We start from the raw sequence: 288,358 nt of genomic DNA, 5'->3' as shown, positions 1-288,358 counted from the left end.
ATCACTAATCATCAGGGAAATGCAAATCAAAAGCACAATGAGATACCACCTCACACCTGTTAGAATCTCTGTTATAAAATGATAAGAGGTAACAAATGCTGGTGAGGTTGTGGAGAAAAGGGAACCCATGTACACTATTGGTGGGAATGTAAACTGGTACAGCCACTATGGAAAACGCTATGGAGATTCGTCAAAAAATTAAAACTAGGGGGGTGGGCCCGGTGGCACAAGCGGTTAAGTGCGCATGCTCCGCTTCGTCAGCCCGGGGTTCGAAGGTTCGGATCCTGGGAGTGCACCGCGGCACTGCTTGTTAAGCCATGTTGTGGTGGCATCCCATATAAAGTAGAGGAAGATGGGCATGGATGTTAGCTCAGGGCCAATCTTCCTCAAGAAAAAAGGCGAGGATTGGCATCAGGTTTTAGCTCAAGGCTAGTCCTCCTCACAAAAAAAAAAAATTCAAACTAGAACTAACTTAGGATCTAGTAGTCCCACTTCTGAGTATATTTATCCAAGGAAACAAAATCATTATCTGGAAGAGATATATATTCCCATGTTTATTTCAGCATTATTCACAATAGCCAAGGAATGGAAACAACCTGAGTGTCTATTGACGGTTGAATGAATAAAGAATACGTGGGGCCCACCCCATGGCATAGCAGTTAAGTGCATGCGCTCCGCTGCTGGTGGCCCAGGTTCAGATCCCAGGTGTGCACTGATGCTCGCTTGTCAGGCCATGCTGTGGTGGCGTCCCATATAAAGTGGAGGAAGATGGGTACAGATGTTAGGCCAGGGCCAGTCTTCCTCAGCAAAAAAAGAGGAGGATTGGCATGGATGTTAGCTCAGGGCTGATCTTCCTCACAAAAAAAAAAAAAGTGATATATATGTATATGTTTGTGACAAAATGGATGTTATCATTTGCGACAACATGGATGAACCTGGAGGGCATTATGCTAAGTGAAATAAGCCAGACAGAGAAAGACTAATACTGCACAGTATCATTTATAGGTGGAATCTAAAAAAAAAGTGAGACACAATGAAACAGAGAGTAGAATGGTGGTAGCCAGGGGCTGGGGGTGGGGGAAATAGGAAGAGGTTGGCAAAAAGGTACAACCTTTCGGTTATAAGATGAATAATGTCTGAGGATATGATGTATAACATGGTGACTATAGTTGATAACACTGTATTTTAGAATTGAAATTTGCTGAGAAAGTAGAACTTGTGTTCTTACCAAAAAAAGAAAAAAAAAAGATAAAAATGTGAGATGATGAATGTATTAACGAACTCGACGGAGGGACTCCTTTCACAATGTGTACATATATCAAATCATCACCTTGTACATTTTATGTATATTACAATTTTATTTGTCAATTAATCCTCAATAAAGCTGAAAAAAATACCATTAAGGGAGGAGCCACGATTTCCAGAGCTGCTAAAAACTTGGCCCTGCTCCTTTCTTCTTCTTTCCCTACTCTCCTATGTCCTTTGCTAGCTCTGTGTCTCCCATTCTAGTCTGTCCAGATTTTGCTAGAGGGGGTAACACCTCTGGCAAGGAAGAGATGAAAATGTTTGTGACAGCAAGAAAAATGTGAAAGTGCCCAAGCAGTGGATCTTGAAGGTCCCACCAGGGTATGTGGCCCTGGCATGATATTTTTCTCTCCTAAATTCTCATGAGTTAAATTTTCTAGAAGAGAAGCTTATAACCTGAAAGATCCCTTAATCTTGATCCTCGGTGATAAATCCCAGGTTTTTCAATTAATAAATTTACCTTTGAGGGCAGTGATTAGGTCCTGGAGGATTTAAACTACCTTTATGGAAAAGAAAAATGTTTCCAATCTGTTCTCCATTCCCTAACGCCTGGCGTGGTGTTATAAAATCCAAGACAGCTTGGGTAACAGAGCTCTGTGAAGTTTGGAGTTGCTTTTCCAAGAAGCTTAGGGTGAAATATTTTGAAAGTTATTTTTTTAGTATCTTTAGGAGTTTGGGAAAGTGTAGAGATAAATGAAACCAAAAGCCAGCTTCACTGATCTGTCCACCACACAATCCCATCCTTGACTCAGTAGGATATACTTCAGTCCCTGTCCATAAGACACCATGGAAGACAGAGCCTATTAGCTTCTGATGGTCTGTAAAATCCCATCACTGTCTATCAGAAGAGTCTGATTTATTCTGGAGACTATTTTACCAGGACACTAACACCTCCCAGTCTCATGACCAACCTCAGAGCAGCTTCATCTTTTCCAACACAGCTACTCATCTGTAAGATGACACCACGGGAAAGTGCCCCCAGAGTATGTTCTCTCTATTCTCCTGAGGGTGTGTAAAATGCAGCTCATGGGTTTAATTAGAATTACCTCAGAGAAAAATCTCCTTTCTCCTGCCAACAAGAAACATTAAGTGGAGCCAGTGATATTAGAATTTGAAACTCAGACGGAGAATCCTCTGCAGGTGGGAACATTGTGTGTAGATAGGATTGTTCTTTGGGGGGCTTGGGAGCCACTGGGGGTGGAGGGTTGGGGGGCAGATGGGGGAGCTTCACAAGGCTCCTTCATGTCACATATATAAGCAGGAGATACGTGGCCAAAGCGAAAACAGGGAGAGATTTATGAGGGAATACGAAGTCATAAAGGGGTTCCAAAGATTTGGTGGAGAAAGGTTTTGTTCAGGGTGATAGAGAAGAGTAAGTGTGTGTTGGAGGGTAGAGCTTTTTATAGGCTGAATTTATGCACAGGAGTATGAAGTTTCTTTTCTTAGAAGTAAAAGATTCCTATCCTGTTTCCTCATTAGCTTTCTATTAAAGCCTACACTTTGTAGAAAAGTGCTAACCTCAGGGTCTTGACTTACAGATGTGTTGCATGATTGTAGGGTGTGTGGCAAGTAATTTGCTATTAATGCCAGTTAAAGTATGAAAATGTGAGGTTGGTTGATTTTTTAAATACATATATATTAGAGCAGATTCTAAGAATAAAGTCTAGGTACAATTATATCTAAGGTTTGGGATTAAAGACAGCATAGAACACAACCAAGAGGGTGTGTACCACTATGCCTGGGCCACTCACTCATTACATCAGGAAAAGATTAGAAACTTTTGGCCTAGTTCTAATAGATGCTGTGTATCTTCTTCCAAGTCCTCATCCTTAAGTGCAAATAAATTGATTCTCTTCTTACTACAGAGATACATTCATTCACACCTTCAACAATCCTAGAGGTATCACTATATCACAAGCCAGTCCAATAATTAACATCAATAGGACTGAGTGAGAAGCATAGAAAAAAAATAATAATGACAGTAACTGTACTAGATAAACCCCACAAATCTCAAAATTTTACTGCTCCTTCACACAATAGTCCAAGGCTGGAATTCAGCTGGCCTTCCACTCTGGATTCAGAATTCCAGGCTCCTTCCATCTTGGGGACCCCCTGTCGTCACTCCAAGGTCCTACAGAAGGAGAAAGAGAAGGCCAAAAAGGCACACCTATCCTTAATCTCATCAGCCCAGAAGTGACACTATCATTTCCATTTCCATTCTATTCATAAGCACTAGTCACGCAGCCACATCTAAATGAAAAGCAGCCTGGGAAATACAGACTCTGGCCAGGAAGCCATCAGAAACAACTCTATACTATGCATGAAGAGAATGAATATTTGTGAGGCTCTCTCTGTCTCTGCCATATGGGAAGAAAAGTCACTGAGTACGAAGGAAGGTGAGGAAGCCAGATGCTCTTTTTCACAGCCCTTCTGAAGATCATAGGACTATGGTACAGTTAAGTCAATTACATGAACCTGACAGATGAATCTGGAGCTGACAGATCCAGGAACAAGGAAGAGGGGAGAATTATTTCTGGCCACAGTGGCAGGGACAGCCACATACATAATGCCAATGGCAGCAGCCAGAGTCCATTGCTGATGGTGTCAGAGATGGAAACTATGGCGCCCCACACTCAGCTGTGTTTCCGCAATGCTGGGTCATGGGAATTATTTGAGCTGTGCTTCTAACTGCATGGATGCCCTGAGTATCTGCCTGTTTAAAAAGCTTACTTCTCTAACATTCCCAGAAAACCTAACAAGGTACTCAATTTTCTATCAATAAATTTATTTTCCGCTGGCATCAGTAAGAGTCAGTTTCTGTTGCTTGAAGCTCAAAATCCTGACTGATACAGTAATAAATGATGTTATTCAGGGTGGTAGTGGTGTGGGGAGATGGAACATTAAAATGATGTTGTTGGTTTTGTTAGGCATTTCTTAAGATGGCAGTGAGTGAGAATCCAATTAAAAGAAGCTCCAAAAACATTTCAAGAAATTGGCAGCGTTGTTGGAGCAAGGGCCAAGTCTTCCAAGGTGACTACATTGAGGGACATGATGCTGCTTGGGCAGACATGTAAAAGGGGACACTTGGTGATAATTTTTTTAATCATACGTAACGCAAAATGATGGAAGTAAAGTTTAGCCTGCACAAAGGAGGCGCATTAGATTAATGGTTTAAGAGTTCTCAGCAAATGTAACCAGCATTTGTACATATGGCTTTATAGGTGATCAGGTTTGTATATTATTGCCTTTTTCTATACTATATATCTTGCCTTTACAGATAACCAAGGCTACATGTCTGCAAAAAGTGCAGAGTGTTCCCCAATGTTTTTCATTGTTAGCTTTTATGTAATAGATAATTCACCTGCTGACAATGAGGCAAGTGTCATCTCTTCCACAAAGGCTTTTTTTTGCTTGAAACATCACTGACATAATCACTGTTTTTCTAAACTTATAGTTAATGGTTAGGAGGTTCAAACTTGTATTTGAAATCCATTTCTACCCTTACCCATTACGTGACCTTGGGCAAATCACTTATTTTTTCTGACATCAGATTTCCCCTCCAGTGAAGAAAAGATAGAGGACAAGCTGGAGGGGTGGGCCCTAGTTAGATGTAGGTTAAAATCAAGGTTTAGTTTTGTTTTATTTGAAACTTGTGTAAGTACTGCTTGCATAATTTAAATAATTAATTAACCAACTATCTAACTAAATCAAACTGAGCCATACAAAGACCAATTATAAGAATGGATAATAGGGCTGGCCCCGTGGCTTAGCGGTTAAGTGCGCGCGCTCCGCTACTGGCGGCCCGGGTTCGGATCCCCGGCGCGCACCGACACACTGCTTCTCCGGCCATGCTGAGGCCGCGGCCCACATACAGCAACTAGAAGGATGTGCAACTATGACATACAACTATCTACTGGGGCTTTGGGGGGAAAACAAAAAAGGAGGAGGATTGGCAATAGATGTTAGCTCAGAGCCGGTCTTCCTCAGCAAAAAGAGGAGGATTAGCATGGATGTTAGCTCAGGGCTGATCTTCCTCACACACACACAAAGAAAGGAAGAATGGATAATAAACTAAGGATTTTGATTTATCCAATTCTGTGCACCCAAGCTCTCCCTTCTCTAAAACACACAAAAAATAACAAACCAATGCAAAATGTTGTCAAGTAACCAAGTTAAATAAGTGACCTGTCCTCCTGGGAATTCTGAAGAATCATTGGATTAAAAAGTGAATTCACTAAATAGATTTCCCATTTCTACTATTTATAGCGATGTATATTGAGAGTCTATTTCCTATCCCAGATCTAAAGAGATCAACTGAGCACAAAAGTAGAGACTTCAAGTTTGCCTGCTCAGTTGAGAAATGCATCATCCATTGTAAAACAGTTATTTAGAGGCTTCAGTTTACTAGAAATGGAAATAGAAGGGATGGTGTTAATTGAAGTATCTGAGCTGTCATTTTATGAATATTTTAGTTCCATTATAAATTACTCACTTGTTCAGATATGTCAGCTTTCTTCTTCCCCCCACTCTTTTATGCCCTAAAACATCTCTGTGGTAATAAATAATTAAAGGGTTATCAGAAAAAGTCAAAAAGAATTTGACACAAGAATATCTCATGATGGATAGCGTTAAAGTTAGCCACAAAAAACAAGTGTCTCTTAATTAACTACTGCTAAAGGAATCATCCTCAGGTCCTGTCAGTGAAGACTCAACCTCAATCACCACTCCATTTGTGATATTGTGGTGTGGTCAGAGCCACGTTGTTATAATTTTCAGGTGACAGAGGGGGCTCAACAAGGCTTTGTTTGAAAGGCTTAGATTTTGTGTCTTCCGGCTTCTACCCCCATAAGTCTTCAAGCCTTGATCCAAAGACCAGGCCACTAATAAAAAGGTGCAGATATTAACTCTGCTAATCCCAATTGACACTCCAGTCCTGCCCTCTAGGCCAGCTGAGCTAAAACAAGCAAGCAAAAAACTAAAGAAGATTCCAGATGTCAACAAATGCGGCAAAGGACCAAGAGAGAAAAATTCAGCAAAATGGGAAAGAATACAGAGAAAAACCAGCGATGGTTGAGAGAACTCAATGGGAAGCAGTCTTAGGTTTACAACTATATTTCACCGTTAATAAAACCAAATGGTTGGAAAGAATACTGTGTCAATTCTGATAGGCAGTTGTTATACCACAGAGGGGTTGAATTATTTTGCTAAAAGATATTTCTTAATAAAATATCCATTGGTTTGTTTATGGTGCTGTAGACAATATGTTGTATATATATCAAATCAATATAAGCCCATAGTTTATCAAATAATTTAATAGCAACCTGTTTTTAGTGCAATGTTACAAAAGAATACAGTGAAAACAATAGTGTAGAGGAGAACTTTTTGTATCTACCAATAACCAGTATAAAAAGACAAACCACAAATTCTCTACTGTCCTGTCTCACGGAAACCCCCTAAGAATACACTGAATCATAGTCAGAACTATTCATTGAACTTACAGCAACTACTCTATGCAACCAGTCATGGTTTTGAATTGAGAAACATTTTTGCCTCCATTTCAAAAACATAAACTCAGTAACGTATTCAGAAAATCTTAATTCATGGACAAATTGAAATGAGCCAAAATATAGAGCATCTTATACCTAGTCACTTTTATTTTAAGGCTTAATCATTTATTGCAAGCAGAAAGAAGTTGTACACTGTTCAGGATTTACATGTTATTACTTCTAATGGATATTTCAGTTTTCTCCTCAATTTTTTTCTTTTTGTCTTGTATTTAAGGTTCTACTTCTTTGCTTCCTTTTTTCATAAATCACACAAGTTTTTATTTAATTTTTTTCCAGCTTTATTGAGATTTTATTGACATATAAGATGTACAAGGTGATGATTTGATACACACATATATTGCACAATGATTACCACAATAAGTTGAACATCTCCATCCTCTCACACAATTACCATTTTTTTGTGTGTGGTGATAACATTTAAAATCTACTCTCTTAACTTTCAAGTAAATAATACAGTATTGTTAATTATAATCAACATAGTCTAATGCTGTACACTAGATCTCCAGAGAGTATTCATCTTATAGCTGGGAGTTTCTACCCTCTGACCAACATCTCTCCATTTCCCCCACCCCCCAACCCCTGGCAACCACCATTCTACCCCCTATTTCTATAAGTTCAAGCTTTTCTAGTTCCACATATAAGTGATATCATACAGTGTTTGTCTTTCTCTATCTGGCTTATTTCACTTAGCAGAATGCTTTCAAGTTCCATCCATGTTTTCACAAATGGCAGGATTTCCTTCTTTTTTTATGGCTAAAAAACTTATATACATATATATATACACACACACACACACACACACACATACATATAGGTATATATACACACACATACATATATATATGTTATTATATATATATAAACCACATTTTCTTTATTCGTTCACCGGTTGATGGACACAGTACTTTTCACTCTCTTACGGGATTCAGTGACATTAAGAAAAAGTCTACTCAGTCTGAGAAGTTTGGGTAACAAGGGAAATCTGAGTCAACACCAATATTTGAAAGCAAATATATTAACAACACCCAGGTCTACATCCAGTGGACTTAGCCAAGACTTCTTGTCTTTGTTTATGACGTTCTAGAAGACAAATTGCATGGAGCCTTTACATACTCCTATGCTCTGCAGTCACATTCCCATTCAAAGGCTATAGCAAACACAGAGCAAATAGCATTAATGTTCTTTTCCCCTGTGCTTGGTCCAATTAGACAGTATTGCTCCAAACAATAAATGCTCATAAAAATAAGAAACATATTAGATAGGAAGGTTATTAGTGCCCCGTGGCCTAGAAATTGGATTGGTTCACATATGTTTCCAATAGAATCTTTAATTAAGATGCCTTTCCTATCAATGTGCTTCAGCAATTACCTGTATTGATGATGGGCTGTTATTTTCCTGGCAAGGTAACAGAGAATCTCACAGGGGTGTCTTAACAAGTCACTTCTAGAATACTTGCTGTCTTTTGATTTTTTTTTCTGTGACTAATTTACCTAAACAACTTGGTACTTATCAACTCCTTTCTTAACTGAAAATGAATTGGAGTGTACACTTGAATAATATTAAAGGATAAATTTAGTTGGGCTAGAGATAGCTATTCCTTGAGAACTCAGTGGAGTAATTCATTCATTCATCGATTCATTCATTTGGCAAATATATACTAAGGGCCTAGTAAGTATTAATCATGATGTTCTGATGTTGTTGATGATGAGTAAGATGGTTTATCTGCCAATGTTGGACTTTGAAGTTGAGATGACAAATATGGACCTGCTTGCATGGGACCAGACTGAGACCAAAAAATAACAATGATAATAAAACTCATTTTTAATAAACACTCTAAGCACTCCTGCCTATAAGTGGGATATTTTTGGGTTTGGCATGTCTAGTCAAATTTTGTTAAGGAGTCACCCTCCTTAAGTAAGTTTTACACTAAGGGAATGCCTCCACACACCCAATTTTAAAGAATGTCACTCCTCATGTCTTCACCTCATTGACCCCCATCTGACTACCTATGCTATTCTTAGAGACCCTGCCTTCTGACTTTGTTGCCCCTTCCTGATCTGTACTAGCCTCTTCCTTCCAACTTAATATGTGATCCAGCTTCTCTCATCTCTGACCTTATCTTCCTTCCCATATTCTTTCTTCTCTGCTTGGCATATTCCAAGATGGCCCCAAGGAAACCCTAAAATCTCTTCTTCTCATTCACCGGCCTGTGGACCACCTCCAACTCTATTTATCCCTGCTGTCTTCACCCCTTTCTCCACTAATGATGCTGCTTCTCCACCACCGCTTAAGGCATTCAGCCCTCTCTTGCTCTCTTGCACTGCTTCCTTTCCCAGGATGCTCTCAGGTAATAATCTTGGTTGCACACAATGGCCAGTATGTATACTATTTGAAAAACCTCTTGATCTATTAGCTTGATCAGGAAATTTCCATTTTATACCACCCCTCTCAGCTCTCCCACAATTTGTCCACCTTAAAACCCAAGCATGAGAGTGTAGTTGGAGAAAAGTGTAAGGTAGGAAAAAGCCTAGACAGATAAAAAGGGAAAATGAAAGAGATCCTGTGTCACAAAGACATGGGGGAATTACGTAGAGAAGCAAGAAGAAGAAGAAGCATGGGATTAGAGGATTGTTCTCTGGTTGTCCATCCATAAGAGTGAGTGAGTGTGGGGAATATGGTGGGATAAACAAAGTTGAGATGAACAGAGACATAGGCGGCCTTCACCCTGATTCACATTTGGGTCTCTGGGATGAGACTTTACCTCACCAGTCTGTGGTGCCATGTGAAAGTGGTCTTGGTGGCATGGGATAGTCTCAGTAGAGGGAGGGTCAGAGTTTTGTTCTCCAGACTCAAGCTTGATTCTTACAGGTGTGGATGGGACCCAGATGTGTCTATATGGGTCTGAGGGGAACATGGGTCAATTTAGGGTCTGGCTGAGTCACCGTGGCAGGAGAAAAAGGGCCAGGGAAGTACAGCAGGGGGCTGCAAAACAGGTTTGGGCTGACATAGGGGAGCTGTGGCTGTCCCTCAGGTGTATCCACAGCACCAGGAAGTGCCCACATGATCCCAAACAGCAAAGGGGATCATGTGCCGGCTGTACCAAGAAAGAGTGGAGAACTCAAAGCCTATAAGGTGCATCCTTCAGCAGGAGATGCCAGCAGGGATGGACCAGCCACACCTCAGAGGTCACTATTCCAGAAAAAGCTTAAGATTACTACACAAAGACCCGAGAATATTTTCCTCACTGCCATGAGATGACAGTAAGCCCCTCTCCTATACCCAGCTGTTCTGTTGGGGGAAAAAAGTGGTTTGGTGTCTGGGGTTTGAAGAAGAGTTTGAAAAAACATCTTCTCCATTAGACCAACTTACTTAAATACAATGTCCGGATTAGAGATTAAAGATAACTCCAAGAAACTGGTATTTGGTATGTAGAGGCTCATGGGAAAGATCTAATAGGTAATAGGGAAATGTTAAAAACTGCTTTTCCTTTGCACTTGAGATGAAAATCAGTTAGAGTGCTTTTATGATCCAACTTCCTTTGTCTTTTTTGTCCCCAGCAATTGTAAAAGCAAATTTCCATTGCCTTGAAAACGGGAGGGTAGAGGAAAGCAAGATGTCCTGTACCCAATGTTCTTGGGGGAGCCAAAGAGGGGAGTCTCCCTCTGCTAAAGTTCAAAAGCTTTTACACAATTTATTTACATTATTTTTCATTTTTAAAATCTGCACACATGTTTTGAAGATTGCTGCCTGGTAAAGAATTGACTAAACATGTTCTTAAATATTGTCTTTTGCCCCATTCACACTAGTACCCCTGGGACTGTAGAATCTTTTCTTCTGACATTTGAAAGCATTAAACAGCTCCAGGGCTGAAGGAAACATTTTCCCTGTAATCTTTGAAAAGTTTAGTTGCCAAAGAGACAGAGGCCTTAGCGACCAGGTAAGAAGGCCTGTGCAGTGTATTCACATGGTTATTCAGAGAGGGGGCAGGAAAGCAAGGGATGATTGGAGGGAAGAAACATGGGTTTCCCAGCATCTTTTACCCAGAGTCTCTTTTATTATGTAATTAGAGGAAGCCCAAACTTGCCCTTCTCAAAATGGTACTGTTTTTTGGAAAAGATTGCAATTTAGGCTCCATGTCACCTTGATTTACTATCTCCAGGTTGAAATGCAAACATCCTCAGAACAGCTACTTTCCAGAGAATGAAGGGTCTGAAGAGCAAGTTTTATGTGATTACAGGATAAATGACAGCTGCCCAACAATACACTCCACTTTCAGGAAGGCCTTAAAAATCATCTCTCCGTGATGTAGCCAGGAAAGTATAATACTGAGACAGAAAGGAGAAAAGGTTGATGAGTGGGTTGGATAAAAATATGAGAACAGTTCAAGTTCCTCTAAGTATGTCAATCAAATCTTGCTTGTACATACCGAGTGCCTTTTGCTTGCCCATGTTGGCTAGAGTTTGTGAAAGTGCATGAAATCCCCCCAGAATACACCACAAGCTGTTCTTAACTGACTTTTCTTCTTGACATTAGAGGTAGAAAAAAGAAGGTTGGAAAAAGCTGAGAAAAGATGCACTAGCAGGCAGCATTCTCAGTTAGATAAAGTTTATGCATACTTTAGTATAGAAGAAGACTGGATCTTTTATCTAACACATTCTAAATAGACACACTTTGCATATTCTAACAGGTTGTTCCCTATATCAACCATTAACCAGGCCCTACTGCTTTGCCCTATGCACTGAACTTAGCACGTCAAATTTTGAGGGTAGAAGTGACTCTTCATCTTATCTTGCTTGCCTGAAATGCTGTTTCCCAATATAGTGAATACTTTAAATTTAAGAAAACCAAAACGCCAAACTCACAAGAAAGGAGAATTCTACCTCCTGGCCATAAATTCACCTAACCAAAGACCAGAAATGGTTGTCTACTTAACACATGACCTTTTGTCCATTTCTTTTTTTTTAATCCACTTTTCTTAGATGATTAGTAAAGAATCATGCTAATAAACAAGCTCTTGAGGAAAGTTGAGGTCTTGCAACTATCTTTATCGGAAGAAAATGAATTATACAGTTTGAACAAATGTGCTGAATACTAATTTTAGTCTCTTTTTAAGGCAAAAACTCTGCCACAATTCATAGGCATGCCATTATATTTAAGTCAAACTGTTAAGCAGTAGAACCTGTGGTTGATATAATATATATTCTCTTGTCTATATTACCCTCACCATTCTTTAAGTAGAGTTCCAGGAGACATGGTTTTTGGATTTCTAAGACTGCAGTTGGTTGTCCTGAAAATCTGTGCTCACAAGGAAATTATGAGTACAGTGGACACAAAGAAACCCTTGTACTTTTTCTAGTAAGACTAGATGAAGCAGCAGGAGGAATAAGTTATTGACATAGTGGACACTTAATAAATCAATTAATTAATGAGTAATTGATAAATGTATATAGAGACAGTGAAATTTCTTCTGCCATGGGATTCTTAGCTATTATGTGCAAGGTTATTTTGAAAATTTTTAAATTTTTTTCCTTAATTTTACCCTATATCATTAGCCTGGAAACATATCAATATGTTTTTCCTGTTAAACAGATGTTATAGTGTTTTCAGAAGGATCTAGGCTATGAAGACAAACGTTTATCTCAATTTCCATAATTAAAGGGCCACATGAAGAAAGTAAAATAGCCCAAGAAAGGTCATGGAATGACTAAAAAGATGACAATATTTCATACTTTGTATTAGGAATTAGTATGAAATAATATTTTTCCAATGGAATAATTCCAGAAGGATGCTATTCAAGCATAAGTTTTGCGTTAATTGGGTGCCTGAAACAATTTTCATATTTTGGCTTCTGACCTTACCACTCTACTGAAGGCTCTGTGGTCGTTAGAATTTAGACTTTTATTGCCCAAGATGCTGGCCCAATATTAGTGCCCCATAATAAGTTAAGATTCCTTTCACACAGCATTCCATTTCTCTCATATAGATCAGAATTTTTCAATTAAACTCCTATTTAATTTTTCTCTTCCCTTTAGAATACTAAAAGGGATATTGTTTTCTGATTCTTCTTAATTGTTCTCCTTTTTCTGATCCAAATCAATTGAAACATCATAACAGCTTCAAAATTAATTACACGATTTCCCCTCTGCTTGGATAGATACGTACACATCTCAGAATCTGATGGCTGCGTTCACATTACTAATTACTCAGGAAACCCTTTGATAGCTGTGTGTCTGCAATGGCCCAACGGAAACAGCCCACCTTTAGTTGCGAGTGGCTTTGTTAAAATAAAAAAAAAGCACAATGAAAAGGCATTGACGATTTTGGTTTTCTGTGACTGAACAGAATCTACTCAGCGTTTTGCCTTATTGGCTCAATTTGTGTTTTTTTTTTATTTTTTAAATCAAGTTTGCATAAAGAGAAGCCAAACATTTGACTCTAGAGAGAAATTTTTGTCTGGAGGGAGGAGTCGAACAGGTTCCATCCAATCAAGGAGATAAAACCTCCTTGTTAATAGCCCTAAAATCGATAATAAGGGGAATCCAGAGTCACTAGAAATTATTCCAAAACCCCCCTTCATTGTCTCACCTATTTCCCCTATATGAAGTGCAAAATCCATGAAAAATGAACTTTTAAGAGACATCATTTTAGAGCACTTAGATTAATTTGGAATTTTTTGTCAATTTATTTTAGGAGTGAGATGGAATATGGCTATCATATTAACAAAAGAGAAAAAATACCTTGAGAGGTATTTTAAAGACAAAAAGTCATTCATTTTCATTGCCCCTGAAGTATCACAGGGCTGCCTCCAAGGGTTGGCAGGTTGGGCACTACACAACTCCAGCGGGAACCAGCTACATGCACAGGTCACCCTATGGGGTTGTGCAACATGGTGCCCAGATATTTGTCCAAATGGGACGTTGTGGCATTTTTTTTCAGGAGGACTTTATTATTTTAAGATGAGTTAAAAAATTAGTTTTTTCCCCCTCAAAGGGGAAAAAATCATTTTTTGTAGCCCCAAACTGTCTAGTTCTAGATACCCTATAAATATTTGTTGAAAGAATAAAGGAATGAGCAAAAAACTACCATATCTTTGGTTTTCTCTCTTTGGTCTTTTTTCCTACTCCTGCAACTATTTTCTAATAAAATATCAAAACATAAAATGTAGTGAGAGAAAGTAGCAAAATTAGAAGGCATTTTTGCAAGGTATAATGTGGTATGATCCCTCTTTGTTTTGAAATCTGAATCATTCTTCTCAAGTTTAAGTCGTTTTCTGGGTAAAGGGGAAGAAGAGTCTTTGGCAAACTGGAACACATGGTATTGATCAGTTGTCTGCTAATTATAAAGTTAGTTAAGTCCCAAAGAACTTGCAAGCCAACTGGAAGGGCTATTTTAGTCTTCAAACAAATTCACACCCCGCTATCACTTTGTGCTCAAACCAGAAGCTCTACAATGTTCCTCTGATCCTATCAGTTCATTAATGTCTAATTTTCCAATAACTGGGGCATCATTTTCCAATTCAAATCAAAATAACATTTTAAATGTAAATATGCTTTGGAAAAGCAACATTGATTTACATTCATATTTCCAATAGCTGATATTAGGTTACTCCCTAAGAATCTTGCATAAAAGATAGAAGAGAGAGAAGACAAGGCAATAGTTGTCTGATATAAGGGGATGGGTGAAAAGAAGGAAGGAGAAGGTTCAGAAAAAAAATTAATCTCGAACATTAAAAATAGCCTTTCTTTGCAGACTTTATATTTTGCCTGCATTCATTCTTTGTATCACAGAAAGAAGTCAAACCTTAAATAAGGCCGTAGATGCACCAAGAAAAAAATAAACAAGTTTAATTAGAAATGAACAATTGATAGTCTAGTTCTGCCAAGTGTTTGGGTGGTTTCCCATAGTACACAGCTGTATCTTTGCTATGAAATTGCTAAGTGTAGAAGGAACCCACCATTATCCATCCCACAATAATACACTCCTTTATAATTCTCCCCAAAATGGACACAAATAACCTTTGGGCATGATGACCTTCCAGTTCTTCATTAGACCTACAAACACATTCTTCAGCCTCCAAATAAACATTTGTGCTCACTCCTGAAACTTACTGATCAGCCAAGGGAAAGAATTAATTAAAACTAGCCCAATAGATGCACATCATTCTTAATTGTCAATTAACAATATGGTTCATAAGCCTGGAATAGAAAATCTATTTGTGACAACTGATGGCTGAGTTATAAAATTTTGTTGTTACTGTTGTTGTCTTAAACTTATATTTTGGACAGTGATTGAGGAAAGTCAACAAAACATAGGTCAATTTAAAGCTTTCACCTACTCAAAAGGACTTTTCGCTTTTACATCTATATATTTAAAATGACTGTGTTATAGTTCGTGCTACGAATAACGGGTTCAATATCTGCCAGAACCACTGATTATTCCTCTGAGCCGTGCACTCTTAAGAGCTCATGATTTGAATTGATCTAATAACAGAATCTCCTGGTTCCTTCTATTCTAAGTGTGGTCTATGAACCAGCAATCTCTGCACCACCTAGAAGTTTGTTTAAAATGCAGATTCCTCAGCCCACACACCATTGTTGGGCAGTCTAGATATTATCAAGAAGGATGAAGACGAACAGTTAGAGATTAAAATTGTGTGCAAGAAGGAGTGGAAAGGAACGGCTGTAGGGGAAAGGACATACAAAGACCATAGTGGAAAATTTCAGATCTGAAGTCCTTCAGGGTCTCTCATATTACTAATATTTGTTTTGAGGTAGGCTCTTGGGTTTTTTTTGTTTGTTTGTTTTCTTATTTCAATAACCTGACGTGCCCCAGCTAGATTTTTGACCCTCGGAGGCGAATGATGAATGTCGTAGGAGAGATCTGAAAATCTCCCTTAGTGTGGCCAGCTTTATAGAAGCCTATCACAGGAACCCAAGAAAAATGAGTACCCAGGAAGAATTTTTTTATAAGTGTTATGATGCAAGTGAAAAGGATTTTCATCAGAATATTCGTGGTGCATAATAGGTACTCAATAAATAGTCTCTAATACTCCACTAGCCAGCAATAATATCATACTTCCTGAAAGAAAAGAGACTAATAGTTTCCACCCACTGAGTGTCTACCATGTGCCAGACATTTTTCATTCTTTTTACAAATGCTATTTATTTGTAAGAAGTGGCCACATTCAATATTCTTGCCTGTTTAAACTCACTGTATTGCCTGCTGCCTTCCTTGGACAGGAATGGGGCATTTGATCCCTTCTGCGGGGTACCTGGCCTACCTGCTCCCTCAGCTTTGTCCTGATCACTACAGCTTCCATGTTTATATAATTTCTTATCCATAACACTCTCCACTTCTAGTGTTAATCGTGTGTATTAAAATAAAATAGTAAATGTGCTGAGAGAGAAGTGCACACTACAAAACGATACTTGTAATATTAAGAACTTGCAAAAGTGTATAATATTTGCACAAGGTCATCAAATATATTCCCTACTGTCAGAGAGTGCTTTGTTTCCTGCTCTCCTCTAACTTGTTTCATCGCTCACAAGTGAAAAGATCCTTATCTCTACTAAGCCATTCTTACATAATCTTCTACTTGCATCTGTTATTATTCATAAGGGAAAATAATATCACTCTATATGAACAGAGATAAATCCCAAGCAAAATATATCACAAATGCATTTGTCTATAGTAGCGTTCCCTTTAAACATGTTGAGTGTAAGTGTAAGCCTTAAAATGTCTTCGTTGTTTACAGGTCCAAAACTAAGATTCCTTGTAGAATCTGGAGGTTCAAAACTGCAAATTAAAAGGCATGCTGAGTATAGCTGGATATCTTCCACCATACTACTTTAAAGAATATATTAAAGAGAGGGTGAAGGCAGGTGGTACATTTTTAACTGGCAGCTGAACATTTGCTTGGCTTAAAGCCAAATGAAACAACATAATCCTAACTGATTGGTACACTTCTCCCTGATCCCTTTAAATTCCTCTTTTTCAAATTCTTTATGATATTTAAATATCCTTAGAATTAATCAATATTATAAAACAATGAGATGGTTATAAATGAAGACAGTTAGTTACAATAATCATAATAAAATGGCTATCTTTTCTAGTATTTAGAATATTCTTTATGTGAATCATGATCAATTCCCATGAAAACTTTGTAAGAGATATTATATTGCTCCCATTTTATGGATGAAGAAACTAAGGCTGAGAGAAATAAAATGACTTGCTTAAGGTCCCAGAGATAACTGGAGAGAAGACAAGATTTAAACTCAACTTTATTTGTTTGTTTTGCTCCAAAGCCCATTTTCTCTTTACCATAGTTTCCAATAATCATGTTGACTAGATACTGTTTCCTTGTTTCTGTATCTTTATAGAAAGCTACCTAAAACTTTTTCAGGTTTTCTTGCTAGGAAGAAATGCCAATGGGAATACCACTGGGAAGTGACTATTTCCAACTCCTCTGCCGTTCACAGAACAGCTCCCACATGGCTGGTGCTCAATCAATGTTAAATAATAACAGTTCAAACCCAGTAATGATAAAGCAGGAAGCGCCTCCCTCTTTGTACTTTTAATGACTTCATAGGGTTCTTTTTTGTTAATTGTTTAATCACAAATTTCAGTTATTGCTATTTACATGCTCTTTTTCAACTTTTGAATACAGACTTATTTCTATTTTGCCAAGCTTTCGGAAACACCAAATTAGAAACAAGCCTATTGTCTTCCACACAATTTCTGCACCGTGAAGAATGAAAAACACCACCAGAGTGCTAGCGTGCCTAATAGGGGGAAAAGAAAGGAAGGAAAAGAATCAATTATAAGTTGTCTAAGAAATGCCACCTTGAGATCAAGTGCTTCAAAGGTCGAAAGTCACTCTTTCCATAATGGAAAACAGCCCCCAAGCCACCTTAATAGCGCTACCAGACAGACCAAGGAGGCATGGCTTTATACAGGTAGAAAATCCAAGGGAAGGGGTCATTGAGTGAATGTGAAACTGACAGCTTTTGTGCTGGGATGAATGAGTGACTTGCTCTTTAAAGGAATAAACAGATTTATTCACACAGTTTGGTCAGTAAAATGACAGATTAAAAAAACAAAAATTTCACCTTGCCCCAGAGAATCAAGAGAAGATAAGTACATGAAGTTTGAGCTTGGTGTTGACACTATTATATGATAAACCACTTGTACAAACAGTATCTCACCAAGCACTGGACCGCACCTATGCCCCAAAACATTTGAACTGGAAGTCCGCCTCCAAGTTGGAGTCTTGAACCATCACCCAAACTGAGAAATTTATGTCCTTCTCACACAACCTTTCTGAATTTTACGAAATTCGAACACAAAGCCTGTAGCCCCAATGATTACTAATTATACACACTTTGCTACTGTTACACACCAACGCTGAAAGTTAACAATGGCATATACACTCCGGGTATGAAAGCCTTAAAAGAAAGCCTGAGGAAATCCAACAGAAAGCCTTGAATACGTATTGCCAAAGATGATTCCATTTGTTTCTGAGGATGCCTTTGTGCTCTTAAATCTAGCAGCATCCAAGGAGTAAAGGGATTATTTGATGAGTATGAAGAGAGGAGAAGATATGAATCAGAGGCTTGCAATTGGCCAGGCCGCCTGGCAGATTTTATTTGGCTTGTACAGTGCTTCTTAAAATTTGATTTTTTTTTTTTGCCCACACTTAAAAGTTGCAAAATTCCAAGTAAAATCCAGTTTCTTAGGTTTCCTTTAAATAACAGAAGAACTGGAAAAATGAGCACATACTTCCACAAGACAGTGAGCAGCTGGGCTAAGAGATGGTTGCTCCCTTCCCCCCTTTCATAGAAAGTGCTTGTGTTCTTCAGTTCGCCACAACTCCCAATCTGCTTAATGACACCCAACCTGGTTGATTCATTTCCACGGTCTGTCCGGCTTTGTTGTAAGCATTGGTGAGGGAATACAAGTGACATGTATCTGAGGACTTTTCTACCTCAAGAGTTGAGAACATTTATTTGTGATGTACCAAAAAGCTCCTATATTCAGAGTTAAGTGACATGGTTTTGACTCCACTTCTAGCTTAATTAGCTGAGCGCTCTGCAGCAAATTATTTTAACCTCTTGGACTTGGATTTCTTCATTAGTAAAATAAAGATTTCATATTAAGTTACCTTTAGGGTCCCTTACACGTCTAGAAGACATGCCTCTTATGCAGCTAAACCATATGAGCCAGGGAGTCAACCTGATGTATAAGTTACCTCTTAGCATGAGGGTGAGGGTGATGGTGGGGGAAACATCCTAATGACACCCCTGTACGTGATGAGAGAAAGGTGATTTTAATTTCCTCTGAATAGTAAAATTCTAAGGGAAAGGAGTAGGGAAGTCGTAGTTCCTTTATAATACCACAGAAAAATGCGGGACTTAATTCAATCTTATTCAAAAGAGAATTTAATATAAAAATAATAATAATTCTGTATGACAGAGATCTGCCTGTTATGGGTTGAATTGTGTCCCCTCCCCCCCCAAAAAAGATATGATAAATCCAACCCCCAGGATCTCAGAATATGACCTTTTTGGAAATTGGGTTTTTACAGAGGTAATCAAGTCAAAGTGAGGTCATTAAAGTGGGATCTTGTCCACTATGCCTGCTGTCCTTATAAAAAGGGGAAATACGGACACAGAAACAGACACATACAGGTGTAAAGAAACAGGAAGAACACCATCTGTAGGCCAAGGAACCCCCAAGGCTACTAGAAGCTAGGAGAAAGGCATGGAACAAATTCTCTCTTAAAGCCCTCAGAAGGAACCAGCCCTGCCTTTATCTCAGACTTCTAGCCTCCAGAACTGTGAAACAATAGATTTCTGTTGTTTAAGCCACCCAGTTTGTTATAGCAGCCCTAGGAAACTAATACACCACCTTACATCCATTTCCCCCCAGCTAACTAGAGGCACAACATTGTTCCTGAAAAAAGAAAAAGAAAAAAAGACCCAGGGCAGAAAGGAAATAGCGTCTTTGTGACCTCAGCAGGGACATAATGCAGACAATCATGGCACTTTGAATTGTTAGTCTCTAGGTTATAAACAAGGGCCAGTATGCATTAATTCTTACTAACTCTTCTGAATCTTGAAACTACTTCCTAAACTGGATCCAAGACTAGCTACGTAACTGCAGGACCCAAAGAAAGTAGAAATGCAGGGCTCTTTATGCAAAAATTATTAAGAATTTCAAGATGGTGACAGCAGAGCATTAAACCAAGCATGTAGTCGCGTGTGACTGCACAGTTTTCATGCCCATGAAATCCACCCTTACTGGGTCCCACCAGATGTTTGAGAAGACACTAATGTCTTCATGCCCCTTTCTTTGCTAGGTAATTCTGGAATACATCTTGTCTCTTTGTGGAACATTTTTGACTTGCTTACAGTTGGGCAAGTCCAAGTTTTCTAGCCACTTCTCATCATCTCTTTCCACAAGTACATTTCTCTGCCAAATATGCTGAATCCATTCAATGTCCCAGCTACCGTGCTGGCTCCTGAAAAAGTCACATGGGACCTGATCTGCAATCATCTGTAATTTAGAGGCAGAAATAACTGCCACCCAGAGAAGTGTGTGAGATAAAGGAGAAAAAAGCAATGCAATCTAGACATTCAGAGAGGACGACTTTACTTCCAACAGGCTGCTCTCAGAGGAGGCAATATTGGGTGGACCCTTAAAAGAATGGATTGGATTTTATTAGGCATTTATGAAGACAATCCAGGTAGAAGAACTAGTATATGCAAAAGCACAGAGGTAGGACACAAAGAAATACATTTGAGGAACACGGTCACTTTAGCATAGGTGCAAACATATGGAGCAATTTGGGGATAAACCTGGAAAAATGGAGTGGGGTAGATTAGGAGGGCTTTTTCCTGTCTAGGAGGCTAATGGTGCAAGAGAGCTGGCTTAATTATGTTACATAGCCAAAAATAAGCAGTAAAGATGATATTGACGTTAATTGAATTTCAGATTAATTTTATGTCTCACAATAGATGGCACCATCCTTGGAGATGTATATGAATCTATATTGTTTAACACTAATAACTATTCTATTCCCATGGAAAAAAATCTTTATAGAAAATCTTGGAACCCCTCCACCCACCAGAGGAAATCCCACCCTCTTTGGATCCTTGAGAAAAGCCAGTACCCATCTTTATATTGGGACATATCATACTGAGTTGCAATTATTTGTTTTCAAATCCATCTTCCCCACCAGACTATAAGTTCCTCAAATTCAGAGACTGTGTCTTATAATTCTTTCTACTCCTGCATCTGGCATAATGCCTAGTACATGGTGAGTGTTTAGTAAATATTTGTTAAATGACTAAACAGATATTGCTGCTATATATGGTTGCCTCCATCTAAACACTCCCCTCCTATCTACTCATAAATGAGAGGTATTAAATAAGAAATTGGAATGAAAAAGCCTCTCACCCAGTCTTGGTTGTGAACAATAGCTAATTGTTCTGCTTTCAAGTACGTTCTGTTTCCCATACCCATGATGCTTTGCCTTCTGGTCTGGTTTCATCATCCCTCAGTGTTCCTGGCCTCATGGTACCTGGTTGCCGAGTTACGTGGTACCGTTGTTTTCTATACTTGGCCATGGGCTAACTCTTTTCCCGCAGAGTCATCCCTACTGAGATGAAGATGAGGGACTCCAGGCATGTTTAGCTAGATCAATGACAGCCATAGTGTGAGTATAACATCCCCTTCCTGCGCAAAATGGTTCCCTGGCGTTCAGCTCAAGGACTCATCTCTGGAAAGCAATAAGCTGGAAAGGTAACCTGCAGCAGAGGCAGTCTGATCCTTCCCCTACCACCTCAGGAGTTTCTCTGCTTGTTAACTCTAAAAAGCACTTTTAATGTGTCCTTGTGCCATCCTATCTTGTTTATGGTATCTTTGTTTATTTATTTATTTTTTCTGAGAGAGTCTTTGATGGTGCTTTTACCTCAGGGCTCACTTCAGAGTGTGGATGTAGGCAGAAAATTCCTCTGCTGGATGGCTTTGTTGTTTGGTTTTTGAAAGGATGGCCCTGTGACATAAAGAGTACTAACTGTTTATATTGATAAAAACTGCCTGCAACACAAGCTGGTAGGTGGGGAGTTTTTAGACGGTGTCATGATGTGAAATATTATGTGAGACACTTAACGTGACATCCAGGGACCCAGTGGTGTTCCCACAGCTGCATCCTGGGCCTCATGGCACTTACCAGGAATGATTTTAAATCACTTTGATTTTAAAGCAATTTGAAAACAGGGTGAACATCAGAACACAGTTTTATCATTTTAAAAAAATGTATATGGTATAGCCCCTGAGTTCGCAGTGGCAGGAGGAAAAGACACATCTTTGTAAAGACAGTGAGGCCAACTACATGGGAGTGGAGAGGGAAGTCTCATGCTCACTGGATCTGGATCCTAGAAAGGTGCTTGCTTCCCAGAGTTCAGTTTCCCCATCAATAAAAGGAAGACAATAAAAATCACTACCTCACAGGCAGTTCAACAAAATAGCACTCAATAAATTAGTTGGTGCTATAGCACATATTAACTACTCTAATTATTATCATAATTAGCACTGGTTGTGAGGCCAAGCAACTCAAGTGGTTTGAATCCTATGTTGCTCAACATCTACTAACCATATAGCCTTGGGCATAACTTCTCTTTGCCTCAGTTTCCACATCTATAAAATTGGGTAGAATGTCCTTATTGGACTGGTATGAGTATGAAATGGGTGGAAGTCTACGTAAAATATTCGGCAGAGGGCCTTGTATGTAGTAAGCACTCAATAAATGTAAACTACTGCTGTTATTTTTACCATTGCTGTTAAGATTATGCAAAGGGCAGCATCAATGTTCTCTGGGAAAAAGAAAATAGCCCATTGTAGCCATTTTGAAGATCTTTCTGAGGACCAAGAAGCAAAGAGCTGACAATTAGATGATATCAAAGGTGCAAAACTTCAAAAACTGTTATATTCCCTTTTTAAAAAACAACTGTTTATTTTGAAATCATTTTACGTTTACAGAAGATTTGCAAAGATGGTGCAGAGTTGCCATATACCCTTCACCCAACTTCCCCTAATGTTAAGCATCTTACATAATCATGGTCCAATGATCCAACGTAAGAAATTAACATTGGTACAATACCATTAACTACATTACAGACTTTATTCAGATTTCACTAGTTTTCCCCTAATATCCTTTCTTCTATTTCAAGGTCCAATCCAGGGTTTCACATCGTGTTTAGTTGTGTCTCCTTAGTTTCCTCCAATCTGTGACAGTTCCTCTGTTTATCATTGTCTCTCATGAGTTTGACCTTTTGAAAAATACTGGTCAGATAATTTGCAGATTAAATTTGAGTTTGACGTTTTCTCACAATTAGACTGAAATTATGGACTTTGGGGAAGAATATCACAGAGGTGAGGTGCCTTCTCAGTGCATCAGATCAGGAGGTAACGTGACGTCAATATGCTTTGTTATTGGTGGTGTTAACCATGATGACTTGGTTGAGATAGTTTTCTGCCAGATTTCTCCACTGTATAGTTGCTGTTTTTCCCTTTCCCTACTCTACTGATTAGAAGCGAGTCACTAAGTCTAGCCCCTGTCCAAGGAGAGAAGAAATAAGCTCCACTTCCTGGAGGGAGATATATCAAAGAACTCATAGGTATATGATTACAACTGGCACAGTAATTAACAAACATTTTGGAGAAAAGTAATGTGGTGATGCAAAAGTTTCTCCTTAAACTTTTGCCCACTAATTTTTGCATTCATCAGCATGTCTTGCCTGCAGCACTTTTTACTAGAATGTTCTAGTGGTAATTTTCTATTTTCCTCATTCTGACTATATTTATTAACTGGAATTTTTCTGTAAGGAAGAAGTGTCCTATCTTATTTATTTATACAAGCATGGACTCATCAATATGCATTTTATCCTTTGGGCTATAATCCAACACTATATTTTTTTTGTTGCTCGAATTATTATAGCTTTGGTCATTGGGAGATCTTTAAGGTTGCTGATTCTTGTATCCTTTTGACTTTTTTTTCTCACTTTCTTACTTTTTGAAACCACAAGATGCTCTGGTCTGATCTTCTCTTTTCCCTGCCTCTGCTCTTTCTTCAGGGAGACTTGATTCCTTTTATTGGAGAATGATGTTTAGAAACCAAGTTGTGGGTGCTAAGTGTGTTTCTTGCTAGTAGGGTGTCACTGCTACTAGACCCTCCCAAGGAATGTATATTAACCAATGAATACACATACACACACATATATATGTATCTATATGTATTTTTGTTTCTGTGTACATACTAAAATAAACATGAGTTCATACTGACATCTCTGAATCTCATCTAGAACCACAAGCTTCTTTCTAGCCTTTCGCCTTCTTACTTACAAACTTCTTTCTCTGGCAATGAGAAATCTACCATTTGTTTTCTACAATAAATGTATTTATTTTGTTCAATCCTGGTATACATCCTAACCCATACCCCTGTGAGAAACAAATTTATCAACTGGAGTAAATAGTTTGTGTACTGTTTGGGTCTTTCAGCTTACAACATCTAGCTAAAATACTGTTTTCCAAAGTTACATGGGTCAGCTCCTTTTTCCCTCACTGTTTTTAGTAGTTATATCATGCACTTGTTTGTCATAGTCTGTATTCCTTCTCGGCTCCCACTGACATCCTGGTATTTTTTTGAATTTGCATAGGTAAAATTCATTCTTTGTAGTGTACAGTGCTATGGATTTTTACAAATGCATCAAATCATACATCTACCATCAAAACACCATTCAGAACACCACCTCCAAAATTTCCTCATGCTGCTCCTTTGTAGTGAACCCTTCCCCCACTCCTCCACTACTGATCTGCTTTCCATTTCTATAGTTTTTCCTTTTCCAGAATGTCATATAAATGGAATCATACAACATATAGACTTCTATATCTAGCTTCTTTCATTTAAGAAAAGGTGTTTAAAATTCATGCATGTTGTTGCATGCTTGTTCCTTTTTATTGTTAAGTAGTATTCCAATTTATGGATACACTACAGCTTCTTCATCCATTCTCCTGTTGAAGGATATCTGTTGACTATTTATGTGAGTTCATCTCTGAGCTTCATATTTAGTTCCCTGGTCTACGTGTTTGCCTTTTTGCCAACAGCATACTGTCCGTGTGCTGAGTCACACACTGACTCACTCATATGTGAGTCTGGTTCTGATGATTACCTTGTCTCTTCCGAGTATGTCTTACTTGCCTTTGCGTATGTCTCATAATTTTTGTAGAAAGCTGCTCATCTAGTGTCAAACGGTAAATACTGAGGCAAAAAAATTTTATGCTTGCAGATGAGCACATCTTTCCTTCTGCTGGGCTTTCAGTGTCAAAGGTCTGTGTGACCTACTCAGGAGTTGGCTGGGTGCAAGGTTTGTTATTGCTATGGTTACTCTAATACCTCAGGCTTCAAATTCTGCTAGTTATTTCTTCTCTTCATACTGAGGTTTGAAGAGAAGAACTTATTTCCTCAAAGTCCACTTCCCTCTTGGTTTTTGGGTCTTCCCTTTGTGCTGCTCTCCAGAGAGAATCTCTCCCCTGCAGCTCTCCCAAGTTTATTCCACTGTTATTAAGACTTGATGTTTGTTAACCTAGTAAGGAGGGGTGGAGGAGGGAGGGCATTGTCTGATGCTCTCTGATTAATCCTCAGTTCTAGGCAGGCCAGTTTCCCTGGGTTGGGGTGGGGGGCTTTACACGTTCTTCCCCTGCCCCTCCCCCAGCTATATGCTGGGCCCAGCTACATGCATGCCCCTCCCCCAGAAGTAGAGGGGTTTCTTTCTGTTCTCTTCCCTCAGTTGTAATGAGTTTCCAAGACTTGTTCCACCCCTAAGGCCCCACTTGTTGCTACCTCACCACAGATTAAGGCTTTTGTTCTTTAGGGAGATGGTTCTGGAAGAAGTTCCTGCTGTGGCTGCTATTTCCCTCTCGCAGACAGCACCATGAAGAAGCTTTGAGCAATAGAGCAGTGAGAACAATAGGAAGGTTTTCAACAGAGGATCAGTGACAAGATCAAGTTGACATTTTAGAAACATGCAGAGACTGGTTTGGAGCAAGGCAGGATGTAAGAAGACCAGTGACAAAGCTCTAGAAATAATATGATATAGCGGGGTAAAAGGAAAATCAATTATCTTAAGAGCTAGCATCAGAATTCCTTTTGGAGGGAGAACTGTCTCTGCCTAAGAAAATCCCTTGATGGGCCATTCAGGTGTGAAAAGATGGACCCACAGAGAAAGAGAGAACAAAAGCTCAGCTGAATTTCTTAATGAAATAAAATGAAGTAAATTTGAGCTGGTTTTGCTGAGATTGATGAGAAGGGAAAAGAGAAGCAGAAACAATCAACAGAGTGATTACAGAGCACCTTGGAGGGAGGTGTGAACAGTGAAATACCCCAGGGGAGGGGATTATCTAAATTACGTTTATGTATAAGGATGTCTAAAATGCTAATATAAAGTGATTGTGTTTCTGTAATGTTAATATCCTCGATTGCCCTGAATCCTCAATAAAGTCAACTACACACAACAAAGGGAGTGTTTTAAGGAACTGTGATTTGGGTGAGGCATGGGGAGTCTTGGAACCAAGAACAGAAGCTGAGCCCCACGTCCGAATCACGTCAATTAAGTGCACAACAGCAGCAGCCCAAGAAGAAGGGCCAGACAAGCCACTAACATTCAGAGATTCGGAGGAAGTAGGAATTCCACGCCTGACACAAGCATGACAATTGAAGCTCCCAGAGGAGAGCACTGGACTTTTCACAAGTCAGATTTGGGTATTTGAGACCAGGGGATCTCAGCCAACCCTTCAGTTCATAGTCAGAAGTTCATTCCCATCGCCAGGACGAGGGTAATGCTCAGGAATGAAGCTTATAACTGGGGCACCTATTGTATATATTATCTAATTTAAAATAAATTTACAAATATATATTTATTTTTAATATAAATATATGTACTTTAATAAAGGCACAGCAAACTAAGTGTGTTAAAATAAGCTGCTTTGGTCTCCAAATTATACCATCAAAAGAAAGCAACAGAGTTAGGTTAACTTGTTCCAACTACATGGAATTATTTAATGATGTCATTATATATCTGCAAAAGGGAAAATACAGTTAAGGTTACTGTCAGAGAATGTTACTCTGGGAGAGGATAATATACAATTTAGGAATTGTTGTATTTAAAATGGAATCAGTCTACTCCAGAAGGAAATGTGGCATTTTCATGGTGACCTGGATGAAAGTAGAGATGGGAAATGAAGCCTATCCTCCAGGTGGACTGGGATTATGGCAATGCATGGAACCACTACTCCGAATGTGAGTCCTACAAAGGCACTTAAGTCCCACTGCGCCTAACATATCGCTTGCAAAAGGCAAATTGGGCATAAAATGCCAATTATTTTACACCTGAGACACAAAAGCAAGACATATTACAAACAAGTGTATTTTGGGAGATTCTTTCAAAACAGTTAATCACTAACTTTGGCTCATAGTCTGTTGTATGAACCTCAGTACCAAACAAGAGGCAGTTGGAGTTACTGTCAACAACAGAAGCACTACATAAGAAAGTCAAAATTTTTAAAGAAAACCTCCTGTACATTTATATTGTAGGAATACGTCTTATAAACAAGGGAGAAAATGTCACTAAAAACTCAAGGTATTATTCTTGGAAATATTCACATTCACATTGTCTTGTTTTTTTGTCTCCAAAATATCTCATGCCCTTTACCGAAACTAACACAGAGAAATTATACTCTGAATTCCCTTGAATTTGGTCCATAATGGGGATATAACACCAATATCAATTCAAGTACATTTGAAAGTGAGAGTTTTTTTAATTAATCCTGGTAGACTTAATACCCTTCAGTGTCTGTCTTGATTTGGTTCCCCCAGAGCAGACCCTGACATAAGGATTTGAATGCAAGTAGAATATTTGGAACACGATCCCAGGAAACTCTGGTAAGGGAATGGGGAAGTGAGACAACAAAGAGATAAGAGCCAATAAAGTGTGCATTATCAAGGAGATAATCACTGGGACCCAGTGCTCCTGGAGAACTGTGAGAGATAGCGTGGAACACACCTCAGAGTTATCCCAGCTAAGGGGCAGAGGAGTCAGATACTTATATGCCAACTCCTCTTGTGCCTGCTGAGAGCTGCGTCTAGGGACATTAACTCTTCAATTTGCCCTGTGGCTGGGCCACCCATCCTCCAGGAACCAGAAGAAGATCTTTCTGGAAAGAGCTGGAAGTGCTTGCAGAAGCAGCTTTGGGAGCCCGTAGAGACAAATACTGAGAGGATGTGTGTGGGGCACCCACAGCACCCACAAGGGCATGCGAGCATTGCTCACAAATAAATCACAGAACTGTGGAATGAAAGGCATGTCCAAATAGTAAGGGATCAAGTCCTTTTTCCAGGTGGCTCTAATGCCTTCTATTTGTTACAGGCCTCTGTGCTTTTGCAGTAAGCACCTTAAATTCCTTTAAGAAGGGAGAAAATGGAGAATTATAAATGTAGTGTTGGTGTTCTCAGCTGAGCCTGTATGAAATTCTTGCAGTTGTGTCACAGGAAATGAGGGAAGGAGAGGGTGGAAAGAGAGTGAGTTCTGATACAAAGGGCAGCAGAAATGAGAAATAGGGGAAACAGAATGGACATTGTGGTATCTGCTCCCCAGCCTGAGGACTCATGCCAGGGCTTGAAGTCTCATAGGAAGAAACTGAAGAACTCTGGAAGACAACAAAGAAGCCCTATTTGGTGATTATATGAGAAACTGTGCCACCATGAGAAGGGGAGCCTTCTTGTTTTTTCTGCCAAGAGCACTGTGTGATCCCGAGGCTGTGAGGACCTCTGGGAATCCAGCACTGCTTTTACAGCCTGAGCAAGGGCTTGCAGATCTGAGAGCTGGGAGGCAGCCCCCCTCAGTAGAAGCATCAGTGATTTTTTTTTTTTGGTAGAGGGGAGTACCAGCCTCTGTGGCCACAGCGAGGCACCCCTCCCAAATGGCTTCACAGGTGACATATCACCAAGGGGGGTAGAGTTTAACATGTGGGAGAAATGTTCATGGACACCTGAGATACTGTCAATGACTCTTGGAAATAACTGGAGAAGCTCGGAAAAGGGGTGGGTTTGCATCGGAGCTGGGAGGAGAAATGGGCAGGGTTTCAGCTATGGAGTGAGGAATGGACAAGTCTCAGATACTGGTTGAGGAATGTGGTGGGACTTCAAGATGGATCCGGGATAGAGAGACGTTCATGGATGAGAGAATCAGGACATGAGTGAGGGACCCAGTGGGGCTCTGGGAAGGATATGGAGCAAGAATTTATTCCTTCAACAAATGCGGATTGAGCTTTTCTAACTGGTTAGGCATTATTCCATGCACTGGGGATACATTACAAGGATGGAAACCTCCTCCTCTCACGGAGCTTACAGGTCAATGTAGCAATAGTGTTAAGTGTGCATGATACTAGACAATTGTTTTCTATTTTTTAAAACATCTTTTTATTGTCAAATAATCTTTTAAATTTAACGTTATTCTCTTAGGATCAGGAAATGTGGATTTTGCATATAGAAATGTCCCAGAATGAAAACAGTTGCATCAAAATTTAATATGCACAGTGTGTCAATTGATCTAAGCCATTCTTGGTGATCCCATTGTTCTTGTAAGTCATTAGGTAAGGCAATGGCATGTGATACAACCCCGGCCAATGAGACTTACAGGGCAGTCTGCTAAGGAGCTTCTGAAAAGAAATTTTCCTCCTTGACAAAAAGAGACATGTAAGGAGAAATTTCCTCTTTTCTGTCTCTCCACATGGTTGTGTGAGGACCTGGCTTCTAGGACTACAGCAATCATCTTGTTTCCCTGAGGAAACAAACAGAGAGAAAATGCCAACAAACTGAGGATGGGAGAATGGACAGACAGAAAGAACTTTGGTCATTAGCATCATCTCTGGACCGAGGATTTAATAAATCCTGGAATTGTCTACTTCCAATGCTCCTGTTTTTGAGCATGTAAATTCTTCTCATTATTTAATCCACTTTTAATAGCATATTCTGTTACTTGCAGTCAAAAGCACGCTATCTGATGGACTCAGTGAGTTTACCAAAGAATCAGTGAAGAACACCTTTTAAACATTGGTACTGAATGTTCAAAACTGCCTGGGTTGTAACACTGAAAAAAATTGTTGTTTCTTGCCCTAAAGTAAATATTTATTTCAAAGCATTCCATAGAATGATTTTACTTGCTTTGTTGTCATTCGTCTTGAAATAGGAGCCTTATATTTTTCTCCACACAGCTATAAATATATATATTGGATATAGTAAATATATCAATTGATATATTTTTAATAATGCAGAAGAATAAAAGTAATTTGAGCCCAAATATTGTGGTAAACAGTTATCAGAATTCCTTATGGGGAATTTGCCCTTTGTAGTAATTTGTTTAGCATCCAAGACACTTCATTCTTCATCATACACTTTTAAGGTGCAGAGAATACCCTTTGCATGGATCTGCCATGCCTCTCCTTCAGCACCACTTCCTCTGAATGGCTGCCCCACCAGCCACTTACTCTACGGAAGAAATTATCTGCCAAAGTCACTTAATGTAGGAAGCATCATGAGACAGTAAGAAAACTTCCAATTATGCTCTGACCTAACTTCTCTTACAATGTCTTTATATACCCATAAATCAAAACAGGTAAACCCTTAACACCTTCTTTGAAAAGTTATATATATATTAAAAAAAGAAAAGAAAAGAAATAACCAGTTTCTCTCACTGTCAGATTTTACTGTTACACAGTGAAGATCTTTCAAGACTTTTCCAATATAAACTATGTCAGGAGAAATCTCAAAATATATCATATGATCTGAATTGTGGATGACAAATAGCCTGGGTTTCCCATCATCCCAATGTTGTCAATTTGGCCTTCCTCCTCACTGACTCGGGACAGACAGTGGGACTCCAGACTCGGGTCTGCATTAAGTATCACATCCAGTAAATGAATTTATTTCTTTTACCAATATCATTGCATCAGGGAGACTTGGGGGGAACACTGGCTTGGAAGAACATTCCTGGTAGCTGCAGATAGTTCTACCTCCTTCCTGTAGTCCCAATAAAGATGAAAAGAAAGAAAGAGAGAAAAAAAAACAAACAATGAAGACAGAAAGAGTACAACTTCATCCCAGTCTTATAATTCCCCTCCATGTTTCACACAAATTTACCACGTGATAAAAATCCAACACTTACTCAAAAGAGTGGGACAGTGTGGAGCCAATGAGCTCCCCACCTCCACCTGCACGCCTGTCTGAGAACCACAAAGTTCGCAGGTGATACGAAGCGAGGTGTCTCTGATACTGGGTGCCAACCCCCCTGATTCAATTTATTCCCTTCCTGAAAGCTTCCTTCCTCACATGTGGCAATCACACCTCCTCACCTTGCTCCTCCAAGAGCTTTGTTAACTTTCTTGATTTGTTTTCCCCTGCTTAAATAATCCAAAACCTGCTACTGCGTAGTACCTCACAGAAGAACAGATGCACTTGGGCGCACCTGGGGACAGCTGCGATCTGGACTCCGGGCCCCCATCAATTATCACCCCCCTTACACTCACCCTCCCCTCCATCACGTTACCACCTGTGCTTCATGTGTTCCTGAGATTCCCTGGGAAAAAATGCAGTGAGTGGCATGCAGGAGTCTCTCTGATTCCCACACAGTGTATGGTCCTCCCTTCCATCCCTCTTTTTCAATGTGCTAATTGTAAATGCAGACACAAAGAAATGCCTCCAGAAAGCACAGACGTCAAGCTCATCCCAGACAAAGGTGTAGCAGCTGCCAGAACTCAAACACTATCCAATTTCAGTCTGAGGCACGGCTTTAAAATTATTGCAGGCTCACAATTCCCCTTGTCTTCAAGGGCAGAATTGGGCACAAGCAGGAGGCAACCACTGTAAGCCTGAGGGCCACCCAGCAGTGTGAGGTTTTTCAATATATTACAATTATTAAAACACCTGTGCTAAATAACCGGATCCAGTATGAAGTGCTCCTGAATCTCTGAAATGACTCATTTCTTAACTAGGCTGGCTTATTGATTGCATTTCGGTCGGCACTAGAAAACGGAGGGAAAGCCGGGTTCAAAACCTTGAAGTACTTTCTCACCTGCGCTGCAAGGCATGCTTTGAAACTTCTCGCTCTCATTCTCCTGCAATCCTTATGAAAATCAACCCAGATTTCAATTGCCCTAAAAAGGCAACCATAAGAAGCCTGAAGAAGCCAGCCCCGGGATGAAAAGGTGCTGTTTATTTGGAAAAGTGGAGTGGCAGGAGTCTTTCCTACTAACGTTAGATGTTGGATGGAAGATAATTCAGGGGTGAACCACGCAGGAGGGACAGAAATGCAGTTTTAAGTGAATAAATTCCCTCCTGCTTCTCAAAATGTACTGAGTGCCCATGTCATATGCTTTGTCTATTTAAAAGCAGCTGGTCACTTAAATCGAAAATCACACAGATGGATGAAAAGTTCTCACAGGATTAAGAAATGTCTTCAAAATATCCACAGCCGCATGGGCTCTGTGGCTATCGGCAAGGCTAGGACTTCAGCCTCTTTGCCAGCAAGCCCACAGACTCCCACTCCAAGTAGACTTCTGGCTCTAGCAGTGTTTTTGCTTCCTTCAAATACAATTTCTTCTTTGGTGAGGGTTTCTTTCCTAAACAGTAGGGCTCAAGTCAGGTATCGGCAAGTGTTACAGGACCTGATGGAAAGAAGCCATATACAGGTTCTAAGGAATTCAATTCTTGTCTAATCTCTGAAATCCAATATGAAAAGGCCCTGGGTCCCCCTCATTCCAGGGTTCTGCTGGGACTCTGATATGGTTCTAAGACCAACTTGTAGTTGTACCCACACTTACTTCTTAAGCATCTCTAGAATTATGATCAAACTAGACCAATTCAGATTGAGTCCATAAATGTAGCCCTTGACTCATTGCCATACCAAGATAACCTAAGAAGATAAAAGTGGGTGCTAGTAGTGCTTTGATAACCTTCTCTCCAGCAACCTGCAACATTTCACCAATGCTTACTATGTTCCTGGAACTATGCTAAGGTATTTTATATAAAATATCTTGTTTACTCCTCACAGCAAGCTGGTGTAGAAGGCACTATTGGTTTCCCCCTTTTATAAATGAAGGAGCTGAAGTATAGGGTGTTTAACTAACTTGCCCAAGGCCACAGAGCTACTGGAACTACAAATAGAGCCACACATCCTAATTCCAAAGCCTATACGCTTTTAACTACCACACAATTCACCCAAAAGAAAACTAGTCACTACACACACACACACACAAACCTATTTAACCTCATGAATAATATTAGAAATGTGAAAGACAACAAGAGTAAGATACCTTTTTCTTTTTCAAACAGGAAAATATTTACAATGACAATATCTGGGCAGGGGTGGGGATAGGGGTCTTACTGAGGCTGGGAGTATAAATAGGTACGAATTTTCTGGAGGACAATTTGGCTATAAAATCAATGCCTGGGGATTTCACCTACTACTCCAGTCAGCAAATTTATCCCTAAAATTTATCCTAAGGAAATAATCTAGATAAGTGTGACAAGATGAATACACAATGGTTTCATCATAACATTGTTTTCAAAAGAACGGGAAATAACTACAATGTCCAATAACAGGGAACTGGCTAAATAAACTGTGGTATATCCGTATATTGGAACACTTGCATTAGTCAAAATTGTGATTTAAACATGTATTAAATAATATGCAAATATGTTTAAGGTATACTATTAAATAAAAAGATAAAAATCCATATGCTTAATATAATCCTATTTTTGTGAAAATTCATACACACACCTGGAGCTTTGATGAAAAAGCATCTCTTATGCCTACTATGTTAACTCTGATTATCTTTGGCTAGAGGAATTGTGTGCAAGTGTTTTTAATTTCTTTTTCATTTTCTCTGGATTAATAATGTATTATTTGTGTAATCAAAATATTTTTTAAAAGCTATTGATAATTGTGATAATAAGATTAAATTGATTTTATAGATAAGCAAATCTCAAATACATTGTATAGGCAGATATACATGTGAGATCGGTTATGAAATGTCAACATTTTCTTATTACAAGAAATATTGAACTAAAATTAGCAGATGCTTTGTGGATTCAAAGTTATTCCTTTAATAATGCCTCTTTTACTCCCTTGGGTTCAACCATGCTGTCATGGGTAGCAGTAGATGGAAGTGGGTGAAATTCCCACTAACCTGGGGAAATGCATGCCATCCACAGCTGATGCTATCCAATGGGCAGCCATCTCCACTCTACAAATCCATGGGGGCGGGGGATCGTGTACAATGGTAACATCCGGCCTTGGGAAGGGTCAAAGTCTGGCTAATGTCTGCATTTGAATAACTGTACACCATGTCACCTCTGCAGAAAAGAGAAGTTGAGAGCAAACGTTTAAAGTCCAATACTGTTCAAAATACTTCATACTTACATGCCAAACTGCTCCAATCCCTAACATTTCAAGCTATACCCACAAATTAGAAGATTCTGACTATAACTCCCTCCCTCCCTTTGCCTCTTTCTTCATCCACTCTTACAAGGCTTTCCAGAGATTAGACCACAATGCTCCTGGGGCCAAGGATGGAGGTCTAAGCTTTCCAGTGTCAACCAGTGTGGCTCTCTTCCATGGACTCCTGCCCTAACTCCTGCCAGTTTTCTCAAAAAATATGTACAGTTTGGCCAAAGGAGCCCAAAAGAAATTACTTAGCTGAATTCTTTGCTAATGTGGCAAAAGTCAAAGCACATACTCCAAGAAAGGTAGGATCACTGACATTTTTCTGGGCTACCAAACCAAGTGTTACGTGACATTTAACCATCCTGCAACCAGCACACTTTTGCTGTTTGTCTATTGCTTCACCCAACAAATACGTTAACTGATAGTCAAAGGCATCCTCTTTGACAAGATCGAATATGCTGAAAATATGAGAGCTCAAATGAGTAATTGTTTCCACCACTTACAATAGGATTAAGCATTTATCAGATAAGGAAAATATTGCAATTCAATTGGGAGTATGGGTGACAGCTCAAATATAAAATATTTGGAATAGGCGTCCCTAGCTGATAAACATCTCAATCTATTTCCATGCTATTATATCAATTTTATCTCTATAGAAATCGCAAACTTCTGTTTTTAAACACCACGCAGATATAAATATTTACCTTTGTTTGGCTATGAATAACTATACATGTATACATGTACTGTGTGTGTATTTGAGTGTATATAAGAGTATATATTATAATATGCTGTAATTCACACCAAAGTTAAGCCTGAAGTGATTTTGCATACCAAACCATATTTTATCACTTCAATGAAAATATTTAGTGAGCACTTTGTTGTGCAAAGTCTTGTGCTAAGTGCTGGCAAGGGATACAAAAACGAATAATAAATTCAATATATTCAATATGCTCTCAAGGGGCTTATAATTTGTCAGGTGAAAGACACGTTAGAAAGACACGTAAACAAACAACTATCAGATGAACTTAGCCAAGTGACAATGATACAGATATAAACAAAGTGTTATGAGTATTTCAAATATTATATACAGATACTGAGGTAAAGATGAGTATAGATCAGGGGTCATCAAACTTTGTCCACAAAGAGCCAGATGGTAAATTAGACTTCGTTGGCCATACAGTCAATGTCACTTACTGGACTCTGCCATTTCAGCCAAAAGTATCCATAGACAATATCTCAATCTACAGGCACGGCTACTTTCCAATAAGACTTTATTTATGGACATTGAAATTTGAATTTCATGTAAGTTTCACATATTGCAAAATATTATTTTTCTTTTTATTGTTTTTTTCAACATTTAAAAATGTAGCAATCTTTCTTAACTCACAAGCAGTACAAAAATAGGAGGTGGACTAGATTTGGCCTGAGGACCATAGTTTGCTGACTCCTGATATGGGTATGGACATAGCTAAAGACATAGACATCCCAGTCAATTGGGGTGTGAAAAGTAAGAACTCACGAAAAAGCTTCATGGAGAAAATGACTTGTGCTATGTACCACAAAGAAGGGAAACATTTGGAAGAGATGGTAACGGGGTGGGAAAGGTAATGAATGGGAGAGGAAAAGTAATTTGAAGTCACTAGAAGGCCAGGCTAAGGAGACTGGTGTTAGCATTGAGGAATGCCAGACTAAGGAGTTTGAGTAGGCCCTGAGGAATCAGGGAAATAGTTTAAATAAGGGGAAAATGATCACAGCTGCTACCCAGACAGTGTAAGGAGGTTTGATGAGGAAATGGATAGAGCTCTTACAGTCATCCAGCTGAATTATCGTAAAGGCTTGACCTTCCAAAGTGAGTGTGGGACTGAGAAGGGGAAGAGGGATTCAAGGGACAATGACAAAGCCAGCAAGACATGGTGGGAGCATGAACATGGTGTACACGGAAAGGGAAGGAAGCAAAGCTGACTCTACAGTCCCAGTCTGGGGAACATGGAAAAAGTGATGTCATGAACAGAGACAAAAGAGACAGAAGGATTGTTTTAGGAAGATTTCAGGATGATGAAAATCTCGGGGCATGTCAACACAGGAGGTGCAAGCATATAAGGAGCTGATGTTCCACTGGTTCTAAAAATGGTTTTCCATGAACAGCCTATCTTCTCTAAGCCACAGGCCATTGCTATCATATCATGAATAATTGAAATGACTTCGAATCAGTGTAGAGCATTACCTCCCAGAAAGATATTTTTGGGTGCTATCAAAATCTGGGCTCAAATGGTTATCATTCATCTTATATGTTTCAGCAGAGAACAGGATAAGAGCCACTGCTACCAACTACTTCCAGACTCAAAAGTTAAATGTCTCATGTGAGCCAAAACACCTGAATAACTGAATGCTGAACTTTGTTCCCACTTTGCTTCTCCACCCGTGCTGTCCAATGTGGTAGCCACTAGCCCACGTAGCTAGTAAATACTTGAAATGTGGCTAGTGTGACTGAGGAACTGAATTTTAAATGTATTTAATTCAAATTTAAGTAACCATATATGGCTAATGGTTACTCTATTGGACAGAACAGATATAGGTGATAATTGTAGCTGAGGGAGTGGGTGAAATAATCCAGTAGGTAACAGGAAAAGCACATCCAGAATCCCAGAAAGAGGTGATATCTAAGAGTGGGAGGAGGCAGAAGAGCCATAATGGGAAGCACCTAAGGAGGTGGGTAGAAAAACCCCCAAAAAATAACTTAAGGAAACTCACGGGGAAAAATAATTTTAGGAGGGAAGAGTGGTCAACAGTTTCAGTAGAGATGTAACAAACATGAGGAACGCAAAGACGACGACATTTCACGGACTGTGGATATTAGGTGACCACTGGTGACCATTGATACCTACAGGAGTGTGATGGGGGCGGAACAAAACTGCAGTGGGTTTAGGAATAAATTGGTGACCAACATTAAAATAAGAATGATAATAACAACTATTGCAGCATCGTGGACCAGAACTACTTCAGAAGGAAAATAAATAAAAAGATATTCTCTTCAAAATCACATGTGGCCTCAGAGTTGTTGGAAAGACCAGACTGTGAAGGACATTGAAATGACTGCATTTCCTGAATTCTAGGATGCTGTCAATTATAAGGTGCACCATCAATGTAACAAAAGCTTCCTTTGGAGGGGGAAACCACCACTCAACACGCACACGTACCAATTCTAATAGCCAGGATTTCTAGACCCAAGAGAATGTAGTATATACAAAGGTAAAGGGTTTCCTTAAAAACGAGCTATGTGGATAGATTCCAATCAATATTATCATAGATTCTCAGAGAATTCTGACTAAACATTCTTGTGCAAATGGTAACATGAGTATAAAAGCATATAAAGGTTGACATGAGAGGTAATAATATTAGAACGACAAAGAGCAGGAGATGAGAAGAGGGGTAACGTGATTCGGAGACATGGTATACCGGTCATAACTGGCCTCAATCAAGGAGATGGGACCAGTGTAGGAAGCAAAAACACTCTGAGCACAGGTGCTTGTGAAAGACCACAGATGCTTAGGTTAACTCTGGTTTCAGGTAAAGCTGCTTTTGAGTTCCGATGCCAGAGGGTCTTCATTTGAGGTGCTGCCAACATCATTAGATAGTCAGAGGAGACACAAACCGCTTTCACCTCTCCCATCCCATCCCCACTCCTGCCATTTCTGGGCTTCCAGCATAGAGGCCAAAAATAAGACTTTTCTTTTACCTTCATCTGTGCAATTAACATCAGCATTGCATCCAGCTCACATCTTCAGGCTTTATATGCACACTGAGAAATATTTTCTTTTATTAGAGAACATACAATCATAGAACTAGAAAAACACCAAAAAACCACCCCCGATCAGGTATTGTCTTCAGACAGGTATTTGTTTATCCTGCCCCCAAAAGATGATTATTTATTTCCTTCTTGCGGATCCCCGGGGACAGAGACGCAACATTCTGCCTTGTTTGTTGGCTGCAGCATTTTATCCAGCTGTTGCTTCTCCTAAACCAAGACCTGTATATTCATGGCAAAATGCACCAACCTCGATGCTGGAGCCTTTGTTCAAATGTGTACTGTATTTGAATAAACATGTCTGGGTGACTAAGTTTCTCCCAACAAATGTTTTAACATCTTCCCATTTCTTTCTTCCATTTGTTCAATTCATTTCAAAAATAATAATCATTGTTCTTTGCCCTTTTGTCCAGTTTGTTACTCTGCCTTCTATTTTTTTTTAATTAGGGAAATTTAGTGCAACATGTTATGCCTCTGATTCTAAATGTCGACAGTAAAGCTCTCCAAACTCATGATTTCTGTGGCAAATGTGTAACTCAGTCTCATTGCCGAGTCACAGAGGCACAAGCATTAACATTTTATGCTATATGACAAAATACTGCACTTTTGGAAAGGGCCGGAATTAATGTTACTATGACAACTCCAAATTTCTGACTTTTATGCACGTAAAATTTCAAGGATACAGTTGCATTATAACACAAGGTTGTTTATAAAGTCTTGCCTGAGAACTAAGATATTTATTACAAGTCCTCACTGAGACCACTAGAAAATGTCACCCCCCCATACCAATACACATCAGTGAAAATAGATGATAGTGTATATGTGGTTGCAAAATATTATGAAATCGATTAAAATCTTATTTCTTTTTGTAGCTGCTATACTTACAAACACATACATACAGTATGCAGCACTGGATATAAATACAAATAAAACATAAAGAGAAAACATATAAAACCTCATAAATATACAGTATCCTGCCTTATCAATATTCATTTATGCATATCTCTGCACTCACGCATTAATAAAAGCACATATATTGGATTTGAATGTGTGAGGGATGGGTAGGGAAGCTGTAATCAAGATATTCAAGCTCTCCTCTTCATGGAGAAGTATTACATTATCTCTCTCAGCCTATTATGTTTTCTGAAATTTCCAAATGTATGTTTTGGCCTCTTCAACTTTAGTCTTTTGCATTTAAGTAATGAGAAAGTTAAGTGCAATAAATGGATCACTCAAGGGCATTACAAAGAATGTTTTGATCTATTTAGAGCCTTTAACTTCAGAGCAAAGGCCTGGTTTAGTGTGACCTTAGTGAATTCAAACTGTTCTGTTTCACTAACAAGTGAAGCATATATTTCAATAGAATTAATGTATGACTAGCTTCTCAAAAAGACTCCATTTCAGGGAGTGGGGGACCTGATTTCTAAACTCCCTCAGACATATTTTTAAGAAAGCATCTCAGTATAATGTCAATTGATGAACATTTGAGAAGTATATATTCCTAGAGCTCTATTCTATTTCTGACGGTAATTAGTGGTGCAGATACAGTTTTCTTCAAAAACTCAAATGCTGAGACTTGTGAGAGATCTGGACTTTTTCTCAACAGACCCTAGTGAGTTCTCCATGGGTTACAGGGGTACAGGGCCCCGCACTCTCTTTTTATTTTGTAACTGTTAAGAATTTATTTTGTAACTGTTAACACCAAACCCAGCTCTGAGCTGAGATTATTTACTGTTCTCTGGGCCTTCATATCCCTTAGGTGTCTTCCTTTTCTATGGCTTTTGTCATTTCTTTGGCACCTATGAATAATGGACCAACATCCTTACTAAAGACCAGTTGTTTTATGGAGCCAGGATGGATAATTAGCAAATTAATTTATTAGAGATATCCTCCTATTATTGAACCAATCATCTGTATAAGCAAGATGTCCTTAGTTTATAAAAGACATTTGTGCCTATGAGTGAATAATTATGAACCTGTTTTTTTCCTTTCTAGAAAGAATTTAGAAAAACATTTTACAGGGAGTTCTTTTGAGCCCTTACAGAAACAACTAGAAGAATGTAACAGGGGCCAGAGGAAGCTTAGGGCACCCGGAGCCACAGGATCCAACACAAGAATTATAATCAAGCCTCAGAAATGGAGCCTTTGATTTAATAATGGCTCACTTTTACTGAGTTCTTACCAAGAGCAAGGTGCTATATGAAGTATTTTACAGTTACACCATCTAATCCTCACAATAACGCTGGAAGGATGAGGCGATGATGCAACAGAGGGCTAAGTGACTTGCTCGAGTCCATGCAACCAGAAAGCAATGGGGCCAGGATTTGAACCCAGGCGGCCTGGCTCCCGATGACACTCAATTGCTTTTCTTAACTTAATTTTAATATCAGACTCCTAAGGAGAGTTAGTGTATTAGGCATAGAGTTTTGGACTTCTTGAGGCACTGCTGTTACCATCCTCACTCTGAGGATGGAATAGGTCTTCTGTATGAATGAAAATTCAAAGCAATTCCTCTCACTTCAGACAAATTTGCTTCCTGCATGTCTGATATTCAAATACATCATTGCCCTTAAGTCAGGGAGAGAGGATCAAACTTAAGCTTTAATGGTAAAATTTTCCCTTGATGATTGTATAGATTTTTTTCTTATCATTAAAGTATAATCTCTTACTGTAGAAAATTTGTAAAACACCCAACCAATTACTCTTCACAGATTATCATTCCTGGTAGTAACACCATGGTAATTAGCCCTCCAATATATTTTTTTCTGTCTTTTCTATGCATATTTTTCATACTTTAGATAACATTGTGTACAGTAATTATTAATAATATTTAAGGCCAGTGCACGGTCACTAATATGTCAAGGACTATTCTAAGTTTCATATGCATCTTGTTTATTTACTTTATGTCATAAGACTCATTCCGGTTATGTTATTTACCACCAAGTCAGTGGCTTTATGATATTTTATCATGTATAGCTAATGTGCCTACAATTGAACATTTGTGTTTTCTTTTTTTTTTTTTAACCATTATAGATAATACTGAAATGAGCATCTTTGTGTGTTTCAGATTATTTCTAACGTGGACAAGGTAGATTTCTAGACATGAAATTACTAGGTCAATGGCCTGAACTTTTATACGGCTCTTTTTGGTAGTTATTGCCAAATTGCCTCCTAGAACCTACTACGCAATTCTCACTAGAAGCCTGAAACATTTCATGAGGCAACTATTGTTTGGGGAGGTTAAGTTAAGGGATGTGCCAGCCTTGTTATTAAATTAAATCATCAGAAAGCTCCATGTTTGAAATTCGTTAATGTGTACCTCTCAGAATGGCCTTCACAAAGTCATGTGTCAAGAGTGTGGCCTTGGCTTTCATTGAGGACAATTAAGACCAAGTCTCTGCGACTAAAATCACTCTTGAAATCATTGTCTATGGTGTTAGTCATTATCCCTTCAATGAGAGTAAGCAAATTTGTCCTGTCTGATTAACTGGCACACATCCATCTTTTACCATTAGAAAAAAATATAATTCCATTTATGCCTGGACAGTCAGGAAACCTAAAACTTAAATAAATATTCTACAGTAGCCTACAAAATGAAATACAAACTTTTTATTGGCAAAATATTCTGCCCACCATTTTGCCCCAATCTAGCATTCCAATCACATCTCCTATTATTGCTGTAAGCAAACTCTCCATCCTAGACAGTTTTAAGTCCCACTTCTTTGATGACTCTTCAGTTATCCTCAACATCCTCATTACATGCACAATGCTCTTATCTAAACACCTTGTTTGAGCCTTACATGTTAGTCTATTTTCTTTACTTGTCTTTTTATGTCCAACTTGGTGACTAGGTCATAAGTGCCTAGAGGGCCTCTCTTATGTCTATACCTTGTAGGAATTCTTAGAGGAGAGGGTCTCATATCTTAGGTTTATTTAGTGATCTGAATGGGGGGGGTCTATTGTGTATTCCCCAGGGAAATACAGTGAGGTGAGAAGAGTTAATTATTATCCCCTTATAACACTTAAGGACTTGAAATCCCTTTGCATCATAATAACCTCTAATAAAGGCATAGTCACTTAAACTAGGAAGTCATTCTCCTGTACAATAGAAACATAAACTGCTAAACAGGTCCCACTTTCATTGTTAGGACTACAGCTTAGTAAAAGATCTCAGTTAGAATTTACTGAGTGGTTAGCAAAAAACAAATGTTGACTCAGTACTCATTGTATGTACCTAACCTCTCTCTGAGAGAAGAGGACATTTCTGAAAACCCTGTTTTCAGTCTGCTTAGGGTTTAGAAATTTCTTTCTGTAACCCTGCACCAGGGAACCTTTCTCAGCAGCACTACTTTGACTAGAATAAGTATGTTTTGAAGAAACATCTTTGGAGAGTACTTGTGTCCTACGTAAAGCCACTATTTTTCAATACGGAAGCTCAACAAACTAACTAGCTCACGCCCCTTGGTATCCCCTAACCATTCCCTCTCAGATTTCCAGAGTTACTTGAGAAGTATTCACTTTGTGAACCTCCCTTTGTAAAGTAACAATTTGACCTGTATGCCTCAGTCAAGAGTAAAGTCATAAAATGTGGCTAAACAAGGCACTTGAGGAAAAAAATTCAGGGTCAATGTTCAAGTCAGCCTGGCAAAGGAACGAGTTCACTGAGTGAAGTCACCAGGTAATGAGTAGGTTGGAGGCAACTGAATTTTCTCTCTGGAGAAGTCTTAAACTCTCAAGAGGGCTAGGGAAGGAAAACAGACTTGTTGATCCAAGAGGCTCTTTAAGTCTCTCATGTCTCGAGTGTGGAAATGTCCAAAACTAACCATTGAGATAAGATGAGGCAGCTTCAAAACAAGCAGTGACAACGTCCCCTAATTCCATCAAAAACCTACAACAGAGAAAATGCAGAAACTATCATCCAGATCCTAGAGACCGGGAAATAGCTAATGGAGCCATATATTCATCATATTGATTGGCCAATCGATTTTTTCTCCCTTTTTAAGTGGTCATTTCTTGGTCCTATGCCAGAGATGCTTACAGAGCTTAAACCAAACTTATCCCAAATCTTGCCAATGGCCCCTGGGGAACCTACAGACTAACTTTCTCTGTTGTCACACGCACAGCTGCACAGGTGAATCTCCTCCAGAAGAAATTGTAGAATTCTGGATTCAAAAAGTTGGTCAACTGTCTAATTAAGAACTTTAACTGGGAAGAGAGGTAAGGAAAAGCCGAAGTGGTGAACCTGGATGGTTGGGCCAAGAGGATATGAAGAAAGAGACTTGCTCAGGTAGCCCTGCTAATAAACGTTGAAGGACTCTTATCTAGCATCAGAAGAATGGATGGAGCGTATTCACTTTCCCAGGACCAATCACAGAAGTTCTGGCACCATCAATTCCTCAATCCATTAATGTTCAAACTCTACTGTGTTTAAGAACCATCTAAGGTGTTGTTAAAAACGCAGATTCCTAGATCTACCTTCAGTGAGTCTGATTCAGTAGGGAGCAGGGCCTCAGAACCTGCATTGTAACAAGCAGATTCCCAGGTGAAGGGAGTCTTTGGATCAAACTTCTCCAGCTCTGCAAACAGGTTTACAGAAAACCTTTATCTGGTGACTGCTGTAGATTAACTGAAGAGGTGTAAAATAGACGTTGTTAAATATTTGGAAGATTGGTAATTATTCCGTTATTGTTGTCCGTTCATTCTCCTACACACAGTAATGGAGAGCGCCTCTGGCCAACACTTGGGTAACATAGACACACGAAGAGTGGTATTAATTAGAAACTTTTGATTGCAAGTAGCAAAAACTGACTTAAGATAATTCAGGCAAATCAACGCGACTTTGTTATGAGGCTACGATGGTATCCCATGGAGTTTGATGACCTGAGATGGGGAACTAGAAATTCATAATACACTGCCTCTCTTGTCTCAGCTGGTTCTCTCTTTCTCTCTCTCTCTTCCTAGACATTTCTTTGCTGCTTCCCAGTTTACAAGGCAGGAAATGGCTGCCCCAAATTTCCCAGTTAATTCCTGAGAGTTCTACAAACTAAGATTAAATTCCAATTCTAACTTGAGTCAGATGCTACCTATGGAAAAAGCAATATGGATCCCAGGTCATCTAGAGATGAGGGGCCCACATGAAGGGGGGAGGGTAATCTTGAGTAGGAAGTGATAATGAATTTAAAGTTTCAATCATACTCTTTCTAGGCTTTCCATCAATCTGAAATCCTCTCAGTCTGGACAGAGAAATCTCACAACAAATCATGCAAAATGGAGCCTTATAGCAAGGAACCAATGGTCCATAGATTGTTCTTTCTCAGAAGGAAAATAAAATAGATGGATAGGATTTGGTCTTAGCACAGTGTCAGCTCGAGGTATAATTGTCAAATAGAGGAAAAGTATTTTTGATTCCCCTTATCTTCTCTTTCCAAGCTTTTACACCCCGCCTATGTCTACAAGCTCACTCCATCCTCTTCCATCAAGCATAGATTAAATTGATCTGTCCCCTACTCCAAGAGAAAAAACGACCACAATAAGGCTAAAAACACCCATTTGAATGACAGAACATTAATTTCATTTACCCAGAAAGGGATCTCCTTTCCTGAGGCACTGGGTGTGTGTGAGTTATTCCTTGTGCTAAGATTTTGGTGACTCTCACATTTGAACAATAAAGCAAACCAAAATGGACAGAGTATAATCAGGAGTTCTGATCTCAAAGGCAAATGTATTCTCTGATATATTTTTTGGCACTTCGTGACCTATTTGCCTGTATCAGGAGATTTTTCTGTTTTTAAATATTTAAACAGGGTGAAAGAGTTCATTTCAGCCTCAGCAACTGGCAAACCCCATGGTACCCTTCCACAGCCTGAACAGAATTTTCTTCTTGAAAAAATTCATTCTCCAAATGTTGAAGGTGGAGGGGTGTGTGTGTGTGTGTGTGTGCGTGCACGTGTGCGTGTGGAGGAGGAGAAGGGAGAGTTTGATCACAAGTTAGCAAATCTTGACATTCTTTACAAACTCCATCAACTATTGCTTGAGGGGCTTTTCACCTACCCAGGTGTTCTCTACTGGCAGCTAGTTGTTGTTGGGGGTGTGTGTGTGTGTGTTGTTTTTTAATCAAGCCACAAACTTCTTCGCTTGAAATTTTGTAAGTTCTTTCTGGATTTAATTTGTGCATTTGAAGAAAGAATTGCCAAAAAGCATCTGGTCTCTTGAGACAAAAGGTGCTTACAAAGACTCTCAATAGAAATTTGAGCCAGCTTCAAATGAGTGTCCCTTTGAGTCCAAAGAGCACAACTTTAAGCTTTCAGCTGAAGTGTGGCTCTTCATTCTTTAAGACAGGGATGAGCTAGTGCCAGTGAAATCCAATAGGACAGGAAGCAGCAATTCATTCCGACACCTTTTTACCCTCTGGGAATTCACACTCAGAGGGGAGGTCACTCTACAGTGAGCCACCTTGTGGCATGTGTGGAGAACAACAGCCAGAGGCAAAAGTCCTGGGTGATACAAGCAAACATATTTGGGACACTTTGGGGAGGGTATGGTTGTGATTCCTTGAGGGAATGAAGCAATTTGACAGCAGAGCTTGTTTCTGCTACTCAGCTTGTCTTCTGTAATTTAACTCTTCGGGGAGATGGTATTATTGTAATGCTGAAGAGAGAAAATTAGGAGAGCCACAGAAATGAATCAAATCCTCACTCCACCAGTTACTGGCCACATAACCTTGACCAAGTTACTCATCTTCTTGAGCCTCTGAGAAATGAGAATGATAATGGTACCTACCACATACATTTGTTGTGAGAATTAAATGAGATAATGCATGAGAAGGGATTGACATAGAGTCTGGCACAAAGAAAGGGATCAAAATTTTTTAGGTGGATAATCAAATAAACATATAACTGTCAAACTTGTTTGGGGAATTCTATTTCTCCTTTGAAATTAGAGCCATTCTTTTCTTGCATAGCCAAAGACCTGATGACAGAGTTGCCTTTTGAGATACGGAGAAGAATCCTTTAAGAAGTGCTGTTAAGTCAGTGTCTTAGTTTTGTAATTGTTAAATTCAGTTAGTCAAGTGGAAACTATTTTTAGCTTCTCTCCATTTATGAAGAGGATGTCCACTTGGTGTCAAGGTGGACTTTGAAAACTGTCTTTCCTCTTTATCTTCATATTGTGCCATATTTGACCAAACTAGATGTCTTGAAGCATTAGGAGATATTAGTCAGAGAAATCATCTACTGACCAGTTCCAAGAGCTTCCTGTGATGTCCATTTGGATGAAAGCTGACATTGTTGGTAATGTTCACACGACCATTCCAGATCACACAGTGACTGCATCTAAAGCCCAGCTAACCCAAAAGCAAAGAATGAAAAGTTCCTTTCCCATTTTCTCTCTGTCTTCTTTCTTTCTCTTTTTATTTTAACAGCAAATGACTCCTTTTTAGGTACTGATATTCTTGATACATCTGAGAGCTTTGCCCAGATCACAGTCCCTTTGCCTCTGCCAAAGTACAATGGACAATCTGTTGAGGGGAAAAAAGTGTTACAGAAAAATACTATCCAAACCCAATAGACTTCACTTTTGAGTGATTGGGGGGGGGGCAGTATTTCAATAAGAAAAACCTAAATAAAATAGAATTACGCAGAGGATGAAATCTCACAGTATTAGTGGAAGGTACCGGCTCCTCAGGGAGATACTTCTCACTCTATTTCTCAGGCTAACTCACTGAAAGAAGATCTTAGGAAGATGGATTCAATGCCAAGGTAAAGGGGTAAGGTTATTATTTTCCTTATTCATTTGGAATATAATTCAGATGACATAGAAACCAGTCATTGCTTGAGTCAAGGAATGAAAAGAATATCCAAGTGTAGGGATATAAATATTTTGTCTTAATGACAGAACGTATGTTCTTTGACCCTCTTCCATCATATTTTTCAGTATAAGGTAATAGGAGGGAGGGGGAAGGCTAGTTGGTTTTCCATTTCTACTAAGGTGTTCAATATACGTTGTTGATTTTATTTTATTTTGAGAGGTGCTACAGGAATAGAATTATGTGTAATATCACAGGAGCTTATCATTGTGCAGTACTTCACGGTGTGAAAATCCCCTCTAAGTGGGTTGTTTGATTTGATCTTTACAACAATAAAATGAGTTCCACAGATCATTATTAGAATACAAATTTGACAAATGAAGTTCCATGAGATTAAGTGACTTGTTCAAGTACACTCTACTAGTAAATGTTCATACTGAGATAAGAAGATGGTGTTGTTGGGAGCTTAAACGAGATTCCAAGGAAGCTTATGGAACTTCCTCCCCTGCAAATCTTTTAGAAACAAAGTATGTTCTCTTCTGAATAAAGTATTTTGATATGTGGTCCTGACTGAAGGTAAGGAAAGAGACCAGAAGACCTCTCATAAGTATTCTGCTAGCCCTGTAATTGGAGCAGTTTCCTTCTCTCTAAACGGAAGAGCGGTGATGATAATAATTAAGCATTAGGCTTCCGTACTTCCTTTCATCTGAGTTCTTCAGCCAGACAGGAAGGAACCACCCCCTACATAGTATGGCTCTCTTTTCAAGCTGATCCATGTCCATTAACTATCTAGACTTTGATTTTTGACAAAGACAAACATCTTAAGGAAACTTCAGGCATTTGCACCCCCAAACGTGTGGTCCAATCTTCTTTTTATAGAGTAGGGTGTCATAGATTTATAAAACTTTCTGAATAGAAAGTTCAAACAAAGTTACTGATCTTATGCATAAATATAAAGTTAAGGAACCATTAAAGTCTCTAGTCAGCAACATCTGCAAGTTTAGTGAGGAGAGTCTGAAGGCAGAGCATGAATAGAAATGTGAACACTCCTTCGCTCTGTCCCCACCTCCTCCCAGCCTTCCACCTGCAATAGACTGTATTCATATCTCCCAGAGGAAATATGCTATTACTGATAATATGATCACTGAAACACTGGGAGTGGTTAGATACAGAGCTCTGGCAGTGGGTTAATAAAAGGCCTAATGAAGAACAAAAAATCCTGCCAGTCACTGTAAAAAAATATTGCTCTTGGGAAATTATAAATCAGACACCACGGTGTGAAGTTAAAAATATATATATTGCTTTGGCTCACTGATACATGCAGGAGTGGGCAGACTGGTGACGAAACAAATATGTCACTGGATGTCCTTGAAGTTTCAGTCCACCTCAGCATGATGCAGTTAAATGCCTCAGCAGAGCAAAGCCAAAACCACACTTACTCAGCCTTGTCAGATCACACTGCACCGTGCGGCAGAAACAGGATGCCTGGTCCACAAATTAGTTCTAATTCCCAGAGCCTCATTCGCCTTTTCTCTTTGTATTTTTATCTTTTTTTATTTGTTTGTTTGCCCACTTCCACAGCGTTCATCTCGATAGACTCTTAAATGCTGCCTCTGGATAGAGAACTGTATTTAGAGTTTTCTTCATATATCCACATCGAGCTTGTCTGGAAAGAACTCAATGGAAATTGGTTTTATGGGCAGCCTCAACACCATTTCATCTGACTGAGAGAGGAAATTGATGAACAAAACAGGGCAAAGGTCCTGACTAACACCTCACCCTACCTTTTAGCTGAACTGTCAGGGTCGAGGAAAGGAGTTAACCTTTCTACACTAGGAACACTCATACACCTTGACTCAAGCACGTGGTGGCTGCCAGATGAATATTCACTGAGGAGCTGCAGTTATGCTCCTCGGCTTCACCCCTTCACTGAGTCACTCTTGCCTGTGACCTTCTTCTTCACCCCGCTGCCCTCCAACAGGCCAGTTCTTCCCCCAGGGGCCACTTATGCCAGCTTTTCGCCTGATTGATTGTGTGCCAACTGTTGACTCCCTATCAGAGAGAGGCATGGCGCCCAGAGACTTAGGGAAAGGTGGCCAAGCAGTGCAGTGGGGTCAATGCCAAGGAGAACGTCTCTGCCCTGCCCCCTCTCCACTACCACCAATGAAACCTGCTTTACATTCTACCTGCCAAAGCTGGTATCTTCCAGTGTACCACTGAAAAAAGTAGGGAGAGACTGAGTTGTCTCCTTTCCATTTTTCAGGGATTCCAAAAAGGCAATTCTAGAAATGTGAGGAAGCTCTATTAATTAGAGAAACTTCCAGCTCCCTTAAGGAAATTGAACCACAAACCTCCAATAGATAGTACAAGGAGACATCTCTACATGTAACGAGCATCTGGGCCTTTATCCTGAACCTCTTTCCTAAAATTTACATTTTCCTGGAGATGGCTAAAACATTAGCACAGGTGCTATTACCCTGGTTTCAGAGGGCCTATTGGCCTCAGACATGGATTCATATATTTTTTTTTTTTACTGAGATGAAGCAAGAATATGTAAAGCAAACTTTACCAAGGATTCAGGGATGGGAAAAAATAAGAAAGGATACAGCAAAAGGAATATACAGTTTAGTGATCTGATTCACACATTATAACTTTATAAAGCTGTCTGATGGAGCATTGATTTCCATAAGCCAGAGCAAGTTTCTGATGGAGTTTTCATTGGTGTGCAGTACAGCAAAATGCAAAAGAACAAACTGCAGTGAGATTTTCATATTACACATAATATATATAGTAAATGATAATTATTTTATTTATTCTGAGATTATATCCTTCCTCTTCTTATTATCATAAATAGTCCTTTCTACTAATAGAAGATTATACTTGCTTTTTTAGTGTCCTTATTTAGTTAAATAAAAAATTGGATGTTCTGTGTTGCTCTCTCACTTTTTAAACTTCACTGGTCCCAGAAATCCAAAAACCTGGAACCCACCACAACAAAGGGATGACTCCCTGCCTTGTTCCCAGTCTGCCTCAACATGACAGAGGCTACCTATCCCCCATCACTATGGAACCAGTTGCCTCAAACATATCCAGAGTTCATAAAGTACAGGCCCAAGACAACAAGGTACCCCCCCAAAATATAGGAGCTTCCCTTAACTCCAACCTCAAAGTACCAACTTCAAATTTTTATTCTGAGGGCCTTCCTCTTGACATCCACTTTGAGAGAGAATTGGTTTCTGGAGGGTGCTGTTAAGATGACATCTACCACATGGAGACAAAAATGAGACCAGCGGCTCTCTAGAGTTTGTGTGGCCACCCTCATAAGCCAAGCCAAAGATCCCTTTTCCTTTCCATGTACACTTAACAGTGGTATTTATTTGGTTGTGCTATTATCAGAGGGAGCTTTGCAATGTTGCCAAATGTGTGGCCACCAGAATTGTTTGTAGAATAAAGTTCTTGACAGAATCTAGTTACTTAGTCATTTTCATATATAAATACCAACTTATAATTGGCATTATTCAATAGGTTATTCATATATAGCTCTTGGTCACATGCAAAAATAAACACCATGAGATGGCATGTTGTTCGCCTCTAATTTCTGAGTATAAAAGAAAAGACTTGTATCTAAAGGAGATCCTTAATGGGCAACCATGAAACCACAAACCATTCTTTAAGAATCAGCACTTTGGGAACACTAAGCTACAGACAAATAAGCCATACCTGAAGACCAGAATGTTGGCTTGATAGATTCTGTCTGGGTTTATTTTCTTTTGTTATTCCTGAGTTTTTGGTTATATTTTTTTATATGTTCCCACTGTGCTGAGAGATCTTAAAGAAGAGTCTTAAGTCTACATCTGGATTAGGAGTACTGAGAGATATAATAGGAAGAACCTCAAGTCCACATCTAGATTTGGAGTTAGAGAAGAGAAGGAGCATAGGCCTCTATGCCAATATATGATTTCCCAAGGAAATATGCATCTTGGGAATAGACAGAAAAGTCTAGAGGCACAGCTACCTCTCTCCCATTTGAAGGTTCTTCTTCTTGGCCAATTTTAGAGAACTGGGGTCCTATTTTACCAAAGATATCACTAAATGCTGTTAGGTAGTCAATAAAGGTAAAGACAGAAAATCGGTCTTTGAAATTGATCCGGAAAGCTTCTTAATGATCTTAACAAAAGCAATTGTAGTGGAGTAGCAGGGGTGGAAGCCATTTGGGAATTTGCTGAAGAGTGAATTCTACAAGAATGTGGAAGGAACATTTGCAGACCAGTCTCGGGAAGCCGAGCTATGAAAAGGTGTGGGGAAATGGGGCAGTAACACGAAGGGTTACCGAGTAAAGGAAGTATAAAGATGGGAGATAATACAGCACATTTGCATTATGGGAAAGATCATTTAGAAAGAGAAAGATTGATGATATAAGAGAGAGAGGGAATGACCAAATGAGCAAAGACCTTAATAGAGTGAGAGAGGATCAGATCTGTAGCACGTATGGAGGTACCAATGTTTGAAAAGAGAAAGGATATGTACTTCATTTTAATAGTAAGAAAAAAGAGGATAGGTACTGTTGCAGGTGGGTTGGGTGACCAATGTTGATGATGGAAAAAATGTAATTTGCCCCAAAACACACAGCTTTTAAACAACAGGGCTTAACCACTATTCTACATTGTCTATCATTTAGGTAACAGATGTATTACTGAAGGAGTTGATCATCATCTGAATTTTCATGAATCAAGCCATAGTTGTAATTCTTTCAAGGGCTTCAACATTTCTGGGAATGCTGTTACGAGTCCTCTGTCAACACAAAAGTAACTTCCCCAAATGGACACCTCCTCAGTAATCTGTTTGGCCAATCTCAGTTTTCTTGAAGCAAGATTAATTTTTATTAAAAAGTGTAGTTACGTAGTACTCTAGATCAGAAATGATTAAAACATTTTACAGACAAAAAGTTGCCTCTCTGATTTAAAAAAAAAAAAAATGACCCATTAAGGTCAGTGGCAAAAGCAAGAATTACACCAAGGCATTATGACACTACTCACCATAAAACACTGCAATTCCTTACTCATTAGCAGAGTTTTATTTTCCATGGGATGTATTTCAAATGAGGATATGCTATAAGTAGAAAACAATACATACGGGTTCATTAGTCTTGCTCTTTTAAAGATAAATGCTGTATGTGGGATAAATGCTGTGAGCAAGAAATTATAAGCAGGTTCCCATATGTTAGATATCTATTTCCACAGCTCCTATCATCATGGTTTCTGGGCACTTTGACAGATAGATGAGGCTAATTCAGGCAACGCAGTACAGTCAGAAGAGTAGGTGAAAATCCTCTTTCTCCTTAGCTCCCTGTCTTGAAAAACAATAATTCATCGGAAAGTGAGAATGATAAAAGATTTTCTAGAATGGAAACCTAAGAGAAAAGCCATGCAGAAGGGGCAGGTTTTAATCTTTTGGTTACAGGTAATAGTGTTGACTGTCTTACCCTTTGATCAAGGTGTTTGGGAATCTGTACCAGGTAATAATCCTAAGTGGGGAATCTGTTGTATGTTAATCTTCATAGCATTAGAGAGGGAAAAAATTCAAAAGCAAACAAGAAGGAAAAGTTTTCAAAAGTAGGAGATATTTTTTAATAATTTATGGTATATATTTCTCTGAATATTATGTAACTAAAAATGGTATTTATAAAAACTATAGGATTATTTGGAAAAATTTGTATAATGTTAAATGACAAAGGAGTAACATGTTAAATGTAATATGTAACATGTAAATAAAGGGTATGATTACAACTGCGAAAAAGAAAAATACAAAGTATAGAAAAAAGGTTGAATTTAGGTGTTGAGACAAGGAGTAATTTCTTTTCATTCTTTTAACTTTTCTGAATTTTTCAAATTTCTATTAAGGAAAATGGCTTATTTTACAATATAAATGACAATGTCATGATCTGGAGGTTTAAGAGCTGGAAATTCTACCAAAAATCATCACATTTTAAAAGCCAGTCAGTAAGTATGAGTTTCCAATAAGCATATCATTATTGGCTAACCCTGCGGTATTTTTTTAATCAAATTTTCCTGGTTTTATATACCTTAAAGTGCATTAAAGTGCAGACAGTTGATGAATTTTGACAAGCATAGACATCTATATTACCACATATACCATCTATATTACCACTATCAAGATATGGAACATGTCCTTCATTCCAAAAAGTCTCCTTACGCCCATTCCCAGTCAAATTCTCCCATACTTCTAGGAACAGGCAACCACTGATCTGTTTTCTATCACTGTAGATTAGTTTTTTCTGTTCCAGAATTTCAAGTCAGTGGAATCACACAGTTTGTACTCTTTCGTATCTGTCTCCAATCACTGAGCATAACGTTTTAAAGTTAACCCATGTTGTTGCACGTATCAGTAGTTTATTCCCTTTTTATTGCTGTGTGTATATATATATATATATATATATATATTTTTATCCATTCATCTGTTGATGGTCATTTGAGTTGTTTCCATTTGGGTATCCGATATTATGGATAAAGATGTTATAGACATTTGTGTTCAAATCATTCTATGAACATATGTTTTTATTTCTCTTGGGTAAACACCTACCAGTGGAATTCCTGGGTTATATGATAAGTATATGCTTAATTTTATAAAAATTAAATCACGTTTCATGTGGTTTTCCAAAGTCATTTTAACCACAATGCTTCTAGGAGAAAATATTTTCAGCCTTAGAACGGGCAAAAAATTCTTACCACACAAAAAGCACAAACCATAAAAGCAAAATTTTTATATATAGGACTTCATCAAAGTTAAAAATTTCTGTTCTTCTAAAGGCAGCAATAAAGACACGAAAAGGCAAGCAACAGACTGGAAGAAAATATTTACAATATATATATGTGAAAAAGGACTTGCATCTGAATATATAAATAACTTGTACAACTCAATGATAAGAACTCAAGCACCCAATAAAACATGGGCAAAAGATTTGAACAGACATTTCTACAAAGAAGATAAACAGATGGCAAAAAAAAGCACATGAATAAATGTTCAATATCATTAGTCATCAGGGAAATGCAAATTAAAACCATGATGAGATGCCATTATACTTCTACCAGAATGTCTCAAATTACAAAGATTGACAATACCAAATGTTGGTGAGGATGTGGAGCAACAGGAACTCTCAAATATTGTGTTTTTTAGTGGGATGATTCATCTCACATTGGCATCATAAACAAGTAAAGGATTATTCCCTTAAGTCAGGCCTGAGATTCAATTAATTTACATAGTTGTTTTCTGTCTCATTATGCCCTCAGACTTTGCTAATTTCCGTGGCTGGATAATTGCATATAGCACAGCTAAATATCAAATACTTTCTACATCAGGAAATAAACAATTATTATTGGCCTGATAAGTTATTTTAGGATATCATCTTTTTTTTTTTTTCTTGTGAGATCAGACCTGTGCTAACATCTGCCAATCCTCCTCTTTTTTTTGCTGAGGAAGACTGGCCCTGGACTAACATCCGTGCCCATCTTCCTCCACTTTATATGGGAGGCTGCCACAGCATGGCTTGCCAAGCAGTGCGTTGGTACGTGCCCGGGATCCAAACCAGCGAACCCCGGGCCACCGCAGCAGAGCACACGCACTTAACCGCTTACGCCACCAGGCCGGCCCCAGGATATCACCTTTAAAACACTACCACTTCTTATGTTTAATATCTCATTCCAACTTTGTTCTATTTCAATTTTCATAAATTATTTTAGAAGACCATACTGTATCTCCTTCTTACTAGGTAAATCTTGTAGAGTCTTTGGCCAAAAGTAATAAAATTCAGACCAGAAACAACTAGCAAATTCTTGGGCTATCTTTCAGTTTATATGTAAATTTCAAAAGCTAAATTTCCCTTTGACTCAAGTCAAGCTTTATGGAATCAATTAGGAGGTTTACTGTGCTTTGTTGTGGAGTTTGGACTGTAAGATTGGGAAAATTCAAATACAGCTTCATTTACTCTGGTCTTTTAATTTCCTATAATCCTCTCATAATCTGTGATAAGACAGTTCAGTGGTCTCTCTGAATTGAAAACAGGATCACTCCTGAATTCTATTAATTGCACTTCCCTACAAGACTTATCTGCTCTATTTTTGTGTTATTCTGATTTTCCAAACCCAAAATCAGATATTTTAGGGGCAGCTGAAAGGAAAACAATCTGAGATATGTTGTTTCTATGCCAGAATAATGAAATTTCCACAATATTTTAATGATTTATGGAAATAATGGAACAGATATTTTAAATCCAGTTTTTCCTAGATCCTCAGGTCATAAATTTACTGGACCTATAGCCGTACCAAATGTTCTCATCACGCCATAGCAGAAACATGTTTGATGATGTACCATTGAGACCTCCAAGTTGGGACATCATGTGTATTTGATGGCTTTCTAAATGTTCTGTGGATTCTGCCCTACATCAACTTACTGCCCCCTTTTTAGTACCAATATTGATGGATCCTACTTCACTGTTTATTTCTTCCTGAATTTCTTTAAAATGTAGACATGTACAGATTAAATCAGATGACAGAATTGTTCACTGTACAGCCTGTACCTTCTTGGAGAAACATATTTAATTAATTAAGAAAAAATAATAGCATTCTGCAGGAAAAGCAAAAAATGCAAGATCAAAACTCCAGCTAAACTCTTTAAGCCATTATGAGTGACCTCTAAACCACAAACAATGCTAAAGTTCTTGGGAAAACTTTGTTTAACTGGCACTCACAATGCATATTAACTCAGAAGGAGAGCCCTGCCAGAAATGTAAACCAGCCACTGTTTATAAATGTGAAAAGAAAATTAGCACATGAGCAAAAGAGAAAACACATCTTTGGTGTCAACCTGTCTGTGAACTTCTCCACGCTGATTACAGTTGTGTTTGCTGGTTTTTGCAGAGGTATGATGGACAGAGGGAAAGGTACACCAGGAGTGAATGGTGCAGCTGTTTATAGTTGCAGGCTGCAACTACATCAGGTACAACTGTGTTTATTGTGATTCCTGATTTACAAGGCCCCTTAAAGTCACTGCAAAAGGAGCAAGTTTTGGAGAGGTCCCCAATTCTGGCTACACATTAGACTCATGAGGGTATTTGCAGAAAACTCCTTCTCCAGGTTCACTAAATAAGAACCTCTGGGCGTGGGGCCTGGGCATCAGTATTCCCTAATAACTCCTGGTGATTCTGATGCACAGTTAGGTCTGAAAAACTCCGTATTAAAACAAACTTTAGCAGCTGTGTCCAGCCCCGTCTTCTAAGATGATAGGGGCGGTAGGGACAGGATTGAAGGTTGTAGAGCTATTTCCAATTTATCAAAATGTCCAAGAGAAACCACACATGCAACCTACAGCATTCAGGGTTGTTTGGTTGTTTTTTGTCTATAGTTATATTGATGCAATATTGTGTCATGAAAAAGATTAATTTCTTTGAAGAATAGGAAATGAAGAAATTAATTATTACATAAGAAAGCATTTTTTTAACAGACAAATGTCTTCAACTATGGGCTTCATTTGGGAAAAACTAAAAAGAGGATCTCTAATAGATAGCTGTGGCTTTTGCCTATACAGCGTCTATTCTCTTGCTTTTGGAAATAATGTTCTAATTTTGTGTTGGGAAAAGATCCCTCCCCCAGTGTCAGTCTGATTCTACTTGAGCCCACCATCTGGCTCTGGGATGAGCATATACCCCAGACCTGGATAATTCTAATATCACATCCCCTCAGCCAGAATGATTTGTTCAAGTCCTTGAAGATGACTCTAGTCAGGCTATTAGAGTGATCAAGTGTCAGCCCTGGGCCTTTCCTAGAGGGATAAGAAGGAAACCTGAGCCACTAGTGTCACTGACAAGGCACCTTGAGAAACTCAAAGGCTGGTTTGGAAGCAATTAACTGTTTTTCCAAGTTCCGTCTTCTCTTTTTGTATGTTAAGGAGATGTAACCACCAACCATCCTGAAACTGAACAAGCCTCACCACAATAGCTATGCCCATGACCTTTGCCTTATTTTTAATGCAAAGATCTTTCCATGAGGAGCTTAGGCCTCCTTATGTGGAAGCGTGTTCTCCAACTGAGCCTGTGCAAGCGAATACCCGGCTCTCCCTTTTGAATATTCATTCCCCAACTGAAATAAAAATTCCTGCTTCCCTTTATTCAGGGACTGCATGATTCCTCATGGCCTCCTATTTGCTGCATATATACTTTACTGTGGTGAGACAACTTCCACTGGTGTAGAGTCTTATTTAACTCACCAGGAGGCAAGCCCACTTGGTTCGGTAACACTAGGACCACCATGAGAAAAATGTCTGTTAACATGAAGGCATTGCAGAGGAAAGCAGAGGCTAGCAAAGAAGACAGATAGAACTGTTTGAGTTGACATCATTGGATCCCCTAGATACAGAAGTTCATCAAATCAGCAAAATCCTGGACTTGTCAGTTATGTGAGTGAATAAATTTAATTTTATTAAATTCGTTAATTCATTTATTTATTTTGTGAAAGCCAATTTGAATAAAGTTTCTGTTACCAGTAACCAAGCAAGTAAATCTGCTAAATGAAAAATCCTTGTAAGTAAAATTGTCAGAACCGTTAAGAAATCTAGAGATGCTTTACTAGCCTATAGACAATTTTTTGTTTGTTTGTTTTATTGGGAAAACTAAAGCTTTAATTTCCCAGAATCAGAACCTCAAGGATATTTCTAGTTAATCACTCAATCCATCAACAAGTATTAAATGAGCCCCATATCTAAGCCTATCACTCTACTACACATGATAGGAAAATGAAAGGATGTAGAAAGCCTGGTCCTTGCCTTCAATAGGCTTACAATCTACTCAGAGAGACAAAGCAAAATACATTGAAAATAACTTGGGAGAAAAAAAGCACATAAGCTTCAGTGGAAAGAAGTATTAATTAGCATGCCTTAAGTGCTTTCTGTGAGCCAAACATTACATGAAGTGTTGTAGAAGGACCCTGAGAAATAAATAGCACAAACACTGCCCTCAAGGAGCATATAATCAAGAACATAAAACACAGATTCCAGAGATGATTTAAGTGCATTACAAAGAAACATGCCGTAATTTAATAACAAAAATATCTCAGTACTAAGACATTAATGAGCAGCATAGTAATTACTAATTTTCTCTAAAAGCTCAGAGGCTTCTTCTATGGCTCCCAAGAGCCACCAACTTCAGTCTCAGAGGTTAATCTCAGAGGTTTGGGGTCTTCTCCAAACTTGACCACAGATTCCATGACTTCTCTGTTGAAACATGTCATTCTCTAAAAACTAAAACAAACAACCTCCACTGTTCCCCAATTCTCCAGCATTCTCCAACTTTTCATCATTCTCCAATTCCTTGACATTCTTTAACTCTCCATCATTCTCTAACTCTCCACCATCTATCGAACTCTCCAAACTGTTTACAGCTCATTTCAGGAGTTATCCAAGTGTAATGTAATCCAATTCTCATCCTAAAGATAGACAAGGAGGAGATGGAAGGATGGACACAGGAGACCAGAAGCTAGACCCATGCTGATACAAATCTCTATTTTTTCTTTTTCCTCTGGTTTTACTCTTCCCATCAACCTCCAAATCCAGACGCCTTTGGAAATAAACTACTATTGAGTAGAGTTGCTTTTGTACTCCAAAAAAGGAGTTTGTTAATTCAAATGACTCTCCAGCATATGTGTGTCTGTGTCTATGTGTATATGTACACATGTACATGTAAATGTGTGCGTGTGAGTGTGTGTTGAGGGTTGAGATTTCAGAGCTTTGGAAGAGGGCAGAGGCCAGGGGAGGCTGAGAATGAAATGAAATTCACGAAATAAGGATCCTTATTTACTTTATGTACTTCTTGATCATTTCTTCACAGGGTATGGGTGTTAGAGTAGATTAGTACTGCAAATATTCACATACCAAGGACACAAAGAATACCTCGGTAACAGAATCAGAGAAAAAGCCAAGAATTAAAGGTTCTTTAGTATCTATTCTGCTACGTTACAACCTTAATTTTCCCTTTGAATTCTTACTAATCCCTCTGTTAATGCATGGAGAGCTTGAGGCATTGAAATGGAAATCACACAATTTGACTACATAGAACTCTTATTTTTAAATAAAAAGTTGACATTTAATTGAGTGATGGAATAATAATGTTAAAATATTAGCCAGCATGATCCCACCCACACACTTCAAGTGGTCTCTTACCACATCTTTGGCTTACCGACTGTTCAGTCAGCTAGGCTGTTCCTATCTAATTGTTTCAGACAAGGAATGTGAAGCGGAAAACAAAGAAAGAAGTAGTTGCATCTCAGCTTTTGGGTTCAAAAGCCTAAACAAGGAGATAGAGGAGTAGAAGGGAGTCATAATCTAGCAAAAGACTTAGAGTAAAATATCATGACAAAGCACACAGCTTTCCCTAGGTCCCCCTTGGCAGTTTAGAAAACAGCGTTCCCTGAATGTTATAGAAGTAGGAGCAAAGGAAATGTAATGCCAGCGGACTTCAGTGTCCTCCCAAGGGAAGGTCACTGTCCATACTCCCAGTCTAAGCCCAAGGCAGGGGACAAAACCCCTGAGAAGTTTGTGGAATCTAAGTTGAACCAAAGGAGACAAAACTTAAGAGAAAAAAATGACTGCTGAGTACATTTAGGCAGGTAGAACTTTAGACAATATCAGAATTTCCCACTCTCTGGTGTGGCAGACTAGAGGAAAGATGATTGACATTGGTCAAGTGTGGCTCAGAGGTAGCAGGAGAAGCACTGGACCAGAAGTGACGGTGCACACTCATCGCTTCTTCATGGAAGAAGGAATATTTCCATGGTGACCCAAATGGACTAACAGCTGAGATCCAGATGAGACAATGAATGTCTCAGCCATTGTGGATAAAGATCATTGAGGATCAGATAAGGCAATGGATGTCTTCAAAGGTGCCTACACGGGCAAATGACATTGAGGACCAGATTTTCCTTCCCCCATCTCTGCGCATGCATAGTCGCCCATAATGCAAGATCTTTAACATTAAATAATTTATAAAGGCAGTGGAGTATCTGTTGAGCTCTATAAAGAACTTACATATTTAAGTAATCAAAGCCCATTATCCAGTTGAATAATAATGTTCGAGTGACTGTTTCTAATGCAAAAACTTCTCTTTCATGTAGATGATCACAAAATTCTGTTAGTGATCCCTTTCTAACATGAAGCTGGTCAAAATTTTACAACTGAAAAATATGATCAACAGTCACAACATTAGAGTAATAAAAGCTGAAACAGTCGCACTTCATCCTCTTGAAAACAGAGACATGACTGAAATATTTGCAAGCCAGCAGGCACCAAAGGCATCACTTCAAACAACGCTCAGTAATAGCGCCACTCTCCCAGCTCCCAGAGCAATGAGTGGGTGGCTTAGGACCAGAGCAGAGTACACCTCGGAGCTTTTATGTTGGGAGTAAATTAAAAAGTATTTATAATGTCACTCATTTGATGCCTCCACACTCATGTACCATTTAATCTTATTGCGATATGCTGCTTTTAAATGCCTTGTACATTTCCAGGGTCTGTGCTTTGTGCCATAAACAAAAGCTGTTTGAGGACAAAGATTGTGTCAAATCCAATGGATACCTTCTGACTTCATGAGATCTTTCTCTTGTATTTGACATTGTTGCCCATTTACTCTTCCTAAACCTCTCTTTGCACTTTGCTCCTTGACCTGAAACATTTGATCATTCAATAAATAGTTACTGCCCACCTGCTATGTGGCAGGTACTGTCCTAGGCCCTGGGAATACTTTTATAAACAAGAAAGACAAAGTTTTGGCTCTCATTGAGTCAAGATTCCAGTGCAGAAAAAACAGACAGTAAAAAAAGAAACATATGAATTAAAAAACTTCAGGTTGTGGTGGGTGCTCAGAAGAAAATACAGCAGAACACTATAAAAGAATAACACGGAATGGCTATTTTTGTTTAGTGTTATCAGGAAATGCTTCTCTGAAGAGGTGACTTATGAGCTGAGACTTGAAGGACTGGAATGAATCAGGCTTGTAAAGGTCTAGGAGAAAACCGAATAGCAAGTGCAAAGGCTCAGAGACAGGATCAATTGTGCCTCATGGCAAGAAGACCAGCGTGTCTTAAGCCAAGCAATCCAGAAGGGAGGTGGTCAAAGGGACTAGAGAGGCAGGCAGGGGCTTATACGCCATGTCACCTCTCTCCCTGATTCTCCTCTTCTCTTTCTGATCATTCCATCTTAATCTCTTTTATGAGCTCTTCTTGTTCTGCCTGGCTCTCACATAATAGTGTTGTCCAGATTTCAATCTTGACTCTATTCTTTCCCTTCTAGGCTTTTTCCAGGTAATCATCAACCATTTGATAAAAACTCCAAAATCTTTATGTCCAGTTGTATAATGTATTAATTGTGAGTCTTAAGCCCCAGTGATGGCCACAGAACCATATCCACATCAACACATGCGAGTTGCCTAAGTTGCATATTAGAATAACCTACAGCCAGGTAAGTGAGGGTAACGGAGTCAAGCTTTGTGGTAATTATATCTAGGATCAACATATAAGAGTTGTATACAGCACATCATCTCAAGGCTAGGAATAATATCACTCATAGGGAAACCAATCATGAGGAAAGAAATTTCCTAGTATGGAGCTGTTATACCTCTATGACACTTCTCCTAAGGCAGGGTGCACACTGTCCCTCGTCTCTTCTAACTTGCTTGAAGGTCAAGCCTCCAGTGACAGAGAGAACATCCATTCCTACAAGGTGTCTAATGGACTATTATAGGCATGCTCATGCAGTTGTTAAATAATATGCCTTTATACCCTTACCCCAAAGGAATCCAAAGTTTATTCTAGATAGATTCCATAATTTTATATTGGAATATTTCTGTAATGATGAATAGTCCTATAATAATTATAAATTATTTAGAAAGGTTACTACTGGTCATTTCCACTTATAACATGGAAGCCAAAAGAGCAAATCTTACACTGTCCACTGTAAGTCTTAGACCTCCATTGCTTTGACACCAGCCCTGAACTCTCCCCTGAGCTTTAGGTTCATATACCCGACTTCCTGCTTGGTCTATCCACTTTGATATAGCCAGGAAATGCAAACTGAACAGATCCAAAACTGGATTCATCACTCTCCTCCACAAATCTAACCCCGTACTCCTCTTACATTTCTGATTTATTTTAATGCTGTGATTGTACTTTTAGTCACCCAGGCCAGAATCTAGGAGTCAATTTAGACTCTCCCATGTTCCTTATCCCCCATATCCAATCAACTTGCAGATACTCCCAGTTTTATACCTCTTAGATATTTCCCCAAATCCATTCCTTTCTCTACATTTTCATAACCTCTGTTCAAGTTAGGTCCCATCGCCTTTCACCAGATAGCTATGATAGCCTTCTAACTGGCTTTTTTACTTCCAGTTTTATTGCCTCTGAATCCCATCTACACACTAATGTCAGAGAGACTCATTGAAAACTACTATTTGTACACACCATTCCATTGCTGAAATCCTTTCAATTAGTCCCCATTTCCAACAAAATGTCCAGGCCTCCTACTATGCATACAATGCTCTCAGTGACTGGTCTCTACCCATTTTTCTAGGATAATCCCACCACAACTCTGCCTTACCCTTTCTGTTTCACCAACAACAGATTTCCTGCATTTCCTCACACCCCATACTGTTTTCTATCCCCTTGGAATTATCCTTGACACTTCTATTCTTTTCAAACCACCATATCCAATCCATTAGGAAGTCCTATCAACTCTACCTTTGGAACTTATCTGGCATCTTACCACTTTACACCATCTTCACTGCAATCGGTCTGTTCCAGAAATTCATTGTCTCACAACTGGATTATTGTGATAGCCTCCTAGCTGTGTCCCTGCTTCCACTCTTGGTCCTTGCAGTCTATTGTCCCCCATGAAGCCAGAGTAATACTTTCTACATGTCAACCATATCATATCTTTTATGCAATGTTTTCCCATTTTGCTTAAGCATAATCCAGATTTTTAAAGATGGTTCATAATGTCTTACATGATCTGCTACTCTGACTTCATTACTTCTCTGATCTCATCTCTTCTCATTCTCCCCTTTGCTCACTCTCCGTCAGCCACGCTGGCCTCCCTCGACCATGCCTGGCATGTCCTTACTCAAGGCTTTTTCACATGCTGTTCCATCTGCCTTGAAAGCTCCTCCTCCCCATATCCACATGGCTTGCTCTCTAACTTCCTTCAGAGCCCTCAAGAAAGAACCCTTCTGTGACAAGCCTACATAAACTAGAACACCAACTTTCCCCGTCACTTTCTGTGGTCCATACTCTGCTTTATTTTCATTACCTTTATTTGTCTCTTATGAACGCCATTCTATAAGTAGGATTGTTTTTTTTTAATTATCTATCTCCCCCACTAGAACAAAAGCTCTACAAGGACAAACATTATTTTCTGTCTTGTTCATCTTAGTCCTCTGCAACTATAACAGTACCTAGCACATAACAGCTGCTCAGTAGATAGTCCTTGGATGAATGGATAAATGCTGTGCCCCTGCATAGGCTATTTTTTTCTTCCTGGCATATTCTACCCTTTCTCTTCTGTTTTGCTTATACTCATTTTCCTCAACGTAGACATCATCCCCTCCAAAAAGCCTTTCTAGAAACTCCAGTTTGGGCTAATTGTTCCTCCTGTCTATATTCATAGAACTGAATACGTCATCATCTAGCAACTATTTGTCTATTAAAATAACATGAATCTATGCCTTCTTCTTGCACTAGACTTCAATATCCATCATAAGAGGGAATATATCTTCATTCAACATATCCAATAAGCATATATTAAGCATATAGTGCTAGGCACTAGCAATACAACCTTGAATAGATAGCCAAGCCCTCATACTCATGATGGTTGCAGTCAGATGTCTTACTCTCTAATGTACTCCCAACACTTAACATGTCTTGGCACATCTTGGCACACTAATCATCTTAGATGATTAATGAGTGTCTCTATTTGAACCTAATATCTTATATCTTACATTTAAAAAGGGGTGTATCCTCATATTACCTCTATCTTTCATCAGAATAAAGATTGTGAAATTTGAAGATATTAGGTTTTCTTTTGTAGTTCTCAATCCTGTTCCCATTCCGAAAGTCAAAGGCATTCGTGCATTTTTCCCAGGAACTAGAGGACCAAAAGAGCCCAAAGAGAATAAAGAAGTAAACTGAGCTTCTAATTTGTTTACTTTTAATCAACTTTACTGATGCCTAATTGACATGCACTAAAATGTATTCATTTTAAGTGTACATTTGGATGAGTTTTGGCTAATTTACTAATCTATGCAACCACTATCACAATGAAGATATAGAACATTTCCATCACCCCAGAAAGTTCCCTCACCTCCTTCCCAGACAACCCCATCAACACCCCTAGCCCCAGGTAACCATTGATCTGCCTTTTGTCCATTTAAATTAGATTTGTCATTTCTAATTTCATACAAATGGAATCATTCAGTATCTAATCTTTTGGATCTGACTACTTTTGCACAACCTAATGCTTTTGAGATTCATCTATATTGTTGCTTGTGTCAGTATTTCATTCCCTTTTATTTCTGAGTAGTATTCCATTGTACGAATATGCCACAATTTGTTTATTCATTCAACAGTAGATGGACATTTGGGTTATTTCCACTTTGGGGCAACTGTGAATGAAGCTGCCATGAACCTTTGCCTATGAGTCTTTGGTAGATAACTGTTTTCATTTCTCCTGGACAAATAGAAGTGGAAATCCTGGGTTATATGATGAGTATGTTTAATTTAATGAGCAACTGCCAAATTGTTTTCCAATGTGACTGAACCCTTTTGCACTCCCACCAGCAGAGTATTAGAATTCCGGTTGCTTTGCATCCTCGCCAGCACTTGGTATTGTCATTCTTTTTTATTTATGTCAATCTATTTCTTATAGATTTCAGAGCAGATTAGTGTCTTGATAACTAGAGCAGAGGTAGGGAATACTCAAGCCTTGTAGAATAACAAGAACTGATCTGCAGATGTGTTCCCATAGTCAACTTGATGAAGCCCTACCTAGTCAAGGCTGGTACAAAGAAAGTAGCCAAGATTTTCTGATCCCAAAGAGCTGAAAGGAGACAACAAAACTGAAAAGACTTTAGAGTTCAGAAGATAAAGATGCAGAGGATAAGAATGCATCCAGACAACACGTTTGGACCACAAGCTTTAGTAGGTAAAATACTGGGTACGTCCCTGTGAGCCTCTGGTCATAACATTTTCATCAACCAATCAATACATAACTTTGTCTTATGTGTGTTTCTGCTTAAAGACACCTTATTTAATATATATTGTTGATTCATTAACATTGAACTCACGGCCAACAGTACTGTAACTCATGCCTGAATGAAGTTTGTCTAACACACATAATTTTCTTTGCAAGGCACGTCACAGCCTTCTTGTTCTTAGGAACACTAGACCGCAATTCAGTGCTTTGGCACTGTGTTTGCGGGCCATTTTAAACAGCAATCAGTTCTTGTTATTCTACAAAGCACAAAACTGCAAAAAAGGTGGCACTAAATAGACCACGAAAAGGATACTTGTTTACGGTATGAGAGCTGAAACAAGAAAGAAGAATGTTGCCATGTTAAACCTTAGTTGGGTACATGCGCGTCTGATGACAAGATATTATACGTCCATGAATAACGGTGAAAGTGACGTGAGTACTGATTTTTGGGGTTACAGACAAATTTTAGCAAGTAGGCAAATTTCCAAATATAGAATCCACAAATAATGAGGATCAACTGTGTGTTTGTGTGTGTGTGTGTGTGCGCGCACACAGTAGGTAGTACACTCCATGAAGATATGAATATTGCTGCTATACCTTTAGAAAGAAAATTAGCTCTCTGTGGATACTCAACATGTATTGAATAATCTGTAAGTTTTGATCCAACATTAGTAGATCAAAGGAATTTACCCAAGGCTCTGTTTCTCACCAGTGGCGTTAATAATTTATAATCATTTAACCTCAGACATTCTCTAGACTAGCTAAACTGCTTTGCATAGGTGATGCTTACTTTGTGAAATAACAATTTTATACAAAATACTAATATCCCAGAGTTCAGAAACCAATCCTCGTATTGCTATACATCCAGTTTTCCAGGCTTCGAAACCTTTTTGTTTAAGGTTGGGTCTTTGTGGCTATTCCTTAAAGAACCTCACAATTTAAGTGTTTGTGGGATCATTTTCCCTTTCACTTTCTAACCCTTCCCTAACCCTTTCTGGAAAGTGCCAACACAATACCTTCCATATTTTAAATAAACTTAAGTCATCTTATACCAAATGTAGATTGCTCTTTCTATTTCAATATTGTAAAATATTTTAATATTTTTTTCTCATTGGCTCAGGGAAGATGTATAATAATTGGTCATTCGTTCACTTATTTTTAAAAATCATCTAAGAAATGATGATGGATTGACCATTATGTCCTAGATCACCATCATGCTCTGTGTAGGAATTCATCATCTGTTTAAATGCCACCCAGCCAACTCTCTGCTAGGTCTAATAATCTTGGTTCATATTTCTCAAACTTCCAGTCATCTTCATGTTTCTTTTCTATTTTCTTCTTTCTTGTTCTGAAGATCTTTTGGTTCAAAAGTCCAAAACTGAATCCAGTAAATACCTGACCTAGTGCAGGTAAAACCAACCAATAACGCCAACAAAAAGAATCTTGGGATGGAGACAGAGAAAGTTTAAATTTTTCTAATTATAAAACTGATGGATTTTATTACTCCAAAATATTTGAAATAGTAAACTTACAAGAAAGATTATAATATAAAATAATAGAAATCGCCTCGAATCCCAGCACCCAGAGATAATCCTCTTTACAATTTATTGTGCCTCTCTCCTATGCATATTGTTTTAAATAGTTTCAAATGGACAATTTATATACTTTCTGGCCTTTTCTACTGTCCCATAATTTAAATTACTTGTAGATATAATAATATTCTCTTTACAATGACATAATAATTTAATTAATCATTCTCATGCTGTTAGACAAATAGATTCCTTTCAATTAAATAACATTGCAAAGGATTAGCTTGCTATCCAAGTGAAGCCTTAGCCATTCTTGCCATGGTTGAATGTAGCCTGTTATTGGTATACACAGTGTTAAATTTATTCCTGGAGAATGTAATACTCTGTGTTTTTTGACTTCCATTTGTGTTTATCAAGGTCACTTCAAATTTATTCCTACCAAAGGTGTGAATTTAGCAATGAAACTTTAAGTGGCTTTACTATAATAAGTGACACTTGACAGAAAATATATAGAAGGACATCTCTGCTATTAACAAAACAAACAAAAAATATTCTTTTAAAAATAAAGAATGTTAGAATAATGCCAAAAATGAGGATGGAGCTTATATGCTAGAGTTCAAATTAGGCAGTAAAAATAACAACACAGCCTGTTTGGGGCAGTCCATTTCACGATAAATTATATATTTTAGGGGCCAGCCCGGTGGCGCAAGCAGTTAAGTGCACGTGCTCCACTGCGGCGGCCCAAGGTTCACCGGTTCTGATCCTGGGCACGCACTGCCGCACCACTTGGCAGGCCATGCTGTGGCGGCGTCCCATACAAAGTGGAGGAAGATGGGCACGAATGTTAGCCCAGGGCCAGTCTTCCTCAGCAAAAAAAGAGGAGGATTGGCAGATGTTAGCACAGGGCTGATCTTCCTCACAAAAAAAAAAAAAAAGAAATTATATATTTTACATCACGTATGATAACTCAAAGAAATTAGAGCTCTTATTACCCAGAGCTTATGAAACAAGATCTACTTTTTCAAATCTAAGCATTTACTTTCTAATTTTAATCAGGGCAACTATTCTCGCCACTTAATATTTATTGAGCCCTCTACTCACCCCAGGGAACAAGGTAATGTACCAATTTGCTTTGTATTTGCTGAAAATGGCAATTAAAAAGTCAAGAGAATTTTTACTTTAAAGAAAATTGTTAACCCACTGCTAATAGGTAAAAGGTGGTCTCTATATCCCTAAAGTGAAGAAATAATAGAACCTCAAGTATGATCACCTACGAGTAGTAGAATTCACTTGCACTGTAATTATTTGATTATCTGGTAAGAACAGGAGTAAGAAAATAGCTAAGTGGCAGTTCAGCTGCGGGCAGTCTCTCTCTCTCTCTCTGTCTCTCTCTCTCTCTGTCTCTCTCTCTCTCCGTCTCTCTCACTCTCTCAATTGTGGATAGGCAGTGAGAGGAAGAGTGTGTTCCAGGAAGCAATTTATGGGCAAGGGGTTATGATATGGGCATGAGAAGTAGGCCTCAAGAGAAGGAAGACCAAACTGGGATGTTGAAAAATATGTAAATACGGATGATTTTACATAGAAATAAATCCTATCCACCATTCCTCAGAACCTGCAGGCAATAAGATTGCACTTCCCTGTCTCGTTGAAGTGAGATGTGGTCATGTGACTTGCATGGGCCAATGAAACACAAGGATATGCGTCACTTCCAGGTGGCAGCCTGAAGAAGCATTACACAATTTTGCCATGACTCCTTTTTCTTTTCACCGTGATGGTGGATTCACATTTTGAGATACAGCTTCCATCTACCTGGGTTCCTGAGTGACTGTAATGAACAGAGTCCCACTACTAATTTGCTTTGGAAATGTACCACACACAAGAAATGAATTTTTATTGTTTTAAGCCACTGAGATTTTGGAGTTGTTACTGCAGCTTAACCTTGATTTATCCTAACTGATCACCACCCCTGTGAAAAAAAGTCTCCAGGAACAAAACATAAAATGTTTCCTGTTCTCAGAATAACTTCATCTGCAAAGGATGAAGTAGACCTGTGGTGGGGACTGGGATCTTGTGACTTGATTAATTCTTCAAAGCCTATGGAACTGGTGACACTTGAAATTTGTCTCTAACAAACACAGAAAACTTGCTGAACATTTCTTATTCTGTGAGGTAAAATATCCTTCTTAATTTATTTTATTTTTTCCTTTTTTCGTATTCATTCATTCCACAAGCATTTATTTGTTACCTAATATGAACAAAGTGAGATCATCTTCAAACATGACATAAACTTTATACTTGAGGACTTTATCACCCAAGGATGGGGATAAAATATTTCCAAACATTAGCATATAAAATAGGAAGTGAATTTTCCTCCCATAACTCAATACTTTGGAAACAATTATTTAATTTGCTGTCTAGCTTTCAAGATATTGATGCACATAAAAATAGTTTCTCTTTTACATAAATGGAAATATACTCTACGTGGTTTTCTGGAACCCGAATTTTCTCCCACTTCCAGAGCATCTTTTCATATGAATACACATAGATCAACCTCATTATTTTTTTTGACAATTATTTTGTATTACATTTAGAAATATCTTGGTTTATATAAAAAAGCCTCCTATTGTACACATCTTTTAAAAGTATGGTTATAAAATGAATAGAGTCATTATTTATAAAACATATTTAACTACAAAAGTAACATATGTTTATTCAAATTGAATGTAAGGATAGTAAAAGAAAGGAACTTAGATGGGTCCCAATTCAAAGCTGTTTAAGGAAAAAAAGTGGCTTATTTGATGATTGATCTATACATTCAGTTTGTTTCTTGACTGAAGTGTCCATGGATCTAGCTCTGAACATGTACGCTCAGCTTCTTCCTCACTCTTTGTTTCATTTTTCATAACATTTAGGTGCTGCAGCAGCTCCAGTGCACATTCTTCCAGACTCATATCCAGAAGAAACGAGTTTATACTCCCAGGAGCTCACAAACAAGTCCCAAGATTTACTCTGATTGGACCGGCTTGCAGCTCACAACATCCCTGACCGACCACTGTGCCCAGTAGAACTGGGTAGGCTGTGTGACCAGGCTTGGGTCTAATACGCCACCTCTGGAGTCACAGTGATAAAGCACCTCCCCCCAAAGCACGTGACTTCAGAGAGAGAGAGGGGTATGACTTTATGAAAGAAGGAAGAATAAGTGTTGTTGGCCAAAAAATAATTAACGTCCACTACAGCCCTTGTCTACCTCCCTGGACCCCTATGAGCCCTGCCCACGTGTCATCACTCTTAACAACCTCTCATGTATTCTTTCACACGTTTTCTAGGCATATACAAGACACACACAGACAGGATTACAGTATGGATTTTTTTCCTATTCTATTTTTCATTAGTACTTCTCCTAGACTTTCCATAGTAGCCCACAGATATCTACTTCATGCTTTTCAATGACTATATAATATTCCATTACAAGTATGTACTGTAATTTATTTAACTAATCCTCTATTCATGGACATTTGGTTGAGGGTAGTGTTGTCATTACAAATAATGCTTAATTGAAGATACTTGTACATAAATCCAGATGCATTTTTTCAAGTTTATCTCTAGATTAAAATCCTAGACATTAAATTACTAGGTCAAAGAAGATGTGTATTTTAAAATGTTAATAGTACATTCAAAAATACAAATAAAATTGGAGGTTAAACCTCTTTGCACTCCCATCCACAGGATAAGAATACCTGGGGCTCGTTATACTTGTGCAATTTTGTTCAAGTGATGATGAAAAAGCAGTATATTTATTTTATTTTGCATATCATATATTTATGGGCCAAATGAATGCCATTATCTGTGAATTGCCTGTTTCCATGCTCATTTTTCTTCTGGGTATTGAATTTCTCTTGTTGGGTTCTTAGTATATTAAGAGACTTAGCACCTAATCTGTTATGTTGAAACATTTTTTTTTAGAATTTTGACTCTACTTTTTTATGGTATTTTTGTCATATCAAACTTTTAAAAAATTGTATGCATTTAAATGTGTCAATATGTTTCCCTTATAATTTCTGGGTTTGTATGTTGCTTAGAATTTACTTTAAATTTATACAAAACTCATTCATGTTTTCTTCTATTCCTGTAGTGCCACTTTTTCATTTAAGTCATTGATCGATCTGAAATTATTGTTAGTCTTTGGATATGGTAGTCATTAATCATTTGTTTCTGTCTTCTAGATACATGGTAAATGGCATGTACATTCCTCATGGTGAATTGGGGCCATGTAACTAGTTCTGGGTAATCATTTGTGAGTGGAAGTGGCACAGGTCACTACAGGTCAGACTATCTAATTGCAAATGCAAGACCTCACTTTTGCCTCTGATGCAGCATCCGCCAGTTTGGGATGATGGCCATTCAACCAGCCTGGGTCCTTGTGTTAATACAATCCACAGAGGTCCCCTGACAACCATGAGTGAAAAGCATACTTTTGTGGCATTAAACCACTACTACTTGGTTGCTTTTTAACTGTAGCACAACTACCCCTATCCTAACTGACATGAGAGATCAAGTATTCTTTTTGAATTTTTAAATAAATACTCATTTGTCCTGAATGTTCCATCTTTTCCCTCAGGCATAGTGTTGTAGCAGATAGTGTCAGTGCCTCTCCCATATCACCTCCCGGTTAGCACTTGTTTGCACTTGGCCCAACTTCCAACTCGTAGCACCTGCAGTTCTTTGTTGAGGTGTCCTCTCACTGATGAAACTCACTTTGCCACCTATTCAACAGGTTGGAATTTTCTAGAATTCATGCCTCCAGGATCAACTCTCAAGCAATATCTGAGGAACGTTGGAGTATAAATACTGTGGCTCCCTCATCCCTTGGCTGGGATAACTCTAATGTGGAACAACTTACATGAGCTTCCAGAGCTTTCCTAGTAGGATTATGCTTCAGTTGCTTCCTGGAACCAGAAGCTGGCTTGATAGTGTGCTCTTCAAGAGTAAACTTTCCTTCCTTGTTTCACTCACCCATCCTCCTGCCTTTACCTTCTAATAACCTACTCGAGCTTAAAAGCATACCTTAGTGTCTGAGTCTCAGGGAACCCAAACTAAGTCAAATTTAAACAACCAAAGTGTGGGAAAAGAGAATGTCAGGTGGAAAAAGCAGAATAAGAATAGGTTTAGAGGTAGCAAAACAAATAAAGCATTTGAAGAATAGTAAGCCATTTGGTTTGTTTGGATTAAATGATATGTAAAAGAAAATAATATGGGATATAGCTGGGAAAATAGATTGGCAAGATCATAAAGGATCCTAAATGATAAAGTGTTTGGCTTTTAAATATGTGGATTCTTAGCCTGTTGTGATGTTGAGCTTTCCCTTCATTCTTTGATATTTTCTCCCATAATTTTTTAACCTCTCCCACATACAGGCCAAAAAGAAAATGTTGTATCCCTGTTAAATACAGCAAAGCAGAGCAGTAAGCAATTTTCCCATCATTCAATCAATTGATAGCATCAAACTATACAAGACTTGGACTATAGCAGCTCTGTATTCCTAACGTACAACTTGTATCATTTCACCTTTCAGCTGGAAAAGTGTAAATGGCATTGTTCCTGAACAGAGTCATTAATAAAATTTCATACTCAAAAACAATCTGACTTAAAACTTGAGAGACACATGGCTACTATCTATCCACTAGAATAAACAAGGACAAACTCAAGAAGAAAAAAACAACTAAATATTCCTTAGTTTGATGTACCATAGAGCTGAAATCATCTGTCTCTGGAGATCACAGACCTTAAAAAGGCAGCAGGTGGTAATGGTAAGAGCACCGGATACAACTCAAGGGTACAGGATTCTACTTCTTGTGTGATCTTTACCAAGTCACTTCTTTTTGGGACTCAGTTTTTATATCTCTAAAATAATGGGATATGACTAGAAAATTTCCTCCCGCAAAGACTCTAGGCTTCTAAATATTTTTAATTTGTATATGCTTTATTGGTAAGCAGAGCAAACACATCAGAATGTTTCTATACCTCTAGCTGGCCCTGCAATTCCAAGTTTTTGTGGCAGCGGTAGACTTATTGCCTCTACTCTCTTAAATCTCCTTCCTCCTCTCTGCTTTCCTTTCCTTTACGCTCCTAGAAAGATAATGTGCAAATATTTTCCCTAACCTCGGGGAAGGATTTGAAGATTAAGCTGTCCCTCCTCTCAACAAAATGGAAGCTAATTTTTTTGGTTGTTAATAATTAGGTCTTAGGGTTTAATAAGCCCTCAGAGTCCAAGGGGAGAGAAGAAGAGGATAATAGCTTTCAGAAGAGAAAGAACCCCTCTAAAGATCTCTAAAAAGTGGGGGCTGAATGATTCAGGGGATTAGCAGATGACGCTCCAGGGGTTTAGAAGTTGCCAAGAATGCTGAGTGCCCCTTAGCCCAAGAAAAGCTGTGTAGCAAGATCTAGCAAATCTGCATTATTTGGGTGCCCAGGAGTCCCATGGGAAATGGGAGTGGAGTCACTTACACCACCACTGTCAATATCCAGGGACCACACCATTGGTTCTTCCTATCAACACAGAGAAAAGAAGTAATTGGTCAACTTCTAACACTTCAGGTGTTGATTCTCTGGTAGGAAGGACACTTGGCCACATTTCGCCATAGCACTCTGCTCAGTATTTATGTGATTACAACTTTGGTGACTTCATTCTCTCAAAAGCCAGGATGTCAGCACTCCAAAGAAGATAGAGAGGAAGAAATATGACATCAGCCATTAGAGCTTAATGTGATTTAATACCAGGAAGCTTTCAAGTTTCAGAAGATAGAACTGATTTCTAAAAATGTAATAAGCCAGTCAATTCTCCCATGCTTATTCACATTTAGTGCTTACATTTATCCTTTTCTGTTGTTAAATTTATTTGAAATTCTCTTCTAACATGGATGTCTCAATTTTAAACTGAATGGTTGGATTTTAATAAAAGGTATATTTATATAAATTAAGAACAACTATAATATGGGTGACCAGAAAGGCGTGGATATAATTCAGAGATAATATAGTAATTCTTGAGGTTACATAAATTGAATTAAACTTTTAATTTTTTTTCCCCCAAAGCCCCAGTAGATAGTTGTATGTCATAGTTGCACATCCTTCTAGTTGCTGTATGTGGGACTCGGTCTCAGCATGGCCGGAGAAGCGGTGCGTCGGTGCGCGCCCAGGATCCGAACCCGGGCCGCCAGGAGCGAAGCGTGCTCACTTAACCGCTAAGCCACGGGGCTGGCTCAAATTAAACTTTTAAATATATTTTTATTGGTGATAAATTTCAAGCGAGAAGAAATTTTTTTGAATGTACGAGGACGTAGTGGTATCCAAAAGATTGAATATTTATTTACTTCAGTTAATTCAAAGCTCATCTAATGTCTCCCATGAGAAGGGCATTTCAGGAATGCAGAGGTCTGAGATATGAAATTGACACCTTTCCACCATGAATTAATCAGCATCCTCAGAGTTGAACAGGTGTCAGACGAGAAAATTCAGGCTTTACTAACCTAAAGCAGCAGGAAACCAGCAAAGTAAAACCCCTATAATCTATTACCAGACTGCAAATCAAAAATCAAAACATCATTTCAAATTATAGTTTTTAATGTTTTGTCATAAGCCAATATTGCTCTGTATTAGAGAAAAGGATGTTTGAGGATCTCAGAGAGAAAAATCCACTTTTGCAGTTTACATGAGATTATGGCTGAAGGAGGAATTTTTCCACTACGAGCAAAGCTGGGGAAAAAAACTTTGTTTTGTGTTTTTGTTTTTTGCAGAATTTGCAAAAACAATAACTTTAAATCAGCCCTCCCGATCTACCGCAGGCTCCGGGTAATTATCCCCAATAGGTCCCTTTAGTGAGTCAGTTTCTATTTTTTTCTACAAAAGTAGTTTCTTTTTGACATTTTTATGCAGTCTTTCTGTTTGCTAAAATAACAGAAGTTTCCTATTACAAAAACATCAACAACTGCCAGGGATTTTGTTTCTCCAGAGCTCAGCTCTCAAGCCTCCTGACACAGTGGCTAACATGGCACTCTGAGTTGTGAATTTCATGTAAAACCCTCTTTTTCCTTAGCAGATTAATAAAATTGAAATTGAGACTTGCCCACTCTTCCAGTTAACTGTCCAACATCTATGCTGCATATCGGAAGCCTCTTGGTGAGTTCCTGGGAGATTCTTTTATTTTTTATTCTGATCTTAAAGAATTCAATATAAGACAAAAAGAAAAATCAAATAATAAGAACTTCTGCTTCTGTCCAGGATGGAGAAAAAGGAACTGATTTACTCTCCCTCCTGAAACAACCAAAAATTAGACAAAAATAATATGAAGAATAGTTTTCAAGACATTGATCACCAGGCGATGAGTGATATTGATCCCTGAGATATGAGAAGCAAATGAAGTGAACTCTGTGTTGCTCCACATTACTATCTTAAGGCAGTGTCCAGGCCACATCCAGAGAGGGAGAGCCCAGGTGGAATACGACCAACTCCTTGAGTTGAAGAGATACTGTTGAGAGTCTGAGGAGAGCAAGCCAGCTATAGCTCACAGAACAGAGTACCACAGAAGAGAGAGCTACACAGAAATCACTGCGGGGATCTACAGAGGATCCCCCTTGAGTTTTCAGCTGAGTACAGATCAGTGCATGCATGTGAGGAAACTACCTGAGGCCAGAGAAAGAGTCACCCGAAAGGATTAAAGGTACCAGTGCCCAGTGAACACTCAGGGGCAAGAAGAGTGCCTGTACCCATCAGGCGGACTGGAAACCTCAAGATTTACAGGGCATTGAGTACAGTACTCAGAAGGGTCTTGCCTCAGGAGTGGGGAATAATTAGCCCATGACTAAACACCACACTAGTTCTGCCTAGCAATTATTAAAAGCAAGATGAGAAAGAACCAAACTATTTCCGAATAACTTAACTACATCCCAGAACAAAGCTCAAGAGTATTTATAGGAACGCAAAAAATATTCAGCATCCCACAAGGTATAATTTACAACGCCTGGCAGCCAATCAAAAAGTTCCAGATACACAAAGAAACAGGAAAATATGATCCATAATGAAGAGATAAATCAATCAATTGAATCTGATTAAGAACTAACCACAGATGTTCGAGTTAGCAGAGAAGGACATTAAAATGGTTATTATAACTATATTCCATATGTTCAAAAAGTTAAGCAAAAACGTGGAAGATATAAAAAAGATCCAAATCAAACTTCTAGTGATTTCATCTCTACAATGTGTGAGATGAAAAATACACTTTCTAGGATTAACATTAGATTAGACATTGTGGAAGAAAAGATCAGTAAACTTGAAGGTATAGCAACAGAAACAATCCAAAATGAAACAGAGAGAGCACTTTAAAAAATTGGACAGAGTATCCATCAGGTGTGGGACAACTTCAAGCAGCCTAATATATGAGTAATTGGAGTCATAATGGGGAGGAGCCAAAAAATATTTGAAGACGTTATGGATAAAATATTTTCAAATTTCCTAAAAACTATAAACACACATATCTGAGGAGCTAAAGAAACAAAGAAAATGATACCAAGGCACAGCGTAATCAAAGTGATCAAAACAAGTGATAAACAGAAAACCTTAAAAGAGATCAGAGACAAAGATATATTATGTACAGAAGAACAAAGAAAAGGACAAAGTAGATTTCATGTTGCAAACAATGCAAAAGAAGAAAACAGTGGAACAACATTTTAAAATATTGAAAGGAAAATATCTATCACTTGAGAATTCTATAGCTAGTGAAAAGGTCTTTCAAAAATAAAAGCAAAATGAAGACTTTTTTCAGACATCCAAAAGCTAAACAAATTCATGACCTTTGAGAAGATCAGGTAAAATTGACAAATCTCTAGACTAATCAGGGAAAAAGAGAAAGTACAAATTGTCAATATCAGAAATGAGAGAAGTGATATCACTACAGACTTTACAAATGTGAAAGTGATACTAAGGGAATATTAAACACAACTTTATACCGATAAACTCTACAACTTGGCGATAGGCAAATTCCTTGCAAGATGCAGACCACCAAAACTTACTCAAGAGAAAACTAGATAATATAAATTGCCTTCCATCTATTAAAGAAACTGAATTTGTAGTTTAAAAACTTCCCACAAGGAAATGCTGAAGCCGCTATGGCTTCACTGGATAATTCTACCAAAGATTTAAGGAAGAAATAATACCAATTCTACACAAACACAGAAAACTGAAAAATACAGACTAATCTCCAAATCATTCTATGAAGCCAGAATTGCCCTGACATCAAAAACAGATGAAAATATTACAGGAAAAAAAATTACAGACCAATATTCCTCATGATCATATGTGAAAAAGTTCTTACCAAAATTTGAGCAAATTAAATCCAACACTATGTAAGAAGATACTACATCATGACCAAGTGTGCAAGACTGTGCAAGGTTAGTTTAGCAACAGAAAATTATCAATGTACTTCATAACAAAGAAACAAAAGAAATAAAGAAAAACTCTATGACCATCTCAATAGACGCAGAAGAAAGCATTTGACAAATTTCAACACACATTACTGATAAAAACTCTTAGAAAACTAGCAACAGAAGGGAACTATCTCAATTTGATAAAGGGCATCTATAAAAATGCAGCTAAAAAACTTTAAATACAGCTTTAACAAAGCAGGATGTCCACTCTCACCATTTCTCTCCAATATTGTAGTGGAATTTTTAGTCAGTGCAATAAAGCAAGAAAAAGAAATAAGAGGCATTCAGCTTGGAAAGGAAGAAGTAAAATTGTCTTTATTCACAATCAACATTATTGTTTATGTATAGACTCCAAAGGAATCTATAAAAATCTATTAGGACTATTAATTAAGTTTAGGAAATGTTTCAGTATAAAAAAATCAATATACAAAAATCAATTGTATTTTTACATTTTAGCAATAAAGGATCAGAATTAAGATTTTTTAAATGGCATCAAAAATATGAAATAATTAGGGATAAATCTGACAAAAGATGTGAAAGACTTGTGCACTGCAAACTACAAATCATTACTGAGAATAATTAAAGAAGGTCTAAATAAATGGTGAGATACTGTGTTCATCGGTCAGAAGACTCAAAAATGTTAAGAAATCCACTCTCCCCCAAACTGAGCCATAGATTTAAAACAATCCCAGTTAAAATCCCAGCAGGCTTTTTTGTAGAAATTGACTGACTGATTCTAAAATTGATATAAAAATTCAAAGGTCTAGAGTAGCCAAAACTATGTTGGAAAGAATGAAAAGATTTAGAGAACTAACACTTACTGTGAAGTTACAATAATTAAGACAGTTTGGTATTGGTGTGTAAAGGTAGACAAATAGACAAATGGAACAGAATAAAGTCCAGAAATAAACCCATGCATATATAGACAAAAGATTTTGACAAAGTTTCAAAGGCAATTCAGTAGAGAAAGATTAATCTTTTTAACAAATGGTTCTGGAATAATTGAATACATATATAATTTTTTATGGTATGAGATATGGAGATATATACATATATATGTACGTATATATATGTATATATGTATGAGCCATATCTTGTACCATAAAATTAACTCAGCATGAATTATAGACCTAAATGTAAAACTTAAACCTAAAAAACTTCTTGAAGAAAACTTTTTCCACTTCGGATTAGGTGAAGTTTTCTTAGATATGACACCAAAAGTACAATCCATAAAAGAAAATATTGACAAATTGAACATCATCAAAATTAAAAACTTTGGCTTTTTGAAATACACAGTTAACAGAATGAAAAGACAAGCTACAGACTTGGAAAAAATATTTGCAAATCTGATATCTAGTTGGGGACTTGTATCCAAAATATACACGTAATCAAATACTCTTAAAACAATGTGAAAACTAATAATGAGCAAAAGAGTTGAACAGACACATCACCAAACAAAATATATAGATGGCAAATAAACACATGAAAAGATCCTCAACAGCATTAAATTAAAACCATAATGAGATAGCATTACAGACCTATTAGAATGGCTAAAATTAAAAATATATATATTGACCATATCTGGTGTTACCAAGGATTCAGAGCAAATGGAACTCCCATACATTGCTGGTGGGAATGTAAAATGGTTCAACTACTTTGGAAAACCATTTGACAGTTTTCTTAAAAAGTGAAGCATATACCCACATATAATCCAGGCAACTCATTTCCAGATATTTACTCAAGAAAATTAAAGTGCATGTCAATACAAAGACTTGTACACAAATGTTCACTGTAAATTTATCTGTAATAGCAAAAAATTAGAAACAGCCAAATAATCAGCATAGGAAAATGGATAAACAAACTGTGGTATAGCAATACAATGAAACACTACTCGGCAGTAAAAATGAATGAACCATTGATACAAGCAACAACATGGGTGAATCTCAAAGTAATTATGCTGAGTGAAAGAAGCTAGATCAAAAAAAAGGCGCATACTGTTTGATTCTATTTATAAATATTTCCAGAAAATGAAAACTAACCTATCACGGCAGAAAACAGATCAGTGGTTGACTGGGGATGGGAGGGCGTCATGAGGAGAGGCAGGAGGAAGAGATTACAAGGGAGTATGAGGAAGCTTTTGGGTGTGATGGACATTTTCATTACCTGGATTATGTTGACAGTTTCATGGGTGTAAACGTATGTCAAAGCTTACCAAATTGTACACTTTAAGTATGCACTGCTTGTTTTATGTCAATTTTTCTCAATAAAGCTGATAAAAAATTTTAAATATGAAATCATCTTTCCTTTCCTTTTATACAAGATCTTTCCTTTTATATAAGAATCCAGAAGCTCTTTAATGAAGACTTGAGATGATACCGGTCACCCCACAAATAGTTATCAGGCTGTAACCGTGGGAGGGAACAGGATTCATCTAGATGTTGACCGAATTTCTTTTTACCTGAAGCTTGAATAGGCCAAGGTCAGATCCAGGTATTTGGGGCTGGAAGAATGTTAATTTGAGGATATTAATTTAAGAAAAGAAATACAAAATTTAAAATATTAAATTAGGTTCAGAAGTGATTATTAATACAGAATAAGAAACCAGAAAATTGTTCTAACTTTAAAAAGCTGACAAACACCACAAATTGCACAAAATTCCTAAAAATGAAATACGTATTTATTAATTCACCACTTAACACACTTCGTAATAATTTTCTGTGCAAAATCTTTGTTCATCTCTTGTGTGACAATTTTATAACATTGGTTACAAGAAAATGAAAAGATAATCCAGTCTTTCGTCTATAGACATGCATATAGTATTAATAATTGCATATGCAGCAATATTTATTATATTCCTGACAGGAGCAAACTTTCTGTTTGACTTCACATTGATAAGGACTGAACCATCTGCTGGCAGACATCTTGAATTGAATCCCCAATAGAACCTACCCTTAGCCAGATCCCCAAAGTTTCTGTGATCACTCCAATGCTACCCAATTCAAGTAGAACATAATGGAGCAGAGAGGATTAGAAGGGAGAAAAGACAGTCATCTTAACCAATTGCAGTTAAAATATCAAGCTCTTCAAAATTTTGGAAAATCCTATGACTGTATGAACATGTTGGTAGAGTCCCTCCCACAGCCTTAGAAGCCCTCCTGCTAGTGAGGGATCCTGAAGCTTAAACTTCATTAGTTTCACTGTGAAATGACCTTTAAAATGAGCCATTATTACTTCTTCCTACACCTTCCTATTTTCTCTGTACTGTTTGTTTTCTCCCTTCCCAGCCGTCCTCAGCTTCTCTCAGTTTCTTAATTTAGGGTATAATGATAGGCATTTGGCTTTATATGTGGTCCATATAACACCTTAAGAGTTATAGCTATGCATTCTTACCACATATAAGGGAAGGGACTGATAATAATTTCTGAAAAATGAGAAATTGTCAAGATAAAGGGAAATATACTTTGCTTAAGATGTATTAATATATTGCTTCAGATGAGAAACCAATGAATGTGTACATATGCATTTTTTTAATTAAGCATGTGTAAATAATTTTAAAATTTTGCTCCTCAAGCATAAACCCAGACCCCAGTTTTTATTATTCCTATGGAATTAAGATTTTGATTAACTAGAATTATCAGAGAATGGCATCATTTAATTTTTTCTGCCTAAATTAAGATCATTAACCAAAACATTCTTTGTTTTCATTCTGTATTGTTCTGAATATTTGTAAATTTCGAGTGGACAACTTTTCTCACTTAGTGAGGAGAACAGTCTGAATGTAATTTCTTTGATTGATTAGGTTGTTGAATCATTTCAGGAATGCGATTCTGGAAGTCAACTCTCATCATTCCAGAGGTTTGCAGGATGTAAGGGTTCTTAACAAAGGTGCATTCCCTGGGGAGTGACTGTGTCACTTACAACTCTTTGTGGTGGCACAAAACCTATTAAAATTGGTAGTTTGAGCAAATAAGTTTGTAATTAAGTCCAGAAGCAGCTCTTAGTTCAGGTAAGGCTTGATCCAGGAGTTCAATGGTTATCAGTATGAACCTGAATTCCCTCTGTCTCTGACCTCTGTCTTCTGCTCCAGTGGCTTCAGACTCAGGCTCTGCATAGTGGTTACCCCAACAGAGCCATGCTTTCTCCTATGGGTAAGAAAATGCTGCCACCATTCCAGAACTCACATCATTATACAACACAGTTAAGGAAAAGAGCTTCTTATTCCCAGAAGATCAGCAAACATCTCTTTCTATTTCATTGGCTCTGATTGAGTTACCTCCTCATCTTTGAGTCAGGCAATATGGCAGGGGGAATGACAGAGAGGAATAGAATATAGTGGTTGGCTTAAGTCAGTCTAGGCTCACTCCTAAGGCGGGGTCAATTCCACACAAACTAAACGGCTGTGGTGTGGTGTCATGTGGGGGATAGGTAGTGAGGGCTAAATTTTCCAAAAGAAAATAGTGGTACCGGAGAACGGATATCAGAGATTAAACATAAATGTCCACCCCAACATCCATGAAGTGATTAGTTTTTAGAGTCAGACAGTCTGGGGCTCTAATTCCTTCTGATTCTATCAGATTCCATCATTTATTTATTTACAGGACCTCAGGCAAGTCAGTTTCTTCTTTTGCAAAACGGTGACAATAATATCTACATCCTAAAGTTATTATGAAGGCTACATAATATAGGTGAATGACATAGAGTCTCATAATAGTAGATACTCCATAATAATAATTGTTTCTCTTGTATGACTTCTTCAGGCCTATGAATAGCTGCTTTTAAAATGGAAGGCAGGAGAATTCTCTTTTACAGAGAACAAATCAGCACTCTGGCTAGAGGAAGAAGAGCCATGGACTTCAGGAAGCGATTGACGTTTTGCTATTGGCCTCACCCAATGTGTAGAAAATCCCCTTGCAAGCCTCCACTGAGAGGTATATTAGGATGGAATATTCCTGGGGTCCCAAATGCAAATTGACATTCATTTTTCCAGAGAAATAATGATCTGAAGACGTGATAGAGTTTCTATGCTGGCTCAGGGTATCAATTTAGTAGTACAAAGTGTAGCTGAAAAATAGTAACTTTACAGGTAAATTTGGTGTAACTGCAATGGTATTCCGCCCCAAATCATAAGTCCATCCATATCAGAGTTTCTATGGGGAAAATATATTCATAAGTGACTTCTAAATGAATTTTCAGTACACACCCCATTATAAAATAGTGAGATCGTTTAGTCTGGCTGCAATACGTACCACACAGGTACATCATTGCGTTTATTTTTTTTTTAATATTTAAGAAATGTAAATGGAGTCATCTTACACAGAAAATCCCCAGGCGCAGGAGGAGTGGGTGGACAGAGAATAACAAAATAACAGATTATTCAAAGATATGCAACACTTCACGAGGTAAGCTGTCAAAGTGCATTCCTTCTGCTATTCAGTCACTGGCTCTATGCCACATTGTAGCATGAAAAAATGTTATTTCTCTGTGTTTTTCCATAAAATGCTCTTTTATACATATGTAACAGCATTTGAGGTCTTTTCTTTGGGGGAGAAGGAACATAAGTGAAAAAGAGAGTTCTCATTGAGAAGGAAACTACCAGACAAGACCAGCAAGTGTCTCTTCCTCGGCACAAACAACATGAGAGTTGATAGTTTCTGGAAGGCCATCGGGTTTCGAAGCATCCTCAGCTCCAATGAAGTTTGCTGGTTTTTTTTTTTTTAATTCACAGCTGCCAGTCTGTGGAAGGCTGCAGGTGTGAAGCTGCTGTGTTCAAGGTAACATCTCATACATTTGCATAGCCTGGCAGGCTGGGCTAGCATCTTCCTTCCTTCCTTCGTTCTTTCCTTCCTTCCTTCCTCTCTTCCTTCCTTCCTTTTCTTTCTTTTCTGTCTTTTCTTTTCTCCTAATTTGAGTTTACAGGGTTTCACTCAAGTATTCAAAGTCATTATGGCCAGGGAGCACTTCCTTTAATTCAACCTAAAATCCTCCTACTATAACAGCAAGGAGGTGTCTTTTCGACTCTGCTCTGCAGATACTCAGGCAGAGCTGGTCAATCTATTTTGTGTTAAAACTTTTCAAGAACTTGAATATCATTATTAGATTTCTTCCCTTCTCCTGGCCATAGAATTAACCCCACTCATTTCCTATGGTTACAAACTGTTTAATCAACTCTGCATTTCCTGTTTACCCTATCCCAAGTTTTCTCATCCCTTCCTGAACTGAACTCCTCAATTTGGTTATGGAATATAACCAAAAGGAATATCGGAATATAACAAGAGGAAGGAAAAGTAACTGTGGACACGATCTTTAGATAGACCAGGATTTGAGTCTTGGCTCTCTCTCTCTGACCTTTTTGAACACTCTTAACAGATTACTGAACACTTTGGTTCCTTAGTATATAAAATAGAGATAATTCGTAGGGGGATTGCGAAAACTAAATGATATATTACATGGAAAAAAAGCTTTCCTGACACTCGCAAAGGCTCAATAAATGTTTATGATGATGCGGCAGGCACCGCGTGCCCCACCCAGATTCCCTTGAATTCCTTTGACCATTCCTGGTGCATTCCTTCCTGCTCCGTGGCTTTTACTTCCAATGGCCCCCACATATGACTCTCCTTTGGAGGGTTACCTTAGGGCTGTTGGAGCATAAGTGCCTAGGAGTTTACGTGGCCCTTCAGTGGGCCTCAACAGTGACTGACAATGCGGCAGTATGGAAGCCCAGCCCCCTTCCAGTTGCCTTGTGGTGGACAACTCAACTTCCACTCTAGGACTTCCTTCTAGGATCAGGCTAAAGCTCCTGTTATGGGACTTGGCCTGAAATAGCTCACACTGCTAGACTTCTTCCCTTTTCCTATCCTGAAGCCCCCACTCCCATATTGGTTTCTCCTGGGAGCGCTTTCTTAATAAATCACCTGTACACAAATCCTCATCTCAGGATCTGCTTCTGGGGTCCTGACCTAAGACAATTACCAATATAATCATCATTCTCACTTCCTCATAGCACAAGTTGTTTGAATACCTCAGTTCAAGAAACATAATACTGATTATCACTCAGGTGGACAAATGTTCTGAAAAACTTCCCAGACAGTACAACTTCCTTAACTCATCACGCTATAGACAAACTGTGGCACGCCATAAAGTATTTAGTAAATTACCAGAAGTAAAGGAATTTTTAAGCAGTTGTCATGGGCATTTCCAAAATAATTCATAATGTTTCATTCTTTAGAAATTTCTTTGCCATTTCTCATCTTGTTTCTGTACTACTGAGCCCAGAAGGAATAAAGCACTTCCCAGCCTGTGGATGCAATTCTGCTCTGCATTAAGAAAATGTGGTCTCAATATGTCTAGTCTCCTCCTTCCCTTGCAAGAGAGCTAGGGCTAGAGACAGGGTCTTGAGAAGTTGGAACAAGGCCTCTTACCTGAGTCACCCTGGAAAAGCAGTCATGAGAGTCAAACACCTGAGAGACAAGTACAAATACACACTGAAATTGAAGTGGGAGGAGAAGAGTTTGAGGTCTTACAGAGACAGATGCAGGGCAAGAACAATGAAGAACCCTCCTAAAGCATCCAGGGTAATTGCCAGCCACTCCCTTGGATCACTGCATATGAGATGTGGGAGCATGTCAGGCTGCTCCCTGGACATAAAAGTCCAGATGCAGAGATTTTAGAGTTGAAGACCACTGAGGACGGGGGCTTATTGTATCTCACTGTCTAGCCACCACTCCTGACGGGGGGCATTTAAAGGACTTAAAGTAAATTAAGTAATTTGTTCCTCTCATGGGCAATCTCTTGTCTTTGTTTCTACTCTCCCCATTGCACCCAACTGCTGGATTGGTCAGCAATTGGTCAGTAAGTCTACTGTCCCTAATTTAAGGGGAAATCAGATAACTAATAGGAATCCATATGTTTAATGTTCCCCTCTGCTCTGCAGGGCAGTACCACACCTACCCTATTAAATGAGCTGTGTGACAGCTTTCTCTTAAGAGGCTGTATTTCAGTTAGTTAAGACTGCCAAAAACGCAATACCAAATACGTGGAGCAGTACCATCATTTTTCATATGTTATGTGCCTTTCCTGAGCTTCATGGGGCAAAGTTCTACATTTTTCCTATCTTAAAATTAATCTGATCACTCCCTTCCATCTTTCTCCCCTTTTACCGGTTTTCTTTCCTATGGGACTGAATTTGAGGCCTTCTAATAATCAAAGGGATGTGCTTTTGTTTCAGCCAAGATTACCCTTACTCTGTAGCATAATTAGACTTCCTACCAAATCCACCCACACAACTGCAACCCCATCCATTTTTTTAATTGGATTTTTACATTTAAATCAATAACTATAGAGAGGATTTTTAACCGCTTACATTAGACCAGTTCTGTTTTTTTCCAAAAGATGAGGAATCACTTATTTATTTTTCCTAGCTCTTGCTCTTGCCAAGGCCACAGCATGATAAATACATTGAGAAAGCTTAGCGCACACATATACACACACACCAATTTTCTACAAGGCCTCTTTTCCTCATTGTCATGGTTTCTATTGAAGCTTATTACCTATGGTAATCTTAGTTGGATGACATTCTGTTTGTTTGTTTTAAATATCACATTATTTTCATACTCCAGTTTATAGGATGATGCTGGTAAGGAATTTAGAACTCTCTTTCTCAATGTCTTGTTCTCTCACTCCAGCTTGCTTTCGAACAAGTTGTTTACATCTGAACCCATTTCTTTACTTAATCCACAGGGGTTGATGAGGTGTCTTAGATTATTTAGACCTTGAGCCTAGAAGAAATAAGTTCTTCTCAAAGTCACCAATGAGCTCTATATTGTTAAATGTGATGGGTAAATCCCATCCAATGATTCTCATCTTATTAGACCATTCAGTAACATTTGACACAACTGATCACTGTTTCTGCCTTGAAACATGGTCTTCACTTGGCTTCCAGGACATAATACTCTTCTTGAGCATTCCTTCTCAGCTTCGTTGGCTGATTTCTCCTTATCTCTCTGAACTCCAAGGTCCAATCTCCCTTCTCTAAGATGTGACCTAAGTGATCTCATCCAGTCTCATGGCTTTAAACACTATTGATCATCCTTAAATTTCTGTCTCCAACTCGGGCTTCTCTCTCTCAACTCCAGACACATGTATCCAAGTGCTTACTTGATAACTCCACTTGGATACCTAATAGCCATATCACTCTTAAATGTCCCAAATCAGAATCTTTACACACACACACCCGCATACACATACACAAACACACACATCCTCTTCTCCAATCTTCCCCATCTTAATTAATTGAATCTCCATTCTACCAGTCATTCAGATCAATATCCTGGCGGCATCCATAATTCTGCTTTTATTCTAAGAGCCGTCCTCAAATACTATTTTCTCTACCTTCAGAATGCATCCAGAACTTGACTGCTTACCACCCCACTATCACCACCCTGATCCAGTCCTGTCTGGGTAATTTCAGTAGCCTCCTGACTGATCTCCCTCTATCTGCTCTTATCCCTCTTCCGTCTATTCTCAGTCAATATAACACCCAGAGTGATCCTGTTAAAAAGAAATATGATCATCTCACGCTTCTACACAAAACCCTCCAATGACTTCCCACAGGACTCAAAGTAAAGGCCAAAGTCCTTTCCATGATTTGAAAGGTCCTCCATGGTCTGGTCTTCGTTACCTCTGTGACATCATCTCCTATAACTCTACCCCTCATTTACTCCTCTCTAATAATCCCACTCTAATGATCCTGGGCACAGATGTTAGCCCAGAGCCAACCTTCCTCTTTGCATTTCCCCACAAAAATGCCGGGCATGTCCCAGCCCCATGGCCTTTGCACTTGCTATTCCCTCCGCCTGGATTACTCATCCTCCAGATATCTACATGGCTAGTTCTACCACTTTCTTCTTAAAATCACCTTCTCAGTGAGGCTATCCTTACGTAATCTATCTAAAACTTCTCCACCTTCCCTCCTTTATTTATTATTAGCCCTTATCACTGTTAAACATAACATTTACTTTACTAATATATTTTGTTTCTTATCTGTCTCACTTACTAAAATGTAAGATCCGTTAAGGCAGAAGTTTTTTCTGTTTTGTTCACTACTGAATCCCCAGCTCCTAGAGCCAGAAGCACAGTAGGTGCTCAATGGACATTTCTTGAATGAATGAATAATGCTCAATAAATACAGAGATAGTTTTATCTAGCCCATCTCACTTGCCTCAAATTGAAAAAAAGATAGGCAGAGGAAGAGTTGAGAATGGATACAAGAGTGGCCACAGGAGGACCATGCCCGATCATTACTGGAGCAATACAAGATCTCAGACTAGAACTCAGGACCTTCCAAAACCTTAACATCGCTGCCTTATGCATCAGTCATCAGATGCACCTGGGTGGGAAGAAGTGGATTTCACCCAAATCATCAGGCATGTTAGGCTGCTAAGAACTTATTCTGTGCTAGATTACCTGCTGAAGCTTTACTAAGCCCTCCACTTTCTTCCATGCAGTGAGCTTAGCAAATTCACTATCTAGTAGTGCTGTTTTTATGAGGACGTACATGATTGTCCTCTTCTTTGAGGTGTATGTAAATATGAAGTTTCTTGGCCTTCATATATCAAAGAGAATTATGTGAAGTTTTGTTTAAAAATGAGGTTTTTATAAATTGATGACAAGATGGTTCCCACAGCTTGGAGATTCAAATCCCTCTGCGTGATCTTCCTGCCCTTTGTTTTCCTGATTTGTACAATTCTCCTCTTTGCCAACTCTATTTGGGCCTTCTCTTTTGTTGTTATTATTATTTTCTTTTATTTGAAAGCACATAGCAGGGATTCTACATAGTTTACCTGAAAGCAACAGAAAATTAGTCAAGGAGTGAAGAAGTACCTGCAATTTTATTACTCGGTAGAGACCAATTTAGACAACTTTTCGGAATTGTGGCAAATCTTCCAACTTTGTTTGTTTGTTCATTTGTTTGTTTGTCTTTCTGCATCTCTGACTCCATCATACCTAAGACTGGGGGGACCTTCCCTTCCCATATTGTATCACCTGCAGGCATGAAAATACCTATAGGCACTTGTGTGCATTATCTGTTCATTTGAGGATTGGGGATATTACTATTAGGGTGTGGAAGATTTGTTTCATACAGGGAGTTATGTAGCATCTTCAGGGGATCTGAGACCTAGAAAACAGCAGTCCTATTCAAGGAAGACCATGTTACCAGGGAGCCCAGTGATCAATCAATGTACCACAAAAATTAAACCGTCTCTTATAACAGCAGTTGAAGCACTGTGGGCAATGAATTCTTAGGGGGTGGCAAAACAGATGAAATCCAGTCATCACATTTTACAACAGATCTGCTGCTTGATAAAGTACAACTGGAGAGCAGACTGTTAGCAATAAGGCCATTTCTAAGAATAAAATGAGAGTTTGTAAAAGATCCGTTTGAATTATTAACTCCAAAAAGTGGCTGGAGAAGAAAATGGTTGCTGGTATCACTGGCTTTTACTCCTCACATGTATGATTAGAACAAAGGGAGGCACAGAAGAGCAGGGGAAAGATGTGAAAGCAAATTTCCCTCCGACATAAGGAGGCACATTTTCACGCAGTGCCTCATCGATACATGGAGAGGCCACCTACCAGGTAAAGAAAAACACTGCGGCCATTGTGAAAGCAAGCAGATGCCAGAGCAGGGGAAAACGACACTTATTTTTACCAAACACCATCTCTGTTTTTGCTTGCAAAAGCATTCCCTTAATACCAAGTGGACACATCTGGCCTTTTCTTTACTCTGCATCCTGTGGATTTCCACCACCCTCTCTCAGACATCCAAATCCAGATTCAACGTAAAATGTCAGCCATGTTGGAGGTCACAAGGAAACAGCCAAGGTGACCAGTAATATCTCCTCTCTGTTCTGACATTACAGATGGAGGATGAATGATATGGAAAGGCAATATTAGTGTTTTTCAATTCAATATTTTTCACCACATTAATGATGAGATTTGAAATCTTTCATTTGAAGCTAAGCAGAGAAACATGTTAAACAGGTCACAGTGGTCAATATTCTCCTTTAATTTTATGAGCATTTTTTCTCCATGTCGTGTGGAGACAAACAGATGCTTTCTGACTCCAGAAAATAAGATGCTTCCTTATGGAATCTAGTCCAGTGGAGGAAAAGAGAACCATACTATCACTGATATTGAAGATCCTGGGATATCATTTGGCCTTTTTCTCTTCCTGAAGTTGCTCTGAGGACCCTTCCAAATCTTCCTTTTCAAATCCCAAATCTGAAGAAAATCCCAATGTGTTCTTTAAAGCATGTACAACATGATCTTTCAGAACATGTAGGTTCCATCATCCATAAATACCCTTAATCAGTAATGTCAGTGTTTCCTGTTTATTTCATTGTTAAAGATGCATTCCTTTCTTACATAAATTGATTGAATGTAAGATAAGTTAAAGAATATTTAGGAGCATTAAGGATTTAATTGTTCTCACATTTAAAAGAAGGGGGGAGTAGAATTTACATCTCAAGTATTGCTGGTTTGATCAGGGCACTTCTAGAAAGACAGTAAAAGACCCAAGATAAGAAAAAAAAGATACTAAGACATGCTTAGTCTAAAAACCTGGAGGTTGAAAGGCGTATGATCAAAGGTTACAAAATCACCATGTGTAAATAGACTTATTCGTCAAATTCTGGACTAACAGGACTAGAGTACTTGAAAGAAGTAGTTTGGAATTGAATTATTACAATTGTTTGTTGTTGTTGTTGGATTAATTTTTTAGGAAAATTTTGCATATTTCAGGGTGGATATAGATTTAGAAAGGCAGTGTTTTCTATGAAGTTGTATAAATGATCCAAAGAAGATTTGGATAAATTTTATTTGTATTTATTTACTTGGTTCAAGGCACTCTTCTAAGCACTTTTTAAAAATTAACTCATTACCCCCCACAAAACTCAGTCAGGTAGGTATTCTTATTGTCCTCATTTTTCAGATGGAAACTGAAGCTCAGAGAGGGTAAGTAACCTTCTAGACATCACACAGCTGATAGGTAGTAGAGTCTAGCCCCAGAGTCTGTGCTCGTAACTACTCCATCCTCTCTCATTCAATCACACATTCAATAAATGTTCAGTTGACACCTACTGGGTACAAGGGGCTGTGCTAAGGTAAATTAAATAGTGTCCTTTCTCCAAAATGTCTACAGATTAAGAAGAGAGATGAGACATGGACACCAATGCCTACAACCTAAGGAAGCATGTGATGAGCTACCTAACAGACATCTGGAATATATGAAGCAACTCCATAATCCCTACATGCAGTCCAAAGAGAATGGGACGTGGGAAGAGCAAGAGAAGACAAGGATGTAGGAGGAAGGGACCAACAATCATGATGGGGATAATTGTAAAGTGAACCTATAATAAATGCCATTCAAATGTTGAGAAAAGAGAGTTCTCCATGGGAGAAAAATCAATTTTTACAAAATGCTGGGTTTTGCCAATTTCAGTGTGCCATAGACTCAGGGAGGCCAGATCTCTTGGAGCAAAACTTGGCTCTTGCCTTTTTTTCCATTTGGACAGCAAAGAAACTAACCAAGTATTTACACCTTTTAAAAATATAATTTAGCTACTATACACCCATGAGAATGACTGGGTGTATTAAAAAAAAAAGACTGACAGTACTGACAATGCCAAGTGTTGGCAGAATAAAGAGCAAATGAGACTCTCATAAATTGTAGGTGGGAGTGTAAAATGGTACAACCTCTTCGGAAAAAGGCCAAGCAGTTTCTTATAAAACTGAATATATATCTACTCTATAATGCAGCAATTCTATCCCAAGGTATTTACCTAAAGGAAATGAAAATGCATGTCCACAAAAAGGCTTGTACAAGAAACACAACATCATAGATGAATCTCAGAAACATTATGCTGAGGAAAGTAGCCAGACACGAAAGACTACATGCTGTATGATTCATTTATATGAAGGTCTAGACTTGGAAAAACAATTTTTTGGTGGAATCAAAACAGAATAATGGTTGGCTCTGGGAAGGTCAGCGCAGAGGCTACTGGGAAGAAGCATGAGAGAACTTCCTGGATGATGGTGATGTTCTATATCTTGATAGGAGTTTGGGCGACACAGATATAGCATTTGTGAAAACACATTGAATGATCACTTAAGATTTATATATTCCACTGCATATAAATTTTACCCCAAAAGACAAAAAAAGAAGTGTAAAAGATGTGAATTCTAGTTAAAGACATGTATGATGTAGTATTTAGAAGTGAAATGTCCTCATGTCTACCACTTACTTTGAAATGTATCAAAAATAAGATAGACTGATGGATGAATAAATAGATACGTGATAAAGCAAGTATATTAAAATGTTAATTACAGAATCTAGCCAGTACATCTATAAGTGTTCATTGTAATAGTCTTTCAACTTTCTTGTATATTTAAAATTTTTCATAATAAAATGCTAGAAAAATACAACTCAAGAATATATTAATACATACATTTTTTTTAAAAAAGTTTGAAGATTTGAATTACCTACAAATTAAAGGTATGTTGCAGTGAGGAAAGCCTAGGTTTTTATTTTTTAAATTACCCTGTGTCTTAAAGTGTAGAAGGAAATAACCAGAGAAATAACATCACTGCAAAGCATGAATGAAAGACCCAGTTTTATGGCACAAGATATATGTCTTATGTGTTTTAGAAATAATTTGACTGTAGACTTCAAATGGACTTTTAATTTAACAAAAAACTGGAGGAGATAAACCAAGGATATCAGAATATAAGTCTCTGGAGCCCTGAGAATTTGTTAAAGACAATTTTTGCTTGTTGTATAGAAAATTTGGAAAAGCTCGTAAGTGCACAGTGAAGAAGGAAGAAACCATCCATAATCCTACCACCACCAACAACAAAAAATCACTGTTAGTTTGAGAAATTTATTTCCAATCATTTCTTTTTCCATATTTTTAACAGAGTTAAAATGGTAAATATAATATTTCAGTATAGTGTAAATATGTTTCATGTGAATTTAAAAAATTTTTCATAAATAATTTTCAGGACTACATAATGTTATTTTAAATGAGTAGGTCATATTTTACTATAAAAATGTGGGCAAGTTGTTTTTATTTTATTTTGCTATAATAAATAATGTTGAAATGAAATGTCTGGGCTAAAAGCTCTTTACATATTTATTATTTTTAGAACAAAGAATTTCTGGAAATGTACATTTAATAGAGTATCTTAGCTGGCCTGTGGTTTAAGAATAGCCCCCATTGCTCCTGACAAAGTGCCCTTATTGCTACAGACAGCTCAATGATAGTAAATACAGGTTTAACCTCATCCATGGTTTGTAAACATTCCAGGAGCCCATGGAAAGGGACTTGGACCTTGTCTATAACTGCAGTTCATGCCAACACAGACTTATGCACTGAACAAGGAGTGGGAATGGGAGGTAGGAGACGATGAACTCAGTTTGAAAGTGTTCCTTTCTTCTCCAGCTAGGGAGGAATGAAATGGAATCTCAAGTGAGGCAGGAGCCTAGCACTGGAAGACGTCCTGAGAGGGTGAAGGAAGAGTTGCTCTTCTCACAGTGCGAGGCTGTGCTCGAACCCCTCCCAGGCTGAGGCACCTGGTGCATCTCCCTTGATAAAGCAGCCTCTGTATTATAAAAGGATGAAGAAATTGGATCACGTCAACAAGAGAATGTATAAACCACCTTGCTGTGGAGGCCCTAAAAGCAGTGGACATGAGACAATAAGACACTCAGAAAGGGAGATTCATAGCAGAACTTAAACTCAACGTATCCTATAGGCAAGAGGACCTGGTACAAGGTGAGAAAAGATTTGTAACTCTCTCCTTCTCTGCCTCAGAAAATGACTCAGATCTAGTAGCATGCTAGAGCCAGCAGGCACCAGCTGGAGAGAGCTGACTGGTAAATATTCAGGATTTTCAATATTGCACACTGGTTTGGTAACTTGAAACTGTCCAAGAGGGGACTATTTACAGCCTGGAAATCAGCAAATGCCACATATCAGAGCTCTTTTTTTCCCTGGAGATCTGGTTTACCAGTTCACCACAGCTCAAATCCAAAGCTCCTTTTCTGATTACTCTCCCAAATTCCAGACACATTATTGCCAACGACATTTGGAACATCCCAATTTGTCTCAAATTCATTAGATTCGAAAGACAACTAACTCATCATATTCTCCCCCAGGTATGATCGTACTAATGTGTTCCGTATTTCTGTTAACAATTAACCATCTTCCCAAACACCAAAACTCAAGAACTCACAATCATATTTGACACTGTGCTCAACAATAACAAGAAAGATAAAAGGAGGAGGAGAATTCTTCAAGTGGCATTAACTTCTTAACACATTATATGAGCCCCTGTGATAAGCCCTTTACAAACTTCTCACAACATCTCTTGAAAGAAGATATTACTCCAGTTCTTCAAAGGGAAAACTGAAGTTCAGAGAAGTTATGTTACTTGCCCAAACTTTCAGCACTAGTAAGTTTTAGAACCACAATTTGAAACCAGGGCCCTCTGAATACAAAATCCACTCTTAAACCCACATACCATATTTCTAACCAGTCTGTTGCTAAATTCTGCCCTTTAGGATTTTTCTTCATTGTTTTAAGGAGGTATTATTTACATACAATTAAATGTACAAATCTTAAATGTACATTCACTGAGTGTTGACAAATATATACACTTGTGTAACTCACATTCCATCATCTGGAAATGGATTTCATCAGAAAGTTTCCTCCTCCCTATTCCGGTCCATTCCCCGGGAGGGAAGCTACTGCTTTGATTTATTTCATCACAAATGACTTTTGTCTATTCTAGATCTTCACAACAGTAAAATCACACAGCACGTACTCTTTTGTGGAAGTCTTCTTCAGTTCAGCATTTTCAGAATAATCCACATTATTCATGTATATCAGTATTTTGTGTCTTTTTATTGCTGAGTAATAGTCCATTGTATGGAAAAAATCAATGTTTGTTGGGGCCAGCCCAGTAGTCTAGGGGTTAAGTTCACATTCTCCGCTTCAGCAGCCTTGGGTTAATGGGTTCAGATCCCAGGCATGGAACTACACATTGCTCTTCAAGCCATACTGTGGCTGGCATCCCACACTTAAAGTAGAAGATTGGCACAGATGTTAGCTCAGGGCTAATCTTCCTCAAGCAAAAAGAGGGGGATTGGCAACAGACATTAGCTCAGGGCCAATCTTCCTCACAAAAAATAAATAAATAAACAAGTAAATGTTTGTTTATCCACTCTTTTATTGATGGACATGTGAATGATTGGCTATTTTTAAATAAGGATGCTATGAACATTCTTGCGCAAGTCTTTTTGTTGACATATGTCTTCATTTCTTTCAAGTAAAACTTAAAAGTGTAAATTCTGAGTTATAGGTTAGGTGTATATTTACATATGTAAGAAACTGTCAGACTGATTTCCAAAGTGATTTTTGCCATTTTATATTCCGACTAGCAGTGTATGATGATTCCACTTGCTCCAGATCCTTGTCAACACTAAGTATTGTCATTCTTTTTAATTTTAGCCATTCTAGTGAGTGTGTACTCATAACTCATTGTGTGAAAACTTATTGATTTTCATTTGCATTTCACTAATGATATTTTCCTAATGACATATGTAGCCTTAGACTCAAAGAAAACACAGGAATATCAGAAGTGTATCTTCATGACTTTAGAGCAGGTAAAAATTCCTTTGACAGGACACAGAAAGCACTAACTATAAAAGAAAAAAAGATATAATGGGCTTCATCAAAATTAAAACCTTAAGAAAATGAGTAAATAAGCCTCATACTGCAATAAATATATACATACAAAGGACTTATACTCAGACTATATAACCACTCCTTCAACTCAAAAATTAAAAAAAAAAAATCCAATGGGAAATTATGGGCAAAAGATTTGAACACGTACTTCACAAAAGAAAACACACACAATGGCCATAAAGTACGTGAGAAAATGCCTCATAGCACTTCATCTTTACCTTTTTTAGGAACCAAGCATTTTTTTATTTTGTACTACAGTTTATGTAAGTATAACTCCCAAACCAAGCTGTAAACCACTTGAAAGCAGAATGAACATTTGAAAACAGAATAAACATTGAAAGCAACATCTTTGTATCCCCAGCGTATGTATACAGGTGGAGACATAATAGGCTCACAAATATTTTTAAAGGGTTGGCCAAGTGAATTAACAATGTATATCTTAAGACATTTTAGCTAGCCATTATTATCGTAAGCAAATGAAGTAGTAATATTAGAGCAGTGCCGAGAGAGAGAGAGAGAGAGAGAGAGAGAGAGAGAGAGAGAGGCAGAGAGAGGCAGAGAGAGGCAGAGAGAGAGAGAGAGAGAACAGATAACAAGAGGAATAAGCCTAAGAGGGGGAGCAAAGTATTTCCCACAGACAGATGAAATGACATTTTAAGTGTTAGTGTAAAATATAAGAGGAAATAGGGTTGGTAGAATAAAACGACGAAGACAATGTGAAACAAAGCTTTCCAAAAATAAGACACCTACTCTTTTTGCATGGGCAACCCATCTCCGTGTGGGTAATTTTGCATCTATGAAAGCCCAGGGGAAGCTATCAGACCAAAACAGGAAGCTGTGCATGGCTCTCAGGCGGAAGTCACCAAGACATGCCTCTTGTGTACTCTGATGTGCATCCTGCTTGCCAGAAAACTCAGATTCCTTGTCAAAAAATAGACCCAGAAAATGCAGACAATATCATTACTGCATCATCTGTTTTCAGGTTCAGGTGATATCATCTTGGAATCGCCAGCATACCATAATTTTAACCCCTGTAGGCCATGTCCTCCCTGAAATATATATATATAAAATTTGTTCACTCAGGCACTTGTAAATTACTTGTGTGAAACTTGCTCATCCCCATGGTTCATGAACCACTGTTCAAGATTTACAGCAACTCTGAAAGGAACTTTCTAGAACTAGAGGCCTACTTGTACTATCTTCATAATTATGTTAAAATAGTAATGCACACTCTGTTCCCAATGATGACCTCAAGAGCCAATTCTTTTCAGGAAAAAAAATCCCTGATATAGTCCAACTGTCTTATTTCTGTCCCAAATTTCAAACTAATTTGTATAAATCATTCAATTCCCATGTAAAAGAAAGATTTTTTTTCTTTACTGACCAGATATAAAGATGTCAGAGCTTTGAAACATGTGGAAATTCTGACCAATAGAAGCAATTTTCATTATTTTCTTTTTGAGATTCTCAGGAGGAAAGAAAGAAACCTTACCAAATAAATTAAATTGTGTTTCATGACCAGACCAGTAAACAAGAGGATTAGAGGTACATTCTGGGTGGGGTTCATATAGGTCCTGGAGAAAGAAGAAAAAACAGAAGTATAAAAAAGAGAGAGAGAAGAGTTAAAGGATTTAGAGGACCCTAAAAAATAACCTTCCAGAGTGTAAAATGTGTAAGTGTGTTCACAGGGGTGGGCGGAGAGGGGTGTATGAGACTCAGAGAAAAGAAAACGTTAAGTGAAAGGTACAGGTTTATTAGGAAAACCTTGGACGCAGGATTTTCTGTCATGAAACCAACACATAAAGCTATTTTGTAAAGCAAATTTGATGGAGTCAGTTAGCTTATGAATAGATCTAATTCATATACTCATTCCTTCATTATTTAAACCCTCAAATAAGAAATATGCAATATTCTAAATTTAATCTCTTTCTCTGCTTCAGTGCATTCTGAAATTCAAAAGATATAGTTCAGGACAAATTAAGGACATTATCTTTATGTAAAAGATATCATTTGTTATTCTAAGATATGGTAGGTAGGTTTGGTCAGTGTGCTTTGGTGTTTTAGTCCCACCCAGAAGACCTGTAAATGAAATGGAATCCACCCTCTAAATGCCCACAACTAAATGCTCACTGGATTTCAGTCTACCCACCTGGACTTCCACCCAAACTGTCACACCCCTGTTAGATTCCATGTTCCACACCTCAGCTCCTGACATTGCCCTAAGCTCTTGTTTCAGCCCATTGCACCCACCATACTCCCAAGACTTCTGCATTTACCCTCTCACACCAGACACCCAGACAAGAATCACCCACAAAGCAACTTGACCAGGCTGATGAAACCAACGAACAACACTTGCTTACTCCCATCCAACACTCTCTACAGGGAAAGGGCGACGGACAACCTTCACTAATTCTATGTTTGGTAGCTTTACTACAAGCATTCTTTATTTTCTAGAAAGTTTCTCCTGGAAACCTTAAATTGAAGATAAGAGATGGCTTGGCAGTTACTAAAAGTCATTGAACTAACTGCTTCAACTTTGGAACCTGCTGAGCAAACAGAAACTAAGGACTGGCCACAAACATTGGCACTTTTTTAAAGACCAAGCTGAATAAGTTTTCTAGGTATTGCTAAGAACTAGAAAGAGTAGTTCATCCCATCATACCTTGATAAAGTTGGGAGATATAGAAGATTTGACATCAACCTAAAGAAATGAACATGCCCGAGAAGGTTTGAAATGACATTTTAGATTTCAATGTGAATGTGTAGACACGTAAATAAAGCCAAGTAGAACACCAAGGAGGAAATATATTAAGGATTCATAAAACAATAGCAAAGTGTGCAAAAATATTGCTGACCTTGCTCAATGAGAATTTCCTATTTTACCTTTAACGTTTGGATCCAACTGTTTTTATAGCCATATTTTGGTGTTAAAATGGAGGCTAAACATATTTACCTCGACTCAAGCAAAACATACCCAGATAGTGAGCAGAACTCTTTAAACAGTATGACCTCACCTGAGATGCCACTTCAGAAGCATTGTTCTCCAACAGAAGAGAACCATCTAAAACACACACACACACACACACACACACACACACGCATTTTAACACCAGGCCTGAAGCCATAGTAATAGACATAAGGAAAGGAGAAGATGAAGTAGCAAAATGAGAGGGTACTCAAACATGGTGAGTAGACACACTTACAACCTTCAAACCACTCTCTTAAAGTCTCACTTCTTTCTTAAGTTTTCTCAGTGAAAAGCTAAAAAGAAAGTTCTTGTGGCCAGGGTTGGGAGAAAACAAAAAGTAAATGGTTCAAAGTTCCAGAATGACATCAAGGTAAAGCCAAATTCATTCTGGTTATTACATTCTTTGTCCTTTTCACTTTACGGTAAATAGACTAAGAATATATGCTCGGAGCTCCTCTGCTCTCCTTGACTGCCTCCCCTCAGGGCAACGATGGCTGAGATTTTACAACAAATTTGATGCATTCCTATAAGATATATATGTAGATAATTTTTTATATCTGTCATATTTTTTAAATGCTCAAGGAGAGCCTATTATTTAAAGGATTCCCCAGTTTATATATGTCTAAAGTTCCAATTTTGGCATTCTGGACTTCTATGCAGTGTGGCATATCAGAAGAGTGTTCCATTTCAGAATCAGTGAATGGGTTTGCTACACCAGAATGTCAAGCTTTGGCATATTATTTTTTTATTTCAATTCAGATCTTTTTTGTGACAACCTATCCATTTCTAATTTGAATTTTGCCGGGTGGTTTAAAGCTTTTAAGTCCTTTCACATCTATTCTTTAAGATGCTTAGTTTAGCATCTTACATTTTCCTGCCAGGGTTTCCTTCGTGCATAATTCTTTGGCACCCCAGGCGGTGGGCTCTCAAACAGTTGTTGGGCTTTCTGTGGCCCCCAAACCCTCCCAAGTAATGTGGGCAACTTGGGAGAACCCTGAAGAATTTGGTGCCTGGGGTAATGTGGGCTGTTTGTTGAGTGAATTAGCACCTCAGAAAAAGATCGTAATGACAGTGTTCGTGATGGCATGGAGCGCAAAAATAGGAAGCATAGTCCATCTGTTTCAGCGCTCTTTGATGCTCCATCAGCACTATCCAAATTTTAGACTCTAGTTTAAAACTGATAACCTAGAAGGTGTTTTTAGCCAGTGTTTACAATGTTGGAATATACTCTTAGAAGCTGTCAGCTGGAATTCATGATCTTGGAGGAGCTTTTAATGAGATTGTGGTTTATTTGGTCATAGATGACCCTAATGCCTGTCTGGTTCTTTTGTGCTCTCTTGCAGGAATGTGAAGCAAATTTTCCAGGGATCTCAGTTCTGATGTAGAAATTTTTTTGATTCTGTGCTTTAGCAATAAATCTATAATGACTATTTTAAGATCTAAATATATGAAACATAAATGGTAAAAGTACACCTGCATTAGGGTAGTACCAATAATAGCTACCAGCTATGCAGTGCTAAGTAGGGCGCAGCCACAAGACTAAGCTATTTACATACATCTAATCTTTATAATGATTTACAAATTAAGTACAGTTATCTACATTTCACAGATAAAGAAACTGAGCCTTTACATCACTCCAAAGCCTACCTTTATGACCATTACACTACACTGTCTCTCTCTGTAATACATTTAAGTATACTTGGAAAAGGTATGACACTCTACAAATGTCAGGTGGTATTATCATGGCTGCTGGAAAAGAGTCTTAATCTTGCACTATTCTTATTGCTACTATCTAAAAGAAGAAATGCCTTAAAGTGGTTTGGATGGTACCGCTATCCTTGTGAGTCATTTAAGTGAGTGTAGTTATACCTGGGAATTAGGGGCAGTAATACTTCAAAACTAGTGTTTTACAATTTCAAGAACTCAGGATATGGGCCAATGGCATCAGAAGCTGCTGCTCTCTACTTCTGAGTGTGGAGAAGAAAAAGCCTTGACAAAAAATCACAAACAAAACAACTACTTCAAGGCTGATGAAGGCCTGCGATGGCTGCCTATATTTTTCTGCTGTGGTTGCAAAGAAAACGTTTTTATTCCAAGAGCACTTCAAAATGAGTTCATTTATCTGCTTCTTGGAAGATACCTATATGTTAAGATCTCTAAGGAAAAGATCTTGTTTCTGTGACACTGCAACTTAAAGACATCTGTTTCCATTATCCATTGTTATTATTTTGGAGTGAGACATCGATTGAAGGTCAAAGGTCAAGACTCCTGAAGCAGAAAATTCAAATAACATGTTTAGTACTCCAATAACACTCCTCCAGCTTATGTGGATATGATACCTCATAGTTTAAGTGTGATTGTTTTCTGATATATCTCTACGAAAAAATAATATTTGTCAGTCTTCTCTGAAATAGAAGAACACATCGCTATTGAGACATGAGACTGCTTTTGCTAACAAGTTGATAATTTGGGCAGCTCTAAGCAACCGCAAGTTATCAATAATTTCTTTGTTATACAAACAGATTCCAGCAATTTCTCTCCAGTAAAATATTGCTTTCGTGACATCAATCCTCTAGCTGAAAAGAGGAATTAATCTGTTGTTCATGCAACTAAAATGATCTTAATTATAGCTGTGAATTTGGTCTCATCCATAGATTAGGGGAACTATTTTGTTGATCTCAATGGATTATTTAATATGCAAGAATCTCTCTCTCCCCCCTCTCTGTTATACAAGAATCCTCAGGTCTGAGCTGATGTGGTAAACTTTTATTAAGGCATTCAAACATCTACCTCCTCTACCCTCATCAGTAAGCACGGCTTTGGAGCAGGCCCAACAAACAGCCTCTGTCAGTTGAGAAGGGGTGTCAATGCATCCTCCTTGATAAGGTCAGATACCAGTGATCACACCCCTTCAGGAGGGAGCAGATGGGGTGTATTTGGGTGAGAAAGGTATTGAATAAGCAAACTTGGTGGCCATCCAGGCCAACAGCAGCTCAAGAACTGGAGTGGGAATATGGAACAGAGCTATGGCGCGAAATTGATTTCTACCCATTTCTGTTTTTTAAATTCTTACTTAAAAACTCAATGAAGAAACTGTCTGAGGCATCCCCTTTCAGCCTTTGTCTCTGCCCTAAGGAAGTCTCATTTATTGTTGTATACAATTCTAATTTGTTTTGTCTTATTACCAATTTATCCCATTGTGTTTTAAATTGCACTCTGCTTTGTTCTGGGGGGGAAATCTTGAAAATTTAAATCTCCTCAAGGACAATATGGTGGAGAATCTGTGGTGGGTTTTGTAATTTCTATCAGCCTATATCTACAGATACAGTTTGAAAAATCACAGCATTCTATGTAAATTGTTATTCCTGAGCTAACGAGATAAGAGCTTTGACCAATTAATACACGCTTCCCAGCCTTTAAAACAATGTGGGAAGTCCTTAAAAGATTTCTGACAGAAATAGCTAAAACATAGTGTCTGTGTGTGTGTGTGTGTGTGTGTGTGTGTGTATGCACCCGCATATGCACACATGCATGCACATCCCTTAGGTTTGAGTTAGAAGCCAGAATGAGAGTTGAAAATTAAAGCTAATAGGGAAAGTCTCAAAAGTCTAAGTATTGTTTTCAGTCTGAATCTTGAAGAAGGGTTTGAGTGGTTCATATTCTATCTAAAATGGTTTGTTCATAAATAATAAATGTTAGAAAGGCAGAATGCCTAAAGTCTCTTTACATCCAAAAGGAAATTTATGATCCCTTCAAAATTTTAAATGATTTCAGACTGTGCAAAAAGAATACCTTTAGGTATTATTCTTGACCTAAGTTCTACTCTGGCAACTTGCTAGAATTATGTCCCATGTAAGGCAGAGTTAATCAACCTCAGCACTATTGATATTTTGAAGCAGATAATTCTTTGTTATCAGGGGCTATCCTGTGAATTATAGGACACTTAGCAATACTCCTGGCCTCTACCCACTAAATTCTAGTAGCAAACCCTACCATCAGTTGTGAGAATCAAAAATGTCTCCAGACATTGCCAAATATCCCTTGGGGAAGATGGGGACAAAATTACCCCAGATGAGAACCACTGATATAAGAATAACCATGTAGTGTGTCTGTATTGGAGGGGGGGTATGGTTCTTACTAAAGAAACTAATTGTGAGATACTTTCACCTTTAATTTGGTATTGTGTATTGAAAAATCTGGCTGCAACATTTGACATCTCCTTTCATATGAGGTGGAAAATATTTCCACTTCAAATCTGGCCTTGCCTTGTAAAGAGCTTTGACAAAAAGAATGTGCATAAGTGGCATTGTGTGACATCTGAAGCTAGGCCTTAAGAGATTTTTCAGCTTCCGATTTGGCGTCTTGGAGTGCTGCTCTGAAACCACCACGTAAGAAAGTCAGTCTAGCTCCTGGAAGATGAAAGGGCACATGAAAGAAAACCAAGATGCTCCAACCAACAGCAAGCACCAACTGCCAGACATATGAATGATGCCCTCTTGGACTTTGCAGGCCAGCAGACTTTGCAGGCTACTTCAGACTCATGAGTGAACCTGAGTGAAACCAGCAGAAGAAATACTCACCCAACCTATAGAATCAAGAGAAACAGGGATTGCTTTTGTTTTGAGCCTCCCAAGTTTTGAGGAGGTTTCTTATGTAGCAAGGACTATCATGGTTCCCTGGCTTAGACCCAAAGTATGCTGCTATCAAGAGACGACTACGTGAAATGTGGTGGATCAGATCCAGAGATGTGAAAGACTTATGGTTAGAGTCATGAAGACACGGTTCCCAGTGTCCTCAGAGACTTCATACAGCTTCTCAAGAGCACATTTGTAGATGAGATGCCAACTTTTCATAACCTCATTCAATTCAATTAGGAAAAAGTGCATTTATCGAGCATCAACAATGTAAAAAGTGCATAAGGAGAGGAAAGGGAGGCTATAGTTCTGTACCTGTTTACTTTAAAACAGGTACAGATTTAAAACAGGTAGGTTAAAACAAAATCTTGGCTATTATTGTGAAAATAAATAAAACACGATGCCCTGGAACAAATAAGCATATGCATTAAACAGGTAGTGATGGTGGAGGTTTTGTATTGATAACTTGTCACCTAGGGAAGAATTTTCCCAGAATCTCCTTTCACTTATGGTTTCAGATTAGAGCTGACCAAGAGAGAAAGCCACACACGACTTTTGAAAGTTGAGGTGAAGCTGTAGCCATGCTCTTAAGCTTTTCATGATGAGATACAGTGAGAGACGGATGCAGAGATGCCAACGGCATCCACCATGTTATTGCTTTACGCTCGACCTCATGTCCAGCTCTTTTTCCCAACTGCTGGTCCAGGTGACCAACAGCTACCACAGACCCACCACCTGAAGCAAAGATCACAGCTTTCATGGACTTTCTGCCAACTCTCCTTCATAGTACAACATCAGCATCCGGACGCGCTTAGCTTCCGAGATGTTTCTGTAAGCTATCATTTGTTCTCTTGTACCAGTGTGTCAGAAGGGCTGGTTAGTGGGTTTTATTAACTTCAACTCTTCCTTTTGGACTTCTCTCTAACTTCTCCCACATTTCTTCCTATAATAGATTCTTTATATCATGATACTCATAGTGGTTTTTACATCCCAATTGAACCCTGGCAGATAGGGTAACACAACAGTTCAAAAAGAAGAAATATAGAGGATTAAATTTTGCTCTGGCATTCTACACCATCACACTTAATTTTGAGGATCCTATATTTGTTTGATTTCCTAGTATCAATGATGATGGAAAATGTCCTTACATTATCACGTACACACAGTGTACTCGTTCTTTACCTAGCCATGGTGAAGTAGAGGATGAGAGAAAACATTAAAAAATCACTCCTGCCCCTTGGTCATTCCAGTTATGAATCCAAGAGGACTCAAGAGGTATTTTTACAACATAGCAAAGGAGATTTCATACACTGTCTAAAGAGATAAAGATCTCGTGGGCAAAAACTGTATTGAGGAACAGTAATCAGAGGCATTTTTTTTTTATGAGAAGTAAAGAAAAAGTAACACTAGACATTTTGGTGAGACAAGAAAATGTTTATGACATTGGAATGGAGAAGTATCTCAGAAATTATTTAAATAGGTTTCAGTGCCCGTTATAAATACTAAGATACCAAAAGAAAAATCTGTAGGTAAATGTAACCTTGAGAGGTATAAATCAGTAAAGAATAAAAAATTTTCTGTAGGATAAATTGAAATGTGTCAGGGAGAAATAAACGCTACAAGCTCCAAACTTGATAAAATTGAGCTTTGGACTTCCGAAAGTATTGCATGTGCAAAAAAGTTACGGTATGGTGGTATATTCCATAATGGTTAGAAGGAATTTTGAAATTATAAAAATGAGGCTGCAAGACTATAATTCTGAACTGTAGGTAATTTGTTTTAAGCTCAATGGACCAAGTCAAACATATGCTACTTGTTTTCACTTACTTTGGTCCCTAAATGGTTAACCCTGGGTCAAAGTGGATGCAAGGTCTACATCAGTGGTTCACAAACTCTAGGGTGCTTCAGAAATCACCCAGGGGCTTGCTGAAAATATGCCATCTGGGTGCACATCCAGAGTTCCTACTTTAATAGACCCTGAGTGGAATCAGGAAATTTCCACTTTTTTGAAATATTCTAGGTGATTCTACCAGATAGTTCAAAATCATACCCTGGGAAACAGGTATCTGGACCCAATAGAATGAGTTCACGAGATCTGTTTTGAGTAACTAAATGAAAATATCAAAATGTTATTTTTAAAGTATAGAAACACCACATAATGTCTAACATGCCACTTTGCTGAAGAAAATATACCATTTGCTTTGTTCCCAAAGAAAATGTGTCAAGCTTATTATTTATGTGTGAGTGTGTGTGTGTGTGAACATCCTGTAGTGATGTTCCTGATGGGGTTGGCAGCTCTGTCTCAGACGTGAAGGCATGAGGATCTCAAATTTGCTAACAGGCTCAGGAAGATGGCTCCAGAACAAAGCAGAATTTTCTCCCATTGTGTATTGGTAATTCCAAAGAAATGCATAAAATTGTTCATGTGAATTTATTGATCAAGGAAAATCTATATTTTCTTCCTAATAGAGTATATTTAGGAAAATTAAAGAAAATTTTAGTTCACTGTGTAGTTTGCTTTTGGTGAAAGGAGAAATGTTCAAACATCCAGCTTTCAAAAACTGCAAAGGAGTACACATTTTGTATTTAAGGATTTTACAATAACTCAGATGTGAAATGGGATATCAATCATCCAAATTGGGCATCTCAATTTTGCCTGTTTTTTCTGTGAGTGGAAACGTCATTGCATTTAACGAGGATGAGTGTTCCCAATGTTCTCTCTTGCATCATTGCTTTGTAGACTTTGTCCCCTCTGTCTGAAATGCCTGCCCTATACCTTCTTCACTTTACTAAAATCAGCTTTTGCTTGAGACTCAGCTCAGACTTCACCTCCTCCAGGGATAATTTCTTGAAATGCCCCCCTTCCCCACCACCTTCCCCTCCTGAATCAGACATTCCTTCCTACATGGTCTCATGGTGGCCGGTGCTTCCCTCAATCAGGGCATTGTGACTCTGATGTCTGTGGCCCCTTTGCCTTCACGAAAAAAATTGAAAATTATTAACATACGGTAAATCCTAGTGAAGCATAAGGTTAGTGCCTGAATGTTAGTCACATGTATATAAAAAACCAGGAGGTCGTTAGTTGTAAGATGTGTAACTACATCAAGAAGAGCAAATATAATAATATATCAGACACCCACAAAAACAGACATGTACGTCAACACATAACTGAGAAAGTCATAGGACATGCTATATCTAAGTGCTGCAAAGCTACAGGGTGATTAGAATTTGTTTTTCCGGTGCCGGCCCAGTGGCATAGTGGTTGAGTTCGCACGCTCCGCTTTGGCGGCTAGGGTGCGCAGGCCAGATCCCAGGTGGAGACCTACACACCACTCATCAAGCTATGCTGTGGCAGTGTCCCACATAGAAAATAGAGGAAGGTTGGCACAGATTTTAGCTCAGGGACAATCTTCCTCACCAAAAAAAAAAAAAGAAAGAAAGTGTTTTCCCTATTACACTGCAAAATACATGCACACATGCACACGCATGCATGCACACACACTCAAAGGCGATGAAGTGTTCTGACCTTTTTGTTTACTCCACACAGCACCTACCACAGAGCTGGGCAAACACTGATCTTTCTATTTCCTTTGGTCTTATTAATGGGAACAATCTAGACTATTCTTTGAGGTAAGTTTACAAATTCTCCTAACCAAAAATAACACAAATTTGTACTTGATTTTCAAAGAAAAGGCATAAAATATTCCCTCCATTGATTGATTGATTGATAACACAACTCCATCACTTCATTACTTATCACTTATTTGGGTAGAGTTTTACGTTTGTTTTTACTGTACAAAACCTTTTTTTTTTAAAAAGTACAGATTGCGGGCCGGCCCCGTGGCTTAGCGGTTAAGTGCGCACCCTCCGCTGCTGGGGGCCCGGGTTCGGATCCCAGGTGTGCACCGACACACCGCTTCTCAGGCCATGCTGAGGCCGCGTCCCACATACAGCAACTAGAAGGATGTGCAGCTATGACATACAACTATCTATGGGGGCTTTGGGGGTAAAAATAAATAAATAAAATTAAAAAAAAAATTTAAAAAAAAAAAAGTACAGATTGCTTATTTGTTTTGTATTCTTTTCTCCCACTGCAAGTTGAGCTGCACAATGCCAAGCAAACTGTGATTAAGAAAATGAGCTTTGCTTTTAATCAATTAAATTAAAAAGTTGGCACATGAAGCTCATAGCTCCTTAAAATAATGACTAAATAAAGAAAAGGTAGTTTAATATTTAGCACAGTGAGACAATAATCAGAAAGTAATAAAAACAGACATCTTTAAACAGATAAAAGTGACAAACCTATGTAACACATAGGGCTTATTCCAATAACCTCCAAAATTAATATCTCATGAACGAGTGAGAACAAATCAGGGCCCCTTATTCGCTGCAATCAAGTTCAACCTGCTGTCTGACTATAAAGCTATCATTGCAGAGGCATTTATAACCTCAGCAAACAAATATCGTCCAGATAGGAAGATGAACACACGTTGAAGGGGAAAATGTGTACATCTTTCAAAGGAAAAACTATTTATTGGATCAAAAAAAATAAAGAAGGCTTCAAATATTTTGAGCCCTACATTCACTCAAAAATCCCCATATCACTTTATATCATTCTTAGATATCATGAAGCTTTCTGATTTCAAATACAGCCCAGCTTTAGATGTGAATGAAGATGCATTTCGTCTTTTCAGAGGTACCATACTGGTTTGTTAAATATATGAGAATTTATGTTAAAAAAGAGGGGTACCTATATCTTAGATTCTTTGATAGGCATGAACTAATGTTTTGATATTATTATAATACTAATATGTTGAAATTATTTGAAAAGAAGTAGTTAGACATTGATGTGGAAAGAATGTCAGTATATTTTAGGGAACATACTGGAGTAATGTGAATTTGAGATTTTGACAAATCAAAATGATTTGCCAATTTAAGTTGAAGATAAATCCTAATTTCCCTATGAAAAAAATTTCTCTTTGTTGGATGCTTAGGGCAATGGTTCATAACCCCATTTGACCATTTCACCTCCTTCATGTCTTTGCTCAAATCTTTCTTGCTCGATGAGGCCCATTCTGAAGATCTGTTTAAAATGGAGGTATCCCAACCACACTCCTGATCCCCTTTACCTTGGCTGTTTTCTTTTTTATTTTTAATCTTTTCAGAGCACTTCTTCCTATTTAACTTATATACTATGTTCATTGCTTATAGTCCGTCTCCCCACACGAAAATATAAGCTCCCCAAGAAAGGACTATTTTTTTTGATTTGCTCAGTGGTGCGCCCAAGCACCTAGAACAGTAGCTGGTACATGGTAGGCACACAATAAGTATTAGTTAACTTTCAGTAAATTTGTATACATACTGTCTGAAAAAGTCAAAAATATGTTTTAGTAAAACCCACTTTACCAATGTATAGAAGTTGAACTTCATTATTATTTGGCATCAATGCATGGTACAAATTTCAAGCAATTTTTAACTTATACTACAATATTTAGTATATTGTTTTCAAATATATTTTTGTTCATATAAATATGCCTGAGCTTCTGTACATTATACTGTAGAAACTACTTTGTTTGACAGTTTATAGACATAGAGATATACATATGGGGAAACTCATTTTTATAAGAATATCTGAACAATGTACATAAGTCTGACAAAACTAGGTTTATTTTACAGTCAAAATTTTGAATCTGAAAACTCTGCCTTAAATTTGACATTAAGAAAGTTTTGAAAGAAACAATTGAAAGGCATTTTCATAATGCATTGTTATATACCCATTTCCTTGATGATCTCATCCATCTCCATTACTGATCTGCAGCATCTATACTGTAACTCATCCCTTTAAATATCAACACCTGCTCCACATCTGTCATGCCAGGGTCACTTCACTGCTTTGTCACACATAGGACTATGAGTAGAGCAAGTACTTTTATCACTACAATTTTATTAAATTTTCTCAGTGCCTACCTTCCTAGTCAGAGAAGTGTGACCTTGTCTATAAATTCTACTACTATAGTCATGGGGTTATCCTTGACCTAAGAATGGTCCTGCTCTTCCAGATAACACTGTCTTCTTCAACTACCCAGCACATGTTTGGGAAGAAACTTTGGAATCCACCTTGGAGTTTAGGGATGAATTGTCTCTCAATCTCATTATCACATCTGGCTACTTGAGTTCACAATTTGGAATGGATCGTGGTTCCTTGTCATTAATATTCAAATATCCACACAATCCTAATCCAGCTTCATCTTCTAGCAGTCCCGTGATCCATCCATTAGGTACAAAATATGTGATCAGAATCCATATGGCATATAACAGTAAAGTTATAAAAACTTACTGATGGTACTTTTCCTGACTACAGTAGGGACAAGAAAAAAATTCAGCAAAATACAAAAAGTTGACCATTGTGGTTGTTGGTTAATGGTGTAACTCTTTATATGGGATTTCACGCCATTTTGAATAAAAGTGCATATTGGGTCAGGAGTATCACGCTCCTCTTCCCGTCTCTGATGCCATGACAAAAGTTCAGGTGATAATAATCCTTCTAGACTACAGCAGTCACCACCTAAATGGTTTCCCCTTTCCAGTCCTGTCTTTTTTCTTTTCATCCTCATAGTATTGGCAAAATTACCTTCCTAAAAACTTTCTATCGCTTGCTAGCTCCCTACTGCTTGTAAAACAAAATCCAAACTCCTTTGGAAAGTATACAGAAAAAACCCTTAATGATGTGACCACAACTTGCTGTTCCAACTACAACTCTCTCCACCATCTCGCACTTTTTCCTGGGTGCCTCGGAGGAAAATGCCTGGTGTTTGAGGTGTTCATGATGTTCTACTGGATTGGGAGCTCTTTGTGTCTGCTTTGTCCATCCTGTGACTAACATGGAAACTGACACATACTAGACACAAAAAGCAGATTCCAGATTCAAGACGGTTGATGAGAACTTTTAACTTCCCTCCATTCCAAATCATAGAAGAAAAAAAATGAAGGTAAAAATATGTCCATGGCAGCACTGGAAACACAGAAAGAGTACAAACAGCAAATGAACTCGGTCAGGAATTTGAGGAAGACATAAACATTAGTGCATACAATTCAATATAGCTGAGGAATCTGTGACCCAATATATATTAAAAAGAAAGCTCTTAGATTTATGCACACCTATGTTCATTGCAGCATTATTCACAATAGACAAGACATGGAAGCAACCCAAGTGCCCATCAACTGATGAATGGATAAAGAAGATGTGGTATATACATCCAATGGAATACTACTCAGCCATAAAAAAAAAGACAAAATCGTGCCACTTGCAACAACATGGATGGACCTTCAGGGTATTATGTTAAGCGAAATAAGCCAGACGGAGAAAGACAAACACCATATGATTTCACTCATATGTGGAAGATAAACACACGGATAAGGAGAACAGATTAGTGGTTACCAGAGGGGAAGGGTAGGTGGGGGGTGGTGAAAAGGGTAAAGGGGCACTTATGTATGGTGATGGATAAAAACTAGACTATTGGTGGTGAGCATGATGCAGTCTATGCAGAAACTGATATATAATAATGCACGCCTGAAATTACACAATATTATAAACCAATATGACATCAGTAAAATAATTTTTAAAAAAAGAAAGCTCTTATAATTTTTCATGATTTCCAATTATTCAGGAAAATCTGCTTTTTAGCATGGACACAAATGATTGAACAAATTAGTGAGCTGGAAGATCGAGCAAAGCAATTCTCTCATAACTCACAGAAAGTATAAAGATGTGGAAAGTGTGAGGAAATTGTTATGAGAAATAAACAATAGATTCAGAAGTTCCAATTTCTGTTTAATAAGGATTCCAATAAGAAGGAATGAAGAAAATGTAGGGTTGGCATAATTTAAAAATAATAGAAGAAAATTCCCCTGAGGTGGGAAAAAAAAAAAAGATGCAAACCTTTCATTTGAAAGAGCTATCAACTGCCAAACTGGAGTGTTCTCAACTTAGTGAAAATTCAGCCTCAAAGACAAAGAGAAAATCATATAAACTGAAATCCCAGAAATATGAAGAGTTTCCTTCAGCTTCAAAGGAGTGGAGTTAGAATGAGAATACAGATGTATCATCTGCAAATCTGGATGCTAGAATGGAAAAATTTCTTCCCGGGTTCTGAAATTATTTTGAACCTTGGATTCTATATCCAGCAAAATTATCAATCAAGTATAAGAGCAAAAGAAAAATATTTAGGGGCATAGGAAGACTCAGACAGCTTAAAATCCACAAATTCTTTCTATAAGAATTGCTCAATGCAGTACTCATACAAAGCAAAAAATAATTACAGTATATCATAAAGAGAAAAGCATAGGATAAAAGAAAAATTAGCAAAAAAAAAGCAGTTAAACTCTTGATTTAGTTTAAATGACCATTATTAGTGACTAAGACATATAAGAAAATTCTGTTATTCTTATGTTCTAGAAATTCCTAAATTCCTAAGTAAAGTAAAAACAAAGCAAAATTTTAAAAATAGCAAATGGAAAAACATAAAATAAGAGAATATTATATTATGTATTCCTTTATACTAATATTTTGGGAAATCTAGAAATCTAGATTCTAAATCCGAGTGGGTCTATAATCTTGGATGGTAAAATACATTATATCTTTATCTCCATTAACCTCTAACTGAAATTTATCATGACTTTCCATTACAAATCTCGGCAATAAACATAGTGGTATTAGTAACACCTGTGACTTGCATCGGTACAAATCACAGAAATGTTTACATCTCTTTTCAGCTGGTGCAGGCAAGTGAAAATATCATTGATGATCGTCATTAGATCAGCCTGTAGATTGCACATAATCTCCAAGTTCCTGTCTCCAGATGCCCCTGCGAATGAGCTGACCACTCCCTCGGGCAAATGAGCCTTGCGATCCATGTTCTCACATTGGTGACTCTACCGCCCATTTTACTTTCTAATATTTTTCTCTCCCTCTGTTCATCCATACTTGAAAGGAGGTGATCTTTTTCCTTTACCTGTTAAAGTTTTGTAAAACTGGACAGTTGAAATGAGAATTTTTAACTCTCTGTAAGGCAATATGGTGTTTTGTAATACAGATAACTGAGTGAGCTACAAGCATAAGGCTTGCAAGTTCAAACAAATCACATGATTGAGATAACTGTTGAAGTATTATTTAAAGTAACTCATTAGTATTCACAGATTGTGCAATGATACAGGCCATGCATGGTACAAGTTCTGAGTAGCAAAGATTCTTTCTTTATTTGGTCTGCTCTTCAATTCCCATTTGGTGCACTGTTATGAGGTAAAGGCAAACACACATAGTATATTACACAAGCAGGTTTTGTGCATTTTTATTCCATGAAAATATTGAGCATATTGAGAATAACTTTGTGAGAACACCACAATGAGGGAAATAAAACAACACAAATACACATTATTTGTAGGAAGGCATGGAAAGTCATGTGATTCCACTCACAATAAGAGTCAAATTCTAGGAAGGATGTTTTTAAAAATGATTCTAAGAAGTGGTCCATAGACTCCATTAACTGCCAAAGGGGTCCATGGCATTTAAAAAAAAAAAAGTAAAGAATCCCTGATCTAGATCAACTAGATGATTTCTGAGAAGATAAAAATTACCAAAACCAACTCAGGAAGTGGGAAAAAACTGGGATAGACCAATAATTACAGGAAAAACTGAAGGGTAATCAAAGATTTACACACACGCACCCCATCACCCTTAGCACTATCAAAAACCTGTGCCCAAATGCTGCTACCACATTTTCAAGGAACAAATCAGTTCTCTTATTTCAATCCTTTGAATACTTTGAAGAAGAAAAATAACAAACGAAAGAAAGTCCCAATTTATTCTACAAATCAAGTAAAATAACCCTGCTATCAAGACTAAGAAAAGTGTAGATACATAGGAAAATCATTAAAGCAATATTACTTATAAATATGTACAAAATTCTTAAATGAAATAACAAAGAAAATATATGTCCTCCAGTGCTGCAAGAAGGAAGAAAGAGAGAAAAGGTGTACAATTGAGAAGGCTTATAAATTGGTATATGGAAGTTGAAACTTGAATTTTCTCTAAGTTAGGAGGCATCATCAACTTCTGAGAGGAAAGCTGGAGGAGATTGGGGGAATCTGACATTTGAAGGGGATGGAGGTAGTTTGAAATAATTGTGGCTGACAGTGGGAGGCTGATTTAACCAGAGCAATTTTTAGGATTGCTATTGAGTGTCTATTTGAGATGGGATATCGTTGCCCTCTGGCAAACTTTGCTTCAACAGAGCTTGTCTACGTGGTTACAGGGCATTGAGAGTTGTGGTTTTGCAGATAGGGGCAAAAAAGAGAAAGGATCTAATGAAATAACAACTATTTAAGCTGGAAAAGACAAGAAGTGAAGAGCAGAGGAAATAGGTCAATAATCTAGAGACGCTGCTATTGGAACGGAATGGTCAGGTTGAGAGTAGTTGATAAGGAAGATTATTATATATTTCCATTATGGAATACTATGAAGCAATTTAAAAGAATGAAGTAGATCTATATGCACTAAAATGTAAAACTCCCCAAGATATACAGTTGAATATGTTAAATAAAAACAAGACATAGGAATGTGTGTGTGTGTGTGTTCTACCAAATGATACAATTGCAGGGAGAAGAGCTTACAATTTCTTATTTATTTTATTTTACTTTCTTATGGTTTGAGATTTCTATACCTAGTAAGCACTCTGATTTTAAAAATATAAATACTAAAGCTACTAATGTTGGAAAAAAATGGTGTGCATAATTCCGTCACTGTTAATATTTCTATTTGTTTTTATTTGATATTTTCTGATGCAAATATCTTTTTTTTTACAGAAAGGAATCACATTGTGCATACTGTTTTTAATCAGTTTTTTTCCACCTTTTCTATGGCATTAAATATTTCTCTATTATCACTTTTAAGAGCTAAATAAAGCCTTGTTGTTAAATATTTATGTTTTATTCAGTGCTTGTTTCTACCAAAAACACTTCTATAAAAATCTTGTAGCTATAATTTTGCAAACATCTATGACTATTTTTTTAGCATGAATCCCCCAAAGTAAAAATACTGGTTTAAAGGTTTCATGCAAAATTCCGAGGCATTCAATAGATGTGGCCAAACTGCCTTCCAGAAAGATTTTAAAAATTTACACTCTCACCAACGGCATATGACAGTGCCTCTTTCCATGCCATTTTGCCAACACTGAGAATATGATTTTTTTTAAATCTAGTTTTTAATATCAGGTCCCTAAAACTAGATTTATCAAGAAATTAAGGATTTTTCCATTCTAACTCTATATTAAATTGTATTTTCAAACTCAAATACCATAGCGATAATGACAGAAATCAGGATTATATTTATGCACCTCTTACAGACTTTTTTCCTAAAATTCCCTTCTTTGACAATCAGTTACACTAAAAGAATGAGGATTAGGTTTCAAGAGTCTGGTTCTAACCGCCTCCAATGAGCAAAATTATTAAAATTTAAATATAACTTTAAAAACTGTGCATTGGACCTTTGTGCCATTGAAGAAGGTCAAGTTCAAGCCCCTTATTTAAAAAGACCTCTCCCTAAGAGATCACAAAAGGAAGCCTATTAACATTACATCTTTCCTCTTTCTTTTCCTCTTTGTTCATTTTAAAATAAAGTTAATACTGACTGAAAGCTAAAAGTGTGGGAAACAGTCAGGGCTTATCCTATATTGATACGACATTAAAAGTGAGTATATTCTCACTGAAATCACTAGACATGATTATTAGTGGAAATCCTTGATGAATTATCCATCTAAACAAAGCCAGCTTTTTTATTTTCTAAACAATACCAGAAAAGATCCATAATATTGCCAACGTGAGCACTTTGTATTTTTATTTTCAAATAAGAAATTCAGAGTTTGGTATGACTAGAGTTTGATTACTAAACATTCTGTTATTCCTATAAAAGACAGTGATAAGTTTTCAAATAGGAATGTGGTTTGACATGCTTCAACACTAAATTTCAAGACTGTGAAATGGTCTAAAATTTAAAAATTATTTCTTTTGGATAGAAAAGAAGATATTTGCTTGCTATTGCTACAGTTGTGCTGTATACATGCAAATAGAACACTAACCTACTGAGAAAAAGATGAAGATGATGGTTGCAAATGATTTTATTGTGTAGACACAGCCATATTCTTCAAATTAATTATAATGACAGTGTTAATCTTTATTGTTCATTGTCATCTAAAGATTGCAAAAATGCTACAATGCTGAAAAAAGAGTAGTTGAGGGAGATCAAAGACGATCAAAAACAATTGAAACCTCTGGTGTCTTAGCAGTTATCAAAGGAAATCACACACCTCTCAAGACATCTAATACTTATTTATTTCATTAAAAAGCACACAGTTAAAGTCAAAAAAGAAAAAAACAAACAAGATACCACAGTAAAACAACATTTTTCTCTGTCGTTTGACCCAGGATCTTTACAAACATGGAAAGACGTGCAAATCTTATTTACAAAATAATTACAAACCCTAAAACTAACCTTTTGCTTTATCTACTACTTACCTGACCCTGACCTATTTCTTTCTTTCATTGTCAAGCTCCAATTATAAAAGGTCCACATTAATCATATCTATTTTATTTATTCCCAGCACAATTTATCAGAATATATCAGCTCTATCAAAATTTTAAGTAGGTAGTTTCAGTTGAGTTACCACAGTAGAGTAATGTCACGTGACAAAGGAGGTGCTAGACCATGTGGAAATTTACAAAAGAGGTGTGCTGAAACCTGATTACAAGTTTCCTGGAACCCCTCACCGTCTTCAAAGTTATAAAGGGGTCTGGTTTGGGAGACAAAAGAGGAATTTGTGAGGGGCATAACTTTAAAGAGAACTGCTCTTGAGTCCAGCTCGCACGGGGGAAGGGGAGACACCACCGCTACCCACTACCCCAAACATAGTGAGATCCCTTTGGCTGCTGCCTGACACATGTTCCTTGCAATGGGGTGATGCAGAGGACTTTTCTTGACTCCTTTATGGGAAAACTAAAGGAGTTTGGGCAGCACAATGGGTGGGGCATTGCTAGTTTGGGAGGTAATTTTACTTCCCACCAACAAAAGGTAAATGGTGCATAAATCTCAGAGTAGGCAAGTCAGATTAATTTAAAATCTTCCCAAGAGGACCCCAGAGAGTCTGTGTGGAGAAGACTGTCAAGAGAACCAGGGGCTGGAGGGGTGTGGCTGTCAAAGGAGACACTACCACATCAAGGGAGTTTCAGTCAGAGAGGCCCAGCAGAGGAAACTCTAAAGAACCTACACAAAAGTCTGTGAGAGAAAGTGCCAGTTGTAAATGTCTGCCAGGCATAGAGAGCATATCAGAATCTGAAGATGGTACCAGTTAGGTGGGTTTCCTCCTTCTCTTTCTTGTTCTGTCTCTCTTCTCCAATCCCTGGTCAGTCATAAACTGCCATGAGCAAGCTGGAGTAAGAGGACTGGGGAAAGAAAGAAGAGTTGACTTTAAATCAAGTTGGACTCATATCAGGACTTGACACTCTAATTTCTGAGATGAGTGTGGCTAAAAGTGACCAGAGGACTTTCAGTTACATGAGAAGGACCAGAAGAGTCAAGAAGCCTCTCCGGGTTTCTAACCAGGAGTCAGGCAAGGCTACCACCAGAGCAGATTTAAAGGGCTCGTGGAAAACAAACACAAATTGTTTATTGTAATTTCATCCCATGAGTCTTAAATGCTCCATTGCTCTTTCGAAACCACTTTCTTAAAAATTGCCAATAATCTTTAAAAGACAACACAATGTTGGGAGAAAATGAATGGACTTAACAATCGTGAGATCTGAAATGGAATTCTGAATTCACAGCTAAATGGTTGAGTGGCCTCGGCTAAGTCATTTGACCTCTCTGAACCTCATTTTGCTCATCTATAAATTTAAGAGGTTAGAATAGTCAATCTCTAAAATTCTTTTCCGTTCTTAATGCGATTTGTCTTGGTTTGGGTTCTCCAGAAACAGACTCTGAGGCAAGGATTCTAGTGCAACCTGGGAGGTGATCTCGGGAAATTTAGCAGAAAAGCAGGAAAATGAGAGGAAAGGAAGCCAATAAAGGGTGTTTTATTAAGCCGTTTTTAACTCTGTGGGAGTTCAATCCCACCGCGGAACCCAGGGAGATGGTGTAACCCAAGGAGACAGTGTAGGCCAGCACTGCCCAATGGAAACAGATGCAAGCCAAACTGATAGTTTTAAATTTTCTACTAGCCACATTTAAAAAGGTAAAAAGAAACAGGTGAAAATAATTTTAATAATTTATTCAACCCATTCAATCCAAAATATTACATTTCAACATGTGAAAACTATTGAGATATTAAGATTTTTTGACTGTCTTCAAAATCAATTTTACACTTATAAGACAACTCGATTTGGACACTAAATTTTCATCCTGATGAGTATTTAGATTTCACAAAATTTACAGTTGGAAAAGTAGATTCATATGGCCAAGTTTTTCCAAATGTACTTAAAGGTTTCCCAATGACGAAAGAGTATCATTTTTTAATTTAAGTGAATTAAAATCAAATAAAATTGAAACTTCAGTTCCTCAGTCACACTAGCCACATTCACTATGCTCAACAGTCACACGTAGCTAGAGGCTACTCGATTGGACAGCACAGATGTTGAACTTGCCTCAGAGTCATTCTACCTAGGGGGCAAAGAAGCCAGGGCATTTATCCACTTCATGGCCCAGCATTGGTTAATGGCTGCTTCTGGGGCTGTTGACAGCTGTGCTCATGACTAAGCTTGCTTACCACCAGAACAAAGCTTCTTGCAGAGGGGTGCAGGTGTTTACAGTAAGAAGCCTTCTGCACATAGAGGTGAATGCCAAGGGGATGTGGGCAGAGCGTTGACAGTGTCAGCTGTCCTATATGACCTCCATTTTGTCATATATTGTCATTTTTATCAAGTCTCTTCTTGATCTCTTAGAAGGATCTGACATCAATTTTTTGTTTCAAATATCTCTCACAGTCAGCTCTCTCCTTCCATTGCCGTTGATGGCCTACTAGGTGTCAGAGACCCTGCCTTACTCAGCATAGATTGCCACATTTGCAGCAATTCCCTTATAGCTCATGTGCAGGCATGAAGGTAGATGCTGTCATATTTTGGAATCTATGATATTTATTATGTAGCCATTCCCATCCTAGTTTCTAGAATCAAGTCTGATTTTAAGTAGAAAGAACTTAAGATCCAACTTAATACTCTAGGACTTGGCATTTAAATATCTCTACACCTAGTTCAGCTAAACGCTTGATCCTGAGACCCTTGTACTCATGAGACCCATTCAAACTTGTACCACAGTTTGAATGTCTGATTCTCTGGTCTCTTCCCCTGAGCCCCAGCTTGGCTATTGTCTCTATTGCCTAATCTCAGGCAGAATGCAGTCCCGCCAGCCGACTTCCCTGGTAACTGTGCCCTACCTGCTTGCCCCATGGACCTCTAGCTGCCTTGTGACTCTGTCCCCTCCCCCTTTATTCCTCAGTGCTCCTTGGTCTTTGTTGTCCAGTGCTGTCTGGGTTGTGTGAGGCTAAACCCTCTGGAAACCATGCTCTGTCTGCCAGACTGAATCTCCTCCTATCTTCTCCCTCCTGGCCTGGGCCACCTAACTGGCAGGATCTGATTCCAGGTCCCTGCCTCTACCACCCTATCCCATACCACTGCACTTAACTAGGTCACATCATATCACAGCCCCAAAATAGGATAGCATCTGCCTTCGAGACTAAATTAATCCAAATAAGCTATTATCACTCCTCTTTCTTTCTAGTCTATTCTTCACTATAAAGTCAGATTCATGTCTTAAAATCCTGAACTCAACATGCCCAAATTTGCTGAAGAAAATTCACAACTGTCCTAGATGGAGTCAGGTGTTGGGGAGACAAAAGAAGTATCTGACAATGTTCCCGACTTCAAGTAGTTTTCAAGCAAATTTGAGAGGCAGGATTCATATGTGTGACAGAATGAGCAAATAGTGTAGAACAGAGATTGGCAAATTTTACCTGTTTTAAAGGGCCAGAAAGTTAGTATTTTAGTCATTGTGGGTCATATGTTCCTTGCTGCAACTACCTACCTGTGTCTTTGTAGCATGAAAACAGCTACAGATAACACATGAATGAATGGGCATGGCTGTGTTCCAATACAACTGTACTGGACATTGAAGGGGGCATTAAAATTTGAATTTCATATCATTTTTCTATGCCACAAAATTTTCATCTTTTGGTTTTTTCCAACCATTTAAAATATAAACACCATTCTTAGCTTGCAGACCACACAAAAACAGGCAGTGGGCAGGATGTGTTTAGCTGTCATAGTTTCCCATCCAGAGGTGTAGAGCATAATTAAGGACCTAGTTGGGTGGTTCAGAACCATTGATAAAGAAGTTTAAGGAAGCGAGATAATCACCGGGACTGCTTTATAGAAAAGTCAAAACTTAAACTGAATCTAGAAGGTAGTAAAATAATTTGGATGATGAAGAAAAGAAAGAGGATATTTCCAGTCAGCAATAACATAAGCCAAGAGAGAAGAGTTGAGTCTGGTGCACTAATGAGTGATGAGTTTACACTGAATAGAGCAGAAGGCCCTTATCATCCACCAGCTACTGGGTATCTGCTGGGTACATACACTTGGCCATAAAGTTGAATAGATAAAATGTAAACATTGCTTCTTTTCTCTATCCTATCCTTGTAGAATTGCTTTTAGAAAAATATTGAACATTCTTCTTCTAGCCTCCACAACTCCTAAATTCTCTTTCAAATTTTTCTTCTCTGTACTTCTTTGATCTTTATTCTGGATAATTTCCTCAGATGTGTTTTCTAGTATCTAATTCCTGTTCTATGTTGTGTCTAATCTACTGTGTAACACTTCCATTGAGGTTGTAATATCCATGGCTATATGTTATTTCTAGAATTCCACTTTTTTAAATCTTTTTTCCTAGTTTCATACTGATTTCTTCTTAAGTTACAGTATTATACCTTCATTTTTCTCTTTAAACAAGTTAAATACTTCTGCTTTATAGGATAGTCTAGATTGTTTCATTTTCTCTGGGTTTTAGGGTGCTAATTTTCTTGTTTGTTGCTCATGATGATTTGTTTCTTTGGGCAGTTTATAATTTTGATAGTAAACTAATATTCAATGGGGTTTTTACCTGAGAGACCTTTGTGCTCAGGATTATGAAAGCGTCCCTACAAAGTGGCTTTGATTTGCCCTGCTGAGCCCATAGGAGTTTTGCCCATTCCATAACAGTTGCTACGTTAATTTCTTAGCTTCTACACCATGTGGGTAGGATAAATTTGAATCCCACAACCACGGAGAGTGCAGGATTGAGTTTGATATCTTATGGATGATTATTTTCCTATTTGTGGCCCCTAGCATACAGCACACTTCCCTGACACCTCCCTAGGGGCTAGCAATTGGAATTTTCTAGTCTCTCCAGCTTCTTAGCTGGCACAGGACTGAACCTTCATTTCCTGTCCCAGCAATGGCATTACGTCAGTCGCCTGCCTTAGGTCCATGGGTCTCATATGTCTACGGATCATTGCTTTCTGCTCTGTCACTTGCGGTTTCCCTTCTATTTGAGTTTACCTATGTATTTAACGCATTTTAAAAATTATATTTTATTCAGCATTTCTGTACTTGGAGGGCAAAGAGAGCCTTACCATGCACTTCCATCTGACAAATTCTCTAGAAGACCCAGTGGTTTTTATTTTTAAGAAGACGAAATAAAAACATATGGGGATTAAAAGAATGAAGATTTTAAATGTGGATAGGCAGCATTATTCATAATAGCCAAGACTTGGAAACAACCTAAGTTCCCATCAATGGATGAGTGGATAAAGAAGATGTGGTATATATACACAATGGAATACTACTCAGCCATAAAAAACATGAAATTTTGGCATTTGTGACAATATGGATGGACCTTGAGGGCATTATGCTAAGTGAAATAAGTCAGACGGAGAAAATCAAATACCATGATTTCACTCATAAGTGGAAGATAAAAACAACAACAAACAAACACATAGATACAGAGAATTGATTGGTGGTTACCAGAGGGGAAGTGGGGAGAGGGGAGGGAGAAAAGGGGGATAGGGCACATGTACACAGTGATTAGTCTTTGGGTGGTGAACATGATGTAGTCCACACAGAAATCGAAATATAATGATGTACACCTGAAATTTATATAATGTTATAAACCAATGTTACCTTAATTAAAAAAAATGTGGATAGAAAGAGTGTAAAGATTCTGAAAAGGAAAATAAGATCCCTCCAGAGACACAGAGGATTGAGAGTTCTCTGGATATAGATGTTTTATTTGAGTGTTTTTTAACTTTTTATTTGAAAATAATTTTATAATACAGAAGATTTGCAAAGATAGTACAGAGTTGCCATATACCTTTTACCCAGCTTCCCCTAATGTTAGCATCTTACATAACCACGGTACAATGATCAAAAGTAAGAAATTAACATTGGTACAACACCATTCACTAAAGTACAGACTTTATTCAGATTTCACCAGTTTCCACTAACGTCCTTTCTTCCATTACAAGGTCCAATTCAAGGTTACACATTGCATTTAGTTGTTGTGTCTCTTTAGTCTCCTCCAAACTACGACAGTTCCTCAGTTTATCAGTCTTTCATGACCTTGACACTCTCCGTGAGTACTGGTCAGGTATTTTGTAAAATCTCTCTCAACTTGCATTTGTTTTGTGGTTTCTCAGCTTTAACTTTAAAGTTCAAGTCCTCCATAAAGCAACGTACCTGTTCCCTGCCACCTTACCTCACTATTCTGTCTTCAGAAACACAGGAATCGTCCAGCCAAATATCCTTATTGTCCTGGACTAACCAAATCCCTAACTCTGACCAAACTGCAGTAAACACAGCCACAACCAGCAAATACAGCTCTCTGGACTTTAGTCCTTCATCTCTCTAACTGAAACGTTTTCCCCTCCTGGCTCAGGCCCAAATCCCACTCATCTTTCTAAAGTCAGAGCAAGTCGTACATTTTCTTTGACCTTTTTCCCAAAATCTCAACCTACCTATATCATTTGTTTTTTATAAATACCATGGTTCTTATCTCTTCAGTTAATTTAGTGCTTGGATCATATTCTTTAAAAAATTTTTCTATTTGTTTCATATTATTTATTTCCCAACAATACCATAGCTCCTTTAGGTCAGATGCCATACATCATACTTTCTGATATGCTCAGTAGTTAGTAATATCTAAATATCTAATAGACATTTAATAAATATATGTCGGTTTAACATTTATATCAGCAAATCAACTACTATAGTGAGTCATCAAAGAAATAGTTGAGCACTGGGAAGATTCCAGGAGCTATCTTATCTATGCAGGAATGTTAAAAACTACTCTTTAAGATATGAAGTTAGAATAGCTATGCAAATAGCTTATGGCTTTGATAATATTCCAAGAAAATGTAACCCTGAGCTAGAGCAATTCTTATTTCTCACCAGGAAATAATTCATCAGGATATTTATGGCTTATCTATTAATAAAGTAAGTCACTATAATATTTTATACTACCCTTTCTTGTTTTGTTTTAAAACAACTATCTGATCAATTTCCATTTTTAAAATCAACTACCTGTTACAGAATTATTAACATATAAAGCTGTCAAATTTTCCAAGGACAACGGGGGAGTATTAATGGAGTTTATTGATTTTTTTAAAAGATAAATATCATTGTTTTCCTTGTTAAAAACAAAATACACTTGTTGAAAGAAATCAAGAAAATATAGATGAACTGGGGCTGGCCCAGTGGCGTAGCAGTTAAATTTGTGTGCTTCGCTTCGGCAGCCCAGGGTTCACCAGTTCAGATCCTGGGCGCGACCTATGTACAACTCATCAAGCCATGCTGAAACAGTGTCCCACATAGAGCAACGAGAAGGATGTGCAACTATGACGTGCAACTATCTACTGGGGTTTTGGGGAGAAAAAGGGAAAAAAGGAGGAAGATTGGCAACAGATGTTAACTCAGGGCCAATCTTCCTCAAAAACAACTCTATCATTTTAAAAAAAAAAGCTGTCTATTAAAAAAAAAAAAGATGAACAAAAAGAAAATAATCTCATAATCCCAACACACAGAAACAGATACCAATAACATCTTTTTCCAGTTTTATTGAGATATAATTGACCTGTTAACATTTTATTGTATAACATACCATATGTATACCTATGGTGTGTGTGATCATTTTATACAAATTGTTTTCCAACTTACTTTTTCCACTTAATGTTTTGTACTTCTCACATCATTAAATATTTTCCACATTATTTCTTTGTGATGGTGAACGGAATTTTATAGGTTGGATGTATTATAATTTATTAAACTAGTCTCTATGTTTGGACATTAGAATGTTTCCAATTTTCCCCCAATATATGTCATGCCTCAATGCACATTCTCATGCTTAATTGTGAACACACCCATATTTCCTTAGCATAAATTTCTAAAAGTGAACATTTCTGTATGAATTGTTATACATAGTTTAAGGTTTTGGTTTTTATGTTTTAAATGGCCACTGCACAACTGTTGTGCCAATTTACCATCTCAGTCAGTGGTAGTTAAAGCAACTTTCCAACAATATATCATGTCGTATGTTGAAAGGAAACATGCTCACCTCTAGAGAATCTCTAAAAAGATGATGAAATCAAACTACGTTTTCTTTTCTATTATGGGAGTGCCCTTTTTCCTGCAACTTTGATTAATTTTTTAATATTTTGCTTCCTGATATAGTACATGCAAAATGACACGCATTATTTAGTGTGAGTTGCAAAGAAAGTACAAGGTCATATGAAATAAAAAAGTCCGAGGGAGCATGGCTGCAGCTAAGAAGAACAGTAATGAAATTTATTAATTAGGTTCCTATTTATAAATCTCTTGTCAAGAACAATTCTTTTGTAAAGTAAGTTTTCTTGCTTTCTTTGGTATTATTAGTATATTTGCAAGAAAGATAATATTTTGCACTTTTATTTCAGATTCACCAATCTTTCTTATAAAAAAGAATCAGGCTCAGCCAACACTTCTGTGTGCACAAACAATTGAGGGATAGTCATCACATTTAGAATAAGAAATTTCCCAGTAGACATGATCATTCATTATTTATTTGTACTTATTTATACACTCACCACTGCACAAAGAATTTAAGACAAGTATATTTATATTTCAAATGACAAACATAACAAAATAATATAATTAAAATTAAAAACAGACCAATAGGGCCAAGAAAAAGGGAAATAAAAATACATCACCATGAAAGCTCTACTTGAACTTCAAGTTTGGTTTCATGAATGTTCTTTCCCATTTGAGACATAAGTCGTTGCTGCTAATACACATATCAGATTTATTTCATGTGAAACATTCATTAATTTCCAATTATTAATATTTATTTCAACAGAAAAATGAACACAGGTACTTAAAGAAAGAAGCAGCTGATAAAACACTTTCCCATATCTATAGATAAAAATCAGACAAGCTCTGTAGGCTATGATTACTTTCAAACAATTGAACAGTTTTAGAAACCAGTCCACATTCCTCTTCAAAGATCTGAAAGGCAGAGGATGAAATCAACCTACTTTTTTTTCTACTCACCTGACATCAATCCGGGGTGACTAAATCTCTACAAGCCTGCTTTAAATAGAACAGTCCTTTAAACTAATACTGTATTCTTGAAGTATTCTTAAACTAATATTGTATTCTTAAAGTATAGAGGAGATGAAGTTGGTGTCTAGGAAAAACAAAACACTCTATTGATCCCTGAAGAGACATTAAGAAAGCCAGAGATCCCATAAGCAGTCTGTTTGGCAGTGGTGACAGTGCAAGGAAAAGCTAAATCGGACTGTGCCCACCAGGATGCAGGAATCTGCACACTGAATCTCATTTTGCTATTTGCGATATTATTTATATTTTCTGAAAATTGGATAATATATATCCGTAAGACAAGCAAGAGTGCTTCTTAAACAAAGAAATAGTGGTAAAAGAACTAGTAAGTGATTAGCAAAGTCAGGGCTACTTTGGTGAAGTGCATCATAATATTTATAAATCATGTACATGATTGCCAGAGTGGACCACTGAGCAAGCCTTCTAGAAAAATGCCTCATGGTTTAAATGGTAAGAGAGTGGTTCTGTAAATGCACGTTACACCTTGGAAGCTGCTAATAATGTGGCGGTAAAAACAGGCACATACGCAAGCATAACGCTTTATTCTCGTTCCAAATTCTAAAAATGTATGTTTTTTGACTGGCATGAGTTGTCTCTATACCAGCAAATTACCTGTTTTTCTAGCTTACATTTTTAGAAGAGTTTTTTTGTAGATTATGTATTAAAAAAAGGATATATTATTTTCTAGGAACCATAATCATTAGAAACTTTTGGAGGGGGGAAGAGATTCATGTAAATTGGCACTGTACAACTCAGTAATTCGGACAGTAAATTCTTAATAGAAAATGTTGAATTTTTCCTCTAGTGAAAGGGTATGACTAGATACAACGACTCTTATTTGGGGCTTCAAATTAAACTTCAAAACAGCTTCACTTATATTCAGTGAATGCCTGGATAGTCCAGCTTTCACTCCATCTCAATGTGTGAAAAAATGTCATATTTTGACTAATGTATTTCTTCTCTGTTTAACTTGCTTATTTTATTTCTGGTCTTACAGAGGTACTGTGCATTTCCTGTGTGTCTTTAAACCTCTGGTCAGTAAGCACTTTGCTTATGGTTACTGGGCCAAGGAAGGAAGCAATACCTCAGAAAGGGCTCTGACTCTAGCTACTTGGAGACCAGCAGCAGGGAACCTGTGAGAAAAGGAGCATATGGGTCCCCATCCTAGAACTACTGAAAGGGAATCTGCATTGTAACAAGATCCCCAAGTGATGCAAATTCAAATTAAAGTTTGAGAAGTACTGCCCTGGAGCACATTGACTCTTCCTTCTTCAGAGATTTTTCTCCCTGGCTATTCTTCCATTTAGAAAGAGATGTAGCTATGTGAGCAGCGGCCCATTTTCAGATAGATGTGAAATAAAGGTAACATTTTAAATTTATATTAATCTATTTCCTATGCATATGACCTCCTTCGTTGTCTGAAGACGTCCACTTTCAGGTTGGGGGGATTAGTTTTGTTAGAGCAAGATTGTAAAGTAAAAGGAAAAGAGTTAATGTTTAGCCTACAAGATCTAAAATAAATTTTTTTATTCTGCAAAAGATAAAAGACTTGAAAGCCAAGCTTTGTTTAGAGAAAAAGATTTTCTACCATCCCTATTTTTCCCACTTTTATCACATCATGAAGAAAGTAGATGCAGATCACAGTTTTTTCCACAGAATAGAAAAGATATCTACGCACCTATTACCTAAGCCATGAATTCTTCCCTTCATTAGTTTTATTTGGAAATAATTGTCTGTTTACAGAAGAATTGCAAATACAATACAGAGTTCTTGTCTACCCTTCACCCAGCTTCACATAAAGTTAACATTTTACATAACCATGATACAGTGATTGAAATTAAGAAATTAACACTGGTACAATACTCAGACTTTATTTGGATTGCCCCAGTTTTTTATTAATTTCCTTTCTTTTCTGGAGTCCAATCAATGATACCACATCTCCTCCAAGCTATGATCATTTCTTAGTCTTTCCTTTCTTTCACGATCTCAACAGTTTTGAAGAGAATTGGGGAGATATTTTGTAGAATGTCCCTCAATCTGAGTTTATCTAAAGTTCTCTCATGATTAGACTAAATTTATAGGTTTGGGGGAAGAATACCAGAAAGATGACATTAGGCCATGAATTTTTGTCCTTAATGTATAAGGATAAGCTGCGGAGGAAATAAAAAGCCAGAAGTTTGCTCCTTCTGGAGCGGGAAAGGAGAAAGAAGTAAGGCAAGCAGATAATATCAGGGTTCTAGTTTCCAATATCTCTTCCACACCCACCTTTTTGGTGCTACCTTTCAGGGGAAGGGCAGCTTTGTAACATCTAGATACGTATACTGGTGAGTGGCTCACTTTCCCAGATTTAGGCTCTAGGCAGTGATGTGCTGGTAAATGTTTAACAACTGGCCTTGGGGTGGAGGGTGGAGCGGAGGGAAGGTGGAGCCCTGATTTATAATGTTTGTTCATTTACGTGGTGTAAATACTTCTATCTTGGCCAATTTGAAGCCACCAACATGACGTTACTGAGCAGAGTTGGGAAGAACTGTGTGGTAGTACAGTTTTATAAAAAATTTCCACCACACACATGTAATAAACATAAATAATAGTAAAATAAATAGGAAATGAAGATTTTGAACATGAATTACCTTTGCTTTTAATATAATTTATTTAATATACGTCAATTTTTAATAATGGCTGTGTTTAACAACTGAAGTGCAAAATTCCTAAAAAATTAACAATTGGCTCAATTACAAGCTCCCTCTAGCATGCCACTGCTTCTAGGGGATTCTGACCATTTGACTCAGGACCACATTCCATGTGGCCAAGAAGCAATGGTACAGAGGCAGCAGCAGAAGGTGGGGAGATACATAAAGACTTAGAGAGCATTCCTGTCTCCTCACAGCCTTTATGTGGGAAGCAAGAGTCTCTGGAGTTTCTCACCTCCCCAGTTAGACTGCTGGGGGACTAGCAGAGGTCTAGGAGCAGGGAAAGTGGCCATGGAGGATGGAAGTTTGATGCTAGGGGAAATGTTCAGGGCTTTGGCAGCAGTAGTGAGGGCGGGCGCACATAATCCCAAAAGATCAGGTGGGCCCTAGTCACATTTCAGTGGCCCCAATTCTAGGGAGAAGCTGAATCCAACCCCTCTTACAGGGGAGATCACTGAGTATCCAGAGGACAGTGCATGATCCAAGGGAGCCAGAGCATAAAATAAGACCCCCCTCCTATACCCAGATGCTATCTTGGGAAAGAGAAGAAAGAGGGAGGCAGAGCAGCTGAGAAAGACTGAGTCATCTAAAACAATGTTACTCAAAATGTGGCCCCTGGCCAGTGCCAGTCCACAAAGTATTGCTGGTCTGAGGTGAGATAAATACAGGTGAGTGTTCGTGTTTAGAAATTTTTATCATAAACTGACATTGCCGTGACATCCTAGCATGTGATCACTGGACTCATCTTGTTGAACAAGATATAGACCAGTTCAGGTGTGTTGAACTGGCGTGACGAGTTGCTTGTGGCACAAGTCATACGCAGGACGACCATGTATTTGATCCATGATCGATCAGAAAAAATCGATTTGAGAAGCATTAATCTAAAAGACTTTTGAAACCATCCTCTTTTGGTGGGAATAAAATACTGAATAGTTTGAATCAGAGGTCAAAGTGTGTTCCTTGGACCAACAATATCAGCATCACCAGGAATCACCTTAGAAATGCAAATTCTGTCTCCACCCCATGTACTGAATCAGAAACCGTGGGGGTGAGTCCAGCAATCTGTGTTTTCACACGCCCTCTAGGTGATTCTGCAGCATGTTTGAGTTTAAGAACCACTGTTTAGAATGTTTAAAGTGAAAGAATTCTGTTCAAGCTGGAGGAAAATGAAACACTATTTAAAAAGTGCAAATTATCACTGCTAGAACACAAAGCTGGAGTCCATGAGGATCAGACCAGGTAGAGAAACAGGAAGAAAACTAAACTTTGCCTGCATATCTGAGCAGTATGCAAGTGAGTGAGGCCAAGATGTTAAAGCAAATACTTTCATTGGGTGATCATTTTTCATTTTTTCGACAAGCTTACTCATAGTGCTGTGGCTCCAGATTTCCAAGCATAACTCATTTCCCAGCCCACCTCAGCCTGTTTTTATCAAAACAGGGTCACAGTAATAGGAACAGAAGAATATTTCTCTAGCTTTACTCTCACCACACAATTGCTGGATTTCTGCTTTCCTCACATTCCCTACAACTATTACTATGAATAGTTCAGGAGGCCCATCTTGGCTACTTTGTGGCATCCATTCTTTTCCCTATCTGCTCTCTAGTCCTGGTACCCTAGTATATAATCTCTCTCCACCAGCCCGAAAGACAGAGCAGCATTTGCAGCCAGTGTAGTTAGTTAGCCCAGTCTTAGGAAGAGCTGCCCATTTAACATGGTTTGGAAGGTTCCATTTAATGTTTCCACCCAATTGGTCAGGACTAAGAGGCCTCTCTGAGATGAGTTGGGCCCACATTCAACAGTTCACTCAAGTACTTTCACATAAACGTTCTCATCTCGCCTGGTCGCTGCAGACCAAGCAGGTTTCCCCAGTGCCTGGAAACAACACCTGCTCTGCTTTGCCTCTTAGGTGACAATGTGGGTACTATCTGGAAGTAGGAAAAACCAAAATCTTCAACTCTGGGGCTTAGCAAATACAATGCGTTTTCCAGTATTTCCAATTGTCCTTCCTACGTTGAAGCCGTAAGTTCTTTTAGGCACAACTTTATGCTTCATCATCCTAGAAATACAGCTCTGACTATGTCCATCCACAGCTAAAAACCTTTATTAACACTGAAATTACAGCAGAATAATTTCTAAATTCCCCATGTTAGTACAAAGTCATGGTTCTCAAAACGTTACTATACATCAGAGTGACCTAGAAGAATTGCTTAAACAAAGATTGCTGGCCCCATCCATGAGTTTCAGATTCAGTAGGCTTGAGTGGGGGCCCAGAAACTTGCATTTCTAACAAGTTCCCAGGTGATGCTGAGGCTGCTGGTCCACAGAACACATTCAGAATCACTGGCCTAGCGGACCCATCCTATCTAGCCACAGGTTATATTCCTAACACCCAGCTGTGGTACCTGTTTTCAAAGATAACCCTTTATGCCTTGTTCAGATTGTATGCACCTTCCTCCTCGGTGCCTTTGTTTTGTTTCATTCACTTATTCACTCACTCATCGTCTTAGCCTGCTCAGGTTACTACAACTAAATACCGTAGAGTGGGTGGCTTAAACAACAGACATTCATTTCTCGTAGTTCTGGAGGTTGGGAAATCCAAGACCAAGGGGCCAGTAGACTTGGTTCTTGGTCAGGCTTGCAGACGGTCACCTTCTCACCGTATCCTCACATGGTGAAGAGAGAAAGTACTGATGTCTCTTCTTCTTCTTGAAAGGGCACTAATTCCATCCTGGGGGCTCCACCCTCATGACTTCATGTAAACCTAATTACCTCCCAAAGGCCCCACCTCCTAATACCACCACATTGGGGACTGGGGCCTCAACATATGAATTTTGGGGGGACACAGACATAACATGAGTTATGACATGAGTGTTATGAGTGTCATTCACTCAATCAATGGTTTGTTATTTCATCACACTTTTTTCCCCAGCTTTATTGAGGTATAACCAACAAACAAAAATTGTAAATATTTAAGGTTTACAATGTGACTTTTTAATATACTTCATCAAACATCTTTTAAAGATCAACACAACTGGCCCTGTCAAGTGTCCTCATGAATTTTATGGTACAAGAGAGGAGAGAAAAAATATTACCCTTTTCATTTACAGAGTGCTTCATGGTTTTCAAAGAGCTTCCACACGCAAGCTTCCATTTGATCTTCTCCAGAGCCCTGAAAGACCAATAGGGCAGAGATTATTTCACAGATGAAGAAACTGAAGTCCTGGGAGGAGAAGTGGTTCATCCAAGGTAACGCCACCCCAGGTCTTTCAGGTCCCAGATCAACTTTTTTCCACCCAATCACACTACTTCGGTCTTGGCTCATTGTATCCCTTCTTTCCACACTGCCTAAATTGTAGCCCTTCTTTAAAAGCCCAATCTAATACTACCTCCTCCATGAAGCCTTCCCTGACAACCCTAGCTAAAATAATTTCTCCTTCTTAAAAACTAAGGTAGTACTTTATTTTGTCTCTCTACTGGCATTTTTAAAAAATATAACCTCCCTTTCTAGACTTCAATCTCCTTGAGAATAGGATCAATAGTTCACTCTCCTTTTTGTCTCCCCAGCACTCAGTTTTTAGCTTAGAGTAGATGCTCATTTAGGTGCTCAGAAATGAAAAAGGAATGAAGAATGGAGAGAGAAAAATTTCACCAATTTTCTGAGCAAATGCTTATATTCCTAAGATAATCAGTGAAGAATATATTTGACATGAAAGCAGAGCTGTGTGTTATCTCTTTAGTGTCCACCTCCATACACAGGGTGGGGAGGACTAGCATTAATTGATTGCTAGGTGCCACGTGTTTTATGTTATGACAATTGCCTTCATAATCTAATAGGTAAATACTATTGCTCCCCTTTTCAAGTTGAGATACTGAAGCGCAGAATTGTTTAGAAACTTTCCCAAGTTCAGACACCGATGCCATGTTAGAGAAGAGACCAAACCCAATTCCATTTAACCTCATGTGGCAACGTGAACACATGAAATCATCTCCAACTATACTATGACAATAAGAAATTGTCCAGCATTTACCTATATAAGAAATTAGTTTATTGTATAGTAATAATCTTGAGATAATCTTTTAGTAATAATCTTTCACCTTATTATTGACTTGTCATTGATTCACCATTTGCTGGTTGAATCCTTTGATCCATTTTTCCAAAAGGGGAAAGGAATTTCACTAATACCATACTGTTTTCTTGTTCTTCATGTGACCAGTCATCACTAAGTGTGAAATGCTGGCCTGTGACTTAGACGGTAAATCTGCCTTAACTAGTGGTATAGCGTTATAACAGAACACGCCTATTAGAAAGGAGAGTGTGAAAGATTTGGGGTAATCCTGGAACAAGGTGAGGGTAGGAGTGGATAAACCCAGAGATGCCTTCATGAATAACCCCAAAAGGAATAATAACTTTAGAAAAATGGAAAACTCAGACATCAAAGCAATTTGTTACACAATTACCCTAGTATAGAGCTGAGCATTATTAGGGAGTTTAACCAAAGGACATTGCCATTGAATATCCTATGACCTTGATAGAGGCAGATAAGATACAGATGGCATGAAGGAAATGGCCAACTAACCTAGGAGGGTTCACACGTGGGTTCTGTAGCTGAAGTCTCACAGGAGCAGAGGCCTGCAACATCCTGAAAACCAAATAAACACATCAAAAGTGATTGTTCTAAAAAAAAAAAAAAAAGTGATTGTTTTCACAAATGTATGAAATATCAATTTGTATCCTTTCCTCTTACAGGTACTGCAATATTCTACCTGGTAAACACCTGTCAGTTTAACTGAATTGGCAGGAGTTACTACAAGGTCTTACCATTTCGTTAGCCATTAAGATAGCTAACAATAAATCTCGGCATCCTAACAGATTATTTTTTTTCCTACAATTTCAATGAAACTGTTTCAGGTAATGAGGAAATTCTACCAAAATCTTCCAAACTTTTTGGATCTGCCAGATGGAAAAAAGTTTGCAAGCACATTTTCAGGCCTCCTGGGGTATTCCATTCAGAAAAATCAAGTCACAATAAATGTTCTATTTCTTAAACAGCTTTCTATTGTTACTTAGCCTGTCAGATCAGATCTGGGAGCTGGTAAAAAGTCACCCATCCCGAGAAGAGTGCAAATTGGAGAAGCAGATAAATATTTTCTCTAACTCAGTGCTGATAATGTTAATGTAATATTGGCTTCAATGGGCAGTTTCAATCACTCATGGCGTGTCCTCAGAGATGTGACACAAGCGGGGAGACTGAGCTTCTTGAAAATAGAAACATACCAGACATTTGATGTTCGTCACTGCTTCTTGAAAAGAGTGCAGAAGTCCCCCCTTAACCCATGGTAGAGAGGTTCATAGAAATCTCTGCATTGGCGAATTCACAGTAAGGACAAAGTAAGACCTATATATAAAAACGAAACTTGTTGCTAATGGGTGTGGCTATGTGGCTATCCCAGGACTAGCTGGAGGGAACTGTCATTTTGTCTGGTCACTAAGGGAGATTTTGAATAACAATAACAATTCTACATCATGCTTACATATTTTCTAAGTTCCAGACACTGTTCTAAATACATTTTGAGCATATTTAATCCTCACAGTCACCCTATGAAGTAGGTGCTATAATTATCCTCATTTTACAGGATACACTTAGAAACACAAGTTCAACGACTTGCCCAAGGTCACACATCTAAGAAGTGGTGATACAGGCAGAATGGCTCCAGGGCCCATGCTCTGGTCCAATATACTCTGCTGCTTTTTTTCAGAGAGAGAATGGTATATTTTTTTTAATATAAGAAACACACATTAAAAATTTGAGAAATGAAAGGAAAGAAACTTTAGTGCTACTAGCCTCACATGATTGTTGTTAGCCTTTGGGGATATTTGCTTTCAATCACATTTATTTGCATATTTTTAGATTCATTGTAGTTTTTATGATTTTGATTTTTTTCTCTTCACATTGTATTAGAAGTATTTTCCATGTGGCTAAAAGTGTACATGATGCTCATTTTTAATACCTGCATAATATTAAATAGATTGGGTATACCGTACTTAATTAGCAAGTCTCCACTTGTTAGGTATTTAGGTTGCTTCCAACAGCCTAGAGCAGGTTCAAGTGTAGGCTGTGGAGCCAACAGCATGCTTCAAATCCTTGCTCCTCTACTCACTAGCTATACAATCGTGAGAAAGATACTTGATCTCTCAATGTTTCAGTTTTCTCATCTGTAAAATGAAGATATCAACTACCATTTGTAAAATGAAGAGTAACTACCTCCACCTCCTTGGGTTCTTGTGGATTAACTGCATTAAGTGAAGTAAAGCACTTAAAACATTGCACATAGTTACTACTATCATAAATGTCTGTAGTGAACATCATACATAAAGCAATTCACACCAAAAACATTATTTCTTTATAATGTATTCTCATTGGGTCAAAAGATATAAACCTTTTTTGTTCTAATATCTGACTTACGTGGCCAAAGTATTTCCAAAAAGTGCTATATAAATTTATATGCCACCAGTTAATGTAAGAAGAAATCATTTTTCAATGAATCCTTGCTGACTTTGGGTATTAACATTAAATTCTCTATTGCTTTGTCTTCCAGTTCATCAATCTGTTCTTTATCTTTTTCTAATCTGCTCTTAAACCCATCTATTGAGTTTTTAATTTCCATCAGTTTATTTCTCAGTTCTGGAATTTCCATTTGATTTGTATCACAGTTACCAGTAATCTGTTGAAATTCTCTATCTTCTAATCTGATTTCTTTAATTTATTAATCACAAATATTTTAAAGTCTGTTACTCTTACATCCAGATCTCCCATAAGTCTGTTTTTGGTCATTTAATCTTATCTGCTGGTAAGCCTGGTAACTTTATTAAATGCCAGATATTGTATATGAAATTGTACAAATAATTTGAGCTTCTGGATGATCATATCTTTGTCAAGTGATGTTTTACTCTAGCTTCTGAGAGGCAGTTAGGTAAGTGAGATTTCTGTTGGATTCCCTGCTCTCTGGGTTCTTGGCATCTCAAGCCCTCTCCACCTTGAAGCTCTCCAATGCCTTTAAACAAATATTTGCTAGATTTTATTCAGCTTTTCTATTTGCTCTCAGAGGATAAATTGATCTAAATGAAAATAATCTATAACAGCTGGGAGTGTAAATCCTTGACATTAATTTAAAAATAATAGATTAAACCTAAATATAACTTATTCTTGTTTTAGTGTATATTCATTTGATTATTAGTAAGGCTGAATGTCTTTTTATGTTTGCAAATGTGTTATATTTCATCTTTTGCGAAATGTGATTTTAGTCTTATCTCATATACTGGTTAAATGTGGTTCTATTCTTATCTCACGTATTAGTTCTCAGTTGTGTTATGAGTTTGTATGACTTTCTGTGTAATAATCATATTAACCCCTTCTGTTATTATGTGCAAATAATTGTACCTAGGCTACTGTTTGCTTGTTTTATTGTTGTTTTAATATAATCAAATCTATTTTATCTTTCACTTTGCAATTAGTTACAGTATTCTAAGCTTATAAAAACAAGTCCCTTTAGACTTCCTCTGGTTCGCGTTTTGCTAATTTATTATACGCGTATGATGAATGTATAAATTGACTTTTCCAAACTGTTAATCAGTCCACGTATTGCAAAATGTATTCCTTCTCCATTGATTTGTGTCCTGCCATTATCAAATATTTTATTCTTTGAAATATTTCATTATATTCTCAAAATATAATTTATTTTGACCACATATTTTGCCTCATTAATCTATCTATTTTGGTGCCAGTATCACATGGTTTTAATTATTATAACTTGATAATATATTTTAATATTTGATAAGACCAGTCTCTTCTCATTACTCTTCTTTCTGAAAACTGATTTTTGCTTGCTATTCTTGCCTACTTTCTTTTCTGGATTTATGTCAAAATCAAGTTCCCCTCACCATTATCTCAAAACATGAAAAACAAAAGAGAAATTATTAGATTTCCATTAAATTAGATTTCCATTACATCTATACTTTGCAAAGAATTAACAGTTAAAAAATACGTTATCTTTTAAAGCAGAAACCAGTCTTTGGATTTAATATTTTTATAGCTCCCAAAAAGTTTTTTAGGAGAACTTTAGCTATATCAAAAATAATCAAAATAATCAAATCATAAAAAAAAATAGTTTTGATTATTTAACAATTTTTAGCTTCCAAAAAGTTTTATTTAAATAGGTCACATATTTCTGTTTAAAATCAATCATAGAGCTTTATATATTTTGCTGTTCTTATAAAATGAATCTCTTTTAAAAGTTTATATTTGGGTTGCTAATATTTAGAAATACTATTGATTTATTTAATATTCATATGTATTTTAATTTTTACTAATTTATTAAGTCTATTCATATTTTTATTGACTCCCTTAGGCTTTCAAGCTATAAAAAATATTTTTCCAATACATAATGATAATGTTGTGCCTTTTTCATCTTTATAGCTCTTCTTTCTTTAGTATGCTTTATTACATTGATCAGGGCTTTTAAAATAACATTTAACAACATTATTACGACAAAACCATTATACCAACTTCTATCCTCACCTGTTTTTAAACATGTACATTTCTAGTATTTTAACACTAATTTTAATGTTGACTATTAGTTGAAAATATTTATTATCATGTTAAAGACATTTTATTTTTCCTTTTTTACCATTGTATCAGAAACAGGTATTAAATTTATCCAATGCTTTTAAAAGCAATCTATTAAAATAACAGTTTACTTCTTTTTCTTATTTAACCTACTGATATGATATATTTCATTAGTATAGTTTCTAATTTTGTAAACTTTTGTTGTGCTTGGATACACATTATTTTCATTATTTTGCTGTGTTGAGTTCTATTGCATTAAAATAACAGCATGCACAAATTACTTTTTTGTCCAGTTATTTAATGCATAATCTTTCAGTACCATTATTCCTTCACTAACACTACACTATTCATAATTATAAAATAGTCTTGTTGTCTTATTTACTGTTTTTTTTTGACAAAAATTCCTCTTTGATATTCATATTGCTATATTTGATTTAGATGTAAGCATCTTAGGCTGGAAAATCTGCCATTCAAAAAAATATTGCTATGTCATTTTTCTTTAAGTGTGAGTCTTGTAAGCACACCAAATCATAAGACTTTCATTTTAATTTAATGTGAAGCTCTTTCCATTTGAATAGGGAAATTTAAGCCATTTATACTTGTCATAATTTTTAAGCTTGATTGGACTTGTTTATACTGTGTTCTTTTCAATAGTTTGTTATTGTTTCCTTTCCATTTTGTCTTTTGCATGGGCTGTGTTTTGTTTACTTTTATCTTCTACAATTACTTATAAAATAGATATTTTGTTTCCAATTCAACTAGTGCCTACATTTAATTGTTCATAACTATCCTTAAATACATTCTTATCTAATGATTTAAAAATAAAGAAACAACTTCTAATGCTTTTGTTTTCTCCATCTCCTCTTTCCGCATTGTGATCATTAGTTACAGACTCTTCATTTAAAAATCTAAAAACCTCCTTTTCAGGATTATTTTATTAAAAACATTGCTCCCTTCATAAAAAAAAAATCTAGCCATCAATATCAATTCTTAATTTACTTCAATTCTCACTATATGCTATTTATTTATTACTTTGTCTTTACCTTCAATGCTTAGCACTCATCTTTTTTCCTGCAATGTCCTATTCTTGAGTTTTTTATATTGTTTCACATCTCAGTGATGTGGAAGATCTCTCTTTGCAATTTTTGCAGAAAATACTCTTAGTTGTTATATTTTCTGACACCTTGTAGATTTTAAAATGCTCCTCTGTTGCTTTTACCCATAAGCCAATAATCGGGTAGGCACAAAATTTGCAAAATCAAACTTGTTTCTCTTAAAATATGTAGAAATTTACCTGTGGTCTTAAAAAAGTTCTTGTTCTATATAAAAATATGAGGGCAATCTACAAAACTAGTATATATATATTTTTTTTCCTTAGGAGTTTTGTTTGTCCTAGAAATTTAAAAATTTACCAGCCTATGACTAGGCATTTATCTCTATTTCTTAATTTTGTTCAAAAGAAATCATACAATGTCAGTGCTACTTTTTCTTCAGGTGTTCTTCTTTTATAACTTTGATTTTTACTTTGGGTCCATCTGCTCTATTTTCAAGGGAACACTGATTATTTTATTCATAAGTTCAAGAAATGTTTATTTAATGCTAATAGCATATACTATGTGTTAAGTACTCTGTTAGGGGTAAGGTTACAATAAGATTTTTATTGCTCTCAAGGAGCTTATATTCTAAGTTAGAACTCCATAATTTGTCTATCCAATTTCCTCTTATCTTTTTAACTTTTATTCATTTCCTTTGGATGTTTAGACTATTTATGAAGTTTTTCTTATGTATCCCTGATTTCTATTTCTGCAAAACAGAAATTTCACCTACTGAATTTTCCTTTGGTCACTATCTATGCTTCTTTTTTTTTGTGAGGAGATCAGCCCTGTGCTAACATCTGCCAATCCTCCTCTTTTTTTGCTGAGGAAGACTGGCCCTGGGCTAACATCAGTGCCCATCTTCCTCCACTTTATATGGGATGCTGCCACAGCATGGCTAAGCAGTGCGTCGGTGCACACCCGGGACCCGAACCAGCGAACCCCAGGCCGCCGCAGCAGAGCGCGTGCACTTAACCGCTTGTGCCACCGGGCCGGCCCCACTCACTATCTATTCTTATTTATACCTATTCTTGTTTAATTAAAAACAGTATAGTCTGTCCTACTATATTGTTAGAATTGCATTTCTAAGAAGCCTCATATTATCAAAAGGTTATTATAAAAACAATTATTTCAAGGAGAAAAGGGGCTAGGGGCTAAATAGTTTCAAATGCACAATAATAAGATAACTTTTACTACAGTAATTTCATTAATAAATGTGCTTTTACATCTCTAAGTGTTTTTAATTCAAATTACAACTAATAAACTGGTCTATCAAAACCAGTAAATATAATTCTCGACATTACTCATCAAATAATGTAAGACTTACAATGTAAAGTAAGACCAGATCTTAGACAAAGAGGTTCAAGGACCATAAAATAAATTATATTACAGTTTGCAACTATCCAAGGTAAAGAAAAGACTACAACACCAATTGCGCAACCAGCCATGCAAACAAATCTATTCCAAATATTTTTGTGGAATAACTTCATTTCTACATGTATAACTTGTGTTCTAAATATGCCATCATGTTAAAATTAATAATAGCCAGTACAACGCAAATGACGTATCTTAATATATCAACGAGGTTATCTCCAATTCCATCTATAAAACCATGGGAAGAAGGGAGAAATGATTGAACTCTCATGTGGAAACAACCAGAGTTTCTGATACACTTCATATATTTGAATATGTTCATTGCTTCATCTCCAAAAACTGCAAGGAGACCCAACGCAGTGGTAGCCCAAGAGAAAGAGCCCCCACGCCTTCACTGTGCTTCCACAAAATTCCTCTTTTTCTGTAAGCTTGCAGAGTCAGCTTTTAGCTCTTATAATGAGAGCAAAAGAGAAAACAGAAAAAAAAAAAAAAAACAAGAGAACATTTTCGTGATGCTTATATATTTCAAGTCACTGGTGCACAAGGCCCAAGAAGCCATCAAAGGGAAGTCTTTTATGTTTGACTACTAAAATGTAGAAATGCAGTTCTGGCCAGGAGTAACTTTCACTCTGCTAGCAGAGAAAATTCCCAAGGTATGTCAGGGCCAGCAACATAGAAGGCCATAAGAACATGTTAGAGAACAAATTGGAATTGATGAAGCAGATCCTTCACTCCTTCCCGTATCCAGAATATGCTCATTTCTTATATTTTTATTGTTGATGCATTAAAATTCTTTTTCAGATGGTTCTAAGGTTTTTTAAAAAGTTATTCGGTAGAAGAGTGTTCATATACTGCAACTCATTTGGTGTCTTCCCAGAAGTTCCCAATTTGGAATCTTAAAATATGCATATTGGGATGAAAAAACAACTTAAAAAACAGTTTTGTTAAATGTCTACTTTTTAATTCAATGAATGACTTTAAAAATTAGCTTCATTGTTTTTTAATTTACCATCTGTTAACTCAATAAATAGGAGTTCTTAAAGTTAACCTAATTGTCTTGGAATTTGCTGTTTTTGAAGCTGATTAAAGTTATTTAAATTAATTTTATTGTATATTCAGACTAGAACATAGCAGTCTGCATTTCGATAGATCTTGGCTGATAATTTACAAATAAATATGCCAATTTTTAAAATGGACTAATTTTTTTTACAGTCCTTAACATATATCAACTTGTAAAGAGGCAGAGCTGCTGATATTAGATAATCAAAGAGGTAGGATATCAATACACCAAAACCTGTAGCAATTAAAAACTGTGACCACGTACAAAATTTTCATCAACTCCGCCTCTTGGCTAATGAAGAGAAAATGTAGAAGGAATAGTAATTGGAATGTAATTTCTTTTCATCTTACGTTCCCATGGATGAAAGAAGCTGCTTTGTTTCTTTAAATGTTTTCCTGCCTCTGGTCACAGTTTATTGGACTAACAATGGTCACCAGACCAAGTGGGCCAGACTCTTCCCTGAGAACTGTGAAAGACAGAAAGACGGGCGTTTCTCTGGGTGGCTTGACGGTAACATCCATGGCTCAAGAACAACTGGCACCCATGATCTGCTATGTAACTGAGAAGAGGGAGCTGGACTCCCTGGAAGAAGAAAGACCAAGAAGAGATATGGAAAGAGAGAATTGACTGGGATCCCTATAACACTTCAATACTTCTATTCCGGAGGCCCCACGGCACTGACTTTAGATTCCACAAAAAGCCCCAGTGTGTTCTTCCCTTTTTGCTTAAGTTCACAGAGTCGGGTTCTATCACTTACAAGTTAAAATAACTTGAACTAATGCATGAGAAAGGAAATCCCCCTGGTGTTAATAATTGTTTAATCAGGGATCTCCAGGCTTTACTCCTCCTCTGCTTCCCTTTAAATGAGACGTTTTTAATTTTAATATGTAATTTATTTATTTTTTCTTTTATGGTTATTGCTTTTATGGCTTATCTAAGAAATCTTTGTTTATCTCCAACTTAACATTATGTTTTCCTTTAAAAGCTTTATGATTTTAGCTTCTACATTTAGATCTATATCTATACAGCAAATGAATTTTTGTGTATGGGATGAAATAGGGATCAAGGTATTTTGTTTGTTTTCTATATGGATATCTAGTTATTATAGCACCATTTGTTGAAAATACTTTCTTTTTCACATTGGGTTCCTTTGGTGAAGGTGAAAGTTGGGAGGGGGTATGAAACTAAACTAATGACTTAATAGTAAAATGAAGAGGTACACATATTTTATTTTATTAATTTTATTAATGAGTTTAAGAAAATGATGGTAGCTTCTTCACTTAACAAAGGAATAGTCAAACAATTCATTCATCAGAATTTAATTCTTCCGTGAACTCACATGTAATGCACCTACAACATATCTGATGACTAACAGTCAACTCAGTTTTCTGTTCCATGCTGTTGCTAGCTTACTCCTTTCCATTGCCTGTATAATGTGCTCCAAACAATAAAAGGAGCCAGGCATGCTGAGATCCAGGCTGGGGCTGTATCCATTAGATGGAACAGACTACATTTGCCCAAGAATATTAAATTAAAACCAAACTCATAACCAAGTCAAAGCAGGATTCAACTGCTGGTCCTGTTTGTTTGACTGTCCCGTTTCTTTGTACCATAATTGGAGTTTTTGTTGTCCTTTTATTTGCATAAACCAGCTTCCAAGTTATCTCATGAAGATCCTAAAGTAATAATTTATTGTATATTTGAGATGACCTCAAAGTGTCAATGATTCTCAAAATCCATTGATCCCCAATGTGCAAGTCACAGATAATCTGCATATAAATCACCTTCACGGCACACAGAGAAAACGCTTAATATTTGCCAAAAACACTGGTGTAAACGGAGAAAACAACTGGCTCAGGGACTCTGACCATCCTAGGCCCTTTCCAGGCCCTCCTGGGTCACCTCAACATCTTGGCACACTGGTTATCCTTTTGTAATAGAGCAATTGGCTCATTCTCATCTAAGTACTTCCATAAAAATGCATAGTAGTGGATGCAAATCTATAGTTTTAGCTAATAAGCATCCATTTGTCCTATTTCTGGGAAAATTACCCCTAATTTATCTTGGAGAACCACACCTCCCCCACTCTGAGCCTACATGATTTGGGTAGGGTAGCTGCACGCCCAAATTCAAGGCGTGTGTTTGACCCAAGGCTGTTGAGTTAAACCATAGCCCCTGACCAGGGTGATGAGTGCAGGTCTGGGTACATGAAACAATTTGATCCAGTCACAGTCAGGTATAGTTCTTTTGCCAGAAACTTTGAGAAAGAGGAAGACTCTTTGTGGTGGGGTTTCTTTGTCAGAAGAATAGAGGCCCACAGGGACTGGCTTACTATAGCAAAGAGAAAACCAGAGTGAGAATGAAGTTAAAACAGAAGTTAACACAGAAGAAAGCAGAACCAAGAGATAGTTGGTAACATTATTTAAGCAGCTAGATCTAATTATGCTTAAAGCAATCCTTACACTGTATTTTCCAATTTATGTGTGTATGTGTGTTGGGGGGACGGGGATAAAAATTGAAACAAAGTCAAAACTAAACCTTCATTTTTGAGTTGGATTTCTGCCCCTTACAACACAAGTTTCCCGCATCCATGTGGATTGCTGGCTCCCAACTTGTTTCTATCAAATCTGAATTTATGGACATAGAGAAGGAATCTGCATTTTTAATAAGCATTCCATTTAATTCCCATACACACTAAAGTTTGAGATCTGATCCAATCCTCTTATTTTATGGTTGAGGAAATTGAGACTAATAAAGACTACGTGTCTTTCCCAAGATCATTCAACAATACATATTTATTCTAGATATGTGGGAATCATGAGTGAAAAGAATAAAGATCTCTGCCCTCGTGGATATCAACAAACTAGCTGGTTAGTTACAGAATCAGAACTACAATTCAGTTCCACTCTTTTCTTCCTGGTGACTTGATTTCCCTAAGGTCAGGCTCTTATAATTTTTTCCCTTATTCCAGCACATTTTTGGTCTAAAATGTGAACATTTACTAATAGTAAAGATTCTACATTTGGGCAACATCGATAGCACATAAAAATAGGAGGTGCTTTAACAATGGTAAATGTTACTAGGTATATGGTCTGGAATTTGCAAACACTTCCACCAAAGCAACATAGGAGAGAAAGCAGCAGAAGGAAGTGAATGCAGTACCCCCCCCTTCCCCTCAAAGTCTCAGGTAGCCTAAAGGTCTTTGAAGACTCCTGTTTTTTGTTAAAAATTCATGCAAAATGTTGCATTCGATTATACTGTATGTGTAACTGTTTTAATAGAAAAATAACGTGTTCCAAAATCTTTAAGTAAAAAATAAATATTCCAGAAATAGAGGCCATAATTGTTCTCTGGCTTTGTGTATCCCTGGTACACCGCAAGTACTCCCCCACTTACATTCCAGTCATTTTCTATTCTTGTTTAGATTCCAGGATTTCTTTTCTATTAGTTTTCTATTAGAATAATAATGACAACAATAACATTAACAAAAGAAACAACTGTTAGTCTTTACTGAGTACTGTGTTGAAGCACTGTGGATTAATTAACTCCAGGAAGTGGGTACAATTATTATCCCCATCATATGGATGAGGAAGTTGAGGCAGAAAATTAGGAGACTTGCTCAAGGTCATGCAGGTAGTAACGAGTTGAACCAGGATTAGAATCCAGGCACTTGGACACCTAAGGCTGCTTTGTCTATATGTATTGTTTTACTGTGAATTTCACTTAAAATATTATAATTTGCTCACGCTGCTCCGTTGTATTCAAAACTCATGGAACACATAAAATAGGTGAATTTTATTGTGTATAAATTATACCTCAAGAAAACAGAATAAAAAAGTTACAATTTGCAGAGCTGAGTTGTTAAGAATTTAAAGACTCGATTGCCTAATGAATTGAGTGGCTTTAAGAATACAGATGCGCCCATGGGAACATAACCTACGAGAACCAGTCAGCACACCTTATGAAAGGATATCTAGTGTTTCTAACATTTCCTGGGAGTTTATGAGAGAGTGTCAGGTGTTCTTGCAGACTGTGAACTGTGGAGTGGTAGGCAAGTATGGTTTCAAAGCAAGAGAGGAGCTGGGAAGAATAAGTCTTTAGTGGCCTCAATTTTTTTAAAAAATTAAAAAATTATGGGCCAGCCCCATGGCTTAGCGGTTAAGAGCGCGTTCTGCTACTGGCGGTGGCTTTGGATCTGGGCGCACACTGACGCACTGCTTGTCGGGCCATGCTGAGGCCACGTGCCACATTCAGCAACTAGAAGAATGTGCAACTACGACATACAACTATCTACTGGGGCTTTGGGGAGAAAAAGGAGAAAAAAAAGGAGGAGGATTGGCAATAGATGTTAGCTCAGGGCTGATCTTCCTCACAAAAAAAAAATTGAAAAATTAAACATCGTTAAGACAGTCTTAGGCACATGTATATGGGATAGACTGAGCTATAATATACTCTGATGGGTCGTAATAAAGAGTTTGGCTTTCACTAGAAAGCCTATACAAATGGGTCTAGTGCAGTCTACTCTACAGAGCCTGAGAGTACAGGGTTTCAGGGCCTGGTACAACACCCATCCGTTAGCCAGCATTCCTTATAATGTGGCAGGATCAGTAAGCTGAGTCCTTGACAATAGATATTCTGATGCTGTGCTGATCTTTGTGTCCTGCACTGAATGATTTATGCAATTTTAAAAAACAATAATATTTATCATAGACAGGTACAGAAAAATTATATATGATCAATATAAGATCATTGTACTCTTGAAAAATAAACAGTCTAGCAAAGGAAGTGTATGGCATAAGGAGCACTTGAAAAATGTGCTCTTCTTCTAAAACTTTAGCTTTCTTCTCCTACATTCATTAGCTCTCCAAATATTTATCGGGCTCCTTCTACATACATGGAAAACTGTATCCTATAAAATGGGCAGTGTTATAAAGGGCTTTGCATCACCCCTCAAATGGTTACAGAGTACCAACTATGGCCTCCCAGGCTCCAGACTTTTCCTGTCCACTTTGCCACCAGAGTGATCTTTCTAAAGAGATTTGATGGTTACGCCCATCCTTACATCCTTTACTGACTCCTTATCTCATACATGAGACTCCTCATGTCTCATGTAGGAGATAGTGACTAGTGGTCCTTAACCTGATTTTGACCTCTAGACATGTTTCCCTCCTACACACAAGTACTTTAAAATGTGAATAAGTTCTCAACATTTAATATTTCCATTTTTCATATAAACTGAATTTGCAGCTTCTCTTTAAAAATTGGAAGATCCAACATTCGGCATCATTGGCATTGAGTATCCCATTTAGACAGAGAATATACTCTCCAGGTTGTCCCAGTCCCCACCACTGCTTATGGTCTCAACTTGGTCTGCTTTGCTCACATATCCAAGGTAGACATAAGAGTTTGCAATCCCCGATGGAGGGGATAATGTCTAAACTCTGGAGCAAGTCTACAAGGTTCTTCACAATGTGGAGCTCTCTGGTCTCATCCTTTGCAAAGACCTCATGTTCCAGCCACACTGAAATTCTTGTAGTCCTCTAAACAACAAGCTTTGTTCTCCTCAATGCCTCTATTCATGCTGGTTTCTCTGCTTGAAATATCCTCCCTCCATCTTCCTTTTCTGTCTAGAGGAGTCTCACTTATCCTCAAGACTTAGTTCAATTCCTCTATGGAACTCTCCTAAATCCTACCAGAGTTACTTGCTTCTTCCCAAGTGTTTCCATAGCACTTTGTGCCTTTATTAGAATTGCAATGACTTTTTCTTTCTGTCTGCCCAATCATAAAATGTGTTTCTTGCAGAGGAGAACTCTTAATCATCTCCAAGTCCTTAATAGAGTGCCTGGCTTCTAGTAGGTACATGATGAATATTTATTGAATGAACAAAAAGTTGGATGAATGAATACTTCCAAAAGAATTTTTTATTTGTGTTATAAGATTTTGACACTTAAAATAAGGGAAGTAACTACTCAAACCAAATTTCAAATTTTGATAATGATCATGACATCTTCAGATAATAGTTCTTTTTTTTTTTAAAGATTTATTCATTTTTTTCCCCCCAAAGCCCCAGTAGATAGTTGTATGTCATAGGTTCACGTCCTTCTAGTTGCTGGATAATAGTTCTTGAATGTTCCTGTTCATTGTACCCTTTCCAGAAAACAAGTAAATATACAAAGAGTAACTTAAAATTGATAGGGTGCCACACTTTAGGGGGAGAGAGCTGGGACTGCAGTGCTGTATTCAAAGAGAGAGTAGGTGGTGAAAGAAGCCACTTTGTGACTACTTTCTCCCTCTCTTATAGGGAGATACGCTATATCTCCCTATAAGCTGGTGGCCCCTCAGGCAGTGTTTACCCTGAAGAATGGGACATTTGGGGCACAAAGCGGCAGGAAGAGATCCTGTAGCTGGAGGCTATCATGAGGACAAGGGTCACTACGAGTATGGTAGTCCTTAGAGCTGTGCACCACAGGTCTCTACTTTTGGGCACAAGGTAGGCTGCACCATCTGGCCTCGTTGTGACGATTCCATGGAGCCAGGCAACTAGTCCTGGCCAATTAGTTGTGAGCCCAAATGATGCATGTCACTTCTGCCCACAGCATTTAAATGCCAGCATGAGACCCACAGAGTGATCTTTATTTTTGCCATAGCAACATAAAACATTCAAGATGGCAACTGTTTCATCAGCCTAGGACCCTGAATATGGAGACATGGGACAGACCAGGTGACCTGCAATGTACTCATAGCATGACCAGGAAAACAACTTTTGCCGTTACAGGCCACTAAAAATCGGAATTGTTTGTCACTTTGGCATAACATAGTCTATTCTGATTAATACAACAGATTGCCTCTGTTTTGCTGCAAACGGCAGAACTAAGACTGGTGGTCAAAAGTTTCAGAAAGACCAGTTCTGTGCAATTTAAGAAAAAAGGTAATACAGTGTACAAAGATGGAATGAACTACTTAGGATCTTATTCATTCCCACAACGCACATCGAACTCTACTCTGTGCTAAGTATTCTGTAGATAAAATCCCTGCCTTTATGGAGGGAAGTGGTGAGTTCTCCTTCACCCAAGATGTTTGCACTGACGGCCCCTAAAGGTTTGACTGGACAAATTAACTGTAAAAATACCCTCCAACCTGGAGCTTCAGCATGTCTATTTCCTCTGGTCTAAAAGAGAAAAAAAAAATCTATTTCCTCAAGTATTCCTTTGATTCAAATCATTTACTGATCCATTGAGTTGTCTTTTCACATTTTAATGTCATTTTTCCAGCAAATAAGTGCCTTAAAGTCCAATGCTGTTTTATCCTTCTCTATATCTTTCTTATCCTATTTAGTAGGCAATACTTTATTGTCTATTCTCCTAGGAAAATAATCAGCTTTTGACACTAGCTATTATTAGTGACCATCTGATATGTTTCAGGTTTACTTGTCTTTAAGTTAGATTCCGACTTGTTAAAAAAATCTAGGTGCACAAATATATTACCCTAATAACTTTCCGGCAAAGTGCCTTTTTCTTCTGAAAGAAGCACTAGCCCTGTACTATTGAATTTGTGGCCAATTACAATATTTCATTAACATCTTAATTCAGTAAGTATTTAATGTATTCCTACTATGCGCCAGGGGGCAACGTTTACATAAGAGTTTATCAAGATATGTTACTTAATGTACTGTACCAACCATTACACAATTCTGTATTATAATAGAACCTATGAGTTCTCTGTATAAGACCAGTTAGGGGGGAAAAAAGCAAATTCAAAAGGTTGGGGCAAAATGTTCCCTTGATTTAATGCAGGGGAACATATCACACCTTAAATTCTAGGGGCTTAGTTGATAACTTGGGGGAGTAGAAGGGTATGTAAAAGTGTGTAAGGGAGAAAAAATAATTCTTTTTCTGTATTTCAATTTTTATTAAGCTTCATTTCAGGCTTTCAGAATTGGAGAATCAGCTGCCTGCTACAAGAAATTGCTAATAAGCAGTAGTAATTAAAGACTGAGAATTTATTCTTTCTGTTCCAAACCTGATGTCATCCCCAGATGGAGATATTGGTACTGGTTAGGCAATTCAGCATTTTGGTAAATTAAGGCAGGAGGATTTGGTGTCTCCTGGGTGGTGTGGAGGCAGAAAGTGTTCCAGGAAGAAAAATTTGTGTTTTATTTTCTTTGCCCATTGCAATCATTTATACTTTTTTCCTTTGCCTTATAGAACCAGGAGTTGAGGTGGGCACTTAAGTCTTAAAAATGAGGGCTAGTACTCTAAAAACACTAACTCACAAACTTCTTATATTCTTATGTCTTTGGAATTGTTGTCTCTGCATAAATGACAATCAACTGAAAAAGACGGATAAATTCCAGCAAATTCAATACTGATTGATAGAAAAGAACTGGCATGTCAGAAAGCAGCATGACTACACTGTGCTACTCTCCTTTATTTAGAAAAACCGCACAAAAATACAGCACAGTTGATGTGTTTGTTACCAGCACTTGAAAGTAGAATCAGCCACTGTGTAAAAGATAAAATAAGACTGCACGGATAACAGGATTTTCCCAGCATGCTGTACTTTATTCATAGACATCTGATAGAAGAGGACCTAACAGAGCTTTTAGGAAAAACTGAATTCTCAGCCCACAGTCACTTTCCAGGAACTTCACTGCAAACAGTACTCTGCGCTGGCGGGATGGAGATCTTAGCAATCTCCCTCCTGCTTCCATAGTTTCCTTCTCTCTAAATACAATTCTTTATGGGGACTTAATGAGAGAGCAAGCTTTGTGTGAAAGGAACTCAAGAAAGTGCAGCTTCTAAAAATATACCGAGGCGGCTCTACAGTCCTTATTATTACTGAGGTTTTGCCGTTCATGCCATGAACCTAACAACTCCACACACACACAAAGAAAAAAAGTAATGACTATGTTTTTTCTTTCTGCAATCCCCTAAACTTTGAGTAAACAGTAGTAATTTTCTGTTGTCATACTCAATGCAAATTTCCTTAAAACGACACAACACATAACAAAAGACCTGTTAGCAACCTTAGAGCTGGGGGAAGAATGGTAGGAGGAGAGGGGCAAAATTGACCTAGGTCCAGCTTCTCCTGAGCCTGGGGTTCTGACCCTCCAGTCACTCTGATCTTGCAGACGTTTTTGGAGTTTCAGTCTCCTTTTGGGAAGGTTCCCAGGCCCCTTCTCCTCTGCGAGTCCCCCAGTCATTAAATCCTTATCTCTCGCCGTCTCTGCTTCCAGGTTTTTGGAGAAATTGGACCTCAGCTTAGGCGTCTTTTTTCCAGTGGGTTGAAAAGAAGTACAGCTGCTGATGGGAGGATAAATATTAAATGGGCAGGGGTGCGGCGTGAGGGTCTGCAAGAGGGCCCCCTCCTCCTTCCGCCACGTTGGGATGCAGCGCTCCTGGATGGGGCGCTGAGAGGGGCGAGGGTGGGGTGAAAGGACATGGACAAGGCAGGCTGTAAGGGAAGGAGGCCCTCTAGGAAAGATCGTCTCGGCTGAACATGACAAGAGAAAAAAATTGGCCCACATGCCCCTAGTGGGGAGCGATACACCCCACGCAGGCTGGGTTGGGGGGGGCTGCATCGGGGCTTCTCACCTGACTTCCTCCTCCGCTGGCACACACACTACAATCACCACTTCCCCCCACCCCCCCCAAAAAAAAGCTCAGCCAAACAACCAACAACAAGAGGAAGCCGCAGGCGGCAAGAGGAGGGGTGCGCGCGGTGGGGGCCCCGGAGAGGTGAGGGGGCAGGGTGGCGAGCGTCGAGAACCGCGCCGCGCACCCCCAGGCGCACTCCCAGGCGCCCACACTTACCCCTGGCAGCTGAGGGTCCGGTCTTCGGCGCCAATCCCAGTGCGCGTCCCCCGCCCGCCCTCGTCCCTCCGGCCCGCCGCCCCCCACGCCCCGGCCGGCGCGCTGGGAGGGAGCCTGGGAGCGGCGCGCGGCGGCGGCGGCGGCTCGGGCTCGGCTCGGCTCGGGCTCCAGCGCGCCTAGTGGTGCCGGCGGCCGCCGAGGCTCCACCGCCAGGGGGAGAAGCCGGGGCGGGCGCTGGGGAGGCAGGTTGGGCCCTCGCCGCCCCTCCGGCCAGCCCGCGCCGCACAAGCTCCGAAGCGGCGGCGACGCGGGGTCCGCCGAGCCCCCGGGCGCAGCGTGCCCGGCCCGAGGAGCCGCGGCTGGATGCGCGCCCCGGGCGGCTGCGGGCTCCCGCGGGGGGCGCCCCGGCCGCTCCGGTGCGCCTCTAGACTGCGGGCGCGGCGACCGCCGAGCCGAGAGCAGCTCCCGCCGGCCCCTTCCCTCCCGCCCCGCCGCCGCCCCCTCCCCTCCCCTCCCCTCCCCTCCCCCCCGTTAACATCTCCTCCCTCCCCCCCTTCTCTTCCTTCCCTCGGCCCCGCGCGCTCGCTCGCTCGCTCCTCGCCTCGCTCTCCCCTTTAAACGCCCACTTCGGATGGGGAAAGAAGACAACTTGAAGTCAAGTTGCAATTAACTTCCGCGGCAGCCGCAGCTCCGGCGGCGGCGGCACAAGAGGCAGAAGCCGCCGCCTCGGAAGTCCGACGCCGGCGCGCCCGCCCGGGGAGCCGTTCCTGGTCTCCGGCCCGCACTCGACAGCCACCGCCGCCCCCAACGCCCATGCCTGAGTGAGTTGTGCTCTTTTGCCTCTCTTTTCCGCCCCCCCACTCTTGCTTTTTATCTCTGTCTCTCTCTTTTTCCGGAATCGATCCAAACTTCTCTGTAGCACCCACCCCCGGCGCCCCTTGTTGGGGCGGCTCGGCTCTCCTCTCGTGGGCGCCCGGCGGCAGGGGTCTTCCGAGCCCCTTTCTCGCGCAGCCGGATCCCGGAGGGGTGGGCCGGCAGAGTGAGGAAGAGCACCCGAGATGGGAAACTTGAAGATGCCATTCGTTCTCTCTCAGGGTGTGGACACACTAACACACCTGCCCGACAGACCCTGGCTGAACAAACTCCTTCAGGTCATCAGTGTGACTCCTTTTGGAAGAGAAAAGGGGAGTGGAAAAGACCGAAGGCAGCAAACGGGGAAAGGGAGAGCCTCTCTGTGCGCCCCGGAGCCGGGCTGGCAGAAGGGTGCCCGCCGGAGTAGGCTGGGGGAGTGGAAACGTTCCCCAGCCGGATCGCGAGTGAGCTCAGCATCCTTCCTCGGTCCATCTCCGCCTTCCTCCGCCCCCCCCACTGGCGCGGCTGGTTGGGAGCGGCGGTGGAGAGGGGCCTGGGAAGTTTGCGGCAACTTCTCCATCCTGGGAGCCACTCGGGCGCCGGGGCGCTCAAGTTGGAGCCGGGAGTTTGAAAGCCGCGGGACTCCGCGTTTCCAGCCCTCGCCGGCTGTAGTGAGGTCCAGAAGGGGTTCCTGGCGTGCTTGGAGGTTATGAGTTGGGCTGGAGGCGGGAAGAGGTGCTGCCCTCTTTGCAGGGACCGAAACATCACAGGTGCGGCCTCGGAGTCCACACCGTGTCTCCCTCCTGCAGTCCCGACCCGAGCGCGGCGGCCTTCTCCGAGCGCTCCACTGCCGAGGCTCCCGGGGCGGCAGAGCGTGGGTTTGGGCAACCACGATGACAGGGACGAAGCAGGCAGGTGGCAGGTCCGGGGAGTGACACGCGTGTACCGGGGAAGGGCACTGAGCGGGACTCTTGGGATGACCTCAGGAGACGGAGAGGGGCTTAGGGCTCTAGCTAGAGGCTTTGGCCCGGACCTCCACCAGAGCGTTGCAAATTTCATTTACAAGTGCCAACCACAGGATCGCCTCTCTAAGTACCCTGGTTGGCAACTTTGACCTTTGCGCCCTTCCTCCGCGAACTTTCTCGGCGGCATTCCGGATTTCCAGGCAAATGTTGTAAGACTTGGACTCCCATGATAGTAAAAGAGAAAGGAAAACAGAAAGACGTCTTATTCTCAGGAGAGAACCTTTCTGCCCTGACTGGCTGGGGTTCCATGCTTGCGTTCCTGGAGGCCAGGGGACCTGACTTTCCCAAGAAGAGAAGGAGGGGGTAAGAATGAGTCAAACGCTACTGCTCAGTGTCAGGTTTGTCCTAAGTAGTCCCTGAATCTACAGTGTTTGTGCTGCTGATGGAGTAACTCATCCCGTTGAAACTTTATTGAAATTTACACCTTATCTTAAGTGGATTTTCCTGAGATGTCAGGAATGTAAGATTTATTCTATAGTCAAACGTAGCTGCAAAAAACCCGTACTTTAAGACGGAAGAAAGCCAAGGTTGAGGTGTTTGCTCTAAAAACCTTTAATCTGTTGTGTGGTACCAGTGCTACGATTTAGCAGCGGTCCTTTATTTCTATGCGTATTATTTTAGTAGAACAGTAGTACGTTCATATACTGGCTGCTCCAGTCTGCTGGCAAACATTAGCATTCAAGCTTACATTTTTGACAAATGTGCAGACAGGAATAGCATGAATAGGCATCTTAAATATTAACAACCTAAGCATCTGTTGTGAAACAAATTTAATATATTTACTGTGTTTTTCTCACATTGTTAGAAAAGGTTATAATAAGTGCATAATTTCAACTTTAGTTAGCAGAAGTAACTGGCTGTATCTTTCACTACCTCTCCAAGTGTTTAACACAATCACCAGACATAAATACTTTAATTAACTTGGTTAGGCACATTATTAAATACACTTTAGACAACGTGCATACTATGTAAAATGAAACAGTAGCAAAATATGTATCCTATTTGTGCACATTTTAAATGACTATACATTTTGTAAATATACCAAGCATGTTTATTCTTCATCTCCATTTGACACTTATTACTTCATATTTTTTCTAATGGAAACAATATTTTAAATGTAGAGTTGTTCTGTCATATGTAATACATAATATGTAAACAGTAGCTATAAAATACAAAGCATTGTTAAATTTGAGTATGGCTACATGTAACGAGATTATACAAGAGAAATAAAAATCACTGCTCAATTTTGTATTCCTTTCTGAATAATGAATACAAATGATGGATGAAAAAACAACAAATAGGGATTTCCCTCCTAAAGTAACTAGTGCCTTAAAATGTGTGGGGGATGGGGGTGCGGGGCAAGGGGAAGGGGAAAAAAGAGATAGAGAAGACCTAAAGAACTTAGAAAAGTCTGAATAGTTATTTCCAGAATCAATGCATTCCTCATTTTCCCACAAGCTGAAATATGTAATAAATAATAGTTCTTTGTATATAAAAGTATTCAAAAGGAATGCCTTTTGTTCAGTTGTTGTAATAAATTAATATATTCTTTGGTTGATAATCTACAAAAGTAGTTCTTTTGTCTCACAGCATCTTAAACAAGAACAACAAAATGAATGTTGGTTGATTTCTGCAAGGAAGTCTGTTGCCAGCTATATGAACCTGCGATTGAATAAGATATGATATGCTGAGTGATGGTTAAGAAAGATTACATTAAGTTAGCAAAGACTGAAATATCTGGAGGAGATTTTCAATTATTTTTTCATGTGACAGGTTGTGGATTGTAAATTAGGCCTAAAAGTTCAGGTGACAGGCACCTGTTCCTCATTATTGTAAAAATCTTTTGGTTACAAACACTATTAAGCTAAACACAACATGGATATACAGCAGGGACTCTATAAGGCACTCTAGTGGTTTTTCATCTGCTCTGTAAATTTCCAGAAGGGCCATACATAGATATGCCCTTTACGCAAACCATCATTTCTTCCAAGACGTGTCGTTTTGGATGACTCTAATATTGTATTAGTACTGGGATTGATGAAGTATGTAAAATAAATGCATATGACTGATTCAGTCTTCAGACTGTCTAGACATGTTGTAGCTGAATGCAAACATATTTCTTAAACGCCTCTGTTTCCTTGATAATCCATTGATGACTTATCAGAATTTGTTCATATTTTAAATAGAAACCTCCCCAAATTACCTTTTATAGTTTTTAGATAAGGTGAGTTCCCATTTTAAATGACGCCATGAAATATTTTGCTTGGTACTTCTATATAAGGAGAAAATTAGTTGCTCTATACCGTCATAGCTTTGTGGTATATGGAAAATGGGAAGAAAACCACATTTTACATGAACGCCGTTAGGAATGGTATCATCATTTGATGTTCAAACTTGCCACTTTTCTCGGGAGAGTTCAGTAATATTTCTATTAGAGTTCAAGAGTGTGATTTGATTTTTATGAATGGTTTACCTTTAGGTATTTCAGAGAGCAGAATAAGCGTACATATTGAACAGACCTGAGCAGCACAAGGTTGCAAAATATTAAAGGTGCCAGTTGCTTTTAATTAGAAAAGGAGGAGGATTTTGAGTAAATTCAGTAACTCAGATTATTAAATTCTATATTTAAATATGTTCTTTGTCTTTTGGTTTTGTAGAGTTTATGCTTCTTACATTAAGTATTCATTTTTAGCATTTATGATCAGATTACAGAACAGTCATTACTCTTGCTTTTCAAATTGATTTGGTTTTGAAACTCGGAAACTCTGGGATGATTTTATTGAATTGGTTTACATTTTGACAGAACAGAGTTAAGTTAATTAATAGATCAGGCACGAAAAATCATCCACGGTAGGGTGTATTTTCTGGTAAAATGAAAGTTATGTTTCAGCATGATGAGCATCAGGCTTCAGTAATCTGTTCCTCGTGTGGAATGAACACTTCCTACTTCGAGCTAGCAGGCACCTACTGTTTATTTACGCTGCATTAAGCTGACAGCTCAGCAATCAGAGGAAAAATATTACTTACCTTCCTGAAGTAAATACCAGTTTATAGGTTAGTGCACGTATTTATATTCCTGTCACCACTAAATAACGGCTCTGTCTCCATTTTAATATCTACCTGTACTATAATCCAGGGCTTCAGACTCTTCCTGGTTGGGGGTAGGGGTCGAGAGGAGTTTTTCTGATCATTTTCCAGTGGCAAAACTTTAAAGAAGAGTAATTTCATTTTATCATTTCTGTCATGTGAGAACCAGTTGAGAGAAATGTTAGGCACTTTTATTTTACATACCTCAACCATAACATCAAAACTCCAAAAGAATCCACATGCCACTTAAAATAGTCATCTTAGAGCAACCTCAGGACATATATGTTCAAACACATTCAAGTGTGTATTTGCTAAATTAACTTTCTACAAAGTTCCAAATAGATTACTTAAACTATTTGATTACTTAGATAATAACTTTGATAAAGTGTCTTCCCTTCCAAGTCTTAGATGGAATGTTTCAGTTTTTAATGGAGATCTGCAAATATGAGTACAAAGTGGGGCTCATGGATTGATTGATTGATACTGTTAGCTTTCCTCTGAAAATATTCTTGTCTCTTTTATTTGTCTTCTTTTAATCTGCCAACCTTAAGATAAGGGAGATTTCAACTTCCTTATAATACTAAATGCATTTTTTTAAAAATTAAAAACCCCTTCTCTTTCGAGACCCCAGAGAACATCAAAATACTGTTAAAGTTGAATTCCAAAACATGATTAACTTGAGAAAATGCTTATTTTTACTTATATTCCATAAATAGCTCTTACACTCATCTACACACAGTTGTCAATCTCTAATCACATATTCCATTGACATCGGAGCAAAATGTGGTCTTAATACAGCATATAAATCAAATCTGTTACACAAGGTTCTTCTTCACTATACCAAAGAAAAAGTGTCTACTATGGTAATTTATATATCATTCCTAAGTGCTATTCTCAATGGTAAGTCTATTTAAACTTGATGTCTTCATCGAGTGTGATCAACACATTAACACACATTATTTAGTACTTTTGAACTTATGCCAACGGTACCTTTTGCTGTTTATTTTTTTAAAGTCTTTTTTAAGATCAGATATTTCATTTCAGAGTAAATAGATACAGATTGTGTGTATATATATTCAGGGTGAGATTTAGTAGCGTAGCATTTCTCCAGCATATTGGCCTATTTTTATTCTTTCAAGTTATTCTGTATCACTTCCACAGTTGTTGCTGTCTGAAGGTTCATAATAGAAATTCTAATCGCCTCTTTCAATGGACTTTCAAGGATGTAATTCAGTTTATGCAGTGATCTAGCTTAGTTATGAGAGATGAAAATTAGTTAACTGGTACCCAGCTTTTATGTCCCTAGATTCCGCTGAAATTTATTCAGTCCAGTTATTTGACATTTGGTAGTGAAGTGTCTTGTAATCAAAAATTAAGAGTTGATTCAGTTTCCAGTGGAGGAGAGATCTTGCTGGATAAAACATTTAACTGTGCAATATTTTATTACGCTCATCACTCATTTTAGAGCCCGCTGGTGGTGCACGAATTTTTGAGTACCTCGGGGTGCAGGTCCCCCGAATGAAGCTGAAATGCTTGCAGAAGAAGCAGATGTCAGGCTGCACCTGGTTGTGCCTTGACTAGAATGTCTGTGGACCTGCGTTGGCCCCCCTCCTCTGCACCCCTTCCCCCCAGGTGTGCAGGAAGTGGAGGGTGTTACACCGGGTGAAGTGGGTGGACTCTACCCAGAGCTGTGACCTGATTTGTGACGCACCCTCAGAACTGCAGTAATGGTCCAGCTGCTTCACAGGCAACTGGTAACCAGCTCCTTTGGGGATGCTTCTGCCTTGCTAGCAGTGCCAGAGAGAACTTCGTCATTGTCACCTCATCAAAGACTACTCTTTGAGAGCTCTCCTGTAGGGCTCGATTCAGAGAGCAGCCTCTGATATTTGGAGGGTAAGTGCCAGAAAAGTTCCGATCAGTTCGTTATGGAGAATCAGGGCTATAGCCACAGGGAAAGACAGCCATTTAGTGTCCAGAGGAGGTCTCTGTGTTGGGATGTTGCTTTTTCTCAGCTAGAGATGATTTGGAACCAGATACCAACAAAAATTCTTCGGTGGGCATTCTTCTTGGGGTGGTGAAATACGGTCAGAAGCTCCCAGGAGAAATTATTAAGCCTTCTTTCCTTGAGGTATTTAAAGAAAAGGTAGTCAGTAATCTGTGTGAGGGGCAATTCTTTAGATTCAGTTTTCCAGGAAGCCAGGCGTGTCGTAGAGTTGATTGCTCAGTGGTTTCTGATATGCTGTTAAGAGCACGTAAATGACAATTTGGCCTTTTACCGTTTATAATGTTAAGGACTTTAAGGTAAAAGAGATTTTATGTTATAAATATTTTATTGTAATAATTGTTACAAATAAAATAGAACCTAGTGTATGCAGATATCTTTTGAAATGGAGATAGTGTTGAATATAGCGTATCCATAATTAGCTGTTTGATGTTGAATGCAATTGAGTTTTCCTGTTCCAGTGAACCAGACAATGGAAATCATTGGGAATTAACAACAGGGCTATGTGATTCTTGATATAGCAAACCTTTCTTTCCCCATTCACTGATTTTTATCAATGAATGAAGTACTAAATTAAAATGCTTACAGTTGTAAATTTTAAGAGAATACATAGAATTGATAAAATAATCTAAGTGTTTCCCATTGTATTTTCACCAACTGAAAATGATACCTGGATGTCCTGTATAATGTTAGATAGATTTCTCCAGACTGTGGGAGGAAAGAACAATATTTTAATAACTATGCTTTAAAAAAAAAATTTCTTAGAGGTGGGCTTTTTGGGTGGTTTAAGAGGACTTGAAAACAATTTAGAACATTATCTTAAAAGTTAAAAAATGACAGCCTTACTTTGTATGGAGTCATTGTATTTTAATAATACTGTACGCCTATTAGTGTTATTAGAGCAGTAGACAGTTAATTACAGCCTTTTCTGAGACATGTTAACTGTATATTAACAGTCATGTTAAAAAAAGAATGATGTATACTCTTACGTGCAAGCTGCTGCTTGCTAGACTCTTTTAAAAATATTCTTTAAGTATGTATGGAGTCAGATTTTTGGTCCAAAATCATCAAAATGTTTTCTACTAAAACAAGTTAATTTTAAAACTTTTCACTGGGATATAAAATTTTCTGTTTTTATTTTTTCCCCTTTCTTTGTAATTAGTATTGGCTTGATCGCTTTTGCCAGTGGCATTAGAAATGATTGCCCCTCAGCAATTTTAGCTTTTCCCACGTTGTATTTTGAGACACCTACATTTTCTTGTCTGATGACCTTGGCCATCGTAAGCCATTAAGAGCTTATTGAGTTGATCTAGCACCTCTTTGTGTGGAATCACTTTAGTTGCTGTTTATTTAGCCAAGTTAAGTTTTCTTACAATTCTCTATAACCTGATATTTAAGATACATTTGAGCAGTTGATCGCAGAGATGGTTCTGAGACTATTTCATTTTCCAAATCTCAAACCTGGGTTTTTGCTTTGCCTTCTCAGAGCATGGCAGAACAATAGGTGATGGAAACTAGAGGAGTTTAAAGCTGGACTTAGCCTTACTTAGACAATTCCATCAAATTGGTTAACCATTTGAATCCCCTTGGTTACTTTGGATATGTAGACCTTGTAACCTTGTAATATAGCACTTCAAAATGCACTAGTATTCCCACTTCATGAATTTTTAGGTGCTGCTGTTATGTATTTCTACAAAGTATTAAACCACGAAAAAGAAATTCAGTGTAAGGTACCTGTCTATGTTATCTAAAATACGAAAAATGTCAGTTAGCATTCTGTGGCTTGCATCAAGAGCATTCATTAAAGATTTGCTAAATTAAAAATAAAATAGTGAATTTCGCTTGTGCTGATAATGATTTAATGGAAAAAGAGACTTTTTTCTCTAATTTTCGATTTTTACTGGGGTTATATGAACAACTTAATCTACACGTGGATAATTGAGTGTTTTTCTTCTTTAACTATGTGCTCTGTCATTTTTTGACAGGAGCACTGGGGGCTGTTTTATCCTCATTGTCTGACCTCCAGGAGTAGGTGAAGTATCCCTGTTTGCGTTCATGGTCCTTGGGTGTTTGGTTGTGGTGACAAACTGTACTGGAGTCGACACAGAGCACTCCCCTGAGGTCCATGCACTTAAGACACCATGTAATGGTCTTTCTGAGATTCTGGGACCAAAAATACTATGAACTAGTGGCCCAAGGCTGATTGACCTCTACCTGTGGTTTTCTACAATAGAGAGTTTTTTCAGGATCCCATTGAATAAATATTGGCCATGATTATTGCTAAAAAGATTTTTTTCATTGTAGCCATATACATTGTTTGAAAAATGTTTCAAGATTTAGGGCATTTATATTAACGAAGATTTCACTCCATTCCTTAAAATTAATGCTCGAGTTGCAATAGGGTTGTGTTAGCTGCCATCTAAAACATTCTGAAAAGTTCTGGGCATTCTATGAAAGTTATCTAAAAAAGCCACTTCTTTTTTAAATTTATTTTCTTTTAAAAACATGTTTGGGGCTATTTGCAAGACAGTCCTATTTAGTTACACAAAGGCAAGTATTCCTTAAGCGGTACACTGCTGTGTGACCTATTACATTATCATGCACATTCTGTCTCTTTAAAAACAGTCTCCTCTATTTGCCCTATTAATTGTTGATATGTTGCCATCCACGAGACAAAAATTAGAGCTGTAATTAAATAATCATGTGATGCTCCTTAGTGCCAGTGAGAGCAAACTCATTTTTCCAGGCCCTGATGGTCACTGATTATTGTATTACTACTGGCTTGCTTTATTTTTTTTAACGATTCTCTATCTGTAGATTACCTAACTACTGCCCTTCTTTTCAAAATTAAAGAAAGTAGAGAACATTCAGCCAGTTAATTGGCTAAAGGTCCTAAGGGATGTAAGGTAGACATACCTTTTTTTGCTTTTGGTCACCTGGTAGATCCTTTGGGGAGGCTACATCAGTGGTGTGGTTGCCTGCCATTTAATTTACACTGGTGTTTTGGCTGGGATGGAGGCATATGGGGAATGCCAGGAGAATTACAAAAGGAGCCGGGTATTAAAATTCAGAAATGATTAAAATTGAAATAAAAGGATGCTGCTGCTTTGCCAGTACTCTGGCAGTCATAATGACACATAGAGATTAGTTTCCACCTTCAGCTTTTCCTTCTTTCTCATTTCCTCTTGTTTATTGTTGACACATTTTCCTTATGTCTGTCTCCTGGCTCTGCATCTTTTTGCACCATTATGCGTTCCTACTTCTCCTTCTTTCCTTAAGCATGGAGAAGCCTACTTAACCATATTATAACAATAACAGAATAGGTTATTAATATTTAATATGCACATGATTAAAATTTCTCTCCCTTAAACATAGGTCAGCTGTATTATTATTAACCGGCATGTAATCTTTCATTTAAAATATTCTTATTCTGCCCTTGCTGTTTCTGAAATGTAGTCTACTTTAGTAGTGATTTAATACATAATGTTTAGAAAACTGTGGTTGGCTAGTGAGAAAAGAACTTACCAGTCATGGATAATCAATTATGCATGAATTCAAATGTAACAGATGGAATCTGGTGAGTTAAAGTTTCTCTTTGCCTCAGTGGTTTTCTCTTTGTTTGTTTGTTTGTTTGACACCTGTCTCTCATATAAGGATAAACATCTAATGTAGCATGTGAGAAATTTCCTTATATCTTTACATTCTCTTTAAAGTGAACTTGATTTTTTAAATTAAATATAAGGGCAGAGAATTTTTTATGTGGTCTTAAAGATGATCAGATTCTTTTCCATCACTTTTATAGATACTGAACCTGATCCTACTCGACTTAGGGGTGTCACTCAGCTAGCTAGTGGAGGAAGAAACAAGACTCAAACTTAGGTTCTCTACCTTTTCTCCACTATTTTTTTCACTTTGTCATTTTATTCTCTTTCGTGGGAGTTGCTTAATAATAAAAGTGTTACACTAACTCCAGGTTTTGAAGAATTTCTGATGAAAACTGTGGTACACTAGTTTTAAATTGTGTCATATGCTCTTGTATGACATGTAAATAGTATCTGTGAACATATCATGTTATGCTATACGTATATTACATATACATTTCTTTATACTTGGATGTTGGCCAAACGATTGGATTTTCCACATCTATTGAGAATGCCTCAAAATTTGGTTGAGATCCTGAACTGCAGCATATGCCAGCTGTGAAGATGCCTGTACACTACTAGCTTGCAGTGTTGTAAATGCTTAGTGACAAAACCTCTTTGTGCAAAGGGAACTAAAAAGTTATTTTTGAGAGCGTCGTTACCTCCACGGAGAGATAAGTTTAATTTTCATTAAATATAATGTGAATATGTCGTGTTTTTTACTGTAGAAGTAATAGAACGGTGGGTATTGTCCATCTTTACAGCAATACAGTCTCAAAACAGTTACAAGCTGGTCCCCATCAAAATTTTTCATAAATATGCTGTTTGTTTCTCTCCCAAGTATATTTATATATATATAAAAAAATACAAGTGAAAATACTCTTTACAGAATAAATAAAAATAAATGATTAAAAAATAGCCTCAAGGCTCACTAGTTCTGTTTTTGAAGTTATACTGTAGCATTATTTATCAACTTTTTGCTTCATATCAGCTGGAAATTTGCATGTATATTTATAGTCCATGTTAGTTATCTAATGAATTAAATTCCACAATAAACATACTAATAAAAAAAAAGGCACCTGAAAAATAGGTAACTGGATATGCTGTAGCTACAGGTATACTGTTAAACTATTTTTTAGTATTTTATGTATGCTTTTATACATCATAAATATGTAACTTTAATTTAGCTTCACTATGTATTCATATTCCTTAGTCATGCATCATAAAAATACATATATGTAGGTATGAACTTTAATAAGATATAATTTATACTTGAATTTCCAATACATTAAAAACTCCATCATTGATATAAAAGTCCTTAATATAAAATCAGTAAGAATAGATGATAGGAAACAGAATATAGGACAGTATATTATAGAAAAAGATGATATGACACATTAGTGCATGCAGAAGTAAATACTTTAATTCTAATTACTATCACTAAAAAGTGACTGATACAATTAAATATGAAAACCTTCTTGGCTTTTTATAACAAAAAATATATATCCTTTTATTAAAAAATAGAATCCAAAGTTTTTATACAGAGAGAATTTGTAAATTCTTACATTGAACATTTATATAGTTATTACACATCTGTGGCTGTACTGCATGTAAGTATTTGACACTCTAAGTACTGTTTAACTGGAAGGGTCTACTATTTCATGAGTATAGTTAATTTTTACTCATTTGAAAAACATCCAGAAAGAATTTCTGGACTTAAGGTATTCTTATTTGTTTTCGTCTATGCTTCTTTCTTTTCTTTGGCCAAGATACAATAGTATAGATTAAAATCTGAAAAGAGAACCATTTTCTTGCATCAGAGGACCATCAAATTATCTATTTTGGGTGGGATGTTGGTCTCTAATTACCAATCCATGTTAGTTATCCTTGGGTCGGGTATTTGTCATATGAATTAATTATCTAGCATAGACTGGACTGTGGCTGTTGGTGGGTAAGGACAAAGCAGTGGAAGGTTGGTGGTGAGGATGGGTTGTTCAGGGTGTTGTAGCTCATTGTTTTTCTGGTTGGCATGATATTTTCATGATAATATATATATCTGCCAACCTTAGGAATAGATGAAAGGTTGTTTCTGCTTTAGTTTTTTTGTTTTTAAATTTTTTCATTGGGATAAAAGATATATAACATAAAATATGCCATTTGACCATTTTTAAGTGTACAATTCAGTGGCGTTAATTACATTCACACTGTTTTGCAACCATCACCACAATGTGCTTTTAAATCTTTTCCATCATTCCAAATAGAATGTGCTTTAGTTTTGAATTAAACTTCTTTGCTTCAACAAACAGCAAGCATGATAGTGGTATTTAATCATTGTCCAGGTGTGATGCAGTTGTTTATGGTGGTGGCTTTCCTTCCTGAAGGACAACCCCTGTCCAATGCTTGTGGCGATGGGCATGGCAATACAATATCAGATATTGCCTTCGGCTGATACTCCCCCAAAACAGTCTGGACTAGGATTTAGGTCCATTGTCACCTCAAACTGTTTCTCCCTCCAGTTAAGCCAGCAGAGATTAGCAATAACATTCATCACCAAGAAGATTTGGTTGATATGTCTTGGCTAACGATTGATTGGGAGCGGTTGCCGTTGGACTTCATTGGAATTAAAATTCCCCGAGCTTCCCGAGAGTACTGCACAGCAGCTAGGGCTGTGATGCCCTGCCATTGGCTCCTTGGGATGGATGATATGTATTCAGTTCTGCTTAAGTGCAGCGACTTAGTCTGGAAATAAGTTAAGCAGTTTTCAACTGTTCAAGGAAATCCCACTCACAGTTGAAGTTTTCTGGGAGAAAAATCACGCTCAACTATGTTGAAAAAAGAATTAGAGGAAACTAGGATGGTTCTGGCTCCAGTAAATAATAGACTGGTTTTAGAATTTTACTTCCATGTGTAATTTTGTGGTTAGTCGCTTATGTCTGTGATGATAAATCATATACCTGCACAGGATTTCTGGCTCCCCAGTAAATCTCAAGCAAGTGCCCAAATGCTAATCTATCGTGGTTCCTCAAACAGCATAACTTTATTCTTTATTCGCCAGATCAATGATCTATTAGCTTGCCCCTTACCTTCTTTTGTTTGGAACAAGTGCTTTGCCTGCACAGACATTCCTTAAATTTTGGGCGAAGGCTGGTTCCTAGAACAGCCTTAACTTTTCCAAGTGACCCCGGGATTGGGTTAAACATTTCACTTGAGGATGTCCTAGCAAGCATATTTGATTTTCTATCTCCAAAACATTACCTAACCTGGTGGATGCCAAACCTGGCTGTACATTGGAATCACCTTGGGAGTGCTAACCAACCAAATGCCTGGCTCCCACCTCTGGCCATTCTGATTTAATTCAGTGGGGTACAGCCTGGATATCTGGGTTGTTGAAGGAGCTCCTCAGGTGATGTTAAGGTGCAGCAAATTTGGGGAGCCACTCAGCTAACTACTGATCCTGGCACCTGGCTTTACTAAGATTGCAAGAATCTTTATAAGATTCTTGCAAGCACTCACTCATAAAAACAGTTCTTGGATTCTTTTCCCTGTGATAGCAGGCACTTGTGAGAGACTCCAGGCATACACACATACGTGCACCTTCCATATGCTTATAGACTTGCAGGTGAGAGGGACAGATATGTAAATATGGAACGCCATACTGAAGGACAAGGTAGCGTGATGGAGCGTCGAGAAGGAAATAACTAACAGCTGGAGAAGGCTTCGGACAGAAGAGGTGCAATCAAGCTGCATATTAAAGGATATGGCAGAAGGGAGGTCCCCAGGTGAGAAGGGGGAGGAAGGGCACTCCAGAAGCAATGGGAGAAAAAATGAGGCAACCTGAAAGGGTAAGTACTTTGGTGGTGATATCTACACCGGAGGACTCAACAGCAATAGCCCGAATCCTCCCCACTCCCTACACAATTTTGGATCTAGGTCTAGATAGAGATACCAGTTTTGATGGAATTTTACCATTGTGCCTTGTCAAAGTTATGATCCATACTGACATCTATGGAAGGAAAGGTAGCTTCAAAAAAATTTTGCCCAATAAATTCTTGCAACAAAAAGGTAATATTTCTGGGTAAAACGTCCAGATATCTTGTCAGGTTCTGGAAGCCAACTACTATGGCTGTTCATTTCCCTTATCCTGCTCTCCCAAAACTAGCTTAAACGTTGGCCTTTCTTTGCTCAGCTTTAATAATGACCTTTGTCTATTAAAACCATATTACAAATTACCGGTAGGCATTTACATCCACCCCAAAGTAATTAGGAAACAACTTCTGATCACTATCAGTCTGGCTATAACTGAAACCCTAGTTGTTAGGGAAAAAACAAACACAAAAAACCTTAAGCCCCATATTTAGAGTTCGTTATCCTTACTCCTTTATCTGCCCTGAAACATATTCAAGCCTTTTGCTATTATTTTCTGCAGTACATCATTATTTGTTTGGTAGGTAGATGCCCTCCCAGTTCGAGGAGGTATCTACATTAAAGCTTCCAAAAGAGCCCTTTCTAATGGCAGCTGTGCTTATTTTATGTGGGGGTGGGAGTGAGGGTGGGGAATGAGTCTGTGGTTTTTAACTTCACCTTTGAGCTATTTAAATGTTCATGGAAAGCAGCATTTGGGGTAAATGCATATTATTCCAAATGTACCACAGGACCTTTCAAATACAGACATGTCTCGAAAGTTGTCTTAAATTTGTGTGAGACGGCACATAAGTCTCATTCCATGCAGCTTTACAGATCTATGGGCTAATTCTAAAATGGAAAATGATTTCAATATAGACATCATTAGAATGTCTGAAAACCATTCAGCGCCTCTAAGACTCCTGGCTAGGTCCCTGGTTTCCTTAGTCATGTTTTATAGAAGTTCTGTAGATAAGTGCTGTCCAGTAGAACTTTCTGCAGTGGTAGAAGTGTTTTGTAATCTACACTGTCCAGTAGGATAGCCACTAGCTACATGGGGCTATTGCACACTTGAAATATAACTGAGGAACTAAATTGTAAATTTTATTTAATTTCAATTAATTCAAATTTAAATGATATAGCCATCTTCCCCACTGTTACTTCCTTCTCACTTGTGCAATCTCTAAAAGGAATTGGCATTGCATTTACCAATGGAAGTTGGTTGCAAGTGACACGGTGAGCTTTTTGCTGTCATTTATTTATTCATAATGTAAATATTGCAAGGATGGTGTATGAATTCCTGATAATATGTCAGCAAGCAAGACAGTCTCTGCTCTCATAGGGCTTACAGTCTGGTATGGGAGACATTTATTAAGCCAATGATTATCCAAATTGTTAATTGATTAAGACTGCGATGATTGTTACAAAGGAGAAATGCAAGAGGCTATGAGAGTATAAAACGGGGGCCATACTCTTCTGTGAGATTAGTCAGAAAGTTTAATCAGAGTTCTGTTTATTCACTAAACAAGAAAAGCATGAGGCAGCTTCCCTTCCCCAAGTTCAAGGCTGGGTCAGGCTGGCTGCAGGACTCAGGGCTCTCCGAGGAGGGCAGCTAACGTGTACTATGTCATGACCTCCAAAGATGTGGGGTCTGTCTCATTAAGCTGCATGCAGACACATACTGCAAACTTCTGCACTTGATCAAGTAGATTCTCTTCTAAACTATGCAGTTGTGATGATGTCAGTCACAGATAAGATGTGAGAAGAAGGGTGCAAATGTTTACAGGATATTGCATTTCCTCTCCAATATATGTTTTGACAAAGTTGTTTGGGCTCCAGCCCCAGCTTTTTCCTCTCTGCTCTTACAAATTTGTATTTGGTCCATTCAAGAAATGATGTGGAAATCAGTCCTGACATCCCAGACAGACAAAATGAGACACATGACAGCAAAGCATATGGCTCAAAGAGACATCCTTATATGGCCAACAGAGACCATTTTCCCAGAAATTCATATATGGAAAATACCACCTGCAGCTAAAGCCAAAAACAAAGAGTTCACACGACAAAAAGAGCAATATGCTACGTAAATTGTGCTGTTTTAAGAGTGGAGAGAGATAGCCAACTGTATTTGAATTTAAAAAGTTAGGGGAAAAAAAACCAAAAAAAAAAAAACAACCCATGTCCTTAGAAAGTGCTATGGTGGTAAGCACTGCTTTGCTAACACAGTCACTGGCGGAGTTGCCATATCTTAAAAGCGTTCAAATTCTAAATGCTTTCTCTGTTTATTACAAATGTATGTGCTATTCAGAACTCTGAATGTGTTTTAATGCTTTCAGATATCTGCCTGCATATTTATCTTAATACGGTGCCATCTGAAACATGCAATAGTCCTTCCGTTATTAAGTTTTTTAAAAAATCTTGTGTATCTGTTACAGTATTTTATCTTTGCTACCTTTGTGTAGCCAGTCTGAATGCCTTCTTGTGTGATAAAAAATTGATACACTCTGTTCTAACTGTACATCCATGTTAAATAGTTCATGTATTTGACTTGCAATATTTCATGTTCCTGATGTTTTCTATTTTGATAGCTAGATTTACAAAGTTTATTTTGTTTTTTTTCTATACTTGCTTACATCTTTATTGCCAAATATAAGATGCCCGTGTAGAACAAATTGCTGTTTTTCACCCTCCACCATGATAGTTTATCCTCACATATGCCTAGGAGGTGGTATTTTCCCAATTATCTTTCTTTTTTTCTTCTTTATTTTAACTTGGGCTTACACTGGCCAATGCTCAGTGGCTATAATAAGTATTCTAAGAGGTAGATAATATATAGTGATTAAGTTCATCAGCGAACTGTATGACTTGGAGGGCATAAACGTCCGTGTGCCATTTTACTTATGTCATTTCTTATAATCATATAGTTCTGAAATAAAAAATGTGCTTGAGGGAAATTAGTGTATATATGTGATTAACAGATTCATAATTGTACTATATTGTTATTCTTTATAATAAAGTCATTATTAGATGTCTTTATCCTGATTTATTCTGTTTATCATTTTCCAAAGCCATGTCTATCCTTATTCCATACTTTTATCTTTTGTGTTTGAGAATTAGTTTGTTATTCCTGGATAAAAGGTGCTATTCTTATTTAAAGATTACTGTTTTAATTCCCCTGTTACATTAGCAGTGACCAGGTCATTAGGAGGCTAAGGCAATCAGGAAGCTTTTTGTCTTATTTATTTGTGTAGATGATGGGATAAACATATTACAATATTTTATTCCAATATGTTTTAATATTGATATTTTCAGTAACCCTGTTTTAGATCTTTTGTCTTTGTGCATGTTTTGTTTTGCCCAACAACTTACTTTTTTTTTTAAACATTCATTTTAGGTGAAGTTGCATGGATAAATTTTTTTTTTGGTAGTCCATTATCATTGTTCTTTATTTTTTTATTTTGCTATTGTTTGTAAATTTATACAGCATGATATTAGAATGCACTGTCCATTCTGAAAATCAGGCAGGTTTCAGGGAAATGTGTCAGGCATCACCAGTTTGAAGCAACTATTAAAATATCCATCTTGGAAATTCCCAATTTAACTTATCATATTGCAAAAATCATTGTCATTATAGACATAATTGATATCTTTGTTTTTCTTTTAAATGTCAAATTTTTTTTTTTATATAAGTGTAAGTACTTCCATCCACAATACCAACTCGGACACCAGCGCTACTTTTTGCCATGTTTGTATATTTCCTTATTGATTATATTTCTTATACTTTAATTAAAATATCCTCCTCCATATTTCCCCACATTTCAACTTTTAAAAATGTGGTTATCACGTGGGCTTTTTAGTAAAACTTGCCTTACATTTATTTTCTTGTTTTTGATGCTGTGTTGTTGTGTCTTATTATCACATGTTCTTTCTTTGGCTTAAGGCTTGGATTTATAAGTGCCAGAATTCACCGTTGCCTTCCTTGATTTTGACTAACCTTTCCGTTCGTGGGTGAAACCTGGGTGCCATTAGAGTGATATATTTTCATTGTGTTTCTCCTAAACTTGTTCTCCCCAGGAGGCCATTATTTCCTATACTTTATCTTCTGTTTTACCTTCTGCTTTTCTTAGATTTCTAATGTAAACAGTGTCTCTAAGAGTGTATTGGTAGCTTTAAAGAGCTTAATTTGCATATTTCCCTCTTATCCCAGTACTTGTGCTAACTTGTTGCTTTTTTTATGTGTAACAAAATGTTTATCTGATTGATTTTTCTCTTTTCTCTACTAGAGTATTCTGAAAAATAATTCTTATAACATTTTTGTTTTGTTTAATGATTAACTGCCTTCAGGGAGCTAAGATGTTAGTGCTAAAACCTAATCGATAAACGCTGCATCTCTATTTTGGGCAAGATTGTAATGTTCTCCATTTTTAATAGGAACTATATTTAATAGATTATCTAAATAATCGAATCAAAATTATGTATGACCATTTGTCTAACTGGGTAATTTACCCTAGATTACAGCAGAAGTATTTATTGCTACAACAGATGTTTTTACCCATCTAAACTTTCCTATCTTTTGTCCGGTGTAAATCAAGAATGGTGGCATCCTCTCCTTTGTAATAACAAGTCAAGTCTCTTTCAAGTGACCCAAATTTTAAGTCGGTCACTATGAGCCACGTATTCTTTCTCCAACGTGTTCTATAGCTCACAAGTGAGGGAGTTTTGAACCAACCTCTGACCAGTACAGAAAACTCTTACTCGGGTCTTTTTTAACGTTGGCTCTTAATAGTTGAGGATTCATCCTCCTTTGAGGATAGATATTTATGCGAGCGTTTCAAAGATCCAGGCCTTTATTCCTCTGCAGACGTGTCTGCACCCTCTGCGTGCCTCCGGAGGGATCTACCTCCCGATTGTCCCCTTCAGCCACTTCCTGAAGTCCCCCTACCTCAGCACTCAGCGCCTGTCACCTGCGTGCCCAGGCCCCTGTCCCACGGGGCCGGTGCGTCCTCCCTGCCTCGCCTGTCCCTCGGGTGCCCGCCTGCGACGCTCCCGACGTATTCCTTTTTGTGGCTTTTGTGGCGCGTGGGTGGGTGGTTAGTTTTTTCCCCTGGCCCTCGCCCCCTCCACCCCATCACTTTCATCCCCCCCGCACCCCCGCCAGTCCTGCCCCTCCTCCCGCCCCGCTGACTGTCGCACACCTGCCCCTGCCGCCCGCGCGCCGCGCGCTCCCCTCCCCGCCGCGGCGGCCGCTGCCAGGGAAGCCCCCTCTCCTCCTCCCCCCTGCGCCCTCCCCGCGCGCCTGGCGGCGGCCGGCGCTGGCCCTCGCGCGGCGCCCTGTTATTCTGGGTATTGTGTGTAATAAATGTCGGGCCGCCTCACTCTAATCAAGCTCATTACAAATTCTTGCGCGCCCGGGGCCGGAAATCGTGCGCTCCCCCCCCACCCCTTCCCTCACTCATTCACTAGTTACTTGTCTTGCTGCTTTTTAACTCGCCGCCCCCGCCCCCTCCCCCAATCCCGGCCCTCCAGCCCGGGTTTTAATCCCCATCCCTTTTCCGCCTTCTCCTTGCACCCTGCCCCCCCGCCCCGCCGCCTTCTTCCTCCGCTCCGCACCCCCTTCCTCCTCCTCTCGCTCCCCCCTCCTCCTCCGCCGCCGCCGCCGCCACTTTCTCGCTCGCTCCCGCTCCCCGGACGCGGCGGATGAGCCGGCCCCGCTGGGGAAGGGCTCGGGGCGGCGGCGGCGGGCGGCCGGGAGGAGGCTGCGTGCTCGGGGCTGGGGCTGCGAGCGGGGTGATTTTGTATTAAAATGAGGAGGAGGAAGAAGAGGCAGCCACAGCGGCGGCGGCGGCGGCAGCAGCAGCAGCGGCGGGAGCGGCGGCGTGGAGGGCTGCAGCCCGGGCGGACGCGCGGAGCCGAGCTGGGCACGGCGGCGGCGGCGACAGCGGCCGGGATGAGTCAACTCATAATTTAATGGGGGCAGAGGCGGCAGCGAGGGGGAGAGCGAGCGAGGGAGAGAGCGAGCGAGGGAGAGAGCGAGCGAGCTGCAGCCCCGTCCGGGGACTCGCGCTCACACGCACGCACACACACACAAACACACACACACACCTCTCCCTGTGCCACCCAGCAACAACCGGCCTCGTCACAACAACAGCAGCCACAGCCGCCCTCTAGCCTGCCCGGGGACCGAGCATAAAGCCGGGGCGACTCCAGAGGACGCTTCCCACCCCCCTCTTTCATCTCGGGAAACTCCTCATCAGTTTTGTTGGGGTTTCTGGGTTTCTTTTCCCCCCAAGTCCTCGTCCCATTGTGGGGCTTGTTGTTTACCTCGGACTCTGGCGGAGTGAGAGCTGGGCGACTTTTTGGGGGGAGGGGGCGGGGAGTCTGTCGCCGCCGAGGCGGTGGAGGTGGCTGGGGGTGCCTTCCGATTCTCTCCCCCTCCCCCCAGACCCTCTTTCTGTCGCCCGCACGCTCGGCTCCCCAGGCGCTCACAGCCCGCGTCAATGGGCAGGGAGAGGGTCCTCGGGGCTGTCGTCAGCGAGGGCCGAGTCAAAAGTGGCATTTTAGTGCCTTTCCGGGGCTTTTTTCGCGACCTTCTGCCCCCCACCCTCGCTGTCCCTCGGTAGATGCCCTCGTTGGGGGTGCGAGGCTGTGGGAAGAAAGTTTAAGGTTTGTTAATATTAGTCGCAATTGTTGGGGAGGGGGTGGGGGCGATTGGAAGGAGGCGAGGTGGCCTTCCCCTCTCTGCGTTCTCCGGGGTTATTGGACAATAATATTACAAGTGACAGCCAGAAGTAGACTTTCTGTCCTCACACCGAAGAACCCGAGCGAGCAGCAGGGAGGGAGGGAAGCGAGGGGACCTTTTTTCCTTTCTGGAGACCTTGTCCGCAGTGATTTTTTTTTTTTTTTTTTAAGAGAATCCTCAGTCACCACCTCGCCTCCCCAGCACCACCACAGTGTACAGCTCATAACGGGTTTTGCTTTGTTTTTACGATTTTCCCCCCAACGAATCACTTGTCAGATCAATTTTATCTTCTCCCTCCTCCCTACTTCCCACTCTCCCCTCCTCCCCCATCGAAAACCCCGTTCTCTGAGGTTAGACATTTTACAAACCATATATGTTGTTTTTCGAATTGTGATTTTTTTTTTTAACCCCCCTCTCCCATGGCTACTCTTCTAGACGTTTATTTCTGCCCTTCCCCCGCTTAGGGGGGCGGGGGTAGGGGAAGAGAAAATAATACAATTTCAGGGGAAGTCGCCTTCAGGTCTGCTGCCTTTTTTTTTTTTTTTTTAATTAAAAAAAAAAAGGACATAGAAAACATCAGTCTTGAACTTCTCTTCAAGAACCCGGGCTGCAAAGGAAATCTCCTTTGTTTTTATTATTTATATGCTGTCAAGTTTTGAAGTGGTGAGTTTCAGGTCGGTTTTGCTAATTTCACTCAGTAAAACTGCAGTGTTTCTGTTTCTAGATAGTACTTTGCTTCTTTGTCTCTTTAAAAGGTCACAGTGAAAGCTTGGCCTGGATCGTGCCGGCCATATGGAATGGATAAGGGCACAATCTCTTAAAATGTGATTATGGGGTTCTGTGGGGGCGAGGGAGGCGATCCAGCAAGGAACTCGTTGAAAAGGATCCCACATTGCAAAAAATAGGTTCCTGGAACCTGAATTTCGTGCCTTTCTTTTTCTTTTTAGAGGAAATAATTGCTGTGTCTGAGTTCACTGTTTTGTTCATTAGTTATCATATATGGACTTAGTTTATGGACAGGGAAATGGGATTTTGAGAAAGTAGCTTGCTTTCTGTGTGCCATCCAGACATTACACTAAAATGGGTTTTAAAATGTGTAACTCAAAAGAAACTCTTGAGCCTGGCATCTGTTGAGACCATAGTTAGTTCCCCGGGTGTCAGTCCAGCAGGCCCGATGGAGGCTGCTCTTTGCAATTCCAAACTGAGGTTTGGTGAACTTTAGCTTTGGGCATAGAGTTTAAATGAATAAATTGGGTGTTTTATGTGCGTGTAATTTTGCTTTATAATGTAAAGCTTTTTACATGATGACTGAGTGTTTAATAGATGCATATAGGTGGGTATTCGAAGGACAGTTTTGCATGACCTATATGATGTTTTGATTGTCAATACATTAACTAAATTATCACTTTCATTTGCTGTACAGTTTATAATGCTGTCAAGCCTCATGACTACTTAATATATTTTGTAGCATTAACTTTGATGCTGTTGTCTACTTTTTTCTCTCTTACACTGCCCCACGGGTTATGTATTTTCTTTTCAAATCATATGTTTTAAAATTCATCTTCTGCTCTAGGGTAAGGCAACCAATTTCAGAAAAAGCAGCTCTGTATTATAATCCACATGAAACATTATAAAGAGTGTTTTGAATAAGTTAATAATCATCACTCTCTAATTTTGGCTTTAGAATGCAGTTTAATATAATGGAAAAGACTAATCTTGATAAAAAGTGGTTAAAAGAGGCACATTTATTGTTAATGAACCTCATAACCGAAAACAGATGGGACCGCGATCACGGTAAACCTTTAGTTCTCAGCGTGCCACCCTGGAGTACAAGGATAAATAGCCATTATTTCTCAAACTTTATAGTTCTTCAATTGGCATTCTTAAGGTTGCTTTTAAACCTAAAGATTACCATTGCTCCCCCCTCTCCGTTCACCTCTTTTCTTGATTATAATGGACAAAGTAGTCTATGGTTAAAACAGAGGACAAAAATGGTTACAGAAAGGCCGGGCTAATACAAGCTGGCTTTCAACAAATCTGGATCTAAAGAGTTTCTTCGGTATATATATATTTTTAAACTACAAGATATGTCAAATTACCAGACAGCTGGAAGAACATGGTAACTATCATATTCACTCTGGTTTTCCTAAATATGATCCTCTCCCCCTTTGTATTACTAAGCTCAACACTTCAAGTACTATGAGAGTTCATAAAATAATTTTAATCACCTGTTCTTATCAATTCCACTTAAAACTGTATTTTAGAAGAGACTGTGATATTGTGCTAATTGCTTTATTTTAAACAGTATAAAAATTGATGTCCAGTGTATAAGTGAAAATAATTATCTGTTCATTTTTTTCTGAAGTTAGTTAAAATGTTGACTTCATTATATACTGAGATTATTTTTGAACACTAGCAATTGTGTTTGACCAAAATCATCAAGATTTTTTTTAAAAAGTGAGTTTGGTACTTCAGTCTAATGTGTATTTCACAAAGTATTTTCAAGTTTTTTGCTATTTAAATTGTTAACAGCATTCTATTACTAACAAACACCCAAATATTAACTCTAAAAAACATGAGTTGTAATGCTTCAGTATCTGGAATATTTGAAGAAATCCTCCTCTTCTCTCCATTTGCGTAGGGGTGAAATGATCCAATCACATGTTTGAGCCAAGACTTGGCTAGATCTTTAGCAGGTCACATAACTTGAAACTTTGAGAGTAGAAAACTTTTTCTACGAATTAACCTATAAAGCCAATAGGGAGCTTAAAAAGCAAATGTTTGCTACTTTATTTTGAGGTGTGGTATATATATATATTTTTTTTTCTTATAAAAATTAAACTGGATGTAAAAATGTAGACATATGCATCAGCTTTAACTAGTATTTTGGACTGTGATAATCTTTCCATCCTGAATAAAGTGTTACTATTGTGTTCTGTAATGAGTATTAATTTTTAAAAATTGGGACTACATAAAGTACAATTTGTTATTTTCTTTCTAGCTGTACTTGTGGTAATTCTTGTTCTGAGAGTAAGCCTGTTTCCCCCAGTTAGTTTTGTTTGTAGGTGACAAATTACCTTTTTATTCATGTGTGTTAGTAAGGTTTCCACAAATTATTCTGTTAACTTGAATGGGAATGTAATACTGTTATCTAGATATATAGTAACATTGGCATTATATTATGTATCTAGTTAAGCAGTCTTAGAAATACATAATATTTGTGGAAAGAGATATCTAGGGGTAAAACATTTACATGGTGTATATATATATATAGAGAGAGAGAGAAACCCTCACCCGATTATAACACGTCTTCTTTTTGAATTCTGGCAGGTGATCTTTAGAGGGTAACTGAGTATGGATCATTTGAACGAGGCAACTCAGGGGAAAGAACATTCAGACATGTCTAACAATGTGAGTGATCCGAAGGGTCCACCAGCCAAGATTGCCCGCCTGGAGCAGAACGGGAGCCCGCTAGGAAGAGGAAGGCTTGGGAGTACAGGTGCAAAAATGCAGGGAGTGCCTTTAAAACACTCGGGCCATCTGATGAAAACCAACCTTAGGAAAGGTAAATACTTTTGAGCCAAATCTTGGAAAGCTGGGAGCCCTTGTGTCTACCCAAGGCTACTTGGTGAGGGGGTGGAGGGCAGAACATGTCTTTCTGTGTTCTTTTCCTTGATTCTCTTTCTGATCTGAAGTTAGTTACATTCCTGGTTGCTGTCAGTCATATTTGAAAGTGTAGGCTCTGTGCTTGAGTGGAGCATCTCACTCTCCTGTAGACTGGCATCATTGGACATAGTGGCTGATAAGGACCGAATTAAATGTAATGGTCTTAGTTACACAAAGCTTCTATTGATAAGGTGTTATTGTGGTAGAGGATATATAGGTGGCTATCACTTAAACTAACCCTGATTAAATTAACTCTGATTAAGAATAAGACACTTAGGTTATGGGAGTACCTCCCTGGCTTTTTCACAGGATTACTAGTTAGCTGTAAGGCAGTTTCAGAGATAATGGAAATCTTATGTGATATGATGTAAAAGTTTTGTTATGTCATTTTTTGTGGTTTGTTTTCTTAAGAGAAAATTCATTATTTAGCAGTGAAAAACCTGATGATTCTAGTTTTTGTTTTGCTATAGTTGGGTATTTTTGATAAAGGAGGGGCAGATTTAGGCAAGTTCGTAAGGGGAGGATGTGTAACTGTATGACTCCTTCCTACCAATTTTATGTTAAATTGATGAAGTTTAACAACTTTGTGTTCAACACTGTCGCTTGTGTAAAGCTGTGCCCATACTGGGTATAACATGTGTGCCTCATAATGGTCTTTATTTTGTCTCTGAATAAGTGTATAGGATTCAGATTTTCCTTACATTTGCTAAGCAAAGGATGAAAATGCCATCTTTTAGCAACTAAGAATATTAAATAGATAAAGTTAGAAGGCAGAGGAATTTCATTGTGTTTGATGCATAACATTTATCATACAATCATTTATTTTTTCCTTGGTTTGGCGAAAACAAAGAATATATTGATCCTGAAATGAACAGACACAGCAGTCCGTATTGTTAGATCTTTATCTATTAAAAATGGAAAAACAGCACTTCAGCAAATTCTTTGGCCTCTACTCATGATTACCCTATTTATTGATTGTTTGCCAAGAATGTATGCATCTTAAGAAAGCTAGGGTAAGAGCATTAAAAATATAATTTATTACGGCTTTTCAAACAGAGTGCATTAATATTGTACTGTGAAGCACTGGGGCTCTATAAAAAAGACTTTCTGACGCCTGCAAACATATAAGTTCCATAAATTCCTAAATAGGAGATTTCAGCTGTCTCTGGTATTATGTGATATTTGCACAGCAAACTTTAATGCCAGGACAGTTTTAGACAAGGATTCTACAGACTTCACTGCTCCTTATGGCAGACGTGCTGTTTACACAGGCTCATAAACCTTCAGCAAAAGCTTCTAAGACTGCCTCCAGGTTTAAATCATGTGGTATTTTTAGCATTCAGCAGTGACCAGTGCACTCCCCTTTTAATGCTGGAAGGTTATAAAGTTGCTGTAGTTGGAAGTCTCGCCAAACACTAGCACAAATAATCAGACAGTTCAGAGAAGGCTCCTGTTCAGCATTACTCCCAGTATCAGGAGGGCAACGGTGACAGTTTGCTAGAAGATTTAGCAGCTAGATTTGGAATTAAATGATACTGTTGTCACTTTATCAATAGCCACCTTTATTATCTACAGGGTACCTCTAAATTTGATCAGTAAAGTCCAGAATAAATCCAATATATTGAAACGCTTTGAAAAACCTACAGTTATTTCATAGATCTAAGGGGCAGCGTAAAGTAGAACACATCTGTATCATCCTATAAGAGGAAAAATCAATGCATAGGTTTTTGTTGTACTAACCCAACTCTTTGAAGACACCAGGACAGAGGGAGGAGAAATCAAAGTACAGTAATTTCACTTCCTGCTCAGATGCTTGTTTTTTTAAGCATTGCATTCACAGTGACTTATTTTTAAAATGCAGTTTAATTGTAGAAAGTTCTCTGCTTACTCCAAACAACAAAATTACTAAAGCTTTTTGTTGGTGGTGGTGTGTTTTTTTTTTTTTTTTTCTTTTTCATCTTATTTTCCATGTGCATGATTTCTGTTTGACAGGTGCTAGATAAAAATTGTGGCTGGGATGAGAAAGCACTATTTCAGAAAAAGGGGTTGGATGTTTTTGTTTATTTGTTTAGGACATTTTGCCAAAGTACCTTCAAGCCAAAGAAGAAATCATCAGTTTGCATATTGCTGTTTTTGCTGTGGTCTCCCCAGGTCTTCTTCTGAGCCCTGACGGGTTCTCTCTCTGGTATAAAACAGCTGAATGAATGACAAGAATATTGGCAAGCTCTGCGGCTTGTTTTTCATGCCTAGCCTGTTGGGTACCTCCGAATGAGTTTGCGAGCTTTTCTAAGTAAACCTAAAGGGGTTTATTTGTCAGAGCTAGGATCTCTTGTGAACAGTTCACTAAAGCTTTGGTGAAGATGCACATGTAGAAAAATGTAGTGGTTTTATTGCCGGCTTTTGTTCAGTGGAAACAAGCAAATAGAGCATTTTTAAAGGGCATTTCTGGTGTCAGTAGGAAATGCTGATTTTTAGCTCTGGTTGGCATGCACCAGACATCTTCAGAAGTTGGTAGTATTCTGCAAGTCCAGAGGGCAGAGCTTATAGAGGCATTAATGTTATAGGACTAATTGGGGATCCTGGGTGCCCTGTTAAAGTAACCATTGTCATCATTTATGCTAAAGATGATACCCTCCTGGCAGCTTGCCACAGTACAGTCAGATGCATCTGCTTTTAACCCTTTTCCGTTTATCACTGGAAGTCTGACAGTGCGCTGCATAAACACCTTGAGGACTACAGCACTCCGCGATTTCAGTTTCTAGAAGCCTCTTTTCTAACAGTGGTGTGGCCTGGGCTTATTAATCATCTGGCTACTGAATTATTAGATTGGATTAAAATAAATAAAGAGAGAACACATCAAATCTATGCAGATTCCTTTATCCTAATATGTCCTGATGAGGCCAGTTTCCTTTTGTCTCTCATTTTTATCCCATTTACTGTAACAAAGATTGTTCATTTTAGAGACATATGGTTACTGTGATATCTTTTTAGTCAGGTAGATTAAATGAGTAGCCATAAAAATAAATCTTATTTATCTACATTATGCACATATTGAAATCATTTATTAGGAGCATCAGTTTGGTTAAGTTTTGTGTTTCTTTTATAGTACCATTAAAGTAAATATCTTTAAAAAGGAAGAAAATGCTAATAATTTTATGGCCAGAGATGATTTGTTTGGACACAAACAGGAAAAGTTTAATATTAACGAAAGCATGTAGGAAGCATGAAAGTGGGTTCTCCTGAAGACAACTGTAGTGAGTTACATTTGCACACTGTGTATCACTCACAGCAGATCAGACAAGGCACTTATTTCTCTCTCATCAGCATTATTATTTGATCAAAAAGGTAATTCTGCATTAACTGATTTTGGAAAATGCATTGTTAAAGCACGGTCCAAGTTACCTTAGGACCAAGTTCACATTCTGTTTAAATATTTCTCTTCCAACTTTAAAAAAATAAAAGAATATATATGTTTGTGTGTGGGTGCCTGTATTTCTGTGCCCCGTCTGCCTTGGAAACGCAGTCTCCCCTTCTCTCACTGTTGTGAAGATTTATTTTCATGGCTTAGTTTTTCCTCCCCCCAGACTGTATTTCTGAAGATTGTTGGTTTGCTTCTCTTTTTCTCTGTCTCTTTGATAGGAACCATGCTACCAGTTTTCTGCGTGGTGGAACATTATGAAAACGCCATTGAATATGATTGCAAGGAGGAGCATGCGGAATTTGTGTTGGTGAGAAAGGATATGCTTTTCAACCAGCTGATAGAAATGGCATTGCTGTCTCTGGGTTATTCGCATAGCTCTGCTGCCCAGGCCAAAGGTAAATAATGCATACGTGGGGTTGGAAAAATTGCTTGGCATCCTTTGTTTACCTTGCAGAGAAAGCGCTGAATATTTTTATTCAAAGGACTGTAGCCTGTGTATTACATTGGTTCCTTATAGACTGTGGCTTTAAAAAATTGGCTTAATTCAGTTTGGTTTAGTTAACACACATTTTGCTCATGTGGAATGTCGAGGTAGATTTTTTTTTTAAATTACTTCAGCTGAATCATTAGTATGCTTATTGACCTTAATAATCTGCTCCACTGAGGACCCACAAGGAAGTGAGGAGCGTATTTGAGCAGATGGACTGTTGAGAGTCAATTTGCATTTATGACTGAATATCTAGTTCTGTTTCTTTTATTCTGTTTCTGATGGTTTTATGGGCTGTAAAGTATTTTTCAATGCTGATTCCCATTGCAATAGAGAATCTTATCTAAATCGTAAAGCTATTTAGAACTGGTTCAGCTATGTCTTATTAGAACTTCCTGTTAAGTTAGGAAAATGTGGCCTATGCGTAGGTTTTATTGATGTGTTTTTATTTCCAAAATAATAAACAACCCTACAGTCATTTACATAATTTCACAATTTGGAAAGCTAAGCTGTGAATATTTTCATTGACCTGCCTTTTAGAGGGAAGGGAATCATTCAAACAGAAATAACAGTATTGCTTGTGGTGGGGGCAATGAAAAAAAAAAAAAAACCTTCTACTAGATATATTATCTGAAGGGTAAAATATTTAGTGACACATTCTCTTTATCTGGAATAGGGCTAATCCAGGTTGGAAAGTGGAATCCAGTTCCACTGTCTTATGTGACAGATGCCCCTGATGCTACGGTAGCAGATATGCTTCAAGACGTGTACCATGTGGTCACACTGAAAATTCAGTTACACAGGTGAGTCAGGACAGCAATTCTAGGGCAAAACATTCTGCTTACCTGATCTTTGGAAATAAAGCATCTCTGGTCAACCTTCAATTTTATTTACTCTGTGTTTCAGTAAGGTTAATCAAATTGATTTTATCTTCTGCTTTATTTTCGTAGCTTCAATATATAATTTAAAAGCAACTTTTCCCCCCAAATTTGTAGGTTTGTGCAGGTTATCAAAAGACAAGACTTTTTATATTTAGTCAATTAGATGATGCATTACAAGAAGGCATTTTACATAAAGTTTACTTAAGAGAAAAATATTTTTGCATATCATGAACAGTGCCATCTGTGTACATTTTGTGAAAGAATGCCTTCTTCACTATTGCCTCGATCTTATTTATTTATATATTTTTTACCATTTTAATTCGTAAGAACAGAGTCATGAAAGGAAAATGGTTAATACGTTAACGCTTTTCACGGTGGCTCGTGAGAAAGCAGTACACCTTAAATTGTCTTCCCAAGCGCATCAGAGCAGGAAGGTAGAAGTAACATGAAAAAATAGCCACCACAGGCAGCTGATGTATAATTCATGCATCGATACAGCAGATGTGTTGTATAAAGTAATTAACTAATCGGAACAATCAGGAGACCGAGAGCAATCTCCAGATGCATCTGTTTGATGCGCAAAATGAAATCTGTCTGTCTTAAAGGAATGTTCTGCAGCGGGATGCAATCTTGTAATAATCCCCTTTCTAATCTGTGTCTCAAATAGTTGCCCCAAACTAGAAGACTTGCCTCCCGAACAATGGTCGCACACCACAGTGAGAAATGCTCTGAAGGACTTACTGAAAGATATGAATCAGAGTTCATTGGCCAAGGAGTGCCCCCTTTCACAGGTACTTAGCATAGCATGTAATAAATAATAAGACATCATGGGCAGCCCTGATTTCAGGTTTGATGGGGCTCCATAGTTTAAAGCAACTGGTATCTGAAGCAAGAATCTGCCAGAAATGCAAAGTGACTTGACCACTGGTGACTTTTAAAAATATGCCTGATTCATCCTGAACAGAGCCCTTACACTTTTTCTCCCTTGGGAAAAATATCAAAGGAAAAACAGCTCAGCAGAAGACTATGCTAGCTTGTTTTTAGATTTCTCTTCTGAGTTGTTCTGAGCATGGAAGCTACATTCTCCTGAGTGCCCTTGTTTAAGGAAGTAGTCAAGGTGGTAAAACTTCCCGGAACCTTCCGTGATGGGAATTGCAGTGTGAGCGTTAACGTGCGAAACTTCGCCATGCTACCTGAAGAAAATAAGAGTACGGTTTTTGGATACTTTGTTCCTTACAAAAAAAAAGAAAGCATTTAGTAAAAATAATTATAAGAATAAGAACAGGTATCTCTTCCCTGTAATTAAAGGTTGACTAGTTATTGTTCATCAGGATTTTGTTGCTAGTTTCATGGCATGGGTTTACCTTTTTTTTTTTTTTAGTGGAATCTTATTTTTTCATCTGAGATGCCTGTCATACTATCAGGGATTTTTGAAATAAGACAAAGATTTATTATTATTGTACTGGATTTTTTAGGATGAATTTTGGTGGAGGGCAACTAAAACTAGATAGACTGCCTCTGTTGTTAAATTTAAAGCCAAACATCATTTTTGATAATGCTCAGCTGATTTCAAATAAAAAAGAAAGGGTGCTGGGAACCTGCTCTTGATGGGCTGCCTGTGTGGTCACTACATAAAGGTGTTATATTGCCATCCCTCAGTGCCCAAACCCAGTGTAAGGTCATTCTGTGATATAGTCTAATTGAAGTGTTGGTCTACCTAGATTTTTACTAAATTATTTGTTTTTCTTTTAATTCAAGTTTAAAATGTAATTCTGAATGTTAGTCTTTCATTCGTTTGAACTTGAACTGTATAACTCTGCTGTGAACATTTTTGCAATTGAAGTATTCTCAAAATGTATTTCTACTATGAAGTTCATGAAGATACTGGGTACCTTTGGAAGGAAGCTCATGGGCTTTGTGCTACTGTTTCATGGCACCGTCATGTGTTTCAGGTTTGCTGCTTTATAGTCCATCAGCTTTACTTTGATATTTGTTAGCAATTATAGGAATTAAGCATAAAGTTGATAGATAATGATGGCTTTCTATAATATTTTAAGGTAAGCTATAGCTGCAGGTACAATATTCTCTGTATTGTTAAGTGTACATTTCTTGAAATTCAGAGCCAACTCTTTTTGTCATTTTAGCTTATCTCCTATTCTCTCTCTGTCACTTTTGGAGTAAGGAGAATGTGAATTTATAACCATCGAATAAAAGTAATTTAAATTAATTAAACACAGTTAAATCAATAGGATGATATAATGAATCAGGTGACTCTTACCTCTGGGACTTTGGGTTTTGCAAACAACTCCAGATAATATGTCACTTGATTACTAGCATCTGAAAATTTGAAATGTCCTAGAAATATATATATATATATATTTTTACTCAGAGTTAAAATATTTATAAACATACAGTATAGGAATCTCATGCATCTTCATGTTACTAAATGTCCCATTGATTTAAAGTAAATTCAGGCAAAGATTTAAGGCATTTACTGTGAGCTGGAGAAGAGGATGCTTGTACAAGTATTTATTGATACAGGCAATGAGAAATAATTGTTAAATGACATCAACATTCAACCAATAAACTCCACCTCACTGTAGCTTATAAATATAATTGTGAATTTACTTAATGTTATCATGGGAAATGAATTGAATACAGACAATTATAAAATTAAACAGAATGACAAAATGAAATTCGGGACTTGGTTTTGGAGTCATACATTGGTGAATTTCTGTAGAGAGGCGTTCAGAAGAACACGTGGCCGCATGTAGCTGGAGACTGCTGTAATCATTAAGTGGTGAAACTAGGCTGTAACTGCACCATCAGTTGTAATTACAATATTCCTTTCTTTAAAAAAATTTTTTGAAAAAATTAGCTTAGTTTAGTGGTGGCAGCAAATACTTGAAATTAATTTAATATTTAATATTATGAAAAAAATGCAACCTGTTCTCTAAATGAGGGAGTTATTCTATATTCTGCATCATCTTCTATTTCCTTCTCTAGAATGAATCCATGAATCTGATACTCAATTCAGAATGTTTTAATTATGAACTATTTTTCATTTGCTTCTTTATTTTCTTAGTTAAAGGAAATGCAGGCACTGTAAGGCCTAAGCCCAAAATATATGCTGAGCTCGATAAAACTACTCTTTCTCTCCTCTTTGGTGAGATTTGGTGATGAAGATGCTATGGTGAAAAATGCCTAGCAAATAAATATTGCCTCAGTCTTGTACAGAATGGGACCTAACACCAAGAAATGCTAAATGTAAAGACATTTCCCCTGCCACGGAGTTTTGATTCATTCCCTTGAGAACTTTTAGCATACAATTCAGCATACCATTTTGCTGTACATTAATAGTTTTGTTTTGTTTAATATGATAAAATACCCCAGTAGTGAGTATGGCTGTAGGATCCCTTAATAATATGCTTAGCAGAATATCCACCCTGTGGGCAGGTAGACTCCCTTTATAGAGTAGGGACCAGGAGGGAATAGGAGTGGGTTGTCACCAGGAATTTGCCTGGGCTGTCTGACAAGCGCTGCCTCCAACGCTTTTAGGAGGATTGTCCCACACTTGGCTAAACAGATGTCCAGGTTGGACTTAGAATCTTAGAACTAGAAGGTGTTATCCTTTGGACTTTGGACACATGAAGGAGCCATTGTCCCTAGAGATTAAAGTCAAAATGCTGGTTAGTGACGGACCCAAAAGTCCTTTCCCAATGATAAATTTTAAAGTAAGTATAGATTTTAAAATGAATACTTAGGTTTTGGTAGAATAATGTTTTCTTTGATAATATTTGGAGGGTTTTCTCTAGCTGCAGAAATTCCGTAAGTGTGCCTGTGGTTTGATTTACAACTTATACTTTTATTTCTGTTAATGCTTTCCTATCATAAACCTCCGCAAATAGATTGACATCCATTTATTAGGTATTTTGTACCATGTGTTTGTTTATTTTTGTAAAATATTCTAAGACATAAGAAACGCTTAGCTCATTATAGATCTAAGGTTGGACATTTTGTTGTTACTCTTGCTTTTTTTCAGTGGATGTGGTTAGATAAGTTGGGTGTGGTATTCTGATCTGCAAGTAACGAGGAGAGAATAAATCTGACTTGGGGACAAGAAAGCCTGTGGTCATGAGAACTTGGAAAGTATGGATTTGGGAGGTAAATTGGGATTTTTAAATAAGTAAACATTTTGATTTACAATAAGACATTTCATTTTGATTTTAGTTTTCCCTGAAGTTTTAGAAATTGAACTTAAACACTGGATAAATATATGTACATTTGATACAAGGACAGATTCATTTTTTTAAAAGTACCGTAAGTAAAAGGTCAATTATTACCAGCCTAACGTCTTTCTTCTAAAAATGTTTAGGTCAAATATTCCTGAGAGATTTTAATCTCTCAGTGTGTTTTTACCACTCCTTCCCACCATATGCACGCACACGTTTGCACACACGCTTACACATCACAACTTTCACATTTTTAAGGCACTGGATCATTTTTCTATATCATTTCTTCCCTGGGGAAAAGTAGCTTCAAGCCCAAATCCTACGTCAAGTGAGAATTGTCGTTTTTATTTTCGAGTAGCAAAAGATGTATAAAATGAATTGAAATTTGAACATTCCATTTAGAAGTAATATTGAGAAAAATGATTTTTTTTTTTTCCTGACAGCATCTAAGGATCTAATATGTGTCAGACTTTTTGTTAGGCACTGACAAAACAGATAAAAAAGGAAACTGTCCTGCCCTCCTGAAGCTTAGCATTTAACCATGCTGATTCTCTGAAACTTGACAGTCATTTCCATAGACATTTGATAAACCTCTGTGTTCAGTTGATTTTCAGTCTGTATTATACATAACACTGGAGCAGCAGTTTAAAAAGCCTTATCAGTTATGCTATATATATTTTTTTAACTGTGCTTTGTGTTATTTTTTCGTAATTTTTAGACTGAAATGACATTTCTGAGAAGTTTTTAGAAAACGTTAATAATCACATCCTCTCAAGAGAATATCCAGCATCGGTGTTCATATATTTCATGTGAGACTCTAACCTATGAAATTTATTCACATATTCACATATTGATTCATTCAAAAACATGTATTGACAATCTGCTGTGTGACAGGCATCCTATTTCCTATGTAGTAATAAGGATGACACATCTTAATAGTTGAAATAATAATAGTTAACTTTCATTTAGGGCTTTTGAGGTATCAAGAGCATGTCTATCACCCTAAGGGGTAGATAGTTTTATATTCCCATTTCAGTTGAGGAACCTGAGACATACAATGTTTAAGGGAGTACCCGTGGTTACATAGCTGGTAAAGTAGAGGGGCAGGAATTCATACCCAGATCCTGTGAGCTTAACCGAGTATCCTTCGTGGTCTCCTGTATAGATAAAGGACTTTTAATTTTTTTAAAAAAGTGTTTCTCAAATTAATTTGATGTGTTGTATAAAATACTCGGATTTCTCTAAAGTACTGATAACCATTTATAGTTTTCCAATTGTATTCTCACTACTGAAATTTTTCTTTAACATATGTGTTTTGTTTTTGTATCTTTGATTTTGTCTTCTGTACATTGACTTGCTTCCAGAGAACCATCGTTTCTTGCCCCTAATTATAAGAGGGTGGTTTAGACCACAGGGACTGACTTCTGGGATCATCTGGCTTTTGGGAGATTCCAAAAGGTTTGAATGGACAGCTCTGTGGCCATTACTTCTCTCCCCACTCCTCTAACATCTGTCTGGAGCCATAGGTATAATTGAGCTAATAGCCCTTTGTTTTGAACCCCAAGATGATGTTAGGCATTTGCATTGCAAACAGTGGGCAGTTGAATTTCTCAGTCTTTTTGAAAGTGCAGACCTTAGTCATCCAGTAGCCTGATACAGTGGATGAGGATATAACTGGAAGCTCCATTTAAAAGTAGAAAGTTTCCTGTTTAAGATGTGCTTGTAGGATTTTGTACTTGCCCCTTCCTAGTGTATTATTATAAATCTTGTTAAATATCATGTGTTTTGGGGAAAAGCTCCATGTAGGAGCTTTTCTTTCCTTTTTTAACTTACAAAACTTTTCCCAGTCCTTACCCTACTGACTGTGGGAATCCGAGGTTATGAATATCTGCTTTGCCAGGCACTGAAGTACTTGATACTAATTGGATTTTATTACCACTTTCAGCAATTGTATTAATGAAAAGATCCATAAAGGAAATGGTCAGCCAGTCTTATATGGGTAGTTGTGTGAATTGCTAAACTTAAATAATTTTTTCTGCCTCCTTTTTTGAACCAGTTATTACTTTATTCTAGTTTTTCTTTCGACTTAGACAGTGATATATCTGCTCTGTGTTAATATTATAATATATAGAATCTACAATAGAAGTATCCTCCAAATTATAAGTTTTGCTTTTTGACTCTCATATGTCAGGCTCATTTGTAGCTGGTTTAGATACATAAGGATTTTACTGTAGCTTGATGTTAGTTCTCTGTAACCTTTCAGATATATTAATCAAAAAGCCAAACTTAATAAAGCATCTGACTTAAAATGACTTGATCTGAAATATTTTATAGCCACTATCTTTTCGCAATAGTAAAACGTAAAAGAATTTAAACCATGCCAATTTAGAGCACGCTTAACACTAAGTACTTCATTTTCACTTAATGGATTTTTACCTAGGCTTTGTTTTAGATCTGAACAGGTTTCCTTTGACCTCAGAATCACTAATGCAAGGGAAATTACCATATCATGAGAGCGTTTCCCCTATTTTTTTCTGATTTGCAGAATAATAAAGACTGCCCCGGCTTGGGAGTAGACATGGCCTGAGAGAAAGCCTATTCAATGCTATTTTCTAATTGTCTTTTTAAAAAAGTTAACCAAATCATGCTAATTAATCTGATTTTCTTGCTAAAACAGAGCTAGTTTTAGAGTGCTTTTTGAGTGTCTTTTTTCAAAATTACTACTTAAATTTCAAGTTGGGCTCTATCTGGGTTTGCCTTTTAAAGCTGCTTTATTTCATGTCATATTTGGGCCCCAAACAAAGTCATAAACAAACAAATAAAAACCCCTAAATTCAGAATCATCAAAACAAACAGATACATACACCCAATTTTTCCCTCTTTCGTTGGAAACGGCTTGATCATAACGTGCTCTGAGTATAAAAAACATAAGAGAGCCTTTAACATAACAGGAGAGAGCCTCAGCCCGGCTCTGCAGCTCATTGCCAATTGACGTAAGGAACGCTCTGGCTGTTGGGACTTTTAAATCTAGACTTAAAAGTTATTTGTTCTGTTTAGCATTTTTAAAATGATTCTATTAGGAATTGTATGTGCTTCAGTTTTAATTTTAACTCATAATGATTGTAAAGCACCCTGGGATGCTTGCGTGAGGGCGCTATAGAAATGTAAGATTGTATTGTGTTCTGATGTGCAGTGTGATTATGGGATGCTAGAGTTTCATCATGGACAATTCATAGGTTGCAGAATTTCTCATTGTGGAGAAGGTGGCTGACTTCCTTTAATCATGTTTTTTTTCTTTCTCTCATTCTTACCCTAAAACTCTATGCCCTTTGGTCATCATCTTTTTCTTTACTTTCTTCTTTTTAAACAAATTTATCTTGTATTGCAATATTTTCCCATAAAAATGCTAATCTAATTTAGTTTACTCTAAGGGGTTCAAGACGCAAACCAGATGATATGTTGAAAGTTAAGAAAGATTAAAGCTTTAGGGGACCAGCCCCATGGCTTAGCGGTTAAGTGCGCGTGCTCCGCTACTGGCAGCCCAGGTTTGGATCCCGGGCACGCACCAGTGCACCGACACACTGCTTGTCCGGCCATGCTGGGGCAGTGTCCCACATACAGCAACTAGAAGGATGTGCAACTATGACATACAACTATCTACTGGGGCTTTGGGGAGAAAAGGGGAAAAAAGGGAGGAGGATTGGCAATAGATGTTAGCTTAGGGCTGGTCTTCCTCTGCAAAAAGAGGAGGATTGGCATGGATGTTAGCTAGGGGCTGATCCTCCTCACAAAAAAAAAAAAAAAAAAAAAAAAAAAGCTTTAATTGTTAGCACTATTTGAGATCACATTGTTATCTAGATGACAAGACAGGGTACTTCATCACTGGGTACCAAGGACTGGCCTAGGCTTGTCCCATTTTGCTATCAATCCAGCGTTTATTCCCAGGCAGTTCAGAAATGTGGAGCTAACCGAAACAAGTATTAACTTTTTGAACGTCGCAATAGATATTTCTAGAATGTGTTGAAACTCCTGGGTTATGTTAACATAGGACAGAGCTTGATCTCGTTTTCTTTTTATTTCTTAATGGAATTATGTCTTGTAATATATTTCTTCAGCAACTTCATTCCGTCACTTTTTATGTGAGTCTGGTGTCATTGCTCTTCGCCATCTCTTTAATTAGTGAGCTAGTGGCTTTCATTACATCGGCGTCAAGAATGTGAGTGCTGTTGTTACCAGCTCTGTGAGCTCGGGCAAGTGACTCGCCATGCCTCAATTTCCTCATCTATAAAGTAGGAAGGTAATAGTACCAATTTTCAGGATTGTTATGAGAATTACATGAGTTGATAACTGTAAAGCATTTAGAACAGCGCTCAGTTCTAAAGGGTACAGTAACTTGAGCTTTTCTAAAACCTGGGATTGAGAGCTGAAATCACACTTGGTCAGGCTGCATGGTCTAAGAGACTTTGCTGCTGTCTAGAAGATTTTGATGCAAGCTTCACCTTTTATGGAAATAACCAAGAACTTTTCATTTGTGAAAAAATTAAAGGACCAGTTAAAACTCATTCTCACCTTTAAGGGACACTTTTAGCACCGTCCTTAGAATCATTGTAAAGTTCCAATGTATTCTAAAATGGAACAGAGAGAAGACCCAAGCCTTGTGTTTAAGTAAGCACATTTGCAAGTTAAGCAAATATGATACTTTAGACTGGACAACATCAAAGAGGATAAAGATGCCTCATTGGACTGTCACCTGGACATGAGTTTCTCCCAGTGTCCTTTCCTTTAACGCCCCTTATACCCACTCCCCACACTCAAGGCTCTGTCCAACCTTTATGCACCCCTTGTAGCACTTTCCACATTGTTCTAAAATTACCTGTAGACTAACTAGGCTCTCAGTGTACACTGTAATTGACTGTCACAAAGGGTCTTTTATTCATCATTGCAATTATAGATCCTGGCACACAGTAGGATGTCAGGAATATTTGTTAAACAGCCTTATAGGATTTTCACCGTGTTAATTTCATCAACCAATAAACTATGTCAGTAGTTTTATTAGTAGCATTTTATAGATACTCGGATCTATAGTATCCTACCTTACAAAATATTTTTCCTGCTATACTTAATTCTGAATTTTTAATTTACCTAACCGAAAGCAAATTACTTCTGAATTTTTCTCTGAGAAAACTTACGAATATTCCAAGCTGTCCCATATTTTTGGTTATATTGTCATGTTCTTGAATATATGTGCAAAACTTATATGTTTGTAAGCAGAACAATAGTCTTGGGAGTACAAGGGACCCAGAGATCTAAAAAAATATGCTCTAAAAGACCTAATTAAATGTCACTATTAAGCACAATCATTAGCAACATATTTCTATGCACATTTAAAATTTTTCTTCCATAATGGATATATTTCTGTGTGGCCAATGCTTTTTATTTTGTCTCAATTGTGTTATATTGGAGATCCACACTTTTTTGCTGTTACTGCCATTTGTCCATTTCTCATAGTTCAAAATAAAATAAAGAGGGAAAATTTCAATAACAGAGTCAAATGATTTATACACAAATATGCTGATGCTGCCAACATGGAAATGCTAACACTCAGCACCACCCCACCTTAGCTCACAATGTCCATTCTCAATAGATGTTCTAAAGTCCACATTTGGCATTGGAGACTGTTTAGGGCTATAAACATATAATGTGTAAAAGCTCCATAAAGGTCCAGAATCACCTGAATTTAGAGATAGCTGCAAGTGTAGATAACTGTTCAGCCATTCCAGAATGGGCCTCAGGGACTTGGTTTGTCCACCCTTCTGTGTGAGCACCAGCTCAGCCTGGAGCACACACCTCCAGTGATGGACGGGGCTCATTATTTCATGAAGTACAACCCATCCAACACATTTCTGCCATTTCACCATAACTCCTAAAGAGGTGATCACCAGTATATGGCATTTTTCTAAACTGTGAAGCATTTTCATAATATTGATAGAGATGAGCCGGATTATTTTGATTTTTCTCTGTGAGCTAATCCAGACGCAACATTGATTTATATTTATCTAGTAGGCATGTGAAGTCTTGGCTAACAGCTATAATAACTAACAACTAATAAAACATAGAAATCAATGACATGATTTAGCCCTTAGTCTCCTGTGAAATCTTGGATCAGATCTGAGTGAGGGTCACAGACCCAGCAATGGGCTTCCAAGGGTTTGTGCAGACCCTGAAGTTATAAGTCACTTTTGGGAATATGTGTAGGGAGAGCTTTCATAGGTTTCATGAGATTCCCAGAGAGAGTTCTGTACCCCATAAAAAGCTAAAAGTCAGACTGTCTTTTCTCCCTAATTTTTAGACATTTTGGCTTAAAACCTAATAGTGTTCATGTCAAGAAGGAATGCAAAGAAGGAAAAAATCTGTAAAGAGTTACAGAGCCTCGTTCTAGTATTTACTTTTGGAAAAATAGATTGTTCAAACTACTTTAGTTCTTTTTTTCACTCTGTTGCTTTAAGTTTCTTAATATGCTCTATTTAGAACCTCTGGAACTTAACAAAAATTTGGTATCTTTTTTCTGCTGTTTCTAAGCACAGATACTAGAAATTTTAATCTCCATAGAGGATGGGAAATTTCACAACACAGGGCCATCAGAGAAAGTAAGCAAGCATTCCCCAAATGTGCAAGTTAGTACAGAGAGCCTAAGATTTAGAATCTTAGGACACAGTTTTTGTGATAAAATCAAATTCATTGAATTTAGATTTATCTAATGAAGAATTTGTGAAAATTCTATTTGGAGAAGCACAATGTTTAACTTAATAATGATGAGTATATTTTTAATAATCATAAGCAAGACACCAAGGGGCTTTAACCCTCTTAAGAATAAAACTGTGGATGGGGACATTTGCACAGTGCGTGCCTGTGAATGGATGATGTGTATGACAATTGAATCTTCTTTAGTCACTGAAGGAAACCCTGTAGGACCTCTGTTTGAGAAGAAATATAGATTTCATAGACTCTTAAAGCTGTTGGGAGGGACCTTGGAGATTATCTAGTTCAAGACCTTTCATATTGCAGATGAACAAACGTAATCCTCTATGTGCAGTTAATTTGAAATATTACATACCCTTAGTAATAATATACTTTTTAACAAATATTTTCTAATTTAATCTCTTTACTAACATATTCAATTACTTTAAGTAAGAAGGTTTCAATGTAGTAAGAAAGCTATAGATAGGTGCTTATACAAAGAAGACAGAATAGAGAAGCTGGTTAAAAGACATTATCTGGGTCCTACGTCAAATTACTTTAATTATGTGGAAAAGCCATGTGAACTGTGAACCAACATTTTCTTTAAAAATTATGAATTGGGTATTTAAATAATTAAATAAAATTTCTGTGCTTTGAAATGATCACATGTTCGTCTTTAGGAAATGTACTAAGAAAATTAAAACAGAATTGGATGTGTTCTCTTGTATTCCTGTGGAGCTTTGTTCTGAGTTTCCGTTTTTAGCGCCATACAAGGGTTACTTTGTGTGAAAATGCCATTTTCAGGCACTGGGATTGATCAAGATGGCAAGAGCTAGAACTGTGACAACTGGAGTTTAAGTAAAGTTGAGGAGTGATTAGGCTTTTCTCAACAAATTGAGATTCAGAATATGCCCCAGTTGTATCTCCCAAGAGAATAGCTTAGAAAGCAATAGAGGATCCAGAGGGAAAGATTTGGGAAACATAAGCTAACATGCACGAACAGAATATTACACTTAGAAATCCTGCCATTTGCTTCTCATAAATTGAAGCCCATTTCCCTTCCTTCCCACTCCCAAATACCAGATAGGGACTACCTGTTAGTTTTCAACAAATTCGTTCCATGTCACCATCTCATATGATGCCTTTTAGAGCTTGTTTGTAGTATTTGATATCCTTTGGGACTAAAAGAAAACCCCATTTCCTGAGGATCCCTATTAAAATTGTATTTGAATGTGGAGTTGATTCATTTGATCTGAAATTAAATTTTGACCTTTGAGTTTTCCAGACACACATAAAAAACTGCTGTAAAAATTCAGCCCATAGGCAGGCAGGATAGGAAGAAAGGGGAGGGACATCAGAGTGTATGAAGTTGCACTTCTCAAAAAAAGAAAATGTAAAAGAATAGAGAGCCAGCAGTTTGACAGATTGTTCAGTAAATGCTCATTTTATTGAAAATTATAAAAAGGTGCTTAATGTCTCTACGCCATTAATACAATACGTAAAAAGGTTACTGTCAAGATTAGTGTTCCAGTCTTGAAAATTAACTGTAGGGCTCTATGCATCACTCTGCATTGACTGAGAAGGTAAAGGTTTCGGTATATACGTTTTGCGTGTGAGGACATTTATTTCAGGAAATAATTATTGTAGACTTTATGCCAAGAACATTAGCAGTGATGTGCTTTCATTTAATATATGGACGTAACAGATACATATTACGAACAAGGTAGACCATGAAAATCACCTTATAGAGTTAAACCTGTGCAAGATTATTTCCCTTGCCGTCTCTCTAGAGTTTTCCAATTCAAAACATACATTCCTTCCTACAGAAAAAGATATTCAGATTCCTTAGTTGAAATTAATTAGCATTCAGAAACCAGATAGCATGTTTTTGGGTATTCATGAGATCTCTGTTTGAAAAAAATGTTTTTAACTTGTAGAAATGTGTTGCAACACACAGATGGGAAGAAAAAGAAAAAAAAAATCTCTTTAGCAAGCACTGTGTGTAAAAGGAATATTACATTTTGCACGCTCCTGATTGCTCTGTGTAAACAGTTTTTGACATCTGTCTTTATAGTTTTCGAGGAGAGGAAGACTTTGTTAAAGGAATCATTTTTATACAGCAGTCACCATTTTAGTCTTGCTTTACCTGTATTATGAAAGCAGATGGTCTGCATGTCTTTTGAATATTTATAACTATCAAAAACAATCTCTTGCTATTCACCCTTAGGCTTATGAGATGTCAGGACTGTTCTGGTTGAAAAAAATCATCTTGGGTGTTTACAGAAAGAGGATTACATTAAGCTGAAATGACTATACATTTTCCAGTTTAATATTTGTCCATCAGCTGTTTAATCGTATTTAGATAATTGTGTAAATAAGACAGGTAGCCTTTGCCCTCTCTGTTGATGGAGCCTGAAAGCTTTCAACATGGGTGAACCACCATTTTGAAGATGCTCTTGCTACCTCCTCCCACCTCAGTTAAACTATCAGCAAGTCTTTAGTAAGTCTGGATCATGATATCACAGTCCTGTTTAAAAAAAAAAAAAAATGTGAACAAAAAGCCAGAATGGAGATCACATGAAATGCTAGGGAGCTGCTGGCTTCCGGTACAGGCTGTTTAGTTTATTAGAGTATGTTGTAATATGCAAATATGGTACAGCACTCAATTACCCTTTAAAGATGGCATGGCTTTCTCTTTATTCTCCATGAGAATGAAGAGCTTGGAGGGTATTTTGGAAAACTTTTGGTATAGTGGGGGTTAACTGTTTTTTGACTGGAAACTGAGCAATCAGAGATAACAGATTTTGCTGTGGTTGGTTGATTTGGCAGAAAAGCATGAACAGTTTTGGTTTAAATGATTGAATAACCTGATTAGCATTGTTTTGGGGTGGGTTTTTTTGTTGTTGTTAAAGGCACAACAAAGCAATTTTAAGGGTAATCAGATTACTGCCTCTCCCCAGTTGATGAACCTTTTTCTCAGAAGCCCTCACCTCTCCCAAAACCTCTTCCTTGGCTACTAAAATGATCAAGTAGAAAAATAAAACTATCTTCCTTCAGTTTCTAAGTGTGTTTTAAATATATACCTCAGTGTATGTCATATTCTAGCAGGGGTTTGAAAGAATATAATGTTTTGAAAAATTATGTAACCTCAACCAATTCCTTGTGGGTTTTTTGTTGTTTTTTGTGTGTCAAATGTAGAGACCTGCTGGATTTTAGAGCAAAGGTTCAGAATGTTCTAACTATGTCTAAGTCAGGCTTTAGAAAAATTCCACCCTTACCTTTTCACAATTAGAAAGGTTATAAATAATGTATTTGGCTGAAAAGGAAGCTCAGCCTGTGGCAGATGGTATCATTCTAGAGGACTGGGGTTTCTGTGAAGATGGCATTCTTTCAGATCGGAACTTCGGCAGACTCGCAGAAAGAACCAAGGCTCCTCATAGGGAGTAGACATGTGCTTTATGGATCTTAGAAAAGCTTACAACTTGGCTCCTAGGATGAGAATATTGTGTCACACTGGGGTTATGAGACCCACAGCCAATTTCTGCCAACTTTCAAATTGTATTTCCCAACACTGGAAGCTGTGGCCTATTCATTGGTCGGTGTCCTGTGTAGCATTTGAAGTTGGGATTTAAACTGACAGAGTTTTGTCAGCCTGATTATTTTGTTCTCTGAACATTGATGTTTTACACAGACCAGCCACTGAATGGGAAAACTCTCAATACAAGTTGTGCCTTTTTCAAAGTGCTTTGGAGAGCTCATATAAATAGACACCAAGAGAAAACTGGAATAACGTAACCACCGAGTGTTGCGACTTCCGAGACATCTGTGAAAAACCTGGGAAGGGATCTCTTGTAAATTAATGAACAAAGGTTCTTAAAATTATGAGTTCTATCGTGACAGCTAAAAGTGATAGATTTAAAAGATTCATATGACAATTAAGCTGCCATTACCTTTGACCTTTATGAACAAAAAAGAGAGGAGGATTTTCTGGTAGCCTGCAGGAATGGCTTATTTCAGTGATCTTTTATTGATCACCTAACATGTGCCCAGCCCTGTGATGAATCCTGGCTGCATGGAGATAAGACCCAAGGCTCACAGCCTAGTATAAAAGAAACAGCATGACAAGTGTTATAGTGGTGCTCTGTGCGGGATGTTTGGGAAGTCAGGAAAGGCCTCCCAGAAGCGGGGCTACCTGAAATGTGTCCTGAGATGAGCAGCTGTTAGCCAGAGATGGGAGAGGGCATGGTTCCAACATCCCAGTCACGGAAGTGCTGTGTGTCTTCCTGATGTTAGCTACCAGGTACAGGCTAGCTTCAGAATATACCACCACAGTGGAACATTGCAAATGGAAATACTCTTTTTCCTTGGTGTTTTCCCTTATTATCAATTGACCGGACTTGTAGCTTAATAATTTAATTAGCACATTCATCGTTCTTCGTAAGAAAATTTGACTTAAAATATTTCATTTGAAAATTTTATCTGATACATTTCTCTTAATTGAAAGCATAGTCTTTCAACTGATCTGAAATGTGATCGTATAATAAAATCCCAATGAGGAGGAGGAGGCAGAGGGTTGTCATAGTAAAATAAATATCCTTTAAAAGTCCGTACTTGGTATGCTCCAGGCTGTGTGCTAATTGTATCATATTCATTGTTTTATTTCTTGTCTGTCGAAGGGTAGTTAGTGTGTCTCTGCAGGTGATTATTTCTCTAGTGACTTGCCCAGTGCTTGGCACATAGTAGGAGTTCAGTAAATATTTGCTGAATGAATGAAAGAAAATGCCTTAATGAATGGATTCTCAGAACAGCCCCATGAGATGAGTGCTACTCTCCTTCCCATTTGGTATGGGGAACTGTGACAGAGTGGTCAATTAATTTGACCATGGTCACACTACCAGTGTGTGACGCACCTTAGACTTGAATGCAGATTTAGGTGATTCTGTTTCATCAAGTGAACATTTAGTGTGTATTTAATAAATGCCAGGCATTTGGGCTGGAAAATAATATGGATCCCCAGACCTGGAGGAACTCACAGCTTCGTGTAATCTTTTTAAACCAATATCTCCCTTTGATTGACATACGAATCCCAAGCCTCTCTCCTTAAAAACGTGGATCTTTGTCTACCCCTGTACATCCCCACCACCTAGGAAAACATTACCACTCTCGAGTTTCAGTTATTTGTATTATCAAAACAATGTGTTTCTTTATGATTTTCCAAATTTAAGATTATAATACTGAATATGATCTTTCAAATGCCATGTGCCCCACAAAATTCTGAAATCTCTCTTCCCTGCCCTTAAAACTCGCTCATCTAGTCAGATGCCATGACTAAGCCTTCCATAGGGATTTTACCCCAAGAAAAAAAAAAGACTCTTGTCGTGGCTACGTGAGCAATTTAGTGGTAGAGATTACTGCATGTTGTTCCAATAAAAATAGAGGTGACCCCAAGTTACCTGAATTATGGAATATTTCCCAGCCTCCCAAAAGCACAGGAAGATAGAGAATCTAAAAAGTTGCTTTGGTATGCGTCATAACCTGCGGATTAGCCTTTTGATTTGTGTCTTGCTTAGGCTCATATCTACATTAATCAGAGTTCCCGAAGCACATACCACTTGACAGAGTCAAAAGTGTCCAGAAAGTCACTTAAGGACAGAGCCTACCAATTTAGGGTTAAACAAGGGCAGGGAGAAGCTTTGATGATCATGCACATATGGATATTATTTTCCACACATGGATAATAGTGAACTACATAGCACTATTACATATGGGCTCTAGTTTTATAAAAATATTTCAGACTTTTTTTTTCACACACGATGTATTCTTCTTCCTTTTTTCCCCCCATATATTTTTTTCATTGTTGGCATACTGAATCACATTGAATTGAAATGATCTGTTTACATATCTGTCTTCCTAATAGAGGGTAAACTTGTAGGCAGAGGCTGTGTCTTATCCATCTTTGTATCCCTAGTACCAGCCAGGCACATGGTAGGTGTGCAGCAAAAAGCAAATTTCATATATAGAATTGTTGGCAACTGAAGTAGACTGGATGCTTGTCAAAAACCTCAGCAAAATTCAGATATTCCATACATTTCTGAAAATTAAGACATAAACTACATCTAAGACTTATAAATACTATTATATTAACACTTAGGAAACTGTGAGAATGTCTAGGTATAAGAGTAATAATTTTTAAAAAATTAACCAAAGTGGAAGAACATCAACCATCATCCATCTGCAGAATCACCGTTATCCATCAGCAATCTCAGTAGTTTTATTAGTGTCTGACTTTATTGATCCATTATTACAGTAGAGTAAGTGTGATTGAAGCTGACGGATTGTTAACTGGATCAGGTAATCTTATGGCTCTGGTTTTGGCAACCTTGCTAAGTATCTTTTTGTACTCTGAACCGAGGGAGGCTCTTAGTAAAATTGCAAGCTACTGGATTAATGGCAGAGCATCATGAACACATTAAGAATGTCTTTTTAGAGAAAATGTGAAAAGGACTATAAAGTACAAAGTGTCAAAAAAAATATCATAGTGCCTCTTAAGCAAGATAGCCATGTTTTACATCAATAATGCAGCTCTAGCTTATCCTTCACCAGAAGTTCTTCCAAGATTCCCAAGATTTGCATATTACAGGAATGTGTGCATGTTACAAAATTAACGCTGATAATGGATGTGAGGAGAATCAATAATAACCAAAAGAGCTTTAAATTAAAGGTAGCTTAAAGAAGATGATATAAAAATATTTGTATCCAACTGGCTTTTCTGCTTGTTCACTCCCTCCCAAGCAGTGCTCCCTTCTGTAAACTATTTCACCATAGACCAACTGAAGTCTGAGATGTAAGTTCTCATGTTTCTACGCATAGGAGTTGGGGGTGGATTGGTGCTACAAAGTCTAATTATTCCTAAGACTCAACTGGAAATTAATTTAGCCCCTGCTAGAGAATATGGGTGTTATGGTTAAATATAACCATGATTATAAGTCACTGAAATTACCATAACCAAAATTTACTGGGAAGAAAACACTTTTCTTTGTTGAAAATGAGTTTAAAAAAAAAAAAAAAACACTCCTAGGGACCGGCCCGGTGGCGCAAGCGGTTAAGTGCGCGAGCTCCGCTGTGGTGGCCCGGGGTTTGCTGGTTCGGATCCTGGGCGTGCACCGACGCACTGCTTGGCAAGCCATGCTGTGGTGGCGTCCCATATAAAGTGGAGGAAGATGGGCACGGATGTTAGCCCAGGGCCAGTCTTCCTCAGCAAAAAAAAAAGGAGAATTGGCAGATGTTAGCACAGGGCTGATCTTCCTCACACACACAAAAAAACTCCTAGTAATACATCAAAATCATTGTCCTTCATTTTTATATGTAAAACTGTCAACTCTGTTTTCCAGGCTTTTATTAAAAGCAGGATGAAGATAAGTGACAAAATAGGTCATTTATTTTTTGTGGTATCCTTGAGAAATTAGTAAGCATGAAATGCATATATTTAAAAATTTTTATGGTTAGTTTGAAATTCAAAACTCAAGCTTTGCTATAAATGACACTAGCAGTAAGATTGCAGAATATTTTTTTTTCTTCTGATAGAGGATCTCTGTGAATAGTTTTCTCCTTAAATGTGGTCAGTCAGCCTTTGAACAGTGTTAATATACCTCCAATTGAAACCCAAATAATAGGAGTGGAAGGTGCAAGTGGTGTTTTCCGAACTTGAATGTGCACGCAAATCCCCTGTATCTTAGTAAAATGCAGGTGCTGACTGACTAGGTCTGGAGTAGGGCTTAAGATTCTGCATTTCTAATAAGCTTCCACGTGATGCGAGTATTGCTGGTCCCTGGGCCGTACTTTTGAGTAGCAAGGCTGTAGAGTACAGACACTAAACATTGATAGTAGCCTTTATTTATGAATTGCAATCCTAAAGTCATCTTCACGTATTTGGATTTAGTGGGATCAGTGAAAGTTTGTCAGCCTAGGAATAGATGACATTGGTGGAGGTTCCATAACTACTAGAGCAAAGTCTGTGGGTTTGATAGCTTTATACTGGTCTCAGTGGGCTGCTGCTTTCTACTTAAGCATTTGATGAGCTACTTAATGAATTTTCAGAAGTCGAGGCTTTAGGTTAAAGTGTGAAACAAAAATGTATTGGTACTCAGTTGATTTTTAAAAAAATACAGTCTCCACAATTGAAATCATTTCTGTGTTCCATCTTGTGCTGCTATGTATTACAAATGTTTCCCCCCCCCTCTTCATGCAGAGTATGATTTCTTCCATTGTGAACAGCACTTACTATGCAAATGTCTCAGCAGCAAAATGTCAAGAATTTGGAAGGTGGTACAAACATTTCAAGAAGACAAAAGATATGATGGGTAAGCAAAAAACCTTTGCAGCGGTGGCTACATACCATTACGTGTCATTCGGGGGTTTATCAAAGTCGCATCTAAAGCCAGGTCTTTTGATTGCCCAATTAGAGATCAATTTAGAATGTTTCTTTGAGGGTGGGGAGTGGGTATGAGTATAATGAGATAATTAAATTCAATAAATGTTTGTGTTTAAATCAGGCAAACTGACTTGGTTGTCAGACATGCAGGAAATCGAGGCGTGAGGAGGGGAGCTGTCATTTTTTAACATCTCAGTGAAGACCTAACCAGGCCTTGAATAGCTAATATTAGCTGTGATTTCTTTCAGAGATATATCATGCTTTTATGTTTTTTGTTTTTGTTTGAGAAAAAGTGCCTATTTTTACGCCCAATTTTTAAGGAAATTAAATTGTATTTATAGTTTCCACAATTGAGATCAAGTGGTTTTTATAGCTCTAATCCCCAGCCCCCACAGAGAGGCACTTGGGTGAGTATACTGCTTTACCATCCATACCAGAAAAATCATCTCATCATTTCTAAACTTTTAATTCCAATATAGCATCCTATCTTAACGTGTTGGTAACTTTAGGTCAATATTTGTTATGCAGGAAATACATTAAAACTATCTGCAGTGTAAAATGGCAGATAAAAGTTGTGTGTTGTACCTAAGCATTTAGATTATGACATTTTCTCCCTATTGAGTTTGTTGGTGTTCGCAAAAGCAAACACTGTGATTAAGGTTAATGTTTTAATTTCTATTAATGTTTTCTTTCACATACTTGTACCTTCCAAGTAATATATTTTAAAATAATATAGGAAGGGCTGGGATGTTTAATATGCATAGCGTTATGCCATTTTAATTCTATTTCTGTTTACTTCTATTACATTCATTTAATAACAACAATAATAAGTTTTCCTAAAGATTTTAAGAGACAAGCGAACCTGAATTTTGAGCATGTTTTAGCTTTTAATATTTGAGGAAAAACCATCCATCTACCAAAACAGATTCTTTGCCTTTTATAGCTTAGAGCTGTAATGAAGACAATGCATCATTTTTGGAATAATTGCTTGAATTACTGTTCCCTGTGAATGGCCCACTTGGGCTGATATCACTGGTAGAAATGGAAGGTTTCTTCCCCAATTCTTAGTTATATTTTGCATATATCAGTGATTATAGCACTATGATAAGTTCCTCTAAATATAAAACCTGAACGTCTAATGAAAAGAGAAATGATGATTAAAATCAAGCCGGAGTCTATACTGTGGTGTGCTATTTCGAAGGACTCACTTATTTACATACTGTGCCATGCTCAGCCCTCCAGTCAAGAGCATCAAACCAGTCTCCTTGCAGCAGCAAAGCATTTGACACACTTAGAGCTGACTCTCAGCCAATCCACATGAGTGATCTAGCCAAGGGAGAAGCATTCATCTTGGGTAGGCGGTAATAAATTGCAAAATCGTGACAGTATCACCATTGTACCAGAACGACTCCCCGCCCCTTCCTTGAAAGACTGTCTTGAGCATCTGGTGATAGCCATAGCTTCTTCAAGACACATTTGGGTCTTAGCAACACTGGGTATATTGGCTTGCAATACAATAAATTATCTGCTTCATTCTAAGAAATATTTGCAGATGTATTTGCCACCCATGATGGTTAGAACTAAATGAAACAAGCCATGTAAGATATTTGGCACAGTGTTCAATATGCACTCAGTTATTATAACTTATCATTATGACCACTTTCATTATTATATTGATTATATTCATGGCTAGGTAAAAGTTGAATGTAGATAACACCTTTTTGTTTCAAACATTTTGCCTAGAGTAATAACAGTTAGTATATATCATGAGAAAATACTTGTATATTTCTTTTTTCTTTAGTTGCATATGAGGTCTTAGCTCAACTCACGCTTTCTAGTTGTCATTAAGCAAATGATGTTTTCCTAACAGCTATCTTATACATTGCTTATAAGCCTTCTTGGGGTAATATGTGAGAGTGAATGATAGTTTGATCCCAAAGCGAGCTGCATAGAATTCCAAAGTAATTAATTTTATGCCTTAAATCTAAACCACATTATAAAATTAGAAGTGTTGTCCTACTTTCAAAGTTTGTGGAATTGTGCAGAAGAGGAAAGTAAAAACACAGCCAGTTGAGTTCCATCTTGAAATTTTCTTAGTTTAATTGGATCTTCGATGTGCCCTGTGCCTACTGTCTCTGTTTAGAAAATGATCAGAAATCCTTATCAATACCCATCCTCGTTGGCTTAACATGATTTTACTTTTTGTCCACTATAGTCGAAATGGATAGTCTTTCTGAACTATCCCAGCAAGGTGCCAACCATGTCAACTTTGGCCAGCAGCCAGTCCCAGGGAACACAGCTGAGCAGCCTCCGTCCCCCGCGCAGCTCTCCCATGGCAGCCAGCCGTCTGTCCGGACCCCTCTTCCGAACCTGCACCCTGGGCTTGTGTCAACGCCCATCAGTCCTCAATTGGTCAACCAGCAGCTGGTGATGGCTCAGCTGCTGAACCAGCAGTATGCAGTGAATAGACTTTTAGCCCAGCAGTCCTTAAACCAACAATACTTGAACCACCCTCCCCCTGTCAGTAGATCTATGAATAAGCCTTTGGAGCAACAGGTTTCAACCAACACAGAGGTGTCTTCCGAAATCTACCAGTGGGTACGTGATGAACTGAAACGAGCAGGAATCTCCCAGGCAGTATTTGCACGTGTGGCTTTTAACAGAACTCAGGTCAGTTTTGTTCTATTTGTAAATGGTTCTTGTATCTCTCTCTCTCCCTGTTTTAGTCCCATCTATACTAATGTTTATTCTTTTACTCTGTGCTAACATTTTGTCCTTCTCTTCATGTGATCATAAAGTCTCTTCCCGGTGATGCCTACATTTTATTACTCCTTTCCCTATCATATGTTTCCTGACCAAGAGAAAGCTATGTATGGATTGATCCTGATTGATCCTTGAAAGAATAAATATCAAAAATATTTCAAACTGGCATTATCTGGGCTTTTACATAATGAAATCATAGACTGTTAGTAGTAGAAGATTGAGAAAAGTTTCATGACTTTGTCAAGGACGTTGGTGGGGACTTCAGGCTCCTTGCCTAATATCTTTTCCCTGTTACCACCCGTGTCAAACATGAGTATATAAATGCGCCCTATTGACGTTCCTCTACAACCTTTTAAAAGAAAAACATGTTGGGACTCAATAGCAATTTCCACCATTTAATTCTGAGCAGCCATTTAGGAAAAAAATATGGCTTATTAACATAAAATGTTTCTTAGCTTTGTCCTCCTCACATTATTGTTAATGTTCTTCCAAACCTCGTTCTCTAAACCAGAGATCAGCAAACCTTTTCTGTCATAGCCAGATAGTAAATATTTTAGGTTTTGAGGGCCATAGGATCTCTGTCACATTGTAGAGGGTTAAGCAGCCGTAGACAATAAATGAATGGATGTGGATGTGGTGGTGTTTCAATAAAACTATTTACAAAACAGGCCTTGGGGTAGATTTGGCCTGCAGGCCTTAGTTTGCAGACTTTGCCCTGAGATCTGCATTTACCCCTTGTGTTCACACCTTTGTCCTCCTGGGCAAATTCCGATGAAGATATCAGCGTGGAAGAAGTTTAGAGGGACTTGGAGAAAGGATAATATATAATATGAGAAGGCCAAAGATAAAGATATTTGAAAAGTCCTAAACAAATTGATTCCATTAAACTTAAATGAGGAGTTTTTTTTTTTTCATTTCCTTTTTTGGAAACTGGTTTGATATATATGGTGTTTATTTTTGGCCCAGGCACACTGAGAAAGAAAAAACAAAAGAACATGTAACTCTGATTAGAATGAGGACATTATGTCCTTTCAACTTGCTTGTTATACTACTGTTCTTTCTTTTGTCAGTTTTTTTTTCCTGGCCTGACTCATACTTTCCTTTCATATTTAAGTTATTTTGTTTATTACATGATTATAAGAATAAAATTCTGGTACAAAAATAATCTAGCATTAATTCCTTGTTGGCAGAGTTTCCATTACCTGGGAGAATCCCAGCTGTGTCTTATTTTTGGCTTGCCTTAACTGGATTGAAAGTGAGAAGGCCTGACAAAGCCTTTAACTCAGTGTTTGTTTTCAGTTTCTTTTCTGTTTTTTGTACATCATTTGTCTGTTTTTAAAAAAGGGCGGTTGCTGAAGGTTATGTCTCAGGTTAAAATTGTATGATTTTACCTAGTTCTATATTTTTACAACTTAAAAAACGTGTTTATTATTAGCTGGTAAATTTAACATGACACCTATATTCAGTTGGGAGGTAATTATAAAAAACAATAAAATGAATTCATGAATGAATCAAAAATCAACCTTCCAGATACTCCTGTTTCTGGCAGCATTCTTTATTTTTGTAAATAGCAATAACTGCTAGTAGTTCTCAGTACCAGGCAAAGAATAGACAGGTCTCGACATAAAAGTTCACTAAAATGCTTGTTGAATTGAATGAAAAGCCCACAGACAAAGACAACATTGACATAGACACAAATGACATACAGATTTACTGAGAAACATTTTAAAAATTGAGCAAATTGTTATTTCTTAAAGCACTAGGGAAACTGTATTTTATAGGGTGGAAGAATGATGCGAGTCCAGCTGTGGGAGATAAGGGTGAAGTCACCACCCATTGGTACAGTTTTCCTTCTCTTGGGTGATGATGTCACAGCCATTACTCTGATGAGTTGACCATTTGTTCTGCCGTTGGTTCTCATATTGACAAATTCCATGAATATCTATAGGATGTCTTACTGGAAAGAAGGCAGAATTCTTTCTTTTTATACCATATTAATCTCTTTGAAAAGACAGTCATCCCTATGGTTAACATCAAAAACAGCGACTTTATTTTTCTGAGGGTGAGAGGAGAATGAAAACTCCGTACAGCTTGATACTGATCGCTCTTTATTAATAATAGCCAATTTAGAAAGTCATTACCAAAAAATTATTAGGAGCCCTGGGTGATAGAGGGGTTTGATGTTAAGCCTTTATATTGGTAATTGGTACTCCTCAGTCGAAGTGGATGTTGGGCCATATTTGAAGCCATTTGAATTCAATAAGAGTAATTTTCTATGTATATTTAAGTGCTCACTTTTTGGGAACTAGCTTTTGAACATGCAAACATACATGTATTTTTGGTGGTCATACTTAAAAACCACGCACACGCGCACACACACACAGCTGCATTTATTTTAGTGATTATACATTCATATGAATGCATGTAGTGTGTTTATTTCAAAGTGTATGCATTTCAATAAAAGCAGGTGCAGAGTGAGTGTGTGTGGTGTGAGTGTGGAGAACGAAAATACACATGCTAATGCATATGTATAGACAAGGAGCTCTGCAGAGTTAAATCACACATCACACATTTGTGTGCACTTATTACAATGTGCAATTCCAACGCCAAGTTTAAAAAATTAATGTAGAATATGTACATACAATTGCAAAGTTATATGATACGATCGGATGAAGACGTTGGTACCCTATAAACAGTATGTTAAAATGTTAATAGATAACACTGTTATGACTTGAGATATTTTAGTTATTGACAGCTGTATATAACTTTAAAATTCTGGATTTCATGTTTTAACTCTTAATTAGGGAATTTTCTCATCATCTTAATTGGGTCTCCAAAATTAAAACTCCTCTCTTAAGACTTTCATACATGACTATTTAAAAAAAAGTCTGCCTTTTCTGAAAATTTATGGTGAAATTTATATAAATACTTGTTTTAAAGACTTTTTCCCCTTCTGAATTGATGGGCATATGTTCTTTAATTTCTACTGAAGATACCAGCTTTTAGCATATGTCATTCATTCAGTTATGCCTACTTGATGTCTTTTTAATGGAAACCTATGGCTAAAAATAATTGCTGAAGCTTCTAGATTTATACTTCTCAATTCACTTCTCTATATTATTGCTATTTAAAGGTTGTGATAGAAGAAAATATATTCTTTAGTGCCTTTTTTTTTTTTTTTAAATAAAACCCAGAGTTTAACTCTGATCCCATTCTACGGCCTTTTTCCTTTTTTCTCCCCCCTCCTCTTGTCTTTGGCACACTTTATTTTCCAGTAAAATAAAGAATGAAGATGGATTATTCAAAACTGATAACAGTAATGGACCATCATGTAATGTTTTATTGAATTTGAGTTCTGTAAATTATGTGGTGGAGAGAAATTTGCCTGCTTAAGTATAACAGAAATTGCTGCTGTGTTCCTATAATTCTTCACAGTGTAATTTAAGAAAAGTCCACTATCCATATCACTATTGAATAAAAGGTAAAAAGGTGCTATTACCCCACCGTGACAGCTCTCTTGTAGCCTCCCAAACGGCAGAGATAAATGCGTCTGCTTATAACTTACTTGGCCTGAGTCCAAGGTAGTAGGTGGAGTTTGAAAATAGTCTTTCACCTGGACATGTGATTAAAAACTCACCAAACAACAGAGGCAGGTAGCCTTGAAGACTATTCTACATATTTTCTTTTTAGGAGGGAGGTTTCATCAAATCATATTTTCCTTCTGAGGGCTTTGAAGTTCCATGAAGCTGATAAAATCTATTTGAATCAGTGATTATGTTCAAAGAGGAGACAAACGGCAGGCCAGACAGGCTTTTTGTTCAGATTGGCAGTCTCTTTCTCTTATCTGCTGTTTTAAAGAATTCATAATTAGCTTTTGGAAGTACTGATAATATTTATTGAAGGTTTTTTCTTTCTTTTACAATTACTAATGAATTTTACTCATAATAACTTGTAAACTCTTTTTGGAATGTAGAAAAGGTTTAGGAATTCATCAGTAAGTTCACTCTTTAATTGAAAAAATTAGAATTCTCACTTAACCAGTGTGTAACGACAATGTAGAATAATTTTATGTTTTTGTATATAGAGCACATATCAAATTATTTGAAGATGTAAAGTCCCAATGAAAAGCAGCTTCTCGTTTCCAATAAAATTAATATTCATGAGGTGCCGATAACTTACTACATAACCTACAAATTTCTCAAGTTTTTTTCAGAAACAGGAATGAGTAATGGTTTTAATTTGTTCAGAAAATTTATTGAGCACCTATGGTGTACAATATTGATGATATGTCTTAGTTCTGGTGTTTCAGCATATTCTCTGAGATAGCAAGTATGGGGCATGATGCCCTTAACCAGCATATTCTCTGAGATAGCAAGTATGGGGCATGATGCCCTTAACATATTATTTTTTAGCATAAAGAAGAATTTTTGGTAAGAGATCCTTCTTACTATCCACCATGAGGGATTACTATAAATAACCTTAAGCTGACTTGACAAGTCTGAACTGTATTTTCGACTATGGGGAATGGGAAACAGGGGCCACATACATCTTGAATCCATAAATACAACGACAACCTGAATAGGACCAAAACATGCATTCCCATATCCAGATTCTAATGCTATTAGAATAATTTTGCATCCAGAATTATTCTCAAGTGACATGGTTTTTTTTTTGGTAATTAACACATTCTAATCAAAACATTTTCTCACAATATTTTCAAGGATATCCACCAGGGGGCACTCCCCTCATTGAAAGCCTGGGCCAAAAAAAAACCCGAAGGTTTCTAAAACACCTGAGACTGTCTACACTGGCTGCTTTAGAGCTCTTGGAGTATTGTAGGGTTTGAAATATTGCTTTAGACCTTTAACATATTCCAGGCAGAAAAACTGCACTTGCTCCAGTAGAATAATTAAGTGGAAATAAAATGCTTTTCCCCTAAAACACTTTATATGCTCAAATGGGAAGTCATGCCAACATCAAAATAATGGTTAGAGAAATTTCTAAATTCTCACTCACATGATCTGTTGTCTTCTGCTTTACGCCATACAGGAATGACTTAGTCTCACATTAGCAAGAATTGATAGAGAATATTATGATGTATTTTTTTCATGTGTTTGCTTTTCTCGGTATAGTTCTCTGCTGTCTCAGGAAACATTTTTAATAAAAAGATATTTTATTTTGTTGTTGGAGATTTATAAATGTCTAATTTCAAACTTCTCAAATAGAATAACATCCTAAATATATATAGGATCTCTTTTGACGTGATCTATTTTTTTTAATTACTGAACAGTGTGTTAATAAGCATCTTACAAAGTGGCACATAACTTTTCATTGAAGGCTCACCTTGTGTAAATAATTACCCTTAGAATTTACCCATGGGTAGCATACCTTGTTCTTACGTTTCTATCACCCCCATTTGCCATTTTTTCCTTTTGTTGTCTGAATACACATAATTAATCCATTTAGTAAATATTTATCAAACACTTATGTAGTAGACATTGTGCTGGGATGACAAAAATGAATATTAGATTATTATACTGAAGGAATTTATAACATTATGTTTATGTATACTGTATGTTTCTATTTCTGAATAATATTTATTGCTTTGCCAAGCACATCTTTTAATACATAACATTTCGTGGGGAAGAGTGGAGAGCAAAGACTATATTTTTACACCTATTTTCATTTTTTTTGAGACCTGTATTTTTCAGTTTCAATGTGACACATCAAAAACACAGTCAATCTAATTAGTTGGCCTTGTGCAAATTAAATAGCTGGATGATTGACTGCCTGTTTGACTGAATTTTAGTTAAATTGACTGGATGTTTTGCTCTTGTATAAACAGAGTTGCAACATTACTTGTCAGTATTATGAATGAAAGGACAGGTACCCTGCATTCTTTGGTCACAGTTCTTATAGTGAAACTAAAAGTTTGGGTCCAGTGTCCAAGCTTCGCTTGCATAGACCAAGTGAGAAATTAAAATTTACTCTTAAGCCCCCTGAACCTATTGGAGGTTCTTTTTTAATTGTAGCCTATATCATTTTAAAGTGGACAGTGCTTTTATACTGTCTGCATCCAACTGTTATGTTTGGGCAATATGGAGCATTATCCTGAAGAACTGGGAACAAAATTAGGTTTGCACTTCTGGGAAATGATGAAAAAACCCAAATGTTGTAATGTTGGGGCTCAAGTGTTCTGATATGACACTTTACCACCCCTTCCCCAAATGCACCCTTTCACCTTTTCTGCAGGGTTATTGGAAAGTGAAATTTGCAAATTATATATAGATCTTGACAACATTTTATTCTGAGCTGTGTTGAGATAAGCTGATATTCTGGCTAAATGTAGAAAGCAAGCATTTCTTAGTATTCCAGGCATTATTTCATGTACAAGATTGAAGAGATGAGGGCCGCTCAGCTCTTATCAAATAGAAAATTTTTCTAATCCTTCTATTTTATATAATCCCTTAAACAAAATTGGGGAAAACCACCCATTTTTGAAAGCATTCTTCCAAAAATTAAAAAAACAAGTAGTTGACAATGCTCTATTATTTGGGGAGAAAGACATCTTAAAGGACTTTACTAATTGTTTGTAAATTTCTTCTATCACTAATAAAGATTTCTATTCCTCAAGAAATTTGATAATTACAGAATTTGATAGTATTCTTTCCCTTGGCATGCTATGATGGACTTTTGTAATGTGGAAAAGGGGTTATGTATTTCAAATTTAACCTATGGTTTCTGAAGTTCAAAATTGCAACCTGTTACCCAAAATTTATTTAGAATCATTTGAGGTAGTCAGTATGGTTTCCTTAAATGGTAAATAGAAAGAATCACTTGTCATTGACTCCACTAATTTGAAAATTAAGGAATAACTTAAAATATTCCCTGTGAAAACAAAGCATAAGTCTTAGACGATGCTTTAGTAATATTCTTTTTTGTTGTTTTATGTTACAATTCATTTTCTAGTATTTTCTTTGAAAGTTCTATTTCTCTAGAAATGGCTTTGTATCTTTACATATTGGGCTGTTGGCATTCCACTGCCTTTGTCTAAGCAGCTTGAGAACTATACAGTTCAATACTGTTGTATTATGAGCATTTCATTTATTCTTAACTTCCCTCCATCGTCTGTCTGTGAAAGATTTCATGGCAAGTTAAGCTACTCAAAGGAAGGAGACCAATTAGGCAGTTTCAGTTTATGTTATATGTAAAGCAGATGCTTAATAAAATTAAGAATACAATTGGGGCTCTCTTCTCTACCACTTCAATTGTAACTAATATATTCGTATGTAGAATTAATGTTTCTGACTGTTCATTTTCTAAGCCGAGTGAAGAAGAAAAGGGAAGGATCACCGCTGGCTTGGGCAGAGCACGACAGCAAGCTCGCTCACCCTGTGCCTTTCATTCTCTGTAGGGCTTGCTTTCAGAAATCCTCCGAAAGGAAGAGGACCCCAAGACTGCATCCCAGTCTTTGCTGGTAAACCTGCGGGCTATGCAGAATTTCTTGCAGTTACCGGAAGCTGAAAGAGATCGAATTTACCAGGATGAAAGGGAAAGGAGCTTGAATGCTGCCTCTGCCATGGGTCCTGCCCCCCTGATAAGCACACCGCCCAGCCGCCCTCCCCAGGTGACTTCTCTTTCTCCTCCATGCCCTTCTTCTGGTTTTCTTTTTTCAATCTTTGGGGAAGAATCACAACAAGAAGTTAGAAAGATAGATGGGTAGATACAGATTTTTTAAAAAACAATAATTCATAGAGTTGCATGAGGAGAATTTGGTCCCAAATCACCAATTCTGATAACAAACAATAAGCTACTAATTAGAGCAAAGAGTATTGCTTTGTGTTGCTTCATTTTTGGGGTTCTTTGCGGGTTAAAAGTAGTCTTTAAATGGGATATTTGTCTCTACTACTATTAAGTAAAGTAGTATTTTAAACTCAATAGAAAGAATAGTTTTATCCCTATGAGTTTTAGAACTGCCGTTTGAATAGTAAATAAATAAAAATAAATAATTCCATTTGTATTTCTGCTTTCCAATATGCACTGCAGCTGGTACCAATTACACATCATCTCATTTGTAATCTTTCATAATTAAGTTTAATACAATCCTTGAAGGCAGCTTTAAATGGGGCTGATAAGGAATTCCATCCATATTCCCAGAAATGGGCACATTTTCTATTTTCCAAATGTTTGCACTTTTTAGAAAGGACAAAAATCACCTTCCAGGTAACTTTGTGTATGGGCATCTGTATTGTTTTATTATTTTTTTTAATCAAGTTTGAAAGGTAGCTTCATAACTATTATGAGAATTCAAGAAGTTAATTTTCAGTACAAATTACTAGATAAAAGTTTGATAGTGGATTAGACTCAAAATCCACAAGCAAATATATTTTCTCACACATTTAATTTGTAGCATGTATAACTCTTAACAATAAGGTTAGCTAAAACTGGATAAAAATCGAATTTGGAATACGAATTTAAAGTATTCATGTAACAATGTCATAATGAAATTATATTTGATGTTACTTTCTTTTCGTCAATAATAAAACATAATCATATATTTCTAAATGTAGAAATATAAGCTCATTCAACACTATAAATGAAACTGCTACAGATACTCCTTAAATAAGGAATAGACGTAATATGCAGCCACTTGCTTGAGGCTATTAAACTGCGTCTTGTAATATTCAGACACCATTGTTGTTTAGAAATGCCACAGTAGTCCATTTTCTCCAATTTTATTTACTGAAAATCAGTCTGGTCTTGATGTCTAAAGGAGCAGACTATAAGGAAGTCATTGCTGTATTTACGAATAAGAACGTCATGTTTCTGTAGCTGAAAAGAATGGCATCTTATACATACATACATAACCACCTGTCTACAAACACACGGTTACTGAATTTGATCTGTAAAGCCTTCTATAAAATATTTCTTAAGAAAAAGAATGAGGAACTCATTATATGTATGACTTTTGTAAGAGCCATTGAATGAAAAATACTGTACTTTGGACTTGGTTTAGCACTCAGTATGCAGTGTTGCGTGTTAATACACACACCGTCCCTAGTTAGCTTTGTCCCTGTAGTCATCACTGAAAGGCCTCTGGGCGGAGAGTTATTTTACTTATCACTTAATCTGAAATACTAACAAGAGAATGCTGACTTCAGACCAGCATGAACTTCAGCCTTGAGCTGCTGCTTTTTTCCTTTTTAAATCTATCCATACATTTGACTTAGTGGTTCCTTAATATGACTTTTGTTTTCTAATTTTTCTAGGATTTTAATGCTTTTATTTCTGTGATTCTGCTGTCCTTATCCATTGAGTTTTTTCTTTAGCCAAGTTACGTTAATTCTTAAGTGATCTTTCTTTTTGTATACCATTAAGCTGCACTTGGATAGCTTTCCTATATTTATGTCTAAAGACTACATATGCTGATAAGTTGGGATAAAAATATAATTTATTTTGGCCTGAATTATTGATTAACTAGTTGAGCCACCTTTAGCTGTATTTATTTGTTCTCAAGCGGGGTTGAGACCAAGCCCTTAGCCAATGATGGATATATAAAATATGTAGATACTGTAGATTCTTAGTGTAACTCTTTCAAAGAAAAAAATTATCTCTATTAATGCAATTTTATTGGCCATCTAACCAAATTCTGAATTGATTATCTGATATATGTGTATAATTTTATTTCACTGCTATTATATAAATCTTGAAGGTATCTTATTTGCCTCACTGAGAATCCCTTTGCATTACTTAATATTATTATAATAGAGCTCACAACCAGTGAGTTCACCTTTTACCCTTTAACATGATTCAAGGAATTAAATTTTAAGAAATCCTTAATGTCTTAAAAATATTATCAATGTAAAATGAGTACTTTAGGTTTAGAAAAATGTGTTAGAGAACCATTGAATTAGCACTATACTGTTATGTAGCAGTTGAAGTTGAATGCTTAAATTGGAGCCAGTACAACACACGTAAGATTTTAATACTACGCTTATTGCAAATGACTAAAATGGAGGAGAAAAAAAGGATGAAACCTTGGATACAGAGGCAGACTGCAAAATTTTGTCTTTTTTAATTTTATATTTTGCCAGAGAGGAGTCTATGTGAAATCACTATGCATTTCATTTCCTCCAAAATGAACAGATTCAAGACACATTTTGAGACAAGTCTTCAGCTTGGGTTGGATGCAAACCCTGACTTCTTTCTAAGGAACTGCTTGTTAAAAGCAGAGGTCCCTTGTGGCTCACAGAAGACTCAGGCCACCTTTAGGCCTGAGGGACTGGATTCTCTTCCAGCTCTTTCCCCATAGAGTTTAGGTCAAATGGAAGATGATGGGGATGTCCCTGAGTCATACCAGACCGAGGACCTAAACTATTGAAGGACTTAGATTCTAAATCAGCTTCCAGAAGGGACTTCCCTGGTTTTAGTCAGGCCAAGATTTTATTCTTAGGAATACCTCCCCTGTGAAAACCTAGACCAGCCTCAGGAATCACCAAAGCGCTTGGCTGGCCCCGCCTAGGTGAGATGCCTCCTGTGTAGACCTGTCCCTTGTGCTTTAGTAGGGGCAGCCCTGCTCTGAGCTTTGTCTTCTGGCCTGGACAGTAGGCTCTGAGCTGGACCTGTTTGCTGAAAGCATGTTTTCACAACTTACGTGCTCTAATTCAAGAAATAAGAATACATTACATTTGATAATGGTTCAGTTTTCTAAGTACCTTCATATATATTAATTCACTGAATCCTCATACCAGCCTTTTGGTCAGAGAAAAATGAGAAAACTAAGTCCAAGGTTATGGCAAAGTTTTCAAATCCCCTATTCAGTCTTAACTCTTTCCTTTACCTTGAGCCACCTCCTCAAAACACAAAGATTTTAGAAAGGGGAAAATGAAACTTGGGGACTTTTTCTGTTTCTCAGAGACAATGGGGAGTTTTGTTAAGTTAGGAAGAGGAACATGGACAAGAACATTCTCCTGATAGAATACATTAAATGTTTGACAAATGATGCACTTGGAAGACTTTGGACAATTGGGCCTGTCAGAGATTGTGGAGAAAATAGCCCCTTCCATACTTGGGTTGTATGAAAATACCTGGGAGAACTCAATTCCTCCAAAGCTCCCTGGTCTTAAAGGTTTCTTTGCTGACTATGCTTAGCAAATTTTCCAAGTGAGTTTATAAGAGAAAATTTGTTAATAATAATTAATGATTATTTTCTGGGAATTGTCTGTTCCACAGAACAGATCAGTTTTAAGTTAATAATTTCTGTTTAGGTGTGTGCTTATTCTGCTTTTATTTGTGTGTTTTAATATGTGTGACTTGTGGAGTTAAATTAGTGATTTCTGTTTTCCTAAGGACTGTTTGAAAGGCTATAATTAACGAGTTATAATTTACTTGAATTATATATTCTTTTTTTCCTTTATTTATTTTTACATCTCTTTATGTAATTCTTTAGTTTCTTCTAAAGTAAGATATGATATTTTATAACAATGCTTTAGAAAATGTACAAAGTTCATATAAGCAATATATCATTAATTTAATCTGGCAGGTGCACCCTTTTGTCTCTTTACAACAAATTCTTCTATAACATAATGAAACATAGGTTCAGTTATGGGCAGGAACTTAACACTTGATAAAAGTTTTATTTTTTATGAATCCCTTGACCGGCATTATTTTAAGATCTTACTTATGTGCTTATAAAATGCTTCCCATTAATACCCATCTTTTAAAAGCTAGCAGACTTTTAAAAGTCCACATTTGAAAAATGATTAATATTGTTTCTACAAAAGGAAGAAAAGTGTGAAAAGATAGAACCATGATATTCAAGACAGTGTTAATATATAAAAATTTGAGAATGGGGACTATTTTCCATCACCAATAAGAATGCCTCAAAATAGCACATTTCTTATCTAACATTACTAAGAAAACATTTATAGTTTGCATACCTTGAAACATAAATTCAGGTTGTATTTGTAAAATTAATGATAAAGCCGTTCACTACTAAGAATTAGACATTAATGAGCTAGAGTTAGCAAAGGGCCACCAGATAACACATCCAGTGTGTCTTAAAAAATAAGAATTTTTTTCAAATGAAGTCCTGTATAACATCATGACCTCAGTTTAGTGCAGTGGTTTCTAAGGTAGGCATTAGCGTTAGACAGACTTAAGTTAAGATCTCAGCCTTGCCCCATGGACAAATTACTTAACCTCTCTGCTTTAAGAGAGTTTTCTCAATTTTAAAATGGGGCGATAATAGTACCTACTCAGGGCCATTGTGCAGATTTGAGTTAATGTACGTTAACACAATGCCCAGCACATAATAAACAACTAATAAATGTCAGCCTTTGTCATTATCATCATTATTATTAAAATGACATCAAACTTGAATCATGTATGTGCGCTGTGTGCTTGCAGGCAGCTCCTCCTGCATCAAGGACTATCACATTCCCAATCAGAATCATAGTCAAGTTCATTGTGTGTAGTACGTACGTAGTATGTAGTACGTATGTAGTGTGTAGTATGTAGAGTTCATTTTGTAGTATGATTTGATGCATTCAGCAGTCCATGAAAAAGCAAAATAGAATTTTCATGGAAAATTTGTGCACAATTTTAGTGAAATAAAAAGCCGACCCCAGAGCTGCACCCTACCTATCCCCAGGTGGGAGGGTAAATAGTAGAAGCTCCAATTCCTAACGACTTCCCCGGCGCCGCCGTAATGATGGAGTAGTCCACCCTACCTTGATAAAAGCTATTCGAAAAGCAACTGCATTTATTTTACCTCCTGTGCTATTTGCGGAGAAGAGCTGAAGAGTAGTTTGTTTTGCCTGGAATGAACTACTTTATGAATTTTAATGTGTGATATAATATTAAAAGCTAAACCAGGATTAAAGAAGATTTTTTTTGTGCTAAGCTAAAATAGTACTTAGTAGAGTGAGGTATAAAAGATTTTTGTTTCCATTTTTACCTGGGGAAAAATTCAGCTTTCTTATTTTTGAAAAGCTGTCCAAGTCAGTTCCCCTTAAGCAATAGCTTGTGTTTAGGAAAAAAATGTGATTCCAGAATTCTAATAGCTTATCTGTGATAAGATGCATATCTGAGCCAACAAGGTGATAAAGAAGAGCTTTTCTAAATATTTTTTAAATGAGTAATACTGACAGATAGTTTCTTACTTTATATTTTTAAAAGTTGTTGCTCTCACTTTTTTTTTTGTTTCATGCCTACTTCATTTCCACTTTTGTTTTGATTGTGTTGGCTACTAGGAAACGGTAATTTGATTTTTTTTAATGACTTAAAATTCTTGCTTTTTGGTTCAAGTTGTAATTGCTTTATTAAAAAAATTAAACCAAAGAAACTTTTAGAAACAAAATCACAGGGTTGAAAAAATGATTATAGCCCACCTCAAAGATAAATTCTTAAACATAATTTTTACAAAAGAATGAAAATTATTTTAAAAACATATGAAACACCAAGTTTCCGAAGCCTGCTTTCTCAACTATTGCTAAGCGGTTTGCTACCAAGGAACTGTTTCTTCCAGTGCACTGGACGCCATGCCCCCATTTCCATAACATTCAATTTTCAAAGCGATTGAAATGGCTTTTCTTCTCTCTTTCATTTACACAGTGAGAAAAATAGGTATTAAAAGGGACCCCATGGGGTGATCAGATCTATCCTTCTGCCTCAAAGCAAGACCACCCCAGAGCAAACTTGCGAATCTCACCAAAGCAACTTTGTAGGCAATTTATGGTAATACGTTAACTCTTCTGGCTCCTAAAGTGGTGTTTAGCAGATTATTGCTTCAAAGGCCTGTGTACTTCTTAGTGGCCTCCAATCGTTAATATACCTCCGTGAGTGCCCTTGCTTACCAGAGTGGCAGAGCTAGAAGACGAACTAGGAAAATCGAGCCTACGCTCCTGCCATTCCTGTCTCCAGTTTATAGTTGAGGAGAGGCACATGAGACCCAGCCAGTTGGTCACTTGTCTTGCCTCACCTTCTGTGTCCTCACTTTGAGCCTGTGGTCCAACCATTTCACAGCATTATCCTTTCAGTGTCTAGAAGGGTAGTGTTGAGGTGGAAGAATCTAGCTGCCTCCTCAAGATAAGCAAGAGGTGAGTTATTTTGCTAACTGGCTAGAAGTTAGAAGGATTCAGAAGGCACCTTTTAAAGAGGATTCATATCTACTCTCTTAAGTGCAGAGAATTGAATCGCCTAGGATAACCTTTGCTTCTCTTGATCCCAAATACTTTGGGGGAGAGTGAAATAAATCGTGAAGACTTGCAGTATGACCAGGAGGGTAGGTCATTTAGTGCCCAGAAAAATTATTTGTTTATCCTAAAATACACTTCATTTTCTATTGTTGGTAGTATACGTGAGAAATTGTCCAACATGTTAAGTTTCTAGAGAACAAAAAAAACGGTTCTGTAAAGGACCATAAGAAATGCGGTTCTGAATCATTTTGCTGGGAGAAACACGGTCCTGCCTCTGTGGAACTTCGTTTATGCTTTCATCAACTTCCCAGTAAAAAAGCAACTGCATAGTTCATATGTAAATTTTCCAGACTGCTTCATATAACTGCAGAATAAAAATTAAATTTGGAGTTTTAAAAAATTAATAATAGTATCAATAAATTTTGAGGTTGGGATTTGATTTTTCCCCCTAAAATTTTGTGGCATTTTCCTACTGTTATCTGCCTATCATTATTACCAAAGGCGTAGATACTAATTTTTCACTCAAGATTATATATTTTGAAAATATTCATAAAGTCACTGATGATATATTTTGTGTAACTTGCAGTAATGTTCTATTAAATATTGTGAAACATTTTCGTATTGTCTGGTTCCACAAGTCAAAAAGAAATAGTTATATACAGGGGTGCCAGGAAACGATGAAATAATTATACAGAACAGCTTGGACATGCATGTGTAAAATGCAACCAGCCTTTATGATAATTAAGCAAGGCAGTCTACCTGTTTCATGGATGGATAGAAGATTTAAATATGCAGCTCTGCAAATGGCTTTGTTATGGAAGATTTTTTAAATGAAACATAAGAGGAAAAGACATAAAAAAAGAGTCTAAAATTAAAAAGGCCATAGTATGTAATAGCTATTAGTGATACAATTGTCTGTTAGGCACCGGGCACCCAGTGAAGATACAACACTGTGCATTATGATTTTAATTGTGAATTTCCTTTGTTAGAATTGCAATGGAAGGTAATTGGGAAACAATTAGTTTAGGGTTTTCAAGTCTTTGAAACTATTCTGTTTTCCAGAAAACTTACTTTATAGCATTATAATTCCTGGTTGTCAGCTGGCAGTTGCTGTCATATTACAGATGCAATCACCTGTGACAATGTGACTTCCTTAACTTAAGCAGTCTGATCTCGGGGTAATAACTAACATTGAATGACTGCACTGTTGATCACCTTGATCATAAAAGGAGCAGCAATGTCCAGTTTGGATGCTGAGCCTGAGAAGCTTCAAAACAATTTGGCCAATGAAAAATGACAGTCATGTTCAAAATGTTTTGTAGGTGAAAACAGCTACGATTGCCACTGAGAGGAATGGGAAACCAGAGAACAATACCATGAACATTAATGCTTCCATTTATGATGAGATTCAGCAGGAAATGAAGCGTGCTAAAGTGTCCCAAGCACTGTTTGCAAAGGTTGCGGCAACCAAAAGCCAGGTAAGAGCCTCTGTTAGGCACTGAGAATGTTTACCTGTGACGCCTGTGAAAATTTCATTCTAAGGGGTGTCTGTTTTCAATATGAACTGGCACCACAAAGAGGTCACAGTCTCCAGGATTGTTTACAGAGCTCTGTCATGAAATGGGGTGTTCAGATGCAGATAATAGAAACTTGGTCTTATTTCCTCCAAGAGCCGCTCTCCAGACCAAGGATTTCTCAGTAAATCCCTGAGTCAGTTAGTAGTTGTTTTCAGAAGAATATCATAATGTATAGGAAGTTTCTCAATCTGTCTATGGTAGTGGAATGAATAACTTAAATTATTGTTGTTTCCTTGTTACTTAGATGACCTTGATTTCCACTACGAACATGATGGTTTCTTCTGCTCCATCTCAGGCATCTGCAACTATTAGGTGCACTTATTAAAATAAACTGATACACACATATCTTCACGTATTAATGATTTTAGTTTTTCTATAGATATAATACACACAAATTGAATTATAATTAGGCAAATTGTCCAAATTTGAGGAATTATAAAGGAGGAGAATTGAATTGGAAAAGTTGTAAATCCCTACAAAACAAGATAAAAACATAACAAAGGATAGATAATGCAGTCCTTTATCAGTATAACTGTCATATATTGATAATTTATGCTCATCAAAAGCAGGGTCATCTATAGGAACAAACACAATTGTCTATAATTCCTTGTTCAAAGCCAGGAATCCTTTTTAAAGGACCAGAATACTAAACTGTCTTGCCCTTTAAACAAAGATTTGATAACACCATCAAGGTGAGGATTTAAAGGCAGTCAAGGGCTCAGGTAAGATTTTAACAACTTGAAACTTTAAACAAATATATTTCCATTATCATTAATGAACCCTCCTTTATAAAACAGTCTGGCTGCAGTCAACTTCTGATAAAAATATACAATCCTGAGAGTATTTCCAGTATGATATATTTACAATACAATCCTTTTTTTAGCTTTTCCTAAAATTTTACTCTGTCAACATTAATAGTGGTACTTGATGGGAGTTTTGCTTTAGGAAAGGTTGTTCTTGTTTAAGTTATAGGCTGGATGAAATACTTAAGGGATATCTTGGAAATGTTATATAAAAATGATTAGACTCAAGCTGTGGACTGTAAAAATTATAGCTTTATAGGCCACATGCCTGCCTACCCTTCAATCACTGTCAAAGTGATAATTTCTACAATAATATGTTTCTTTTATTGTGAGATTCTAAACATCAAGTGCTGTTTAAACATTAAACTGAATTGTTTATGTTAGTGCTGTACTCAGCGTGTCATACATCAGGCCACCGTAATCTCTCATGGAATGTAAAATTCTGTCATGAATCATGGCTTGTATATCGGAAATTACTGTAATTTTGATTGGAAATTACAGGGCTCTTGAAATGTTTCTAATTATGATAGAATGTTAGAGCCGCTTCAAACCTGTGTGCTTCTTCAGATGTCTTCATTTACATGCCAAGACTATGCATTAAGGAGAAATGTCCTTTCTCACTTTACCCCTCTCCCACCCACCCTGCACGTTCTTGTTTGGGCTATTTAGTCTAATTATGATGAGGATCTCATATTTAAACATATATTATCTTGCCTTTCTTTCTGATCCGACATCTTTTCTGACCTGTCCAATTAAATTATCAAGAATAACAGACTGTGTTCTTAGAAGGCCAAACACTTTCCTCAAATCTCCAAACTAGATAAATAGAGAAACTAGACATGTATTACTGTAATGAGGGTCAGCCTTAAAACAAACAAACAAAAATAAATATTAAAACCTTTTGGTAACTGTCATTTAGTTGTTTGTCATCTGTCATTTAATGCAATCCCGCACACCCCTCCCCTCATTTCCTTTCTGATTCTAGCACAGCTCCCTATGGTTAGAGCCCCTCCACTGCCTTCATTCTTGCTTCCTTTTAAGTGATAGCCCAAATTCTCCCCACCTGGGCTGAGTTACTGATTGTGGAACTCTTCAGACAGTGGCAGCAATTGGTTAATAATGTCATGTGACTGATGTTCTGGGTTTTTTTTTAACATCCTTGTTCTTTGTACCCCTGTCCTACGAAGCTCTCTGTGAGTCTCTTTCAGCAAAATCGATTGGCAGCCTCTGTGTGTCTGCCATGATGGTGTGTTCCCAGAACCCCCAAAGCTGTTAGCTAATCTCCTCATTACTGGTTGAGAGAGAATCCAAGAGGCTAATTGTAGGCTATGGGGGCAGACAAATAGGTTAACTTGCATTCCCTCAGATAGTTATTGCTAACTACCAGTTTACTGTAGCTTCCTAGCAGAGATTTTTTGTAGTTTTCTCTTAGCTGTTCAGTTTAGATGTTAGCACTAGCCTGTCTATGAAAATATGCAAAGAGATTGATGATTACTCTAAGTCCAAAAACTGTATGTGTTCCTAAGAAAGAAAAGCTGACTCAATAAGAGAAGGTAGTCATTTACTTAAGTTCTGTTCTCCTGCCGTGATTTTCATGAAGGAAACAGAAAAACTAGCAAACAAACCAAAAAAAAAAAAATCTTCAAATCAGACTGACCTTTTTTATGGTCACAATACTTCTAAAGAATTGTTTGCTCCTTAGACATATGTGCCAAGGCTTGTTGGAGTGAGGTAGAGGTCCCCCAGATAAAGCGTTTATAAAGAGGGAAGACCGAGAGTCACTTTTATCTCAGCCTGTCTAGCTCCATCTGCTTGTGTCTCGCCCTTATTCTCTGAGTTGGCTTAACCTTCATCACCTTTTCTGTGCTGGACCCATTGTGTGTTATATATTATCTACCTTTAATTCACAGAGTAACCCTGTGAGTTAGCATTGTTCTCCTTATTTTACACACAGGGGTCACTCGATTAATAAATAGTACAGCCAACCCCCAGTTCTCTGCACCTGTCCTACGATTTTAGTATCTCCTCAGGGTTCCAGGCACATCAGTACTGAAGTTATACCCTGCTCCAGGAAAGAGGAATTAGGGATATTGGATTAATTGGTAGTGGAAGGGTGGGGGCTTTCCTTTGTTCATGGACATATTCATAGCATACGGGTTCTTACCAACATAGGGCCCTCAGAATCCAGATACATAGTAGAAGACTCAAAGGAGGCTGTGGTCCAGGCTGTTTCCTTGGTGCTGTAATATTGAGAAGTTATTTAACCTTTTTGAGCCCAAGATTCTCTTAACATGGGAGGAGGTGACATGCTATAATGTATGCAGAAGAGCTTTTAGATTGTACCACACTGTACACAAATGAATAACATCTTAGAATGTGCTAAGTGAGAGGCTCAGACCTCCACACAGAGTGACTTATTTGTTATCTATTTATGTATCTCAACCTTTCATTTTTAAAGATAAAGCTTTAGGTAGATACTGTGAATGGCAGGCAGCATAATACTTTTAAAGTTACTACAGTCCCAGAATATTATGGAACCAGACACATCATAGTTGTGCTATGCAATGACTAATGCACAAAGTATTTTCAGTAAAGGATACCAACTCTGTAGATTCCACCCTTTCACATGTATTATATTATCTCTTCTCTTCGATGAGTAATAGAAATGGGATTGTTTTTAAATCTAATAGAAATGTCTGAATAAAATATGCAAGTAAAAACTGGAGGTAGGCTACTTTCTGTGCTTGGGTAGGAAAGCAGGCTAATGCAAACTTGAAAAAGATGATATGCTTTAAACATAATGTGAGTAGCTGCAAATGAATACACTTGATATTCTGGGTATTCAAATAAGCAGCAGTTTTTCCAAGTGAATCATATTGGAATTTTATCAAACATTTAGTCTGATAACATTCAAATAATTATGAGAGCAGAATTCGCTAATTTTACTGTTTAAAAAAAATAGTTGATTTGGGTAATAACCATTACGGTATCAAGGTTCAGTTACTGTTCATTGGTTATAGTGTTTTCATATGGGAGATGGAAATGGAATTTTTTCCTTAATGGTGGCAGATGTTGGAATCTTATTTTATTCCACAGCAAACCCCCCGAGAGCTCTGAGACTTAAGGTGTATGTCCAGCAAAGGGACATTAGCAGCGCCATAGGCCTTGCCTTGTACATCGAATTGTTACATTGATTTTCATGTTTGCAGAGGTGGAGCTTGCGGAGACAATAACGCAGGAAGAGTAAAGGGCTTTTACGGAGCGGCACTACATCACCAGTGTGTTTAGAAAATGATTTTTCTCTAGTGCTGTATTGAACAGGGTATTTCTTTTAGGTAAAGCAACTAGATGATGAAAATTCTATTTAACTGAACATGATTTCAGTATAATCTTTTGCAGTCTCTCCCCACCAGTCCTTTGGAGTTACATGACTCTTTGGGCTGCCATAACTTCAGCTGGTTGATAGGTATAGTTTTTAACACTAAAAAAAAAGGATTTCTGTGAAGATAGCACAACCAGTAGAAGAGACCAAATAATTTAAAGCCTTTTGCCTTCTTCTATCTACTTTTCAGACACTTTTGTCATTGAAATTCAAAACTTATAGGATAAAAGAGAGAAGAGAGGGTGGAAGAAAGAGAAGAGAAGAATGCTTTAGTGCTTCTTGGGTTTGCAGGTGGGAAAAAAAAGCATCCTTTTAATTGGGCTTGGAAATTCTTGGATGGTGATTGGAATGTGTTAAATACAATTAAGATTTGATATGTCACAAATCAGTGGGGCTAGAAATGTAATTTTCATTGCTGGGAATAGGAATATATAGTGACAACATCCAGGAGAAAAACGTGGAACCATGGTTGCATCCTGTATTCCAGCAGGTGAAGTCATCTTTTATTTTGTTAGAATTAAATTGCACTTGCAGAAACTACACTTTGAAGCTCTCTGCTGATTCATTCTGTTGGAATGTTCACGTAACAGACTTTGCTGCAACACGATTTCACCTGTGTAGCCTCCTATTTAACACACACAGGAGGCCCCTGCAGATTGGAGAGTCACGGTTTCTGTATTTCTGGTGCCACATCCTTTTCTAGCAGTCTGTGGGAAGATCTTTACATGGTGTCCTGATAGCCCTTCCCTTGGGTGATAGTATTTTCTTCAGCCAGAGTCTGAGGAGAGAACTGCCTCTTCACACGTTCTCTGTCTGGTGCTTGATTTTATTGTATCTTATTTCTTTCACTGGGTAGGGGAGACCCTGGGGAGATGCATCTTAGGTTTCCCTGGATAGTCTTCCCTGGAGGAGGAAGGGGCAAAAGGAGCACTTGAGGAGAGAAGTAGGACAACCCAGAGGGTGGCCACCTCAGCAACCTGCCCATGTTCAGTTTAACACACATTTGTGGAGGCTGCTGTGCTGCATTCTTGAGTAGGAAGGGTGTGGAGTTCCATCAGTCTCCTGTTTAGGGTGTTCTGGGCTGCTAGCCATCTCTAAAAATCTCTTCTGTTCAAATATTAGGAATCCATATTGGATTCAGTTTTCTGAAACATAGACCTGTCTTTATATTTATAGTTGATTACTAAAGAGGACTATTGAAATTAATGACTTTAAATACATAAATATTAACATACTCTTAACAGTTTCAAGGTACATGACTGTATGTTATATGATGTTTTGTGAGCCAGTTAAATTTGTGGATCTGAATATGAGCCCTTTTCACGCTTCTACATTATAAAAACAAATGTATGCTTTAGTAAATCTATGGTTTGATCAAGGAGGTCCAGAATTGTTAACTAGAACCCTTGCTTATTGTATTTTTGGCTAAAAAGTCATGCAAAAGGATGTTTTTTCCCCTAGATAATTGATGTTATCTATTTTAACAAGTTGAACAGAAGATTTTTGGTTATCTTATTGCCACTTTCAAATTATTTAAAATTTTCGCTCTTTTCTGCTAAATTTAAAATTAACTAAAGTCATGTAAATACATTTTCCCTCATTGACCCACTTAATAAGTTAACTGTTACAAATATAATCATAACTCATTAAGCCTAGTTTCTTCATCTTCAGAAAATGTCATCAGAAAGTTTTAGTCAAGATGTGAAAAGAATCAATTTGTGAGTATTGGGCCAGCTCTTTAAAGAGGCACATCATGTGAGGAAGTCCAAGGAAGGTCACCACAGGAGCAGTCCACTTTAAAGCAGGCCAGCGTGTTACATTCTAAAGCTTGGGTATACCAATTATATATTTGTAGCACCTGCTTTAATCTGAGGCCACCTTTTTATCCTAAAATGTTAGTATAAATTGAAAAGTGTGGCCTAAGAATATCCTATGAATGTTCCTCTTTTGGGAAGCTCTTCTATAATCAGCTTTGACAGTTGAAGAGTTAGTTCTTCAGGACAGATTCAAGTATCAACAAAATGGATGTGGAGAAGAGACCGAACTGATGAGGTTTAATTCTTAATAGGAATACATCTTAAAACCAAATATCATTCAGTTAAACTCAGCATGTAACTATAACACTGATATAATCCTTTAACAAACCACCAAGTTAAAAGACAATGTGTTCCTCAGAAGTCTCAACAGTTGTCTTTTATGTTTTTGGTAGTAAAGGTAGGTTTTATTTTAGCTTTATCTTCTTTTTTCCTCATATGAGAAATGAAAATAAAGGCCCTGTGAAATGAATGAGCTGTGAAAATGCATTTATGCAAAATGACAATAGAAAAATAGCTCTGGAAGAAACTGCACCATTAAAATTACACATCAGCAAAAGGTGCTGAGAGAGGGATGGAAGAACGTATGTTGGTAATACGAATCTAATGTCAATTTTCTCTCTGCCAAAAGAGTATCTTCAGTATTTTAAAAAGTAACCTTTGAGATTATTCATTTTTATAAGTATAGTTGTTATGCCTTTATATATGCAATTCTTTTGCATGACAAAATGACACAACTAAATCATAGACCACCCATTTAAAAATATATGTATAGATTTTAGAGTTTAGTGGGAATATAGCCATTCTATTATTTATCATTACCTTGTAAAAGTATAAGCTCTAAACCGCTTGTGGAGTTGCCATACAGTTGTTAAATTGATGAAGTTGTCTTTTTTCGAAGTCTTCATCTACTTCTGTTGTATGTTAATAGAGAATCAATCTGTTCTCCTTTGATTTCTTAATTCAACAATTCCACTTGCTTTTGTGTATTTTTTAAACAATTCCCTTTTCATCCAGTATGCTTCAGGAATTGGGTTTAAACACACTGTTTCATAAACTGCCAGCCTCCTCGGCCGCCTCAGTGCCTCTGATTCTGTAAATCAGATCATAGGCAGCATGCTGTCATATAATAAGGTGTCTGATCCTTATTACCAGTTTGTTGATGCACAGACTCCTTCAAATTGACCATTGCAACACATGGTTTCCCCTGAAACTAGCTGTGATAATTAGCGTGGTTCTAATGAGACAGAATGTCACTGATCTTGTGCTGAACTGTTGAGTATCGACGCTACGGATGGGAACTGTCAGAGCCTGCCATCTGTGACAGCACTTGGCATATTCCAGTGGCAAGGTAGAGCATGCTCAATAGAGTATTTTCAAACAAATGGCCCTTTTCTTGACGAGGGCTCTGTGTTCTGTTCAAGTGGAAGAATGTTTGCCCCAACTTCGGCCCAGGCTAAACCCGTTTTGAGATCCAAATGCACATAAATATTTAAACCTCTGTGATGTGTTACGTAAGAGAGGACTCTTTTGTTTAGCAGGTGAATTTTAAGTGGCATTCCTTCCCCTGTTTTTTGCCTCTCCCAATTGCCCCATCTTGTCAGTTCACAAGAAAGCAGTCATTTAAGATCCTTTTCCCCCAATTTTAAAATTGCCTTGTTTAAAAGAGATTTGTTGGGGAGTTGGGATGGCGCATAGTGATAAAGCAGTCTGATTTAACAGAGAAAAAGGGGAAACGAAAGAAATAGTCCTGAATGTATATAGGAATACACAAGTTGAATGGAAGAATTAAAATGGACAGGACAGTCAGATCTGTAGGCTCCAGAGAGAAGTAGAGATTTTTTTGCTGGAGTAAAAGTCCAGTGCTGCTTATCATTCCAAAATATGCTTTGTTGCTTTTTATTTCCTCCTCTCTGGCAGACCACACAGGGCTTGTTCTGAAGAACATTTTCACTAATCTGATCAGGCAGCCAAATACGCCGGGAAAACTGCTTTAATGATCCCACTAATTACCTCAAGTCAATATGAACTGTATTATTAGACTGAGGGAAAATATTCCATTAGGTCTCCCCCTTGGGAGTTTCTCCGCTTTGTGATGTCACTGAAGCCTTCACCCTCTCGCTTGTAATTAATTTTATTTACACACGCAGGCACGCACAAGGTCACACCTGCACAACCGGCGCTGGCCAGGGAGCTTGTGGCACTCCGGCTTAATCAGATCTGTCATAATTACCATTCTGCATGTTTCTGACACACGCTGTGAAATATTTCAATTTAACTGCCGCTACCAGCACAACCAGATGTAGTGCAAGTGTGGCTGCATTGGAAATATTATTCCTCAGGATAAACTCTCTCCTCCTCCTTTTTCCTCCCACCCCCCCCCCCTTTACAGCTAATGTGGCACAGAAGCTGATGTATCCTGTAAATCTTGAATGCAGTGCTAGATTGATAACAGGCGATTAGACAGTTTAACCACAAACAGCTTGTTCATTTTTCACAAATGAAAACCACATGTGGTGTAACTAAAATTTCAGGCCCTTTTTTTTTTTTTAAGAGTTGGGGTATGTATGTGTGTGTGTTGAAGATGTACTTAAATAAAAATAAAATTCAGTGAAAAGAAATTAAGTGTCTAGAAAAATGGAGAAGTTGCCTAGTTTTTTTCCAGGTTATTTTATCAAAACCTTCCTCAAATCCCATTATTCCACTTTCACCAAAACTCAGAAGGGAAAAAGATTGTATTCTCCATTGGGCTTTCCATTTATTTCTGTAAGGTTTTTTGTTTTGTTTTTTTTTTTTGATGGGAGATACACTATCCATTTGGTCTATGCCTTTTTATTTTTTCAGTGTTAAACCTTTTATTCGAACACAAATTCTGAAAGAATTTCTACGGTTGTGCATAGGCACTTTTTTAAAGGACAGTTTCCCTTATTTTTTTAAATGAAAAGTTGTTAGTTTAGGCTTTATGATCATATCCCAGACAATCCAAAAACAAAAATGAACCCAATCAGAAAATTTATTTCATAGAGATGTTTGCCGATTTGCAGAATCATTTTGAAAGATAGAGTTGAAAACCAGTGAACTCTGTTTCTATAGAAATATTGGAGAAAACCTGGCAGAAAGTGCGGGCACAATAGGTAACCATAGAAGACCAAAGTTATCACCAGTCTCAGAAGAATCCAGCCATAAAAAAATTAAAGTATTGGAGCCATAAGAAGGCAAATAAGCTGGTGGAAAACTAAAATTAAGAGAGGAAGAAACAGGATCAGTGGTGATTTAGAATCACACCTCTAGAGAAATTCAGAACAATCCACTTTAGAGAACATTGAAAACATAGATATAGCCTAGTTAAATGTCTTTTAATGCCAAATAAAATACACTCTTTCTTTTTATCTTTATTTTTGTTTTACTACTTCAGTTATGAACCTCACTTTTTGCTTCCTAGGATTCTATGGCAATCCCTATTACCTAACTGATAAGAGAGAATAGAATTTCCCATAGAATAGTGGATTTTTCTTTTTATTCTCTTACTTTTTCCATTTTCCCTCTTCATTAGTTATTTTTTCACATTAAAAAAAAAAAAAATCTTTACTTCCCAATTTTTCACTGGAGCTTTCTTCTCTCTTACCCTGGCTATTTTCTGTGTGTTTTGTGTTTGCTCCATAACCTCTTCCAACTTTGAAATCTAACATTTTTCTGTCTATTCATACTGTCTTCTGGCCTGAATATCACTTTAGAGGAAAAAAAAGTATCTGCCTTTTAGTTAGAACCCTTCTTCCATCTCAGCTGCTAAGCAGTTCACATGGGTAACACCAAATCATTAGGTCAGTTTGTTCACACAGTCTTAATCTACTTTTATAGTCGTTTTACAAGAAGCAGTTATTGTGGAGAATTTGATTCGGTCTCCACATCACCAGTTTGTCACAACAGTATTTCCTGTTGAGTACAGATAGCACCTCAGAATCCTTCTTAACACAGAGGTGAAGGCACCCCTTGCTAAATCAGTGAAATCAACCCACCACTGCTACAGTCACTTGTATTTTAGGATTCCCAAGAAGAGGTTTAATATACATAGCATAGTCGTATGGGGATGAGTCCAAGAAATGAGAAAGGTGGAGGTAAAAGAAATTACAGCTTATGACTTCATTGCTACTGCCCTTGCTTTAATAACCATGAAGATTTTCACAGCTCCTTCAAGACATGTTAGGGATAAGCCAGCATGCAAATTGAATCACATTTTGCAATCTCTGGTAGAGTTCACCACTTAAGGGAACCTTCACTTGTTTCTTTGCAAGTGGAAGATTTCATTTACAACCTGAACGATCATCCCTAGTTTTCCATGTTTGCAAACTTCAGTTTTCATGTGTTAGGATTTCTCTGTGCCTAGCACACCCAACGATACAAAAGGAACAAGACAGAGAGCAAAATACAGTTGCTGTTTGAGGATGCTGCAGTAGGTATGGAGTTGGAGAATATTCAATATTTTGAGTACAAGAGAAGAGCATGTCTTTCCATTAAATTTAATTAGACTACAAGAATCCCATTGTTCAAAAAAAATATTATAAATTTCTGTATGGTCCCTGCTAGGACCCTGTCTAACGAAAGGACAGTTTCCTTGTGTCTGTTAGCAGGTCACAGTTGAAGATTCAGTAGAAATGTAGTTGACAAACTTTATGCTGCCCCAACTCGGTCCACCTTCCTCAGCCACTCTGTGGTTGCTCTCAGATCCTCATGAAAATGTACAAGGAGAATTGGTTCTTTGCTTTTTTCTTTTGAAACCACTGTCTGCATTTTTCATCATCATTGTTGAAGTCATCAAGATCATTTACAGTGTAGCTCATGTTTTTATTCCAAGCTGAAAAGAATGGGAGGGCATGAGTCCTGATTATCTATGTCAGATGGAAATAGGGCTAATTTGCAAACTCACAGGTGGTTTATATAACAACATGTACATAAACTTCGTCTTTCTGGGAAAGCGTTGAGGACTGCACAGAGTGGAGGTGCCGATTCCACTGCCACCATGTCGTGTAGCCCCAGACAAGTTGCTTTACCTCTCAGGCTTGAACTTCCCCTTCAGGAAGGTCAAATAGGTTGGGTCAGATTATGTCTGCTGCCTCTTACAGTTTCAGGTTCTGTGAGTTTGTTGCTGAAACAGGTGCACAAGTGTGAAAGAGAATACTATTTTGTTGAATGTACTGTGAGAGGTGTGTTAGTCTAGGAATGAGTCAGAGGGGGTAAGGTTTTGAATAATGGAAGGGCTTAGATTTGGGGGGAAAGAGTGCTATTTTGGGGTCTGTAGCCAAAAAGGATTATTTGTGAGTGGTATAGGGTGAGGAGAATTGATTGCTTGGAATCCAGTGCATGAATTCCACGTTATAGAGTGTGAGATGAGCTCAAGATTGATATAATCTCATCTGAGACCTGTTAGTGAAAAACTGGAAGATCTCCCTCTCATGTTCAGGGACCTGCCAGAGTCAGTACAGTAGAGAGGTGAGATGAGCTCAGTTCAGTTAGGAAATGGGCTTAATATGTGGTGGCGTAGTGGTTGCCACATGGTGTGACATGAAGGTTGCTAAAGAGTTTCTTCCTTAAACATGTCTTTTTTGGTTTTTTAACTATGCCTGAAAGTCTACCTTTAACTTCTCATTTTTTTTTTTTTTTGAATTCATATAAGTTCTTCTGGGAAGGATAGCATATTAAAGAGGAAAAAATATACTCTGTCCCTGAGAAATTGCGGGTCTGGAAGAGGTTAATGAAATACAGAGTCAACAAGGAAAAGGAGGCAGGGAATGTCAGCTGATTTGAGGGAATATCTTGAAGGCCATATCTGCAAATTCGTAAATTGGTATCTAGCGTTTAATAGCTGCTGAGGAGTGCCCATCCCCAAATGTCTCCTTTGAATGTTTACCCATTTTACTTATGGTACCAACACGAGTGCTGCTTGTCGTAGGTGCTACTTAGTCGGTTCATTGATGGAGTATTTGGTGGTTTAAATGAAATGCAGATTAGGTAAAAATAAATTACTTTCAATAAGGTCCAGGAAGTGAAGGCTGTAAATAAAACATACATTCACAAACAGACAAATGTTATTAGGAAACCCAGCTCAGTCCATGCCAAGCTGTTACTGTCTAAATTGCCGCCTTTCTTCCTGGCTTGCAATTAATTTTTGCTTGTGTGTTTGGAGATTGGGGGAAGGGTAATAGCCTAATGGATAATGATTTTATTTTACTATTTTGATTAAAGAGACTCAATAACTTGGACCCTGGATAACCATAAGGACTAAAGCCTTATCCATCAAGCTTAATTTCTAGACAGAAAGTTATGTTTGTATTTCTGGATAAGTTTATCATTGAGCTACATATAATATAAAGTGATGAGATGGTTGTGTGCTCAGTTATTTTCTACCTATCCCCCCACTTCCCTTTACCATCTTTCCTACTCACTTTCTTTAATCTTCTATTTGACCAACTTCCTTCTGCCCTGTCCTCAAGTCTTACAGGCACATAACTTCATAACCATCTGCTCTTTGAAAAGTGGTGATGAGAGCAAGGACCATTATTTGATTACTGCTGGTTTCCTGGTATTTGCACCACTCTCCTCGACCACCCCCCCCACACTCCCCCCACCACATACCCCCACCCCCTGCCTCACACACACACACATAGCATGCCCATTCCACTGTTGCATTCCTCTCCCTGCTTCCGTCTCTCTCTGCCCTGTTACCTTAGCTCCTTGTATTTGGGAAACCCAGGTGTCTTTGGAAAAGCTTGTTAGTGTTCCTCTCCCGGCAAATAGACATTTCTCAAAGGATACTCTGCTAATCTTGTTTAGCTTTATAGTTACTTGGATGGTATGAAGTTAACTAAAGTAAAATATGGATGCTTTATTCAGAGGTTGTAAACCCATTTTCTGAGCTTGTAACAGGACCAGGAAAAAAGTGAAGTATATATGTGCTAGTGTCAAGCAAGCAAAAAATTTTGAGCTGTGAAACTATTGTTTTATGAATGAAATCTCATCCAGCACTGAAATACATAAATCAGATAAAAGTCTTTCCCCATTTTGATTGACTTCAGGATTGGTAGGGGAAGCTTCTCATCAACACCCCACCCTACGCATACACAGCCAAGGCACTGCTGAAAGACCCCGATGGAGACCTGGACTCCTCAGGACACAGTCTGGGAACCATTGTACTAGTGATTAATGGTTTTCCTCCAGCCCATCTCTAAGAGGCATGGCCTTTTAGTGGCAAAAATAACATGATAAGGAAATCTGTTTCATGAATCCATAACTACGAAAGTTTTCTAATCTACTAGGATCTTATATAAGACAGTTCTGGGAAAATGTTTGAGAGAGATATATATATTTGGTGTACATATGTATGTATACACACACATACATGGGGGGAGGCACCCTATTCAGTTCTTAACCTATGGCCCACCTTTCCCCAAAGGGTCCATGAACTTGGAAAGAAAACAAAAAATCTTTATTTTCACTAACATCTTACTGAAATTTGACATTTTATTCAATTATTAGTATTGACAACAAATCACAGTATTAGCAATACCTATGAATTTGTCACCAATAAAAATCACAAACGTTTTTATATCACATTGTTATAGTAGATATGTCAAAATATTATTTTTGCTCATCACTATAAAATTACAGTAGTTATTAGATCTGTTGCTAGATCTTGTTATTTAGTGTGTTAATAAAGAAGCACGTATACTACTATATCACAAATTTTTGATAACTGTATTTCAGTATAATTGTTTTTTTTTGTAATCTTATGTATTTTATTTCAGGCACATAAGAACGTTGTTCTGAAAAGACATAATCCATGGGCTTCACCAGAAGCGTCCATGGCCCAAAAGAGATGAGATCAATGATTAGATAAATTGTAGGGAAAAAATTATATATATTTTTAACACATTAGCTGAAGAATTCTTGAATTTACCTGGGAAACATTTGTTTGTTATTTGTTTATTACTTTGTAGTATGCTTATTTTTCAAGTCCCCTTCACTCTCAGAGCATGTAAGCAGGGGTTATGATCATTGCAATAACATTTAAAGCAACAGCAAAAGCCTCCGGGAAGCCTTGTCTCCAACATTCTGATGCCCACATAGAGTGCAGGACTTCGTGAGAGTGCCTTCCCTTAGACTAGAATTTTTTTTGCTGTTTTGTCATTGAATTTTTTGTAGTTGAACTACATCTTTAATATCAACTTAACCTGAAGTTTAAGCTGTTGTTACCTCACTGGACAGTAAGTGCTGAGAGAAATGGTTCCTCATCGTATCTGTCCCCACATCTCCTCTTAGCCGCCCGGTAGGTGGCATGTAGATGGTGCTTAGTAATTATTTGTGAAAGGATGGAATGATTCAGAAGCAAATTTCATTTGCTCACAGTTTTGCTCCTCACAAAAGCCAGCCTCTCCCTAAGGGAGTCGGGGTGGGAGGAGTGGGGGCCCTGTGCTCCAAAAGACAGAGTAGAGTCAGACTCCGCTCCTGTCCGTCTCCCCCTGAGCCCTTTCTGAGCTGGCTTTCCCCAGGGATAAAAGGAGATCAGTGGTTGAGACGAATAACTGAGATGGCCTGTGCAGAGAGCCCCAACCTCCCTTGTCTCCTTTTACCAGTAAAATTATAACCCGGCCATTGTCACTGGGAGCCACACGATGCTTCTAGAAATATTTATGCTTTTTTTTAATGCCTCCTTGTGAATCACAATATTTGTGTCCCTCCATTCAGCCAACTTCTGATTAGTAGGTTTGCATAATGGATAAAATGATGTGGTTTTGGCCACAAAATGGGTGTTACTTTATCAGCAAAATCATAAACAACTTGGGAGCTTGTAATGACCCTGCCCACTTGATTGTTCCTCTTAGGATATGAGTCCCATAACTTTTACAATCCCAAATTGCCTTCCCCTGGTTTTAAAAATTCTTTGTTCTCTCTCCTAGAATATCATAGAGGGAAGTTTTAAATTTTTAATTCCCAGCCCCTAAATATGCATAATGGGGAGTATAACTCATTTTAGGAGATATCTGCATCATTGAAAAGTTTTATATAAATCAATTAAAAATGCAATGGCAGAAATATTTGTTTAAAATAACCTAGTAGTAAATTATTTTCATAAGCAAACCAACCGCTATGTTAGGTAAATTGTCACCTAAGAATTAGTCATTTTGTAAGTTCGTATTTTTATAGTTTTTTTTGTACATGGCATATATGGATATTCAACAGCATTTTTTCTTAGTGATCTTCATAATTTTGAATAGGAAAATAAATATTGTAAAATTTTAATAGTGACTTTAGGACAAAACATGATAAAATTTTTTTTATAGCATTACAGTATGAGAGCACATATTTATTTGGGTTGAGGGGTTTGGAAAAAGTTAAGTTTCCCGTTAAGCTTCTTCTTTAAACTATCTAACGTATGTTCTTCGACAGAAGCCTTTAATAGTGCTTTCCTGCCTCCTTAAACTTAGCCAGCTGAGCTCAATTTGAATCTTATTTCTTTGAAATGCAACAGCATCATGATGAATATAAGTTGTTGGACTTGACTACAATACAGGATGCCCTCAGGAATTACAGAAGTGTATACAGTTCCTTGCCACTAACTAAATTGCCCATATTGTGCCATTTTTATATCTTTCTTTATCCCCCCAACTTACTAGCACTTCAGTGTGTTACAGGGAATCGAGCTACATTTTTACACTCATTCATTGAAGTGTGAGCCTCAGGGTGTCTCCAGGCCCCTCTAGTGAAGGAAAGTACCACTCAAAGGGCGATTTGTGATGACTTTTGTTTATGATAAATGTAATTCAGATAGCAGAGATGAGGGTGGTCTGGAATAAAGAAACCCATCAGCATTTATTCATGGAAGAAATGCTGAGGGCCTGAACCAGAGGAGTAGGAATGAAAAGGAAGGAACAAATTTAAGAGATGTTCTGAAGGGGTAGAATTGACAGGAGTTCATGATTGTTCGTTTCGGAAGGAAACAGACAAGAAAAAGAAGATTTTTAATTGAAGCTATTTGCTATGTTTTTTTAATAAAAAAGAAAAAGCAATACATAGCCACTATAGAAAAGTCAAAAAATGCAAGCATAAGGAAGAACATGAAAAACACCCATAATCCCAATTAACTAGAGATACGTGCATACGTGTGTATATGCATATATATGTCTTACATTCATTTGTATGCTGTACATACCTTTTAATTCCCTATTGAGATATATTTAAGTTATATTCAATTTTTGCTATCACAAATAATGCTAATGTGAACATTATTATAGTTAAATATTTACATACATCTTTAATTATCATTTTCTTAGGATAAATTCTCAGAAGTAGAATTCTTGGATCAAAAAAGGCATTTGTGTTTTAAAGGCGATTGCTAGTCATTTCTATATTCAACATTTCCACATTGCCCTTCAGAAAAATTCTACCAGTTTATACTTCAAATAACAGCCTTTCAGCCCAGGTGACTGGGTGGGGGATGGTGCTGTTAATTGAGTTGAACTACAGAGGAGGAGAACCTAGTTTGTGAGAGGAAAGATACTGGGTTCAGGTTGGGATATGGTAACTGAATTATTTTTATTAACTCCTAGATATTCAAATTACTTTGAATTATCTTTATGATAATGACAACAATAATAAAAATAATAATAGCTGACATTCTTCATACTGTTACTGTGTGCCAAGCCCCTTGCATGAATTATCTCACTTAATTCTCACAACTCTATGAATAGTGGTAAAATTACCCCCATTTTATAGAGGAGAAGAGTGAGGTCTAGAGAACTTGAGTAACTTGACCAGGGTTACAGAGCTAGTAAGTAGTAGAATAGGAATTCAAATTAAAACCCGGCCTGCCCTAACAAGTAGATCTTAGAAGAACAGTATATAGAGGAGGAGATGAGGTCACAGTAATTAAATTGTATTCTCAAGAAAGTATGGTAAAGAGCTATATCGAACGAAAGAGGCTATATTCAATTTGAAAGCAATTAGTCTACCTATTTTTCCTAGCATATTGCTAATTCATCTCACTTTTTTTCATTATTCTCCCCACTTTAAATATTGTCCATTCTTCAAAGCCAAGCCAATACCATTCTTCATCTCATTCTTTGTCAGTAAAGACTTCCTTGATGCCCCAACCCATCTCTTCTTCCCCTCCAGTTGGATCCCACTTGATGGCTGCCCATCATTGACCTTTATCACATAACTGCCTTGCACTAAGAGGTTTTTTTTTTTCTTTTTCTTTTTTTTTTTTTTTTGCTGAGGAAGATTCGCCTTGAGCTAACATCTGCACCAGTCTTCCTCTATTTTATATGTGGGTCGCCACCTCAACATGGCTGACAAGTGGTGTAAGTCCACACCCGGGATCCGAACCCGAGTGCCAGGGCTGCTGAAGTGGAACGTGCCCAACTTAACCACTACACCACGGGGCCAGCCCCACTATAGTTATTTTTCAATGCCAGGTCTTCCCAAATATACTGTGAGCCATTTAAGGCAAGTGCTTTCAGTTAAGTTCATCAGACCCTTTTATAGTTATCATGGACCAGGCACTGGGCTGAATGTATTCTATTTCATATATATCAGCCACAATCCTGTAAGATTAATATCATTGTTATCTGCACTTTGTAGAAGAGGATCTGAGGCCCAGAAGGGTAATTTGCTGAAGTTCACATATATAAATGCCTATACAGGATATAACTTTTTATTGGTATACTGAAGTGCTTGAGAATGCCATGAAAGAGAATTAGTATTTGGGTGGACAGAAAAAAAGGAGAAAAGGCTCTCCTGTTAGAACAATATGAGGAATGGAGAACAGGATGTGGGGAAGTGTTGGGCAACAGCTAATGAATAGTCCAGTGAATTAGGACACGAGTGTGCTTGGGAGGAACCTTCAGGGCAGCTCTAGGGAGTGTGAACTTTTTCTCTGTATTAGGAAGCCTTTCAAGGTCATTTTGAGCAGTAGGATGACTTTGGGTAGTTGGAAAGCAGAAGACCAGAGCAATGATTTTCATCCTGGCATCCCTTTTCTAAGGGCATCTCAAAGGTCGATAAGGAGATTCAAGAAGGCTTAATTAAACCTGTATGTTTCCCTATCAGGAAGTTCCATAGGCTAAATTAGACATCCAATTTATTTGCTTTTTGTAGGAATTGCAACTGTACGTGATAACACTTGTTCTCTCATTCTTCCTCAAAGCTCGTATCATCATTGGTGTACTTTTTCCCCTAAGAAAGAAAGAGGAACAATTACTTAAAAGTTTTTTTGTTCAGAAATCAGAATAATTGTCCTTTGGAGGTAATTAAAAAGAATGTTGGTGCCTAAGAGCATAATTCAAGGAAGAGGTGCCCCAGTGCTGACAAGTCAGTGGTAGGCAGAATGGACAGGAGCAGACGATTCTTTATGATAGAAGCAGAGGCTAAAATTGATGAAAGTATTATAGCATGAACCTTGGGAATATTGAGTTTTCTGTTTTTTAATAACACTAGCTATGAAGAATGAGGAGAGAATAAAAACTTAAGTGAGATTTTAAGACAGAGTGTATAAATGTTAAACAGGAGCCAAATCATGTCACTGAAATTTATGTAATGTCAAAAATACATCTTAGATTTAAGAAAAAAAAATAAAATTCTTCTTCAGAGACCATATTCAAGTATCAGACATATAAGCCAGATTTTTATTGTTTCGTTTAAGCTTTGAAGAAACTATCCTGAAAGCAGGTTCTGAAGTATATGAAAAAATTAAACTTTTAAATTAGATATCTTCCAGATCTAATGTTTTAAAAATAAAATTAAGGCTTTTTTTTGAGAATTCTCTATTTCAATCAAATCAAGACATTAAATTTTTGCTAGCTAGTTTAATATGTTGTCTAGAATTTCATAGTTTTATCTTCATTCCTCCTTTTTGCCCTTCTCAGATTCTCCCTCCTGAAAATATTCTGTAAAACTTGCCTGACAACCTTTTTAAGTGAGAACCATTTTTATCTACTCTGGCCAGATTGCCGTGTGATAATCTTATTATGGACCAAACAATCTGTAGCAAGAGAAAAAACACCATATTTCCGTATGCCCTAAAGTCAGTGGCTTTGAGAAGGTAGAAAAGAACATAAAAACCATAGAAAACAAATGATTTTCATTTTTTTGCGTGATTAAATTTTAAGCAAAATTGAAAAATAAAGATTATTTACTAATTATTCTGAATATTCCTCCAAAATTTACTAAATTTTAATGGGAGCTTTCCCCTAGATTGTATAAACATTTCTTTTTGCTAATAACAAACCTCCAGAAACTCTGCTAGATGTGTTTAACTTCTTAAAGGCAAAGTGGTGAAACTTGACCCAAGTGAGAAATTTATGGATAGCCATTTTATGTCCTATTATTACCACAATATGGAAACCCACAGATTTTTGGCTAAGATATTGAGTCCCCCCACAATATGGAAACCCACAGATTTTTGGCTAAGATATTGAGTCCCGACTGTAGAGTCGGGAGAGAGTTTAAAACAGTAACAGTTTAGAAGTTAAAAATAGTAATAATTTAAAAGAATATCATGATTTTTTTTCTTTTCAGCAAATACAAATATCAGAAACCACACTTTGAAAATAAATATATTTGGAGATACACACACACATCTTCCATTTAAATATGTTTCTTTTTAAAACCCATCTTTGAATAAAGTGGATGTAATGTGCTACTTTTAGAATGGAAAATGCATTTACTGGTATGTCTCTGTTCAAATTTATTTCTCATGTTTTCTTTAGTAAGAGCAATGTTAACTTAGCAGGAAAAGTTACTCACAGAGCCTGCTGAGATTCTCTTCACTATACACAAGGTAGATGTTATTAAACTGGGGAGAAAGATTAATATATTTCCTACTAATTCCATAGAGAACATGTATCTTTATTAATGTTAATGGTGGAGGCCTCTCATTATGTTATAGAATAATCTGCTTTAGCAAAGGTTTTTCTTCTAAAGAACTTCATAACATTTAAAGGTTAATATGTTAGGTAAAGAACAATATCTTAAGATAAGTGTTTTTATTACAGGACATGATGGGATGGTTTTTATTAAATTATATGATGATTTGAATGGGGAAGAAGAAAAAGTGCATCACTTCTTGCCCTCAACTTTAATGCCTTTAATCAAATAATGACCTTCTGGAAAATAGTTAATTTTAAGCATTTGGAAAGATCAATACCACTTTGCCACCAAAAAATGGCCTAGACGATGAAATTTGATGTATTTAAAGTATCATTTCACCCTTTTAAACTAGTAAATAATTTAAAATGCTTTCAGTATTGCTTTGCCACTGTTTTGTTTCTCACTGTTCAAAGTGTTATGATTGTTCTTGAAAAAAGGTTAGAAGTTGGCGTGTGAAGCATCCAGGCCTCCCACCTAGAAGTGGGGTTGAACCTCCATCAGGCCTTGTGTGTCTCTGCATTAGGGCCCCCAAAGAAGTGGTACGTTTTAATACTATATTAGAGGCAGAGTGTATAAAGCATAAAAAGTATGAAAATGGAACCCTTCTGGAACGTTAAAGGGGTGGTTTAAAACATCATTAGTGACTTTGCATCATTAGTGATATCTTTAAACCTTTATGCTAAAGGTGAAAGATTTGGGAGCTCTGACAATTAGAACCCATTTCCCCCCCAGCTTATAGAACATTGATATGAAATTACCCTTGAGTGCCGACAGCTTTGTAAATAAAAAAAAAAAATTGCCCTCTATTAGCGTGTTTGTGGGCAGATTAAAAACTGTCTTCATTAGCATAAGTAACACTTACAGATTCTTTTAAAAGTAGAAAATTATTTGCTGAATGATAAATTGCTAGCTTTATAGTTAGTTGTTGTTGAGTTGAAAATGTACTCATTCAAAATGCCTGGTGTAGTTTAGTCTACAATACTGAATTTTTTGTGTTAGAAGTACTATTTAATGGATTATGTACTTAATCCTTGTTCCTACTACTTGCTAAGATGTAATTCATGCTTTCCACTAAAATGTTTGTATCAAATACCTCCCTATTTAGATTGATTTCTTTTAATATCATATATTATTATACTATATGCCCCAGAGATTGGAACAAAATACTCCTGCAAATAACACATAAAAGATGAGGGTGAGGGGGAATACATACAGACTATAAAATGTTTTGCTTTTTAGAAAAGCAAATTACCATTCTGTTTTTTAAAATGTGTTTTTCCTTCTTAGTTGCAGCAAGAATTATTTGTCATTTTCTTTCTCTTTTTCTAGCTCTTGGGTTTAAAATGTATATGTACAGATGATAATATATACCTATCTGTATATTGTATTAAATGACTTTTTTTCTCAGAGAATACTAAAGTCTATTTTCCACTGGAAAACTGGTTGTGTTACTCTCAGCTTTGTCACAGATCAGGCCCTGTAAGAGCTCTCTTTTTATGTGTGTGAGACTGTATAGGTACAATAAGTGCGTTCGAGAAAGGAGGTTGCTTTCTTGACTCGATTAAAATCGTTGCATACCCCTTATCCGTTAAAGTGTTAGGAGTTACTTGACTTGAATTAACTGTTCTAAAAAGAGTGGAGTGCAAATCAGAGATTGAGTTTGGTTGGAAATTAGTAGCTGAAACATGAAGGTGCCAGGATTTTTATTTAAATGTGGTACAACAAGATTCTGTCAGTAAAGCACATCATTAGAATATTGAGTTTAGAACTGCTAATTTTTCCTTTAAAATGAGCATATAGTCATGTGTTTCATGGACCATAATAAATTGCCATTGTGTTGTCATTGAGTTTGTTTTGCTTTTTTCAGGACTGGTTTGGCAGTCATTCTGCATTTTCCCTTTTCCTTCCCACCCCCCCCCCCCAATCTTATATTTCTTTAGTAGATACCTAACCAAAACCAGTCAAAAGAATGTTATTTATTTCATGTGGTCTTAGGTTTAGCATCTTTTGCATCATTTTCTTGCTTACCGGGAGCAAGACATTTGCAGATGGTTCTTGGTTACTATAAAGTACATAACAGTATTTCCTTTGTGGCAGATGGATTTAAGACGTTTAGTTCTCAATAAATGTAGGTTTACAATACATAACTTGACAGGATTTGTGTTGTATATAACAGGTTTGAACATATTATCTCAGAATTCATCTGCATGGCATTTTCAGCTTATTCAGGGTCCATGCCAGTTTTTTTAAGTAATAGGGGGAGTGCTGTGATTGATAGCAGCAGCTCAAGGCGTGATTTTGAATAGAAACAAAGGGTTTAGAACAGAAGGTGTCAAATTAAACTTTGTCAGTTTGAAAAGTAGTAACATCCTGAAAGTTTTACTAATTTATTTACATGTGGCCACTGTTTATATTTTGCCCTCTTTATATGCAGTGTAATGTTGCTTGGCAAATTTAGTACATTTAAAGGTTAGGTTGTTCCTTGTACCATTTTAGTTTTCTGAGAAGGGATCGGTCTCATTATTTTAAGCCTGTTAGTCTCCTGCCTTTTCTACTGTTCAGAACAGTTGTGATCTAATTTAATTTTGAGAGTAGTTCTCTACTCCCGCCTGTGGTCTGACAATATTTTGAGTCCCAGAGACCTCTCTTAAAAACGTAATTGTTTACATTTTGCAACCAAGTGCTGCATTTCATTCCTCCTCTGTCCTCTACCAGAGAAATCTATACATTTATCATTTAAAAACCAATACAGTACTTAGGGGAATCATTATTTTTATTTGTCAAATATTACACACATTCTCACATGTTCATTGTCTTCCCAAGTTCATTTGCTCCAACAGTATCACTTATGGAAAAGTGACCTAGAAAAAGGTATTGGGGAAGTAGAAAGCATTTGGCTTTTTCAGTCACTTTCTGCAAAACATAGATGAGATTACTGTCATCATTCATCGAGTTTCAATCAATAGGATTTGAGGTAGTCACAATATTCCATGGTATTTAAATAGTATTAGAATAAATTAATCTTATTTTTGCAAGTGTAAATTGGGGATGAGCCAATTTATTTCTCTGCTGACAAAGAACTAGCGTGTCAAAATATCTATTTTCCGTTATTTTTTAAGAGATATGCACATCCAGAAAAGCATTCCCCTCCTTTTTATTTTTTGGAATACCGTGAGAGAACTAACAGTTCCCAGCTGTACTGTTAAATATTTTTCGAAGAAGCATCTGATTTCAGTCTCTTAAAATCATCGTGTCTCTTGAAAGGCTAGCAGAGACATGCTCCAAACTTATAATTCATCAAATTATTTTTAGATAAGGAATTAGAAGTATTATTTAAGGGCAGAGGTTAATAGCAAACTACTGGAAATGTTATGTTAGTCATGGGCAATTAATAAAAATAAGGATCTGTCTCGTAAGTACCGAGACACAGAAGTGACAATATGAGCAAAATATTTGTTGAATGAGTCAGGGCTCTTTTTCTGAAATATTTGTTAAACCAGCATGAGTGTGATTGTTTAGGAATTAGCTATCATTATTAGCCATTTTAAAAGAACTAATGATTTTCTTTTCCAAAGAACATCTGTGATCCACATGTTTTTTCACATATATCCAAGTTCTAACTGATCTCTGCATTACTTTAAAAAGTTTCTGAAGGGTTTGAAAAATTATTGGAGTTTTTCAGCTCTCTCCAAGAAGCTTTTCTTACATGAATCATTCTTAATTTAACTTTTAGCAATTTTTAGTCACAAGCGTTTATTTCTTAAAAAAAAAAAATTCTTAGATGCTCAGTGTCTAGCACTTATTGCAATAGTATAATACTAGCTAAGTAAAAAAAAAAAAATCTTTCCTATTCTTTATGAACCTTCTAACATTTCTTGAAAGGTAAATAAAATTGTAGTGATTTGCTGTATTTAAGCATGGGGGCCAGTCGATTGCCGTAGCTGAAGAATGGAGACAAGGGAGAGGGAGAAAGTAATCTTAACCATAGTTAATAAGCTACAGGAAGATATATATCTAAAACCTGCACAGCATCTTGACTTAGAGGTAAAGTGTAAAGAAATAGCTTAGATGTAGGAAAATATAAAATATTTTCGTGGCTTAATCCAGATAGCAAATATTTGCCGGTAAGAGCTAAATAAACATCTCCAGGGCACCATATGCAAGTGGGTCTCAAATATTTCAAATACTGAAATACAGTTTTGTAGTTAATATTATACTCATATAAATAGAGCTGAAATATGGCATATCATATTATTCTGGAAATGAATATAGAATTGCCATGGTTAGAAGAGAAGCATGTTCAGTGATACTGTAAGCACAATTATTGTTATGTTTTATTTAGCTAATATTCTTTCAGACAAATTTTCAGTTTACTGCGTGCTCTCTTAGCCTTGTATTATACATTTAGTGCCATCAAATGAGTGCATAATTGCATGACCATCCCCACGTACATGTTTAATTAAAAGACCTGTTGAGTAGAGAATCAAAGCTCTCTTAGAAAAATTAGTAGACGTCCTGAGGTTTAGCAGCAGTCACCCTTGGCTGGTTAGAGATGGGCCTTTGGAAGCTAATGTATCAGTTCTCCATCTTTTCTTATAAAATCTCTCAAATGGGCCATTTTGGGGAGAATGGGCCTTGATTTTCCCCACTGTAGAGTGCAGTTTGAAGGAGAATTTTCTCTCCAGTAGTTCAGTTTGAGAAGAAGGGAAGGAAAGTCATACCATTCTCTGGTCTCACCCCAAAGGTAACATAGAACAAACAAACAAATAATTCTCCTTGGCTAGTTCTAAAAATCGGACAATAAAGGAACTGTACTCTTTCCATTACCATCCAACTAATTTACTTGGAATTTCCAAGAAACCCCTTTGTCTTAGGTCTCGTTCCCTAAAGCAGAGCCTAAGATGGGGAATCAGGTGCTTGTGATTTGGTGAGGGACCTGGAAGGAGTGAGGGAGGATAGAGAAGAGGAAGGGTCCAGGTAAAGTCTGCACTGATGGGAAGAGGGACCAGGAAGAATGGGGAGGGCCATCTCTAGATAGTACATTGCAGGGTAGAGTGAGTTGTCACTTTGGGGCAAGTGGACAGAGACTTTGTCCCACTGGGTCAGCCAATCACTGGCTGCCCCAGGGTGAGGGAATCAGTGAGGAAGTGGAGTGACTGTCTGGGCATCTCCAGGTGAGATGGCCCCAAGACATTTCTCCAGAGAAGAATGTGGCTGTGAGCTGTTAGCAAGCAGTACAGCAGCTGGGGGTGGTTGCCTTGGCTGGTGAAGGGGGTCTGGCTGGGTCGCCCTCCTTTTCCTTTCCACCCCATTGCTTATTGTCCATCGTGGCTGCCAAGATGGCGGAGGTCTGAGATGGTGATTAGAAAATGTTAGACAATGTACTCTGTTGGCCCACTGAATTCTTGATACATAATCTGAGGATGAAAACTGGGCCTTGGAAGGTATCAGAGAAGTTCAGGCTTTGGTATTCATTGGACATTTCCTTCTCTCTTAGCTCAGGAAACCTATTAAAATTCTTGTCTGACAAATCATATGTGTACACTGCAGCAGGCAGAAAAACAGGACCCCGAGTGTCCTTTTGGAAAGTTCTTTCTTGGAGAATTCTTCTAATGCCCATTCGAATCATTATGCCTTACATGGAACAACATTCTTGCTCACACAATTGCATCCTTTCTCTCTAATAAACACACTCTAAAAATTATAAACTTAGGGGAATCCTTTTAGAAAAAAAAATGTATTCTAAAAATCTGTCCTATCTCTTCTTAAATACCTTCAGGACCTCAGATGGCCACTCCTCAGACAAGAAAGTTAGGCAAGACGGGAAGCACACTCGACTTTTCTCTTCTCCTGTTTCACGTATTGTAGAGCCCGTGGTAAATCTGCCTTGCCCTTGGAGTCTGAAAAATATGACTCCCCTTTAAGATGCAAATCTGAACATTTATTAGAAACAGAGCCTGCCTCCTCGACAGCCACAGCTATTCTCTTTTAACAGGTTTTTAAAAAAAATTTTTTTAAGCAGATTGGAGTGTTCTGACCATATGAAAAAAGTTAACTTCACAGAGTCTTTCCTTTTTAAGCTCCTGATGGAACTGGTCAGCCCCCAGAGGCGTGAGCTAACCTCCTTATTCCCTTGTCTCTAAGGGGTGGTTGTGTGAGCTGCTACGCTGGAAAGAAGATCCTTCTCCAGAAAACAGGACTCTGTGGGAGAACCTCTCCATGATCCGAAGGTTCCTCAGTCTTCCTCAGCCAGAACGCGATGCCATTTATGAACAGGAGAGCAACGCGGTGCATCACCATGGCGACAGGCCGCCCCACATCATCCACGTTCCAGCAGAGCAGATTCAGGTTGGTTTACCTTGGCCAATTCAGTATAGCACTAAGTAAACAGAGCTCTAAACTTAGCGGGGAAATGAGCATTTCTCTTCTCCCCGCCAGTCTAAACACAGGCTTCTTAGCAAGAGATAACAATACACTGCCATCTTGCTCAGGGGGATAAACGGAAAATTAACACACTTTTTCCAACATGTGTGTTGTGTTCCTCTCCCCTCATCTCCCCACCCCCAAAGTGGCAAGAACCCCCTTTTACACTTCTTGTTTGGCAAGTGTGTCTTTGTTAGAATTGGGTTGTTTTGTGTGTGAGAGCTTAAAATTTTTTTGTTTTTTAAAAATCAGAATTTAAAAAAAACCACCTCTTTTTTTAATTAAGACCAATTGCGCCCCCGAGGAAAGGAATTACTGCAGTTTCTGAAGAGGAAGTTTGTAGAATTACAATTTTATACCTCGGATTGTGTCCAACGAGGGGAGGGGAGGGAAACCTAATTGGAATCGTGCTTCTGACTCCTTGGCCCTTCCTTCACCTTGTAGCTGTCTCCCTGCACCCTCACAGAACGCAGGTGAGGGGTGAGTCATGTCTGTTTGTCTTTCCTTTAGAGCCCCTCTCCCACCACCCTTGGGAAAGGAGAGTCTAGAGGCGTTTTCTTACCAGGCCTGCTGACCCCTGCACCGTGGCTCGGTGCTGCTCCTCAGGTGAGCGGGCACAAGTTACCTATGCCAGCAAGAGAGGGGGTGGCATCAATACCTGCTCCCTTGGTCAGGATTTTCAGACTCAAAGGACAGACTAGCCATGGTGGTAGCCAGAGACCGCTGTGCCAGCAAATTCAGCCATGAGCTTAGCTTGTCATGTCTCGGAGCTTGTCTCCATTCATCCACTGAGGGAACTCCCCTAATCATCTAGATCGGACAGCTCTGGGATCAGGTAGCTTGTTGGTGCTCTTGTGGCCTTGATTGCTTAGGAAGTGTGTTGAACTTGAACTGTATGACTTATTTCTGGTAAATCTAAGGGGCTGTTTTTAGCTTTCCCTTTTAAGGAAAAATGCCATTGCCTTCCAGAGTCCTCAAATTCTACTATCTTTGTTGAATCACCTGCATTATTTCTTGGTATTGGTGAAAAATACATGTATCTATCTAGCTAAAAACAATAATATGCACTAGGAAAAAAAATCCTTGAGTATGAATTAAAGATAAATTGAAAAAGAGAATCCCTTAGGGTATCAAGCACTGAAATAATCGTGAAAGCCTGAAAAACTTACTGTTTAGCAAAAACAGTAAAAAAGAGAAAGATATATGTTAAGTAATAAAAAAAAGTACTTGTTTGAAAATGTAAATTGTTTTTAATAAAATTGCTTCTTAGGGGGATAAAAGGAAATGCTTAGGCACAGTATGAATGTTCTAATATTTTGCTGCTTACTCAGGTTGATTTGCTTTGCTGATAAGACTTATGGATAGAGAGTGTACAGTATGTACATGTGTCACACATTTGTTATGTATAATTGTGTATGGAAATTACAGCACATGTACAGACACTAATTATGAAAAAGTGTCTGTATACACTAAATTTAAATCCTAATCACATCTGAGTTGACTATAGACAAAACAATTCGCTAGCCGTTTTGGTGGTGGATGGAACCTTTATTTTTCGGTAAGAAAAAAAACTTGCAGTGTCAGCCTGGTGCAATTTGGTAAGAAATTGTGTGTGTATTAAATTGGAACTGTCTGGTAGAAAATTCACAAACGTGAGAATCTCAGAAATCCTTTGGACTCGTCAGGGAGGATGCTGGAGAATAGCAGATGCTTATCCATTTTATTTGGAATTTAAATCAGACTTGCTGCTTCTTGCTCCATGCTTTTGCCGTCCCATGCAATGCGGCACAGCATACATTTCTCTCCCCATGGCTCTGCAGCTCACCTCTCTAAAATGCCTTTGAAATCGTGACTTCTCAGTATTCATTTTAAATCTTTGTTAATTATTTACATCATCATTTGCTTTGCTGTCTTCGCCTTTGATTTGTATCTTTCTGGTGAAGCGGATGGCTCACGTTTTCGGAGCTCTGAGTTTTCGCTTCCGTGAGCCAGACTGAGTCAAGGGCAGGGAGGCTCCACTGACCTCTGATGAGGAAGCCCAGTAGCCCCCCAAAGTCCAATTCATCCCTCCCTTCCTGGTTCTTATCATTTTGCTTTTTTTCCTAATGCTGTAGGCCTTTTAGCTGGCCTGCCTTTTCGTCCTGAATCTTTGCCCTCATCAAAGAAGCTCTATGTGGGATTCAGGACCACACGTTTGCTAATGCTAGACGGCTTTCTGCGCAACCGGGGAACGCAGAGCCCTGATCGTCTGCTTGTTCCTTTCCAGCAGCAGCCGCAGCCGCAGCCGCAGCAGCAGCCGGCGCCGCCTCCCCCGCAGCCGCAGGCGCAGCAGCCGGCCGCGCCCCGGCTCCCCCCACGGCAGCCCACCGTGGCCTCGCCGGCCGAGGCGGAGGACGAGAACCGGCAGAAGACCCGGCCGCGAACGAAAATCTCCGTGGAGGCCCTGGGCATCCTGCAGAGTTTCATCCAAGACGTAGGCCTGTACCCGGACGAAGAGGCCATCCAGACTCTGTCCGCCCAGCTTGACCTGCCCAAGTACACCATCATCAAGTTCTTTCAGAACCAGCGGTACTATCTCAAGCACCACGGCAAACTGAAGGACAACTCCGGTCTAGAGGTGGATGTGGCCGAATACAAAGAAGAGGAGTTGCTTAAGGATTTGGAAGAGAGTGTCCAGGATAAAAATGCTAACACCCTTTTCTCGGTGAAACTAGAAGAAGAGCTCTCAGTGGAAGGAAACACAGACATTAACGCTGACTTGAAAGACTGAGATCGAAGTATTATTTTCATTCAACAGTGCCACTGGTATTTACTAACAAAATAAGTCCACCTTGTATCCTCTCAGAACACCTTTGTTGTTCATTGTTTGGCCAATGAATCTTCAGAAACTTGCACAAACAGGAAAGTTGAGAAAGGATAATGCAGACTGCACTAAACGTTTTACTCTGTTTTACAAACTGCTTGGCAGCCCCAGGTGAAGCATCGAGGATTGTTTGGTATTAAAAGTTAAAGTTTGTGTTCACAGGACACACCAAAGTGTGTTCCCCGTAAGCATGATACCAGTGATTTCTTTTTTTTTTTTTTTAATTATTATTATTCTGGAGCCTCAAACAAGCATTATAACTTCTGTGGTTATTATTTCCTTCCTTTAATTATTTCTGTAACACTCCACACTGATCTTTGGAAACTCGCCCCTTATTTTAAAAAACGAAAAAAAAAAAGAGTTTGTTACTCTATTGTATGTTACAAAAGAACTATAGACTGTGGAATGCAGTTTAAAGATGACATATGCCAACAAATGCCTTGTATAATATGGCACTGCCGTAATTCAAATTTGTTTTTATTTTGGAAATAAAAGTTCACTGTAATTTTTTTCATTCTCATTGTTACATGATTTTTTAAAAAATGAAAAGAAAATGTGAAACACAATTTAGTCCTCATTATTTATTTGCAGATCCTGCAGCATCATGTTGTAATTAATTTTTTGGAAGTTTCCGTTAAATGTAATATTGCTTCTCTTGTTACCATACTGATTCTTTTCTATTTATAAATGTATTTTGATGGGCAGTAAAACAAAGTGTCTTAAAAGTTTTAAATAGAGAAAATGTGCTTTACACAGTTGCCTATAAAAAGTGCTCTATGTTATCCAAGCAATTCATACTATAAGCTTCACTCTTATTGTTGTATGCAATTTTTACTATCATGCAAATAAGCTTAGGTAAATAAAACTAATAGATCACCTTAGAAAATTATGCAATTAATGTGAAAATAATTGATGTTTGCAATGTGTCTTCCTTTGGTTTACAATCAATTTTAAAGCTACATCTGTATAAAATTTCTGTATAAAGGTGTATTTCTTTTTTATGAGTTTATGGCTATGAAAACACCAGCTATTTTGTTACAGCTGGCTGTTTTTATAAGTGTATCACAATTTTCTTTATGCAGAAATGTTCTGATTAGGAGTGGTTATTGACTGTAACTACACAATTAAAATTGTTTGTATGGTATGACATGGTAGGGTTTGTCTGCTTATGTGAAGTAACTTTAAAGAGTCAAAGATGGCCCTCTCAGTTAGGTGCATGTTCAGACTTTCTTGATATTTTACTGATTTTAAAAAGAGCAATTGAAAAGTCGCTTGAAACAGTGCAAATTTAAATCACAAACACATGCTCATTTTTTAAGTTTGACAATGAAGACGATAAGCTGTTTTTGGTTAACATTTTGCTTAATAAACAAAGATAGCGGGATGGTCAGAAGACTCGCCAACAAAAACATAAATCCAGTCTCTAGCAGTTTTGTGCTTAGAATGGATTCATCTGCATTTAATTCACAAACTTCAATTATGGCAACACTTTTTTTAAGCTAATGTATAAATACTTTTAAGGGCCATTAATAGTAACATAAATAGGGAAAAAATGGACCTTCTGTATAAAAACTCCTTAGTAAGCAATGTATTTTTTTAAGCTATAAATGGAATATGAGTTAATAACTCTGAGATCATTTGATTGTGTGTGTCATAACTATAAACTACATGAAGAAAATAAGAATAACACACCTGGAATTTAAACACAATCTTCAAAATTCTTGCAACATGAAACTCAATAAGCTCCAAGATACAAAATGAGGTGTGCCTAATGGTCATAGAAACAATTGAGGCCAATGTTGCAGTTTTTGGTTATTGTTTTCTTTATATTCACTTTATCTTTTGCTTCCTCTTTTTTTTTTCTTTTTATGAGGAAGATCAGCCCTGAGCTAACATCCATGCCCATCCTCCTCTTTTTTTTTGCTGAGGAAGACTGGCCCTGGGCTAACATCCGTGCCCATCTACACTTGACGTGGGATGCCGCCACAGCATGGCCTGACGAGCGGTGCGTCGGTGCGCGCCGGGGATCCGGGCCCTGGCCGCCAGCAGCAGAGTGGGCGCACTCAACCGCTACGCCACGGGGCCGGCCCCTGCTTCCTCTTTTAAGGTTTCCTGGATGTTAGTGGGGGTGTATGGGTTCCTTGGTAGTTGCTTCTGAAATCGCCCGTTCTCTTCCTTCCTATCATTTCCCCAGGCCCTGATAAGATCATTCGTAAGCAACTGGGCTGCTTTACTCTTGAATTTTTACTTAAACTAAAATGGGGTCACTGAAAACTCGCAATTCAGCTTTAAAAGTACTATTTACTTTTGAAGCACAGCTGAACTACTCTAAAGGCAGCTGATTTGCTGCAAACTTAAAATTGTTTTGAATAAGTTTTCAATTCTTTAAATGAGAAAATAAGTTTTAAACAGTCTAGCTCGCTTGAGTTCAGAAAATCATTTGTGCAAAAGGAATTTGAATTAGTGAAATAGAAGTTAGATTTCATGTATTAAAAAATAAATAAAATAGAAACTAGTATGTCATAAAATTTTTTTTTAAACCCTGTCTTCCTTTTTCTTTTCCCTGAGTTTAAGGGAAAAAGCTGGAGCAGAGTAGAGTGTTTTTCTTAACCAGACTAACACTTAAGGTGTCAGATAGGTATGAAATTTAATAATTTTTTTGGAAAGAGAAATTGGGTTGCAAATAAGATTTTCCCATTCCCAATAACCTAACTTTTGACATAACATTCTCAATGAATTGATAGGTGTATGTAAGAAATCAACATAACAATACTAATGAAATTCTCACTTAGACCCTTTAACTTAAGCAGCATAATTTTGCTAATATGATATTTTAAACCAAAATAAACAAAAGCACATGTCAGTAAACAATGACGGTTATGATGGAGTGAGCAAAATTGTTTTCAGAGAAGATGGCACATTTTGAAAAGATTTGTCTGAGTGATCTTCCACGATGTCATTTATCGCTCATACTAGTCTTATTGCTAGTGGCTATGGTAAAATTGCTTGAACAAGCTTCATTGTGTCCAAGTGTTTCAGAGACTTTTAAAAGTTGGGCATGACATAGCACTTTGTGCTGTTAAGACCTTAGCGGAGTCAGGTAGTTTACGGGTAATATCAACCTTGTGCATCTGAATCTGTCATGGATTCCTTTCCTCAGCACTTTGCCACTAATTTGTATTACACTCTGTGGCCATATAATACTTGCACATTATGCAAAAAATAATGTTGATAGTAGCTCCTTGGCACATAATATGCAGAGTTGACACATAACCTTTGAAGACCAAGGTAACTAATATGTGTGCCCTAGTTGTGTGGCACTTGGCTACAAAGTCTGTACATATTATGTATAAAAATTGTATCGAGTAACATTTAGTTCTAAGGAATTCTGAGCTTAAAAGAAGTGTTTTTTCCCCCAAGTAGTGATATCTATATCTAACTGTGCTTATCTAAAATATATAGGTTGAGTAGAAAACATTTTCAAATGGTTTGAGATGAGTAAAAATGACAATCCCATACATTCCATCTTTAAATTTTGTCCTATTCCCTGGTGTTATCATCAGCTGATATTAAGGTCCTTGATTGTCATGATATTATCAATAAATGAGGTACTCTGAACTTTCTGGTGATATTTTCAAAAAGAGCAATTAAAGTGTATGTGCCCTATTATATAGCCTATAGAAACAGGACTGTTGTGTTAAAGCAAGCCAGAAATTTGCATGATAGTGTGGAAACCAATGGAGGTCCAAAAGTATTAATCACATCTAAAATATCGGAAGATATCAATGCAATAGTCTACCTTACAAATAAATATTTTTGACTTTTTAAGGGGGCAGATTATGAATTCAGTGTTTCTTCTGAGGCAGTCCTTCTAATGTAAATACTAAATACTTGCATGTCTTTTGACAAAGGCTAAACTACAATCTATTAACATACACATTTTTGATAAAATATGAAGTACCCTTATCAAAGAAATGTGGTGGAAGGTGTATGTCCAGAATACTATACCTGTTTAACAATACCATATGTTAAATAAAAATAGTTTGGAATTAATGTTTAAAAGATGAGCAACATTTTTAAGCCTTTCTTATGTTACTCTACTTATGTAGATCATATGTATTTTATTTCCAAATTTAATTTTATCAAAATAATTCTACAACAATTCCATTATGGATTCTTGCCTTATATCAATGTTGTGTATTAAGTCACTTTCTTCGTCAGCTATTTTCAACTGTTAATATCCCTACTGTGATCAAAAGCACATGACTTGGGCTCTGTTCTCTATGATATTGGTTATGAGGTGGCTGCTGAGGGAATGCAGTAGAACAGTACGTTATACTTGTTGCCTTGCAAAGTGCACACAAAGAAACTTTAAAGTGACATATTTTGCACCAAGTCAAATGCTGAACATTATTTCTTTACGGTTAGTTAATTTTTTTACTGTTATTGAATATTTGCTTTTTATGGTATTCAAATAAGTTTTCATTACAGTGACAGTCTCTAATTCCTGCCGTTACACCCCCAAAAAGAAATGATGTTCCATGTGCTCTTCTGATTTTCCACTCACAAAAGAACCAGCAGTACCTGTTCGATGAGTGTGTTGAGAAGGTTCAGATATTTAATTGTGTCCATTAATTCATTGAGTCTGGGGCAATGTGATACAAAATGAGCATTTGTCCAGAGCACAAACCTGTCCAACAGTACCTTAATGTAGGGACAGGTTTAACCTACTCCACCTTCGTTTCCAATTTTAATTTTCAAATATTTGTTTTACCAGAGAGGCCCCCTACCTAACATCACCCTCAAATATGCTTAAAACCATAATAGCAACATTTGTAGAATGCTTCATTTTACGAGGCAGTGCCATGAGCATATCTCCATTCCACTATGAGGTACCTAAGGCAGACCCTGGAATTCCCACTTCAAAGACGAGGGCGAGGAGACTCGGAATAACTGATTTGTTCAGCTGTTAAGTGGCCACATTGATCTCAAACCCAAGTCTTCTATCTACAAGTTTCAATCTCTATTTTCTCCTTAATAAAAGCTTTTTCAAATGTAGAAGAAAAAATAATTGCAATTCAAAATTTTCAGCAATATAAATATTTTGCTAATATGAAAAAGTCCATCACTAAGTTATTGAAATCAAGTGTATGAAATGTTTCACCATGCAATATTAACTCCGAAGCTCTGCCATCCTGGTGTAGGATCCATATATACCAAATATTTTTTTTTAAATGAACACTTTATTATAGAAATGTTCAAATACACACAAATACGAAGGGAACAGTATAATGAACCCCCAAGGATTCACCACCCAGTTCAACAATTGTAACATTTTTCCATTAATGAAATACTTTGTGAAACTCATTAAAATTAAGATGAAACTTCTATGAAACTATCCCAACTGTTCAATGGTTTTTGCCCATGATGACATGACATCATCTCACATTTTGCAAAGAAATGAATTTTCTGATTTCTAGAGAAAATATTAAAACGAAGTTTTTCTCAGAGCCCTCTGAGAATTCTCAAAAAGCCAATTTTAGCGGGAGAACCTGTGAGAATTCCTCAAATATTTGTAACATAAAAAAAGAGACAAGCCAGCCTCTCTTTATTTATAAACAATGCGTGCTTTCATATCATTGTTGAAACTAAAGTACATAATTTTCAGTTATGCATAATAAAATATGTAATTAAGCAACATTCCATGGTGGATTAAAGAATTAAAAGCTTCAGGTGCAGAAAAGAATTTGTTGGCATTTTCTTTTTCAAGGTGGTATTTGGAGGTGTTACTTTTCATTTTCCTTTGACATCTTATACACAAGTAAATAGACAGAAACAGGTGAGAAGCAGAGAAATGAAGAATTGGCTCTACTACAATAGACCTGAAAAACATAGCCAGGTAGCATATTTGCAACATGCCCATGAAGGCTAAATTAAAAAGGGCAGAAATCTTAGCCTGGGGAGAAAAAAATCTCTAAATAGGAGCGTGCTTCAAGAAATAAAAATAACATAATAAAAAGTTAACTGCATTCAGTAATTCCTATATTTCAAACTGCATTAAATTAATTCACACTCCAATTGGTACAGTCCAGTAAACTTATTTTTCAAACGAAGAACTAAATGTAATTAATAATTCTGTGCTATAAACACTGAAGTTCATAGAGGCACTTAGCATTTATCCTCTTTTTTAAAGAGTAATGCATCAAATACAATCAAACCACTCAAATGTCAGAATGTGTCAGCATGACTCCAAAAATAAATTCTTCTACTGAACATCTAAGAAAAAATATGTTATAGAGATGAAACTCTGCATCTAACATCAGTAGAACTTTCTATCTAGTACCTACAATTTTTCCTGTAATGCTCAAACTATGGTTATAATCCACCATGTAAGATCAAGCAAATTTAAATATCATGTAATTCTATTACTCAAATCCTGCCACAGAAATAACTGTTTGGTGAATGAATGAATGAATGAGATCAGAAAATGTAGAAGAAGTGTTGGATATATAGTATGGACCCATTTGCCGTGGACAGTCCTCTTAGTGGTGCACTTTAAGTTGCCATATGTAAAGAGGTTTTGTTAGCCTTTAATATCTCATGGTCCTGCTGAAATATGACGTTGTATTTGTGTGTGTTTTTATACACCATCTTATTACAAAAAAACAGTTTGCTAAGACTTTCATATACACTACAATAACATGGAATAAGAAAGAAAAAATAAAATTCATGCAAAATTTGGATAGAAAATAACACAAAATGAAAAAAGTATGTTTGATGCATAGAAATGCATATCATGAGATCCTATACAGTTTATTAGGGTGGGTTACCAAAACTTTTTACAGCTTTATTGAGGTATAATTGACATACAATAAACTGTACATAAATGAAGTGTACCATTTGATAAGTTTTGACACATATGTCACATATGTCAAATGCAAATATGACACACACACACAACTGGGAACATAATGAACATATCCATCATCCCAGTAGTTTCCTTGTGCCCTTTTGTAGTATCCTCCCCTCCCACCCTTCCCATCCTCGTCTACCACTGATCTGCTTTCTGTCACTATAGATTAGTTTGCATATTCTAGAATTTTATGTAAACGGAGTAATTCAGTATGTACTCCCTTTTATCTGTTTCTTTCACTACACGTAATTATTTTAAGATTCATCCATGTTCATTCCATTTGTTATTGAAAGATATTACCTTTTGTGGATATAGTGTAATTTGTTTATCCATTAAGCAGTTGATGGATATTTGCCTTGTTCCCAGTTTCTGTCTGTTACAAATAAAGATGCTGTGAGCATTTATATGCATGCCTTTGTATGGACATATTTCATTTCTCTTGGGTAAATTCCTAGGAGTAAAATAATTTCTCATATGGTAGGTATTAGTTTAACTGTTTGAGAAACGACAGTTTTCCAAAGTGGTTGTACTGTTTTACATTTCTACCAGAAGTGTATGAGAGTTCCCGTTGCTTCATATGCTTGCCAACACTTCACATGGTCAGTCTTTTTAATTTTAAACATTCTAGTAGGTGTGTAGTGATATCTCATCATGATTCTAATTGGCATTTCTGTAATGAATTGCATTTCCTTAATTGAATATCTTTTCATATGATTTGCTATTCATATATCTACTTCCATGAATTGTCTGTTCTTCTGCCTATTTTTTCTTGGGTTATTTGTTTTATTATTGAGTTTTGAGTCTTTTATATACTGTGGTTACAAGTCTTTTGTCAGATATGTGACTTGCAAGTATTTCCTGTAAGTCTGTGGCTTGTATTTCCATTCTGTTAACAGTGTCCTTTAAAGAACAGAAAGAAGTTCTTGATTTTGGTGAAGTCCAATTTAACAATTTTTTTTTCTCCTCGAAGTCTTGCGTTCAGTGTTGTATATAAGTAATATTCACCTAATCCAAAGTCACAAAAATTTTCTCCTATCTTTTCTTCTAGCAGTTTTACAGTTTTAGAATTTACATTTAAATCCATGATCCATTTTGAGTTAATTTTTTTATATGGTACAAGGTATCAAGGAATGAATCAAAATTTTTTTCTTTTTGCATATATATTTCCAATTGTTCCAGTACCATTTGTTTAAAAGACTATTCTTTCTCCATTGAATTGCCTTTGCACCTTTGTCAAAAATCAGTTGACCATATATGTGTGTGTCACTTCTGGACTTTCTGTTTTTGTTTTGTGTCTGTCAAGCTTTCCACCAAGACCATGCTGTCTTGATTACAATAGTTTTATAAGTCTATCGGTAATCTACGTCTTCAAACTTTATTCTTCTTCTTCATAGTTGTTTTGGTGATTCTGGGTCTTTTCATTTCCCTAAGAATTTTATATTTAGCTCATCAATTTCTACAAAAAAAACATCTGCTAGATTTTTATTGGAATTACTTTAACTCCGTAGATCATTTTGGGAAGAATTGGTATTTTAACAATATTGAGTCTTTGGATCCAGGAACACAGTATATCTCTTCATTTATTTAGGTCTTCTTTCATCTCTCTTAGCAATGTTTTATAGTTTTCAGTGTATAGTTCTAACACATGTTTGTCAGATTTATCCCTAATTTATTTCATATTTTTTATTCCACTGCATATGATATTTTTTAAAATTTTGATTTCTAGTATATACAAACACAACTGATGTTTTATATATTGATCTTTTATACTGAAACCTGGCCTAAACTCACTTAATAGTTCTAGTAGCTTTTTTGTAGATTCCATCAGATTTTCCACATAGACAATCTTGTAATCTTCAAATAAAGACAGTTTTATTTCTTCTTTCCAATCTAAATGCCTTCTTTCTTTATTTTATTTTCTAGAACATTCAGTACAATGTTGAATAGAAATGGTGAGAGCAAATATCATTGCCTTGTTCCTGAATTTATGTGCTAGCACTGTTCTAAGCCCTTTATAATACAAATTCACTTAATCTATATAGTGACCATGTAAGGTAGATACGTTATTATCATTATATTATTGATAATTAAACTAAGGCACAGTTTATGTAACTAGGCCCCAGTGGATATATTTCTCAACAACTCTTTCATCTCTCAAAGTGCAGCTGTAGTTTTGCTTTGGCATTCACTGCTCTATCCTTACTTGCCAGAAGGGTCATAGCTTTAACACTCAACTCGTTTTTGTTTTTTTGTTTTTTTTTTAAATTTTTTGTTTATTGCAGTAACATTGGTTTATAACATTGTAAAAATTTCAGGTGTACATCATTGTACTTCTATTTCTGCATGGACTACATCATGTTCACCACCAAAATACTAATTACAACCCATCACCACACACATGTACCAAATTATCCCTTTCACCCTCTTGATTAGGTTGTCAGGCTATGCCACAAAGTCCCATTCAACTAAAATGAGGTTGAAATATGGAAAGGGTGCAGGGGGAGAATTGTACAAAGAATAAAACTAAGAGAAGAAGAGAAGTGAGCTAGGAGAAGGAAGAAATACACAAGAAGCGAAAGATGAAGATGTTGGAGAGGAAATAGACTTTGCTTGGTAAGTGAGATTACTCAAAGAAGGAGCATACCTCCTGCATATTTCCATATCATGAGTAAAAGAGAAATTCTGGGAATAACGTGGCAAACTAACTTCTTTTAATGATTCTAGAAACAACCTATTTTTAAGTTTGGTGCTTCCAATAAATGTCCTAATTTTGGAAAAAGAAAGTATTTCTATACATGATATTAGAGGGAATCAAAGGACAATATCAATGCCCTAGATAAGAGATTGTGGTCCATGGGCCAAATCTGGCCTGCCACTTGTTTTGTAAACAAAGTTTTATTAGAACACAGCATGCCTATTCATTTGCATATTCTCTATGGCTGTTTTTGTGCTACAATAGCAGAATTAGAGTGATTGTGAAAGAGACCATATGGCCATCAAGCCTAAAATATTTACTCTCTGGCCTTTTATAGAAAATATTTGTCAACCTCTGCCCTAGATCATTAAACAATGCCAAGGTTTGCAAAGGTAAAGAATTAAAGCAACTCTCTGGATTACTTGTGTCAAAACGAAATAGCCACTTCAATATTTTTCAGAAGAGTTGGAGCATTTATTAACTAGAAAAGTCTTTTGTTCTCAATTCCACGTCTCACTTGATGTTTATGAAGAACCTAATTCTTTCATTTCTACTAATTACCTCATTGGCCTACGTGAGAGTACAAGACCATAGATCCTACACCCTGTTGCTCACCAATAACTGTTCTATAAGTTTAGAAAATTATTGACTAGAAACTTCACCCCTTCTTGATAAACTCAAGAAGTGTTAATATTCTTGGCAAAACTGTTTTTGCACTAATTGCCGTATCCATCTGCTCTGTGAGATTGATTAGACTGTAAGAGCATTTGCTCTCTCCTGCAATCAATGCTTCCTGGCCCAGCAGAAAGCTAGACTTGTCTTATTTCCATCCTGAGAAGGACATGCCACCGACAACAGTAGGCTTTTCCTTTGAGGATTTGAGATTAAATTGGCACTTGGCTTGATGGCCCTTGGGGAAATGATTTAGTCTAGAGAGAGTCTGTTGAAGTAAACAAAGATCACAGGGATTTAAATTATTCCTTCTTACATAGAGAACCTCCACTATTTCAGAAAGGCTATTTCTGTAGACCCTGTGGTTGGGTGCCATGTCCTGGAGAAATGTTCTACTGACCACTGGAGGACCCAGGAGGAGCCAAGGGCCCTACCCTCACTCTCATAATGCCTGGGCTCATGAAACCTGCAGAGACTGAGTAATGCTGTCAGTGTGTCTAGGGGAAAGCAGCTGCAGAGCCTAATTCTGTCTGGATTGGACCCAACATTTAATTTATGTATTTAGTGCTAAAAATACACCCATTACAACAGCTTCTGGGTAAAAAAAAATAGGCAAAACCATAAGAAAGAAAAACTAATAACAAACGCTTATCCAAAAACAGCAACAAGCTTCTGCCATTCTTCACAGACCTTCTTGCAACACCATATTAGACAATTATTCCAGAACCTGGGTATATGTAGTGCAACGTCCTACATGAAACAAGCAACTTGATTTTACAGATCAAGTGTGAAAAGATCCCTTTCTCTGCAAATCTATGAAATGAATCTAGAGAGAATTTCATTCAACAAAATTTTGTAATCTCCTTACTATGGGCCAGGTAGTGTGAGTTTAAAATCACCATTGCCAGTGAGGTAAACTAGAGCAGGAGTTCCCACATACTTGTCTCTCCACAGGTACTTATGTAAAGTTGAGTTTCCACTGGACCAGAGGGAGTTGAGAAAAATTTTTTAAAAAGATGGAGATAAAATTTTTTATAATGCTATATTTGTACACCTTAAAGGACTGCCACTTCTTCAGAGAGTTTGGGTTTCTTACTTTATGGTGGTAAAACATCTCTTTAGTGAAAAGATGGTGATAAATTATGAGAGGACCATTTGTTTTTTACTGCCTTTGTCTGGCGCAATGAATAGAAAGCAACCTTATTGAGACTACCTCTAAAACTCTTTAGTTTTGTTTTGTTTTACATATACATGGAATCCAAAATCTAAGAATCTTAGAATTTAATCAGCAGTTCTCAGCCCTTTTGGTCTCAGAACTTCTTTTTACTTGTAAAAACTATTGAGACTTCCACTTCAGGAAACTGGAGTAGACATACTTCTCCTTATTCCTCCTGCTAAGTACAACTAAAACTCCTGGACATTACATATAAAATAAACACTAAAAGACTCCAAAAGATGTCAAGAAGAAGGCAAACCAGCTAGGGACCTCAGGACCCAAGGAACAACATAGTGGTAAGTTCTCTGGGTTTCCTTTCTGTCTTATATATCCAAGACTTGGAGCTGAAGAAGCCAGAACCCAGAAATGCCAATGGGCACAAAGAAAAGAGGGCCCCCACACACCCCTGCAAGCCTGCTCTCTCTAGCCGAAGGAAAAGAAAAGGGGCTGCCTAGCAAAAAAGAAAACTTTTGGACAATAACTGCCCTACTCCAGCCATACACCACAGAAAACACTTGTCCTACCCCCAACCAAACAAGCAAAGCTGAGTAGACAGCCTAGATTTCCACTCTCAAGAGGCCACAACAAGGTGCCCCAGCCTCCCCAGTGGAGTGGTGTCAGAGGAGGTCTAGTGGACAGTCAAGACTTTCATCATTGCCCAATGGTGACAAAATCATCCCACACCCCAAATATGGTGGCATGGAGACCACATGGGGAGCAGTAACAAGGTACTCCTACTTCTCCCAGCCAGGGAGATATCACTGAAGTCCTCGTGGGGAGCTGGAACTCCCACTCCTCACCCAGCAATAATGAGGAGAACCCCTCCAGAAGTCAATGAAAGCCAAGTGGGGAACCTGGACTTCTACCTCTACCTGGAAGTAATAAGGGGATATCCCAACTTCTCTTGCCAGAGCAGTATCAATAAAAGTCAACCAAAACAGAGGATTTACTAAAGATTCAGAGTTTCATAACATAATACTCCAAATATCCAGGTTTCAATAAAAAAAAATTAACTAATCATACCAAAACCCAAGAAAATCTCAAACTGAATATAAAAAGGACAATCAATAGGGCCAGCTCTGATGGCCTAGTGGTTAAAGTTCAGCATGTTCCACTTTGATGGCCCAGGTTTGGTTCCTGGGTGTGGAACCACACTCCTCATCTGTCAGTAGCCACGCTATGGTGGTGGCTCACATAGAAGAACTAGAAGGACTTACAACCAGAATATATGACTATGTACTGGGGCTTTGGGGAGGAAAAAAAAAAGAGATGAAGAATGGCAACAAATGTTAGCTTAGGGTGAATCTTTCCCAGCAAAAAAAAAAAAAAAGACAATCAATAGATACAAACACTGAGATTACAGAGATGTTAGAATTATCCAACAAAGATTTTAAAGCAGTCATAAGAATGTTTTAATGAGCAATTACAAACTTATTTGAAACAAGCAAAGAAATAGAAAATTTCAGCAAAGGCATAGAAGATGTAAACAAGTGCCAAATGGAAATTTTAGAACTGAAAAGTACAATAACCGAAATAAACTGAATGGAGGAGAAAGAAGGCAAGACTGAAAAAACAATTGAAATAATGGTTGAAAACTTCCCAAATTTAGTAAAAGACATAAATGAACAGACTCAATAAGCCGAGCAAACCCCAAATATGATAAATCTCAAAGAAATCCACACCAAGACACATTACAATCAGACTTCTGAAAACTAAAGACAAAGAAACTATCTTGAAAGCAACAAGAAAGAAACAACACGACACAAAGGGAGAAAACATTTTGAAAAACAGGAGATTTCTGACCAGAAACCGTGGAGGCCAGAAGGAAGTAGCACATTTTTCAAGTACAGATAGAATGGTCAATGTAGAGGTTAAGGAGGGGATGGGAAGATAGTGGGTGTGACTATAAAAGGGCAGCATGAGGGTTCCCTGTGGTGATGGAAATGTTCTGTACTTTGATTGTATCAATGGCAATGTCCTCGTCATGATATTGTGCTATAGTTTTCAAGATGTTACCATTGTGGAAAACCGGGTAAAGTGTACATAGATCTCTCGGTATTATTCCTTATGATTGCATATGAATGTAAAATTATCTCAAAATAAAAATATTAGTTAAAAATAAATTATTGACTTAAAAATAGAATTACCGTCTGATCTAGCAATTCCACTTCTGGCTATAAATTCAAAAGAATTGAAAGCAGGGTCTTGAGATATTTGCACATCTATGTTCATAGCAACACTATGCACAATAGCCAAGAGGTTGAAGCAACCCAAATATCCACTGATAGACGAATAGATGATAAACAAGATGTGGTAGATACAGTCATGCGCTGCATAATGACGTTTTGGTCAGCAATTGACCACATATATGACAGTGGTCCCATAAGATTATAATGGAACTGAAAAATTCCTATTGCCTAGTGACATCATTGTCAACATAATGTCATAGTGCAACGCATTACTCACGTGTTTATGGTGATGCTGATGTAAACAAGCCTAGTGTGCTGCCAGGCATATAAAAGTATAGCACATACAATTGCGTATGGTACATAATACTTGACAATGATAATAAATGACTATGTTACCGGTTTATATATTTACTATACTATACTTTTTATCATTATTTTACAGTGTACTCCTTCTACTTATAAAAAAAGTTTACTGTAAAACAGTATGCCATGTTACACCAGCAGCAGCCTCATACATCTCATATTTACCACATCTCTTGATTGCTTCATTTTCTCTTGTGCTTGATTGAGTCTCATGTTGTTTTGTTCATCATGGCCCCTAAACATACAAAATCCACTCCTAATGTTGCCAGTAAGAAGCCATGTTGAGTGATTGCCTTGGAAACAAAATTAAAAGTGATTAAGGACAACAAAGGTGAAAAATCAGTGATGATTATTGCTCACCAGTCAGGCATGTCCCATTGCACCACAGCTACGATCTTGAAGAAGAACAGCGATGGAAGCTGTTGAAGGATCTGCTTCATTGAAGACAATGAGACTAACAAAACCTTGAGAAGGGACTATATCAGACACGGAGAAACTTCTAATGACCTAAATTGAAGACCAGACACAGAAGTGTATCCCTCTCAACACCATGATGATCACAGCCAAAGCAAAATGTTTGCAATGTTGAAAGAAAAGGCTGGACCTAATTATGATGTTGAATTTACTGCTAGCTCTGAGTGGTTTAAACCATTCAAGAATCATTATTCATTACATAATGTGAAAGTAAGTGGTGAGTCTGTAAGTGCTGGTGTGAAGGCAGCTGAAGAATTTTTGGAAACACTAGATAAGCTAACCGTGGAGGAGAATTACTTGCCAGAGTAAACATGCAATATGGATGAAACCTCCGTATTCTGGAAATGGATGCTTGAAAGGACTTTCATCCATGTCAATTGCAGGTTTCCAGGCTTTTAAGGACAGGATAACAGTCTTGCTTGGGGGCAATGTTGCAGGCTACAAATTGAAACCCTTTGTGATCTGGCACAATGAGAACCCCAGGGCCTTCAGGCATATCAATAAGCACACACTGCCGGTGTACTACAGGAGCAATAAGAAGGCATGGGTGACCCAGCTCCTCTTCCAAGTTGCCTTCCTGAATTGCTATGCCAGTGAAATGGAGAAGTACTGTTTGGAGAATAACATACCTTTTAAGATTTTGCTTATTGTTGATAATGGTCTTAGACATCCTCCTTTCACTGGTGATCTTCATCCCAATATCAAAGTGATGTTTCTCCCTCCAAATACCACCTCTTTGATCTGACAAATGGATCAAGGTGTTATCGCAGCTTTTAAGGCCTACTACCTGAGGAGAACCTCAGGTTCTCTAGCAATAGCCTAGGCTATTGCTGGAACTGAGGAAACACTGAGAAGACACTGATGCAATTCTGGAAGGATTACAACATCTATGACTGCATCAAGAGCCTTGCTTGGGCTTTGGGCGATGTCAACGAGGAGCGTATGAATGGATCTGAAGGAAGACACTCAGGAAGTTCGTCCATGACTTCAAAGGATTTGCCAAGCATGAGGAGGCTGAAAAAATCAACAAGAGTGTGGTTGAGATGCAAACAACTTTAACCTAGGTGTGAATGAGTTTGACATTGAGGAGCGCCTAGAGGTGGTTCCTGAGGAAGTGACAAATGAGGAGTTGTTAGAACTGGAACAGAAATGCATAGCTGAAAGGGAAGCAGGAGAACAGGGAACGGCAAGAGATGAAAAAGAACAACCCTCAAGAAAATTCACAATGAAGGATTTAGCAGAAGCTTTTGCAGACCTCAAAAAGCTCTTTAAAAAGTTTAAAAACATGGACCCCAACAGAAAGGTTTTCATTAATAGAGAGGAATGTTCATGGTGCATTATCTGCTTACAAACAAATCTTTGATGAAAAAGCAAATTTAGCAAACCACCATAGACATATTTCTGAAAAGAGTGACAGCTCCTCAAGAAGAGCCTCAGGCAGGTCCTTCAGGAGCTATTCCAGAAGAAGGTATTGTTGCCATAGGAGATGACAGCGCCATGCGTGCTATTGCCCCTGAAGACCTTCCAGTGGGACAAGACGAGGAGTTGGAAAACAAAGATATTGATGATCCTAACGCTGTGTAAGCCTAAGCTAATGTCTGTGTTTGTGTCTTAATTCTTAACAAAAAAGTCAAAAAGTAAAAAAAATTTAAGAATAGAAAAAAAATTTTAGAATAAGGATATAAAGAAAGAAAATATTTTTCATAGCTATACAATGTGTTTTGTGTTTTAAGCTAAATGTTATTACAAAAGAGTCAAAAGTTCAAAACAATTTTAAAGTTTATAAAGTAAAAAATTACAATAAGCTAAGGTTAATTTATTATTGAAGAAAAACATTTTTTATAAATTTAGTGTAGCCTACAGTGTTTATAAAGTCTACAGCAGTGTACAGCAATGTCCTAGGCCTTCACATTCACTCACCACTCACTCACTGACTCACCAAGAGCAGCTTCCAGTCCTGAAAGCTCCATTAATCTAAGTGCCTTACACAGTGTATCATTTTTTATCTTTTATACTTTATTTTTACTGTACCTTTTCTATGTTTAGATATGTTTAGATACACAAATACTTACCATTGTATTACAATTGCCTATGGTATTTGTTACAGTAACAAGTTTGTAGCCTAGGAGCAATAGGCTATATCACATAGCCTAGGTGTGTAGTAGGCTATATCATCCAGATTTGTGTAAGTATACTGTGTGATGCACAATGGCAAAATTGCCTAACAATGCATTTCTCATAACATATCCCTACTGTTAAGTGATGCATGACTGTACATACAATGGAATATTATTCAGCCTTAAAAAGGAAGGAAATCCTGTCACATGCTACAACATGAAAGAATCTGGAGAACATTATGCTAAGTGAAAGGAACCAGCCACCAAAAGACAAATACCATATGATTCCACTTGTATAATGTATCTAAAATAGTCAAATTCACAGAAATAGAAAGCATAATGGTACCAGGAACTGGGGCAGGGGTGGGCAGGAGAATTGTTTAATGGGTTTCAGATTTGCAAGGTGAAAAGAATTCTGGAGATCTGTTTCATGACAATGGGAATATACTTAACATTGCTGACTATATATACACTTAAAAATGGTTAAGATGGTAACTTTTATGTTATGTATTTTTTAGCACAATAGAAAAAAAGGAAAAAATTAAAAGTAAATTATTGACAACTCCAAAGATCTTTTGTTTATATAAATTGCATCTATTAATACTTACCATATTTGACATTAAAGCCGAGAAATTTTAAAAATATTTATTTATAAATTCTTTAAAAAGGACAATAATCAAGTCATTACCTGTTAACATAAGTGACATATTTTTAATGAAAATTTACCATATATTTGAAAATAATCAGTGAGAAAAAATAATCACTGTTTTATATTTTCCAAATCACTTGAATATCTGCCACCTCAGAAGACAAATGGATTTTCATATCTGCTTCTGCAGTCAATTTGCTGCCATGTTACACATCTTGGAGACCCTAGAAAACTGCACTGTACACTCATGAGCAAATAAAAGTAAATAAGTCAAATAATATCTCATTATTATGAATATAGTTTCAACTTTGCAAATCCCTTAATAGGTCTCAGGGACTCCTACAGGGTTCCAGATCACACTTTGAAAACCACTAAACGAGACCATTCATCATCCCAACCAGCCAGGGCTTTGTGGTAGATTGAGTTATTGGTTACAATTCCCGACTCTCATGTAGTAGGGTTTACATCCACATCCTTGCCACGGCCAAGTACATTCTCCCACCCCTTGATTTTAGGCTTGGCCATGGGACTTGCTTTAGCCAATGGAATGTTAGTTGTCTTGAAGCAAGCAGAGGCTTTAAATGTCTTGGGTAGCTACTGCCCCTTCAGTTGGAGGACCAGAATAAACACACATGGATTAGACCTGAGTCCAACTCACAGTGAGGAACCAAGATCAGCCAAATGCCCAGACTGAAGCGCAGCCCAGCTGAGCCCACCCCAGATCAGCTGATTCTACAGTGAAATTGCAGACTCATGACTGTAAGAATAAATATTTATTGTTGAATGCCATTGAGTTTTTGAGTGGTTCATTATACAACATTACTGTGATAATGGCCAACTAATTGAGGCCTAAATCTTACCAATTGAATAAAAGGAAACAGGTGAAGAAGCAGAGTTATTTACTCAGGAGGAAGAGAAAACTAATGAGCGGTCTTATTCAAAGAACTGTACCATGAATCCTGTCTTGAATGAGGGTGGAGCAAAAGAAAATTCTTTAATCTTTAAAAATATTACTGAAGGAGACCTAAGAAAGAAGAAGCTCTCTTTCCTTGCGTGGGTGTTCTTTTGTGACAGGTGGCTTTGTGGCTCAAGATTGACAGTCTTGTTGACCCAGGAAAAGGAGTCTAAATATCAGAGGTTGTGTGAGGCGAAGAGATGAGGTAGAGGATGTTTGCCCAGAAATTTTCAGTCTTAGTGCATTCTCTCTATTTAATGTTCTATTTGTTGTGTTTTCTTTTTGTGAAACTACATTTAAAAATTTATCCAACAAATATTTATTGAATATCTACTATTTTATTTTGGATTCCCATGAAAGCAGAACCTAGGACATAGATTTGGGTGCCAGTAGTGTATTTGGGACAAGAGCAAAGGAGTTGGCACAGTGAGACAGGGAGGGGAAAGAGCCAATAAAGTGTATGTTAATCAGTGAATTACAAGGAGAGCAACCGTGGCTGAATTCCATTAGAGACTCAGAGGAACCATGAAGAGTGAAGCTCAGAATTGCCCCCCTCAGGGTGGGAAGGCTGAGGTGTTTATCCACCAAGTCCCACCTCTCATTGGTGCCAAGTTGCCTTTGGGTTTGTTAAATCTCCATCACTGTGGTTGCTATTCTTAATATAACTTTATTGGCAAAGAGTTTTCAAATACAGCAGGAAGTCCCGGGACTACCAGAAGTGTGATTGGGGTAGAACAGGCTAACTGAACATATTCTAGATAACTATTTACCTGGGAGCGTTAATAAACCACACAATGATTAAGGCCATGGCTTTCATAATGTGGTCCAGAGAGGAATGCCCTTGGTGCTTGCAGGAGATTCATTCATAGTGAAATTTAAAAGCTATGGATTGGGATGCCCCACCCTCTGAAGTAAGATTCTGTTAACAGAGAAAGTATGGCACATTGGAGACAGATATTTTTTTTTTACTCTTGAAAACTCCATATTAGAGGCTACTAATTTGCGTATTAAAGCCCTAATCCTACATACCGTGATGTCTTCTATTCTCTTCTATTGCCCACTCCACAACTCCACAGCATTTTGGAACAGTGTGGAGAACATACCAGGACATCTTATGACTGATGACAAATAAATCATCAGTAGAAAAGCCTGCAATGAGGAACATACTACCATAATATAGAGAAAAATCTCTCTCCAGGGCACCTACCCCAAACTTTAGTTCCTGAGGATGTTTCAAGGTTGCTTAATTGTTTTTAAAATCTTATCCAATCGTGAAGATCCCTTTTCTGCTGGCTAAAATGGGTGGGGTAGGTGGGGTGGAATGGGAATTCTATTCACAAACCAAAGTACATCATCCACATGACTCTCCAAACAATAGGCTTCCAGTATTTGAAATGTTTCTTTCAGAGTTTTCAATTGAACATAAATATACAAAACAAGTTCACTATCATTACAAATATATGCTGGAAAAGCATCTTTACCAATGGTACTTAGGCATCATATCAACATGATTTTACTCTATTACAGTATACATTTCCTCATTTAGAACATTTGTTTCACTGGAATAGAAATTTCTGATTAGTTGACATCAAAAATTAAGGAGGAATAAATTTGAGAGAATTGAAATTATACAAAGTATATCTTCAGATGTAATGGAATTAAATTAGAAACTGGTAGCAGAAGATAATAGGAAACTCTCCAAACACTTAAAATTAAATAACACACTTCTAAATAATCCATGGGTCAATGAGGACATCTCAAAGGACATTAGAAAATGTTTTGAAATGAACAAAAATTAAAATACAACATGTCAAAATTTGTGGGAGAAGCTAAAGCAATGCTTAGAAGGAAATTTGTAGCATTAAATGCTTATATTAGAAAAGAAAGGTGGTCTCAAGGAAATAGCTTAAGTTAAAGGTACCACCTTTAGAAACTAGAAAAAGAAGAGCAAAATAAACCCAACTGAGCAGAAGGAAGAAAATAATGAGCAGAAATCAAAAAAATGAAAACAGAAAAACAATAGAGAAAATAAATAATACCAAAAGCTGTTTCTTTGAAAACAGTAATAAAATTTTTAAAAATCTAGCAAGAATGACAAAGAAAGAAAAAGACAGACATGGTGTTTGAAAAGATGTTGCTAAGACTGATGTCGAAGAGCGTACTACCTATGTTTTCTTCTAGAAGTTTCACAGTTTCAGGTCTTACATTCAAGTCTTTAATCCATTTGGAGTTAATTTTTGTGTATGGTGTAAGTAAGGTAAGGGTCTACTTTCATTCTTTTGCGTGTGGCTATCCAGTTTACCCAACACCATTAGTTGAAGAGACTTTCTTTTCCCCATGTGTGTTCTTGGCTCCTTTGTGAAAGATTAGCTGTCCATACACATGTGGGTTTATTTCGGAGCTTTTGATTCTATTCCATTGATCTGTGTGTCTGTTTTTGTGCCAGTACCATGCTGTTTTGGTTACTATAGCTTTGTAGTATATTTTGAAATCAGGGAGTGGGAGGAGGGTGAAAGGGATAATTTGGTACATGTGTGTGGTGATGGGTTGTAATTAGTATTTTGGTGGTGAACATGATGTAATCTATGCAGAAATAGAAGTATAATGATGTACACCTGAAATTTTTACAATGCTATAAACCAATGTTACTGCAATAAACAAAAAATTTAAAAAGAAAAAAAGAAAGAAAAAGACACAAATTACCATCAGGAATAAAAGAGGTGATATCACTATAGACACAACAGATAGCAAAAGGATCATAGGGAACACTATGAACAACTCTGTGCACATTAATTCTACAACCAAAATCAAATGGACCAATTCCTCAAAATCCACAAACTGCCAAAACTCACTCAAGATGAAATGGATAACCTAAATAGCCCTATAATTATAAAAAGAATTGAATTCAGAGTAAAAAAAAAAAAAGTTCTAAAAAGAAATCTCCAGACCTAGGTGAATTCACTGATTAATTCTACCAAACATTTAAAGAAGAAATAATACCAAATGAACACAATCACTTCCACAAAATAGAAGAGGAGGAGGAGATACTTCTAAACTCAATTTATAGGCTAGAATTACCCTCATACAAAACAAAAGACATTAAAACTAGAGACCAATATCTCACAAGAACATAGACAAAAATCCAAAAAAAAAAAAAAAAAAAGATAGCAAATTGAATCCAACAATATGTAAAAAGAATAACGTATCATGAGAGTATCTAGACATTGCAACAAGTAGAGTGTCCAGAGACTGCAACACTGCTTCAATGTTTGTGGATCAATCAATGCAATCCACCATATTAACAGTCTAAAGAGGAAAACTGCAAGATTATATCAATGCAGAAAAATATTTGAAAAAATCCTAGTCTCAGCAAACTAGGACTAGAAGGACACTTCCTCAACCTGATAAAGGGCATCTACAAAAAAATCTACAGCTAACATCATACCTAATGTTGAAAGGCTGAATGCTTTCCACCTACCTTCAGGAAAAGGTGAGGATGTCCACTCTTGTCACCCATATTCTTTGCAATAGCACAAGAAAAAGAAATAGAAGGTATAGAATTTGGAAGGAAAGAGATGAAACTGCCCCTCCTTGCAGATCACATGTTTGTTTGTTTGTTTTATGTAGAAAATTCCAAGGAATCTACCAAAAAACTTCTAGAAAAACAGTGAGTTTAGCAAGGTCACAGGAATCAAGGTGAACAAAGAAAAATCGATCAGACTTCTGCAAACAAGCAATGTGAAATTGGAAACTGAAATTTTAAAAAAAGACCGTTTACAATAGTGTTATATAAATGGGATGTTCTGGGATTTCTCTTAGCCAGTCCTGTCAGGCACAATCTGAGAAGAAGACATTGATAGGATAAACTTCTGCTTTGCTTCCTTTCTCCTTTCTTCAGGAAAGGAGTTCTCTTCGTGTTCTTTGAAGGTAGATACATTTGGGGGGAGCTTAGAAAGCTCAGTGGATAATGTAAAACAGAAGAAATGGTGACTTAGAGAGCATTCACTAGACTTTTAAAAGCCAGTACCAAATGACTCAGCCATCTCACTCCTAGATATTCACCCAAGATATTCATAGCAGCCCTAAGCTTTGAAACAACCTAAATGACCATCAGCTAGTGAATGGGTAAACAAATTGTGGCGCATTTATACTATGGAAAACTACTCAGCAATAAAAAGGAATGAATTACTGATATATACTACAGTGTGAATGAATTGCAAACTCATTATATTGAATGAAAGAAGCCAGACACAAAAAACCATATACTGTATGGTTCCATTTATATGTCATTCTACAACGGGCAAAATCAACCTACAGTGACAGAAAGCAGATTAGTGGTTACCTGAGGCAGCAGTTTGGGGGGAATTGAGTATAATGGGACGTGAGGAACTCTTTTGGGGTGATAGAAGTGTGTTATCAATTGTGGTGGTAGATACACTGATAAATAAATTTGTCAAAATTCATTGGAATTTTTCCATTTAAAATAGGTGCATTTTAATTTATGTAAATTATATCTCATTATTGTTGATTAAAAAAAAAAGACAACCACTTTTCTTTACTACTTTCTACCGACAATCTGGCTTAGAATTGTCTTTCCTTGTTTCTTTCTTTCTTTTTTTTTTTTCAACTCAGATGTCCCTCAAGCCACAGGTGGCTCCACTAACCTTGGGATAATAAGGAAATCAATATCCTCGGTCAACATCCTGGAATATGAAAAAGGGTCTGACAGCATGCTGGAACTATTTGGAGTCAGGTGTGATGAAAACATATGCAGTCAACTGGTTGAAGGCATAAATCAGATTTGTGCATGTATTTCTGAAACAAGTTCAAGCTTAGTATAAAAAGTGGTGGACAGACACCCTACACTGGCACTGCTGGCAGAAGGCAAGGCTCTCGATGTCCAAAGACTGCAGGGGAGGAGAAATGTTTTGGAGGCAAAGGTATTTATTGCCAATGGCAACCATGCTGCTTGAACCACCCTAATTGAAAAGACAAAAGAAAGATAGCACTTCCTCTTAACATCGGATTTGGACTCACCCCCAGGATGACAGGAAATGAGAGGGAGAATTTCTCTTCTGGGAGACTATGACCACAAGTATGACATTTTAGCTCTTGCTTTATATGATTCTAATGTTTGAAATCTAATTTATATCTTAACATGAATTTTATTTGGATTAGTGAAGAATTATTCCCCCTGTTTGGTTCATTGGGACAATAGTCTTCCTTTATTTTTTTAACCACAGAGATCAGAGCTCTTCCAAGGGACAACCCATTAAACAGTTAAAACTTCAATCAAAGAAATTTCTTGACATCATTGAAAACAGAAATCAAACAAATATAAACTTTTTTAATTTTCAATAAATTATATTTGAAGGCATAATTCAGAACCCATCTCTTGATTTAAAGTTCACTAAGCAGAGAGGAACCAGTAAGATTGTATCAGCACATCCACGTGGATGCACAAATCAATTTGGCCATGGCAGACAGGACAGATTATGAATATGGGTCATGATGATAAGATCAGTAGTGTTCTTTTCTAGTTCAGTGGACAAAGCCACATAGTGGTGGAATGGTTTGGCCAAATATCCTGAGAAAGTTGGTACAAGTGCAAGGGATATACACAACTGTGTGTGTGTGTAATGGTTTCCTGCTCCCACAGACTAAGGGCTATGTCTTGAAGCAATCGTCACTGAAAGTTCGAGGTGTCCATTTACTTATGTTGCCTATACCCTACCAAAGAATAGCCAAAAGGTTGACAATCAAAGAATGACCTAAAAATGAACAAAATGACATTATTTGCTAGAACTACATTATTTGCAGGGCACAGAGAGAAAAGTTTTATTTCTGTGCAAAAATGTTTTAATTATAAAAACAATATAGCGACAAAAAAGTTATTTTGAAAGATAAAAGCCTAATGTCATCACCCTAATAGGACTATTTTCATTTTGTGTATTCCCTTACTATTGATCCATAAGAATAAAGATTTATTTACTTTATTGAAGTCTTAGCTTACTGATAATTTTGTTTTATGATTTTGTCATTTATCAATAATTTTCTGAAGGCCTAAAGCTATTATTTTTAAAGGATTTTCTTAGCTGGAAACAGACATATGGATCATTTAATCCAGCCTTTCTTAAAGTGTTCTATCTGGATTTTAATAAGTATTAACCTGAGAAAAGGATTCCATGATTAAATAAGTTGGTTGATTTGTAATAATAATCACATAGACTTGAGGAATAGGCATTGATATGACATATTTTCTAAACCTGTCTCATTGCAGGCCCCTTTTGAAAGGAGCATCTCATAGGATTTGTGTTTCACATAATTTGTTCTTTACAACACATTATTTAGATAAATTTCTCTAGCAGGAAACTGAGGCCCAGAGACGTTAATTAAGACTCAACATTACACAAAGAATTTGTGACAGAATCCAGACCAGAACTTCTGAATAAGTTTCTAGAAATAGAACTTCTACCAAAATCTCCTTTACTATTTTGGCTGAATATTCTCACACTGCCATCAAAAATTCTCAGTTACTGACGATTCCACGAATATATTCTGTATTGTAACATCCTTCTATTGAGTCAATGGTACAAATGGAAGTTCTCCTTTTTACCTTAGAGAAAAACGAGGGGCAGAAGACTGAGTGACAAACATTGGGGTATCTACTGAATGAGTGATGCCTGCAGACCTAGAGGCCTGGTGAAGATATTAACAAAATCAACGCCTAAATAAATGTAGATGCATGCAGATTGTCAATAAGTTCTGTATACCGGGAACACAAAAGATTATTATTGAGAAACTACACCAGGAAAACTTTGAGGGAAAAGTTCCATTTTTTGCTCTTATTTCTAAATGTCCTAAAATAAAACTATTAAAAATTTCTGCAATTGACCATAACTCACAAGGAAAAGAATTGTTCTAGTGAAAGAAAGTGTTTCTTATTCCTATCGTGCTTCAATTTTGATTCTGAAACTCTGCAAAATACCTGGTCTGCTTGCCAGAATTGGCTGATGAAATCTCATTATATTATAGAGGAGTGTATTCTTGACATCACATCTAGTTTTTTATTAAACATTCTACTAACTCACATACTCAAGTTATGTAAGGGCTAATCTATTAGTAACGTCTTAGTTCAAAGCACTACTCCTAAATGAAATGGGTTAAGGGTTATTTCTACCACTTATTTAAAAAAAAAAACCCTAAAGAATCCATCAGAAAACTATTAGAAATAATAAACAAGTTCAGCAAAGTTTCAGGGTACAATTAATCAACTTACAAAAATCAGTTGCATTTCTATACACTAACAACGAACTAGCAGAAAGAGAAATCAAGAAGGCAATCCCATTTACAATTGCAACAAAAAGAATAAAGTATCTAGGAATAAATTTAATCAAAGAGGTGAAAGACCTGTACACTGAAAACCATAAGACATTATTGAAAGAAACTGAGAAGACATAAAGAAATGGAAAGATATTCCATGCTCATGGGTCAGAAGAATCAACATAGTTCAAATGGCCATACTATCTAAAGCAATCTACAGATTCAATGAAATCCCAATCAGAATCCCAACGACATTCTTCACTGAAGTAGAACAAAGAATCCTAAAATTTATATGGAACAACAAAAGACCCCGACTAGCCAAAGCAATCCTGAGAAAAAAGAACAAACTTGGAGGCATCACAATCCCTGACTTCAAAATATACTCCAAAGCTATAGTAATCAAAACAGCATGGTACTGGCACAAAAACAGACACACAGATCAGTGGAACAGAATTGAAAGCCCAGAAATAAAACCACACATCTATGGACAGTTAATCTTGGACAAAGGAGCCAAGAACATACAATGGAGAAAGGAAAGTCTCTTCAATAAATGGTGTTGGGAAAACTGGACAATCACAAGCAAAAGAATGAAAGTAGACCATTATCTTGCAGCATTCACAAAAATTAACTCAAAATTTATTGAAGACTTGAATGTAAGACCTGAAACCATAAAACTCCTAGAGGAAAATAAAGGCAGTACACTATTTGACATTGGTCTTAGCAGCATCTTTTCAAATACCATGTCTACTTGGGCAAGGGAAACAAATGAAAAAGTTAACAAATGGGACTACATCAGACTAAAAAGCTTCTGCAAAGCAAAAGAAACCATGAATGAAATGAAAAGATGATCCACCAACTGGGAGAAAATATTTGCGAATCATATATCTGACAACGGGTTGAGATCCAAAATATATAAAGATCTCATACAATTCGACAAGAAAAAAACGAGCAATTCAATTAAAAAATGGGCAGAGGATATGAACAGACATTTTTCCAAAGAAGATATACAGATGGCCAACAGGCACACGGACCAATGTTCAACACCACTAATTATTAGGGAAATGCAAATCAAAACTACAATGAGATATCACCTTATACCAGTCGGAATGAAACCAAGACAAAAAACAAGAAACGTTGGAGAGGATGTGGAGAAAAGGGAACCTTCATGCACTGCTGGTGGGAATGCAAACTGGTGCGGCCACTATGGAAAATAGTACAGAGATTTCTCAGAAAAATTAAAAATAGAATACCATATGATTCAGCTATCCCACTATTGGGTATTTATCCAAAGAACTTGAAATCAGTGATCCAAAGAGATTTATGCACCCCTATGTTCATTGCAGCATTATTCACAATAGCCAAGATGTGGAAGCAACTCAAGTACGCAAGAACTGATGAATGGATAAAGAAGATGTGGTATATATATACAGTGGAATACTACCCAGCCATAAAAAAAAAGACAAAATCGTCCCATTTGCAACAACATGGATGGAACTTGAGGGTATGATGTTAAGCGAAATAAGCTAGACAGAGCAAGACAAATACTGCATGATTTCACTCATATGTGGAAGATAAACACATGGATAAAAAGAACAGATTAGTGGTTACCAGGAGGGAAGGGGGTTGTGGGGAGGGTGAAAGGGGTAAAGGGACAATACTTACAGTGATGGACAATAATTAGACTACTGGGGGTGAGCGTAATGAAGTCTATTCATAAATTGATTAATAATAATATACACCTGAAATTACACAATATTATAAACCATTATGATTTGAATAAAATTACTGGAAAAAAATAATATAAAATATCAGGAATATGGAAAAAAAATAAAATATGATTAGTAAGAAAGGGGAAAAAAATAGCATTCTTTACCTCATTCTCAGGATGGCAGCTGATATCCCCAAGATAAATTTGTATTTCTTTCCACTTAAGACTTGATCCCTATGTATTGCTAGTACAACCAAGACTTCATTGTTGTGTACATGCAAATGAATTTTCAAGAACCCAAAGTTCTTGTTCTTGCTCCTGTCTTCCCAGACTGGAACCCTCTTCTACTTTCAAAATCTCCTCTAAATATTCCTGGAAATCCCCAAAAGGCTGATCTTTAGCTGGCAAGTACTGGTGCACCACTTATTTGCAGCTGGCATCTGGTCTGATTGGCTGCTGTCGAGTTGTTAAATATTTTGCATTGGTACCCACGTGTGTGATAACAAGCTAGACTATGTGCTATGGGCAACTACTGGCCCCTATTTCTTCCTTCCTGCTTCACCCAGGGAGCTGTGTGTCTCAAAAATTCACTCTCAAATTTCACTTCTGCTGTGGTCAATGGAGCTCACTGTGAAAAAGTCTGCCTTCTATGCTCCCAAAGCTCCCAGCCCTTGATGTGTTATGGCAGACTGTGCGAAGAAAGGGAGAACGACTCTTGCCCTGACTGCATGCCACACATTGTCACTAGAGCCTGAAGCAGACTTGCTTCTGCCCAGAGCTTTACAGAGTCCCTCATGAAAGTAGTTCTGTCTAATTATAGCCCTCAGACACTTCACCAGACGGACCCAATCCCAGCTCCAAGAGCTGGGTGAGTCACAGATGCTTCATCACTTCTTTGAGAGAGCTCATCTCCTCTCCACATTTTCTGGACTCTGCCATCAACCAAATTCTTCCCTTCTCAACTAGTCACAAAATGAAAATCCCCATGAATATCAGTGAATGCCACCTGATACTAGTGGTGGCTTGAGAGTGAGTGAATGTTGTTCTTATCCGTTGCCACCTGGATTCCAAGTCAAGTCAGAAAAATACCCCTTTACACTTATTAAAAAGCATCATCACTTGGAGGGATAAATGTGCACAGTAGTATATAAAGACTTGCGTAAGTAACAGGGAGAGTGTGGAGGGGTGGGAAGGCTAGGAAGAAGCCATCTGGAGCATTTATATTGAAATAGCTGTTTCTTAGATATTTATTGAAAGCATCGCCTGTTGACAACATAGACTCTTCTATCTCTACTGTGAAATGTCTTCCTTCTTAATTCCACATAGAAAAATAGGCATCGGTATCTTTTAATTTTGTTTTAAATGATAGGAATTTCAGTTATAGACCTACACCTTCAGATTTAGAACTGCAATAAAAATCTGACCTTTGATGTTTTCACTTTTAAAACATGGATTCTATAAAAGAATGGAAACACTGATGGTTGAGTAGCCGTGGTCGGTTGAAAACTTTAATGACGTTGGTCAAATTCTATTCCAAAATTTCCTTTAAACGATTAGATATGATGTAGTCTTTCTTATAAGTTATGAAGTCCCAGTCATTGGAGCTGGACTATTTCCGAGATTACAAAATGGTAATAATCCAAAGCTCATTTCACATATTAAATCAATGTATCAACATAATTCTGGTGTCTAATGTGGCTTTTGCTCTGGTTTTTTAAGTTCCCATGCTAAAAGAAATACACAAAAAGTTAAAGCATGGCCATGTAATATAGTAAATAATTTTACTTTTTATTGGGAATTTTCTTCAATGTAAATTTATATTGTGATTGCAGCTCCAAAATATATTGCTTTATAAGCAGCAATAATGATCAGTTTCTCCGATTTGATTTAGATACTAACTCCAATAGCCTTTACAAAGATGACAAGGGCTTTACCAGCATGGGTGAAGAGCAAGTAAGGGTGAAGGAAGTGTCTCAGAGGCAAAATTCACGAGACCCAGTGGTTGAATTGATATGGATAATGATGAGATGAGGTAAGTGTAAGATCATTCCTATTTTGTGTATTTGCTTGGTTTGTTTTTGCCTTGGAGGCAAGGTGAGTTGTAACGCCATTTACCAGGCAGGGAACCAAAAAAAGCGAGTATAATGTGGCAGAGCGCTGAGGAATGTGGTTCAGGACATCATAAATTTAAGACGGCGTAGATCTAGTAGGCAGTTATATATGTGCATCTGGACTGCAAGAGAAGTCAGACAGGTGATAGAGATGTGGGACCATCAGTAGAACTAGGAGTTGAAATATTGAGCAAGGTTGTGAGAATGTATTGATAAAGAAAAGACAAGGCCTGGGCCGGCCCTGTGGCTTGGTGGTTAAGTGCGCGCGCTGCGATGCTGGTGGCCCGGGTTCGGATCCCGGGTGCGCATCGAGGCACCACTTCTCCGTTCATCCTGAGGCCAAGTCCCACATACAGCAACTAGAAGGATGTGCAGCTACGACACACAACTATCCACTGGGGCTTTGGGGGGAAAAATAAAATAAATAAAATCTTTAAAAAAAAAAAAAAAAGAAAAGACAAGGCCTAAAAGGAGAGCCTTGAAGAACTCAGAGTTTTCTGAACCAGGGAGAGAAAGCGAAGCCTGAGAGAACAAAGAATGTAACAGAAACAGCAGAAAAGCTAGGAGAAAGTGGTGTGATGGAAGCTGAGAGAGAAGAGAATTTCAAGAAAAGAGAAAAACTAGATGTTGCTTTGATAGTCAGGCATTCAATTCTCCTTCTGCCTTCCCTTCATTGAGAGTAGTGTTGGCGAGTGGTAACACCTGTTTTCTACCATGACACCAAGAGGCCAGGCATCCTCTTCCTGCCCTGGGCAGACACAGATCTAGGCTGGGCCAGTGGGAATGCTCTTCCGTGACTTACAATCTATAATGGTTTCACTGTATAGATAGATGAGTAGACTCAGGTTCAGTGAAATTAAAATCACCCAAGGCCACAAAGTTAATTATGGCATAGATGGGACTAGAACACATGTCTCTTAACTTCTAGGCTAAGACACTGTTTTTTTTGTTTTTTTATTGTGGTAAAACAAACATAACATAAAATTTACCATCTTAAGCATTTTTAAGTGTACAGTTCAGTAGTGTTAAGTACATTTACGTTGTGCAACCAATCTCCAGAACTCTTTTCATTTTAGGCTAAGGCACTTTTCACTGTACCACTGTGGTCGACACCTCTATATATCTCCCCAATATGCATTCTCCCCTTCTCTTTCATGTTAAAACCACTCCCTCATCCCCTGCAATTTTTAGCTGAGCGCAGGGCCACCCAAAATAAATCCATCTTCCTGGCCTTCCTTGCAGCTAGGTCTGGCCAATGGGATATGAGAAGATGTGACTTGCAGAGTCTCCAGGCTGTAGCCTTGAGAGGAAAGAACACACCTTTTTTCCTCTTTCCCACTGAAATAAATGTGGACCATGGGCCATGCTGATGAAGACAATACCTCCAGATGAAGGCAGAACAAACTTCAAGAACACCCTTGACAACTTCATGAAACAGAGCGGCTATGATAGCTTCGACTATTATATGTTAAAAAAATAAATTTCTAGGGCCAACCCTGGTGGCCTAGTGGTTAAGTCTGGTGCTCTCCGCTTTGGCAGCCTGGGTTCAGTTCCTGGGTGCAGACCTACACCCAAGGGTGGACCTACACCACTCGTCTGTCAGTGGCCATGCTGTGGTGGTGGCTCACACGGCAGAAAAGAGGAAGATCGGCAGCAGATGTTAGCTCAGGGCAAATCTTCCTCAGCAAAAATAAATAAGTAAATAAATTTCTATACCATGTAAGCCATTGTTATTTGGGATGTTTCTTTTACAAAAGCTGAACCAATTGCACCTGATACAACCATGCTGACCCTTATTTCCCTTCCTCTTCTCAAGCACCACAAGAAAAATGCAAGGGATTTACATTCTTCCCTTCTGAAATTTTGGATAGGTGGAGACTCAGGTTTAATATCCTTAGCCTCAAAATCCAAGAATGACATTTAGTTTATCCTGTTAGCAAGGCCAAGTTGATGGAGACACAAATGCATATAATGCTACAACTTAGTGGATAGGGGAGCTGGGAGGAAATCTATTTTGGGCAATGTCTTTGAAGTGAGACCTTTGTACTAACACAGCGTACCAGATAAATAAAGGGGAAAAAAAAAACATCTCTTTAATTCAGATTTATTTCTGGAAGATAAGTGTGTGCAGGTGGGGCAGAGGATGAGCAACAAGAATACTGCACAAACATTGTAACGTCTTCTTACATGTGTGAAAACTAGGAATGTTCACTCAGGAGCTGGTGGTTCCACCAGGTGGTAAAATGCTGGGAAAAGAATTCAGAAAAGAATGTTTAAATTTTGTATTTAGCAAACGATGGAGAGCACTATAAACGTTATTCATTTTAATTCGCAGAAGTCTATAATTCTTATGAAACACTCACTTTACATAAGATGAATTATAATGCTGTACACTTTCTCCCGGAGTCTTCTTTGATAGATAAATCGATCATGTGCTGCTTCAAATAATGACAACAAAGCTACTTAATTTTTTCCCCGGTAAGGTCATGAGTGCTTTCAATATAGATGCTCAGTGCCTTAAAATAATTTGTCTAAGAATCAGACAGACTTGCGTACAAATCCTGATTCAACCAGTTGACAGTGTATGATTAGAAGAAAGTTACCCAATTTTTATGAGCCTCAGAGTCCTTATCTGAAACTAGAGAGAGTCGTATTTGCACTGTAGGGTTGATATGATGATTAGAGAATATAATGATGTGAAGTACTTAGCATATTAATAAGTGCTCAGTAAATTTCACATGTTGCCATTGTTTCTTGTTATTATTATTAGTATTTCTAAATGATAATTTCATTATAATAAAGTCTGATAGCTGTGAGTCCTCTCTCCCTTGTTTCTTCTTAGATTTTCTTGACCCTGGTGATTTCATATAAGTTTTGAATATGAATATTAAATTTTAAATTAAAGAAATTTAAGTTAAAAAATGTAAAGGGAGGGGCTGGTCTGGTGGCGTAGTGGTTAAGTTTGCGCACTCTGCTGTGGTAGCCGGGGTTCGGATCCTGGGCGCTCACCAACGCACAGCTTGTCAAGCCATGCTGTGGCGGCATCCTGTATAAAGTGGAGGAAGATGGGCATGGATGTTAGCCCAGGGCCAGTCTTCCTCAGCAAAAAGAGGAGGATTGGCAGATGTTAGCTCAGGGCTGATCTTCCTCACACACACACAAAAAAAAGTAAAGGGAAATTCCACTTGAATTAGAATCAGGATGCATATTTTCTTAAAAGAGACAGAGAGAAAAGAAAATCTAGCTCATAGAGAAAAATGCAGAAAACAAAGGAATAAAAAGAAATTGTAAATTATAGAAAGCAAAAAACTAAGATGCCTAGTATGTTATCAGTGCTCAATAAGTATTAGGTATCACGAGTGTGAAGTATTATTATTGGAAATATTGCACCAACATACATAGAGCAAAAATGTTTGAAAATACAAGGAATAATATACAAACCACTATTTCACTAAATTACTGAACCCACTCAGTCTTAAACAGATAATACAGGTAAGAAGTAAACAATGATATATAGGATCTAAGTAATATAATTTCTATAATTGAATAAAATTAATGTTATATATGCATTAATCTTTAGACTTTTCAGGAACTACAACTGCTTTAGGAAATTATAGGACATGTATAAAATTTGTGTCAAAAAGAATCTTCATTACTTCTAAAAAGCTAAATGTACACGGGCTCTGAATTTCAATGCAGAGAAAACAGAAATTAGTACTTCAAGTTAAAATTTAAAGGTCCAACTACTCAAAACATTTAAAAACTCAACTTTTATGCCAATTGGGAAATAAAAAGTACAATTAGAAAAATATTTAGAAAATAGTGATGACAGCACTATGTATGTGTAACTGTGCATTATGGTCAAAGGTATACTCTGAGGAAAATTCATATACTTTCATTTTTAAATAAGAAAGAATTTGAAAAGACAAAGCTGATGTTTAACCTGAGGGAGAAGGGATTCACTGAGACCTTAAATTGTTTTAATCAGATAATATTCTCTTTAATCAGGTAACATACATCCTGTATCAGTCATCTTAGGTTAAGATATGTTGAGATAACAAATGACTCAAAAATCCTATTGGTTTACAATTATAAAGATTTATTTTGAAATTATTTTATATGCTCATCATGAGTTGGCTGCAGATCTGTGGTCTCACTGCATCTCTAGGAGTAGACCTTGGGGAGATGGCTCGTGGCATGGGGAAAAGAAAGAATGGCAGAACCATACAATGGTTCTCAAAAGTTCTGCTCAGTAGTGGCACACATGTCCTCTGCTCACACATCGTGACAAAAACTGACTTCAATGGACTATGAATGTGTAATTCATCAGGGAAGGACAGCAAATATTTTGAACAATAATATAGTCTTATTGCAGTCTTCCATCTTGGTCACAAATATTTTCTTCCTTCCCTTCTGTATTCAAAATATACTCTGTTCCTCCCTAAAAGAGACAACACAAAAGTCTCCCCCAGTCACAGTATCAGCCTCAAAGAACCAAAATTCTTGTGATAGTCTCTACACAGATCTACATGTGGCTCTTTTTGATCCGGAGACGTGTGAACTAAAAAGGAGTCAGTGACAGGATAACCACAATAAACATAGCCTTTTGGAAAGGGAATGACTGGGAATGTCCACAGCAGCCACTGATCCACAACAGTGCTGAAAACCTGCTAGGCATACATAGCCAGGACCATGAACTGTAGCACTGGAATACATTTCTTAAGTAGGTCCTGGTTCTGCCCCTGCAGTAGCTGACCAGTCCATTATTCTCCATGGCTCTTGGTTCACCTCTGGGAGACCCCTTCTTTTCCAGCTTCCCCTTCACCACATATGAATACCTTGGGGAACATGTCCTCTTTGGGGGCTGAGTAGCTCTCTCGACCTGCCTCTTGGCCACAGAAACATGAAGGTCTGAGTGTAATCTTCCTGAGGTGAGGGTGAAGGGAGTGGAACCTACTTTGTACAATAATACAATGTACCACATGTGCTTTATATCCATTGAAACCTTCCATGGAAAACCAATTCAACTGGCTTGGGGCCATATTGGATTCCCTTTAGAACACGGGTTTCAGGTTCTAGGTTTTTGGCTTTTTAATGACCTCACAACTTGCCTTGGAAAGAAACTCTTTGGGTTAATCAGCTTATTTTCTGGTATGCCTGCATAATTATGTTCATATGGGACTATTAGACCTCAGCTGGGTCTGTAGCTCCTAGGAATTTCTTCTCCATTTCTGCACCTGTCCATCAAGTCAGAGGAAAATGAAATTTATCAAGATACTTTGGCTCTTCTTGCCTTGCTGCGATGGCCTTGGAATAGTCTGCCTGCAATGAAAAAGGGGCTCCCATTGAGGCACTGCAGTCCTTTTCCTTAAATTACTCAGTTGTAAATCCTGTCCCTCAGAATTAGGAAGTATGAGTGATGGTTTTAGAATTTTAAAAAAAGATTTCCTTCACATTATGATTTTTCTTGAAGGTCATTGTGAGTTGCCTCGCGGATTTGTGCTTCAGTTTGATTCAAAATTTACATTTTGTTTTCAAAATAGAAACATTTATTATCTTTTCCAGTTATAAAAGTAATACATGCTTATCGTAAAAAAAAATTTAAACAATATGAAAATGACAAACCCTGACCTGGTCACTTCACCTGCTGGGAAGTAGGAATTTCCATTTGGACACCTCACATGCGAAGCAGAGGCAGCTGGATGCCATAATCTAGAGGTGGGTCCCCCTGTGTGCAGCAGACCATCTCCAGCCAGCCCACGCTTATTTACCCGACAACTCCAGTTCATCATCGGCCAATCAACAACACTCAGAGACTTTGCTTTCTTAATATGGGACACAGGTATGTGCAATGTTCTGCTCTAGAAGACCTTCTCCATTTTCTTTAACATGGACCTTATTCCCCAGAGCCTAGACCCTGTAATTGGATTTCATGTTAGGCAGTAAAATTTCTCCAATCAGTTCTCAATCTTTGAACTCTTAGTCTTTTATTTTCTTTAAAAAAAAATGTTTTTATGAGCCAGCCCTGATAGCCTAGTGGTTAAAGTTTGGCACTCTCACTTCTTTGGCAGCCCAGGTTTGTTTCCCGGTGGCAAACCACACCACCCGACTGTCAGTTGCCATGCTGTGGTGGCGGCTCACATAGAAGAACTAGAAGGGCTTACAACTAGGATATATGACCATGCACTGCAGCTTTGGGGAGGGGGAAAAAAAAAGAGGAGGATTGGCAACAGACATTAGGTCTGGGCGACCCTTTCCCTGCAAAAAAAAAAAAAAAAAAGAAAAGTTTTATGAGCTTCTTGATAATTTTAATGTCTGCCTCTTGTCATTACCAGTACACAATTTTTCCTATTTTTCTGTTTTCATCATTTTATATGTTCTTTTTAAAATTTTAATTTGTAGGAGCATTATCCTTTTGTCAAATATGTTTCAAGCTTTTTACACAAGTTGTTGATTTGCTTATTGGGTTATTTTTGTGTACAAAAATTTAACCTTTAAAAAAATGGTTAAAACTGCTAATTCTTTCTTTTATGATTTATGCTTTTGATGTCCCAAATTGCACTATATTTTCCCTTAATTTTTTCCCCTTCTTTTTAATTAACTTTAGGGAAAAGGTTTTAAAACTTGTACTTAATATACTTGGAATTCCATTTTATTTACAAGAATTTCCACTTTATATATGTGGTTGTAATTTTATTTGATACACAAAGGTTTATGATTTTTACACTTTGTCAAATGTACCTTTTATTAATATAAAATGACCCTTCAAGACAAGTAACTCCTTTATCTGTTGTGCTGAATGCTACTTTGTCTAATATTAATCCTGAAACATCGTTTCCTTTGACTAGAATTTGTTAAATATATTTTTACCTATACTTTAATGTTTAATCATACACATTTTGATGTGAGTCGTTGTCAGTATATAATTGGATTTTGTTTTTGACCCAGTATAAGTCTTGGCTTTTAATGTGGGATTTTAGCTTATTTATATTTTTTGTTACAACTTAAATATTGGCTTTTAAATCTATCATCTTATTTTGTGCAATCTATTTTATGTTTTCTCATTTTTTCACTCTTTTCTTACTTTTGTTATATAAACTATGTTTTCATATTTCCTCATCTCCCAGGTATGTGACGATAGGTCTTGGTTTTAATTGTATCATTGGTTATATTTAATAATATCAAAATAAATTTTTAATCTATATTTCTCTAATTTTCAACAAGTTTAATGAAAAACAAATTTTGAGTTTTCCCCCATCCCCTATAAGTAAAAGAGTTCAGTACACTTTCTCCCCTATACCTCACTTCTCAATTTTTCTTAGCATAATCTGGGGTTTTAGATGCCCATTATTAGTTACATTTTTTTCAATTATATATCTTCAATTTTGAAAACAATTCTTGACAATTATAATCATTTAATAACTAGTTTTCAATAATATTGCCATGCTTTATACTTATTGATACAGTTAATTGGCAGTGCTTACTGCCTTTTGTATCCATTTTTCCCTTTTCTTGAGCTTTTTGTTTCTTCACTAATTTATTTTGAAAATATCACCAATTCTTTTTCCAAAAAGGATATATGGATGGTATATTTTAAGAACTCTTGGATATCTGAGAATATCTTGGTTCTGTACAAAATCATTGAGTCAGAATATTTTCTCCAAATTCAGTAGATGTTCCTTCACTGATATCTGCCATTTAGTGTAGAGGAGAAATCTAAGCCTATTTTTATTTTTGTTAACTTAAGTAATTTTTAGGTAGACTGCCTGTTAATTATCACCACATAGCTATTTTTATATATAATAATTTTTGCATTAACATATAGTAAATTTGTAATTCAAACATGTTGCCAAGATGTTAGTTATCCATTGCTGTATAAAAAATTGCCCTAGGGGCCAGCCCGGTGGAGCAGCGGTTAAATTTGTGCACTCTGCTTTGGCGGCCCAGGGTTCACCGGTTTGGATCCTGGGCACGGACTTATGCACCGCTCATCAAGCCATGCTGTGGCGGTGTCCCACACAGAGCAACTAGAAGGGTGTACATCTATGACATACAACTATCTACTAGGTCTTTGGGGAGAAAAAAGGAAAAAAGGAGGAAGATTGGCAACAGATGTTAGCTCAGCACAATCTTCCTCAAAAAAAAAAAAAAAATTACCCTAAAATTTAGTAGCTTAAAACAGCAAACATTTGCTATCATATCCATGGGTCAGAAGCCAGCAGAGGTGTAGCTGGGTAATTTTGACTCAGGGTCTCTGACGAAGTTGCACTTCTCAGCTCCTTTCTGATAGTTGTCAGGATGCCTCAGTTTCTTACCAGGTGAACCTCTCCAGAGGGCTGCTCAGCATGGCAGCTGACTTCTCCCAAAGCAAATGATGAGAGAGAGAGAGAGAACAGGAAGCTGTGGTGCCTTTTGTGTCCTAGTCTCTAAGTCACACACGGTCCTTTCCACATTATTCTATTCGTTAGAAGCAAGTCACTAAATCTAGTCCACACTGAAGGGAAAGAGAATTAAGATCCACCTCTTGAAGGGAGGATTATAGGAAAATTTGAGGGCAGTTTTTAAAAATACCACCAAACAGAAATATGCAGTTGTGAGTATGATTTCACTGATTTTTTCCCCCTACAAATTATTAGCCTATGTAATCTGATCTTTTTTTAGTTTGTAACATTTTTTTCAATATCATCTTTGGTATTTTTCTTCTCTTGTATTTGCTTTATCTTTTCTTCATGAATTCTGAATATTCTACAGTACTTATTTCAGCTTTGTACTCTCTACAGTTACACCTCTTTTGTAACTTTCATATCTGTGTTCTTTCCTCTGTAACCTGGTAAATGATCTCATGTCTGTGCTCTATATAAATTCTGCTCATTTTGACCTCCAAGAGCATTTTAAACTCTGCTATTGTATTTTATTTTATCTGCAATCCTTCCACATCTCATCCATATCTATTTTTAGCTCTTACTTTTGCCTTTTCTTGACAACTCGTTGGCTTTCTTCCTGGGTTTTTCTTACCGTACACATTTCAGCTTCTCTTCGTTGAAGTAATTTTTCCTTGTATCAGTTGAAGATGCCAAAGAGTTCCATGAAATTTTTTTTCTGAACTAGCAGTTGATAATTTTCATAGTTGCATTCCTGATCTGAACCTTCCATATTGGCATTATTTTCTCATCGGCTTACTGGTGCTTTCCTTTCACTTCCGTTATAACCTTGGCATATGTCAACAAACAAGATGTGTGGTTTCCCTTGGTGTTGGCCACTTGGATGATGGTAAAATTCCATACTTATCATGACAACTAGAGGGCGAGTTGATGAGTTCACTCCAAGTTCAATACCTACCTTCTAGAAGGCATTCATCTATTGAAGCTCTGCTTTATTGAGGCAGCATCTTCTATTACTACTGTCTGGCATTATAATGCTGTGAACAGGCAGAATACTTGGAACACAATACTCTTGGATACACATTTCCCAGCATTCTGCTTATCTCTGTGTTCCTGATTTAGCTAGTTTGTTTATGAGGCTATGTCTCCCAGGATGGGAGGCATTACCACTAGCATTCTGTTTGTTTTATCAGTTTCATTCTGGGTATAGCTGTTTCTATAGCGATGTAGAATAATGGAGCATTGAAAGGAAAGTGTGGCATCCTTAAGAGGCAACAGCTGTAGCGCAAAGAATAGCTTCTAATTTTCAGTTAGGTGAAGATCTTAGATTCTGAGTAGGGGATAGACAGTGGGAGAACATACAGTACCTTCTTTTCTTTTTTTCCAGATGGTTTTGGTTTTACATGGGTGAAAGTTAGGCACTTCATGAGACGGAACTTAAATAGTTTTGGTTTTTGCTCAGTTCTTTTTGTCTTATAGTTAGCAGTTAGTCCTTCCAGATTCTAGCATTAAATTGTTCATAAATACAAGTTTTTAGAGTTTCTGTGACTTTTCATTTTTTTCTGGTCTTTATAGTTATTTTCATTGAAAATTAGATGAAGTTTTATTGTGGCGACCAGCCAGGATGGCATTTTAACCTGGAAATTTCTCTTGGCCTTATTTATATCAGCAAACAAGGAAATACTTGAGATGCCCAGCAATAGGGGAAAAACAAAATAAATTATGGCATATCTTTGTGAAAGAACACTTTGTAGTCATTAGAAATCGTATTGTTGAAGCATATTTAATGACATAAGGAAAAGCCCACAATTTATCATTTGGTAAAAAAATCACAACACAGTATGTACAATGTAGTTCTAATTTCATAAAACAGCAAAAAAGGGAAAACAAAGAAGACCAGAAAGATATATAATATAACATTCACAGAGGTTCGCTGAGCAGTGGAACTAGGTTTAACTTCTATGCTTTATTTTGAAGGTGTTTCCTTTATTTTTAAACTTTCCATTAAAATATGTATTATTAAAATAAGGAAAACAATATTTTAATTAGCAATTTGTAACAAGCTAATTTATTTGCAAAGATGTTATCTTCTCTTAGTATTAATATTATATACACAGTGGTTTAGAGGTGGTAAGGGAAATGTATTCTCAGGTATAGAGAGAAATTTCTCTGTCTCACAGAGCAAAGATATGTGAGAACCACAATGTTCTATATTTAATGTAACGCTAGCCAGGTATGGATTTATTGTCCTTCCAAGTAATTGATATATAAGTATTATAACATCTTTGCTTGTCCACATACATGTATGTCTTCTAAAATTGATTTGAGGGTATCTAATGGCCACTTTAATAGGAAACTGGTATCTTACACCCATGAGAGGACAACATCTGGCCACAACAAGGAAGATTAATCTATAGCCCAGTGGTTCTCAAAATGTAGTCCCTGGACCAGCAGCAGTACCATCACTTGGGCTCACATTACAAATGCAAATCCTCAAGGTTCACCCCAGACCTAGACCTACTAAATCCCAAAACCAACCTGTTGTTGTTTTCTTATAGCCATTTTCAGGGACCTTAATCATTTCAATGTCTTTAAGGCTTGTAACATGGCTTTACTATTGCCAGCTTTTTCTAAATTTCTGCAGAAACACATTCAGATAAACAGATTCATTTCAACCCATGTTTTAACAAGTCCTCCAGATGATTTTGATACATTCAGTTTGAAAGTCACAGCTATGGACATTAATTAACGTCCATTAAAGTGGACATTATCAAAAGAACAGAAGGCTTTTATAAGTATGGTCATGAAGAAACAAAAGAAAGGCAGGAGCATCTCTGATACTCAGCTAGATAACTGCTCAGAAGATGCAATCTATCCCGAGTGTCTGACTGAACAATAGGAAAGTGAGAACTTGATCTTATTTCCTCTGTGGTTCTGGTATTCCACATATATTGATGGTGGAAAATAAAGAATAAAAAATATCACGTGTACTATATACATCTCGTAAACGCATCAGTTTAACTTGTATCCATCATTATGTAAGTATTAGCAGAGGCCCAGAAACATGCTACCCTGTGCTTAGGTAGAAATGGTTTGCCATCACTCCCCTCTGTGGAAGAGGGTGCTGATGTTGATGAGCCGTGTCTAAGGCCATTTGTTGGACCACAGTGCTTGACAGTAGAGATTAGGGGTAAAGATCAAAGGCCCTGGAGCTCAGAGACCCTAAAGCAGACCGGCCCCTGCTAGTCTTCCTTTCTTCTTATATACAGCTCACATGATGGAGGAGGCTGGGCCACCTCATCTTCCTGGTGAAGTCTGGACGTAGAGGATTCGACACATCTGCTGTAGATTTTAGGGAGGAATTCTCTGTCCTCCACTTCCTTACTTGTGGTGTCTTTTGCTAGCAAGTGGGCCAGTAGTGGAGTATGTAACTGGGATGTGGGTGTGGGTCCAGGTGAAAGGGGCAAAGCAGGGCACTCGCCTTAGGCTTACAGGTAGCCCAGGTACTGGGAGCCCTTTTCTTCTTAGCAGGGTTGCCAGATTTAGCAAAAACCAAACTAAACCAAACCAACAAACACAAAAACCACAATGCCCAGTTAAATTTGAATTTCAGTAAATAATAAATGATTTTTTAGTATAAATATGTCCTATCCACTATTTGGAATTGCTACATAGTATAAGTATATTGTTTACATTATTTTACCATAAAATATTTTATACGTATACTATTTAGTATATTTTAGCATAATAAATACTCGAATTTAACCAGGTGTCCTATATTTTATCTGGTAGCCCCACAAGGTAAACTTCGCTAGCTAAGAGACTCCATTAGGATTTGGGATAAAGGCCTTACAAGAAAAAAAAAGATTTGCCTGAATGTTCATCCTCCTTCAGGAACTTGAGCTGGTAACAGGTAACTGGCTGTGAATTGTGGTGTTCAGCATTCCAGTCCCCCATCCATCCTGACACTATCTCAGTACGACTCTCAGAGAGCAGCTATACCCCAGACTGGCTATAGATTTAAGTCATTTTTTTCTTGAATAATTTCCAAATTTTTCAAAGATGTTGAAAAAGGATGAGGGGGTGGAGCTTGGCTCTTTTGTATGACCCATGACTAATTTCTTTTGAGAAATGTATTTTCCTGGTTCACTCACTGCAGAAAACACAATCGTGTTTCCTCTGCATACAATTTCCAAATAAAAGTAACAACATTACTGATATACGGGTCTATCTCTAGGACTAGTAGGCGAATTCAGCCAGGAGCTCAGAAAAGCAGTTATAAATTATACTTGGTTTTCACCTTTCTGCCTCAATGGCAGTTTAGGGAACCAATTTTGCTACAAAAACAAATTTTTTTTTCCAATACGAGGAAGGGCCATTTTATAAAAAAATCAAGTCTGAAGCTCGTCAAAGAAGGTTAAAGGAATTTATTTCATGTTCTCCGACTTGGCCTATTTGTCAGTCTGGGAGCACATTCTACGCACAGGCTTTGTGTGCTGCTGGTTTTCAGCTGGGGAAGTTGTGTATGAGCTATTGCTCCTCTCCCAGGTGAGAACAGGTGTACACCACTTTAAATTTCCCGTGGATCTGATTGCATCATTTGTTACATTATCCAAC

General features: G+C 37.6%; 2 protein-coding genes and 1 non-coding gene across 7 annotated transcripts; 1 reads left to right on the top strand and 2 right to left on the bottom strand.

Moving 5' to 3' along the window:
• Positions 1-130,134: 130,134 nt before the first annotated feature.
• Positions 130,135-149,945, bottom strand: LOC106802313 (uncharacterized). The gene is made up of 5 exons (XM_087431662.1): positions 149,802-149,945; positions 149,131-149,306; positions 148,390-148,620; positions 131,744-131,806; positions 130,135-130,335 (listed from the first exon to the last, which is right to left on the bottom strand). Exons 1-5 carry the CDS (start codon positions 149,943-149,945, stop codon positions 130,182-130,184), a joined length of 768 nt encoding a protein of 255 aa, XP_087287788.1. The 3' UTR covers positions 130,135-130,181.
• On the top strand, positions 149,765-247,119 carry SATB1 (SATB homeobox 1). 5 transcript variants are annotated; one of them, XM_087430601.1, is made up of 12 exons: positions 149,765-149,951; positions 173,707-173,941; positions 177,682-177,858; positions 178,627-178,753; positions 179,499-179,622; positions 198,050-198,161; positions 200,448-200,902; positions 208,410-208,622; positions 216,516-216,671; positions 242,834-243,037; positions 243,623-243,718; positions 245,382-247,119. In XM_087430601.1, exons 2-12 carry the CDS (start codon positions 173,731-173,733, stop codon positions 245,880-245,882), a joined length of 2,376 nt encoding a protein of 791 aa, XP_087286727.1. In that variant the 5' UTR covers positions 149,765-149,951; positions 173,707-173,730; the 3' UTR covers positions 245,883-247,119. The 5 variants fall into 5 exon arrangements, with proteins under 5 accessions (XP_087286727.1, XP_087286726.1, XP_087286728.1 ...); XM_087430600.1 differs by lacking the exon at positions 149,765-149,951 and adding an exon at positions 170,026-171,039; XM_087430602.1 differs by lacking the exon at positions 149,765-149,951 and adding an exon at positions 170,026-171,050.
• Positions 247,120-286,291: 39,172 nt separating this feature from the next.
• On the bottom strand, positions 286,292-286,420 carry LOC147916985 (small nucleolar RNA SNORA33). Its single transcript, XR_015552413.1, has one exon. It is a non-coding gene; the product is annotated as a small nucleolar RNA SNORA33 (small nucleolar RNA).
• Between the last annotated feature and the right edge of the window lie 1,938 nt (positions 286,421-288,358).

This window comes from Ceratotherium simum, chromosome 5, assembly GCF_057802395.1.
Source record: "Ceratotherium simum simum isolate JZ-2026a chromosome 5, ASM5780239v1, whole genome shotgun sequence".
Lineage (NCBI taxonomy): Eukaryota > Metazoa > Chordata > Mammalia > Perissodactyla > Rhinocerotidae > Ceratotherium > Ceratotherium simum.
This window is presented reverse-complemented; position numbering and strand designations above follow the sequence as displayed.

Bases quoted from the DNA above. Each gene is read 5' to 3' on its own strand.
- LOC106802313 (XM_087431662.1), bottom strand. From the start codon at position 149,945: ATGGGCGTTGGGGGCGGCGGTGGCTGTCGAGTGCGGGCCGGAGACCAG. The intron at 131,807-148,389 runs GTCAATTTTGCC...TTTGGTTTTCAG, and splicing joins TCAGGAGAAGCTGGACCTAG to GATGTTGCAGGCCTCTGCTC. The intron at 130,336-131,743 runs GTTAGTTGGCCA...TTGGTCTTTCAG, and splicing joins CCACGTGTGAACCCTCCTAG to GGCTCTGGAGAAGATCAAAT.
- SATB1 (XM_087430601.1), top strand. From the start codon at position 173,731: ATGGATCATTTGAACGAGGCAACTCAGGGGAAAGAACATTCAGACATG. The intron at 177,859-178,626 runs GTAAATAATGCA...TATCTGGAATAG, and splicing joins CTCTGCTGCCCAGGCCAAAG to GGCTAATCCAGGTTGGAAAG. The intron at 198,162-200,447 runs GTAAGCAAAAAA...TGTCCACTATAG, and splicing joins GAAGACAAAAGATATGATGG to TCGAAATGGATAGTCTTTCT.